The sequence below is a fragment of the Notolabrus celidotus genome, chromosome 18 (genome assembly GCF_009762535.1).
Source record: "Notolabrus celidotus isolate fNotCel1 chromosome 18, fNotCel1.pri, whole genome shotgun sequence".
Lineage (NCBI taxonomy): Eukaryota > Metazoa > Chordata > Actinopteri > Labriformes > Labridae > Notolabrus > Notolabrus celidotus.
In genome coordinates, this window is record NC_048289.1 from 15,679,877 (window position 1) to 15,919,921 (window position 240,045).

The following is a 240,045-nucleotide window of genomic DNA, read 5'->3' on the forward strand; positions in this document are numbered from 1 at the left end:
GGTACTTCTGTCTTGTACTGTACTGGTTCAACTCTCCCTCCACAAGCTCTGAGCAACCTAAAATATATGAACAAGGTATGTGGTGCAGATAACCACAATTTGTGTAAAAGGGAAATATTCTGTTTTGGCCAATGTTTCATTTTAAACAATAAAAAAAGAAAATCACTTTTACACCAAAACTGCTTCCTGTACCCTTACAACTTTTCTCTGTTGCAGGTACATTTGAAGCCACTGTCACACTTTTGTGTCTAAGACTCAAAGGACCTATCTGGGTTATCATTCAATTGCCTGAACAGTGATTTATTGATTGGTTTGTAATCTTGAAGTCTCCAGCATATCAAAGTTTGCAAGGTATTCAAAATCTTCAGACATATTCAGCATCTCTGATTATATTCAGTTAAGGGTGGATGATTGATCACTTACACGCAAATATTGATCCATTCAAAGGTCATGTTAGTTATCTATTAAAATCAATCACTTATCTCTCTCGGACATCATTTGCATTTAAGGGCTTGTTCATCAGATTTAGCATGTTCTCTAGTTAAAATCAGTAGTGGACAGTAACAAAGTCAATTTACTTGAGTACTTTACTTAAGTACATTTTTTGAGTATCTGAATTTAAGTATTATTTTTTGGGGATACTTATTACTTTTACTCCACTACATTGGAAGACAAATATCATACTTTTGACTCCACTACATTTCTATCAATGCTCTAGTTACTCACTACTTTTGCTTTGAAGTCAGCTCATGAATTTCCTTTTCTGAAATCAGATCCCAAAGACTGTAAACTGTTCAGGTACTTGCATGTAGTTTGTGCAATTGCAAATGTTATTCAGATCAGTTCGTTCATTTAGTCGTCGTTTTGATGGCTATGGCTGAGAAGGATGATTCGTATTGTCGTAAATTTCCGATCTGTTTACTACACAAACTTCATCACAGCCTACAAAACATCACCAATAGAGAAAGCATGTGGAGGTCTGTAGCTAACACACTTGTTTTATTCCAGATGAACATTTTAAACTTGTCTGTGCTTGTAGTAACTTAACTAGTAACTATATTTCCTGGTATACTTTTTAGATATGAAATAATGTTTTCTTGATAAACATAACGTAGAAGAATGTCAGTGGTGGACAGTAACAGAGTACATTTACTTGAGTACTGTACTTAAGTACATTTTTTGAGTATCTGTACTTTACTTGAGTATTATTTTTTGGGGATACTTATTACTTTTACTCCACCACATTCAGAAGACAATTATTATACTTTTTACTCCACTACATTTATATCAATGCTCTAGTTACTCACTACTTTTGCTTTGAAGTCAGCTCATGAATTTCCTTCTCTTTTCTGAACTCTGATCCCAAAGACAGTAAAATTTGTTTGTGTAGTTCTGTGTGTCTCCACTGTTGAATGTGGAGCAAACACAGAGCAAATTACACTCAGATCAGGCAGTTCATTTAGAGGTGGTAATGATGGCTATAATTCTCTAATTCTCCACCTGAGCACCCATGTCCATATCTTCAGCCCGTGTTAGAGGTTTTTGAAATGAAGAATGATACGGATAGTTTGAAATGTTCTCCCTGTTTCCCACTCTGCCCAAACATACAAACATTCACTGTCCAACCTGAGAAAGCGTGCTGAGCTACGTAACATTTGTTTCATTCCAGATGAACATTTCAAACTAAGTTGTCTGTGCTTGGAGTAACTTAGTTTCTGTTTTTATTCCATGGTATAGTTTTTAGAGATTTCAAGAAATGGTTTCTAAATAAGCATAATGTAACAGAATGTACTCCTATGTAATTTTGACTGCACTCATGCTTTGTAAAAATACAACATTTTGAGATATGTTAAAAAGTACTTTGAATACTTAAGTATTTTTAAAAGCAAGTACTTCAGTACTTTAACTGAAGTAATAACTTGACTGAACAACTTTCACTTGTATTGGAGTAATATCTGACATGGAGGATCTATACTTTGACTTAAGTAATGAAGCTGTGTACTTTGTCCACCACTGCTAGTAACTACATTTCATGGTATACTTCTTAGATATGAAATATTGTTTTCTTGCTAAACATAGCAGAATGTACACCCATGCATTCTTGACATGTATTTTTAAAAGCAAGTACTTCAGTACTTTCACTCAAGTAATATTTTGACAGAGCAACTTTCACTTGTATTGGAGAGATATTTGACCAGGAGGATCTAGACTTAAGTAATGAAGACATGTACTTTGTCCACCACTGGTTAAAATGCATCAATGCTAGTCCTTTTGTTGGTAAATATTGGCTATTTTTTAAGTGGCCAGCCTTGATACTTGAAATTATGAATGCAGCTGGAATAGATAGTCATCTTGAAAGATATCCATTCAACGTTTTTCTGCATAGCAAACAAAAAAAAATACAGTTTACAAAATGCAGTGCAGTGACTGGTGCAAATTTCTCGTCATGTCATGAGCTGCTGCCTGGACCTGTTGGAACTAGCTGGCGCAGCAGTCCACAGTGTTGAGTCAACGTTGCATCTGCGAGGCTGAGAGGCAGCGGCATCCCTGCTCTGCTGTGAGGAGGAGACAGATGAGATGACTTAGCGACCGGGGCCAGCAGCTAGTGTCACTGTGAGGAGTGGATCAAATCGTGCTGTTATTGTTCCCGCTAGTTACTTACCCGTGTTTTAACCCGCTGATTAGTTTCATCAATGCTCTCAGCGAGCTGCCCCTCTCATAGATGTCGATCTAACTTACTGCAAGCTAGCGTTAGCTCGCTGCTGCTCCCCTTCAGACATTGAAGTGGCCACATAAACATGCGGATCATCGAGGCGGAGACCCCCGGGACATCTCTCACCTTAAACGCTGCCTGCAGGAGGACACGAGTTTCGACTGGCCGCTGACCGGACCCTGCAAAGAGTCTCTGTGTAAATACTGTTTCATTTATTCAACACATGTGATAACTCCAGTCTTTCAGCCAGTTAGCCAAGGCATATGTAACCTAGCTTAGCGGCTGCAAGTGCTAACCGCTACAAACAAATAACAAGCTAACATAACACTTAAACGTGAGCATAACGTGACAAAGAATGCCTGGCAAAACGTAGATAGATGTGCATTCAGTGATCAGTTATCTTGTGTAAGGGGTCACCTTCTTGCTAACTATCTTTATTTCAATGTGATCAGAAGGAAATGGATGCTAACTAATCCAGAGGCGGCTGACAGCTATGGCTAGCGTCATTGTTAGCCGGCGAGCAGTGCAGACGATCGGTCATGCTTTCTAAGAGGAGACATGTAGAGCTAACACTGTCTGTTCATTAACTCCAGGTGACCTAGTTATTGTTTTATGCTTACAAAGCAATACAAGCTGCTTGATTTGCGACATTTGTATCTTATCTGTTCTTAATTTTCTGCAAAGTAGCAGGTGAAATATTATTTAATGGAAAGCTATCTGCTGTCTGTAATTTACACTAAGTTTATTTGACATGTGAGCTTCCAGAAGACAAAGATTTGCAGTCAGTCATTAATAACGACGACTAGCTGTTATTTATTAACCCTTGATTATTTAGCTCAGTGGGTCAAACCCCAAGCCGGTCTCATATCCGATGTTTGGTGTGCTACCTGTCAAACTCAACCAGTCATTTGTTTTTGCACCAGGTAACATTAGCTAACGTTGGTGTCATGAACTGTGAAGCTCCAGCAGCCCATGCCCATGTCAATAGTTTCGACGTTTAGAATTTCAAAATAGCGCAATGCGTATTTTGCTAATGGACTTCCAACTTTTTAATGAGTCAGCTAGTGTAGTGAAAGCAAACTGCTAAAACGCATGGAACTAGCACATGGTTGCCCCAGGAATTAATGTGAATAACGCGTTCAATGTCATCAGATGGACAGGGCAGCATGCTGCACAAAGGGGCCCACTGTCTAATGCTCTGCCTCAGCATTTATATAGTCTCCCTTTTTAGTTCCCATGCTCTGTCCATTACCCAATATTACAAGCCTGGACTGACTTTTGAACCCCCCTCTTGTACCCTTATTATCTTTATTGTGCATCTGTTAAGACCTTCAATAAGGTAGCGCACTGCCACATATGTTGGACTTTGATAGTCTGCTTTGTATATAATGATAGTAAATGCAGCCAAATGTGCACATATGTAGGTAGCTACAAGTCAGAGAGATCAATACGAACTGTTTGATTCACTGATTGTTTTGTGCTTCTCAGAGAGGGAAAAGAACGACGGATCTTAAGGACCAGATTGCCCACCAAACTTTTCACCTCAGACAGATCACCAGGGACCATGCTGACCATCCTAGCTGCTGGGTCTGTGTTCTTTCCAGGCCTTTTTCTTCTGTCCAAACAATGCCTGAAGACGATCCCAGCACTGAGGTGGAGCGAAGGAGATGCAGTCATTGTATCTGCCAGGTCAGATCATCTGAAACATGTGTTTAAAGGTGTTTTTCTGTATATGTGAGGAAATGAGTGCTATAAGTTATTTTGGCCTTAAGCTTACATCCAGTTCGTTTTCCACAAGCCTCAGGAATGAAAGGTTGTTATAGCTGCAGTAATGTGTTTTTCCCTGTGCTTTTAGATGTATTGTTCCAGCATAAAAGCATGTGGGCACTTCCTCAGTGCATTATTTGTTGTTTATTTGCCATATTCTGCTGTCAGGTTGGTGTCATCAATTCAGGCAGTCATGGCTTCCTCAGCTGGCTACATCATAGCTTCTTCCTGCGAGGACGTCATTGAGGACCAGTAAGTTGAGAAAATTCCTATTAAAATGCATTTTACATTATCAGGATTTGTAATGTCCAAGGACCTAAGGTTCACCACAGAGACACATTTAGGAGTTTAGAACTCTTGTTATACATCAGCCACAAAATGTGAACCAGGTGAGATGGGTTTCATAATGTTTTCCAGGATTGAGGTGGAGAAAAGTAAGTCTTATTTTAAGTGTAGTCGCTGAACCTTCTTTCACACTGGAGATTTAATTTAATCATTGGCTAAACAGACACGTAGGGTGGGTGGTGTACTGGTTACAGTGCTGTCACAGGTATGTTCTGCCATGACGTAGATTTTGCTATACCGTCAACTTTTTACTTTCAGTGTGCACACGACAGAAATCTAATTCCCTCTACACAATTGCAGCCATGGTGGCGGGTAATAGAAAGTTGAATAACAGAGTGATTTTTGACCAACAATAGCTTAGGTTGAATCCAGGTTTACCTTCAGAGTGGACCCACCCTTGCTAACCACGGGCACCTCTTTGTGCCAAAGTGGGTGAATTGATCACTGCTAATACAGTCTACCTGCTTGAAATTGAGTTTCAATTGGCGTTCAAAATGATTAAAATAAGTCAGCTGTGGCTGTGACTCGTGGTCAAAGGAACAGCCAGGGACGATTCTAGGATCAGATGTTTAGGGGTGCTGAGCCGGGCAAGATAAATTTCACTGTTTTGTACATTTTAATGCAATTTCATTCCCACATTTGTGAAAGAAAAGTACAACACTTTTTGGGAAAGTCTGTGACTAAACCATCAAATTTGATAAAGGTTATTTAAATGCTGAACCACAGCAAAAGAGAAATGGATTGGATTCAGAAAAGAAATATATGGTAACACTAATTTCTTGGGAAAGACAACTCATTTTGATACAGCAGCTCCTCAACATATACATAAACAGTATGTATGTTTATGGAGTAAACCAGCCCCCCATAGTGAGTACCAAAAATACCTGGACCATGGACTATCATTTGAAATGCAATGCACATGTAAAACGCGGTGGAGCTGCTGTATTTTTGTTGTTAAAATATTACGTTTCAGCCAGGTACTGTATGGTTTTGAAACTTTTCTAGCTTGTTAAAAAGGACGTACAGTGAAAAAAAAATCTCTCAAATTTTAGGGGGGCTGGGATTCAATCTAGAGGTGCTTCAGCACCCCCAAAAATCGTCTAGAAACGCCTATGGGAACAGCTATGAATACTGTTACTCCTGACAATGGCCTCTTATCATTGCTCCTCAGTTAATTCAATAATAAACACATTCTTCATATTAACATTCTGTTATGTTACCGAAATACATGTATTCTGAAACAGCCATGTGAGTGAACGCCATGTTTTCAGCAGTAACATAAACCAACTCAAAGAGTAAAATAAAGTCGATGTATGAAAATACAAACAGGGAAGCAGGAGAGAAACCAAAATTCAGATTACCTCATTTAGGTGATATAACTTAACGAGAACTGAACACACTGGATTACAAGATCACCTTTTTCTGGTCTCGAGGACAGACATGAGTTGAGGCTTGTTTGAAGGGGGAACTTAGTGAGTCTTAGTGAGTGAACATGCATTTTTGTGCTTTATTTTGTAACACTGTGGTATAATACTGTTACCGGAAAAAACTTAAACAAAAAGAGAATACTGTGATATGAATTTTAGATCATATCACCCACTCCTAGCAGACATGTTAGAGAAGTTGTGTTCTTGCTGGTAAGAAGTCTGAGAGTTTTTAACCATGCTGTTCAGCTGATTGGTGTCTATTTGTTCTCCTCTCTCCTCTACCCAGGCATTGGCTGACTAGCACTTACATCATGTTTGCTGTTCCTTACTTCGTCTATGACATCTACGCGATGTTCATGTGCTACTGGTACAAGCTACGGGTCAAAGGGCACGAGGAGGCCTCTGCAGCACCCCAACATATGAGCTCGGCACTGACCAGCTACTTGCGTCGCGAGTTCCTCATGGTGCTGCACCATGTTGTCATGGTCACTGTCTGCTTCCCCGTCTCTGTGGTAACTTTCACTCGCTGCTCTCTCTGTGGGGCTGAGATTTCAAGCCCAGATTATCAAAATAAAACTACCGCTCTTTTGTAGTTCCCTTCAACTTTTAAGAGACTTTGATTTTTAGGGAAGTTAGTCCCTTTTATTTTAAATGTTTCTATCTCTTAAAAATATCTAGATAATTTGAAATGTGCAGGATCAAAGTAAGCTTAATGGTTGTCTCTTTGTTTAAACATCTCTGGAGGGGATAGAGTATTAATAACACTCCTGTGTATGTAGTCCACTTAAATAATGAGTTGCTACAGGTTGAGACAAATACATTGGTTTTTTATTTTTTTTTATTATATTTTTGTGAGAGTGATAGCTATAATTACATTTGCAATTAATAACATTTGACTGTTAAAAGGAAACAGGATGACATTTTTTGTTAGAAAACACTACTTTTGCATGCAGAGGACAAGAATCAGCAAAGTAATGAGAGGTACATCTTTGCCCATAGGGAGGCACCAAATTTGACAGGAACCAAAATTCCTCTCAGGAGTTTAAAACTTGTAATATTTATTAAATAACTGTAATGATTAGCTAAATGTTATCTAAATGAATGCCCATGTTTCTTATTATTTAACCAACAGTTGCAGTTCTTGTTGACAGATTTATCTGATCATCAGCCATGTGTGTGCCATGGATTAGAAGTGGTATTTAATCTCAGCTGTATTTAAAAATAACCTGTTTAACCCTCCTGTTATGTTCGTTTCTCTGGAACAGCAACAATGTTCCTGGGTCAATTTGACCCGGGGCATATTCAATTATCCAAAAGTGTCAGAACCCCAAAAAATCTCAATACACATTTTTAAATCTAATTTTTTACTCCATTACTAACCATTTAAATCGAGATTTAGTTCATTGGTGTTTTTTAATACTCACAGATCATGGTTCAATGAGGATAACTCACTCGTTTTTCATTAAAATTCATGTTAAAACTTTTTTTAATGTACGTTGGAACAAAGCTGTAATTCATTTTCTTTTCCTCTCTTTAGTTTTGGCGACAAGGAAAGGGAGATTATTTCCAGGGTATAATGTTCATGGCGGAACTCAGCACCCCATCCGTCTGCTTAGGAAAAATACTCATCCAGGTGAGTCTCTCCATTCAGCATCACATCAGACGATTGGAGTGCATCGCTGCATGTGCATCTGTCACACTGAAGTTGTCCTGCACTCTTCACTTCTTTTTTTCATCCCCTCACCTTTTCACTCAATGGGAAAGATTTTCCAGTCACTCCCAGCATGCAGCTTGTTCATGCCCATCAGCTGTGTCTCACAGCAGCGCTGTCAGAAACACCACTCATTAAATTGGTAACAAAGTTTGCTTGAAAACTAGAAGGTGCACCCTCCCTCAGTATTTGTTGTAGGCTCGTGTGGGTGTTGTGTTCAGTGTGTCAGTGTTGGGGGTAAGGTTGTCCCTCTGTTGCTTTCTGCTTGTCCCCCTGTTTGAGGCTCCCACAGCTGTTAGTCTCTCAATATAGCCCCTAGTATTTAGACGGGATATTCTGCAGATACAATATCAGCTTGTCCTCCCACCCTCTATCACTCAGCACCCTGCCCCGCCTGTCCCTGACAACAGTGCATGTGGTCGTTTGATAAACAGTGGGCTAATAGCTGTTGCCTCTTATACCTGTAGAATAGAAAACAATGAATGTACAACAAAAGCAATATTTATTAAAGAGATACCATGTAAGTGAAAGGAATGAGACTAAAGCCTGGTTTATACTTCTGCGTTGACTCTATGCAGGAGTGGCCGACGCGGACGTGAGCACCACATACTTGTGCGTAGGGCTGGGCGATACGGAAAATTATGTTATCACAATAAAATATTTCATATCAGTCGATATCGATAATTATCACGATAAATATCAAATCATTATGTCATTTAAATTTAAAGGCAGATTTTTAGTCCTGAGTGAAAGTTGAAGAAACAGTTTGTTAGTTTGTATCTGGATTTAGTTTTCTGATGAACTTCTTGAATCCATAATTTCTGATGGTGCTAACATGAAGCAGGTCTTTTGTGTAAAATTAGATTTTTGTGAAGTTTTAGTTTGTAGATTGTTATTTTTCTCAGATTGAGGTTATTTCCATAATTTGATTCACATTTACAACAAATATATTTCAAATTGTGTACTGTGTATCAGTTTAGTAGAGTACTGTTCAGAGTTGTGCTCTCCCCTTTATGATGGGGGTTACAGGCAGAGTGATATTTTTTCCCACAGTGCAGTGAATGCATCACTGTCGTTCGGTGCTCCGTTGTGTTACGTCACGGTGGACATTAAACGTGTTAGAAATGCACGGCAGAAGTTGTCTCTGTGGTCTTCCTTTACTCACATCCTGAAAGTTTATTTAATGAAGTGTATTATGTTAATAGTTAAAGCAGAGTTGACACAGTGTCAGACTAACCACTCACTGTCCCTGCCTCAGCTGTGTTTACATTCAGCTCCATACGTCTCTAAGCCCTGCCTACCTCTCACTCTGCGACATGATTGGCTGTTCAATGTCTTCTTCTTCTTCTGTGAAATTTTCCGCAGCAACTAGCGTTTAAGGCTCATTAGCGCCCCCTCCATTATAAGTGGCCGGAGGATGTAATTACATGTTTATTTATATAGATTTTTATTGAAAATGCTTTGTATTTATATCAAGAAAAATTATATCACGATAATTATCGGTATCGAATTATCGCCCAGCCCTACTTGTGCGTCCCTCTCCAGTACTCTGCCAAAGCGCTTGAGGGCAGTGTGGCCTGAAACATGTTGCCGTTTAGCACACAGCAATGATAATATGTAAGAATACTGAGGAGAACAATAACATGACTTGTGGTTAGGCTACATGTGAAGGATTCTGCGTCGAAAAAGGCGCTACGCAGATCTACAGTGTACACTATGGCGTTGATTTGACACAGAAGTATAAACCAGGCTTTAAGATTTGGAATGAAGTAAACCTTTTTAGAGAAATGTGTTCAGGCATGTTGTCGGTGTTATCTCACCAAAGCAGGTTGACTGTTGAAGATCAAAATTAAAGGGAAAAAAAAAGAGGGCCAAACATCAGGGTCTCAACCAGCTGCATGACATATTGTGCTCTTCGTCAGCAGTCAGTCACTCAGTCAGTCCATGCAGATATTATAACGAACATAACCATGTTAGTATACAATATAACAATGTTAGGCAAGATTACTCCGTCAGCTCTCACCAAACTATACTGCTTGCTTTTCTTCCTCCCTCAATCTGGACCTCTCCCTCTGTTTTTTTTTCCACTCTCAGTACAAACAGCAACACACTCTCCTGCACAAAGTGAATGGGGCTCTTATGCTGATCACTTTTTTCATCTGTCGAGTCCTCCTCTTCCCTTACCTCTACTACGTCTATGGAAGGTATGTCTGTCTTTCATCTCTGTTTTTCTCATGTTCTGCTGTCTCGCTGAGCTTGGGTCGGCAACTTGCACATGATCTCTATCTTCATGGATTTTCAAAATAAGACTGATGAAGTGTCCTTTAACCTTGTGTGTCTCTTCCTTTTTGGATTCAGGTACGCGTCCATTCCCTTCCACATGGTCCCCCTGTCGGTGCCGTGGCACTGCAACCTGGGTGCTGGTCTGCTCATGGCCCCCCAGCTCTATTGGTTCTCCCTCATTTGTAGGGGTGCCCTGCGACTATTCACAGGCTCCTCCCGCTCTCAGAGACCGCGCTCCGGCACAGCTGCAGCCAAGGATCGGCAGGCGGATAGCAGTGCGCTGCAGCAGCCTGCCAATGGCTACAGCGCACGCTCCACAGAGTCCGAGCTGCCCACCCACTGAGAAGGGTGGAGGGGGAGGGGGGGAGGGAAGGAAGGCGAATGTACCAATGAGTATGTAAAGGAAGGAAAGCTATGAGGGAAAAATGAGACTTGAAACAAGTAGCAATATGAAGAAAGCTACAGACAATGGCCTCAAACAGCGTCGAAGTTTTTGCGGCCAGCAGTCAAACTCTAAATGCCAAATGTTTGCTTGCTGGCCTTCAAGCACTTCAGCTTCTCAGTTTGAAGGAATCACATGGAGTGTTAGCGCACTCAGTATTTAAAGATGTCATCAGGCACGGTGACGGATAGGAACATGCACTGACCTGAGAGGAATTTGCCTGGATGTATAGCAAGCATAGGTGGCTATTTCCCTCATGTAGATCAAATTCAGTCCTCTCTGCCTCACTGTACAGGAAGAGCAGGAAAATAGGAATGTATTATATTGTATGTTAGTACATTTGCTGTAGATGGAAGGCCTGATTCAGTTTAGTAATGAAGAAGACCTTCAAAAAAGAAAAAAAACGCGGCTAAGCAGTATTTTGACTTGTTAGTGTTTATTATCTGTATCCTCTATGTAGTCACTGTCACTCTAACAAAATGTAACCAACCTGCAGACTGACTCACCTTTTTAGAAGGGAGATAATCTCATAAGACTGTATACTGCTGCCTTATCCCTTTTTCTCCCATTCTCCACTCTTTCTTTACATTTTAATTAATTTTTTCCTCGGAGGAGAAGGAAGAGGCTCCCTCAGACAGACTAATGTGATGGGTGTACATAGCTGATGTAAAATTGTCCTCATTTCCACGTCAGTATTAGGTCTTTGTTGATTTTTTTTAAATTTTGAGTTTTTGTCTTGTTTCTGCAGCGCAACTTTTTCATCCACATTTCAGCATTAAAAAAAACATTTCAGTTTTACAGCTCAGTGTAAAACCCTACAGAAGTGCTTATTGTTTCAGTGTAGATACAATTTCATTCCATTTACTGCTATCACTAAGGGTTTTTTGGCATTTTGCATTCAGGAAAGTGATGCACAGTAACACTCACTTTACACGTCTTTTTGTTGATTTCATTGCTTATGTTGCCATTATTTGATCGGCTTCACTAAGGGATCCATGAGCTTGGAGTGTTTCTAGCTTTGTTAGGGGCCTCCTGAACTCAAAGGGAAACAAAACAATCTAGGGAAGCATTCCCTTGTGATTGACATGCAACACGTGTCCATGATAGTTTCTACAATTCTTTTTTTTTTTTTTTAACCATTCTTGAGTCTATGAATCGTTTTAGACTTTTACATTTTTATGGTTTGCTTTGCTTGTTGAGCCGTTTCATTTGAGCCACTGGTTCTATGAACCTTTTATGAACAAACCTACTAAGTTTTATAATTTTATGTTTTGTTTAAAGCAGCTTCACTATCCTGGTAATGGGTCTAGAAAAAAATCAAAGCTCAGAAACCATTAAGACAGGGCAGCGTGTGCCAAAAACCCATCTGGACAACTGTGGGCATGTTGAACACAGAGTATCCATTCCCCTGTTCCATGAACTCATAAGGTACTGCTTCTTGACAATACTAAAACATTTCAACTGATGTACTGTATATTCCACAAAATGCTTGTTATTTATTTGTAAGTATTTATTTATTTATTTATTTGGTTTGTGGTTTTGAATGCATATTTATGCATACATATTATACTATATGCTTCTGAGCCTTATGTGAAGGCTGTATTGTTACTCGAAACTTAGCTAAAATATACTTCTCTGTCCTGAGCCTGCCTCGAGTGTTTATTTCTTATACCTTTGTTTGTGTTGAAAACACAAACTTCAAATACACCAAGCTACAATTTGAATTCACAGCTGTATCGTTTGGTAAAAGTAAGCCACTAGATGGCACCAGACCCACTACTTTGTGCAATGTAACATTCAAAGCATTTGAAAGTGGACAGATCTTTGTGTACCAAAATAACAATTTTATGAGTCCATCCATCCATCCATTATCTTGACCACTTATCCTGTTAGGGGTCACGGGGGGCTGGAGCCTATCCTAGCTGACTTCGGGCAGAAGGCAGGGTACACCCTGGACTGGTTGCCAGCCAATCACAGGGCTAACACAGAGAGGCAGACAACCATTCATGCATAACACACACACACACCTACGGGGAATTTAGAGTGATCGATCAACCTGGTGACCACGTTTTTGGATTGTGGGAGGAAGCCGGAGTACCCAGAGAGAACCCATGCATGCATGGGGAGAACATGCAAACGCCACACAGAAAGGCACCTGCCCGGCCGGGAACTCGAACCAGAAACCTTCTAGCTGTGAGGCAACAGCACTACCCACTGCACCACCGTGCAGCCCCCAATTATTTATTTATTTATTTATTTATTTATTTATTTAAATTATGTTTTTTTTATGAGTCAACAGAGGATTTCTAACACATCTCTCACACTGATAAAGAGATCAGTTAAAGCTGTCCAGGATTTAAAATGTTTATTGCCAATATACAAAACACACATAAAAAACATATAAAACTCGTTACATAAAAAAATTCAAGTTTTGAGAACACCTCTGAAAGGTCTTGGCCTCAATTGCCTCTGAACAAAGTCCTGGATCATCCTTTAATACTTCAGTATCTCCTCTGTCTTGGGGAAAAGATGGTGTTTGGGTTGCTGTCTCGTTCCCTCTCCTTCTCCCGCTCTTTCTGGCTGTTAGGAGACAAAGCCTCTTCCAGTTTCTTCTCCGTCTTGAAGAGATCCCGACCCGTCCGCATGATGTGCTGCTCGATTTTACGGTGGCGCTGCATGTCTGACAGAACCTTGTCCAGGCGAGCTTCCCTTTTCACTGAGGAGCGTGCTGAGGATCCTGGGAGAAAATACATACACAATCAGATTTTTCTGAAAAGACCAAACCATAACTTCTAGGATCCTTTTGTTAAGTTGTTGACTAACAAACCTGGAGTTCTGCGTCTGTTCATGAAGGAATTTTTCGGAGTTGCTTGGGTCTCCTTTTCATCAAAGTCAAACTCAGTTGGCGTTGGAGGCCTGGGAAATAAAAAGTCACGAGGCTTCAAATACACACCAACTGTAAACAAACAAGCACCACACCAACAAAGAACTAATACTGACTTGAGATCTCTCTCCTCCCTCTCCCTCTCCTTTGCTGCTGCCTCCTCATCATCTCTCTCAGGGGACGGGGTGCGCTCAGGTGTAGGGGGCCTCCTGGGAAGGGGCTCAAAGTTCAATTCCAGCAGTTCCCCTTTTGCAAGGAGATCATACAGTCTTTTGATCTCAGCAGGAGGGGGCATCCAGTTTGTTGAGTCCTCCATTTCTTCGTCGCTATATGCAATTTCCCATTCACCATCCGTCACTGCTGCCGTTTTTCCCTCGTCACCTTCCACTCCTGTGTCTGCCTGAGCTTCATCTTTGTGCTCCTCAGCTTGTGCTATGTCCATTTCACCATCTGTAAAGGCAACACAATTAAGAATAAAATCAGTTTTGACAAACCTGTGAGTGATTTGAAAATCTGTTATAGGATTTACAATGATTCCTTATTTTGAGATCCATCATACAAAATTATATTGTATATCTAGGTTGTGTTCTTTGTTTTTCTTAATCAAAACCAATAAATTGCACTTGATAGAAGAGATACAGAAGAGTCTCTTTGCAGAGGACCATGAACACAGATAAATACAGTACAAAGCTCTTAACCCAGACCTCTCCTGACAATGTCCCAGAACCCACTCAGACCTCGGTCAAAGTATTTTAAGAGACCAGCAGCTCTCTCCATATTTAGCAGGTCAAGGTAATCTTCCAGCCATGAGTCCTTCATGAAGCATACTGGCTTTCGCTCCTTCCAGTTAAGAAGAATCAACCTTTTAACCGAAAGGCACCCGAGGGCCCACAGGTGTGTGACAGATAGGGCTAGTTTTAGTCTGGGGCTTATAGCCCACAATGCAAATAGAAGGGGAGAAGGGAAGAACAGTATGCAAAAATCCTGTCATGACGGCATGCACTACTGACCACAAAGACTTAACAGCAGGACACTCCCACAGCAAATGTAGTAATGAGCCACGATGGCCACAGTTAAACCAACATAAAGCAGAGGCATTGTCAGACATCTTCGAGAGTATTACTGGTGTAACATAGGCTCTGCATTAAATCTTGTATTGAATAATCTTGTATTTAACACATTTGGAAGAGTGAATGCCAGATCTCCATATAGAGGCCCACTCTGGGGCTGTAAAAGTTGTTTTAAGGTCCTGCCCCCATGCCTCTTGTGTGGAGGTGCACACTTTATAAGCATCAAATGACATAAATGTATAAATACACGATGAAATTATTCATTTTCAATTATCCAATTTCCTCTCATTGGGCCTCATTCACTAATAAATGCATAGAAATGTTCTTACTCTGCACATAAATTAAGTGCGTATGCAAAATCACCATTGGATTCATGTCATGTGCGAACTAGCCAATTTTGTTCTGACCACCTTGCGTATATTAGTGAATCATAATAATTCTAAATTGACAGGCGTGTGACCGCAACCTGCAATCAGCATACTACCACGCCCCAATTCATCCATATAAGGACGTCTGTTTGGTGCATCAAGACAAGAGCACTGAGTTGGAGAATAACTAAGTTGCTAAAGATGGTCCCAAAAGGAAAAAAAACCAAAAGAATTTCACCCTGGCAGAAAAAGAGGTGATTGTTTCGGAGGTTGAGGCAAGAGAACCAACACTTTTCCAAAGCGTATCAGCAGGAGTCACCATGACAAAAAAAATCAAGTGTTTCAATTACTGCGGCTGTTACTGCTGTGTCTCCTGAGGTTTGCACCGTGGCTCAGGTTATGAAAAAATGGTTTGATGTTAAATTGGATGCAAAAAAAAAGACCAGCAGAACTGAAAAAAGGAAGGAAACTGGAAGAAGACAAGGACAACCTGATCTGACAGCTCAGGATGAAAGAATGCCTGCGATTATTGGAGACACCTCCACATCAGGATCAATGTTCCCAAAATGAGGGTGAAAGAAATGATTTTCAATCGTTGCCCAACGGTTATTCATTTAATTTAATGAAGACAGCACGCCAGAGTTATCTTGCACACATTTTTTTCTGGCAGTGTAAGAATAAATTCAAGTAATAATATATTGATGAATCCCAGATTTGTGCTTCAAACGTTCGTATGCACAGTTTAAGCACATATTAAGGTGCATTTCGACCAAGAGTTCCGGGGTATTTTAGCCCCAAGAACTACTTTCCCCGGAACTAAAAGGCTCCTGTGTCCCCATTTTAGTCTGCGTTTCAACTGTGGGCTGAAGTCCCGGGTAGATCGTGCAAATCAGGCCAGTGACGTATGGAGAAAAAAAAAAAATTAAATAATATTTCGAAATCTTATTAAAAAAGTAAACTAGTATGCATTCCCAGGAACTCCCTCTGTGTTTAAACAACTGTGTAAACTCCACAAACACTGTTACGTTCAACCGAAAGTCCCAGGACCTTTGAAAAGTACTACCCTCCAAGCATGGGCTTTTCAGGGGAGAGATTATCTACCCCTGAACCAAATTAAGACCCTGGTTCCTCCAGTCGAAACGCACATAGTTCAAGGGTAAAGTCCCTAGTTCACGGGTAAAGTTCCTACGGTCGAAAATGCCTTTCGTGCATACACATGGTTAGTGAATGAGGCCCATTGTCACTACATTGATCAATACTTGCTTATTTTTTGTCACAGCTGATTTCAGTACACCTCACAGCTCATTCAGAGTCTGTGCAATGTCATTTTTCTTAAATGAAAAACTTTGCCTTAAAGAGGTGCAACACTACAGTTCCTCCTCTCTGTCTTATGATCTCAGTTTTTTAAACTAACCTTTATCATCCTTGTTAGTAGTGTCCTCCTCTGCAGCAGCAGTCATCTCTGTGTCCTGTTGCTCTGTGTTGCTCTCCTCCTCTTTGCTTGCTGCAGGTTTGTCTGTGTCCTTCACACCCAGAGCCTCTACGCCCTCCGCCAGCGAGGAGTCCTTGGCCTCTGCCTGCATCCTTCCTGCTTCTGCTGCTGCTGGTGGAGGTGGAGGTTATGAACTTTACTGCCACAGATCTGCATAACAGAAGCATTACAAAAAATACATCTCATAACTACTAAAAGAAACTGCAGACGCGAACTTGGAGAAAGCAAACGATAACATGCAGCAAAGCGATAGCTGTTAACTAGCTGAAAGTTAAGAAGTCATCAATGCCACAACACAAACGGGATAAAATAAAAACGTAATCTGACATGAGTAGCTAGCAAACGTAGGACCGTGAACAGCAAACTACAACTGGATAAAATACCTTCCTTAAATTGTCATTACCAAATGCACGGCTGGTCGTGGATCACTGCTAATGTCGCTTAATATCAAAGTTATCTTTTCCAGTGTGTAAAGTCACCAAAGGTCTTCATGAGACTTGCTAGGGATAATGTACCACCATGTATATAAACATAGCGCCATTTTGGCTTCAAGAACAGTGTGACGATCTGCTTGGTTCCTCTAAACCCCGCGTTGTCGCTGATCTCTCATCATATGGATGGACCATCGGAGGAGAGGAGAACTGAACGCGGATACACGTCGGTATAGAGATCTACTTCTGGTATGACTTCCTGCTAGAGATGGGACTTTCGGCTCTTTGAAGGGAACCGAATCTTGAGGAGCCGTTCCCTACATAGAGCCGTTCAAAAGATTGGCTCTTTGGCTCATTGTTATATTTATTTATTTTTTAGAAGTCAACCAGGGGTAACTCGTTTTTATCAAGGAAACAATCACTGGTGGCAGCTATGAGATAAGATTAGGATCAGAATAATTCAAACTTACACATCCCACCAATATATATATATATATATATATACTCTATTGGTGGGAATTATTCTGAAATATTGATTATAATTTCATTTGGCATTGTAAAAATTTCATAAGATGGTGCCATATCCCCGTGCTTCGACAGTGAGATCACTATTTGGAATTTTCCCTCACCTAAAGAACTTTGTTGCACTTCAAAAACTACGCAGGCTACAGATAACTTCCATGCAAAACAACTTTACTTTATTAGCAGCCAGTAAAAAGGCTATGACATAAAAGTGTCTGCAACCCAATCCTCCAACAGATACTGAATGGATAGAAATTGTGTCTAGTATTGAAAATATGGAAAGAATGACCTACTCACTAGACCTTAGAGCAGAAAAATGTTCGCATTACTGGAATAAATGGACTGTGTATTATTATGTGACTATTATAACAAAGATGTATCGATGACCTACTGTTTCTGTTTCACTGAGCTGTGCTGTCTAACTATGCCTGTTTACAAAAATAAAGTATAAAAAAACAACAACTTTACTGTAAAATGTTCAACACAAAAATAGAATAATAATAAATAATAATATATGTGTTTAAAAAATATAAATACAACTAGAATAAAAATTAGGACATTATAAAAATGTGAGTGCAAAATTGTACTACCCCACCTGGTTTTTCTACACCTGAACTACTTTACAAACAGGAGCTCAGCTCCTTGACTCAAATCCACATCAAAACAATGTAAACAATAACAAAGTGTAGACAATACGTGTGAACAAAAGACTCATGGGGCACGCAGGTGACACGTGAAGGCAGCGTGGGCAATCTGCATATAAAAACCATAACCTATAAATTGTCATCCTTGCATTCATCTCTTCCCGATAAGATTATTGTAACTCACTCTACACCTGCCTAAGCAAACACAACCTCTCAAAACTTCAGTTAGTCCAAACCGCCTCTGCCAGACTCCTCACACACACCAAGAAAAGGGAACACATCACACCAGTTTTAGCCTCTCTTCACTGGTTGCCTGTGGGTTTTAGAATTGATTTTAAGATTTTAACACTCACTTTTAAAGCAATAAATGAACTGGCCCTTGAGTACCTAAGCGAATGCCTTAAAATGTATGTCCCTACCTGCTGCCTGAGATCCTCCGGCAGGTCCCTCTTGGAACTTCCAAGGGCGAAGTTAAAAACAAGAGGTGACCAGGCCTTTGCGGTCAGGGCCCCGTCACTCTGGAATGACCTGCCGGAGGAGATCAGACAAGTCACATCCTTGTCCTCTTTTAAATCTCTTTTAAAAACACACTTTTTAAAATGTGCTTTTACTTCTTAACTCATCACTGACTTTTGAATTTCTGCATGGTTTTTATCATTGCATTTTACTTAACTCATTTTAGCTCTCCTTACCTTTGTCATGTGCTTTTGTGTTTTATCTCGCTATGTCTTGCACTCAGTAAAGCACTTTGTAAACATGTTTTTAAAAGGTGCTATACAAATAAATGTATTATTATTATTATTATTATTATTATTATTATTATTATTATTATTATTATTATTATTATTATTATTAAAAACGGCTCCCAAATGAACGGCTCGCAACTGCGAATCGGTTCTCATCGTTCACTTAAAAGAGCCGTTCAAAAGACCGACTCGTTCGCGAACGTCACATCTCTACTTCCTGCTCAGTGTTCACGCACATAAAGGCCTTAATCCATATCGGTCTTAATTGAAATCACCTCTTTTGCTTTGCTAGTTGTGTTGATGACTAATTTGAAAATGTGACCAACATATGTTTGCAACTAATATAATTTTTTTCTATATCCGATGCACGGGTGAATCTTATAAAACAGGACAGCTGACGTCAAACAGGCGCCAGAGCTTCTGATTGGTTAACAGTCACTTCCGGTTGTAGCGCTCTTCATTTGAAAATGTTCGGTTGGTGGAGGATGCTCTGTCGCCATTGTTAAAAGTCGGAGTCCGCTATGTTTCTAAAAGTGCTACTCTGAGGATAAAACAACGTTTTACACAGTGCACAGGTTGGTCTATCAAATGATGTGTTATATCAATATTAAGATGAATGGAGCTTATAGCGGATGTTTGAGTGACTGACTTTTTAAATGTTCGTTAAATCAAACACTGGCAGGACGTTTGCTAGCTTGTTGTTAGCCTTAGCTTACCGTTTATAAGATAAGGCCTCACTCACAGGTTCGGTGCCATGTTTGTGAGAAATAGCCCTAAATGCGTTTGTTCATTTGTTACTTTAGAGTTTAAGTTTAAATTGGTCAGTATGGCACACAGTTTACTTAAAAAGTCCATCAGACGACTGCAGTTCATACAGAATGCTTCTGCTCGAGTCCTAAGAAGGACCAACAAAGTAGATCACATCACTCCAGTTCTTAGATCCGTACACTGGCTTCCTGTCAGTCAGAGAATAGACTTTAAAATCCTGCTAATGGTTTATAAAGCACTGAATGGTTTAGGCCTAAAATACATTGCTGATCTGCTACTACTTTATGAACCAGGTTAACTCTCATCCCTTTTAAATCAAAGACCTGTTTATTTGCCACTGCCTTCCTATCTTAGCTTATTTTAACTCGCTTTAAATGCAAATTTTAATTTTACTTTTAATATATTTCTAATTTTCCTTTTTTTCCCTGTTTTATTATATTTGTCTATCTGAATGTTTCCAATGCTTTTAATGTTTTAATGTAAATTTGCCCTTCTGTATGAAATGCTCTATACAAATAAACTTGCCTTGCCTTTCTAACCTTGGTTGTGTTGTTATCACTGCCTTTCTATTTTAAGGGTATAAACATGGCTCAGCGCGTGGCATCATCAGATGGAGGCAACAAGAAGACATCCAGAGTTCGTGTGACGGTCCGTCTGAGACCTTACATGAGTAAACAAGATGAGAAAGAGGAGGGACCTTGCGTAAGAGGCCTGGACTCCCAGAATCTGGAGATAGTCAACTGGAGGAACGCAACAGAATCAGTCAAATACCAGTCGGTATCCACAGTGTGACCTCGCATAACATATGATGTTGATATTTCTTACTACTGTTCATGACAAATCCCCTTACGTTACGTGCTTTGTGTTTTGTTTCAGTTTTGATGTTTACCATGGGGAGCAAACAACGCAGCAAGAGGTTTTCCGTTCATCAGTGAAGCCCACTCTGCCTCACATACTGACCGGACAAAATGCCAGTGTCTTTGCCTATGGACCAACAGGAGCTGGTATGAACAGCAGCATTGGATTTGTTAACTTTTACCTTGTTTACTTAGGCAAGGCAAGTTTATTTATAAAGCACCATTCATATAAAGAGCAATTCAAAGTGCTTTACAGAGTTAAAAACAAAAACCAGAACAGTAACAATTGTATATGTGGCCAGTTATGTTTGATCTACTCTCTCTCTCTCTCTCTCTCTCTCTCTCTCTCTCTCTCTCTCTGTACTTATGTAACTTAAAAAAAATGGGTTTGCATCCATTGAGCAGTGTAAGCAGCTAAAAAGAGGAATGTTTTTAGTCTGGACTTAAAAGTGGTCAGAGTCAGGGCTTGTCTAATACTATCTGGATATTATTCCAGGTCTGTGCTGCATAATAACAAAATGCTGCTTCTCCATGCTTTGTTCTGTACTTAGCGTTACAGAGACAGTTAATACGGGTGACTAGTCTCCAGTTGTAGTTAAGACTCGTCAACATAGCATAAAGTTGTTTCATATTAGCAGTGGGATTTTATTCTGTAATAGCTTGTGTGAACTGTCAATTTACAATGAGACATTCCTTTTTCCTCTTTAATCACTAAGTCCTCTCTCACAGGTAAGACCCACACCATGTTGGGTACTCCAGAGCAGCCAGGCGTGATTCCCCGGGCCGTGCGTGAGGTCTTCAATTTGGTCAAAGCAAAAGAGGAGGATGAAGGATGGGACTACAGTATTGGCATGTCTTATTTGGAAATTTACAATGAGAAGGTATGGATGGCTGTCAAACCAGTACAGTTTGTCAAAAATGTTCCTGCACTCAGTAGCTTGTGCACCCAACCTGAGAGTATATCATTATTTCATAAAACCTATATAAAATTGTATTCATGTTATTAAGATAACTCTCCACTATTGGTAATTCTTTAGATATTTAAAGCACCCTTTGTTGCATTCTCTGCTCAGTCCATCAATGCCTCATTCTCTCCGTCTCTCAGGTGCTAGATCTCTTATCACCAGGCTCCCAGGATTTGCCAATCAGAGAGGACAAGGACAAAAACATCCTCATCCCCGGTCTCACCCACACAACCATCTCCTCCTTCTCTGATTTTGACAAACACTTTATCCCTGCCAGCCTCAATCGTACCACAGCTTCTACCAAACTGAACCAGCGCTCCAGTCGCAGTCACGCTATCCTCCTCATCAAGGTCGGAGGAAGTGCTTTCTGTCTATACAGTACTATTTACATTGACTGTTGCTTATGTGTGTTCCTTGAAGTAGCCTGTGCATGCTTAATATCTGGTGTGGGTCAAATAGCATCTTAAACAGGTCGTGGCTTTGAGCAGTAGGCCAGGATTTGGTAGCTGGTGCTAACATCAAAACTCTTGCAACACTCTCGCTTGCAAATGTGGGCTTTCTGGGACTATGCTGGTAGAGAAACAAACCAGCGTTCCTGTCTCTCATCTTTCCTCCTGTTTTATGTTTTGATATCTGATTTAAAATTCAGAACTTCTTCTCTGCCTACTTAATCCGTCTCCATCTTCACCTCACCTCTGTCTCCATTCCTCTCTTCAATGATCCAGGTTGTGAGGACTCAACGTGCCCTGCCCCACAGACAACAGACAGGAAAGCTGTACCTGGTTGACCTTGCCGGGTCGGAGGACAACCGTCGCACCGGCAACCAAGGCATCCGTCTGAAGGAGAGCGGCGCCATCAACCTGTCTCTCTTCACACTCAGCAAAGTGGTGGACTCTCTTAATTCCGGCACTGCCATCCGTGTGCCGTACAGAGACAGTAAACTAACACGGTTGCTGCAGGACTCCCTGGGCGGCTCAGCGCACTCAGTCATGATCACCAACATCGCACCGGAGTACAAATACTATTTTGATACCTTTAGTGCACTGAACTTTGCAGCCAAATCCAAGCTCATTGTGAACAAGCCCTTCACACGTGAAACTGTGGCCGTGCCTGTGCTGCCAGGTGAGTTGAACAGATTTTCTAGATGTAAGCTTTTAGGTACAGAAAACACGAGCCAGACAGCGAAAACAGGGTCTGACAGGATTTAATCAAAGACCATTAAGAGGGTGACAGGAAGAGTAAGGATCCAGCTATCTCTGGGCATAATGGATGTTGTTTAAAGACATCTGTAATTTGCTCTTTATATATTTTTTCCTCCTAAATTATGGCTGCAAATACTTTCTTGAAGCAATTTTTGCTTTGGCTATAAACCAGACCCTGAATTGCTGCCTTGACTGATGCTATGCCATCTTCAACCGATAGCTTTATACTCCAGAGAACCCCTAGAAAACAGTGTTGCCTGACTGCGCTGAATACTAAACTGTTAATTTCGTTTCTGCTCTCATCTCCAGTGAAGCGGGCCAGAGAAGACCACGAGGCACGCGGGTCTGGCACCGAGCCACACAAGAAGAGACAAAAAGAGGAGAGGAAAACGGAACAAGATGGTTCCTCGCCCTCTGCACATTTTCACAGGTTAGCGTCCGCACGCACACACCAACACGCACTAATTGTTTGGCTTGCTAATCACACTCAACAACTGTGAGGTTTGACTGTCAAGAGACTACATCTGCCCCAAGCTACCACATCAAATCTGCTTCATACAGCTGCATCTAAAACAGGCCATAGCCTCAAAGCATCCCTCTGCAGTGCTCTGATTGGCTGCAGCTGCTGTGCCCAGGGGGATCTTTTTGGAGAGAGATGCAAGCACTGATTTTTTTTTGTTGCCATCTGTTACCAGGTGTAAAAGTGTATCTGAGCATTGAAACTTGTATTCGTTCAGCTTTGGACACCCACTGACTTCTGAGTACACTTCTAAACCCCTGATCATAAAGCTGCCCCTCTTTCTGTCTGCCTATACCTTCTGTTTTTTGATCTGTTTATGTGTTTGTCTTTTTCAGTCAGTCAGACCCTTCGGTAATGGACAGACTAGTTGCTCTGGAGAAACTTATGATGAGCTGCCAGGACAAAGACAGACTCGGCATGCTTAAAGATGTGGCCCAGTCTCGCAAGGAGATCCAGGTGATGACACACACCAACATAGTGGCATAAGTTATCCCACCTGAGTGTCTGAACACCTGGTTCAACCTCAGTCCCCTCTGTTTGTGGGGAAAAGTACCAGCTGCTGATGCTGTCTGATCTCTCTACTGATCGATCATTCTTCTTCATGGATATTTGATAGCTGACCATACTGCTGTTTTTGTTTTGGCAGGAACTGAAAGAGAAGCAGAAAGAGTTTGAGACCAAGGCCATGCTGTTCAGTCGCCCCACAGGAGAAAAGTCTCGTGTCCCGCAGGAGTCTGTCTTCAAAAACAACATAGCTCCTCTGCAGAGAAAACAGTCAACTGCAACCAAACCAAATAAGCAACAGGCAGTGGTCCAACCTCTGCAAGGTCAGTTTAACAGGGACTGAAACTAGAATTATTAACATCTGCAGTACAAGCAAGTACAGCCAGTCTGTGCACTGATTAGGTTTGTTTATTAAACTCTCAAAGAAAGTGCCGGTGAAATAATGTCTTCTCTTTAACTGTAGTCTGCAAAGAAAGTCATAACTATAACAACCACTGTTTCATAGCAGCAAATAAATCATGTTGGTTATTTATCAGTAGATAATAGCAAACAATAACTCAGAGATATGATTCTGCTAGATTTTTATGGAAGTCGGGATTAAACTATCTGAAGAGAAGACCTATGAAAATTAAAATTTCTTGAAACAATTTTAAGTAATGGCTGGTTTGCAGTTCTGCTGACAACTTACACAGCAGCGGTTGATGCAGACGTGAGCAATACACACTTGTGCGTCGTTGTCGTGCAGCAATACTCCGCCGAAGCACTTGAGGTCAGTGTGGTCTTTGATAGCTTCTGCTATGTTTTCTGTTTACTTTTTTAACATTGAGTCAGAACGTATTGTGTTAATAAAGAGCTGATGCATGTTGCTGTTTATCATAAAGCAATGTTTACAGGGAAGAATATAGAGGCACGTCGGCTATGTGCGTAGGCCTTTGTGTAGGAACCATAGACTGTATAAAATATGGACGTAGTATCCGTGACGTCACCCATCTGTTTCTGAGTCGCTGTTTTTAGGCCAATCTTCCATGGCAGCCATATTGCTGCTGTCGAGTGATTGTGACGTAAAGAGGCGGGTTTGGAGCCTCCTAGTTAACAGCTGCAGTGTTTCCGTCTGTCAATCAAGTCAGCTGTGCCTCTCATTGGAAGACTCATAATCTCAATACCGAAATTGCCTCGTCAGAAAAAAATTCACCCCCTCAGTTTGTACTGATCGAGAAATGAGCTATCCAGACTACACTCGTCTTTTGAACCAGGCTGTAAACATGTTTATTTCTGCTGTAAAGATCGTCTTTTTTGAATTGGTGTCCATGTGGTTTCCGGTGTTCCTGCAGCCAGCCTCAAGCGGATCCTCGATGAACTGCAGTTTTTAGTACTTCCGCATTGGACTCATATTTTTAGACCGGAGGTTGCGGCTTGGTAGGAACGGAGGCTAGGCGTAGGCTATGCGGTCAATTCGGCGCAGAAGTATAAAACCGGCTTAAGAAGGGAATTTGCTGTTAAGTGAAATAAATAGAATTTTAGAGCATACTTTTAAATTCCATAAATTCATGCTAAGTTTTGTGTTGACATTAGAGCAATATCACAATATTTAACTTACAATCCAACCTGTTTTATAGTTCTAAACACAGTATGCAGGTCATTAGTGCAATTTAAGCAGCACAGAGGAGAGAGTGAGTGATCTGATATGTACAGAATTGTTGTCCTCTCTTAGATAATCTTGTTTATATTCTTTTTATATAACTTTATTTTTCAAGTGAGCTACACCAATGTGACATACAACAAGGTTATCCCCTTGTACACAGCATTTACAAAGTACACCACGTAAGCAGAACAACAATGAAAGGAACAAGACAGATTAATCAAGCATACAGATAAAGTTTTGTACTGACAAAGATTAAAGTTTTGTACTGACAATTACCCACAAAAAAATCCATAAACTCTTTATCATACTCCACCCTTTCTATTGTTCATCCCCATATGCAGTACCTCAACTGGGGTGCATAGCATGAGATAAGTTGATGGAGGAAAAAAAAATCTTGTTTATACTCTTAGTATGTATTTGTTTATGTTTTACAATATCACTGACAAACTTGTGTGATATTGTAACGTTAAAAAAAGTATATGAAAAATATGCTCTCTTTTTTTCTTAATAGCACTGGTATCAGATCGGTTCTCAATAGGGTTGCAAAGGGGTGGAACATTTCCGGAAAGTTTCCGGTAAATTTCCATGGGAAGTTAAGCTGGGGAATTTCGGAAATATTCTAAATTGGAAACTTTCCATGGGAATTATGGGAATTAACTGGGAATTGAGGGTAGTTTAATGGAAAGGTATCCTATCCAAGCATAAATATTAGTTTTGTTATAAGCAGACATCCATCCAAAATAATACAATTAAAACAGGTTTATTTGTAAGTAGAACTTTATCAAGTGTTAAATATTTTATTGAACAATCAATTCTTTCATTGAAGAACAAACACATGAATGTTGAGTTAAATTTTACTCATCCCCCGACCCAACCCATTCAAAAATTAATGAAAACGCTATCCCAACAAAGTCCCATTCAAAATGTTAAATGAAAGGAGCCCCTTTCCCTCAAAAAAAAAAAGTCCCATTCAACATGCAAATAAAAAAGCATCTTCTTGCATGAAATCTGGTTGTTTTAGTCCGGATTATGCTAAAATATATTTTTCCACAACTATATTTAAATTCCCTAATAAGAGCCAACCTTCAATTTAGTAAATTCCTGGTTTGTTCACATGTTAATTTTCCAACTTTTAAAATTCCTGGAATTTTGCAACCCTAGTTCTCAATATCAGCTCATACCCAAGTTTAGGTTTCAAAATCAATACCTGGAAAGCAAAAATGTCCAGAGAAGAGTTCAGCATTGGAATACACTGACTCCTTTGTTAAATAGAAATGTGAGTAACCACCATGCAGAATCTTAAACCACATCAGATACTCATGCCTTTTGTTTGTCTCGATATGAAGAAGTTCTACCTGACCTTGGATAAAGTATTCTCTTGAGGTGTATATCTCTGTTCAGGCTGTACTTAAAAGCAGTCACTCATCAATTCTGTCATGTTGAATAAATGCAGCTATTGATGGGGGTGCAATGTCATACAGGAGCCAAGTCTTAAATATGGGAGCAGAAGAATATATCAAATGACGATGAGGCAGAATTATTTTTACGGCCATCAGCAGCCAGGGGAGAGTGAGCCAGATAAATTTCCTGGGTGCCTGTCTTGTGCACTTTGCTTTGACACAGCATTCTACCACAGAAATAAACAGATTTTAGGTTTTAAATGTTGTTTTTTCTCACCTTTTAGAGATCATATTCTCCGGTGATTAGTGTTTTGTTACTTTATTGTTTATTTGCTTTTCTTCCCATCAGTGTCCCAGCTGCAGCCTCTTCAGCAGCTTGCAGTCGTCAGGAAACAGTCCGTCTGCGTCAAGAAGAAGGAGAGGAAGCTTTCAGACCAGGTTGAGGTCAGCATCCATGCTATGCTTAGCTTGACACATTTGCAGAGTTGCAAGCGTCACAAACAAGCTGACGCTGTGCATTAGCTCCAGTTTGCTGTTGGACGAGACAAGAGCTGGAGGATCTCAAATTTGTTGTGACGCAATTAACCTAATTTCTAGACCAATAAGAACAAATGGAAGCTGACACACATATTTTGAAATTTTATCGACTGATAATTTTTCCACTGTGATGTTTTAAATGCCAGTTGAAATCTAGCTTTAAAGACCTTTTTATTTATTTATTTGTATTTTTTCCTCCTCTTTCAGGCTCCAGATGGTAAAGAAAACATCGAGCATAGCTGGGAGTCCCAGCTTGACTCATCTGTTCTAGAACAGTCAAGACAGAAAATCATGCAGGTTCTCAATACTGGCTCCCTAAAAGACCTGAAGGGTCTGCAGCAGATTGGTGACAAGAAGGCAAAGCTCATCCTGGGCTGGAGGGAGATCCATGGGCTTTTCAGAAAGGTTGGTGGAGAAATAATAATGGAATCTTGTCTTAAAATGTAACCACAGAAAGCCCAATCTTAAGGGATTTTAATATGCAAATACCTTTTCCACTCACATTGACTTAATGACTGATCTTTTCTTTTGCAGTTGGAAGATCTCAGAGGAGTTGAGGGTATGACCGAGAAGAGATTTTCCTCCTTCATGAAGGTAAGCTAAGTCTGCAGAAAACAGTATGTTTTAAGGTCATCGTAGCTTTAGGAGTTAAACCACGTAGATCCAGACTGAATTATCTTTACAGTAGTAGATCGGCCCTGAGATTTGATTCATAGTTTGTCTGCACATGGTGAATTGTAATATCTTATGTGGGCCCTTTACTTTTCATTTTGTGTTGTCATCAGGACAACAAAAAACAGACAAAACTTAGCTTGTATTGTAGTGTTTTTCTTAGAACACTGAAAAACACCGACTCATAGAGGTGTTCTAATTGTAATGAACCTCCTGATGATGCACAGTGGCTACAAGCTCACAAACAGAAATGGGTCATTACTGTTTTTGTTTGTGAAAGTTATCATATTATTAGCTCTGTTGGCTACTGAAGCCACCATACCCATCCACAGTACACCCCTGGAATGTCCCGTACTTAAAGGGATCACATTGTTATGTATACATGAAATAATAAGACTTAGATGGAACAGCTCTTGACGACAATATTTGTCTGATGTCAAATGTTAGCATTTAGCTTATATCAATTGATCAATCAGACTTTATTTATAAAGCGCTTTTCATACAATGACATTGTAACACAAAGTGCTGTACATAAAAACAACCTAAAATAAAAAAATAAAGAAAAAGATCCCATCCCCAGCCCTGACCTCAAACCCACACCACAATCCTAAGGTTAAGAACACAATATATGCAACAATAGTAATAAAAACAATAAAAATAAAATATATAAATAAAAACATTTGCTGAACGAACTGAAGAAACACTCATGATATCTTAATGGATATCGTATGGAGGTAAAATAAGATGTTAAAACTCAACAGAGGAAATTAAAATCACCAAAATAAAATAAAATTTTAAGATAATAAAACACTAAAATATTAAACCATTAAAAGAAAATAAGATGCTATACTTAAAATAAATAGGTACATGAATAAATAAAGTAAAATAAAAGTGAATACAATTTGAACTATATAATAAATAAATGAAACTGCTAAAAATAAAACTCAGTTAAAAGCGAGACTAAAAAGGTTGGTCTTGGGTTTGCTATAAATAATATTTATGCTCTGTGCAGCGCTCAGATCTTTAGGTAGGGTGTTCCACAGGCGTGGGCCTCGATAATAAAAAGCTGCCTCACTGTGGGTCTTAGTTCTTACTTTTGGTACAATTAAAAGTCCACTACCTGAAGACCTGAGGGCTCTCACTGGCTCATATGATAAAAGCAAATCTGATAAATACGAAGGGCCAAGACCATTGATGTAATGTGGGCTCTCTTCTGGTCTGATTGTATAGTTGCATTTTGCCCCACTATAGCTTGTAAGAACACTTTGAAGGGATTATCTTGTGTTTGTAAATTCTAATGTTTGTTTTTTCTTTTACAGGCAAACATCCTGAGTGCCATGGGGAAATGATGAAAGTGTATTCTTCTTTGTTAAACCTAACCCTGTGTAATGTGTACCTTGTGTAATGTATATAAATTATATCTCAGACGCTTTTGTCTTTTTATGTTTTGGTTTTATGGTGTTTTTGTAGTTACCACTGTGCACCAGATGGTGGCGTACCATTTCTTTTTAATAAATCCCTCAAGGCATTGAAAATGTGAGTGTTTATTTCAGTCATGCATCAATCTTAGTGTCTATTTTACTTAGGGCTTTAATGACAGCTGCCTTGAAAAATCTCAGAGGACGTTTTCTTTCATTTCCTGTGTGAAACCCTAATATCTCTAATTATGAACTCTTCCTCTGTGTGGCGGAGACAAAAGCAAGTTCTTTCATCTTCAGCAACATTACAGGATAAATATTCATCATTATTATGTGTCGGATGGAGATGGAGGATGCTACAACCTGGCATCCCCCCTCCTCCTCCTCCTCCTCCTCCTCTCACATCACGTACTCTTGTGGATTTCACTTTCCATTTCACAAACACCCCTCCTCTCTGATCCATCCTGACATCCAGGAGCCTCCCCCTCCATCCATCCTTCCCAGCATACTGCACTGGAACACGGCACTTAATACAACCCTTCTCCGGCGATCTTGCGCCCTAAATAAGGGGCATTTTCGCGGATTTTTAGACGAGCAGCGTGTTTCTTATGATATCGAGGCTGTAGAGAAGATGTGTGATGCTGATTGTTTTTGAGAAAATACGTTTTCACGATGTCAAATCCAGGGATGCTCCAGTTTTGCTAAGACGAGCGCGGAATTAAAAAGGTCAGTATGATTTATTTACCTGTTTCCCCCAGACATGCATCGCGGTTAAGGAAGACTGAACAATGCGTATTAGTGTTGTACTTTATGGAAAACATTCATGGCAATGTGGCGGTCACTGAATTCAAATCCTCGGCAGCAGCAGGCTAATTAATGCTCCTCGTCTGTTTTCTTCACTGGTCCATCAGAGTGTTTTTCCTCTGTCCACATCCTTTTGTCTGTTTTTACCCTTTGTATTCTACCTAACAACCAGCCACTACCAAATGTCAGTCACAACCTGTGTACACATTATGAAATAATGGTATGTACACACCTGCACGGAGACCATCGCTTCAAAGGAACCTGCCTCCATCTGCCATGCCTTTGTGCTCCTCGTGTCATTGTGACCTGCTTTTTGTTCTTACCTGTATGTAGCTGGTGTGCCATCTTTATATGAGCTGTGAAGACAATGAAGGCCTGTTTTACTGTGGGACATGCGATTATTTCATTTGTTTACCCTGAGTCAATGTATTTACAGGGAGAGATGACATAACCAAGGTTTTTTTGTTTGCTTTGTTTATTTTTAGATAAATGTTATCTGCAGTCTGAGTGGATTATTTTAGGACTCATTGTGGTAATGAGTCTCAGTCAAAAATGTAAATAAATGTATTTAGAGTCTACTTTAATTGTGTGTAAGAAATTGGTGCTGGAAGAAAATGTGACCCTCCATTTTCCTTGGACCTCACCTTGACTTCAAAAGAAATGCTACAATCTCCCTCCTTGCTAACCTCAATAACATAACGCTACTGGCATAGATAATAAGTAAGTACATTTGATTTAGTATAGCACCTTTCATAGAATAAAATCACAAAGTGTTACACAGGAAAAATATTCAAATTAAAATGAAATCATAAAACATTAAAAGAAACAGACAATAGCATAATTCAAACATTAGTCTCTACAAGGTGAGTCGAAGCCCTCTTTAAATAAATGTGTCTAAGAGTTTTTTGAAAAGGGACAGCAGAGACAGCTGAACGAATATTTACAGGAAGAGAGTTCCACAATGTTGGTGCCACCACTTCAAACGCACGTCACCTTTTGTCCTAAGACAAGTTTCAGGGAAAAACAAGTGAGCACTGGTCAGAAGACCTGAGTGAGCAATTGAGCAAAACGATCAGTTTGTCTGTGTCATCAGGCTGAAATGACACATACAGCTGGATATCATCAGTGTAACAGTGATAAGAAATACTGATAATGTGACTCAAGGGCAGCAAATACAGGGCAAATAATATAGTGCCCAATACAGAACCATCAACACCCTCAATAATATAGATATATATATATAATGTCCATAGGCCTACAAAAATAAATGTTTTGAGTTATACGTTCTAAAATGCTTTTAGTGTTTTATGTCAAAGTTAGTTAGTATGCTAGGACATTACCTGAATAACAATATCACCCCCCATGATACTATTCTACTTCATGAATTTGTGAAACTAGGGGTTTGATTTTGTTTATACTATAAGAGCCCATATTGCAGAGATTATGTACTGTGTCTTAAAAATGATGTTTGCCATGCCAGTTAAATACTACACTTTTAACATTTTTTACATTAAAAACTTAAAGGGAAAGCTACTTCTTTAACTCCTAAGACACAAAGCAAAATTAATCAATTTGTCAAAACCTTTTTGGTTACTCAAATTAGTCAACTCAAATTGATCCCTAAACTTCAGTTGCATTTGTTGCAAAATAATCTCCTGATATGTTGTCCTGATGAAGAATGCGCCTAAAATGTTATTTTTCACACACAAAATCAATTATTGGTAGCAGATATTTGATAATCTTAATATTTTCAGCTAAAATTTATCTAAATCTATGTTTGGGTAGACAAAAAGAAAACCCCAAATATCAGCTACACTTCCATTTTGCAAGAAATAAAATTCATAACCCCTGCCTTCCCGTTCACACTCTCATTCCCATCTCAATAATTCAAACACAGTCCCGTAGCAACTTGGAAAGAGCAGCTTCTGTTCTAAGATGGCTAAAACCCTTTTCTGGCCCCCAGGTGTAACTACAGGCAGCACACACAAGACAGGACCACAAACAGGGGCTTGATTTTGCAGTATGGCCGTGAACATGATGCCAGGTTCCGCCATTTGGCCAGGGGAGGTACAACCATCTCTGCTTGACCAGGAGGCCTCTATGTCGAGCCAAGCCTCTGCCTTGGTGCAGTGCCAACCAGTCGGAGGTGAACAGCTCATCCACAGTAGCCCGGCCAGCACGAGACCCCCCCGCAGCAAATCCAAAGGAGAGCTAGTCATAGTGATCAACGAGAAGCTGAAGAACAGTAAGTGACTTTGTTTGGCCTTGTGTTCAGGCAGCAGGTTGGGTGGGCTGGTTGTGGTTGGGGGGTCGTACATCTGCTTAGTCAGCTCACTGGGGGCGACTGACACTGCAGAGAAGGAAAGTGCTCCTGGGAGAACAAATACTCATTTAGCTGTTTCAAACATTTGCCTGTCCTTTTTTGTCCCTCATGTGCAGGTAATGGGATCCACCAAACACCTGCAGAGAGCACCTCTCCAGTCATCTCCTCCCCTCCCAGAAGACAGCACTCTATCTCTTACCCAAATCATGGCAAGACGAGGAAGGGGAGCAGGGCCAGCTCCATTGGCTACACCGCGTTCTCGCCCAGACCATCAATTTCTCGCCACTCCAGCATCGCCACCAATCCACCTCTGGACCGCACCAAAGTGAAAGACTACCTCCTCCTGTCTGTGCTGGCCTGCTTCTGCCCTGTATGGCCCATCAACATTGTTGGATTTGTCTACTCAATCATGGTAAGAAGAGAACCATTGTCTGCTTTTTTATAGCGCTGAAAGATCTGGGATTAATTTGTGCCTAAAAACTGATACTGCTATGTTACTGAAGTTGTTATCTGGAATGAGCAAGGACCTTTACTATGTGGATTTTGTACCAATATTAATATCCAGTTATACTGAAACACTCTTTTACTATCAAAAAGTAACTTTGATTAATATTATACTCTTAACACCTGTTGTGGTAAAGACCAGATTTTGATTTTTAGAGTTGAAAAAGACGTTTTCTTTTTAGTTTTGCACATGTGGTGAGAATATACATGTACTCATGAGGGTGATATCTCAAAGTAATACATTGATTAAAAATATTTCACATGATTATAAATTGTCAACCACTTGTAGTGAGGATATTTCCAGGCTCTGTCGTGGTCCTCTGCTATATTTGTGGTACCAATGGTACTGTGAGGAGTTTCTTTTAACTAGCTGTTTGGTACTCATCGCTGATACTGAAGCAGTATTAGCAAAAAGGCGTCTGTTTTATGTTGAAGTATTGTTAGATGACAGAAACTCTACAACCAGGGCTTTGCTAGGTCAAAGCACAAAAGGGCTATGATCAAGATTTAATGTTAGCGTCAGCATGTGAAAACTCCACTGCTCTTTGTGGATGAAAGAGTTAAATGGTGTGCATATTTACATTATTCGAACATTTACTGGCCCACAAAAGCACACATTATTACCCTGTCTTTTTACCTATTGTAAGCTAACTGAGGGTAATATATCAGAGTTGTAAAAGCTGTGTTGTTACGTTACAGTAAATTATTTTTCGTAGCTACAAATCAACAATTACCTCATGACTGAAAAAGTTTTCTTGAAAAAAGACAAGTAGTATTAATAAGAAATCTGTATTCCATTCATTTGCTACCATAACAAATGCTTGCTTCAGCAAGAGCTACATCTTTACGACAGTGGTGATGGGAAGTGCACTATTTTGCAGTTTAACACTACTAATTCCGTCCAAAGTGGGCGCCAGAATCAAGTGCCACAGTGCCTTTAAATCAAGCATTGTTTTCTGAAACTATGTTCTTTAATACGGTTTTATACTGATGCATGTCCTAAAACATATCTTTTATATGCCTACAGCAGCTTGACAATATCAATATCAAAATCAATGTCTGTACTTTTGGTGAAATGGTATAGTAGAAAGAAATTCTGTGCTAATGATCCAATCTTCTACTCTAGTCCAAAAACAGTCTCGAGCAGGGGAACCTTGATGGAGCGGTGCGTCTCGGACGTGTGGCTAAGATGCTCTCCATCATATCACTAGTGGGCGGGACGGTCATTATCATCGCCTGCATTGTCAACCTGGCCAGTGAGTGTCCCAAATCCGACCTTTAAACTTAAACCCCTCCTCTTAACCTTCTGTGTTGTTGTGCACAGCTGATTCATCCTCCTGAACTGTCCTTTTTTGTCTTGACTTTTGATCCAGCTGACCCCAAAAACACGCTCCTGTCACTGTTTATAGGATCACAACATGACACGTAGCTGTGTTAGCACAGTCTGACTGTAACCACTGATATTATTAACATCCATGTTTGCACAATTTTTCCACCAGTTCCAAAGCCTGCACGAGTCTTTATACACTGCAGCACTTTAGCCTTCTGGAACTATGTTAACGCTGCACAAAGATCAGAACATATTAATCACATTTGCACCAGTCAAATCTACATTTTCTGACATGTTCTCCATTTGCACGAATGGCCTCCAGCTGTAACAGACTGCATGCCCCAGACTGCTGTGTGTGTATCTGTAGAGTGACCTGTGTGTAGTCTTTGTCTTTTGTATGCCTTGCCCTGTTTGCTTGTAAAAAAAAAAGTGGAGTCATTGTTGTCCTTGTACGATGTGTATTCTTATATAATGTGAATGTCAGTGTGTGAGTTGTTGACCTGCTCACAAATGTACATTTATCGTACCTGGCAAATAAATGGATTCTGATAACAGAACTTTTAAAGAGAAGGAAAAGGATTTGTTTTTGCATTACTGCGATATGCAGTTTTTTTAAACACATGAACCAAGGGTCAGTCAGTTAAAGGATGTTTTGCCTTTTCAAACAGTTTTTGACCACACACAGTAACAGCCTGTTGGGTCTCATTAAGCCAATAGACGGAGTCATTAACTTAATGACTAGAGGAGCAAGTGCACACACATTTAAGCTACATTTAAAGACTCTTTGATTCAAAGACCCTTGTTTTTTGTAAATGAATGTCCTCTGTGTAAGTTTATACATCCATATTAAGTTGCAGGATGTAAAGCTCGTCATCTAATATGCTTCCTTTTCTTTTTTTAGTAAATGTGAAAACCTGAGTTTCATCCCAGGATGAAACTGGATAAGGCTGAAAACTGACTGTCCAGCCCACACCTGCACCACCGTCTTATCGCCTAGTCATTACCTGGATATGTGACAAATATGCACCCGATATTCAGTGCTTACTTATATTTCTGTAATCTATATCAACCCCTTTTGCTAAATGGAGGAAAAATGAAATATTCAAATGCTGCTGCTTGGAGTCAGGTGGGAGGATGGGGAGGGAGTTATCCGTCTGCTGTTAGATGGAGAACACAGTCTAATCTTCATATTCTGGTCAACACATTCAGAGTGAGTCTCAAGAAAGACACAAAAAACTCTCAGAGAATCCTTTCATCACCCGCAGATGTGGCTCAGACAGAGGTGGACTAGAAAAACAAAGAGACCATTGGAGGTGGATACAGAACTGTCAGGATGGCCTCCCAGCTACAGCTCCACATTAAAGCACCAACAAAATGTCTGCCACGACTGGATCCGTCAGAGCACCAGCTTGCAGCTAAATCCCCTCAGATGTGTGGAGAGGTAGAAATGTGGGGTTGCGTTGGAATCACAGAGCAGAAATTCATCCCTCACACACAAGAATCACTTTGAATCACTGCTTGTCCTCTTGTTTCAGACTCTCTGTCCTGATTCCCATGACATCTTGTGTTTGAGAGTGAGCATACAAGTTGCAAAAGAGCATGAAAAAGAGGCTTACAGAGGACTAGCTATGGGTGCTAAAACGGAGGGGATTATGGAAAGTCTCAAACACACGGCACAGTTATCACTGCAAGAAAAGAAAAAAGTGTGCCAAAAAAAGGAATCTAGAGGGAAATGTTCTCGCTTTGAAAGGACCCAACTCTGATCACAGAATTGTTTTTGTAGAGAAGAACTTCAGATGTGTTTTTACTCTGCTGCACCTTTTTCTTTCAATCTGCTCCACACTAATGACCACTGTGAGATTCACACAAAAAACCCACTGTAGCAAAGTACTTCATTCATTTTTCAAAGAAGCTAATTATGCTACGTCATATATAACCTTTTGATAATGTTTGTAAACATTTTGAAATGAGAAAAAGATACCATAATGTGAAGCTTTTGATGACAGCTGGTGATAGTGCTGTGTGCACATGGGCACCAGTATTTGTTTAACAAATGAAATAATTTGTTATTGCAGTCAGAGTAGTGGCTGAAGCCTCAGAGTGTAGATCCTGTGCTTTTAAAGCAGATAGATTGTGGTATATTTTACCCTTAAAAAACACTAAGAAGCTATTAACACTTCCAATTCGTTGCCATAGAGAATATGATGCTAACTTTACATGATGAATTTGTAAAACACTGGTTGCAGGTGACATGGTTTTATGGGTGATGATCTGGTTTATAACTACTGATATATTTCCTGTGTATCCTTAATAACTAACCTCTTAATTTGAATCTACCTGTCATTCTCACTGTGATCTGAAACAAAATGGATAAAATGCTATTTATTTGCTGTATCCTGTATTTTGAATCATGTACAGAAACACCACAACCTCAAAGTCCTGTCACACCTGCAGACAATTTTGTAAAGATTAATACGGCAGTTTTCTCCCTCTGTTAGTAGTTGATATGTAAATTCTATTATACTCAACAGTCAATGTATTCTGCAGATACAAATCTTATTATTGTGATAATTCTCTAGTTGATATGAGTTAGCATTACGTAGTTTTGATCCAAAGTAGGCACAGAAACTGTCCTCCTGACAGTCATTGTATCACCACTGGGCTTCTATAATCTTTGTGGTTAATGGCATGTTGTGGATTTTTATTCATGTAAAATGATAGAATTGGAAAAAGACAAAGATAAGCTGGTACTTGGAATATTATACTTCTGCAGCACATTCATAATAAAGACACAATGCATGCAACCAACTGTTTTCAGTGTTGTTTTAAAGTGATAAAGAGCAGCAGTGGAGATTAAAGAGATTTAGTATTTTTTAAAGCATTATCCCCTGAGCTTAGCAACTGAGGAGAGAGTTTTGGGGTTTTTTTGGAGTAGATGAGAGCCAGAGGAAGAAAAACAGGAAAGAATCAATGTAGTTGTTTGTACAGTGGTAGCGTGTAAACTGCAGGGATTTAAAGACATGCTGTTGCAAAGCAGGAGAGTGGAGACAGCAGGAAGAGAAAAACGCTGTGAGCACAGGCCCTGAGCCAAGGAAGCACACAGCCAAGAACATACAGTGTATGATCAGCAGTGATGAGAGCTAGAGCTCCAGAGGACTTCAACAAAATCTAAGAAAAATACTCTTTATTACATTCTCTTAGGGGTTTTAAAGCCCAATAGAAGAAATGAAAGATGAAAGAATTAGTTGCTGCTCAGAATGTACTATTTCATGTTTATGACAAAAACAGTGGATGAAACACAAAATTACTTAATATAGTAAATATCTACTTTCAAACAAGAAGCCATCACCATTAAAGGCTGAATTTTCCACCAAAAGTATTGTAATACAATGGCCAGCTCAAGCTCATAAAAGTACATTTACAATATACAGTATGTCCACCAAGTTAGCATTACTACAATAAGTCAGGACAAGAAATGAAACAACTCTTCAGGTTCACTTACTCTAACGTAGTTTTCCAAGACACAAGAGGCAACTGTAGCTAGCTAGCAGCCCAACGAGGCTCTTCAGGGCACACAGGTGCTTTGAGCTTAAACAGCCAAATGGAGCTTAAGACGAAACATCTGAATGTTGCTAACTTTACAAACAAGCGGGAACCTCCGGTCGTAAAATATGAGTCCAATGTGGAAGTGCTAAGAACTGCAGTTCATTGAGGATCCGTTTGAGGCTGGCTCCGGAAGTACCGGAAGTCACATACACATGAATGGGAAAAAGCCGATCACTACAGCAGAAATAAACATGTTTACAGCCTGGTACAAAAGATGAGTGTAGTCTGGATATCAATCAATCAATCAATCTTTATTTGTATAGCGCCAAATCACAACAAACGTTATCTCAAGACGCTTTTACAAACATAGGAGGTTTAGACCACACTATGTCAAATTATGAACAGAGACCCAACTTCAAGACAGGGTAAGAATCAGTCTGACCCCACCTTAATCGATCATGAGCATTGCACATCGCAGTATTTAGCTAGTTACAGTGGTGAGGAAAAACTTCCTTTTAACAGGCAGAAACCTCAGGCAGAACCAGACTCATGTTAGACAGCCATCATGCCTCGACCGAGTTGGGTCTGGAAAGACAGATAGAGGGGAGTAAGAGAGAGAGGTGATAGGGATGAGACGAGTTGTAGAAGCTGTTGCCGCTGGAGTCCAGCACGTCCGAATCAGCTGGAGTCCAGATCGTCCACAGCTAAGTTGGCAACACTGAGTACAGGTTATAAACCTGCCTCCTTCATGTTAACAGATATGACGATGGTGCTTGTTCTAATGGGTTTTTTTTAAACGGTGAACTTTAGTTGCAATAAGTTCTTTGATATTATATGATGATTGATTGCCAGCTTTGTTAACAAATGTGAACCCTGCATCACTCTGTACTGGATTGAGAGAGTAGAGGAGGAACAGCAAGAGAAAACATATTTCTAGTCTATTTCTGCCTCAAAGCAGTCAATGTGTTCACTATCTGTTAGCATGCTATAACAAGCATTATAGCACTGCAAACTGGAACTAAACACTAGCCTTGCAGCTGAAGCTGATGGTAGCGTCATAGTTTTGAAAAGATGTGTTACAATGGAAAGTAGGGGTCAATATTTCACTTTGAATGGTGACATCAATTATGCTGCAATCAAAGTGATTTCATCCTGAAGGACACATGAATCATCAGAGCAAATCAAATATTTTTTCAGATGTCAGAATCAGGTGGCTCTAAATGAAAAGGTTATACATAACCAAAGCTACGGACCAACCTCTTGAAACAACAAATGTCTACATCAAATATCTTTGTTACCCATCCACCTGTTGTTGGGATTTCTGTTGTTGTTAAGGAGACAGAACACCCATTGCCATGAAGAGCCATGCCAGCATCATTGCTAAAATATGCCAAACATGACCTTGTTGTAGCTTTGATGTTACATTGTTATGGCCTTACATAATAGTCATATAATCATCCTTAAAGTTTCAGTCACTGGTCGCATTAAACAAGACAATTTAAGGCATTGGAAGGGCATATGGAAACCAAACATTTGAATGAAATTATCTTTATATATGTCCATTGTGAGAATTATCACTAGTTGTTGTCTTTCGTAGATAATATCAACTATAACAAGTGTTTGAATGGTCACAATATTTCTTTAAATGAGTAATATGGATATGACAGGAAAAGTGACCTAATTGCCTTGAAGGATAAAGAGATATGGTGCGCCCACTCACATGTTTACTTTTTAACAAATAACTTTAAAAATGTAGTGCATTAAAGTTGGGCTACATCCACTCAGGCTTTTTATAAATCAAGATTTTCAAAGGTCACTGTAGAAAAAAAAATTCTACATTTGCAGAAATGTAACAGCAAACGTAACATCTGACGACAGCAAATCCCCCCTTGCCAATGTTACCATCCTGACAGCGAAAGGTATTTTATTTTGCACTCAGCTAATTTAACAGGAGGTCGACAGTGAGCATGGCTGGGAAAGGGGATCAGCACATCAGACAGGGTCACATCCAGCTGCAGTAAGTGGGTCAGGGATAATCCAGCTGGGTCATATAAACACTGAGGCAGTGAGTCAGCTTGGCTGTGTTTGCATGCATCATGATCATCCTGTCAGTTTGAGCAGTAAATAACAGCATAATGAGACACACTGACCTGTGGCCATGCTGCAGTGTTACTGCCTGCTTAATTTTCCGAGAGAATTAGAGCTAAAAATAGAAATCACTCAGGGAATTGATGCTTAGATGGATTAATGTTATTGAAACCAAGAAGATGGTCCTTTTAAAACAATAATTTACTTATCACATTTAAAACGAATTATTTAACATTATGAATACTTCAAAATAGGTAAAAATATGTCAGAACTCTTAGTCCTAAATTAAAGTAGAACAATATGTTGGATTAATTACTACTTAAAAGTCGTGTCGTACAATAAATATGATCAGTCTTATTGTAATTGTATGTTACCTTTCACTACATGGCCAAGTGGATAAAAAAAAACAAAACAACTGAATGGACATCATCTGCACATATATCAGCATACATTTCTTTATATTTGGATCAGCTGTGGAGCATTTATTACATTGCTTGCAGAATGAAGTTTTGCAATATACTTATTTAATTAACCAAGAAGTCTTTTGAGTTACCCTGGGTAACCATTTAACATGTACAGCTGTAATAATATCATCTAAATATAAATAACAATGGCACAGGACCTGAGAGTGAGGCATGAAGGAGTGAGTGGGAAACATGTTCTGTCTACTATTACAAGTGAACAAGCAATAGTGTCTGAAATTCCTCCCTGTTTAGTATTTAAAGAAAGGCTTCCAGATACAGTAGGTAATCTATGAAGAGTGGCTCGTACTTGAACCTGTAAACTGGGTTGTAATTGAGGAGCTTTATAACATTAGTTTGATTTGATGAGATGAGAGCTTCAGGCTGATATTTGGCCCATTACTACAGCTCAGACCTACTGCCACACTTAAGCATCTTCTGCTAGGTGCTAGCTCTTCATCACAGTCATGGCTAGGTGGCAGCAATGCTCTTATAATTGCAATAATTTAATGGAAACTACTCATCACCTCAAAGGGGATTCATGGCTGTGTCCCTCTGTGGAAAAATATCATGATAATATGTCTATACACTGTGACAGTGTCTTCTCTTTTTATTATGTATCTGTAACTCAGCAGAAGTTATTTTATGAGTACCTTAGCTGGAGAGTTAGTTTGGCTTGAAGACTATGCCAAAATTACATTTTGAATGTTTATTAAAATCAAAACACTCAGCTATTCAGTGCTGTACAGTCATGCTACACTTCTCTCTGCTGAGATGATGAGGCCTGGGCTTGAATAAATGTCTGTGGTTCAACATTAATCTGCTTAACCTCCAGAGTAATCCTTCCAGAGCAAATATCACTACCCTTTTATTGGCAGCTTTGTTAGACCTCCATCAATAGAAAGCAAATTGTTCTATAAATTACTGTGAGGTACTTTAATGGCTTTTCATGTCATTACGAACTCCGATCAATTCTTCCTTCTTTTTAGATTCCCCAAGAGTATCTCATAAAGATTATTATTCAGTTAAAATTAAACATAACTGGTGAAACAAAAAAAAAGTTAAAAAAACATTGGATGTGTGTCATCCTCTTTTTTTAAATGTCTTTTAATTTTTTTTTTTTACAATAATCTCATTTGCTATCAAAGAACATAAACAACTGTCCAGTCCTACTACTCAGGGGTTCCTAAAGTACAAAGCAAACCCTTTATAGATATACTGTATATATTTATATATACTGTATATATTTATATATAAAAAACTCAATCATGTTTTCAAGTGTTTCAAACACCTGATCTAGCAATATTCTGTATATGTGTTTTCATAAACAGTCTCAAAGGGATTCCATGGAGCGACCAGCTGCTCTGCCAGAATGTGTGTGTGTGTGTGTGTGTGTGTGTGTGTGTGTGTGTGTGTGTGTGTGTGTGTGTGTGTGCGTGCGCGTGTGCATTTTTGTTTGTTTGTGTGTGTTAAATGTCTCTTTGAGCGTCTCTCAGTCTTGCCAACTGTGTCTTTGATATTTCAATAATTACTCTGACAGCTCTCTGGGTCTTAGTTTTGAACTTCATGTTGGATAAGAGGAAAAATAATTTGTTCAATCTTGTCACATTTCTGTTATCAGGACTTATAGTCGTCAGCCTTGTTAGCAGGCTTGTGAGTACTGTTACCACTATGTATATATATATAAGCCATTATTTGTAATTAAAGTGGGATTTGCTTTGTTGGGATTTTTATTAATGTAATAAACCAAAGTGAAACCCAGACCACAGAAAGGGGAAATATTACAATTTATTATGGTTCATCCAAAGGGAAGCAAGAATGTGAGTACATTTCATTGCAATACTTTTGATAGTTCATATAATTTTTGCTTAATACCAAAACCACATTTAAGAAATGTGGGGTCAGTCAGGGATCATCCTCTGAGGATTATGAATGTCTGTTCTAAAGTTCATATAAAACTTGGTGTGATCTTAACTCAAAACCACTAATATGAACCGCATGGTTATGATAGTATAATTTAAAGGACCACTAAAGTAGTCAGGGATCATCCTCTGAGAATAATGAATGTCTGAACAAGATTTTAGGTGCTGTATCTCAATGTTAAAATCTTTTTGCATGCACCAATTTCTGCTAGCTTAGTTAAAATAACTTAACATTTCGGGGTTTTCTATTTTTCCATACTATTATTGCTTTTTATACATTTAATGAGGACGAAGAACACCAACAATACATTAGACTTTTAGACTATTCAGTGCATTGTATGAGTCTAGACTTTCTTGGTAGAGTGCTACACAACTTTAGCATTTTTTTGGTCAGGCCAAGGGCACTTTAATCACAAACAGTGACTAAGAGGAAAGAGGAGAAGCCTTCTTTAATTTCATGGAAAGCTTCATTCCCACTCAGGATGCAGAGAAAATGCATAATAATCAAACAGACAACTGTATAGATGCAAAAAGCGTCATTTCTTGCCCCTATAGAAACTGCAAACCTCTGTGCTGCTGTTGATTACTCTGTGTCTGACTCAAACACTCAGTCAGCTCTGTGAGCTCACTGTATCACCCTGTATCCATAGACATTGAGCGACAAAGTGTCGGTCAACAACATGCCCTGATGCCCTGACACTAAAGATGACCTCTGACCTTAATTGAACCAAATCAATAACTGGTGCTAAAACCAGCTGGTTATTACAGGATGGTGAGAGCAAATCAATAGACAATAAAGAAGAAATCCAATCTTAGATCCAGTGAACTGTGTATGATCCATTTGGCAGAATAATTAAATGAATAAATATGGCAGTACGTTGTGGATAAGAAAGACCCACATAACAAACATTAACATTAACACACTTGCTCTGATACTAACAGTTGTTTTTTTTAATTTATTTTACCAACTCATGTTACGGGATACAGAACTAGACAGGAGTTAAAGAAAATTATATAAACAATGCTTTAAGTTTTTTAGTTTTTTTGGGGGGGCTTTTTTGCCTTTTATTTGATTGGACAGCTGAAGAGAGACAGGAAATGTGGGGAGTAGAGAATGGGGGAAGACATGCAGGAGATGGTTGACCAGCCGGGAATCGAACCCCTGAGATGAGGACTGTAGCCTTTGTATGTGGGGTGCTTAGACCGCTAGACCACCAGCGCTCCAGTTTTATAGTTTCTTTATGATTCATGGAAAGATATATATTTAAAAAATAGAGGGGTAAAATAAATTGCAAATTCAATTCTGATAAACATTTTAAATACCAAAAAGCTTCCTGTGATGTTCAGTAAAGTCAAGTCAGGTCAACTTTATTTATGTAGCCCATTTAAAACAACAAATGTTGGCCAAGTTAAAAGTACAAGAGGATAACAATAAACAACACAACATATTTATATAAAGTAGTAAAATCCAGGGAAATCAAGTAAAATCTGATATTAATATTCTCAACTCGAGGAGAAAGCCATAGAGAAGAAATAGGTCTTAAACAATGATTTCAAACATTCAACAGTGGGGGTCGATCATATCTGGAGTGGTAAGCCATTCCAGATTTCGGGGGCTGCTATTGTTAAGGCTCGATTGCCCCTATTTTTGAGGCGACTTTTAGCACATCCAGGAGCAGCTGGTTGGTTGACCTCAGTGCTCAAGCTGGAGTATAAACATGGAGAAGATCAGCCAAGTAAGATGGTGCCAATTGAGGGCCTTGTATATCAACAGTGAAATTTTAAAATCAATCCTGTGACAGCCTGGAAGCCAATGGAGAATGCGCAACACAGGTGGGATGTGTTGCCTCATTTTCTTTCCAGTCAGGAGGTGAGCACCAGCATTTTGAGCGAGCTGCAGGCGCTGAATGGACGACTGCTCTAAGTCCACATACAAACAATCACAACAGTTGAGCCGAGAAGAAATATAAGCTTGTACCACTCCCTTTAAATCTTTGGGAGGAATAGAGGCCTTTACCTTAGCAATCAGCCTCAGCTGGAAGAAGTTGGACTGAACTGCAGAAGAGATTTGTTTGTCAAATTTAAAAGACAGTCTGCCAGAGAATTAGATTTGTCGTTCAGAATTTTTGTATCAACATACAACACCTTAATAATAGAATTTTGGTGCTGGTTAGCAGGATAGAAGCAAATGTTTCATTTCTTAATGTCAGCTAAATCTTACCTCAATATAATTATTGAAAAGTGAAAAGGAATTCCTGAGTGTATATCTTTATCCAACTAATACTAACAGAGTCTTTGATCAGCCCTTTCCTAGTTACACATGTTAATGCTAAGTCAATTTACCTGTGCTGCACAGACTCATTCATCAGATCACCGTCAGGGAGAAAAAGCTGCATTTGCAGACACCGAAGGCTAGGGGGCAGTGTTGGCTTTACTGTGTTTCCTGTGAGCTGTGTGTTAACATAATGTTCTGACAGACAGTCACTTTTTAACCACGGATCAAATATTATTTAAAAAAACAAAACAGATTCACACAACAGCTGGTATGAATTTTTTATGAAAAAATTAAACAGTCATGCACAATTCAAGTTCCAAAAGACAAACATCCAAAGCAAACACAATAGATATATTTACATATGAACACATTTGTGTTTTCAGCATGCCTCTTTGACCACGAGACCCAGCACAGATACAACCTGCAGCATAGAGAGTTATCACACAACACTGTGCTCTACACACCAATCAGTACAGATTTGTGATTTAGATACTCAACAGAGGATGATGATTTTATTACCATGCATGGTTGTCCACAAAATCAATCAATAGCTCTGAAACCTTCCTGTTAATTACACATTCCTACTCTTCCACACAGATCAGGGCTTATGATGAAATATCATGTAAACATCAGTGTGCCACCAAAAGAGACTGACACTGTTATGTTAGAGATGACACGAGAAACAACTTTGAACGTTATAAAAAAAGTGTTAACTCTACATAAAATAAAAACAATCTCTTCCTCAGGGTAACAAGGAGCAATAATATTTTTCCTTCTGCAGCACACTTACATCATCTTACTTGCTTGCTTCATTGACAACAAACATGCAAAAAACACAACCAGCATGGAAGAACCACTTCTCTTATTGGGCTATGCTGTCTATAGACAATCCAGTGGCAATCCCATCAATAAACAAAACGTCTAGCTTCATTGAGACCACTTACAAATCTTTGGAAGCATTCAGCAAATCATTATTGCAGGGAGAGGTGTTTGTGCTGTGAGACGGAGGATGAGTTCTAATGAAAATGATGGGGTAATTTAGTTTTTTCCCTCATTAAATTTCTGCACGATTTCAATTTTTCCTCTTCACTGAGATCTGACCAGTTTGTATCTGCACAGAGGAGCATTTAGATGAACATAAAACCCACAATAGGGGCATGATTCTCTATGAATATGATTATGAAAATTCTCATGCTATTAGCTTTATGTTGGGGATGCTCTCTCATTTGCATCAAGCCTATTCAAATCCAAGATAATGATACTGATCTTTGACTGTGACCCCTTTGAATAAGTTGTGTTCTGAATTATGATCTCATTGATGACACACAGTAAGCAGGACATGAATCCTCTTCATAGTCATGCAGAAAATTCCTTAGAGCATGCGATGAATCGTCCCTCATCTCGAGTCTTCAGGCGTCTCACCGGTGTCAGAGCGCAGAGGAAGAGGATCACTTCATTCCTGCATGGTGGATCCAGGCAGCTCGTTGGTCAGCGTGTGCCAGCGCTCCACCTTCTTGCCCTTGTTCTTCAGACAGTCTATCCAGTGCTGCAGAGTCTCTCCTTGGGAGTGACACCCAAAGGACACGCCCCCTAATCAGAGGAGAGGCGAGACGGATAATCAGTGTGACTTAGAGGAAAGGGCCATTTAGGTCATGTGGATACTTTAACATTTCTGTTAGGGCCAGTTAATGGAACAGTTGTAAGGAGTAATTGATGTGTTTCAGAAACAAAACAAGCAAAAAGATATGAGCAAATTAAACAATTACTTCCGTGAAATCCAAATTAAGTGTGTGCTGCACGTAGAGAAGGCTTGACCAGTTGTGCGTCATCCTGAATGTTTGTCATGTCATATAGGAAATCTTCCACATTGTCTATTTGGCAGTTAGCACACATTTTGTTGTTTCCCTCTTATTGTTTATGCATACTATGAAAAGAGATGAAGCTAAAATGTTATTGTTTAATAGCAAGAACAAATATATACAAATATATACTTTGAAATATTGTTTATGATGCAAAATAAAGGCATTTAAAAAAATCTACACCCTCATAAATTTTATTACGGAAGCCCGAAAAGGACATGATTAAATTAATTAGGTTTTCTCTGTTTTCGCTAGAAAAAAAACTTGCTAACTTGAGATCTCAACTTATTTATCTCCTGATATTGTGATAATACATTTCATATTATCCAGAGAAAAAAGCATGTTTTTTGTGTTTTTGATCCTCAACCTGTAAGATAAATGTCTTGTAACAAAACATATTTTTATTCTTTACTGAGGCAACATTTTCTAAATGATGTTGAAGCCCTAGAAGGACATGATTAAAGACCTTTTATTTTCTCTGTTTTCTTGAGATAACGAGAAATATATGACTAGATAATTGGGAAAATAAAATGTATTAATTCATGTTCTTTTAGGGCTTTATTACTAAAAATAAAGGAGCATACATATAGTAACCAAGTAATTTCAGGTAATAGGAAAGGCCTGTTATCAGTTTTTTAAATTATTTTATTTTTTTGTTTTATTCCCAAACACTGTTTTTAAAATTTTGCCTCAGTAAAGTATAAAAATACATTTTGTTAAGAGAAAAATAAGTTGTAATCTTTAGCAAACAATTTAATTTAAGTCGTTATGCTGAGGAAACAGAGAAAATGTAATGTATTTAATCATGTCCTTTTAGGGCTTCCGTACTGTATGACTACAATACCAACTTATTTTCACCAAATCTGGTTGTTTCTTCACTTAAAATTCAGAGATTGAGACTGAGTTGATTGACACAAAACAGCTAGAGCTGTGATGAAAAGAAGGTTAGAATATCTGTACATTATTACAGCTCCAATTCCAAAAAGCTTGGATGCTGTGTGAAACGTGAATACACACTGAACTACTTACTTCTGAGAGACTCAGCCTCTCTGGAATGCTCTTTTTCACACAGTTGTGTCGCTAACCACAGCAGAAAATAGTCACAACTATTTGCATTGTTTCTACATGTTTAAGTTAAGTTTGGTAAAACTACAGTAAATAGTTATTTAAAGCTATTATAAGGATCTTTACATTGTTTTAAATTTTGGTGCCCCATGTGGACAAAGATGTACATTGACGTACAAAATATCATCCTGCTTTCTTCAAAAAATCCTCACAATTCTTCATGTTTCATTGTCAAGTCTATGAATGTAAAGGAGAATTTGTTATTTTATGTATTCATTTATTTTTTGTTTACAATGTTTATTATGTAATTATTTGCCTGTTAGTCAACAGATTTTTTTTACCAGCTTTTATTGTTACTGCATTTACTTTTAATATTATTATTGTTTTATTTTTGTGTTGTTTATTTATAATTTCATTCTGGTCACTTTTGCCTCTAGGTTTAGGGTTGGTGGGTAATATGGGTGGATGTAGGGAATACATGTTCTTGTTTGTAAAATGAAAAACTATAAATAAAGCATTTAAAAAAATAAAAAAATCCTCACAGAGGCTCCAAGAGGACAGAAGATTCATTTTTTGAGTAGACAAAAGTTGTTCAAATCATAGCGGCAGGACTGTCCTCCCAATCATAGGGTAAGCATTGTATAACACAAATTTTTAGCCAAAATGTCGAAGCCACGCTCTTTAAGTTTTGAGAATGACGCACACTCTGGCACTCTAAACAGAGAACAAATAAAAAAAAAACTTAAAACTTTTTAAACATCTGCTATGGGTCTTGATTAGCTACTTGTGTGTTAGTTGACCTCTCACCTATGAAGTCGTTGGACTTTCCCAGGTCATAGTCCCACACTGTGACCTCCAGGGTCTTGGTGGCTAACTCTGAGAAGGTAATTTCATAGAAAAACTCCTTAAAAAAAAAAAGGAAGAAGACAAATATAAGGCTGAGATCAAGGTCAGAAGGTCACATCGAACAAACATGCATCTCTTTCTTTATAAACCTCTGAAATACTCACTAATGAGGCAGCACGTAATACTATTCAAACAGTAATTGGCCGTCTTGTGAAAAGGTTGCAGAAACTTTGCATGCGGTGTGGTGTCTCTGAGGACAGTCTAAATGAGCTGTCGTGCACAAACATGCAAGTCTACCTCATTAAACTCTGGGTTGAGAGTCTTTTTTATGACTGCCGTTTTGTGCTTGGATTTCTTATGAACGTCTGGCTTGAGGTACCTGAGGAGGAGGAGGAGGAGGAAAAGGACACCGTCACATTTTCATTCACAGGTCATAGTCCTGCTGAATGGAAGAGAAAAGCACTAATGGTGAGTGAAAACACCAGACAGGACTCAGAAAGGTCAGAGTGAGTTCATGGAAATAGAAAATCATTATGTGCCCTTGGGAATTACTCTCAGGGATGAATTGATTTTTTTTTTCTTCTGTCATGTCACTTCTTGTCTTCATTTTCCCTGACTCTTTTACCAGCAGATTACTTTTAAAAGTATTAATTGAAAGGAATATTTTTTTTTGTTAGGCAATACACTGAGGAATAGATAAAATAATTGTCATGTAAGTAAGCAAATCATGTTTTTAACCCCCCCACCCACCCTCTGGAACTCTCTTCCCCAACACCTCAGATTCTCTCCCTCACTCACCAAATGCAAATCCGGACCCAAAACCCACCTATTTACAAAGGCTTTTAACCTATATTTGATTGATTTTTGTTTGTTTTGTTTTGTTTTATTTTGTTGTGTTTTTATTTTGTTTTATTTTGTTTTGTTTTATTTTGTTGTGTTTTTATTTTGTTATAATTTGTTTTGTTTTGTTTTATTTTGTTGCTTTCCTTTGCTTTTTTTGTACTGTTTTCCTATAGTATAATTTATTTCTTGTAAAGTGTTTTAGATAAACTTATAAAGCACTTTTATAAATAAAATGTGTTATTATTATTACTATTATTATTATTATTATTATCAGCATTATTATCACTATTATTATTATTATTATTATCACTATTATTATTATTATTATTATTATTATTATTATTATTATTATTATTATTATTATTATTATCAAAATTAAGTTTGTTGCAGCAACATGTCCCACGCTTGTATTTCAGATGATCCAATGAAAGTAATTAAACAGTCAATACACACTCCCATACACTAGGTGGCAATATACGCCTTTTAAAATTGTTACATTAAAATGATAAAGGCATATTTTTTTATATCTAGATGAACCCTAAATGAACTAGTTTTCAGCACTCTGGAGTTAACCATCATACATGTCCCTTCATAGCTTGATTCATGGTGTAATGTTTACAAATGTATCCAAGATTAGAACTGCTTTTTTAATCGCTTACATTTGTTTTAATTTTTAATTTATTTTTTATTGAATTTAATATTATTCCTCATTCTCTTGATTTTTGTTTATAGCATAAACTGACTGCCACTGCTATCAATTTGCACAGAAGTAACAAGCAGGAAAACAAGACAAAACACTAGTTGCAGGATATATATGTCATCACCATAGACATAATAAAGAGTAGACGCCACACGACCGCTACTACCTATTGGGGCCGCCATCTTGGTCCCGTCACCCGCTCCACTCAGTGTAATCTGTTTGGCAGGTGCAATTAAGTGTCAGCGCATTTAATCAATCATAACTCGCTGAATACTAAACTGATTTTCATTCAGGTTTTTTTTTCTGCAAATGTCATACATGGAGGTATGATACAGGACACATGGTTCGGCTATGAATTTTAATATTCATAGTGGGCTTAACAGTGAAAGAATATTCTGATATGTGATATATGTGATGTATGATAGGTATTTTGCTGCACAGTGCTCTGGCATCTTGAAGTCTCTGCTGCTTCAGTTTACAGGTAGGATCATGGGTAGGATGACCGGACCAAGATGGCGGCCGTATTTCATGCTCCCCAGCAGCCAATGCAGCGTCTACTCTTTATATGTCTATGGTCATCAACCCTTCCTTCCCACCCATTCTGGGTGAATTTGGTGGAAGAGTTCCTGCTGTTTTCTCACATGAGCTCGTCTGGTCTTTACCAAGAAGTTATACCAAGGGGCTGGTAGGAAAATTCCCTGGCTGAGTTGAGGTGGATGAACTTGTCTTATTGTGTTCATACGTTCAACTCACCCAGATAATATCAGGAAGTTCTGGGTGAGATCAAGGCTTTATATTGTTCCGTGAAAGTGTGCACCTTTCTTTGGACCATCTCAGCAAGAGTAGGCACACTGACATGCTAATTCCACCGCAGGACAGACCTTATGGTGTCTCCAATAAGATGGAAATATATGTGCATATATCTGTATCGGCATTTCCAGGTTGGCCTCATGAGATGGAAAACATCAGGATACTGGATACTGGCTAAAACATTGCCCAACTCCCTACTTTTTCCTCGCATCTTCACCTCCTCTGGTTGTAGAAAAATGATGCCAATATATTCCTAACAGGTGCTTACATCTTCGGTATATGGATCCAGTGTGAACACAGTAGGGATCTGCTATCGATCTTGCAGTATTGATGTCCAGCCCCTTCCACTAACAACAACATATCTTACTGATAAAACAGCAACAGTAGGCACAGTCTACAGTTTAACAGCTTTAAATATAGACTATATAAAATATGGACGTAGTATCTGTGACGTCAACCATCTGTTCCTGAACTCTGCTTTGAAGCCAATCGACGGCAGCAGCCATATTTGAAATGCGGAACTCAACCAGGCAGAGTGTGACGTACAGGGGCCGAGTTTGAGCATCCTAGCCAACAGCTATGTGTTCCCGTCTGAGAGTCAAGTCAGTCATGTCCTTATTTGGGCAAAAACTCGTAATCTTAATATGTTCTGAACCGTCACGTTAGAAAAAAATTCACCCCCCGTACAGTGTGTGCCGATAGAGAGATTAGCTACTGTAGCCAAGCCGTTTTTTGACCCAGGCTGTAAACATGTTTATTAATGCTGTAAAGATCGTCTTTTTTGAATTAGTGTCTATGGGGTTTCTGGTGTTTCTGCAGCCAGCCTCAAGCGGTTCCTCGATGAATTGCAGTTTTTAGCACTCATATTTTTAGATCGGTGGTTGCCACTTGTTTTTCAAGCAATGTTTCAGTTTGAAGCCGATCACTCTTATGAAAAGTAAATTTTCTCTTGCTGTTGCTTCTCTCCTTTGCTGATCTAATAAACATAATACCCCAGGACACGCATTTATTAACTGAGCTGTCAATCAAGGTGTTATAGCCCTTTTTTTTATAGCGTCCAATAACTAATAAAAAACGCATTTCTCAGAAAAATTTATATTTGGACCAAAAACTGCACATTGAGACCTAACTACAGTGACAGAAACCATGTTTGAGGCTAAGAAAGAGTCAAGCTAGCTGTTTAGCCCTGATTACATTCCTGCTAAGCTAATTAGCTGGAATTGACTCTACACACTGAGCCCCAGCGTGTGGCTCAGTGTGTAGAGTCGGTTGTCCATCAATCAGAAGGTTGGCGGTTTGATCCCAGCTCCTGCAGTCACATATAGAAGAGTCCTTGAGCAAGATACTGAACCCTGAATTGCTCCCGCTGTTGTTCAGCGGTATGTGAATGAATACAATTAGCTAATACTGATGGTCCCTTACTAAGGCAGCCTAAGTGTGAGTGAATGGGTGTGAAAGGGTGACTGTGACCAGTAGTGTAAAAGTGCTTTGAGTGGTCAGAAAGACTAGAAAAGTGCTATACAAGTCCATTAGCTTTAGGCTATACCTTCATAGTTTCTGCACAGAAAAGACACTGATGTCGATCCCCTCGCCTGTGAACAAAAGCATATTGCAGTTCCTTAAATATTGGATTATTCTCTCAAAGGGTTATTAATTAGTATCTGTGAAACTAGCGCAGTGTGAGTGTGATCAGTGCAACATTCACCAACAGAGCACAGATTGAAAAAAGCTCAGCACTCCTATGCGGGGTGTCATTAAATTCTCAGGATATTTTTAAGCTAGCTGGAAGGAGCGTGGCAAAATCTCTATTCACATTTGCTTTCCACCCACCACCCACAGCCCGTACAGCGTATGTTCCCACACGCTCTCAGACACTACAAAGCATCTGGGTAAAAAATTCTCCCGCCAAAGAGCAGAGATGCAGGCACGAATCTGAAATGAAACAAGGTGCTCGATGTTTGAGGGATGTGTGTGCGTAGGCTCAGTTGGTGTAAAGACGGAAGGAAAAAAAACTTGCATTTAAGGCACAACGTGAGAGAAGAAGAGAGATCAGCGTGTACTGAAGGCATGTGCACGTGTGTTTGTGCATGATCTTTTTAGTCTTTAACGCCTGCCAGAAAAAAAAATCCTTTAAGCCAGAACCAGCCATCAGGAGAACACTGAGTGAGGAAGGGCAGGATTTTATGGCTCATTTGTCCAGTTTCCGAGAGGAGTCATGACTCAACCTTCCTGCCCTCTTGGCACAGACATAAACACACTTAGACACACTCACACTCACACTCACGCACACTCGCACACTCGCACACACACACACACACACACACACACACACACACACACACACACACACACACACACACACACACACACACACACACACACACACACACACACACAATGACACACGGTATTGCTTTTCTTTCATCAGTGAGTAATGAAACTCTGAGAGACCTCCATGACACCAACCATGCAGTGATACATCCAGCTTCCCCATAACATTAGATCATGTCACTGCCTCTCTGTCTGTATTGAAGGCTGTCAATAAACACAGTGCCATCATATGAATAGGTGCTATATTTTAAAATGTCCCTCGAAAGCAAAGCAGCCACTGTTTGTCACGATTATCTTACCCTGGGTTAACACAAGACATTTATCATCCATGAGTGGTGACAAACGTTGGTTCATGGGGTCAACACAACACAGCACAGGTTGACAGGTGGACACCGCCCTTAGATAGGTCATGTGGAAGCTAGCCCTGAAGTAGTGCTCTCCAATAAACCCGTCAGTGTGAAATGTGCAATGTGTTAATTATTAAAATATGTCTGTGATGTGTCAGAAAATAGTCCTCAACCAAAAGCGTAATTTTCACCTGTTTGAGTAGCTTTCTAAATACATCTGTGCCCAGCTGTTTGAGAAAATGACTGTGCTATTTTAATCATAACAAATTCTATTTTCCATGACAGGCTTTTAGAGATTTACACCTTCAGAGAACCGAGCTGGCTTGGTGCTAGGATGCCATAAATAGGGATGAGATGTCTGAAGGAACTGAGAGACAGACTAACGCAGGACTTGTCAAACATAGAAAGTAGAGGAAATCTTGACCCTGTGTGTGACAAAAATCATCTTTTACTGATTTCCAGAAAAGCAGAAGTAAACATTGTTTAAAAATAGAAACAGGACGAAAAGTACAACTGTTCCAACGATGTTCCATGTTAGTGGTTTGATGTCATACTTACGTTTTAACATAGGGGTCCGAGAAGCCGTTGACGTCCATGGCTGCCAGGTGGGCGCAGCGTTTGACACCCACACACAGGCCGCCACGAGCCCTCTCCTTGGCTTCGCCCTTCACGACGTCATCGCCGGCCGGCGGGAGGAATTGCAGGCAGAGCAGCAGGCGGCCTCTCTCTTCCAGACTTCTGTGCTGCTCGGTCTCCCACTGAGAGAAGGAGCGGATAAAAGAGATGGAAAGGGAAAAAATAAACAGGGAAAAGGTGTGAGTGACGAGATAAGGTTGAGGGTTTAACAGGAGGCCTCACATCTCAAACAGCAAGCGATTGAGGGTTGTGCCAGGAACACTTGATGGTACAGGCAACAATATTCAACATGTTCTCTCTGTGATGTGTAGCTTTTTTTAGTGCAGCAACAACTCTACTCTTTCATCTGTGTTGTTTTCTGATATAATTGCACTACCTGCTCAGCACCTAATGTAGAGACAGACAGGGAAAGTTAGCGCTTAGCTTGTGAACAAAGAGAATAAGTAAGCAGCTAACTAGCCGGGGATATCTCCCAGGACTTGGTAAGAGGCAACACACGGCAACAAGGAGGCTGATATTAGACACGTTGACTGAGACACAACTTAACATGAATGCTAATGTGGTTTCAATGTCTGCTTAATGTGTAAATTAGCCACGGCTCATTGCCAACACGCTCTCCATATTGTCTGAATAAAGTGGCAATGTGTCATTGTTGTTTACTGACGCCCCAAAAAAGATCAATAGAGACAGGAGTGAAGCTGCAGTGGAAATAAACCTTAGGAATTCAGGGCAGATCTTTCAGCAGCGACACAGCAGAAATCACAGCGATCGTTGGTAATCCTTGCAGAACAGCAACTAGTGCTACCAGCAACATAAATGCTTAAACACAGCTCTGCACAAGGCCTGAGGCAGATTCCAGCCATGAAGCTCCCCCATGTATTTCAGAAACAAGCAGGCTGAACACACACATCTGAGTCTGAGGACAAATCAGACTTCCTGCTGTCTCAACAAAGCTAACCAAGATGATTACTGTATTTGCATAATATTGAACTTCTACTTCTTCTTTCTTGGATTGAATAAAACCACAGTATGCTTTTCTGCAATGTGCAAATCTATTGGATGGAGGATGCCTTGTTGTTCTGAATCTGGTCTGACGTCTTGATCAATATTTGGACATGGATGTTGCAATCACTACACGCCTCTTTGAATAATCAATTATTCCCCTGAAATACATTATGGCTGAAATAGTTAGCTTGTATCGAGAAAGCAAAGACGAAAGATGTTTCTTTTAAAGATGTAGCAACTGACGTACGTATTTTTGTATTAAGTGAGTGGTTGTGTGAAATGCACCTTTTAAAAGACAAAGAAGATTGGTTCTTTTGCGCACAATAATTTGTATTGATGTTTTCTGAAGGTAAAAACCTGACAAATGGAGGATCACACTTGTTATGCATCACAGGAGCTTCTTGTCCTTGAAAGCCACTGTCGCTTCACCAATGAGGGGTGAACTGGACACCACCAGACACTTCCATTTCTACAGACTACCTTTAATAAAGCAGCAAAACAGACCATACCCAATCCACAATCTGATCATCTGTTTGGAGTTCTGTTCACCTATTGTTAATGTTAATTAATCCAATGTGACTCATCAACCATCATGACTTATTGAGCCATGTCAGGGTTTATCTGACTGAGCAAACGCGAGCTAAAGTGATTGTTTATTCATCCTTTGATTAGTAAAAATAAAAAAATGTGATCTGTTCTTTTAGTGAGAAAATGATCTTGCCTGAAATAAGATAAGATAAGATAAGAGAGCCCTTTACTCGTCCCACAACGGGGAAATTCAAGTGTCACAGCAACAGAGTAGACAGTGTAAAAGAAATATATAAAGCAAACAAGAGCCTGTAAAGTAACAATTATTAAAAAGTTATTAGCAATTAAAATTAAAATTAAAATTAAAGTTATTATAGGGATGCACTGATCCGATCCTGGTATTGGATATCAGCTAGATCAGGCTCAAAAAGCTAGATTGGATACCGGTGACAGGGGCCGATATGTAGTGCTGATCCATATGGCAGATCTATTCATCTCAGTTCTATGCTTTTCTGTGTTTACACCATAGACTGTATAAAATACGGACGTAGTATCCGTGACGTCACCCATCTGTTTCTGAGCGCTGTTTTGAAGCCAATCGGCAGCGGCAGCCATATTGCTTCTGTCGAGCCAGTATGACGTAAAGAGGCGGGCTTTGAGCCCCCTAGCCAACAGCTGCAGTGTTCCCACAGGCAGCTGTGTCTCTCATTAGAAGACTAGTAATCTCAATATCTTCGAAAAACCGAATTAGAAAAAAATTCACCCCCCTCACAGTGAGAGGACATCGAGAAATTAGCTATTCAGACTACACTCATCTTATGTACCAGGCTGTAAACATGTTTATTTCTGCTGCAAAGATCGTCTTTTTCCCATTCATGTGTATGTGACTTCCGGTACTTCTGGAGCCAGTCTCAAGCGGATCCTCGATCAACTGCAGCTTTTAACACTTCCGCATTTACTCATATTTTTAGACCGGAGGTTGCCGCTTGGTTTACACCAGCCATGTGCGTCTCCTACGTCATCAGCGCTGGTCGGTCTGTGCATTTTTGCCCAGTGGAGCATGATGGAGGATAACTACAGAGGCTCTGCAGTTTAGGTGCATGCTTCTTTTGCTAACAGCTCCACCAGAACTTGTGCAACGGTAATGTTTCGTTGGATGTCGGTCGCGCTGAAAAATATAATGGGAGCCCAAAGGAGGAAATTTATGTCAGCTGTAGCCTACTGCAGAGAAGCAAGAAACCTTCTATAAATGGATTCAAAGTGTGAAAAACGGACAGGTTATTGGATTTAATTGTCATGGATCCTTGAAATTAAGGGATTCCAGCTTCTGGTTTAGCACTTGGAACCCAGGTACAGTTCACCATCAAGTCAGAAAAGCCTGAAGTTGCCAAAACATGATTCTATCCTCACATTAAGGAATAGAGATTGTTAAATCAATACCAGGATCGGATCGGCTAGTATCGGTATCGGCAGATACCAAAGCCCAGGTATCGATATCGGTATCGGGACCTAAAAAGTAGGATCAGTGCATCCCTAGCCTGAAATCAAACTTTATATCCTTTGCTTTGTGTCATTCAGCCTCTTATTCCTTCCAGCAGACACACCTGAAGAGCTCACTGACACTCATTTGAGCTCATCTGCCACAGCTCAGACACCAGCCACAACTACAATCAGACAGGAAAGGAGTTGATCCGACACATCTCGGACGACCCTCAGTCATATTATTGCACTTGGTAGCTCCTGGCTCGAGTATTTTTTCTTGGACAACATCAAGCTGTTGCCCAATCATCTGACAACAAGCAGCTCAACAGAGCAGATTCAAAGTGACAGATGAAAGGATGCGAGGAAGCAGCAACAGAGTGTGAGGATGGTGTTCCTATAGGACCGTGACTCACCCTCACGGCTAAGAGCACCGATACATTTATGTTATTTATAGGAATATAGGAAAGAGTCATGTTGGTTATTTGAAGAGTTTCAGTACTGCAGGTGCATCTTCTTCAAGTTATGTTTGATGTTTCCTCAGAGAAAATGAGGAAAGAGCTGGTTTATTGCCTATTTTAAATGTCATTTGAATTTAAAATGAGTTCCATCATCACTCAAATGCATTTTTTACTAAATGTCTCTCGCCTCTTTTATACCATTTCATCTCTCATTAAGTCTTATCTTCAGGCAAGAGGTGGACACAGCCAGGGCCATCAATATCTTCCTCTCCTCTCTCCCTTTCACTAATTGTCTTAACAGCTTGCCCCCTTCCCATTTCTAATCCTGACTTTCCCCTCCTCCACTTGTCTGTGTTTTTCTTTGGGAAATCATCATTTGTGCCAGCAGCCAGTTCACCATCTGCCGTGACTGAGTAGCTGACTTTAAAACTCGCAATTAGTGAGGATAATTTGCAGCAGGTATCTGGTAATGAAACAGCGCAGACCTTCACAGATCGATAGAGAGCAACTCATTAGGGAAGAGGAAATAAACATGCGTCAGTGTGGAGCTACAAACACATGCAGTGACAGACGGGTGCGACACAAATACATTGGTGGGTGGATTTGCCAGAAAAGAAAGGCTGAGACACATTAAACAACCTTGATTATGGTGCGAAACCAAGAGGCAGCTGTGTTACTCCTGTTATCTAAATGGATTCAAAGGTAGTCCTGCCCTCTGGTTTGGACACTTTGTTAATTTATACAAATCATGATGAGTGGATCGGCTCAAAAGCCAACACTATTTCACAAAAGACAAAGGAGAACATCTCTAACATTGTATTGGATTAAAGAGGATGTTTGCAAGTCAACATTCCATTACAGAAATCAAACCTGTTTTCAATCTTAGAATTTTTTTTCTTAAGATTTAAGCATTACTAAGTGTAGTAATAGGCACAATAATCTCCCTTGCTTTAATAAAGAGCTGAAAACTTCCCTAAATTCTCAAAGATTTCAATCATTAATTTCCTAAATGTATCCCTCAATTTCAAAAATATTCCAATGAAAATTTTCCGCCTAAAAGGTTCCAAAAATATTTATTGAAATATATGAATATTTGCATTGCAATTGTTATTTTTTAAAACATTTACATTGAAAGTTACCAATATTTTCAAAAAGGGTTAACTTGTTTAAAACCCTTTACATGTATATCACTCAAAAATGTCATTGTTATTTCCTAAAAATGTTCCTGAAGTTTCCAAATATTGCCTTAGATATTTCCAAAATAATTAGTGAAAATGTCTAGTGACAACTATAGAATGAAAATAAATCTAGAAAAGTCCTCACAATTCGTGAAAGTTTACAAAAAATGTGTTCCATTCTTCAGAATTTCAAAAATATTCATCGAAAAATCACTGAAATGTCTTAAAGTTTAAGCTTAAAATTTCAATTATTTTCTGTAGATTAAAAAAAATTAGTTGAGAACTTCAAAAAATCTGAAAATTTCAGAAAAATGTAATTTAAATTTTTGGAGTATCCTATAAAATTCTAAACATTCTAGAATCAGAATCCTTAAATTTTCATAAAAACTCTTTGTTGAAAACTTAAGAAAAGTTAAAGTGTTCATTCCCCCAAATTATTAGATAAATAAAATAAATTACACTTAAAATTCCACCTAGTTACAAATGTTTCTGAGACTATCCCAGCTTCTCCCAGTTTTTTTTAATTCCTGAAAAAAAACCAGAACGTTTGAAATTGAAAAAGAATTCAACTGAAATTAATTATGTGATACAAACTATTATTTATTACTAGTTATTTCAAGTGTTGCATATATTATTATTATTTTCAATATAAATTATTCAATTAATTAGTCGTTGAAAACTCCATGAACTATTTGGTCAGAGCATCAAACATTAGAACTTAAAGTAAAAATAAAGTTGCCTTGCCTGGAATATCTGTCTCAGTCCCATTTAAACCAAATTTTATTTTAATCAATAAATAATTTCATTGGTTTACTATGTGTTAACATAACATACCTGAAAAAGGAAAAGCCTCCTATTGATGAGTTAAACAAATGATTTACTTAAATGAGTCCCTAGATGGGTTTAAAGATTATTCACAGACAGACAGACAGACAGACAGACAGGCAGGCAGGCAGGCAGGCAGGCAGGCAGACAGACAGGCAGGCAGGCAGGCAGGCAGGCAGGCAGGCAGACAGACAGACAGGCAGGCAGACAGACAGACAGGAAGGCAGGAAGGCAGGTAAGCAGGCAGACAGACAGACAGACAGACAGACAGACAGACAGACAGACAGACAGACAGACAGAGAAGGAGAATCATTTTGACTCAGACAGAGGAGTTGTGTTCACCTCTCTCAGGTAGCAGGAGATACCTCTCAGGGCTGTGCTCATGGCTGTAGGTGAGGGAAGCTGGAGGCAGAGAGGACAAAATAAAAGATGAATTATGAGGTGAATACGACTGACCGAGGAACCGTACAAAATGGTTCGATAACCAAGGAAAAAAGACAAGGGTAAGTATTGAGACGAGGGTGAAGCCACTTGAAAAATACAGGCTTGACATGGAGTCTGGCTTGCAGGATGACAGAAAGGCTTTAGTGTTCGATCGCTCAGTGGCCACCAGCTTTAGAGAACCAATTTAATACCAACACATGGAGAACAAAAGCAAACCACCCTGCTGCCCCTTTTCACACACATGCACCCTGCTATGCACCACTTTTATTTTTTAATCCATTTGTTTCTCATCTCCCTCACTTGCTCTCTGTCTATCGATGCCCCCCCTCCTCTCGCTCTTTCTCCTCTCCCTTTATTCTCCCAGTTTCTGTGTACCCTTTTCACATGCTGACATTTAGCCTGCACAGAAAGCCACTTGTGGGCTTCAAGAATAGATATGCTGCTCTCCTGTTTACGTAATAATTTTTCTTCCATTATGTCAGTGGGACGTTAATACTGACTCATATTGACTAAACTCAAAATGCATTATTTGTCTACAAGCATGTGGACACCTGCCCTTTGGGTATCTTCAGTCTAGGTATGCTTTAAACATTCCAGCAGTTTGTGAATTGTTGGTGTGGAGGACTTTGACTGATATGGAGGCTGAGGAAATTCTTATTTATCAATGATTTCTAACCTTTTGACCTCATTTTGAAACAAATCAATATTAACTGTTATTCATATAGCAAAGGCGGAGGAGTAGTAGCTTAATGATCTGTCTTTTTATCTGTAAGACAGCACATGGGCATAGAATTGGAAATTCAATCTTACTTTAGTATTTTTTGTTGCATTTGTGTTTATTTTTTTGGAATCGTTAAGTTATGAAAGCTGTTTTTTTAGTTACATCTTCACCTTTCTGTAACAAATTATTTAGATCCTAATCTATGCTTTTGTCAAACTGTTAAATGCCTTGTTAAACTGTGAAATATCTCCAAATAAGAAGTTATGTGTTAAAAGCGGAAAGAAACAAAACCATTGCCCCAGTCACTTGTATTCAGGAGCTATGGTGATCAAGTTGGAAGCCTAGAGGAGGGACATCCAGATTTTATAAAGAATTAAGAAAATATCAACTCCCAAACTATGAAGGCGTTAAACTTGCATGGGAAAAAGATTTAGCAATGTCTCTAAACAGAGAGCAGTGGTCAAAATTAGCTCAGTCATGGTACTACATAGCCCGAGACATGCAGACTCGCCTAATCATATTCAAAATAATAAACAGGAGTTATTGGACACCTTCAAAAATGTCAAGGCTTGGGCTTAGACAGGACCACACTTGTTGGAGATGTAATAAAAAACGGGGCACATTGATCCACATGCTGTATGAATGTGAAATTGTAAAAGACTTCTGGTCAGCTATAGTCAAATGTATAAATGATATGTTAAAAACGGAGTTCACTAAGAGCCCAGCGTTATGTGTTCTAAGTATTTTACCAGAGGAGACTAATCTGCCCTCAAGAATGTATATTTGGGTGAAATTAGCTTTTATAAAAGGATGCAGGATCGTGCTGAGGCATTGGAAATCAAAACAGAAGATCTGTTTTAGTGAATGGAGAAATGAACTGGCCAGGATAGCTTCCATTGAACAGCTTATCTACAGAACCAACAAAAGCACCAAAGTATTCAGATCAATATGGGGTCCTTATTTGGAAATGATTGGAGAAGGTGACTATGGTATCCAATGTGCAATTAATTTGTCTTCTATGTCTGATGAACGTCATCATGAAATGTAATATGGGACATGAAATACGATATATGTTAACCTTTAAACATCACTGAGAAAATTAGGAATGATATTTTTCTTTATTATTATTTTTTGTATTTATTTATTTATTTTATTATTATTATTATTGTTATTATTATTATATGTTTTGTTTTGTCTTGTTCTTTTTGTTGGTTTTGTACTACTATACTGAAAAAAATGCAATAAAAAGTTGAATGACAAAAACTGTTAAATGCCTGCTTTGGTGTATTTTTTGATATCATAATTATCTTAAAAGTAATCAGCCATTTCTTCCCAATTACTAAAACATCAACCACCACATATTTGCTGTAGTCTTTACTCAAACAAAAGGAAAAATAGTTGAATTGGGGAGCATTCATTTTTTAGCTTTCGTGCAGCATTTGCTGGAATGATCATACCGACGCATTACTGATTTATTTTCTGAGACCCAGGTGTGCCGTCGTCATTGTAGTTGATTGGTATGTCTACTAAATATCGACATTTTAAAAGCCACCCTGCTGGCCTGTAAACAATTTCCTGCTTTTTCTCCTCAACCCTCCATCTGTCTTTTTCTCCATTTATTTCCACTACTTTAAAAAATGAGGATATGATTCACACAGGAAGCCTTAATATATTGGATATTACTGCATCTTCCACTCATTCATCTCCCTGATAAAATCTCATTTTCCCCTTTCCTTCCTTTTCAGTCTATCCTCTTTCTTTCTCATCTTCTCACAGGAGGTGGATGCTCCAGACAGATGTTATAGTGTTTGGTCTGGTCAGGCTTCAAGCGGCGCAGGGCCACCCGTGACTCCCCGATGAACTCATTATGTGTCAGCTTGTCTTCGTCGCACACGGACACTCTGAGAGTGAAAGACAGGAAAAAGGGGGGAGGGAGGAGAGGATATGAAAACGAGAACATGAGACACATGTGAAATCAGGAGAGCAGAAGTAGAGTTAAAAGATTTAAAAAAGAGTTATATGTTTGGTAAACATCAAATATTAACCCCAAATGATTTGCCAGCATTGTAATGCAAGAGAGATATGATTGACATTAAACTGACCTGAAAACTAACACACAAATACAGCCAGCATCTGTATACACACATTGCACAAGCAATTATCATTTCCCCTCCTCTGGGAGTTGAGATAGGGCGAGAGTGCACCATGCAAGGTTAAGTCAATCCATATTTATGGGCCTGGCAAACTTTTACACCTGCCGTTATGTCAACCGAAACACATAAGTGGGTGGAAGGAGACGAGAGGAGTGAAGGGGATGGAGAGGAGCTGAAATCAAAAGCCACCGAGCGAAGGATGGAGTGACGTGGGTGAGAGGGAGAGATAAAAAACCCGCAAGAATTTATTTAAATGTGAGTGCGTGCGAGGAGTCATTTATGCATGCAAATGTGCACGTCTATAGGCAGAGGTAGAACATCAGTATGCCACAAATGTGTGATTTTTTTGCGCCTCATGGAAATGTCAATGAAAGACGTGCAAAGAGAAAAAAAACCTGAGAAGTAATCTGTCAAAGGGGAAATACAGATCTACACAGAGCGTGATGCCGCTCGGCCTGTTGTGGCTTTACTCGGCTTCTGACTGAATTCATAACTGCAGGAATGAAATGACATGGTCACCTGCTGAATTCAAGTTCTGATTATAAAACACCAAAGTGTGGAAATGTAGACGGTGCAAGAGGCCAATAGCCTGGGGGAGACCAGATATGTGTTAGCATCAGCAGAAATAATTTCTAGTCTAGTAGCCAATTTGAAAAAAGGAGACCTGAACCCCTCAATGACAATAAAAAAAGAGGGATAGAGCAAGATGGAAGAAGATAGAAAAAAAAAGGAGCAGAGGAGTAAAAGGACGGGTGAGAGGTGAAAGATAGTGAAAGGATGTATGAGTAAAGAACAGCTGTGATCAAAAAGGCTGGAGGGTGAGGCAGTGAGTGAAAGCACAAGAGGTCAGGGAGTAGGCTCAGAGCGACCATTATTATATGAGACTGATATAATGCCACAGTTTTACATTTACTCACACTATGACATCTCGCATTCTTTATCAAGAAGTTGGCATAATGGTGTTGCGGCGGACTGAATGATGTAATCCAAACACAGTTATCCTTTTAAAATGTTCATGTTGGACATGTGAAAATTCTGCCACTCAAACAGTTCAGGTGTCAATTTTCAAAAGGAAAGAGTGAAGAAAGATTTGACTATCATGGACCATCTGGTCTTTGCAGATGGCTGTCTACGAATAAGTCTGGTTCCTCTCGAGGTTTCTGCAAATTAAAGGTGGTTTTTCCCTAGCAACTGTTGCCAATTGCTTTCTCATTGGTTGATTAATGTTTGATCTCCTTAAAGAAACATGTACCATAAGACCTACCCTACATGAGAAAACTTCTGTGTAAATGGCATAAAAGGGGCATTTGTTCTGGAGGGGATGAAGAATATTTGTCCAGAATTTATTTTCATTTTGCCTGGCTTCTATAAGGAACCTCCACATCAGGCTTCATGCCTCTAGGATCTCTCTGCGCTGTTGGAAAGCCTCATCAGTGTTATCTTTGTTTCTAATGTCTGTCATTCCACTTGATATAATGTGAGATGCATGTGTCTATTTATATTAATGGCCTGAGGGCACCGTCTCTCAGATGGCAGCTGTAATGCTATGCTAGTATTATGAGACACGTGCTCGAGGTGAGTAGCTGGGAGCAGCTCTGTGTAGAAATCTGGCTGGTTGGTTACTGTAACTTATAAGTGCAGCTTTACTGCAAATTCTTTAGCCAGCTAGCTTTAGTGCTGCACTGGAAAAAATGCCCCATTTTGCCCCATGCCCCAACAAGTGAAAGTTTGCTTGGTAATATTGCTTCAAATAAGACATAATATTTAGAAAACTGTGATCTTAAAATTAGCAGGGAAAACTTATTTAAAGCAATATTTTATCAGTATTTTAAAGATTAGTGTCTCAGAATAAGCCAGGAATGATAACAATTAGTATTTTTTCATTAAAAAAATGTTTTTTTGCACAAATACATTTCAAGTCAACTTCTTCATTTGAGATATATTCACCTTAATTTGAGTTGTGTTATAGCTGCACTTCTTTAGCTTTAAGACTATCTTGTACTTAAAATAAGATGACAAATTTGAGCATTTTGAGATATAATGTCTTCTCATAGCTGGATATACTAATATTCAGTCATGTTGTTTTTTAGGATAAGCCAGCTATGCTCTAAAGTAGGTGTTTCATTGTATGCATGTAGTTTGAGGATGTATATTTTTATCTGATTTAGAAGAAACAGTGCCTGAAAACTGTAACCCACCCTTAAAAAAACTTTTCTTTCTTTCTTTCTTTCTTTCTTTCTTTCTTTCTTTCTTTCTTTTATCAATGGAGCTGTTTTCTGATACTTTCTCCAATAAAATGCATTTCTTTAAATCAAGTAGAGGGTTTGTCTTAAATCAAGATTATTCATCTTCTACAAATAAGATCTCAGCTTGAAAAATGTATGAAATGTAAAATAAACCTTGTTTCTTCAAAATTACAACTCAAAACAAGATCATTTCAAGATTGTTTGACTTCACAAGATGCATTGTCTTAAAACAAGTCCCTCTATCTGGCTCAAATGTTAATTGTTAAGTAAATGTATCTTAAATCAAGTGGGATAAGACATTTTGACTAAAAATGAGACAATTTCACTTTGTAAGATTTTGAGTTTTTGCAGTGCTAATAGCAGTGTGCTGCCTGAGCTGCTGTAATGAGCCAACTGAATGACTGACCAGTACTCATTGTGTTCCAGTGATTAAATGGCAACAAAACAAACAGACAAGCCTCCTGCTCATCATTTTACACACAACGCAGAGTCGAGGGCTTTATTGAACCAGCCAGCTGCAGTCTGGTGCAACTAAGAGTGGTTACATTTGCAATACAGCCATTTTCCTTACTGATAATGAGAACATTTGAAAACCTGAGCGTGTGCCAGATATCCTATCTATCTGTTGGCACTACTTCTTTTGTACACGAGCCGTGAGCCCCACCTGTTGCTGACTGGCTGAAATTGTGATGTGTGGCTTGGCAGACGCAGTGCACCATAATATAACCAAGGAGCCCATCGGCAGTCATCTAGTGAAGATTTAGCTTTAATTAATGTCTTTAAACAGACATCTACATGACAGTGCAGCTATTAATACCTTGTTAGATGTTGTTTTTCAGTGCCAACGACATTATCTCTCCATAGGTTAATAGTCAGACTGTCCTTCATTGCTAGATGCTGCCTACACTGTAAGCTCTGAAAAGTTGACAGTAGCTTCCAGAGGTTTTATGATGTACAGACAATAGCTGATGGGTTCTGAGGCTGTTTTTTTCCTACATTTACAGATCCTGATGTGTACAAACATACAGTTTTTATGAGTTCAGGGAAATAATGGACAGCTAGGGTAGATGCAGATGGCTGTGTAACATGAATCTGGTTCTGCTTGAGGTTTCTGCCTGTTAAAAGGACGTTTTTCCTTGCCACTGTAACTAGCTAAATACTGCAATGTGCAATGCTCATGATGGATATAGGTGGGGTAAGACTGAGTCTTACCCTGTCTTGATGTTGGGTCTCTGTTCATAATTTGACATAGAGTGGTCTAGACCTCCTATGTTTGTAAAAGCATCTTGAGATAACGTTTGTTGTGATTTGGCGCTATGAATAAATATTGATTGATGATACTTTCTAAATTTGTCCCAAAAATAAAAACCTTTGTCACTTGTTATCACAGGTTCACTGCCATTAAGATCTGACACAAATTAGACTGTCAAATTTTAGGACAGCTGTTTAACATTGTAGATAAGCTTACCTTAGCACACAGCTTAAATATAACTCCTTAGGATTCCTTAATCAAAGCAAAGATTTGCAGATGTGTCACAGTTTCTGTCAGTGCAATATGTTGAACATCCCGCCTCCTGATCTTCAAACAACTCTGTCAAATCAACACAGCACCATAGGCCAGTTGTAGGGTCAGTTTCTGTAATTTCCCCTAAGAGATTGACTGTCGATCCTATTTAAATCCCTCTCCCACGTGTGCTGCGGCAAAGTTTTAGTCACAGGCAGAAACAATTCACAGCTTTTGTCAACTCTGGAGTGGGTCAATGAAATTAAAACACCCTGCAGTATTTAGTCTGACCTCAATCTGTCACTGCAACTCGAAGAGAGAGAAGGGAAGGGGGAGGACAGAAGGAAAGACAAAGAGATGGAAGGTTGAGGTAGAGAGAAGGGAGATCTTCTGATCCTAGTGGATAAGTAGATGGGAGGACAAGAGGGTAGGAGGTGGGGTGACAGAGGAGGATCAAAGACTCAACAGGGATGGAAGGAGAAAGGAAGCACACTGAAACCAGAAGAAGATAACGGCCTATAGACAGGGAGCTAAAACACTCTCAGATTGAGATGGGTGATAAGAGATCCTTTGTAAGTCACAGTCTGCCTTCTGATGGGCGAGACAGATCAGGGAGACCTGAATTGAAGGAGCTAGAAATAGCAAGAAAGCCTCTAAATGAAACATTTACCGGAGGGTTTTGCGGTACATGTCCTCCTCTGTGATGCCGCAGTAGGTGAGTGTCTCGTTCCACACAGGGTTCAGGGTGTTGCGTACTGTCTTAGTTTTCAGTTTATTGGCCTGTGGATCAAAATGAAGGGGAACACATCTATGAAATGTAACAGCTTTCCCAGCACTCTAAACAGTAAACAACCTCAGCAAGAAAAAAAGCTCTGTTCTCCTGAGTACAAGGACATTTTAGTGCAGTTTTACGGGTGTGCTCTTTTGTTTTCATGATGTAGTTTCAAAGTTGTGAAAAGCGAATAAATGTTGAGTACAAAAGTCCTGCAGTAACTTGTTGCTGAAGGTCTTTTTTTCAGTCAAAGAAAGGCGTTTGATCATGATCAGATATTAACAACAAACCTTGCAGGCTCCAGGAAGCAGGTGCAGCTTGACGTAAGGATCAGCCAAACCGTTAAAATCCATTGGCTTCAGACCCTAATTAAGACAGAGAGAGAAGATTTAAGGGAGGGCTGAAGATTAAGAGACGCAGAACACAACTGGAAACAGCAGTAATGAATTGTGAAAACATTGCCCGAGAGAGGGAAAGGGTTCATTTACAAATTGAATCGAACACACTGAGCTCAAGAGGAGGTGGGGGGCTTTTAATTTGATAGGTTGTTTACTACTGAGAAACATGAAGTGCAGAGGCCCGTGGTTGGTTTTAAAAATGATGTAAATGTTGCATAAAAACTGAAAGCCTGTGCCACTATTTCTCTGTCTTCAATATGTAAAAAAAAAAAACTCCTCAGCTGTTTCTGGTGCTAGAGTTAAAGAACTTCTGACTGAAAAGTTTTCATGTTAAGTTTGACTGCAGAGCAAACAGGCGTCCAATAGGAGAAATTAATTTCTCATTTTAATGTTGTCACACAACGTAATCCCCCATGTGCAGGTTTCTTTGACCTGAGACAACACAGCAGACTTTTTTTCCAAGGAGAAAGATATGCTTAACAGCTTTATAATGAAAGCAGAGGGAAATAAGTCCAAGTGTCTGTGGCCACAGCAGAGGCTGTAGTCAAAGTGGAGCTTAAAGTTACTGTGAAGAGATTTGAATTGGTTACGTATACATTTTCCAAATTGATTAATTTCCTAGTTGTTTGAGCATAAACTTAAATTCTGACTAGTCTTAAGATAAGAAAAGACTCAGAAAACCGTCAAGAGTCTTCAGGTTAACAACTTGGTTTGCTGACTGTGACTAACATAAGCAAAGCTAGCAACAACAGCCTAAGGTCAACCTTGCACATTAACATCCACATGCCAGTGCTGGTAGTGAATTGCTCCACTCAAATGGCTGTATACCAGTTTAACTAGCCACAGCCTGCATTCAACTTCATCTCCATTTCTTAGATCAAAACACTGCCAAACCGTGTCATGCTAAGAGATGTCATCTATCAGCTGTGGTTGTTTATATCCAGGTAGTAAAGCATTGAAGCATTATGGACGTAGCCATCAACTGGAGCTACAGCACTTGCGAGTGGCGAGTGGCTGCGCTGTAGCCCATGACACAAATCATGGTCAGCATTTTGGGCCTATAGTAATATAAATGTTAAGAATTTGTTTAATAGATGAGTAACTCTTTTGACATCTAACAAAAGTGACAAGGTTGGATCGCTGTGTAATTTTAATGATTACATTTCCCTATGAAAAAGACTGGAATCAATATTCATGTTTTTTTTTTAGCTATAAAATCAAATGACTGTAATTGTTTTTAAAAAGCAGCGTGAGATTTTTATTTAACAATGAAGAAGGTACTGAAAAAGAATTACTGTGATGCCCACAGGAGCCAAAACCAACGTTATCTGCAAGTTCCTCACATGAGCTTTAAAACCCTCCGTAAATGTGGCTTGAAATCGTTAAATTGCTCAGTTATAACAAGGTTGACAGTTTTAATAGCTTCAACAAAAATGTTGGTTACAATTAGCGATAATTACTTTTACAAAAATATAGAAAATAATTGTTACTGTTGTGGTCATTTGCCTGGGCCCTGTGGGCATGAAAGATTAGGTTTTGATTGAGATCTCTCTGGCTCCACAAATAACATGTGACAGGCAGAGTTTTTCAGCTCTGAACCCGTTTGACTGAATCTGCATCAGAAGAAGAAGGAGACCCTCCATGTTCATATTATCTATTTGGTTACTGAAAGGTGTTTAATGGCGATTTGCTATGTCACATGCAGTGTCAGCTGAGATGACCCTTACGTTAATGCAGTGCTAATGTGGCGTTAGCTAGAATCTTAATACAGAACCAAACTCCACCAGCTGATGCTAAACATCAGGCATAAAAAATGAGTCATGATCTTCTTGAATTAAACTGAGATGAACTTTTTTTAGAACCTATAAATGTGATGCTGAATGAGACCTCACTAAGCACCATATTGTTGCTGTTCAAGCATGACAGCTGGCAAAAATAAACAACTTGGGTTGACACACAAAACCTGAGGCTGTCAATTATCATGCCCATTTTTAATACTCAGGCCATGCTCATGCAGGGTGTAAATAGCCAAATATCTGCCACAATACTATTCCAAGAATTTCTTCACAATCAGAAGAGCTTGCAGGGAATAAACTGAAAATTATTTGAATTTGTATATATATATATTTAAAAAATTAAACGTAAATAATTCTCACTATGCTTATTAAACCTTGAATTCAGAATACTCACATGCTCAACTATGACTATACTGCTGTGTTTAAGTATCAGGTTTAATGATGCCATATGCCATTTTAACAATATTAGTATGTAAAATCATGGTAAAGGGCAAAAGTCGACAATTAGTTCACTGAATAAATAGATGGAGAGGGACGTAGACATGACTGATTCAAGGGCAAGAATAAACCTGATTTTAGTAGAAATGACTCACCGTTAGCATCAGACATATTACCCCCTTTTAATGAGTTTCCATAAGACAATATTTACCTTTGCTCTCAGGACGGTGCAGTGTAGGGAGCTGGTGGCCCTCTCATACATGAGATCAAACTGTAATGTCCCCAAAGAGGCTGGAAAAGAGTTGATCACATGTTAGAGTTAATCTGGCAACATCTTCAGCCAATGACTTTATCACTTGTACAAAATGTGAAGGAACAAGGTAGAGCTAATATAGACAGTCAACCCAATTACCTTACGTAGTTGTGTATGCAAACATTTTTAAGGGTGCAGTGTGAATAACTTAGTAACATATTTACATAAGTAGCGGGTCCCCTTCCACTGAGGCCACCATGTTTCTACAGTAGCAAGGAACGGACAAACTATACAGCCTAGACATTGTTTTAATTTAGCCCAAATTCACAGGCTGTTTAAGTAATGATAATAGTAAGAGGGCAGTGATTGCTGTAGTGCATGACAGACTTTGTATTGATAGATGCTTTTAATATTCAATATATGGTATATCGTAATATTTTACTTATCGTACATCAAAGGAGTTTATATTCCTCTACGGCCACCACTGCGTCCCTGACGGGAGTGATGAGCAATATTGTTCAATATTCCCATTTCTACACACTGTACCTTTAACGTCAGATTTCAAATAGTTACCTCATTCACCCTCTTAGTAAGTGTTAAAGGGTTTATTTATTATCTCTTTCTGGGAGATGTTTTTCTATAGCCAGCATAACTTAGCCTAGAAACAAGGGGAAATAGCTAGGTCTGATCTGATCAAGATCTGAGTTATGACAATTGCTAACCAGCACATATTAGATGACCTTATTAGCACACTATGCTTTTTCTGCATTAATGTTCTGTCTTTGGGAACCACTAGATTAACACTTAAATTACATTGTCTTACCTAACAGTCCACTTTAAGACACTGTTTAAAACCACAAAATGTCTTGTTTAAAACTGTTTCTGTATTTATTGACTTAATCAGTCATAACATGTTAAACAGTGCACTTAAGACGAACTGGAAATATTCTATTTCCATCAAACTTTGATAAGGTTGCTGATTGTAAACTTTTAACCTTGATTGTTTGTAGTCTAAGTGGTAAACTAACTTGATTAGCTTGACAAAAATTAGAGTGGTATCCTTTTTTAAATCTACTTCTTGACAAGACAGCAAACAAAAAGTAAATGTGTCTATTTATTTGGCTTTTAGAGAGTTCTTCATTTACTGGAAGATGGAAACAAATATAATCTCCTTGACATTAGTTTGTCTTATTATTAGCGATAAGTTTAGCTGGCTAACTAGCTGCAGCTGTTTAAACATGCTATCGATAGTTACCATTTCAGCTGTTCACAAATTTGTAGCCTATACATGTAATTAGGCTTTGGCTAAAGTTGAGTGAAATTAAAGCCTCTCTCCTTGATCAGTATATACACCCTTTTTTCCCTCAACAGACGAACGAGGAGGCTATCCAATCTAATTAACCCTCCTGTAATGTTGCAGGTCAAATTGACCCACGATAAAGTAAAAAGGGGTCAGACGTGTCAAATAATAATTGTTTCTTTGGCATTGTGAGTAGAGGAACTTCTACCACTCTATAACCTAGGCCCTAATGTTAGAGTGGATGAAAGGCTAGCGGTATTCAGAGGTCGCTGCCCATTTAGGCAACATATGCCTTCCAAACTAGCTAAATACAGAATAACTATCTGGGCTTCATAAAAAGAAAAACATTCAAAAAGTAAAATAAAATAAACAAAAATCTATGTCATGTAAAACCATTGTATTTATATGTCGGTCTTTCCAATGTACATTAAAAAAGTTTTAACATGATTTTTTTTATGAAATCCAGTGAGTTATCCTCATTGAACCATGATCTGTGAGAGGTAAAAAAAAAAAAAGACCATTGAACTAAAGATTGATTTAAATGATTAGTAAGGAGTTAATAATGAAATTTAAAAAATGTTGTTTTTATTTTTATTTTTTGGGTTTCTGACACTTTTGGATAATTAAACATGCCCCAGGTCAAATTGAGCCAGTCCTGAGAATCGAACATAACAGGAGGATTAAGGAAGCCAATTTGTAATCCCTGAGTGGTGAGGACTCAACAGTTACAATTTTGGTATAATCTCTCAAGTGGGTTAATGATATCCAAAAAGGAGGAATCATATCTGTATTGGGGATATCAAATTTGATCTGTGCATACCTAACTAGAACAGGTGCAGCAACAGTAACTTTGCAAAGTGTTAATTCTAATGTCTTTGAGGCATTCTTGACCTTTTCTCTAAAATTCACACCTGTGCTGAGTTAATTCAGTTATTTTTCACAGGCAGCTTAAGTGAAACCAGATCATTATTTCCAGGTGACTCACTGCTATCATCGCTGTCACAGCTGTCGATCTCGATAGAGGTATCCATACTGCTCATGGCTGACAGTGACCCCCCTCCACCACCTGCCCCTGGTAACAGTGGTGACAGCAGGCTGCTGCTCCCTCCTCCTCCTCCTCCTCCTCCTCCACCGGCGGTCCCACCACCTTGAGCCGTTCCACCAGGGCTAAGCGAATTCGGAGCTGCCATCTGATTGGGTGAAAGTGGTTCCGAGAAGGAGGAAGTTGGGGACAGGCGTGGGAAGTAGGCAGAGATTTGACGGATGGGGCGGATCGGGCCTGGGCACACGTCAATGGCCATGTTCTCCTGGATGGAGATAGCCAATGGTTTTCCTTTTCGCACAGTCATGGGGCTACAGACACAGAGCAAAATGAGATGGGGGCAGAGTTAGCAAAGTTAAATCATTTAACTTTTTAAGGATATTGCAAAAACACAATTTTGGAATGAACCAGCTGAAGCAAAAGCAATGACTGATCATAGATTTGGGTTGCTTTCCTCAATTCCACCTCTGCTTTTCCAGGCGAAGCAAGGTTAGCTTAGTGAGATGATTGCTGAAAAATAAGGTATTTTCCTGTGTTTGGCAATCTCTGAGATACCATCACACAAAATAGAAGTTTCTCATTTGCTGGATAAGAAGTAAAAACCACTGGAAGCATTTATCTCAAACTGAAACCTCCATGAACATAGGCTAATTAGGACTCTTTGATAGAAGGACATTACGCCTAAGCAGACTAAAATACAGCAGTGGATGTGCTTAAATTTGCATTTCAATTGAATACATCTGAATAAAATCAAGTCTATTGGGAAGGATAAAAGATAAAAGATAATAGGGGTCTCCCCATAATCCTTATCCTTCCTGATGAAATTGCTGTTTGTGAGCCGCCGGGCACACGTGATCCAAAGTGCTTGACAATCCTCCACAGACAGACAAGTAATTACAGGATGGAGTCTTCACAGGCTCTTCAGCACACTCGGAAGGAGTGAAGAGTCCAGGTGATTATATAAAGTTGCATTAGCAGGGAGTGGAGTTGACCACAAGGCTGATGTGTCTGCTCTCTTCCTGAAATAAAAACAAGGGGGGTGGATTACAAATCTCGCACAGCTTTTGTTTTTCTAAAGACAGCAGGCCCTGAGGGGGCGGTCTGTCCTCAATACTGAACAAATCCCCCCTCGGACTACCTTCTGCTCTCTCTGCAGTCATCGATTGAAACTGAGAAGTGGATATTTGCGCTGTGAATGTTTGCACTTTCATGGTGTTGTCTGGGAGTTGAACGTCTGTGAAGTTAGGAAATCAAACTGAGGATTTGGAGAGGGAGGTTTCAAAAAAAGTTTGGACATATCCATTACATAAGAAAGCAGATATAAGTGATAACCAGGAGTAGGCTAGTTCACCACACATTTATCTCACTGTAATACTTTACAGAGGGAACCACCATGATGCCACTCCTGAGGAGAGAAGGAAACACTAAAGAAATACTTTTGAAGCTGCAGCTAAAGCACGACTTAACAAATACAGCACAAGATGATGCACTCCAAGCAGGATTCACATATCTTATTTATTTTATTATTTAACTATCACCTACATATACCTTTTTAATGTAAAACTAACGCTGCACTACTCACCACTGCACTATTATCATATTTCATATTAGCCTGTAAATATTAGTCACGCCTATTTGTTGTTCTTTTTGTGTTTATAGTTGATGTTATTATTATTATTTAGATTTTTATTTGTATGCCTTATTCTTATGCCTTGTACAAAGAGAGCACAGTTTACCAAATTAAATTCCTTGTGTGATTCTGATTCTGATTCTGATTCAAACTTTGTGAGGTACTAACAAAGAAACCTTGAAACTTGAACTTTATGGCACACTAATGAACAAAGTTTCTATGCTAGCAAAACAACAGTACTACTTCAATGTACAAATCAAACAGAGTAGACCACATACGTAGCTACCAGTGATGTTGAGGAATTAGAGAGGAAGTCAGTGAGTAGTTTTCATGATGAAACCCTCATGCTGACTGCTGCTGCAGGAAAGGTTCACATGAAAATTAAAAAGGACACATACAGCTCTTGTTATTAAATTAAACAGTCTCCTCCAACGTTGTAGTACTCAAGTCAAGAAGTCACACTTAAGTGGAACTTAAGGACTTATGTACTGAGATGAACTGCTGAATTTTTTTTCAAAAAAGGTCTCAATGATTCGATCATTTTCCCTAAATTCAGTTTTAAGCAGGGGCTGATATGTAGGTCCAATCCACAGACTGTATAAGATATGGCAGTGGTATCCGTAACGTCACCCATCTTTTTCTGAAGCGCTGTTTTGAGGCCACTCATCGGCGGCTGCCATATTGCTGCTGTCGAGCCAGTGTGATGTAAAGAGTCGGGCTTTGAGCCTCCTAGCCAACAGTTACAGTGTTCCCACCTGTCAATCAAGTCAGCTTTGCCTCTCATTGGAAGACTCGTAATCTCAATATCTTCGAAATTGCCGCGTTGGAAAAAAAATTCACCCCCTAACAGTGTGTGCCGATCAAGAAATGAATTATCCAGACTACACTCATCTTTTGTACCAGGCTGTAAACATGTTTATTTCTGCTGTAAAGATCGGCTTTTTCCCATTCACGTGTATGTGACTTCTGGTACTTCCGGAGCCAGCCTCAAGCAGATCCTTGAAGAACTGCAGTTTTTAGCACTTCCTCATTGGACTCATATTTTTAGACCGGAGGTTGCCGCTTGGTTCAGTCCCATGCACATTTATATGCTGTCTTGTTCAGCAGCAGTTTCTGCCAGGCTGCCTAAAAGAGAAGTCACAAATCATGAGATTTTACAGCATATGTGAACGAGCAGTGCAAAATGTTCGGTATGTGAAAGAACTGATGAGGACACGCTCATACTCAAACAGACATCTGTCTAATATGCACCCAGAAAAGTAAGTGAGATGCTAAAGTTTATTGCTTGAGTTTATGAAACACCCACGGTGATCCCACAACATCAGAAAGGATGAATGCGTCTCCTCTTTAAGAGAGCTGTGGCACACATTTATGCATGACACACAGTGTTGAAACTTCATTGATATTTTAAATCTCCAGATACATCAACAGGATCCATCAGAGTCCAATGCTAGCAAATGAACTGTGTTTTCTTTACATCCAGAAGGTCCATGACAGTCAGTCAAGGTTTGTACAGTCAATAATCTGCACTGAGTGTCTTCTCTGTAAATCCTCAGGTGATGGGGACTTGGCTCAGAGTCAAAGTTTGGTGACTGTGCAACTACCCTGGTCTCTTCGCTCATGGTCAAAACTAAAGAAAGCAGAACAATACGCAACAAGAGTATCTTTTTAAATAAAAACAAAAGCCTGACAAAACAAGTTTAGTCCAACACAAAGCATGGTGGGAAACAGGGAATAATGGACTGTTGCAACAGTATTCTACTGAGCTTCTTCTTTAATTATGTAACGCTAAGAAATTAGAAAGCTCACTGTTTCCACCTTTTTTTCTAGCGTTCTTATGCTAAACAAAGCAACGCTAAGCTACGAGCCAAAATAAGCTAAGGTAAGTTAAAGAAGTTAAAGAGGTGCTGGTGTTGAAACCATATACTGCATAAAATATGGACCTAGGATCTGTGACGTCACCCATCTGTTTCTGAAGAGATGTTTTGAGGCCAATTGTCATTGGCAGCCATATTGCTGCTGTCGAGCCAGTGTGACGTAAAGAGCCGGAGTTTGAACCTCCTAGCCAACAGCTGCAGTGTTCCCACCTGTCAATCAGGTCACCTGTGCCTCTCATTGGAAGACTCGTAATCTCAATATCTTTGAAATTGCTGTTAGAAAGAAATTCACCCCCCTACAGTGTGTGCCGATCAAGAAATCCAGACTATACTCGTCTTTTGTACCAGGCTGTAAACATGTTTATTTCTGCTGTAAAGATCGGCTTTTTTGAATTGGTGTGTATGTGACTTCCGGTACTTCTGGAGCCAGCCTCAAGTGGATCCTCGATGAATTGCAGTTTTTAGCACTTCCGCATTGGGTTGATATTTTTAGACTGGAGGTTGCCGCTTAGTTTCATCGTTGTTTACGATTTAAGAATCTATAGAATAGCAGCATATTACTTTAGCAGTTTTAAAGCTCCTGTGGGGAGTTTTTAGCTCTTTATGAAACAAACTGAAATGAACCACAATGCCTCTTATGATCCACAAAAGCAATTAAAACTCTCACTGACAGGATTGATCACTTCTTTCTTGTTATCTTTTTATGCCTGTAACCACAAGGTGTCAGACAAAGGGATTGACAGCCCCGAGAAGAAAAGCTGTTTTTGTTTCCCACTGCAGATATTCACAGTGAGTGATACTTTTAAAAGTCATGTCGTAACAGACTTCTCAAATTGTTTAACTACAACTTAATTTGGAATGAAGGTTAAAGTTAATCCGCTCCTCAAATGAGAAACTGAACATCTGAGGTCAAAACTTGACTTTTCTTAATCCCCCTGACTTCTGTTTGTGTGGTCCAAACGCATAAATAGATTAATTTGAGTCATCAGGACTCATCAGGATGAAGTCAGTATGATCAATGACACTATGGGATGAAATAACAGCAAAATTGCTGCCTCTGACTGCTGACCTTCAGCACAATCACAGGCGGCAAGAGTCGTTTGTCATGTGTGGTCCAGCCTCACTGCTGTGAGCACAACAGAGGGCCATACACACCACAGCTCATCCAGCTTTCTGTTGGCTGCAGATGAAACAAACTCTTGCAACACGCTGCAGCCTGCCAGCCAGCGAACTTCCTCGACTCATGTGGCTGTAAGGACTCTGACAGACCTCTGGCTCTGGTGTGGGAAGTGATGGACATATTGCTTTTTGAAGCTACTACAGCACTCAGGACCACAATAGCAAAATTAATGACTTCTGAGGAGGTCAGAGATCATCGCCAGCCAATTAAGCTTTGTTGAGACAACACTTCAGGGAGAGACACTGTGAGTCTTGTTGAAACCACATTATAAAAATGGTTGCTTATCACAGCCCGCAGTGCTGCGTGTCCTTTCAGCCTGGCATTACAATAAAACACCAGCAAAGCTGCAGATGTAAGGAAATAATCTAAGGTTAAGTGGAAGATTGCAAAACAGTACGCAGAAGGTGAAAAACAAGTTAATGAAACTCCCTTTGATGAAGATAACTGTGGCAAGAATTGATTAGAGATTAATGTATGAGTCAATAATAACGATTGTTGTTATGAGGAGATATAATCCCCCAAAGCCCACACACACACACACACACACACACACACACACACACACACACACACACACACACACACACACACACACACACACACAAATATAATGCAATCACAGATACTCTTCCCTCAGATCATTAATTCATCTTCCAACACACACAAAAAATGATTTGCAGGCTTGCGAGCATGCGTCTGCTTGTAAGCCTGCATGATGTGCCCGAGCCAGTCGCCTCCCAGTCCTGGCAGATGTAGCTATAAGCTGGAGCACCAACAGCACCACCCAGAATCAACAGCAGGATGGTGGCGCTGGCGCTGGTGGTGCACGTATAGCCTGGAGGCCCGGAGCTTGTGGGGAAGCAGAGGCTCACAGAGAGATCATGATTGATCGCTCTCATGCTGCCAGCTGGATTCTCTCTCTTATCTTCTCTTTTCATCATCCGCTTGTTGCTGACGAAAGTGACAATGCACGCTCACACAGTAACGAGGTGCAGCTTTCACCTCACACTTTGCAGATTTCTTATGCGTATAAGCTTGTGCACGACTTTTAGCCTCAGAGCACAGAGCGACTTTGCATAATTCCTACAGACCAACTTGTCCAGAAGCAGTATACAGCAGTCCTCTGGCTGTTAGTTATGCAATAACACACATTACAGTGTAACATGCTTTGTAAGCATGTACATATTTTAGTTTCATAGGTTTAAAGCTTTGGTCTGAGAAATTAAGCTGCCTTTGAGGAATATCTTTGTGCAACATTCAACATCCCCTCCTCCTCCTTGTCCTCTTTTTTCAGCTCCTTCACTTTAAATTAGAGTCACATCACAGCATGGACAACCCCTCCCCTAAATCCTCTCCTCTACCTTCTCATCTCTACCTATCTGATCCACCTCCTTTTCTTTCCCCTTTTAACTCTGTCATTTCTTCTTTTCCGGTGTTTCTCAGACACCATTATTCCACCTGTAGGTAACAGAGGATCTCTCCCACTCTCTCTCTTTCTCTCCCTCTTGGCTGGTCCTCGTCTTCTTCTCTTGTCCTACATACAATGGGGCCCCTGCGGCGGTCTCCGTTCACCTTTAAATAACAAGCTGCTGGCTGACAGGCAGATGGTATAGTACAGTTACCGCACACTGTAGCTACTCATTAGGGCTTGACAGTCGGCACATCATTCATGGCGAAGCACGGTGACTGTGAGCACTTGTCAATTAGAGCCAAGTTATTTTCAGACAGCTCAAGGATGAGTAAACTTCAACGTGTGTGAGTGTGTGTCTCTCACGTGTCAGTGCATTTGAAGGTGTGAAAGAAAAGTGAAGGAGCAGGTAAGAAGACACATGTTGCACCTGTGCGCAGTGTGAGAACAATGCAGGTCTAACGTGCGCATCTAAAAGTCTGGTTTTGCTGCATTTGTTGTAAGAGAAACAAAAATATACACACTTAACAACTAGCAAAGTGAAGATATCATGATAGAGGCGAGGAACACTTTTAAACATGCACACAGAGGTGTCTTAGTTGGAGAGAAATAAGAAGAAAACATTAATATAAAGATAAGAACATAAACAGTTCAAGCCTGTCTATACATTTCAGGATAGAAAGAATAACATTTGTGACTTACCCCACCGTTAGTGCGAGTGTGAAACTCCTCATAAAAAAAAAGGGAATTCCAGTGCGGCGAGGAGAGGGAGACTAACTAACAGGTGGCGAAGAGAGGGGCAGAAAATAAAGAGACAGAGATGGGGAGAGAGAGAGACAGAGAGAGAGAGAGCGAGACAGGGAAAAAGAGAGGGCGAGGGAGAGGGAAAGCTGTACGCATATCATTAAAAATTAAATGCACGAATAGTTCAAGTTGAGATGAAAAAAGAGGAGAAGAGAGGGGGGAGAAGAGAGCGGCACGCTGGAGGACGATGAGGAGGGATAAGAGAGATGGAGAGGGAGAGAGAGAGAGAGGGAGAGAGAGAGAGAGAGAGAGAGCACAGGGGGAAGATATTCCTTGACATTCTGTTGTGCATGTGACTGTTTCGCCTCACTCTCCCACCATCCCCCTAGCACACACACACACACACACACACACACACACACACACACACACACACACACACACACACACACACACACACACACACACAAATACACAAATACACATATAGACAAAAGCACACACACACATGTTTTTGTCACTTCGGAGGCATTTCATTGAGTTGTATTCATTCCTAGAAGAATTCAGCTACCCCTAAAGGACAAGGCAGATGATAAACTACTTCTCCTGTAATGTCAAGGAGTCCAATGGAGAGAAAAACAAGGAACAATGGATGTGAACTTAAAGCTATTATTACCAGACTCACAAATAAAATCAAATATCAATGCCATCATTTCTCAAGCCAATCAAATTCAGCTTATTTAAAATAAGTTACTGTACATTGTGGTTTTGCTTCAATGGCTTAAAACCCCTAACAGACAGCAACAGCCTATTATTAGGTTCGTAATTTGGTTAAAATAAAAAAAAGGAAAGATTTTCTTCTCTCTTATCTTCCTGCCTTATATTAAAAATAAATATTATGATTAATAAAATTATGATTCCTCGCCTAATTAAAGGTGCAACTTTCAGTTGTTTTTTGACCAAACCAGAGACAGAGCTTTAGTGATAAAGTGATGCTGACCCTCTGTTTTTGGTGAAGTTGGAAATTAAACATGTGGAAAGAGAACTTGTCAAACCTCTTTAAGGTAATTTGATCGATCCTCTGCCTTCAGGCACTGAAGTGAGGTGGGAAGGAAGGGAAGTAGGAGGGAAGCAAGGAAGGTGGTGAGGAAGGGAAGTAGGAGGGAAGGAAGGGAGGTGGGAAGGAAGGGAAGTTAGAGGGAAGCAAGGGAGCTAGGAAGGAAGGGAAGTAGGAGGGAAGAAAGGGAGGTGGGAAGGAAGGGAAGTAAGAGGGAAGGAAGGGAGGAGGGAAGGAAGGGATGTGGGAAGGAAGAGAAGTAAGACGTAAGGAAGTTGGGGGAAGAAAGGGAGATGGGAAGGAAGGGAAGTGGAGGGAAAGAAGGGAGGTGGAAAGAAAGGCAAGTGGAGGGAAGGAATGGAGGTGGAGCAAGGGAGGTGGGAAGGAAGGGAAGTAAGAGAAGTTGGAGGGAAGGAAGGGGGAGGTAAGGAAGGGAGGAGGTAAGGAAGGGATGTGGGAAGGAAGGGAAGTAGGAGGGAAGGAAGTTGGGGGAAGGAAGGGAGATGGGAAGGAAGGGAAGTGGAGGGAAGGAAGGGAAGTAGGAGGGAAGGAAGGGAGGTGGGAAGAAGACAAGTGGAAGGAAGAAAGGAAGGAAGGAAGGTGGAAAGGAAGGAAAGCAGGAGGGAAGGAAGGAAGGAAGGAAGGAAGGAAGGAAGGAAGGAAGGAAGGAAGGAAGGAAGGAAGGAAGGAAGGAAGGAAGGAAGGAAGAGAAGTAGGTTGAAAGGAAGAGGGATGGTAAGAGAAGGAATTAAGGCATAAGGAAGGGAGGTGGGAAGGAAGGGAATTAGGAGGGAAGGAAGGGAGGTGGAGGGAAGGCAAGTGGAGGGAAGGAAGGGAGGTGGGAAGGAATGCAAGTGGAGGGAAGGAAGGGAGGTGGGAAGGAAGGGAGGTGGGAAGAAGGCAAGTGGAAGGAAGGAAGGAAGGAAGGAAGGAAGGAAGGAAGGAAGGAAGGAAGGAAGGAAGGAAGGAAGGAAGGAAGGAAGGAAGGAAGGAAGGAAGGAAGGAAGGAAGGAAGGAGGGAAAGTAGGAGGGAAGGAAGGGAGGTTGGCAGTAAGGGAAGTAGGAGGGAAGGAAGGGAGGTTGGCAGTAAGGGAAGTAGGAGGGAATGAAGGGAGGTGAGAAGGAAGGGAAGTAAGAGGGAAGAAAGGGAGGTGGGAAGGAAGGGAAGTAGGAGGGAAGAAAGGGAGGTGGGAAGAAGGCAAGTGGAAGGAAGGAAGGAAGGAAGGAAGGAAGGAAGGAAGGAAGGAAGGAAGGAAGGAAGGAAGGAAGGAAGGAAGGAAGGAAGGAAGGAAGGAAGGAAGGAAGGAAGGAAGGAAGGAAGGAAGGAAGGAAGGAGGGAAGGTGGGAAGGTGGGAAGGAAGGAAATCAGGAGGGAAGGAAGGGAGGTTGGAAGGAAGGGATGTAGGTGGAAAGGAAGAGGGGTTGGAAGGGAAGGAATTAAGGGATAAGTAAGGGAGGTGGGTTGGAAGGGAATTAGGAGGTAAAGAAGGGAAGTGGGAAGGAAGGCAAATGGAGGGGAGGAAGGGAGGTGGAAAAGAAGGGAAGTAGGAGGGAAGGTGGGAAGGAAGGAATGTAGGAAAGAATGAAAGTAGGAGGGAAGGAAGGAAGGTGGTAAGGAAGAGAGAAGGGAAGGAAGGAAGGTGGAAGGAAGGAAAGAAGGAGGGAAGGTGGAAAGGAAGGAAGGAAGAGAGATGGGAATGAAGGGATGCAGAGGGAAGGAAGCAAGGTGGGAATGAAGGAAAGTAGGAGGGAAAGAAGGAATGTAGAAAAGGAAGGGAAGTAGGAGGGAAGGAAGGGAGGTGGGAAGAAAGGGAAGTAGGAGGGAAGGAAAGGAGGTGGGAAGGAAGGTAGTAAAGATGGAAAGTAGGAGGGAAGGAAGGAAGGTGGAAAGGAAGGAAAGTGGGAAGGAAGGAAATAAGGAGGGAAGGAAGGAGGGAAAGAAGCAAAGTGTTTGCATCTGAGAGGCTCAGGTAGTGCTTAAGCATCACATCACACACAGACTGAATACCTACAGAGAAAGACCTTTTGTTCAGCCAGTAACATAAATAAACTAATCAATTGAGACTGCAGTAGACCAGCAACTCCAAAAGCCTGCTATATTACAGTGTTGTTTTTATAACAGAGTCTAGAGAGGTCTGTCCCTGCAGGGATCCTTTTCATAATGCTGCAAGAATAATAATTTGAGCCTGTAAGGGCCAAAAACAACATTTTTAAAAATCATTTGCTCCATCAGTAAAAACGTTTGCCATTTCCCTAACTGTTGGATGTTGAACAACAATACAAAAGCTGGTTTGTGTTCAAGTCTTCCTGTGAAAGAGAAGGTCTAGCTGTCAAGTGTCAAGTCGTTTTGCTAACTCAAACTAATCACTCCCTTACTAGATATCTGTACAGAATACATACCCGTGACAGTGGTTTTTAGTCTTTGCAGAATCTTTAAATAAATCAATGGACTACAGAAAACATGGACATAGTATCTGTGACATCACCTGCTGGTCTCAGGAAAGAAGAAATAAGGGCACCATGTTGGAAATGCTGAATCAAGCTAACTTTCCATCAACCCAAACACAGGCAGAGAGGTGAAGCAAACAGCTACAACAAACCCACCTGTCTGATGTGTCCCTGATTGTACAAATATTATTTTAAAATGGGACATGATGGGTATTCCTTGGCTTTCACAGCCTGCCTCTAGTGGACACTTGAGGAACTGAAGTTTTTGAACCTTGCATGGGTTTCATTTCTCAACCCTGTAGGTTGCTGTTTGGTTTAATAATGTTCATTTATGTGTGTTTCACTCAATAGAGACAATTAAAGTTTTCATAAACACACTGGCAAAGGTATTGGAAAAAAGTATTAATAGTACAGTAGATGCTAATTTGCAGCTGCACCCAGAGGGGCTTTTTGAAAATATGACATTGAAATCATGATGTTGAAAAAGGGAAGTAGTGAAGAAAGATACACATAATACATGAACTGTAACCTTGGGAATAAATGAAGAATTTTGAATTGAAGTGAGTTGAATTGAATTAAGTTATAAAAGTATGCAAACACACACACAGAACATTTCTCACTGAGCGCAGGCTTTGTGTTACTTCCAAAGGGTTACATATAACTTCTAATTAAACATCTCAATCTTTTTTTCCATTTATACAAACTAGTAAACAGTGTCTACGTCTCTCTCCTGCCTGCATGCGTACACGCACACGCGCACACGCACACGCACACACACACACACACACACACACACACACACACACACACACACACACACACACACACACACACACACACATACAGTCTCTTCAGTCTCAGTTCCTCCATATAATTAAGTTAATGGTTCTTGTTTCAATGATAGACAAGGGGAAACATGCTATTTCCCCCTTGGGTCTGTTGAACGGACAAAATTGGTGTTCTCTCTGTGTCTCTATGTCTCTTTTTATCTGACTTGACTCACTCTTTTTTTTTTTTTTGCTTTATTTTAGTGTCCACACTCTGCAGAACTCCGCAACTATCAACAAGAGGAGCCAGGAAGCTGTCACACAGGACAGGATGATGAATAGATCTACTGCTGCTGTTTTTATGTGGTATTTTCAAAAAATGCTTGACGTCTTTGCACAATAGTGTTCCTCATGTCGCTCTCCTCTCTTATCTAATGCCCCCTCTTCAGTTTCCTCTCCGTCTTTTTCTGTTACACACACACACACACACACACACACACACACACACACACACACACACACACACACACACACACACACACACACACACACACACATATACACACACCCACATATGTGTTCTGGTTCCATTAAATTGATGCCATGGCACAGGGATGCATGAATGCATTAACACAGCAATATAATGAACACAGGCCTCCAGAGAAAGATAACTCCCACTTCATGCAAACCGCACATGCCACACATATATATGAAGCCACACACATATTTGCACACATACTGTGCAATATAGAGCAGCCACACACTCTACCCACTGGTACAAAATACCCTTCAATCCTCATATCAATTTTGGACTTTATTCTAAATCCTTTCTCCTCTTCCTCCCCTCCTGCGTCATGTTCAGGAGGACTGAAAATCTCTTCATTATAAATGCAGAGTCGTTACGTGCGCTCTCCACACCAATTATGTCAGAGACGGATGCTGCGGCTTCAGTGAAAACAGCTGACCGCAACAGTCCACAATGGCTCTGTCAAGAACAAATGACATCAGTGAGCTAGTCAGTCTGTTCACAAACCAACGCTAAACAGTGATATGTAAAGTTTGTTTTTTGTTTCACCAGCTGCAAAATAAGAGCCACTAAAACTTGTATGTTCTGTTAAACAATAAACGTTGTAAAATTATTTTTAGCAACAAGTCAAATAAAAGGTATCTACAGTTGATTAAGTACCTGCTTTATTTCTCTTTTGACTCTTAATGAGGCCGTACTTTACAAAAGTGACATGTTTTATTTAAGAGGGCTCTACAATTGATAGTGAGATGATAAACACACTGGTTTCTATTCATTTACAAATCCCTCACTGGTAAATATCTACAGTCACTAATCAAAATTCACAGCACAAACCGTAGCCTGTGCTCAAGTAACTTTATCAACCTTATCACACCCAAAGCCTGGACCTCCTTTGGCTGCACCTGCTTCCAGTTTTCCGCCGCAAACGGCTGGAATCACCTGCAACAATCCCTAAAGCCGACCTCTCTCATTCCACTCGCCACTTTCAAAAACGTATTACACCCAAGCGGCAACCTCCGGTCTAAAAATATGAGTCCAATGTGGAAGTGGAGGATCCGCTTGAGGCTGGCTCCGGAAGTATCAGAAGTCACATACACATGAATGGGAAAAAGGCGATCTTTACAGCAGAAATAAACATGTTTACAGCCTGGTACAAAACACGAGTGTAGTCTGGATAGCTCATTTCTCAATCGGCACACACTGTGAGGGGGTGAATTTTTTCTAACGCTGCAATTTTGAAAATATTGAGATTACGAGTCTTCCAATGAGAGACACAGCTGCCTGTGGGAACACTGCAGCTGTTGGCTAGGAGGCTCAAAGCCCACCTCTTTACGTCACACTGGCTCGACAGCAGCAATATGGCTCCTGCCGACGAATGGCCTCAAAACAGCTCTTCAGAAACAGATGGGTGACATCACGGATACTACGTCCATATTTTATACAGTCTATGATTACTCCCCATAACTCAACATCACTGCACTTGCTTTTAAGTTGTTCACTCCTGTCATATTTTTGTATTGTATTGTTCTGAGGTTTCTCTGTATGTCCTCTGTGTTTTTTGTTTTGTTTTTTATTTATTGTCATGCCACCTGTGTTGCCTTTTTGCCCAGGTAAATATATCAGGTAAATAAATCAGGTAAATGCTTACAGTGCTACAGAATGAAATACATTTTAAACTAATGGAGTCGCCTCTTGCTGGTCATAAGGAAAAAGGCAGTTTAGAGTAAACCCCATCTTTGGCTAACTTTGCTGACATGGAGGCTGTGCAACCAACACCACTTTTTTTTACCCTGTATGGAATTAACAGCATGATAATCTACTTTTACTAGAAGCTACCTTTGCTAAAAGCTAACTAGCCTAACATAAAAAACAGCAACTACGTGTTGAAGTGATTGTGATGTGGTTTAAACAAAGAATGCAAAATGCTCTTAAAAATTGAGGTACTATGCTTTTTCATATGTTGCAAACAACTATTAAGTTAAAATGTTGGAAGTCAATACGAAATGTGGGCAAAGTTTCAAATTGTGAGGTAAATGTGTGTTTGACTTATACCAGGTTGAGACCTGAGTCTGCTCTGAGCGGGTTGTTCATGAAGTCACGTGAGAATTGAATGAGAGGGACACAAGATTTGCCTAAGTCACGACATCACAGATTGGAGAATCCCCTTGAAGAGCATGATAAACATTATACCCACAAAACAGAAATGTCCTACTCTATTCTCTGTTACTTGGGATTGTTTTATGTTCTACCAAACTTTATGGGTTGAACTTGGGTTTCAAAACATACGGCCATATTTCATTACTATGCCATTTTCAATGGGAACATACTGACTTTATAGCATGCAAACAGCAGAAGAGGTTTCTGGTGCTGTGGGAGCAAACCTGGAAATGAACATAACACCCTCTCTTTAAGGTGTTTTTTAAAGTCTATGCCAACTTTTGTTGGTAAACAAAAGAGAATGAACAATCTGTACTTTAGTGTTAATGTTACACAATTTTGCAATGTCCTTTTTGATAGACAAACGTTTTAATTGACTTGACTCTTTCTCTAGTTTCAGCTTTCACTCTGTAAGGCACCGCACAGATCATTAATAAGACAATGTAAAATATTAAAAACCAATAATGCTCATTGTAATAAAATACTTAAAAACTGTTTTAAACTATGTAAAATGTTAATATCTCTCTTTACATGGGACTGGGGCTCAGGGATATTAACATTTTTCATTTAAGTATTTTATTACAATGAACTTTTGGACAGTCGGGAGGTCCATCCCAGGTCCCACAGTTCACATAGACACTTAACACTAAACTGCCCCTTGTGGCTGTGCCAGCAGTGTGTGAATGGGATTAGTTTATGCTGATAGGTGCTTTACAAAGCAACCTCTGCTATCAGTGCATGAATGAGGTGTGAATGGATGAATGTGATATGTAATGAAAAAGTGTTGAGTGGAGAGAAAGCTAGAGAAAGCAGTTTAAATATATATAAACACAGTGAGTTACTGCTGAGTCTGGTAGGGAAGGCGGGGAAACCCATTTAGTATAATTAGCTAAAACGTAGATCATCTCATTGTTGACATGATTTTAACCACTCAAAGACTATACCAACCTTTCCTGGAGAAAAACTGGGTGACATACTATCACCCTTTCTTCTTTCACCTCTCTCCTTTATTTCCCTCCTCTTCTGGGACCCAGACTTTGTCTTTCCAGATATTTTAGCTGCCTTTAGCGCACTCTGTGCAATGTGCAACTTCTCTCCGACTGCGCGGCACAGCTAATTAGCGCGATTCAGGCTGGGCTATACCATTTTAAGCCAATACTATATATACTAATAATATATATATATATATATATATATATATATATATATATATATATATATATATATATATATATATATATATATATAGTATTATTTTCGGGGCCACGGTCAGTCATGGGCCCTTAGAATCATCCTAACCCCCCCCCCCCTATGGCGCCACTGCTTACAGGGGCAATTAGACACAGGTGAGACAATGAGACACAGGTGGAACCAATCAGCACACAACCAAAAGGGAAGGAAAACAGACCAAGACAGGAGGTAAGACAAGACCAGACACATTAGGAGCAATCAATACAAAGTAATACAGGAAACACACGGAGTACCAGACACGCGGGTCAAAAAGGACATTATAACGTAAGAAAACACTACTGAAAATTAAGTCACGGAGGACAAAGAAGGATACTAATACAAACAGATTTAAAACAAGACCTCAGGCACAAGCAAAAAACACAAAGTGGTAACAGAAATACAAAGCAAGGAAAACACAACAACTAACCTAAGGTGTAGCATGACACAAAAGAGAAGGCAAATATATTTTGTGCATCAGAAGTGTTGATGTATCTGATTTATTACAGGTTTTAACTTCAACTGGTGCACCTGTTTTTCTCATTTCCTTTGGCGTGTTTGTGTTTATGTAGATGTAGACAGAAATAAGTACAAAGAAGATGACACTTTTATAAAAGCTGTCATATTCATTCATATTCATATGAGACAAAGTCCCAAAAGGCAGAACACTGTAACTATTGAGCTCCTAACAAGATACTGTATATGTTTCCTATACATTTTTGTAGGGGACAAACTGTCATCTGCACCTCCTGTTATCTGAGAATAATACCAAACACAGGGAGGCAGAATAAAATAAAGAAAAACAAGCTGAGAACACCAAGGTCCTCTTTTCTTTGATTTTCAGTCTTTGACTGCAAGGTCGCCGTGTACTTTGGGGGAAGAAAGAGATTTCTCACGGCAAAGTACTACCCTGCTTCTTCAGTATTATCTCTTATTGAGATACACAACCTTGATGTATTGCTAGATTCACTGGGCCATAAACCTGTGAAATGGAAATGCTAGCACTCCAAATACCCCGTGTTTTGTTAGAGGTGAAAAAGGAAGAGCCTGATAGCAACGTGGGATAAAGAAATACAGCAGCTGTTGTGATGCTGGGAGCGCAAGGGAACAGAGAGTGACAGATAGGAGAGGAAACTGCTTTCAAAATTACAAAGGAGGCTGTTAAATAACAAATTCATGGAACATATTGATTAAAATCTTGTCTCTCCGGTACTCATGGAGTGTTTATTTTGTATATATGTGGTATAGCTGACATTTCCCTTCATATCAGAAGATCTAGCCAATATGGGAGATAGATTAAGGCAACAGATTTCACAAAAAAAAGTCTAACTATCAAAGGAACTGCTTTTGCAGGGTTTGTTTCTTTTATCTAATGTCTGGATAATCTATAAAAGACACTTGCTCTGGGCAAAAAACATACAATCTGTTCTTTTATTGCCTTATAATTCCAGTCTAGAAAATGAGAAGTAAAAAATAAGAAAGCCTTAGCCTCAATCAACACTGTAATAAACATCAAAATGAGCTTTATATTGTATTATAGTACTGAGTATGGTAGGCTTTCACCCACTGCAAATAATCCTGGTTGCTTTCACCGTTTCCTTTTTCTGCTGAGCTTTACACCTAGAGACAAGAGAGTGTCTGACTAAGGGAGACATTATCAGACGTCCTTTCATGCAGGTGCAAATTGGTTCCATGGAAAGAAAAACCTAACGAAACATCTAAAAGCTGTTTCATTAATGTTGTTTTGGACTGGGTTTTTCCTTCAATTCAACAGACAGACACTGAGGAGATGTTTGATGGTGGAGTCATTCAGCAAGAGGCCTTGGCGTCCATATGGAGACTAGCCGCTGGAAGAGTCATGAAGGGCAGAGAACAAGTTTCCATGGGAGCATGACCGACTGTGACATGTGCACATTAGTGTGCTGCAGCTTATGAACCCTGCAGCCGGAATAACACAGCATGTTTCTGTACATACAAATGCCCATAGACTGTAGTTTGTGTGTGTGTGTGTGTGTGTGTGTGTGTGTGTGTGTGTGTGTGTGTGTGTGTGTGTGTGTGTGTGTACAGTATGTCAACAGCTTCCTCTGCCTGTTGATGTAATCGTGTATTCAAAACTGTTACAAGGATTAGAGCTGACAGCAGTAGTATATTGTGTGCATAAAGGAAGTCTGAACTTATTAGATTAAGTTTTATATTGCAGAAGTAATTATAATAAGGATGTGCTATAATATACTAGCCTGCAGGCAGTGACAGATCATATAACACTGGGAGACAATGCAGGGATAAATAAAACTGCACAGGTAATTTCCGTTTGGTAATTTCTGTATTGACCCAGATGAGGGAATTACTGAAGAGAAGCAGTGGCTATTAAAGGTTATTGCCATTGCCCAGCCTTGGGGATAGTAAAGGTATATCACCCTTACATGAATGACCAGAGTTCAAACAATTACTTGCAACTTTAAAAACAAAACTTAGACTGCAGTAAATGTTGATAAGGGGCCACTTTGTTTATTGAAATAGTACATTTTCTATTTTCTAAGGGAGTCACAATGTATAGTGAACAGATGATTATGCAGATTAGAATCCCAACAGGATGAGACAGGGCCTCTCTGTGAAATGAAATAACTTTGTAACAATCAGCAACTTAGGCTATGTTCACACAGCAAGGCTTAATGCTCAATTCAGATTTTTTGCTCAGATCAGATTTTTTTGTTTGCCTGTTCACATTACCATCTATAATGTGACCTGTATCCGATTCCAGTGTGAACTGTTTGCGGCTCCGAACTGCCCCGCATGCGCAAAAGAACAGTAACAATGACGTCACATGCAGCTGTTTCACAAACATAAACATGGAAGAAGTCAGCATTTTCGCCTCTGTTACAAAGTTTTTGTGCAGTGGGAGCCGGAGAATGAATGACCAGGTGCGGAGGAGGTCAAGTATAAAGAAAAAGAGAGCCAAATTGCTTGTTTCGGCTTTTTGCGAAGCTGTGGCCGCATATACGATTGAAAGGTCTATGTGGATGCGAACACGGAGTCCGGAGTCGCTGTCCCTCCATGGACTTGCTCCATCATTGCTATCCTCCATTTTTGCAAGGCTACCGCAGCACAGAATTGTGAAGTGTGTCGCTATAAAGTGACGTGAAAGTATCAAATGCTCATGAAATCTGCCTTGGCCGTTTACACTGAGGTTGCATTGCAAAAAATCGGATCTGTATCTGATTCAGGACCACATATGGAAGTGGTCTAAATCTGATTTGAAAAAAATCTGATTTGGGTCAGATTTGAGTGTTCACACTGCCTCTAAAAAATCTGACCTGGTCACTGGACCCCCCCAAAAAAACAGATTTGGGCCACTTTTGCCTGCAGTGTGAACATAGCGATGTTCCCACCAGCTCTGCTGCTGTTACAGGATTGCAAGACGAAAGTTGTTCGTAATAAGTGTCCCAAGCTCTGAAACAACTGTCCATTCCCCTGATGAAAATGTAAAAACCATAGACTGTATGATTAATGGACATAGTATCAGCAATGTCACCCATCTGTTTCTGAAATGCTATTTTAAAGCCTATAGTCAGCAGGCGCCATATTGGAGATGCTGACAGTAACCTATTGTTTGTGGAGCTAGTGTGAGGTAAAGAGGCGGGCCATTAGCCTCTTTGCTAACAGCTAAAGGTGCCCGCCTGTCAGTCAAGTAAGCCATGTCCGTAAATGGGCAAAACTCGTAATCTTAATATCTTCTCAACTGCCACATTATGAAAAAAATGCACCCCCCATATAGTGTGTGCTGATACAGGCTGTAAACATACTTGTTATGAGCAAAGATCGTCTTGTTTTAATGGGTGTGTATGTGGTTTCCGGTGTTTCTGCAGCCAGTGTCAAGCTGAAGCTCAATGAACTGCATTTTTTAGCACTTTCGTACTAACTGCAATTTGCTGTGTTTGGTTTTCATACTCTATATTTGTTTTGTTTTTGCTTCCTAAAGGAAGGACGGCAGTCGGGCTAGCATTATTGTACTATTTATTTCAGTTTCATGGAGATAATACATTTTGCTTGCAGCATACATTGCTGGTAAACACAAACAAACAAACAAAAAAAAACATAGAACAGCTGCTGCAGTATTTAAGGTTGCCATTCCCCTTCCAGTCAATGTGTTTTTAAAATAGCATATTTTATTTATTTAAGCTACTTTACTTTATCCAAAGACGAGGTGTTTCATTAGAAATGTTTTTTTTTGAAGGTGATAATGTCGGGCTCTGTTCAAATCAAATGATTCCCCGTGGTGTTAAAACTTAAAAACTTTCAATTAATATTTACAGAATCATAATGTAGTATTTCCACATTAGCAATGAGATTCATGAGTATCTTGACTTTTTTGCTGTGTCATTTAAATCTCACGCAGCTTTGCATATATTTGCTTTGTAAGCTGACAGGCTGTTATGTCAGCAATGTCTAAATCTGAGCTACAGTGTAAAGTGCTGAAATGAGAGCATGGTGCCAACTTGTTTTTCTTTTTTTCACTCCACAGTGCAAACACCCGGCCTCAGGTGTTTCTGCAGCCAGACACACTAAAACTGAGCTCCGTTGAAAGCACATTGATATGCATAAAAGGGTTTAAAAGGGCATTTGGAAATGAAGGTTTGTTTGGTTTGATGTTGGTTCATAGTCTTCATAAAGTCGAGCATGCTTGGCTGAATAATAGAAATACTGCTTTATCGTATCTTTTGAACAGAAAGTGTCTGTCAGCTGTTGTGAAACTGAGACAGTCTGTGCTTTAGGATTTCACAAGAAACTGAAAAGTGGATATTCATTCCAAAATGAAGTTCTGATTGCCAAACACAAGGTCATATTAACTTTCTGGGGTGTTAAAAATGGTGTCACAGTATCAAAATCAAAGTATAACATCTCATTTCAAAAGAACTCATATTTTAAGTTTTAGGACTCTACATTTAATTTCTCATAAAGCAGATCAAAGTGAAAGTTCTTTATCTGACCACCCTGCAGTTTTATCTGAAATTTTAGAAATATAATCACACAGAGTGGGACTCAAAAGATTTAAACAGATGTCAGTGTGCAGCTCTGATGAGAGGATAACAACTGATGAGATGAATCGTATATGGTAATCTCAGTCACGGGCAAATTGTAGGCTAAGGGGGTGATAGACAGGCTGTAGAGTAACAAGCATGAAACAAGGCTATAATTGTGTAAAACGATCATTAATAAACACATGTTATGACATGAGATGTCAGGTTTTATACCTCCTTACAACATGACAAAGGCCAGAGGCTGTAACCAGCAAGTTATTTGAAGTGTATGAAAGTGCAGCGATGACGACTTGTGAATTTGGGAAAGGGTAAGAGATGCTATAAAAGAGCATGCAGCAGATGTAAAAATTGGGAAAAGAAGACAAAATAAACATTTCCTAAGACAAGAGAGATTGTGATCATTCCAGAGATTTAATCTCTCAAAGACTGGATTAAGAATGAGAGAGGCCTTTAAAAATAGTCCAGATCATTTAGAGAATGAGTCACAAGGAGACAGGAGTTAGTTCTGGTTTGTTAAGACATTTATGAACACTTTCTTCACTCTCATAAAGCTATTGACATTTCATAAGTTCCATATATGTTGGAAAAATATCACATATCGCCTTCTTAAAGGAGACGATATCAAGACTGTCATATAATGTGTTTTGTGTCATGCATTGTACTTTCAGAAGGTGAAAACAGACATCTAAAAAGATTGCTTCCCCTTTGTTCATATAACCTTATAAATTAAATACAGTTTATTAGATTGTTCACAGCACCCCCATCTATTATTTGCTCTCTGTTTGACATTTAACAACACTTTAAGTGTCTAATTTCAGAGTGAGAAACGGAGACAAATGAGAAGAGTATGAAAAGCAAAACACTCGCCCAGACACACTTTCCAATCTGAATTTCAAGTCTTGCGAGTGTTTGGCTCTTCAAAAACAATCGAATAAGGTCTGTCAGACGACAACCCAGTCAAGTGATGCCTGGAATATTATCTTCGAGAGTGCTCTTTCATAATCCAGTAGTGCACTTGTGCTTTTGAGGGAAAGCTCTGAGGGCAAAACTCAGCTCAGACTGCAAAAAGAGCTCTAAAAATTAGATAGATGTCAGAAAAAGAGGACAGTTGAACGCTTAGAGAGCAAAAGCTTTTTGACGTGTAGGTGTGACAAAACGACACCTAGGAAAAGTCTAACAGTTGAGGAAAAATGTGCATTGAATATATCGCTCCATTAACCTGGCTTAGCAGAAAGAATACAAACAAAGGCTCTGTCAAAATTCACCACCCCGCTGTATCCTGTTTCCATTGTTTGTAAGCAGTTACGTGTTTGTGGGTGAGACTAAAATAGCTATCTCATTTATTTTTCACAAGGCTCTTTATTTCTAGCCTTTAAAGTTTCTTGACATAATGTTCAGATATCAGCCATTAAACTTCATCATGTCCATGTGACATTTTCAAGCTGTGTAAAGGATTGTGGACATGAATGGGGAAAAAAAATGCAGGTTTTCATATTGGGAAATGCCTGTTATCACCGATATTTAAATGTCCATCTTTGTGGCATAGAAGGACATGTTTACAGTCTGATGCAGGGGCGATTCTAGGATCAGATGTTTAGGGGTGCTGAGCACCCAGAGAACTGCCCGGCCGGAGGAGATAAATTTCACTGATTTGTACATTTTAATGCAATTTCATTCCCACATTTGTGAAAGAAAAGTATAACACTTTTTGGGAAAGTCGGTGACTAAACCATCAAATCTGATAAAGGTTATTTAAATACTGAGCCACAGCAAAAGAGAAATGGATTGGAATCATAAAAGAAACATGGTAACCCTAATTTCTGGGGAAAGACAACTCATTTTGATACAGCAGCTCCTCAACATATACATAAACAGTATGTTTCAGGAGTAAACCAGCCCACTATAGTGAGTACCAAAAAAAACAAAAATTGACCTTGGAGTTATTTTTTGGACTTTCATTTGAAATTAAATAATGCACAGCATGTAAAACACATTAACAGAAATTTACTTTTTCAATGTTGTTTTCTGCCTTTTCCTTCTTGTCTGTATTATATAATTTGATAAGTTTTGCGTGCCTCTATTCTCTGTTTGTTTTCTTACCTGGTTCTTCCTGATCCTGCACTCTCCTCTCCTTCCCCTTTTTCATCCCTCCCTCTTTGGACTGATAATAATATACAAATAGATTGTGTTCAACTAGATGAAAAATTATATACAAATAAAAAAATACTAATAATAAACTAATAATACTAATACTGCTGTATTTTTTTTATTAAAATATTAGGTTTCAACCAAGTCTGGTTTGAACCTTTTCTAGCTTGTTAAAAATGACATAGAGTTTAAAAAAAATCTCAAATTTTAGGGGTGCTGGGATTCAATTTAGGGATGCTTCAGCACCCCCATAAATAGACTAGAAATGCCTATGGTCTGATGGTTTAGTCTGAGTAGCCCTTTTTTGTACACACTTTACTGGGGCAAATCTATTATTTACAAGTCATTGATTTTGGAGGTATTAAAGGTGACATATCATGCAAAATTGACTTTTTAATGGTTCTTTACCTGAAATATATGTCCCTGGCATGTCTACAAACCCCCCGAAAATGAAAAAAATCCATTCTGCCCCTGTTTTGATTTCTTCACCTTTCTGTAAATGTGTGCTGAAACCGTTTCAGACTTCCGTGTTTTTGTTACGTAACAACAATATCTGGTCTGTCACGGAGTCAGAGCTCGGAGCTTCTTCAGCCCATAGACTGTATAAAATAATACTGAATCCCTCCCCATTTTTCATTACCTGCACACATGTGCTAACAAGGAGCTTAGGAGGGAGGCATGCTAGTTGTAGGCTGTCTTAAAAAACACAAAGGTCGGTTTTACTCCCCACGTCTGCAGATTTGAAGATCTAGTGGATGATTTTTATTTATCATGGATAAGTGCTAGCGCTAGTTAGCATAGCCACATAGCTACATGTTCATAGCTGTAGCTGTAGCTGTAGCTGTGTACCAAGACAAACGTCGACATACTGACAAATAAAACAACAAGAAACACTAAATCTATGACCAATCGTTCAGAAAGGTCCTGCTACAGGCGCCTCTCCGTCAGGATCAGATTCTGGATCAGATTCAGAGGGTTGAAGTAACGTGATCTCTGAGCAGCCGTGTATATTCAGCCAACATGTAAACATTAGATCAACGTGCTGGAGAGCCGAGGCACATCCACTTCCGGAGGGGGCGTGGTCAGAGGGAAAACAGAGTGTTCGGAGGACTGAGGAAGAGTGATTTTCAGGCATGCCAAAATCTGATTTCAAAGTGTTTTTTTGAGCTTCAACTTCAAAGACATGTTTTGGGGACCTCTTAGACCAATATATATTGATGAAAAAAGCGTGATATGTCACCTTTAAGGCTGCAAGTTTGACATTAGGATTATTAGGGGCCGGGCTGACTTCACTCACAGGTGGGCACACTGCAGCCATCAGCCAGGAGGCCAAATCTTCGCCCTTTTAGCTCTTGCTGAGTCGACTAAAGGCTGGGTTAAATCAGCATCTTCAACATGAAGTGGGTGACGTCAATGAGGCTACGTTAATGCTTTTACAAGCCAAGCCAGCTATTTTGCCCCTTTTTTCATCTTTGTGCTAAACTAAGCCACGTGCATCTCCAGGCTCTAGCTTCACGTTTTTTTTCAATTTTTTGCATCAAACTTGAGATCAAGTCATAGCAGTGAAGCTGTCAGAAGAGATTAACAACGCAGAGATCTTGTTATCCTTGTTCTACTGTGTGGCAATGTTCAAAGTACATACAGTATTGCCTGGAAGCTGAGGGAGAAACAGGCAGGTGACACATCCAAAGACCACACATCAGTCTTTATGAACACACACACACACACACACACACACACACACACACACCGACATTACTCATGCAGACTTTAGTTCCGTCTGCCCCCATACATACAGGATTGCATGCACAGACACACACACACGCACACACACGCACACACACGCACGCACACACACACACACACACACACACACACACACACACACACACACACACACACACACACACACACACACACTGACACCCCCATAAACAGTGTTAAATCTTCAGCATGTACAGCCCCAATTGTAATCTTCCAGCCAGTTGCTAGGCGACACTGGAACTTGTAATAGCACTCGGGTATCATGGCCCGCTAAGGGTGGGGGTTGGGGGGTTGAGGGGTTTAGATGGGGGAGCCGGGTGAAGAGGTTGGAAGGGCTCTTCTTTGAGAGGGAGCCTCTGGGGGGAAGGAGATGGTGGTTGCTTCAACTGGTTCACTCTGATGGCGACGTGTTAACTCCTCATCTGCCCACCCAACCATCTCTTAAACCGTCATGGGACACCCCCCCCCCCACAGTCCGCAGTAATGCCATTTCTGACAAAGTGCCTTTTTTAAAGTAAGTGTGTGTGTGTGTGTGTGTGTGTGTGTGTGTGTGTGTGTGTGTGTGTGTGTGTGTTTGTGCGTGCGTGTGCGTGTGTCTGTGTCTGTGTGTGTGTGTGTGTGTGTGTGTGTGTGTGTGTGGAGGGGGATGTTAGATGAGGAGCACAGGCAGGGAAAACTCAAGAGGTGTCTCCTTATGTCCTTTTCCCAGTATGATTTGACAGCAGGAGTAGGAAAGGTTGAAACTGTAAAGATTAAACATCAGTTTTCTGTTTTACAAGACATCACATAGTTTATATTAAAAGTGCAAAGAGTGCTAGATTAAAAGAAGACTAAAGGTACATTCCTACAGCTGTTAACCTGTGCTCAGACTAGAAGGGAATTTAGTTGTTCCAGCAAAATGGTTCCACATCGAGAAAATGTCAAGATCTAAAGAGCCACAGACTCTCCACAGTATTAACTTTTTACAAATCTGCATCATCATTTTGTTCTCTGCAAACTCTCCCCCTGTTCATTGAACATTTATGATCATGTTGTATTGGCCCTTTCTTCCCTGTAACAGCCTGCCTGAGCAGCATGAGACCGCTTCCTTGATGAACTGCTGCGACTCACACTGTTGTGGTGTTCACACAGGCTGCCTGTCAGCAACAGCGCTGCCTCTGCTGAGCTGCTCCTGCAGCTGCTAGCCCGGTCTCACTGGAGTTTACATCTGTTTATGGCTGTAAATAACAATGTGCTTGATCTTCAATTAGATTCATATTAACTCTAAAATCAGGGACAAAACACACAGTTTTGAGTTGATATGGGAACTTGTTTATTTTTTCCTACACATCAATGACAAAGTATTTTGATATAGAGGTCAAACTGTTGTGGGGGGGGGGGGTGTGTTACTCTTGGAATTACATCAATGTTACCCTCAACATGTTACTCCAATAGCAGAAACAACAAAGTCTGTGGAGCCAGGGTCAACAAGATTTGAATGAATCATTTGGGTGTTCAAATGTATTTGTTTATAAATCATTAAGAAGAGAAGATTATTAAGAAGAGGAGGTGACATTTACGTTACTTTAATCCACCTGAGAGCCATATTTACATCAAAGTTATTCAATCATGAAGGAAAAACAGCATCAAGGAAAGTGCTGTATTGATATTGGTATCACCTAAAGGGCACTGGTGTTTGTGATGCTATTGTAATTGGAAAAGTAAGATACTTACCCTTTAAGATACAGTGTGTAGAAATGAGAATATCGCGGTCAGATTCTAGATTGAAATACTCCCTCGCTCACTCCTCCCATTGGTGATGTTCAAAGGCGACAGTGACCTTCGAGGAAAAGAAGCCGCTGTGATGCATGATAAGTGTGATCCTCCATTTGACAAGTTTTAACATCAGAAACTTCTATCAATACAAATTCTTCTTCTTCTTCACTTGGGAGGCTGTGGCTCAGTGGGTAGAGTCCATCATCTATCAATCAGAAGGTTGAGGGTTCGATCCCAGCTCCAGCAGTCACATGCCGAAGTGTCCTTAAGCAAGACACTGAACCCTGAATTGCTCTCGCTGTTGTTCAGCGGTGTGTGAATGTGAACGAATGAGATCAGCTAATACTGATGGTCCCTTACATTAGCAGCCTCTACCATCAGTGCTATATAAGTACAAGTCCATTTACCATTTGCTTCTTCTTCTGCTCCTAAATGATGCATTATGCAAGACCACTAACTAAATTCAAAAACATGTATGGCCAAGTTTGTCTGTTCAGTGCTTCTGTAGAAACATGATGGTGAAAGATACCGGCCTCCGTGGAAGGGGACCGAGATGTAAAAGGCTCAGTCCAAGTTAGCAAAAACACAACGATTTTTATATTAAGTGATTATACTCTAATTTAAATATGCTTATGAATATTGTCTTCCATTTCTACCAAGTCTCTTCTGCTTATCATTACACACTGCACCCTTAATCTGCAGTCATGAGATACATCAAAATAAATTGTGAACCTACCGTCTTCAGGATAAACCATGTCTGATGTCCTCAGGCCTCAGGAAGAGGAAGCTTAAAAAACAGAATGTGAAAGGTTTTGTTTCCAAAAATGACACAGATGATGAATTGATTAGTCTGGTATAGAATGAAGTCATTGATTAATTATCGCTTAATGTAGCACTGACACTTCTCTTATAACCTGTTTTGAGCAATTTACTATCTCTGGGAGAGGGCTGAATGTCACTCAAAACAATGAAAAATCATGAGTAGTATTAAAATAGTCCATAATAGCAAATGTGAGATGTTAAAACTACATCATTTTATGATTCATAGTTTTTTATTGTTATTTTCACAGTGAACAAGAATAAACAAGCAGTGGCACCCTGAATGGCAAGGACCACCTAGAACTAAAATAAACACAATACAATTACATACACACATATAAAAATAATAATCATAGCAACAACCACTACATACACACAAAAATGAATAAATAAATAAAATCAGATGCACAGACAGCTTAAAATTTGACAGCGTTTCTTGTTGAGTTGTACCACAGTATTTTCACAATTGTTCATTATTATCATTATTGTAGTTCAACTGAAATCATTCTCCTATTTTCTGAGTTGGAAACGTCCTCAGTCAGACAATAGAAATGAGTGATAAAGCCCCCACTTCAAGTCATACTTCTCCACCCTATCTAGAAGCCTGTACTAAAACTACATCATTTAGAAAAAAAAGGACAGCATGTCCTATCCAGCTGGAGGGAGGGTGTTGGATTTGGCTGTAAAGCTGCGTCGCCCATCCTTCCTTCAGGCAGTGTTTGCTGCCAACACATCACCCCTGCACCCATTTGAGATTCTCTCCACTCCATCCCTCATTCCTAAGAGGCAACCTGGGAGCAAGTTTGTCAGGCTTAGTCAAGCTTTCTGTACCTTCCGCCTGTCGCCAAGCAGAACTAAACAAACCACCCCGCTGGAGAAGCAACAGTGGAGCTCAACAATGCCGAAGGGGGCAATTTAAAAAGCATTATAATCACATGAGCAGAAATGTCTTTGGCTTGATAATTAGTAGTGGCGAGTGGCGGATATCTTTGATGCTGTTTGGTTTGGCTGCATTGCAACATTAAAATGGGCTCCGTCATTATCCTGTTTCCAGCTGTCTCAGAAGAACTTTCAGGAGAGAGGAGAAACACACATTCATAATTCAAACAGATTTTCAGGTAATAGTGTTTTCAGGAAGTGTGAATGTAAATCGTGTTTTTTTTCTGCCTGCTTATTCCTTCATAATCATCAACAACACTGCTGAATTCTGCCACAGCAAAACCAAATCCAAACTCTTCTTTAAAACGGCACAAGAGTTGAAAGAATGGTCGAATTTCTCAGTAAACAAACTGATTTAGTTCCTTGACAGACGCTAAGAAATGGGATTTTCTGAACTTGTCAGACTATAGGTTGTAAAATAGTCACAAAATGATTACCTAAAGATCTGTGTTCACTTTTACCAGCTTAATTACTCCTGAAATTTTAACATCTGCATCAATATGATTCGATGATTCACTTTTACTACATAGTTATTTTTGTCCTGTTAGCACTGCCGCTGAGCTGGTGCCAGATAAAGCAATTCACAGCACTAACACCTGAACTGCCTGTAATAGTTTCCACAGAAATGATTCACACTGAGTATAAACATAGAACAATTAAAAGAAACAGGGTGAGGTTTTTTGTCATAAATTACTGTCTAATGTGCTCGTAGGCTACAGGACAAAATAACCATAAAAGCATAAATGTGTTTATGCTAGCTGACAACCTGATTCAACCTTTATTTAACCAGGTTGGTCCCATTGAGATCAAGATCTCTTTTCCAAGGGAGACCTGGCCAAGACACTCAGCAGCAAAAAACACAAGACAGACACACAGAGAACCGAAGTACACTTTACAAGCACAACGTTTGTCGCAGAAAGAGCCGTTGCCTAGGACACAGTTGTAACAAGATACACTACAAACAACGACATTCTAAAGATTCAGCTTCAAGGTCTTTCATTTTAGATTTAAAAAACATTCAGTGCACCAACTCCTTGAGATTCAAGCCATTTTGCAATAAAATCCAGGCTGATGGTGCAGAATACCTAAAAGCCCTTTTCCCAGCTTCTGTACGAGCTTTTGGGACAGAAAGCATTAAAAAGTCCTGGGAACGCAGTGAGTACTGTCCAGCACTTTTCTGTGGGATAAGGACACAGAGGTGGTCAGCAGACCAAGAATAGCCTTATAAATGAAAATGTACCAATGTTCCAATCTACGGGTCGCCAGAGACAGCCAACCAACCCGCGAGTACAACTCACAACGGTGAGTCGGAGATTTACAATTGGTAATGAACCTCAAGGAAGCATGGTAGGCTGCATCAATCTTGTGAAGACACTGAGCAGTGGTGTGCATGTACAGAAGATCACCATAGTCAAGAACTGGTATAAAAGTTGCAGCAACAAGACGCTTTTTTGCATTAAAAGAGAAACAGGATTTGTTTCAAAAGTAAAAACTCAATTTCAGCCTCAGCTTTCTCACAAGGTACAGCACATGCTGTTTAAAATTAAGGGACTCAAAATACCAAGGTATTTGTAAGAGGTAACAACCTCTATCTCCTTCCCCTCTGCAGTGACCACCACTGGGACACTTTAATAAAAGCATTCTGGTCCTGTCCCGTACCTGTGTGCTTAGTATTCTCTAAATAGACTTTGCTTCCTCTCGACTTTATAAACTAGTAACAGTGTGACACTAAGCCCTGGAAAGTGGAACAATGTAAATCACCCAACCTGGTTCTGACCCTTTGTAAAATGTTGTTTTTTTCTCTACAGTCTAATGAAAACAGATACTGTAACATGTTGATTCACCGGTTTAAGATTGGAGTCGTTTTCTCTTAACATTCTGACACAGCCAGACCAAGCTGGTTGTTGGTTTCCAGTATTTTTGTGAAGCTAAGCTAACCCAATTCTGGATTTAGATGTATGTTAACCAAATGGACAAGAAAAACAGTGATGGCCCAAAACTACTAGCTATACCTAGTACATTTTAGGGATAGACCGATTATCAGCCAGGACGATTATCGACATTTTGACGCATATAGGCATTTAAAAAATCTGACGGCCGATAAGAGATCAATTTAAAACTGGGTTATTTTGGCTCAAAATTCACTAAATCACGTGGCAGAAGTGATACCGTTTGCAGAAACTGTAGCCTAGCTTGTGTTCCATTTCTCCTGCAGTTTCTCATTACAGGGGGCAAGCTGAGCAGCATCCGTTGTGGCCCCTACAATTACTAGTGATTTAAAACTCATACAACCCCACTTCAAAAAAATTGAAATATCCCCATTAAACAAAGATAAGTGAAAGATTAACATTTCAGTTATATTAACATTTTGGAAAACTTTATTTACTGTCGAAAACTTTAGGGAGCTATTTGTTTAAGTTTTCATTCAACTTTATAAGACATGCTGCTGAGCCTGGGAGCTCCCTGCACTTTTTGTTGGAATTTTAAAACAAAGATGTTGATTGTCTAAGATAAAAAAAAAACCTTTAACATGTTGCAAATCTGAAAAGCTGTTTAATAAACATATGCTTTAAAGGCATTTAAACAGGGTTAAGTGTTGAAGTTTGTATTATTATTATTTGGCGCCAATATTTCCCCTTTTACTGCAAATTAATATCGGCTCCAAATATCGGTTATCAGCCTCCTCGACTACTAATAATCGGTATCGGCCCTGAAAAAAACATATCGGTCTATCTCCAGTACATTTTGTAAGTAATGGAGTGCAAAACATTCTTGGACCAGATGCTGCTGTACAGGTGACAACGAGCACAGAAATGTGTTGAATAAAACTGAATATATATTTATAACTTAGAGTGCTGCTTGAACCTAGCATATCTCTTTGAAACCTGAACAGAAATGTTCCAGTCAGTTGCCGACAGCCTTTGTGTAAGATCTATTATAGGTTACTGATGCAGTCATATGTTTTCCCATCCTCTCTGGAGAACTCTTGCTCAAACAGACATGTTCACAATACAGTAAGGCTCCCTCAGCTACTACAATAGTTGTAGAGAGCCACTGTTACAGCCCACCCAGGCATATCAGCACATGGACCATTTGTTTCACCGCTTTCACCACCCTGAATCTATCTCTGACTCTGCTCGCCATCTGCCTTTATGGCCTCTGACAACTCATGTGACAAATAGACTTCAGGCCGCTCCCCTCCTGATACCTCAGCTCCCTTCACAATCTGCACTTCTCCTTTCATGACAATCATCTGCTAGTGAAGACTGACCATGTGCAACAGCTACAGGGAATCAGTGTCTGGAATCAGGATCCACCAGCTGCCAGCGTCTGTCTTCAAGTGTGTCTGTATGTCGTGGTGAAATCATGCCACCCTGTGGAGGGAGAAGCTTCAGAGAACACCACACGGGTGTGCATATCACAGGTTTGGATAGGTCTACATCTGATCATGAATCTGGGATGCAAAAGTTGATTTTAATGTGATGTAATGCTTTATTGACCCCTAGAGGAAAATTCTCGTTTCACTGTACTCCCGAAGGTCAGAGTGCTGGGTCACATACAAAACAGCCGTGTCTCAGACACGAAAACAGGACGAATGTTTGCTGACACCGGAGCTTGGAGCTAAGACCGCCGGTTGAACAATGATTTTCTCACTCACATTGCCACCCTGTTGCACGAACAGTAATTCATGACTGATAGTATGAAATAAAGCAGTATGAACAGCTGCACTGTGTGTGTGTGTGAAATCAGAGTAACATGTACAGGAATATTTACTCTACTGAAAACTTTAAAGTGAACAGGTTGTAATGCAAGGACCTTTAAAAAAAAAAAAATTTTGATAAAATAACTTAAATGCAAAAAAAAATACCTTTAAATATCACACTTATGAGTTCATGAGTGTTAAGAGTTGATCTAAATAAGATAAGACCTTCATTGGTCAGAACACTGGTTATGTTTGTTTGTAAGCAGAGGGTATTTTTTATTTATTCATTTTCTACATAGCTCATTCTGTCTTCTGTACATACTTTTATTATCATTATTTTCATTGTATTTGAATTCATATTTTATTCATTACTTCTTCTATTAATGTGATTTGATATTCTTAATTATTGTGTATAGAAGCAACTTTAATGACTGAATTTCCCCCCAGGATGAATTAAGTATTTCTAATCTAATCTATTCAGAGGCATCAAATTAAGTAATGATGAAACACTGTTATTATGAAAGCCCAAGCTCACATCTTTTATACTACTGAAAGCAAAAATAGAATGTTTCATTTTTTAAGTCATACATGAGAAATGTCATAGTCCTGTCTCTAAGCTTTCCTTAAAATATGGCCATCCTGGAAAACCAGCTGGTTCCTCCATTGCTTCATGCTTTGCAAACAAACTAGCTGAAGCATACATCTGAGCTATTCCTTTTAAAGTAGCCATTTTTATTCAACAAACCTAAGATTTGTTTACTCTTTCTTGTGTTGAGAGATGAATATTATAAATACTACATCTCTTTTTTTTCATTCTTTTCTCTTCTTTTTTTGAAGAGAAAACGATTAAATTCCATATAAACCACTTCTTAACTTCTTAAATCATAAGTGGATGCTAAAGAAGCAGTTTTGCTATCAGCTTGTCTGTTGTTTACTTCCACTTTCCAAAACCAGAAATCAAGTGACGTCTGGCCCACCGTACTGCAACACAGATCGAACAGAACAGTCATACTAAATACTAAATTCAAACACAGTATGTAGTAGGCAGTACCTACTGCACACTACATTAGTAGGTAGTATTTAGCAGGCTGTTTCGAAAACAGCCTGAGTCTTGCCCTGTCTTGATCTTGGGTCTTTGTTAATAATTTAACATATGTATGATATGATCTAGATCTGCTATGTTTGTAAAAGTGTCTTGAGATAACATTTGTTGTGATTTGGCGCTATACAAAAAAGATTGATTGATAATTTGTCAATTATTAGATAAACTTATATATAATGACATTTGATCAAAAATCATTTTTCCTGTCCAGTGAAACACACTCATCTTTGAAAAGATTATGTTCAAAATTTCATATCACTATGCTTTACTCTTGTGGATCCATGTTGCCTTTTTCATTGTTGTGGTTGTGGTTTGTTTTCCCTGCTTTGATCAATTATGCCTTTAAGATTTGTAATTATTTCAAGTGGTTTTCTTTCTCAATATCACAATATCATGAGAATGCACTGGAAACTTAAACTAAATTTGAACTGATTGTATTATTATAATTATTATTATTTTTTTAATATGTATTATTTGCAATGTATTTACATAAGGATAATTTTTGTAATTCTGACATTAAATATCTAAAATGGACTGACAAAATTAAATTAACCAAGATCCGCACCCATCCAGACTTTAGAGCAAGAAAAACTCCCCCAAAAAGCCTGATTTGGTGGCGAAAAAAGGGAAGGAGCCTTGGGAGGGCACACCCTGAGAGGGATCCCCCTCCAGGACGACCAGCTAGTGGTAGTGCCAGAAGTGAGCCAATTATAAAATCTGATTTTTACAGGAATAAAATCTTACAATATAAATGTGAATAAGACTGAGAGAAGATGGTATTATTAATATAGTTAAACTTTATTACAATATTATAAGAGTAAATGTGAGGCCAATCATCTGAAAGAGTCTCACTTTAGTATTTAGTCACAATCTATTTGTTGTTAGTCTTCTTGCTTTTCTCTTAGGTTGTCTGCTGTCACACCTATTCACTTTCTTCTTCCTCATCACCTTTCCTTGACCTCTTCCTCAGTCTTTTCCTTGGAGGCTGTGGCTCTTCCTCCTCCACCCTCTGGTGTGAGTCCCTGTCCGTCCTTGGCACTGCACTTATTTCTTCAGGCAAATTAATATTTCTTCGACTGTGAACAAGATCATGCTCAGCTTCAGCCCCAACACTTTCAGAGTTGCTGACTGACTCTGAACGCCATCTTGACTTTTTGCTGCTCACATCTTGTTCTTGAACACTCTCCCTTGATTGTTTCCAGGATGGACCAGGCTGCGGCTCTTCTTCAAAAACCTCTGCACTGGCACATTTATGTTTGACTGGACTTTTCTTTATATTCTGGTCAGTATTATCGTGGTGAGTACTGTCACTGTCACTGTCACTGCTACTGTCTGCAAACTCGTCCCCCCACCTGTATTGTTTGCTGTCCCTCTCCTCAAGGTTCTGTCTGACCTCTTCTCTTGACCTCTTCCTGGTTACACCACCAAGAAGATCCCCATCTTCTTCTTGTTCTAAACTCTGGTTGACACCCCCTCCAAACCCAGGACCAAATCCAAACCAAACCGCAAACCCAACCTCAGCCCCAAATCTAGCACTAACACTAGCACCATCATCAACATTGTAAGTATGATCAAAGTTGCCAACATTGCCATTGATGTTATAGTTTTCAGCATTTTCATCGTGACCACTGTCAGTGTCATGGTCTTCATCGACATTGTTGTTTTCTGCATTGCCATGGTTTTCACCGTTTTGATGGTTGCCTTGGTTTTCATCATTTTGGTGGTTGCCTTGGTTTTCATCGTTTTGGTTGTTGCCTTGATTGTCATTGTTTTCATTGTTGCCTTGGTTGTCATTGTTTTCATTGTTGCCTTGGTTGTCATTGTTTTCATTGTTGCCTTGGTCTCCATTGTTGTTTGCGTGATTTTGCTGCTGCCCAGGTCCAGCCATCCGATCTATTACAACAACGAAGCCAGCCTCCCGAAGTCGATTATAGAAAAGAAAATCCATCCAGGCATTGAACCCAAGATAAAGTGGATTATCTGGTAGCTGATCACCTCCTCGAATGAAATGCAGGCGGAATTGTGGGCCTAAAAAGAGAGAGAGAGAAGATAAGATTAACAGATTTAAGAACATGAGAGAGGTCTGTTGGAAATAATGAACCAAAAACGTACGATTTCCGCCATTGTGCCGCCCATCTCCTCTTCCAGTCATTTCCTAGAAATGGATCCAAAAGAGAAATTAATATTATTTAAATATCAGTTGAAACCAGAACTAAGACCAGGCATACACAGTGACATTTTCTCTCTCACTCTAGAGTTGTAAGTTTATTAACACACACATTTAACAATCCTGTCTCTTCATATAAGCAATCACAGTTTTGATACTACGAAATCAACACATTTTCATAACACTACGTTAACTAATAATTATCTTACAAGGCAGACACAAACAAACATTATCCTTGAAATTGAATGGTTACACTGTGGGGACAACCTCTTTTATGTCCAAATGGTCAATTTGTTCCGACGATGTAATCACACAAACAGAGATTTGTTTTTCAAATGCAGTTAAATACACACATCTGAGACGTTGATGCTAAAAACTACCCTACACTTTACTTTCATCCAATAAAAAACATGATAACAAAAATATTGTGGTCTTCAAAATATGTAATCATACACAAATGTTAATTGTCTATATCAATAAATGTGAAGTAGACACAAATTCAGTTATGTTACTGCTTAAATTACATGTGCAGGGTTACTGTAGAAGACTCACCTTATGTCAATCTAAGTGGCCTGTAAGACGAGATGCAGATCAGATAAGAGTTGATGAACCAAAAATTATCTGCTGCAGAAAAATAAATCTCTGAAAAAGTTGAATTCCTAGGAAAAACAAAGGTTTTATGTTGTGTGATGAATCTTGTTTTGTTTTGTTTTGCAGAGTTCTGAGACAGCAGTGTTCCATCCATACATTCTCTTCTCTTTAATTAAACAAAATATGTACCATCCTCTCCTGGAATTTTATAATCCAATTGTTCTGTGAAACCTCTAACCTGGATCTAGTGACATGGGTATCGCATGGCTTCACACAGGATTCATGGCTCCTTCTTTAGGACCAACCTGGGACCAGATTTCAACCAACAATGTGCCGCCTATCTGCTGTGCTGTGGGATGTAGTCACAGCAAAGCAAGGAAGACTGGACTGACCTTTTATTCTTATATAAATATATATATCTTTTTCAGCAGACCTCTGCTAAGCCTGCCTTTGAGGTGCAGTGAGCTATAAGGACTATCTCATCCTCCTGCAAGGTTGGGGTTACATTGAGCCTTTGTGAAAGAGTCACCTGCAGTTAGCAAAACAAAAAGCATATCATAAGTTTGGGAAGCTAGCTACATATATAACATTATTCAAGAAAGCAGGATATTTTTTTTACCTTAATTATGGTGATGTTAGCTCATGTCACATTAAGGTTAAATAAGGATTTAGCAAGCGTGAATCATTTATTTATTTCTATTTATTGTATTGCACATATAAAAGAACAAAACAAAACATTACTGCTCAATAACATGAGCCAAGATATAACAGGTAAATTCAATAATAAAACTAATCACTAACTTTAGTGACGTGCAGGAGGAGCCAGAAAAACCTATCTGGCTTGTCGAGTGGCCCCCCTAAAGAAAACAATCAATACAAAGACAAAGCATCGATGTAGAACAGAATATCTCCATACAACTAAAAACAAAACAAATGGGTTAATAAGAGGGATTCTTTGGAAATACCGAGTTACAAAAAAAAATCACCCCTGTACAGTGTTTACCAATAGAGAAATTACCAATAGAGAAATTAACTACTCAGACCTTAACCATTTTTTGAACCAGGCTGTAAATATGTTTATTATTGCTGCAAAGAGCATTTCTTTTTGAATAATGGGTGTGCATGTGGTTTCGGGTGTTTCTGCAGATGCTCGATGAAGACCGGAGGTTGCCACTTGGCGATGAGGTGTGATTGCTTTCGCTCACATCGACTATTGCTGAAAAGGAAGTAGTTCTGCCATACCTGCAAAGCAGTGTTGGCATTAAATAGTGCTTAGCCCTCAATGAGCCACAGTGGCCTCATATCTCATACTTCAGAATTACTGTGGTTTGTGTTGTAAAAAAAACCCCATCATGGTCGCTTTTGCAAATAAGATACAGTGATCAGAAACAGGGATACAAGTATTTATCATGTAGGGATATCAATAACCAGGTTTCTCCAAGTGCATGTAGGGGAGAACAGGCTTGGTTGGCACACTCGTTATATCTCGCCACCAGAGGGCACTTTCTCTCAAATTGGGGTATGGACATTTCCAGAATTAGGATCAGAGCTCACCTACATAGTCTTCTCTGAAGTAAGACAGCTGAACTTGAGGTGAGAGGACTTTCAATATTCAGCTCCTCAGTATTTTTCTTCTTGGCTTTTAAACGATGGGTTTATAACAAAACAAGTGTCACCCTTACAAAGTGTGAGGGGAAAGCTATAGTTTAGATTTTTATTAGCTAGCTAAGTAGTTGTTAGATGGCCTTTAGCCTTGATGCTAGCAAAAAAATCCAGTTGGGGTTGGTCGTCACATTCTCTTTGGGGTTGGTTGGTTGTCACATGTAACAACCAACCCCTATGTTGGCAAAATCATGCATGGTGAAATTAGTTGGAGTACGCAGACCCTACATTTGCCATTACTGTAACTCAGACAGTGACTGCATGTAGCCTAGTTGAGTAGGCCATTATTGTTTGGCCTATTTGTTTTGTTCTTTATGTTGTTATATAGGCTGGCCTAAAGATGTGTTTCCTGTTCATGTTCCTTGTTAACTTTATGTTAAAATGCATTAAGTTATGTAGGCCTATCACTTGTCAGTGCAATTAAACTTTCAAATTTAGTTCTGCCTTCTTGCCTTATTTAAAAGATTTTTCCCATTGAAATACCATTCTGACAACCAACCCCATAGTGTGTAACAACCATCCCCGTGATGGGGTTGGTTGTCACAATGTGTCAGAGTGTCTTTGATAATTAATTGCCTCTTTGTTACAATGAGTTGGAAAATGAGAGGGATACACATTTCAAGCTAACACCTTAAGCTTCAATTTAATGTAGGAATGACTATTGAAAGATGTTTTGATGATGAGCAATCATCAAAACAGTAAAAAGTGTGACCACCAACCCCGTACTGTAAACAGCATATCCTGAATATGAACAAAACTGGACTAAGGCTTATAACTGGGATACTCAAGTCCATGTCAACGCAGTTATCATCATTGTATAAATTAAACAGCCTATGGCTGCATGTCTGCTTCGGGCTTCCATACAATCATATTATTAAGTTTTTTATTATTTGGGGATTTATACCGGATATGGTTCAAATATTTGGTTAAATCTGGTTCAGTCATGATGAATAATTCAATTGCAGATATTATGCATACCATAAATATGTCCCAGAATTTAGTTGATTTAGCTGAATTATAAAACCAGGAGGTGGTATTGAATAAAGATCAGTTAGGGAGCTGGGCTGAATCCTGAAGCTGAGATGAACCAAATGCTCTGGATCACTTTTACGAAATTTATTTAAATATGGAATAATTTAAGTGAGACTGAAAATAACTGTAAAATGCCTCTGTGAAGCTTGAGCCTGCGTATGAGGAGATGCTCCAGGGTTTAATGATTCAATACTCCAACAAATAATAACGGATGATTTGCTGCAACAAATAAACACGCATGCATATTTGTTTATTGCAGCTGTGTAAATCAAGTGCTCGGGTACGACCCCATAGCAGACAGGTGTTACAGCAAAGATTTGCCATTTGTTTTCTAATGTCTCCATCTTGAAACAGGCTTCTAAAATAGGTCCACTGCTTCGTCTTTTTTTAGCCCCCACGGGTTCACAGTCTTCTATCCGGATCGTAGCGTGAAGAGACTCGCGTGAATGAACGCTTATTGTTTGCAGCCGACCTTTCAGATCAGAGAGTAGCTGTTTAGCAGTGGTGGTGGTGGTATCGCAGCATTTCAGTTCACAGCCCCGGTGTCTTCGTAGGGGAGTGACCGCCTCGTGAAGCTACACCTCGGGGAACGACGCGTCGCAATGGACCGGTGAGCATGCAACAGCATGGAGGAATTTTTAGCAGCAAGTGCAACACTTAGCTTCTTTTTTAAATCTGAAAGCAGGGAGTATGTGAAACTGCCTTGTTCCATAGATGTTTGAATCTATGAATAAAAGACATGTCCGATCATGCTGATCCCAAAAATAATGACCAAAACCTATGTTCTTGGGACGATCATTTTAATTATCAATCCTCAACTTAGGGCAGCACTCTAGAATCAGAAGAATCAGAATCAGCTTTATTGGCCAGGTATGCTTGAACACACAAGGAATTTGACTTGGTAAGCTGTGCTCTCTTTGTACAAGGATTAAACAAACAGACAAACAAAAACAAAAAATAATAATAGTAATAATAATAATAATAATAATAATAATAATAATAATAATATCAAATATAAACACAAAAGAACAACTTTTTTTTTACAATAAAAAAAAAACGTTCAGCTTGTGCTAAACATGCTTTGTTGTATGCAAGTTGAATATTTCAACGTCAATCTTAATTTATAAAGGGTTATTTGCACAGTTTAATGCTTTTGTAGGCTTATTCCAAGCGTGTTTCTCCACTGTAACATCTAAATGTGCATTTCGACCAAGAGTTCCGGTGTCTTTTATCCCCCAGAACTACTTTCCTCTGAACTAAAAGGTTCCTGTGCCCCCATTGTTGTCTGCGTTTCAACCGTGGGCTGAAGTCCCAGGTAGATTGTGCAAATCAGGCCAGTGACGTATGGAGAAAAAAAAATTACATTAAAAAATGTTTTGAAATCTTAATAAAAAACTAAACTAGTATGCATTCCCAGGAACTCCCTCTGTGTTTCAGCAACTGTGTAAACTCCACAAACACCATTAGGTTCAACTGAAAGTCCCAGGACCTTTGAAAAGTACTACCCCCCAAGCAGGGGCTTTTCATGGGGGAGATTATCTACCCCTGAACTAAATTTAGACCCTGGTTCCTCTGGTCGAAACGCACGTAGTTCAGGGGTAAAGTCCCTTTTTCCGGGGTAAAGTTCCTGCGGTCAAAAAACGCCTTTAGAGATACTGCATTACCCATGATTCTTTGATTCAGCTCAATCCTACACCAAAGTTGCAGCACCAAACCATGCTTATTGGACATTTACTGATGAATTTAGGATGTGCCACAAGGGAAAACTCTGTATTTTAGGCAGAACAGCTTCATTGTCAGACAGTAAATTAATAAAACCACATTAAAACCTTTGGGTCTTATATGCAAATGTCTAAAATGACATTTACATTAGTGAATGTATGGTTTCAGGGCTCATCTGTAGATGCTAATGGCTAAGTCAGGCACTTTAAAGTAATATGCACCTGTTCAGTGGCACATAAGTGACATTTAAGAGTGGTTTAAGTGGTGTTTTGTGCCTATCTGTAGTGGACCTGCTTCATTGGAGCACTACAAGGCAGCCATGTTGCTGAGTGGTGTTGGTGACGCTCTAGGATACAAGAACCAGCTGTGGGAGTACAATGAGTCAGGACCAGCCATCCACCAGGTCAGTGCCGGACACGTAGAAGTCATCCTGAAGTCTGTGATCAATCTCAAACACTGCTAAAGGTGTATTTGATCCAAAATATCAGGTTCTGTCTTTTTTTGTCCATGCAGGAGCTGAAGGATCTTGGCGGTCTGAAGAACATCAAGGTTGAGCTCCCTGATTGGCCGGTGAGCGACGACACAGTTCTGCATCTGGCGACAGCTGAGGGACTTGCAACTGGTGAGCTCAAATCAAGACATCAAAGTCTTTTGCTCTTTCTAAGTTTTGTCTCCTCCTCGTTAATTTTCTCTCACACCTGAAATCCGTGGATTGGATTGATTGTCCGTGCCGCTCTGATGACACCTTATCAGGACAAACCACACCCTCCAGCTAAAGGTTAAATCTAATTTCCAACCCTGTCTTGATTTGCTGCTCCATTGCGGCTCTGCACAAGTGGAGGGAAATTGCAGCAATTCCATTTGACCTTTCCTCTGATAAGGCCTTGTTAAAAGATCAGGTACATCTTTAAAAACGTTAATATGGACAATGTTGAACAAGTTGTCTTCTCTGTAGGGAAGGGAGGGGAAGAGCTCCTTCATGATGTGGCTGCTCGATACGTGGAGGGGATGAAAGACATGGAAGGGAGGAAACCTGGGCCTTCGAGCATCCTGGGTGAGACAAAGTTTCATTTTAGTGATCATATTAGAGATGTGTTTCCAGTTGTGTTGAAGATCTGACTTACACTCTTCTATAGGAGTCTCACAGCTGAAGCCTGGAGAGGAGGGGGGCTTTAGGGTGTCCTACAACCCTGAGGGAACAGGCTGTGGAGCAGCCATGAGGTCCATGTGTATTGGTCTCAGGTAAGACTGCGGTCCAGACCTGAGAATGAATACATTTGAGCCTTGTGTAGTCCATATGAAATGTTCTTTATTTTGTTTTAATGACTTTGGAATGTTACTTCCAAAGGCAGCTTTGTAACATAATAATTTAAAGCTCCTGTGGGGGATTTTTAATTGGTTATGAAACAGACTGAGATCAGCCATGATACTTCTTTATGACCTACAAAAGCAGATAAAGCCATCGGCGACAATACAGATTATTTTTTACATCATAATCATAATGCCTGTAACTGCTGCGAGGGTGTTCGTGTCAGATGAGACCAGTGGCAGTACACGGAAGAAACACAAGAGGTACAATCAACGCAATCAACACAAACAAGAAGTTCCTCTCTGTAGCTCTCAGGATAAGCACAGAGAAGAAATGATGTGGCATATTTGCATATTTCAAATATTAAAAAAAAAAATTCTCCTAGAATGGCTTCTGTTCCAGCAATTTAGCATACGTATCTGCTGTATTAATTCATATATCATTTGTATTTAAAGAATAAGTAGCTGACCTTCTTATGTTACTGACATGCCTTTCAAAGTTAAGGTCAGACTCAAAAATAACTCAGAGGTTCCTGACTTAGTCACGGTATTTATAAGAACGTATGACCAGTTATAGTTAAGTCTGACAATATAGTCAATGGAGTCCACTAAGATTCTGACATTTTGAGATCTGATGTCTGGTTTTCTTTTGAAAAAAAGTGCTCACTGTTCAGTTTTCAGTGTTATTATCATTTTTTTACAAAGAAGTTGTGATTTCTCGTTTGGAGATTATTGTAGCATGTTAAAAACTTGTCTTGTTAAATTAGCTCTGCCTACTTTCCAGTTACTTGTAGAACTTAAGTTTCATCCCAAGACTTCTATTAAGCTCTAGACTGGTCACATCTGTATGTAGAGATGGCATGGGATTTACAGTTGTGCTCATAAGTTTACATACCCTGGCAGAATTTATGATTTCTTGGCCATTTTTCAGAGAATGTGAATGATAACACAAAAACTTTTCTTTCACTCATGGTTAGTGGTTGGGTGAAGCCATTTATTATCAAACAACTGTGTTTACGTTTGCGTAGTAATGGCTTTCTTCCGGCGACTCGACCATGCAGCCCATTTTTCTTCAAGTGCTTCCTTATTGTGCATCTTGAAACAGTACCTTTTCCCACAGATCCTCTGAAAATTCTTTTGCTTTCCCATGACTCAGAATCCAGAATGTCAGTGCAGCACTGGATGAAAAACGCAAGGGTCTGTCAGGAGCCCAGAAACTCACTGACCTTTTATACACACACTGATTACAAGCAAACAGATCACAGGTGAGGATGGTTACCTTTAATAGCCATTCAAACCTGTTTGTGTCAACTTGTGTGCATGTTATCAGGCCAAAATCACCAGGGTATGTAAACTTTTGATCAGGGTCATTTAAGTAGTTTCTGCTGTAATCATGATTTAAAAATAGTCAGTTGTTTGACAATAAATGGCTTCACCCGACCACTAACCATGAGTGAAAAAAACGTTTTTCTCTGATCATTCATATTCTCTGAAAAATGGCCAAAAAATCACAAATTCTGTCAGGGTATGTAAACTTATGAGCACAACTGTATAAGAGTTCTAAAGTATGTCCCCTTCATTGCCACCTTTGTATAATGGGTCAGTTTTCCTATTTATTTAAAATGCACAGTGCTATATGGTGTGTTCAAGGTAATAATACAATGAACATTCACATTTAAATAAACAAGAGGCACGTCCCTGCTGCCCTTATTATCCAAAATAATTGAAAAAAAATGCAACCGTCCGATTCACTCTTTGATCATTAAGAAGAAAGTGACAAAAAAAACGAATAATACTGAGTGACAACCATTAAAAAGGTGTTGCAGAAATAATTAAAGCATGAAAAGAAGTAATTTCTCTACATATATATAAATATATATATATATATATTTTAAACAACACAGCACTAATAAAGAAGGCTTAAATATGATTCTCCATTGTGTTATGGACCTCATTACTTTTATGGATAGAAAGTCAGAATAAATTCCGATAAGGACTTTAAATACTTTATCCTCACCAGGTACCCAAAGCCCGATCAGCTGTTGTCGTTGGTAGCAGTTGCTGTGGAAACAGGCAGGATGACCCACCCTCACCCGACCGGCTTTCTCGGCGCAGTCGCGTCTGCTCTTTTCACCGCATACGCCGTCCAACGCAGGCCGATCACGACTTGGGGGCTCGGCCTGATCAACGAGGCCTGTCCAATAGCAAAAAGCTTTGTTCAGGGTCGAGGCCACGCTGTGGAGGAGACCGAGAAGGACTGGGGATACTTTGAGGACAAGTGGCAGTGGTATGAGTAGCTGAAGTCAGACTTTATTATGCAAGGAAATTATAATGTACAATGGGTGGGTTGTTATAGTGGAGTGGAACTGGGAAGAGGGCATTATTACATTATAACGACCTTCTTGCTGTACATTATTCTGCTTATTACACCACGACTTACTCAAAACAATACATTGACACAGATATTGATTCAGGTGCCATAAGATGACAAATTATCCTTGAACATGTCGTTCTTCTTTTTCTGTAGAATTCCATCATGCAGATATCAAACCTTTCACCTTCATTCACAGGTATCTTGACACGAGGGGCATCTCCAACGGGGTAGGGCCTGCGATCTGGCCCGACTCCTATGGCCCAGCTGAGAGAGACGAAGCCTACAAGAGCTTCAGTCTGTCTGGCTGGGCAGGACGCAGTGGCCACGACGCTCCTATGATTGCACTGGATGCTTTGCTGGGGGCAGGCTCAGACTGGGAGGAGCTGATGAGCCGAGCAGGCTTCCATGGAGGTAAATGTAGTTTAAAGTCTGATAAAGTGTTACTGTAACCCTAATCCCACCAAACCCTTATCAAATCACTTAGGTCTGTCAGTTCAGAAAGAATAACTTTTTTTATTTCAACTTTTGTGTGCACTTTTCATTGCACATTCCCCTTGTTTACAAAAAAATCCACAGATTAAATTGTCGAAACACAGGGGATCCTTGTGGTAATGCTGAATCCTCTGCTGTGGTCATCTGCTGCGTTCTAACTTTGTCTGAAATGAGGTTCTGGGCAGTAAGTGTTGGGCAGTGGGGGAGCTGTGAGATGGGAAACACCAATTAACTAAAAAACAAAACAAAAAAAAAGCTCTTTAGCTGAAGAGGATGACACAGTTGGGTGATAATTATTAAGTGACCACATTAATACTAACATTGATTAAAGCTTCTTTACAGCCCAAAAATATCTATTAAGATTACAAACACAAAGACACTGTTGTTCAGCTTCATCCTAAGACTTGTTTTCAGGCCATTTGTCTCCTCTCTTTCTTGCTCCCAGGCGACAGTGACAGCACTGCAGTGATCGCCTGCTGCTGCTGGGGCCTCCTCTACGGCACCAAGGGGGTCCCTGAATGCAACTACAACAACCTGGAATACAGGGACAGACTGGAGCGCAGTGCTGAGCAACTCTATGCCCTGTCACACTGAGGTGTCTGTCACTGACTGCTGCACTGACAGGATGTCCAAATATGGCTCACCGAGGGGGAACTAGGCCATGCACTCTGAAACACTGACGTAGAGCTAGTTGGTGCGGTCAGTAGTTGATTGATTGAGAGTACTGTCATACTTGCCAGAAGGAGAAGCAGTGTCCCACTGACCCAGAGAGTCAACAAGGACTGTGTGCGTTCTGACACTAAGCTTGTGTGTAAAGAGGGGTCCCCCTAGTGACTGTTTTGAATTAACTTGCAGGGCTGTACTGCTGAGTGGAACCAATCCCAGCTAATGAGAATGTGGAGAGAATACAAAAAGTCCCCCAGGAGGTAATTACTTCATTTTGTCAGCCTGACATAATAGCTAACTCTCAGCGAGCTTCAAATTAAATGTGCACTTGTTATCAACTAGTGAAAAATACATTTTCTGTGGCTCATTATCGCTGCTAACTGTTTTTTCATGCAGCGCAGAGCAAAGCTGTAACTGCTGCACTCCAGAGAAGCATAATCATTGAAACAATAAATTCAACAAGATGAGATTTGTAGTTGAGTTGAAAACTTTATTTTTTGGTCATTGTTGTTTTAATATTTTTTTTGTCTTGTCCATTTTTTATTAATTATATTTTCCTACAGGAGAGAAGAAGGGCAAAAAGGGGGTGGCTTTAACTACTGTATTGAGTTAAAAAAAAAATGCTAAAAACCCCTCCTTCAGTCCCTGCTTTTATCTCATGCTGCGTTCATGAAAATCCGGCACAGTCTGCGTTTCCCTCTTGTGTCATGGTACTTATAAAACCTCACATGGCAAAAAAAACACTTTAGGTTTAAGTGTCTTCTGCGACTGGTCCGCCCAGCAAGGTGCTTCATGTCTCTGAAACAGGAATGAGCTGGAGAGAGGAGCATGATGGCAGCGGCGGGATGGGGGGGGGGGGGGGGGGTCGGACACCGCTGCTTTCCTCTGTAATCTTCAACATTAGAATTAAAAAGGTCCCCCTAATGTGGGGCAGGAGAATAAGGTGCTGTGAGACTTTTTGTCCTCTTCTCTCCTGTGTACGATAATGTCTTTTTTTTTTCTTTCCCCAGTGTGGCGCTCAGTCTGGGCTTCACCTCCAGCAGGTAGAGGGGATGTCAGGGCTCATTCCTGGGAGCAGTTTTTGGGGTGGGTTAGGAGGGGAGGGTGTAGATAGGGGTTAGTTTCCAGGTTGATGGAAGGAAGCAGGATGTGTTGGTACCTGCATCGCTGTGGAAGGAAACACACAAACTATAAAGACAAACCACACACTTAAAAAACACTTAAATGTGACCATACAGATAAGGGATTTGACTTAGTGTTGTGTTTCCTACCTTGTGGATGCCCTATATAGAAGTGTTGGTGTGCTCCTTGCTGAGGTCCGTGCTGTGGATGTTGGGGCACTGAGCCGGGACCCTGCTGAGGAGGCTGTAACATGACTAACTGGGGCCCACCGTGGCTCCCCGAGTGGTGGGGACCTGACATGGCTCCTTGTACGTGGGCCTGGAGATTTGAGAAATCCAGTTACATTCAAGACAGACATTTAAAACACTTAAAAGTGTCAGGGCTGTAGCAGTCAGAGTTTAGTCAATCACATCAGGTTTGGAAGTTAATATAAACTAGAAAGGTTGCATTTCCTGAAAGCAAATGCGTTGAAATGCTGAAGCCTGAAAGCTGTGAAACACAGCTGAATGTGTGGAAGAGTAGTAGAAGTAGTTGAATTAGTGGAAGAAATGGAAAAAGTAGAAGGATTGGAAAGAAGTGGAAGGAGTGGTAAAAGTAGGAATGAAAAAAGGAGTGGAAAAAGTAGGAGTGGAAGAAGTGGAAAAAAGGAAGGAAGTGGAAAAAGTAGAAGTGGAAGGAGTGGAAAAAGTAGAAGTGGAAAATGTAGAAGGAGTGGAAAAAGGTAGAAGTGGAAAAAGTAGAAGTTGTAGAAGTAGTAACACCTATAAAACTGCTTGAAAAACTATGGAAATGTCAAAACTGTGTGTGTGCGTGTGTGTTGGTCACTCACTGATGAGGTCATCTGAATCACCTGTGTGTGTGTGTGTGTGTGTGTTTGTCACTCACTGAGGAGGTCATCTGAATCACCTGTGTGTGCGTGCGTGTTTGTGTGTTTCAGCACTGATGAGGTCATCTGAAAAACCTGTGTCTCCAACTGTCATTAACTGTTGCCATGGTGACCAGCTGTTTGACAGTTGATTTAGAATGGGATTCATGAGGAAAAGTTAGGTCTACATATGCCGACACTGTGCGATAACCGTAATAGCTATCAAAAAAAGGATCAAACCGTGAGCATCACAAGACTCTGATGAACACAGTGATGTGTTTTTCATTTCTGTACAGTCAGAAATGTAGTCAGGGCAGCGAGTTAAGAAAAGTGAAACGTGTGCTGCCCTCCAGAAATATTTAACATTACGGCAGATGGCCGAGCAGAGAGACTTTCTCTGACAGTTGGTGACCTGCTGGCTCAACGGTACAATATTTTGCTTTGGTTACCTCTTTGACAGAAGCAGGAGAAGACAGGGAACGTTTTGATGTCTTATTTGTGTATGTGGAGTGAAATTTGTGGATTTTCTGGCAATTTTTCCAGAGGCCATGTCCCATTGTTTTCCCAGCCTACCCACTCTAAGTTTTGAACCTCTCACTCTGCTCACCAGAGTTCCACCCCACACACACCAATGTTAAAGTGAGGGAAGAGCTGAAATTTGATGAATTTTTGAACAGTGAAATCTGTGAAACTGTGAAAGATATCAAAAAAGTGAAACAAGTGTAGATAGCTGAAAGTCTTGTGAACAGTTTAAAGTTTGAATGGAGTCTATAAGTGAAAGTATGCTGAAGCTATGAGCTGTAGTAGTTGAAGAAGTTGAAGTGGATTTGAAGATTCGGCCCCATCTGTTTCACTGGCTACGTTTACATGAGACTTTTAATTCCGAATTAAGATTAAATCCTCTTTAAAAAGATTTAAAATGACCATGTAAACACCTAATTCCGGATGAAAATGATCATTCCGAATTAAACTTAAATCCGATGTAAGTGGCTGGTTTATTCTGATTTTAAATCCAAATTGAATAATTCCTCGATCATGTATACGTTCATTCCGCTTTAAATTAATTCACGTCGTTCTGCGCATGCTCGTTCCCTTGTCCTGTCGCGATGACGCATATATTCTGCGCTGGCGGGCAAATATTTCAGGCTGAGGTAGAGCAGCCGTTGCACTAACCGGCTTTGATTCGCCAAAGTACAGTCATCCGCCTCCCTTCTCCGGTCCTCTACCTCTCTTCTCCTCCTCAGCTGACGAAAGTGAACAGGATGTTTGTGTCGAGCTGCTTATTCAAAACTATAATCAAAATCAAAAGCGAAAGTTGTACTTATTGTGTGGTGTTCCATGTTGTAACCGAAAATGAAAGAAGCAGGAACTGGAGTCTGTTTTCTTCCGGTAAACGTAAATACGACCCGCCCCTGTCCAATCAGAACCCTTCCCAACCCCCAGACGTTAAGAGGAATTGAATAAAAACAATTAAACGTGTTTTCCATGTAAACCTCAATTCAGAATTACTATTTCCATGTAAGCGCGAAGGAGAAAACTTTAATTCCGAATGATTTAATTCTGAATTATTAATTCCGAATTAAAAAACATCATGTAACCATACCCAATGTTAAAATACATTTTAAATAAAGTTGAATAATTCAAAAAGTATAAGGGTTGAATATGTGAAAAGATATAGCCTGAAAGAGGTAAAGGAGCTGAATAGTTGAAAAGTTGAACGGTTAAAATCGGTCAAAATTTGAAGGCTGTGAAAGCGGTAACGGAATATGGAATAATAATAATAAGTTTAAAGTTTAGGAATAACAATATTTTGAAATGCTCAGCATTTCAACATAATAATTTATACATTTTTAAAACAATGTATTTTCTTACATGAGTCTGAGTAAGACACTGAAACAGGAATGGAAATGTTTTACAGGTTTCAGTCACAGGGTTTGTTTGCTTTGGAGAGGAAGTGATCTCTTTTGATACTCATAGTGTGAGTCAGAGTTTCTTAATAAATTATGTTTCCATCAAAAATTGGTTAAACAGCAGAAAGAGTAGCAGCACCATGGATCCATACCTGTGCTAACTGTCCCAGAGGATATGTCTGTGGGATGCCCTGGTGGCTGTGGATGCTGTAGCCCTGGATGGGATAAGAGCCCTGTGGAGACGTGTGGCCTTGGGTCATGTTGGGTGGTGTGGGTGCTGACAGGGGACCTGAGTGGTACAAAGACTGGGGCTGTGGGCCTGACTGGGCATTCTGAAAGGAGAGTGTCAAAATATCAAGAGATGATACAGGTTTTCTTGTAATGATTTTATGAATTCACAGACAACATGCAAAGATTTCTTACTAATAACACATCACACCTCTGAATTTTTATAAAGGTGTCTGGGTATCTTACCTGTCCTGGGCTAGGTGCAGCATGCTGGGGAGGGGGCTGGTTGCCTGTGGGGGTACTAGAAGGCTGGGGCTGATGAACTGCACCCGAGTGGTGGGGGAAAGACTGTTGAGCTAAACAGAGAAGAAGACAATCAGTGGCAAGATAAGGCTTTACGTCACCAATATTGATGCTCACACATGTGATTTGAAATACAGAACATTCCGTAAAGGGCGTACAGATGTTCTGTTTCAAACGTCACTGCAGGCTTGTTTCACTCACCATAGATGCCCTGCTGTCCCTGAGGTCCGTCTCCCTGTGTAGGAAACTGAGGGCCTCCTGGGGGTCCCAGTGCTTGTGGGTGGGGGCCTCCGCCTTGACCAATCATCCTGGCTCCACCCTGCAGCATTGAGTACATGGGCTGACAGAGGGGAAAGAAAAAAGGATAAGGATTCAAGTGTGTGTGTCATTCATTTTATTTCAAAACTAAACAACCTTTTGCCAGTTAACCCTTCAAAATCTGATCTATTGAAAGAGGTTATGGGGTCTTACCTGTCCAGGGTAGGGTGTCATGGCCTGGATGACCTGCTGCTGGCTGTACTGCTGTGGGTTGTACTGGAGGTAGGACTGAGGGTAGGGGGACGCGACTAGAGGGGCCCCGGCTGCTGACGCTGCAGCCTGCAACATGGGGGGTGCTGACGTGCCATGGTCGGTGCGTTGAGCCACGACTGAGCCTGGTGTTATCAAGACAACAGAACAGAAGAGGGAGAATCTTTTTAAATACACTGATAAGCCGACAGTGGGAGACTGTTTGGATCATGATTTCGTAAAGTAGGTGCCACCACACTGATGTCTTAAGTTACAGAAATTTGTACAATATAGGAGCATTGATAAAAAAAAAAAATCATAAAACTTACACTTTAGGGGGGATTTTGTATAGATGGAACAATAAAAACATTGTATGTATTTACCTTTAGTCCTGGGGTATTTTCCCTGGCCGACTGTAGACATGGTGTACTGGTACATTGGTGGAGGCTGAAAGACAATGATTGTGAGGTAAGCATTGGATAGTGGAGGTTTACTCTCATCAGTGCAGCTGTTTCAACATATGGAAATCAATGAAGTAAATAAAACCATCCAGATTGTCCTTGGGTTCATGATAGTTTTCATTTTAAACATATTAAACTAAGCCATAGGAAAGAAACAGCTGCCTGTCTTTGGGTGTTTTGGTTTGTTTACCTGCACAGAATGGATCTGTGACACGTAGGACAGGTAGGGTGCGTTGTAAAGGGGCCCCTGTCCGCCTGGGTGCTGGAGAACCACTGGGCTCGGGGGAGTGGGCCGAGGTGGGGTGGGCGCAGTGTTGGGCTTTGTCTGTGTGACAACAGTGAGAAGTCAGGGCCTTGTCACATACATTAGATTTTACAGTAAAATGTAAAGGAGGAATATGGATCACTACGAAAGTAGCTCCTATGGTAATAAACTGTGTTACCATGGGCATCTGAACTTTGATGGGGTTGAACTCTTTAGCGTTGGGGTTTAATGTTGATTTCTTCACTTGGCTGCAAGATATAAAAAAAACAAACAAGGAACATATGTTAAAAAATGACAATCACAATGACATTAACACGCGCATCAAACACTTTTCTATGGGGAACTGTTGTTTGTTTGTTTTTTTTACTCACTCTGCCACGCCCTCTGTCCTTTCCCCTGTCTCAGACCTGGCGTCGTCACTTCCCGGGGTCCTCGCTGGCTGCGGGGTGGCCGGTGAGTGTCTGTCTGAAATGCTTGATGTGGTGGCAGGTGAGGCTGTGGTGTCCTTGGTGGCGTCGTCAGCTGGGGCGGGTGAGGGCTGCGGTTGAGGCTGGGAAGGACTGGGAGTGCCAGACTGAGGTTTGGACTCTGAAGCAGGGTGAGCGTCTGACGGGGAGGATTTGGCAGCAGCTGTTTGGGCGACCTCACTGATGGCAGGAGGGGTCGCTGCTGCTGGGGAGCTGGGAGAGCTGGAGCTGCCTCCACTGGCTTGGAGCTACAGATAAAAAGAGAGAGGAGTATTGATAGATGAGGCGAAGTCGGGATGAAGAAGATGGCAAAAAGATATGTAAAAAGATACACGTCTCAAAATAAATGTTGCTTGTAATGTCCTACAGATTCAGACATAAAACATTGGGTGAAAGAAGTCACCAAACACCAGTGTTGTCTCCGGTCACTCTCTCTTGATTGTTCACAGATTTTCTCATTTCACGCTTTATGGACAGGCAACTGAACTCTTACCCTGAATTCCTTGCCGAATTTCCGCAGCTCCTCAATCTGCGACCTTTGCTGAACGGAGGGAGCTGGTGGAGGAGAGGAAACAAAGGTTAATGAAAATGTGAGAGCTTCAAATCGACTGGACGCTGTGACTGAAAACAAACAGGACATGCAACTATGCACACGATTCAGTCAGGTGTTTTGTGATTTAGTGCACTTTTAATTTGTACCAATCTGTAGCACACACCTTTACCACCTTTTCCTTCCTCTGTGCTGGCGGCAATCTCCGCTGCTCGTTCTTTTGCAGCTGCACCGAGGATCTCATTCACTGTGAAGACAAAAGGAAATAATTAGTTAGAGCGCTTTGTTTGATTTCCCCTACAATACTTGTGACTGATTACTGCGAGGCAAAGAATGAAGTTCATGTTGTGTTAGAAACTAATGGTTTTGACTTTGATTTCAAACTTTTCATGAAAAAAACAAAAAGTACCATCGACAGGGAAAAGAGGGGCGGGGCCAGACGTCTTCCCGGGAGGCAGGGTGACGGACGATGTGTCCAAATAAGGCGTGTCCTGGGTTTTAGGAGACCGAGTGGCTGCGAGGACAGGACAGAGGAAAAATGAAGGTTAAGTTCCAGGCGTAATCCATCAATAATAAAAGAAGAGGATATTGTAACAGCACAGGTGATTGAATGTACCTGTAGACTGAGAATGTGAGTTTGAAGTGCGGGCTGTTCGGCTCGACTGTGGAGGTCTTTGGGCTTTAGGAGACGTTCTGGAAACTGAAAGAGAAAGAAACTTTAATTTCCCCACATGCTCAGTTTCCATTTAAACATTTTCTAATTAGACTTTACAGTCTTACCTCCGTTTACGGGCCTGCCAGCGTCAGATAGCGAGTGTGGGAGTGACTGGGAATGAGGGACTGTGTGTCCGTGTGGAGCAGGGGGACTGGTTGAGGATGGGGCAGCAGAAGCGGGCGTGGCTGGGCTTGCGGGGCCAGAGCCTGGGCCTGGGCTGGGGCTCCCCTGTTGGTGGTGTGGAGCAAAAGCCCCTCCACGGCCTGACAGAGGGCTGCTTCTCTCTGCGGGAGAGGCACCAGACTGAGGTCCAGCAGCAGATGGAAGTGGGGGTCTTGGGGAAGAGGAGGATGGAGGGTTGGAGCGATAACCTCCGCTGAGACGGTTGTGGGATGGAGGCCCACCAGGACCTCTCTCGGCTCGCTCGCGGTTCATCTCTCTCTGGCGTTGAGGTAATGGAATATACTTTCCCTCCCTGAAAAAGAACCATAAAGCATCACAAAGGCCTCATAAACCTGACAGAGAATGACATCACATTTGTGTTGATTGTAATCTATGATCAATACTAAGAGAAACACTTCTCTACACATGTCAAACAAACAAACAAACATCCCCTCTCACCTGTTGCCAGCCCCGGGGCTGTCTCGGCCCCTTTCTCGCTCCCTGTCACGAGGGCTCTCACGTCCCCTCTCACGATCGCCGCTGTCGCGCGCCACAGCGCTGAACTTATCCTCCTCTGTTTTGCAGTCATCGTTCTCCAGGTTGACACGATGGCGATACTGAGGGCTTGACTCGATCTCGCTGGCCAGGCGAGCGGCGCGTGCCTCCCTCTGCCGATAGTTGTCATTGTTGGTTCTCTCCAGTGGTACACTAGATAACAGGAAATAAGTGGGATCAGTTATTGATTAATATCTGCCTTGGTAAAGGGTCAAGGTGGTACAGACTATTTTCAGACAAGAAGTCAAGAAATAAGGTCCAGTTTTACGCCATCGTACAAATAAAAATGTCTTTCTTTTCTCAAGTTCAGGTTGTCATGACCGGTGACATCATCTAAAATCTTAGTGTTTTGGTGGAAGTGGAAACCTTTAAGATCCATCGTATCATGAACAGACGTACACTTTTAGTTTGTAGTTACATCACAGAAGCAAGAAGAAGCAACATCACAGCAAAGCACACAACTTTGATTCAATAGACATGAATACTGAGTGTCTGGCAGCCTTTAATTCACAACAGAAGCTGGCTATAAAGAAATAACGAACCCTGGAATGTTGAAACTGACCAATCAGAACAGAGCATTTACAAAAATCATGTGATAACACATTATGAGACAACATCCTCTTTCTTTTTTTATGTTACGTCAGCTAAATACATTATAACAAAACTAAGTTATTACATGTTTTAACTTAATCTTATTAGGGATTTATGACACTCACGTATACATGGAGAGGCTGGAATCATACGTTGACGTCACTCCATATTTAACTTCATTGAAACGGAACATCTCATTGGCATCCCAACCGTTGGACTGAAGACAGAGTAAAAAAAGAAAGATCAAAAGATTAATGGTGGGAATCAAGACTTTTTAATATTGCTACATTATTACCTCATGTTAGAAAATACTGATTACTTATGATTACTTAAAGCTCATTAGATTGCAAACTAAATCAGATTATTGGTCAACTTGTTGCAAAAGACTGAGGAATGACAAATCAACCAAATAAGAGGCTGAAGGTAAGGAGTGAATACAATAAAGGCAGCATGTTTGAGTTCAAATGAGTCCACATCTATACAAAGTGTGTTTTTTTTCTTTGCTTTTCAGATCCAAAGCAACTCACTGCATCGTTTTCTAAATCGTAGCTCTCTCCATTGCTGTCTCCTCCCTCCCATCTCTGCAGAACTTTCTCTTTGTGTTCCCCGTTGACGCGGGTGGAGCTGATGGCTGTGTCTGTGAAGGTGTCTGTATCAAAGAAAACAAACAACATGAAATTATTCTTTTAATCTTTGGTTAGATTGTCTGCAGCCGGCATTCGCTTCAAATTCTCCAATTGTGAAAAGTCTTTATTATTTTCTTTCTGTAACAAAGCGGAAAATCAGACTAGAATACAAATGAATCATTTTTCTCTCTTTCTCCTGACAAGCTGAAGACACAATCATTCTGTTCGAGGCTTTTACACAGGCAACTCACACACTTTACTCCTCACGTCCAGAGTTGTGCACTTAGTCATTATTTATTCACATTAACTATGCTCTTAGCACGACCACAATCTAAAGCTAACTTGCACACAAAGGAAGACGAATAATTGCTCCAAATGGATTGCATGTCTGTGAGTAACTGCCATTGTGAGTAGTTCCTACCTCTGGTGGCAAAGTTTAGGTCGACGTCTCTGCAGATCATAGTCACTAGGTCTGAGGGGCTGAAGATCATAGTGTCTGTGATTTCCTCCCTTCGTGGTGGAACTGATGCTGGGCCCTCCTCCTCACCGCGTTTGTGTACAGCGTCCACAGCCAACTCACACTAAACAATCAAACATTTGGAAGGCAGCAGAAGACTTAGTGTACTCACAGAGCAGGAATTAAACAACCGAAGAAAATGAAGAAAATACATAATTTCCCCTCAAAGCCAGTCTATTATATGCAGATTACCAAAAGGATTACTTGCAGTGTTTCATTAATTTAGCAGGAGGCAGGGTGCTCGACATGAGCTTCTTACCCGTGAACTGAGAGTCTTGAATATGCCTTCAAATACGCTGCCGTTCTTCACTCTAATGTCACAGGTAGAGCCCTGAGGAAAGAAAGTATAAAATATGCAAAATTAAGGCTTCATTCAGGCTACATGGGATGTACAAAATCTGCTTCTACAAAGTCAAGAAAGTGGAGCTTGTGTTTCACAGTCATATGTATTTTACGCTAAACTTCCTGGGACACACTCAACTCAACTTTATTCATATAGCACCTTTTAATACATAAAAACATGCAGCCCAAAGTGCTTTACAGAATAACAGAGAGACAGAAAACAGCAGCAATGGTAAAATTATAAAAGGCAGGATTATTAATAAAATACTTAAAAATAAAATAAAATCAATACAGTAAAATTAATAAAATAAGTCATAGTGGAAAGAAAAGATAAAATAAAAAAAATAAGGTAGCGTTAACAAGATCAGGTGAATACAAGAAATAAATAGATGAATAAATAAATAATTAAATAAGATAAATAAAGGTTAAAGTGATGATTAAAATAATAATGGTTAAAATAATAATAAAAATAATAATGCAGTACAGAGCTAAAAATAAATTTAATGCACAGGAGATCAAAAAGAAAAGATCACTTTAGAGTGTGCAGATTACATCGTACCTCTAACAGTTATCATTAAGGTAAAGGGTGTGATGCAAGTATTTCATTTGTATAATAATCAACACATGAAAGGAACATTGATAATAAGAAATCACTCACCACAACAGCTGTGAGGAAATGAAGCATTCTAGCATTGTTGTACACACCATCGAACCCCTGCAGATTGGACAAAGTTTAAGATCAATCAACCAGTCTCAATGAATCACAATAAATTGCCATATATTTAACATTGTCAGAAATTAAATCCATGTCATTGTGACGCAGTGTTAACCACATCCTGAAGTGTGGCTGCCAATTCTGATACATAAAGTAAAAAGTTATGTTTTGTGTCGTTAGAATCGCTCTTTTCTTCTTAACAATATGCACAATACGGTGTGTGTTTGTTTTCTGCTGTTGCATCAGTATACTCACAGGTGATGACTGGAATGATGGCTTCGCAGAGGGTCGATTCCTGAGAGGGAAAGCACATTTAAAGCATGTTCTACTGCCAAAAACATAAAGGGCATAACTTGTTTCCAAACTTGCCAAGGACAGGCATGGGAGCGTACACATTACATCCTGTACATGTAGGCTGACAACACTTGTATTTCTTGTGCAGTAGAATCTGCAATGTTATGGAATGCCAAAACTGTCTCTGATCAGCTATATCTGCAATAATGAAAGCAGAAGGGATGCTACATCATTCAAGTCACGTCTACATTTTTGGATGAAACATGTAAAGGTGATTTAAAACCAATATTTAATTCTGCTTGTTTTCAATAAGGGGTCAAGATGCATCTAAAGGGCTCTGTGTCCTCAATACATGCATGAGATTGTTTTAAAGGTTACAAAACAAAGACTGGGATGAAGCTGACAGTGGTTCATAAAACACACGCTTATCTCCAAGATGAAGCATGACCTTATGCCGGTATTAGAATGTATTCATTGTAAATAACACAACTGCTTTATCTTGCATTGTCAAGTTACAACAACGTCTGATATACGCAGTGGTGGACAGTAACCAAGTAAATGTACTTAAGTAGATTTTTTTTTGAGTTTCTGTTCTTTACTTGAGTATTATTTTTTGGGGGACTTATTACTTTTACTCCACTACATTCAGAAGACAATCATTGTACTTTTTACTCCACTACATTTCTATCAATGCTCTAGTTACTCACTACTTTTGCTTTGAAGTCAGCTCATGAATTTCCTTCTCTTTTCTGAAATCTGATCTCACGGTTGAACATGGAGCAAACAGAGCAAATTTCACTCAGATCAGACAGATCATTTAGAGGTGGTAATGATGGTTATAATTATCCACCTGAGCACCCATGTCCATATCTTCAGCCTCTGTTAGAGGTTTTTGAAATGAAGAATGATACGTAATGTTTGAAATGTTCTCCCTGTTTCCCACTCTGCCTAAACATACAAAAATTCACAGTCCAACCTGAGAAAGCGTGTTGAGCTACGTAACATTTGTTTCATTCTAGATGAACATTTCAAACTAAGTCGTCTGTGCTTGTAGTAACTTAGTTTCTGTTTTTATTCCATGGTATAGCTTTTACAGATTTGAAGTTATGTTTTCTAAATAAACATGATGTAACCTAATGTATTCTTATGTATTATTTACTGCACTTTGTGAAAATACAATGTTTTAAGATTTTTTAAAAAGTACTTTGATTACTTAAGTATTTTCAAAAGCAAGTACTTCAGTACTTTAACTCAAGTAATAATCTAACAGGGCAACTTTCACTTGTTTTGGAGTTATATTTGACCTGGATGATCTAGACTTAAGTAATGAAGCTGTGTACTTTGTCCACCACTGATATAAGTGTATCGTATTCTAAAAGCGTCCTTTTCCTAGTATTGACAGGCCTCAAAAACTTTGTTTCCCTTGTATGTTAATATGCTTTAACCAGATTTGTCCCTTCACCTGTCAATCAAAGACAAACTGTTCTCATTGGCCCAGACTACAGCTCTGTTTCCTGGACACGCCCACTGAGCATAGCGCTTTCACCGGTAGGCCTCTTAGTCACAGGGCGATCCCCGGTCTGTCCTGAAGGAAAACCCCGCACCAACTCACCTCCCGGTCGGTGTCCTGCTGCCACTGTTGATGCCGCTGGCTGGGGAAGACATGCCACCGGGGCCCGAGGTTCCGTTAGACGCCTTTCTCCCGCCTGAGCCGGGTTGCTGCTGTTGTTTCAGCATTGCGAAGCACAAGGCTTAGACAACACCAAACGTGTGCTAACTTATAAACCCTGATAGCAGGTTTTTGAAACTATCTTTAGCAGTATCACCTGTCCTGAGTATCACCTGTCCTGAGCACAGCAGAGCCGGTGGGACCTCAAGAAGACCGGCTATTGTAGCTAATCTTGCTAATGGAGCAGCAGTCGCTTATGGCCTACAATGTTAAGGCAGGAGATCACACTATTTATATTAAGTGAATGATATAACTTACTTAATTTCCCCCAGCTATCTACTGTGTGAGCACAGTGTCTATGTCAAAGCAGGTGACTAATAAAACGACACGAGTTTCCGTGAAATTATTTAGCTAGCAGAGTTAGCATTAGCTTTGATCCTCCAAGCTCACTTCAGGATTTACTTTCTTCTCTTCGCCGTTTCGCCTCAACTCTGGTACCGCCGACCCTTCCGTTAAAAATGTAAGGTCCTTGCGTTGCTGTCAGTTGCCTTGAGAAGTTGTATTTTTCAGGTTTCTCAATGAAAACCTGCTGCGGTCGGTCAACACCACCTCTCGGTAGGTTCACTTGACTCAATCCGCGCGCGGCTGAGACCGGCTGGAAGGGGGAGGGGGCGTGGACGTGCGCGTGCGCTTTTGACCTACTAGTGGGGCGCGCGTACGTGGATTGATACTGTCTATAAGTGACCCATGCATTGAATCTACATAAGTGATTTATCTCTGCCACGATGGGTGTTCTGCTGTACACGTGGCAGTCACTACATGAAATCATTAAAAAAATGTTTTCAGAGTCTCAATATTTACCAATGTCACAACTTTTAACCAACATGCTTCTGTTTTGTTCTTTTTGTTCTTTTCTTCTTTAACCCTCCTGTTGTGTTCATTTCTCTGGGACATCAATAATGTTCCGGGGCATATTTAATGATCCAAAAGTGTCAGAACCCCAAAAAATCCTAATAAACATTTTTAAAATCTTATTATTAACTCCATTACTGACCATTTAAATCAATATTTGTTGCAATAGTGTTCTTTAATCCTCACAGATCATGCTTCAATGAGGATAACTCACTTGTTTCTTTATTAAATTCATGTTAAAACTTTTTATAATGTACATCGAAAAGCCCTAAATATAAATACAATAGTTTTACATGACATAGATTTTTGTTTATTGTATTTGAAATTTAGAATTATTTTTTTTATGTAGTGATGTTTATAAATTAACACGACATCTCTTCTGTCACATGCTGCCCAGATTTGCATGCTGTATTTAGCTGGTTTGGAAGGCATATATTACCTAAAATGGAAGGAAAATGGGTCTATTTGACCCGCAACATAACAGGAGGGTTAATTACTTCATTTCATTCATTAACTGATCTCTACGGTGGCCCTGAAGCACAAAACAAATTTACAAAAGATGAAACACTTTTACAAAGTTGGAGACACATTTAAAAAAAAGAAGAAGCATACAACACATGACCTCTACCCCTACCTCACCTCTGTCCTTGTTCTGTTTTATTTACCTGTTTTATTTTTACTTTTATTTTATGTAAAGCAACTTTGAGTATTAAGAAAAGCCCTATATAAATCATATTAATTATTATTTTATCTATTAAATTCACATTTTGGAAAACATTTTACATTATATAAAACAAAATTACATTAGCAAAACACTTTTACCAAGGCCAAAATACATTTACATTTAAGGAAACAAATTTACAAAAGATGAAACACTTTTACAAAGTTGGAGACAAATTTACATTTTGGAAAACATTTTTACATTTTATAAAACCAAGTTACATCAGCAAAACACTTTTGCCAAGGCCAAAACAAATGTAAATTTAAGGAAACAAGAAACAAATTTACAAAAGATGAAACACTTTTACAAAGTTGGAGACAATTTTACAAACGACGGAACACTTTAACCGTTAAGTCTGACTCCTTTTAGCCTGACTCCGTTTAGCCTGAAGCTATGTGGTCTGAGGCTGTTTCATCTGGATTCTGACACATGATGAAGGTTTTGCGGAGATATGACAGAGCTTTTCTGGAGACATGATGCTTTTTCATCTGAGGCCTAACACCTCACTCTGAGACCCGAGGATTAATATGTAAACCATGTCCATCTCCGTTTGGTTTCTCTCAAGCGGCAAACTCCGGTCTCAAACGATGAAGCCAATGCGGAAGTGATATAAACTGCAATACATCGAAAATCCGCTTGAGGCTGGCTGCAGAAACACCGGAAACCACATAGATATGAATGGGAAAAAGACGATCTTTGCAGCATTAATAAACATGTTTACAGCCTGGTTCAAAAAACGGCTTGGCCCTACAACGCTAATCTCTCTAATGGCACACACTGTACGGGGGGTGATTTTTTTTCTAACGTGATGGTTAAGAAGATATTAAGATTATGAGTTTTGCCCAAATAAGGACATGACTGACGTGACTCCCGGTCGGGAACACACAGCCATTGGCTAAGAGACTCACACTCTGCCTAGTTGAGTTCCGCATTACCAATATAGCTGCTGCCGTCGATTTGCTTCAAAACAGCTCTCAGGAACAGATGGGTGACGTCACGGATACTACGTCCATATTTTATACAGTCTATGGTTTCTCTCCATCAAAACAAACTAAATAATCCCTCACTCGATCACTTCTGGATCACTGCCGGTATTTGGTACATTCCCTTTCCGTAAAAATTAAATGTTAATTTGTTTGAGAAATGGTAAAAGTGTTCCATCGTTTGTAAAATTGTCTCCAAGTGTTTCATCTTTTGTAAATTTATTTTCTTAAATGTAAATTTGTTTTGGCCTTGGTAAAAGTGTTTTGCTGATGTCATTTTGTTTTATAAAATTGTTTAAATGTTTTCCAAAATGTAAATTTGTCTCCAACTTTGTAAAAGTGTCTCATCTTTTGTACATTTGTTTTGTCCTTCAGGGCCACCGTAGCTCCCCAAGTTAGGCAGCCATTGCTTCTGCAAACGAACCTCAGCCTAGCTGGTTCCAGTGCGCCTATACCACAGTTATTACGACTTAAAGCTGCAAACAGCATGGCAGCCTCCATAGGGGAAGAGCGTTTGTGTTACATAGCAGGAGTTTTGTAATTTCTCCTTATATATCACCACTCTTTTCTTGTTTACAGTTTTCCTCCGCGAAAGGAAAGACTTACTTCATCCTCTGCAGAAACTGTAAGTGCCTTTAATACTTTAGGTGGTTTGGTTACTGTGATAGTCGTACACATATGTTCAAAGTTACATGTTATTAAGAATTGTATTCTTAATCTTAGACCGATTTTTACTCATATGAATACAATACAGTTCAATCTAGCTGTCTTTGTAAATGTAGATGACTTTTTTAAACCAGCAACTAATGGTAACTAATGTCAACAAATCAATGATCACTTCATCAGAGGGCTTCTCACAAACAAATGTTGTCTTAATATCAAAGAAATACTCCAAAAAGTGCTATATGTTTTTGTTTCTGTTTTTGTTTTTATTGTGAAGTGTATGCGCCTGTTTGTGCCCTGTCAAAGAAGCATTTCTGCCACCATCTGGGGCAGACAATAAAGCTCTATCTATCTATCTATCTATCTATCTATCTATCTATCTATCTGTCTATCTATCTATCTATCTATCTATCTATCTATCTATCTATCTATCTATCTATCTATCTATCTTCAAACATGGGAGTTATGGTTTACTAATAATTTCTTCTCAACCATAATCAACAACGTGAATAAATCTGTTAGGGAACCCTAAAATTAAAGGCAGCTTGGAAGACTCACAAGGGACACATTTTAAGCAGCAACTGTCACAGATTATATATTATGATCTCACTTTTAGTTTCTGTAATGGATCAAACTTATTTTCTACTTCCATGAAAAAGTACATCACGTCTGACCATATAACTCTCATCCTAAAGGTTTGCATCTCACATGTTGACCAAGAGGCTCCCCCCGCTCCAGAGTTTCCTGGTTCTGGTTTCCAGACATGCCAGTCACCTTGCCCGACAGCAGTATGATGTCATCGTTGTGGGTGGTGGTCATGCTGGGACAGAGGCGGCAGCAGCAGCGGCAAGAGTGGGAGCTGAGACACTGCTGGTCACACAGAAAATAAACACCATCGGTAAGAGAAAGGGGTCAGCTTACTCAGAAGAAAATGTGACTTTCTCTCTGGGTGGTTTTCCTAACTCTCTCTTTCTTACCTTTGTATCCAGGTGCCCTGTCCTGTAACCCGTCTCTCGGAGGGGTAGGTAAGGGCCAGCTGGTGAAAGAGGTAGATGCTCTGGATGGTTTGTGTGGTCGGGCAGGAGATTGGGCTGGGATCCATTTCTCCATCCTGAATCGTAGGAAAGGCCCTGCTGTGTGGGGTCCAAGGGCTCAGCTGGACCGCCAGCGCTACAGAGAGTTCATCCAGGTATATCATACACACATGTTTAGGTTATGTGTTTACCACTGAAACTGAACTGAAGCTGAATTATTGTCATTAACTGTGTGTGTGCCAATCAGGCAGAGCTGCTGTCTACTCCCAGGCTGACTGTGGTTGAGGGCTCAGTGGAGGAACTGCTGGTGTCAGAACCAAACGCTGAGGAGCCGGGGAAGCACAGAGTCACAGGGATACGTTTGGGTATGGTATTTTAGATGAAGAGACGTTTTAATTCAATAAATTTATGACACCAGAAAAACAAGTTGCACCTTTTCTCAATGTCTTCTCAGCAAATGGAAGCAACAACATCTCAGCCCACTCAGTGGTTCTTACAACCGGCACCTTCTTATCTGGTTCCCTCTTCATGGGCCAAACCACATCCCCCGGGGGTCGGATCGGAGATGCCCCTTCGAGTGCCGGGCTGTCAAACACACTGAGGGAGAGACTCGGGCTGAGGACTGGCAGGCTGAGGACTGGGACACCTCCCAGGATTGTAAAGAATTCGGTGGATTTCTCACTGGCGACCATTCATCCCCCTGACTCAGAACCGACTCCATTCAGCTTCCTAAATACTCATACACACTGCAAGGTGAAGTTAATCTCAAGTACCTTTTCCAAGTGCTTGTTTCTATAAGTTACTTTTGTTTGCAGTCCATTAAGTGATACTTATTATTCTTATTTTTCATTTGTTTTATGTTTTAATTGAATCTGTTCTCATCATTGAAGCTTTTATTTTGAAACTACCTTCCTCTTTAGCCTGAAGACCAGCTACCTTGTTACTTGACCTATACTACACTTGGTGTAGAGAGAGTGGTGAAAGAGAGTCTTCATCTCAACTGTCACATACAGCAAGACACCAAAGGCCCCAGGTACACACACACACACACACACACGCACACACACACACACACACACACACACACACACACACACACACACACACACACACACACACGCGCACACACACACACACACACACACACACACACACACACACACACACACACACACACAAACACACACTCAACATTAAAGCAAGTCATCCTACAATTTGCTTAAAATCTCTAACCCTCTCCTCTGTCTCTCACAGATACTGCCCCTCCATTGAGTCACGAGTTCTCCGCTTCCCAGGCAGAGAGCACCAGGTGTGGCTTGAACCTGAAGGGTTGACCTCTGACCTTCTGTACCCTCAGGGTCTCTCCATGACGATGCCCCCTGACGTGCAGCTCCGCCTCATCAGAGAAATTCCTCCTTTGCACAAAGCTGAGATCCACACACCTGGTGTGCTGCCCTAAATCCTGTTTATCATTCACAGTATCAAGAATCTCGTTGATGTAGAGTAGAAGTGAAAGGGTCTCAAGGTGAAGAGTTGCCTGAGTGTGTCTTGTTTTCCTCCAGGTTATGGTGTGCAGTATGACTTTGTGTGTCCCACCCAGCTGAGCCCGGCCCTGCAGGTGAAAAGCACTCAGGGTCTGTTTCTGGCTGGTCAGATAAATGGAACCACAGGATACGAGGAGGCGGCTGCACAGGTCGCTGCACACTCACTGTACACTACATACATTTCATTAAAAACAAATACAGTTGGGCGCAGACTTAGCCTAATGGTTAAGTTGCGCGCCCATGAGGCGTTTGGCCCGGGTTTGAATTCAGCCTGTGGCCTCTTTCCTGCATGTCATTCCCCCACTCTCTTCCACCTTCCTGCACTATACACTGTCCTCTCCTCTACAAATAAAAGTTGTAAAAGCCCCCCCCCCCAAATTAAAAAAAAATAAATAATAATAATTGGTTTAAAACAAATACAATTAACCCTTTTTTCTGTCTTGCAGGGTCTGTGGGCGGGGGTGAATGCTGCTCGTCTTGCGCTCTCTTTGCCAACACTATCACTGTCACGAACAGAGAGTTATATCGGAGTTCTCGTTGATGATCTGGTGAGTCGAGGCGTCACGGAGCCATACCGCATGTTCACCAGCAGAGCTGAGTTTCGAACGTCTCTCAGGCCGGACAACGCTGACCTCCGCCTCACTCTAAAAGGTGGGTCCAGTGTCAGGGGTTTGTAGCACAACACAGCTGTTTTTTATTCTTTATTCTTCTGTTTTTGTAGGACTTTGTTGTCAATGAATAAAAAGTTGTGTCGATTCATTAGGGGTCCCACGTTTCTGCTTTCTCCTCCTCCAGGATTTGAGGAGGTAGGATGTGTGTCCTCTTTCCGCTACCAGGAGGCCGTGAGAGTGAGGGACACCTTACAGGATGCTCTGGCAGCTCTGCAGGCTCTCACTCTGTCGACCCCTAAGTGGAGGAAAAAGCTCCCAGACGTCCGTATGAGTGAGGCTAAGAGCACCGTGCTGACGTGAGTGTTGATTCTGTGGGAACAGTGAGAGCCACATTTAAGATGGATTTTCTGGTCTTGACTGTTGCTGTGTGGCTTCTGTTTTTCAGAGGTACAGATCTGCTGCAGTACAAGGATGTAACTTTTGAAATGCTGGCATCAACATTCCCAGAGTGCCTTTCACCTTACATGGAGTTTGGGCAAAGACTCAAAATAGAGGGTAAAAGCTGATGTTTAGCTTCCACAAGCTATATGATTAACCTGTATGTCTTGTATCTTAAGCTATAGTAATGTACCGCAGCTAATTATTTATCAATACATCATTGATCCTTGTTTTTAGCCGTGTACCGACCTCACTGTGACATGCAGAAGAAAGAGATCGAGAGGATTCAGAAGGAGGAGAACATGTCCCTTCCACAGGATTTGGACTACTTCTCTCTACAGGTGTCACTGTCCCAGGAAGTCAGAGAGATTTTGGACAGAGTTCGACCCAGCACTGTGAGTCTGACCCGGCAATCATTTTTTTTCTCTCTGTTTTGATGCTTCTATATATCCAATCCAATCCATTTTATTGATATAGCACATTTTTAAAACAAGGTTACCAAAGTGCTGCACAACAAATACCAACAGTAGAAATAAATAGTAGTAAAATTTAAAATACAGTAAATTAAAAGACAAACAGAGACCAACATAAACTCTCATGCTGTATTAAAAGCCAGGGAGTAAAATATGAGTTTTGAGACGTGATTTAAAAGTATCCAGAGTGGGGGCCATTTTGACTTGGGTTGGTAGCTCATTCCACAGTTTAGGAGCTACCACTGAAAAAGCTCGGTCACCCCCTCGTTTTTTGTTGGCTTTTTGCCACGACAAGACGCATCTGATCAGCAGACCTCAGTGCTCTGGAGGGGGCATAGATGTGAATGATTTTAGAGATGTACTGAGTTGCCAGACCATGTAGTGACTTAAAAACAAACATTGAAATCTTAAAATTTATTCTAAAATGGACATGGAGCCAGTGGAGGGATGCGAGAACGGGGCTGATATGTTCATACTTGCGGTTTCCTGTTAAAAGGCGAGCAGCCGCATTTTGGATTACCTGTAAGCGAGGGAGGGAGGCCTGGTTAATGCCGGTGTAAAGTGCATTGCAGTAGTCCAAAAGGGTCAAGATAAAAGAATGACTCAAGCGAGAGAAGAGAATGGGCCTTAGAATTGATATTTATATAAAGAAAAAGTATTTAAACTAAAGACTAATTAAAGTTGTGTCTGTCTTCCAGTTGGGCGCTGCAACACGTCTGCAAGGTATAACACCAGCTGCAATCGTCCATCTCCTAAACTATGTACACCACACAGAAAAGAGGGAGAGAAGATCACACAGAAGCAAACCAGTCCAAAAACAGGAGACAGAGGAGGAGCTGTGTGCAAGAAATGCATCTCTACCTCAGTGAAAAATGACCCCTTCAAATGTCTTGTAAAAATGTATTTATTCATAAAGTGTACAAAATAATAATTTAAGTTTTTTTTGTATTTTAATGTTGTATAAAAAAGTTTTAAGACAATAAAACTACCTTATGAAAACTCTTTCACATTCAATAAATTTACAACCGTGATCCAGCTACCCAAAGAAGAATTCTAATCCTGTTAGTAACGTCACTGTGAACAGCATTAAACTCCATGTGACCCTCTCCCTGTCACTGCTGTTAGTAACAATGTGTCCATCCAGCTCAGCAGAGCCTCTGGTGAAGAAACCAAATGGATACTTCCAGTCAGGCTGCGGTGAGCCCAAGGGGGATTGTGGGTAAACTGTAGTGTCCACAAACGTCACCTCTGTGGTCAGAGCGATGGGAGACAACAGAGGACACTGAAAAAAAACAAGGAGGAGAGAATGAATGTTTTTATGAAGGTTTGGAAATGTGTAGGAATTTTAAAATGCTGGCCTCACAGTTGGAGAGCTTACCTTTACATTTTGACAGTGGAAAATGTACTTGGCCCCGAGGATGTAGTTCTGGGGAAGATGTAAGAGACCCTGCCGAGCCCACAGCACTCGGATAGACAGAGAGGTTGGGAGGAAACAGCCTGACTCACACGTTTCCTTAAGATGAAACATAAAAAGTGTAAATAAATAGACAATTGACTGTGTATGACGAGTGTATGAAGTCACCATGATGTCCCCTTCCTCAGGAGTAAGGTATTTTGGCTTTTGCCAACTTGTTATGAGACAAGGATTCACCATTTTTAGGTGACAGGATGGACACTGAAGTAAATCAACTGAGAAAAAGGATCATTTTCTGATCTGGTTCCAATCAGACTTATTTTTGAAGAAGTGGAGTCGCCCCCTGTTGGCTATTAGAGAGAATGCAGGTTCAAATGGTTTCACTTTGCAAACCAAGCAGAGACTATTTATGAGGGTAACACAGCGTTTAATTAAAAGCACTAGTCCTTTCACAAAGAAATGTATCAAAGCAAAAAGAGCTACAAAGACTGAATTCAAATTTAGAGATCTCTAAGTCCCATTCAAAGGCACAGACCATTAACTGTAACATCAAAGGCTGTAATGTTGTGTTTCCGACTGTGCTGTACCTGCAGGCTGACAGAACACTCCTGGGTGATGACCCTCGCCCAGTCCGGTTGGGAGCCAGAGTTCATGGCAATCAGATCCGGAGTAGCAAGTCCTTGCAGAATCCCATAAATGTAGGAACGCAGCTCTGAGCAGTCACTGGATGGAGAACTACACACCACAAAGGGAAAGAAGCAGGACTCATTTTAAGCTTACAACTAAGCTGCTAAATTGGAGATGACAGAGCGGGAGAAAAGGAGTGTACCTGAATGTGCAGCCTGTAATGGTGTTGTGTGTGAAGAGTATAGGTGCTCGTCTGTTGGGGTCAGAGGAGCACTCCCCACCCTGCGACAACCCCAGAGTGGTCAGCTGACTCACCGTCAAGGAACCTTGACTTATGATAAATGTCGCTAAAGAAGCCATTAAACTGAAGTTGTTTTTTTGAGGATACAGGCTTCAAGTCCTCATCAAAGCGACCAATAACAGGTGATCCAGTGGGAAGTCCAACTGCAGGGATCGGTGCACCTGGGGTGGGACTGGGTGCCATCAACTGGAGGAGAAAAAACATCATCATCTTAGTTTTCGGAATCATTGCTCCATTAGTGATCAAGACTCTGGAAATCACAGGATACCTTAAACTGCACAGAGTGAGTCTGCGACAGTGACTGATTTGGATCCACTTTAGCCAAGGTTACATTCACTGTTGCATTCACAAGCTCCCCTCTACCTGTGTATGATATCACAAACTCCACCTATGGGAGAAGACAGGAAAAGGAAAGAGTTTGACCTATTTGTGATTTAGAAAAGCTAAATGTTAAGATTTAATCTACTCACCTTTTTCACCACATTAACACAGGAGTTGTTTTGTTTACTTGGTGCAGGCCAGTCAGACAGAGGAGTTACTGGAACCTGTGAAAAAGCATGGATCTTTTCTTATTAAGAATGTGTGGGGCTTATGTGAAGCACTTCATTTGATGTAGGAGACATTCATGAGCCGGCAGCAGAATCTGTGTCCTGAATGTTGATGATTTTGCACAGAGGCGTCTGATCCTGACATGAAAGTGTTTCTCCAGTTTTCAAGTTAAGGCTTTGAGCTGTATTGGCAATCTGTAACTTACCAGTAAGTCTGAGACCTCTGCAGACTCAATGATTGGAATCTGTAATACAAATATTGAGGTTAGCTGATTCTCAAAGTTATTTTCAAACCATAAAAATGTCCTGCAGGACTGTTTGATCAGAGGTGGCGACCATGCTAACCTTGATCAGCCTAAAGTCGGAGAAATAGGATCTGGCATTGAGAGTTGGGTCCGTGGAGCACGAATCAGGGGTCAGCATGCGGGTACAAGACAGAGACATGGACCTCAGGAACTCTGCGAAAAGACAGAAAAGATTTGAAAAACAAAAGTTATATCAGCTAATATGTTAAAAGTCCTGATGAAAGACAATGTGGTCCTCTGGCAAAACCTGCTTTTACAGTCGCTTTTCTCTAACTTGCGACATGAGAAAGCTGCTTGTTTTATGGTGCATTTCCTGACATACAACTTGCCTTTGGCTCAACTGTATACACAGCATTTACATACTTGCAGGATTGCGGTTGACACAAAAATCAGAAGCAGCCCCTGGAGATGGCTGACGGAGGAGACCCCGCACAGAGGAGTTGTTGAAATAAGTCAGGATGACATCATCAGCCTGGAAACATGAAGAGTTTTATGCATTTTTACACCCAAAGATACACTAAGTCTTGACTGTTTTGTTTTTTAACACCTTGGATATAGTTAAATGAGTCTGTTTACCCGGTAGAAGTCTCTGCTGTATATGCTGCCCAGAGGTGCTGGTGGTGAGAAATGGTACGAGTCTCCTAATGCTGGAAACTGAGGCAGAGCTTGGAGAGACTGTGTTGTATTATCTTCAGGGAGGAGGTTTGAAAACAAATTATAGAGAGCATGAGAAGAGGATTCTTACATTTTCTTCTTTTAATATCTGCCTTGTACTTTAATCATTCACTTCTTCTCATTGTATATGTGTACCTTCAGGCCGGACGCAAAACAAGGAGTCAGTCACAGTGACAAGAGATGAATCCACATTAGCTCTGAACATCAGCCATTTCTCAATGCAGACCCCTGAGCTGTAAAATAATCATTTTAAATTAAAGAAAAGAAAAATAATGCACTTGAGTTTTTAATACTTTATACACTTACATAGGTTTATGTGGACATCCAGTGAAGATGGTGCTCAAGTTTGAGACATTGCAATCAACGATGTCACAGCAGCAGCCAATGTCACAGAAATCAGGGGTTAAGTCACAGAGACAACCTGGATAACAACAGAAGGCCTGTGTTAGTCAGGGAAAGTCAAAGTTACTGTAAAGACACAAATGAGACAACAGTGGATAAACTTTACGGATAAGGGATATCTTCATTATTCCCAAAGGGACAATGTGTTTCCAAATCTCTCAAACAATAGAAAGGAATAATACGAAAATGAGTCTGAGGATTAAAACATGGTTCTGTAGACACATTTTTAAAAGTATTGCAGGTTAAATAATTTAGAGAAACTTGAAAAAGCCAGAAACTGACAAAAATATTACATAAGGGGTATCTGGAGTATTTTTTCTTTTGGATGGGCCGATCTGAAATTTAAATTATCATCAACTTAAAGGTGCAGTGTGTACAAAGTGGGAATGTAGAGCAACATGCTTCCTTTTTCACCCCTCCTATCAGTAAAGCGATGGTGGCCTTGGAGGACAAGAAGCTCTTGTGACGTTTAATACATACGTTTCCCCATTTGTCAAGTTTTTACCATCAAAACAACCACCACTCTTTTCGGATTTGTCCTCCAACCCGACAGCCAGTTACTGAATACAAAAACACACACTGCCCATATTAGATTGTCCGTCCTGTGCGGCTGTAGGAACATGGCAGTGCAAAATGGCAGTCTCCATGGAGGACGACCTGCTTCTTATGCAGATATAAAAGTCTCATTCTGAGTTAACAAACTTTAACTTTAATATTCAGGTGATTATACACTCATTTCACTTCTAAATGCAGCTTAATATCACACACTGCACCTTTAAATGTAGATATCTGAAATGGGAGTTTTCCCTGGAAGAATACGGCATGGATATGAAGAGTGACGTTTTGTATAATTGAACTGGTTGATATTAAGTGCCACTGTGTTTTTCAGATATCGGTACCCCTCCCCTCTCTGCTGTTGTAACCCCGCCCACAAAAGATTGCTGTGCGTGTTCTATGCATAGACTGTATAAATAATGGATGTAGAATCCGTGACGCCACCAATCTGTTCCTGAACGCTGTTTTGAAGCCAATCAACGGCGGCAGCCATATTGGAATGCGGAACTCAACCAAGCAAAGTATGACGTAAAGAGGCGGAGTTTGAGCCTCAGAGCCAACAGCTATGTGTTCCCATCCTGGAATCAAGTCAGTCATGTCCTTATTTGGGCAAAAACTCGTAATCTAAATATCTTCTGAACCGCTACATAGATCCAAGCCGTTTTTTGAACCAGACTGTAAACATGTTTATTTATGCTGCAAAGATCGTCTTTTTTGAATTGGTGTCTATGTGGTTTCCGGTGTTTCTGCAGCCAGCCTCAAGCGGATTCTCGATGAATTGCAGTTTATAACACTTCCGCATGGGCTTCATAGTTTGAGACCGGAGGGTTGCCGCTTGGTTCCATGAGGAAGTAGTGGCTTCCTAGCCAATCAGGGGGAAGTAGTGGGGCAGCCACTCGACCAATCAGGACAAAGGGGTGGGGAGTAGCTCTGATTGGTCCATGATAACGGAACGAGGGGAATGATAACATTACTTGATACAAAGGCATTGGAAAACACAGAGATTTAACCATAACCTCATTACTTCACTTACAGATGAATACCGATTGGTATAAGGACCTTTTCCCCAAACCCAGCAGAAAGAAAGTACAGGTTTTTTTTACACCATTCCTACCAACAGCAGCTTTAAGTTACCCTGAGACGTCACGACAGGTGGGCTGGTGGTTGCAGAGGTTTCAGTGACCACAGTGGGAGGAGCCTCAGACACGGTTAACGTTGTTGTTGCAATGGGGTCCAGAGTGGAGTCCAGGGTGGAGTCCAAAGGGACGGCCTCAGTGGTGCTGACACCGGTTGATTCATCTGTACCTAAACTACCAGAAGGAGGAGGGGTCGCTGAGCTGAAAGACCCCCAGTTTGTGTTTGTGGAGCCGGGTGAGACGGTGGAGGTCCCCCCCGAGTCTGTGGCTGCGTGAGCCAGACCTCCGCACAACAAGATACAGATCTGAACCGAACAGAACCACAGGAGGGGACTCATCTCTTCAGACAGACATCAGTCAACAGAGTCTAATGTGATCTCCTACGTCGCTTGTTCCAACTTTAGACACATTACTGTTAATTACTGTGAACGGTAAAATCAAACAGCATTAAAATAAGTCGTCAATTAAAAATAAAACGTAAGCCGTAGATAAATTTAGCTAAGCATGTGAGCACACCATAGACTGTATAAAGCACCTCACCGAACAGTAAGCTTCTTGTTGTTAAGGAAGTTGTCACTTTGACTTCCGTTACTAACAGAACTACCGTAAAACATGGAAAAGACGCACAGACAGTATTTATATATATATTTTTTTCAACTTTATTTTAGATGTACATAACAAACAATGGGTACATTCAGAAGCAGCATCATATATAAACAAACATTAAGGACGCAGAAACAATACAGCTTTAATTGTTAATATAAGGTAAATGAGAAAAATTACATATATTAGAAAATAAATAATAAAATAAGTTGAGTAAGGAGAGGGAATAATTTTAAAATTTAGTGAGGAATTATTTTAAGGAATCATCATCTTTAGTGCTCTTGGTCCTTTCATTATTTTCAATGGTTTCAGGTATATTTTGAATTTCTTCAACAAATTTGGGGGGAGATTTCATAGTCCTGTTTTTATGAATAAAGAATTTTGAGAGGCGTAGAATTATGTTACAGCAGATTTCATCACTTTAGACGGACAGCCAGTAGTGATTTCCTAGGAGTGTAAATTGCACTGTAGCAGAACAGCAGTGAATGGAGTATTTAAACAGATATTACACTGAGGAGTGAAAATATGTTAATTGTTCACCTTAGTGTAACTTCATATTCATATTCAATGTCACAATGCAGTCAGTTTCAGTTGCAAAAACCACATACAATGAAGCAAAACAGCATAAGATGTTGCTTTATAGCAGGGGTGTCAAACTAATTTCAGTTCAGGGGCCACATACAGCCCCATTTGATCTCAAGTGCGCCTGACCAGTAAAATCAAAAGATAATAACCTATAGAGAACGACAACTCAAATGTTTCCCTTTGTTTTAGTGCAAAAAAGTACAAGTAAATTCGGAAAATGTTCACATTACATGAACTATCTTTTAAGAAAAACAACAGTTGTATTTTTCGCCATTATGAGTCTCCAAGTGGGACCTATGACATACGTCTTCAGCATTGTACCCCCCTTTCTGCCTGTCTTTCTAAGATAATTGGCGCCACTAAACTGTTGTTCAACTTCCAACAAGATATGACCTGTCAGAAATCATGTTCTTGCAGCTGCTGAGTCAGAAATACAATGGGCTATTTACTCATGAGCAAATAAAACTTTCTTCTGTTTCTGTGCTCCAGAGGTTTTAGGTATCGATGCTACAATGAAAGGTGGCACAAATTATTGCTTTAACAGTCAGTACATATCTGTTTACAAAAATTAAATCTAACTTAATCTTTTCAAGCGATTGAGTTTCACAAAACAATACCAACAACAAAAGTCTCCCCAGATTACCTGTTCTCTGTGTTGTTTCTCTAATTGTATGTAAATGAGATCTATGAAGCACACAAACTAACTACAACCTGGTGAACTACTACCACTCTGACTGTGTTAACATTTGTGCTAATCTGACCTTACCTGAACCAGGGCCCTGTGAGGTAACATCCGCAAGGTCACATGAGGAGAGTCTGGAAGTTTGTCAAGTTACATTCTGAATCCCATCTTAACCACAAAATAAAGTAAAGTAAAACTAAGGTAAAATAAAGCTCAAAAAGAAAGAATGGTTGTCACTAAATGACGTGACACATTGGATAAATCAGGTGATGAGTCTTGCCCTCGCTGTTTCCTCCTGACATACTTAGTATGCCTCAGTGGCTGTGATGAGATTAGCAGCACCCTGCAGGCTGCACACTGCGCTGAATGACAATCAGAGTGAACAAAATGTTCCTGGAGATCTACTAATACACACAACAAAATTATTCTATCATTTTCTATGGGCCTTTTTTTTTTCAATTCAAGCAACTATTTATCATACTGCCTTTACTTTCACTCTCAATGGCAAACTGAGGCCAAAGTAGTTATAAATCTGCTAGCTGCTTATGGTGCTTTGCTATTACAGGTTCTGCAGGTGACTTGACGTTTTTTTTTAAGAAGCATGATTTGGAGGGTTTCCACAAATGATCATTGGACAAGCCAGAGGAATGGTATATGCAAAAGGAAAGAGAGAAAGAGCGTAAAATCTCAATAGAAGTTCAAATAAAAAAGTTTTGCTACCCTTAGGTTAGCAGAGCGGAAGGACAATACAATAAAAGACTAGATGTTAAGATAAGTTTGTTCTCTGTGAGGCTCTCAGACCTGATAAAGGGTATTGGTCAACAGCATCCTGGGAGTCAGCAGATTTGCAGAGCTGTTCTCCCAAGCAATCCGCAGTGTTTGTTCGATACTAGTTTTGATTCTTGTAAGAAACGTATTACTATGCAAGCAAGCCAGTGTCACGAAGATTCCTTCTGCATCTACACATCATGGGCGGTCAAGATACGACACTCACTCTTCTACTCCCAGTTTATATTAAAGGATTCCTGGGAGGAAACCTAGCTTTAGCTTGCCCAGAGTCACATACTATACATCTGTTTTCATCGGCTGAGCCGCAGAACAGTTATCACTTAAACACTGCGAAACCACCAACTGCTACTTCTTTCACTTTTGTACTACAATCTTTACATTTACTATTAATATTACTAATGGCAACTGATGGCAGAAATACAACTGGCAACATGCTATGATTAAAGATTCAACATTTGTTCATGTAATTAATCTTAATTTGACCTCTTTAAGGGAGGCGTTTGAAACAAAGAGGCGCAAGTTGAAAGCTGGTCATGTCAAAGTTTGACAGCATTTGATCATAACAGGAAATGTGTTCACTGGGGATGTCACGGCTGTGGCCCCACTGTTGTTTTAACTCTCCTCTGCCTTTGCCCCCTCCTTCCTGTGTGCTTGGTGTAGGAGTGGCTCAGGAGACACACCTGTGAGCAATCCAAATTAGCACCACTACTAATACCTGGACCTCCTGCCACTTCGGTGTTGGATTGTTCCTTCGCCACGGTGGTCTAACTGCTTACCAGTTTTTCATCAGGCGTCTTAGAGCCGGCTTCTTGGATATTTTGGTTTTCTTCAGTTGTCTCCACAATAAATTGACTGAATTATTCAATTTGTCTCTGTCTCAGCTCCGGGGTCCCTCTGTTGAGAGCACAGCCTGACAGGGGAGCTCTGTCTGTAAGTGTGTAGTGTAAAATAACCGAGGAACCTTCTCCATCCGTGCCCTCTGCTGGTTTAACGGCTACATGCTAAGAGTAATAACCATCACCTTGACATTACATTACTTATCTCCAAGTCTGTTTCTCTCTAACGTAATATAACCTTCATGATTTTGGCCACAGTGCAAACTAACATATTGGTCCTATTAAATATGAGTAGAAAATAAGAGCTCGCTTTGTATCGTGGTTACAGAAACCCAGCGTTTATAACAGGCCTGTGTCTCAGTGAGGTTCACTGTCTGTAGCGGGAAAAGTGTGTTAGAGGTGAGGGCGGAGACAGTGGGTGAACTCACTGCCCCCTCTGCTTCTGCAGATTTAACAGCTGTAAGGGAAAAAACAAACACAGCCCTGACCTTGAGTTGAATCTTTTATGGATACTGTTGTTTTATTAATGGATCATATTTGACTGTTTTGTTCCCAGAAATTCAAAGTGAAAGAGAAGAAATAACTGTGTAGATATAAATCAGTATGTAAAAAGAACACTTTCTAATGAGTAATGTTCTGTTTGAATCTTTACTGTTTGAATCACTGCAGAGAATTAAATTAAAGTGCAAAAAGGATAGATGCATATTAACAGAATGATCTAATCACAGTCTGTGTTCACTACTTATTTGTGCTATTTTTTCTGTTTGTTGGTTGTTCTTGGTCTGTGACATTTGCTTCATGATGACACTAAGGAGGTATCACATATTATGTTGTAAGCACATCAAAAGCAAGTCGCAGCTATGACCTGGCCTTTCTTTGTATGGAACTATTTAGGTATGCAAGCCCAGTGTCCAATATAAGATCTGTTGACATAAAAGATTGAAAGTAAATTGTCTTAAGGATAAAAACAAACTATTGTATTGGGAGTGAGTGGTTATGTAAAATTAAATCCTGACGGGGTGAGACAAGATCCCTCTGCTTCATGATGAAATCCTGTCTCACCCTGTCTGGATTATATTTTGCATAACCAACTGCTTCCTCACATTATCCTGCTTATGACACGGCAACAAACTTAAGATACAAACAAGTTGGCTTTAAGTATTGACTTAGAGAGAATTTAAATGATCTGAAAGTTATGTATTTGTGCAGCAAAAAAAATAGTCCTTTGCATTCCACGGTCGGTAGCACTCACATGACAATGCTATTCTTATTAGTCTAGTTAAGAGGTGCAGAAAATATAAAAATCTGGTGAATGCAACATGGTCGATTTGTGTTCTCCAAATAAATTAAGAGTAATATCAAAAATATCCTGCATGTTGTTTACTGTAGGTACCTGAAACTAACTTTTTTTGCCACATTGTCAACAGGAGTAGGTGAAATCAGAAACTATAATGTGCCGGACTCCTCTCTGTGAATTGAGATGATAAACTGTGGAATCTTGTTGTCCATGGCGTTGCTCTTGCTAGTAGAAATGAATTAAAATCAGTGGGGTTTTGACCATAGACTGTATAAAATATGGTCGTAGTATCCGTGACGTCACCCATCTGTTCCTGAGCGCTGTTTTGAAGCCAATCGGTGGCGGCAGCCATTTTGGAAATGTGGAACTCAACCAGTGTGACGTAAAGGAGCAGAGTTTGAGCCTCAGAGCCAACAGCTATGTGTTCCCGTCTGGGAGTCAAGCCAGTCATGTCCTTATTTGGGCAAAAACTCGTAATCTTAATATTTTCTGAACCGTTGCGTTAAGAAAAAATTCACCCCCTGTACAGTGTGTGCTGATAGAGAAATGAGCTAGGTACAGCCAGGCCTTTTTTTTTAACCAGGCTGTAAACATGTTTATTAATGCTGTAAAGATTGTCTTTTTTGAATTGGTGTCTATGTAATTTCCGGTGTTTCTGCAGCCAGCCTCAAGCGGATTCTTGATGAATTGCAGTTTATAACATGGGCTTCATAGTTTGAGACCGGAGGTTGTTGCTTGGTTTTGACCCATCAGAAGTCAAGTATTTAACGCAGCAGGGTGATTAGCAATGGTCATACATGTTTGTGGCTATTGTTCCAATGTTTTGTTCTTCACTAACTTCTGTATTTCAAGGTGCCCTTGTAAAGAAAGCTCTTCCATCACTGGTCCCTTTTCCTTTTTAAGATAACAAATTTAACAATGCATCAAAATGTAGCTTCTGTAAGCCAGTGCAACAGCAATGCTAAGTACATCAAAATTAAAAACGTACGTTTTCTGCTGGAAATGCAGCTAACCTGGCTTTTATACTGCAGCCTTGAACACACTGTGCGTATTTTGTGAATTGAAAACTTGTTGGGGCAAAAAGGAAAACTTTCCATCTCATTGTTTTCTGCTTGATCTCTCTCTTTTTTCCTAACTGATAAAAACATCCGGTCAGCACATCCAACTCTGTGACTGACTTTAAAACTGCTCTATCATAGCTGTCCACTTACAGCTTAATCTGGTCTTATGTGTTTTTATTGCAACATTTTTTGTCCTTTGCACTGCTTTCCCCTTCCTATAAAAACATAAAAGCAGAAGTACACTTTAGTTTTAAGGCTCACGAGTAAGTCGTAATCTCTCTGCTTGCTTCAATCTTTACTTTTATGCTTATGGTTTTCTGTGCTCTAAAATAAAGTTCTTTTGAAACAGCTAACAGGTCTCTCTCTGTTGTTTCAGGCAGCTGTGATCTGTGCCTGTTATCTTTGAAAATATTGTTTCTGCCTCGGTCAGGATATCAATTGTGGAAAACCTGGAAGTCAAAATCTAAACAGCTTCTTCTTGCTGAGCCCTATACACAAACACACATGTATCCTCAGTAAACTGCTCAGCTTTATCTCAACCATTAAATCTTTCTTGTTTGCAATTTGATCAAATGAGAGTTTTATTTTCTCTCTCAGAGTTTGAGTCCAAAGGTGAGTTTCTGGAGAACAAGTTTTCCGTCTCGCCCAAAAAGTGTCAGATTAGTTTTAAGAAACCTAACCAAGTCTCAGGTTTTGTTTTAGAGGAAAGAGGAAGTCATTGTGTTGTTCTGGTCATACTTTGATTCAGTCTCTTTTGTTGTCTCTGTAAAGGTTTGCCTCCCTGTGCATGGAGCTCTTTTTAGACCCTCCCATCTCTCCTCCTCAAATTACACAGGAAGTTTTCATAGTGAGCAGAAGTGGACTTCATACGTAACTATTGACATTACATAAGGGCACTTTAGTGTGGATCTCCCTGTGCAACTTCCACAGATCACAGACAGACAAGAACTTGGAGCAAGCTCTCAGACAGCCAGGTTACAAAGATAGAAAAAGGGCAAAACACATTTCAGGGCAACTGGAGCACTCAGGCTTCAGGAGGATTTCAGGAGATTCTTCTTCTTGGGTTTCAGAAGTTTGAGAGGATTCAGGCTGAAAAGAGAGACAACACAAAATACTTCCTGGACAGATAAAGACACAAGAAATTTATGATGACAGACTGACCAGGGTGTGTACACAGTGACTGTTGGCTTGAGCTTTAACCCACAGGGATTTAAAAAAGCAAACAAGCTGTGAATGCTTGACAAAGCGTCAGGAGCCAGCTGGGAGAGGAACAAAACTACAGGAGGAAACACTCCAGCTCAGTCAGATCTTGACTTCTGGAGCTTGATATCTGAAAGTCATGTCGCAGGAGAAAGACATAACCTACAGCGAGGCCATTGAGAAGGCCACAGCCTCCATCACCCGCTTTCCTCTCATCCCTGTCAGAGGAATTCCTCTCATGAACTACATCGCGCAGAACTGGGACTCCATTTGGGCTTTCCGACCGGACCCCTCAGACCTCCTCATCGCCACTTATCCCAAAGCAGGTACACTCACACCAGCTTCAGCATGCGGCAATGCATCCACTTTTGTAGAGAAAAATATAGTATTTTAATTCCAATACTTTTTATTGACAACTCAGGTTGATTTTCACATAAATGGTTGAATAGTAGTCTGATGCATTATTATGGAAAACACAAGCATGCTGTTTTAAACAGTTTGTTAATACGTTCAAATTAACATAACTTTGAGTAGCTACATCAAAAAATTCTCAGTAGTTGAAAATAGTGCATGTTTCCTACCTCTGCTTTAACTGAAAGTGCTTCTGCTGCTACACTTAAGCTGTCAGTAAAGATGGCCACAATGAGCCCAACGTGGTGAAGTGGACTAACATGAAAAAATGAAAGAGATCCTAAACCAGGGGTGTCAAACGTGCGACCCGAGGGGCAAAACCAATCCACCAGAGGTTCCAATCCGGCCCGCGGAACGACTTTGCAACGTGCAATTTTTCAGTAAAAGTAAATACTATTTCAAATTTGTCCTCTGGGGGTCATATAAAATTATAGTGCTGATGGAGAGCACCTGAACAGCACTTTTTTTCCGGGACTTTTTTTCTCAAAGTGAGAAAATAGATTACTTGCTGTTTGCATAATCCAGTTGAGATCCATAAAGACTTTTTAGAGCACTATAAGATGATCCACTAACTACTAACACTAGCACTACACTCCTGCACGCAACACTGTCCAGCAAGCAAACTGCTCATGCTTGAGCTGAGGGGTCCATAATAATCAACTTTACCTTTTTAATTATTAAAATCTTTCTGTTCTTTTGCTGTAAACATTACACTCTGTGTCAGGTGAATGGGTAACCTGTGTGTTTGGTGTGTTCGCAGCAGGTTTCAGGGCTTAAAGAGTAAAATATTCGTCCCACTATGAGACTCATCATGGCAAAAAAATACAACAGCTGTTTTTGTAGAAAGATAGTTCATTAAATGTGAACATTTTCAGAATGTTCTTGTACTTTTTTGCACTAAAACAAAGGGAATAATTTAGAGTTGTCGTTATTTATAGGTTATTATGTTATGATTTTACTGGTCCGGTCCACTTCAGATCAACTTGGGCTGTATGTGGCCCCTGAACTAAGATGAGTTTGACGCCCCTGCCCTAAACAAAATGATTCCAAAGGAAACTAGTAGCCATGCCAGACCACAGCTTTCAGAGCAAAGGCAATCAATTATTTGATTTAATATGGACTTCATCTAGAAAAGATAAAGGGGGCCATAATTTCCCTCTAACCTTTTAATCTAAAAGATTGAGTCACAGGAGTTAGAGAACAATCGACAAGTATTTCAAGTAATGAAATGGTTAATTCAAGTGATATTTGTCTTTTGTGTTCATTAGGCACAACATGGACTCAGGAGATAGTCGACCTGCTTTTTCACAATGGAGATGCTGAAGCGTGCAGACGAGCACCCACACCTGTCCGCAGCCCTTTCCTGGAGATCTGCTCCCCACCACCCATCCCTTCAGGTGTGTACGATGGGGTTATATTTTCATGCATACATTTAGGTTTTACATCAAAAACTCCTTGCTGGTTACTTATTACTAAGATTAATTCAAATATAGGGACTAAGAAGTTTGTATGTCAATGTCAGTTATTCAAGATCTGCCTGGGCCGAACTAGCTAGCTAGCTTCCACAGGGTCGATGAGCTAATGAGCTACAATCAATCAATCTTTATTTGTATAGCGCCAAATCACAACAAATGTTATCTCAAAACGCTTTTACAAACATAGCAGGACTAGACCATATGCTATGTTAAATTAATAACAAAGACCCAACATATAGACAGGATAAGACTGAGGCTGTTTTCGAAACTGCCCACTATACTAGCAGTACGTACTGATTTGGTCAAAATTCAGTATGTAGTAAGTGAAAAAGAGCAAAATCTGCAGTATGCCGAAACTCCCCGGATGTCTACTGATTCGGGAAAATTTCTTAGTATGAATCGGATCAGTCTGCCTTGTGTAATGTTTCCCACAATGCACAGTGCTCGTTCTGCTTTTTCTTTCCTCTGCAACACCGATTGCACAGAACAGTCATACTACATACTAAATTCAAACGTAACATGTAGTAAGCAATACCTACTGCCTACTACATTGGTAGGTAGTATGTAGCAGGCCGTTTAGAAAACAGCCTAAGTCTTATCTCATCTTAATCCACCATGAGTAGTGCACTTTGCGGTATTTATCAAGTTATGGCGTCAAGGAAATACGTCCTTTTAACAGGCAGAAACTCCAAACAGAACCGGACTCATTACACCCTGAGTGAAGATTTGTGGAATATGTAAAAGACAGAGTTTCAGCTGGTAGAGAGTAAAGAGTCAGTTTGGATCTTCACTGAAGTCTTGATGGATGCATGTCCACTTGGGGTTTCCGTAGCCTTGAGCTGCCTTGGAGTTGTCAGTTATTTGAATAAATTTGATCTGAAGGCTGAATTATATTTTTTGGAAGTCACAAACATATCAAAACAAGCTTTAAAATTGCTGATATTCTTACAAGTAAAGGCCTTCTTATACATTCTTTATAAAGCAACTTTACACTGTGCTTGTATTTGTGTTTCTGACTAACTGAGGAAACACCTTGGTTTCCACCATCTCACGATTTTGTCACCGACCTTGCAAGATGTTTGATAGCTACTCACAATGAATTTCTTCGGCTTGAATCTTGGTAACTTTCATTGTTTTGCTAAAAAATATATCCTAAATGTTGTTAAGCAGCTTTTCATGAGGACGTGTTAGGATATGAGTGGAAATCTCTCAAAGATGAGAGGTTGGGTTGCTGCTTTTTGGTGATTGCAATTTGATTGACCTTTGCTTTTGTGAGTCATGATGAACAATAACTATCATTTCGACACTGTCAAATTTTTTATTGCACAAAAGTTCATCCTGTCTTTTTTATGATGGCTACAGACAGTTTTAATGATTTACTTGGATGTTGTTCTGAAGTAAAAAGAAAAAGTTATTATCATAAAAACAACAAGAAATCTGAGAAAGCATGGAACAAAAGTGTCTGTCACTGGTTCAAATCTTTCCCCCTGAACTTTTCTCTCAGGTCTTGATCTTCTCAGACAGATGGACCCCCCAAGAGTTATCAAAACACATCTTCCCATTCAGTTGGTGCCTCCTGGGTTTTGGGAAAACAAGTGCAAGGTGAGACTTAACTGAGAGCAAAACAGTGCAGGGACTTTTACTGCCTCACTCTGAATTATGAGTATATGTCAAAGGGGTAAAAGGTCCTGATTGAATGCATATACAAGGTGTTAAAGATGAATAATACAGTGCCACTATTAAGTAACCCATTCTTTGTGTTGTTGTTATCAACCCCTTTTCACCTCCCCCTCTCCCTTTCATGTATAAAGACTATCTATGTGGCACGCAACGCCAAGGACAACATGGTGAGCTACTTCTACTTTGACTTAATGAACCAGACCCAGCCTGAACCCGGGCCCTGGGAGGGATACATCCAGAAGTTCATGAGAGGAGAATGTAAGTAGATTAACTCACATACCTGAGTGTCAGGTTACCGCAAAGAAGACTGGTTGTATCTGTTTGCTCAAAGCCCCAACCTGAACCAAGAATGTATCATCACATGTGGTTAATCTCCGCTAAGTGTTCCGTAAAGCACCCTTTCAGAAACATACTTTAGCTTTCTTAATAATTGCTAAATATGTTCTTATGGGATATTTCAGTTTGAATTAATGCAGAATCTTTGCTGTGGAAAATGTGATAAAAAACTGTATCTGCAGCATGCTTTTAATGTCCTTGTCTCACACCAGCAACGCTAACCAAAACACACATTAAACATACTTATGAAATACAGTAGATCCCTCAGGTGGGCACAATCCACAACAGGACAGATTCTCGTGTTGGTTTGAGGCAGACAGTTGCTGCTATGGAGAGTTCAATAACTCTGCTGTTAGTGTTAGGTACGTTTCCCCTCACCGTTCCTCCTCTACTCGTTCATCTGGTATTGAAGGATGCAGGAGCATGCATTTGTCAACAGAGCTGTCAATCATGATGTCACATCCTCTCTTTTTGAGATTAAATAACTAATTAAAACTAAACTTGTCGGGAACATGAACCAGAAAAATAAGAACAAACTATGACAGAAACCATATTTGAGAAAAAAATAATTTGATGTGTATTTGGATTTTTTTAGTTTGGCTTCTTTTCCCTCTGTTAACATGATGAAGGCAGGTTTACAACCTGGACCGCAGCAAGTCAGCAGGGGGAGCTCTAAATCGTTTAGCCTCAAGGCCAGTGAGAACTCAGAGCGTTCATTCAAATTTACTGTCGGTGGCTGGCGCCTTTCTGTTTCCATATAGTCAGGATTTGAATTTCACCAGAATGTCCGCTCTCTATTGAGGCTCTTTCTTATTTGCTCATCATTTGAGATTATCCAATCTTCAGAACCCATCAGCAATCATGGTCTGACAACAAGATAGGAACTTCCATCATGCTCTCAATTTTTGAGAAGAAGCTAATTCATTTTAGCTTTTAATTAGCTTTTATTATTATTATTATTATTATTATTAATATTATTATTTTTATGGCTTTGTGCCTTTATTGCATAGGATAGCTAAAGAGAGACAGGAAATGTGGGGAGTAGAGAGTGGGGGAAGACATGCAGGAAATGATCACGGCCGGGAATCGAACCGGCGACCCCTGAGACGAGGACTGTAGCCTCTGTATGAGGGGCGCTTAGACTGCTAGGCCACCAGCGCCCCATTAGCTTTTATTTTTTAGCACAGAATAGGCAACAAAAGGGATTCAAGATAAGAAAATGAATGACTTTTTGTGATGTGTGAGTATTAGTTAATTATTCAGAAAGAAATCAATTTTAAATGTTCCATGTTGGATGGTAACCAACCTTTCAAACAAGCAGCTAAATGTACTGTGCTCTGTAGAAATAGTTGGTATACATTTTTAGCTGGAGAGGGGAGCATAGACTGTATAAAATATGGACGTAGTATCCGTGACGTCACCCATCTGTTTCTGAAGCGCTGTTTTGAGGCCAATCATCGGCGGCAGCCATATTTATTTATATATGAGAGGGAGTCATTTGACGAATGATGTTTACACGTGTGTTTTAATGACGGATGTTTACACGATGCATGCTTTATGAATGATGTCTCCTCAGTGTCCTGGGGCTCCTGGTATGACCATGTGAAAGATTACTGGGTGGAGAGAGAGAAAAAGAACATCCTTTATCTGTTCTATGAAGACATGAAAGAGGTAAAAAAGTACTGTTTCACACATGGTCTCAGTATTACCAAAACATGCTCTGCACACATCCACAACCATATCTATTCCTTCAGAACCCTCGGCGGGAGGTGGAGCGCATCATGAGGTACCTGGACCTGTCGCTCTCTGATGATGTCATCAGTCGAATTGTGGAGCTCACGTCGTTTAAGAACATGAAGGAGAACCCGATGGCCAACTACTCCTGTGTCCCCAAACCTGTTTTTGACGAGTCCATCTCTCCGTTCATGAGAAAAGGTGCATCAGTCAGCTTCTATAAACACACGGGGTGGAGGGGTATCAGTGTGTTTTGATAAGTGAAATTAAATAGAATCTCAGAAGTGTGGGAAAAAAAACACTACTCCTGTTTTATTGGTTTGTACAGGGGGTGTCACCAGGAACTTTGGGCCCCTTGAAAATCTAATGAAATGTGGGGATCAACAACCAATGAGAAAGCGTGAAATTTCTCAGCAAAATTTTGAGTCATACTTGTTTTTTACTTCATAGTAACATCCTAATAACTCACTAGTGACTAAGTGTTAACTACCTAGAAACTACACTACCTACCTTTCACTACTCCCAAGTAACACCCTGTTCACTCCTTGGTCACTCCCTGTTAACTCCCTCTTTACTCCCTGTTGACTCTGCTCTAACTGTTAAGCACCATTATTCTATTGCAGGGTGGACTAGACCAACTAAGCCACTTTGTGTATTTAGTAAGAGTGAGTTGGGCCTTAGATGGAGACACATGTTTTTCAGGTGTAGAGTTCAGAACCATGTATTTAGAAAATGTCACTTTCCTTTTGGAAGTCACTTTGAACAGTGCATTGTTGCCCCCTAGAGGTTGCTGGAATTATAATTGCTTTTTTTTTGATGATTGTCTCTTTCTGCTAAATACCCTTCAGGGAGAAACGCCCACATTTCTGTTTTGATCTTCATCTTGAAGCGTAATCTTAAAAAATTTCGACACATTTTTTTTTTTACTATTCTTTCAACCAAAAAAGAACATTTCAGCTGAAAAGTTTCTACTGTCTCTCACATTGTATAGGCTAATAATCAAGAGAATCATTGTTAGATGAATTATCATGTACAGCTGCTTTGATCAAAGGATTAAAGCTACAGGATATCATTTAATCCTAAAATCACATTGTTCAAAAAGAAAAAAACAAAACATCATGAACAAAAGGAATCCAATTTTGATTAATCTATGTAAAACCTCCAGTTTCTGTTGTTCCGAACTTTTGGATTGGGCATACATTTTTTACAAAAACTCTGGATAATTCTGACCCAAGCAGATGGCTGGATTCAGACCGGATTACAGGAAGAAGCTGAAGCAAAAAATGTCAAATTAGTTAAAGATTACAGCAATTTTTTCACTGATACTTATCATGTAAATATTTGAAAAATACATTTTTCTTCTAAATGCTGTATTTCTTTGAAAAAACAGTAGGTTGATGAAAAAATCCACAAAATAGCTTTCACTTCAGATTTTAAATGTTGATTGGGCGGCTGTGGTTCAGTGGGTAGAGTCGATTGTCTATCAATCGGAAGGTTGGCAGTTCGATCCCAGCTTCGGCAGTCACATGCCAAAGTGTCCTTGAGCATCACACTGAACCCCAAATTGCTCCCTCTGTTGTTCAGAGGTGTGTGAATGTGAACAAATGAAATCAACTAACACTGATGGTCTCTCACTGCATAGCAGCCTCTACCATCAGTGAATGAATGGGTATGAATGGGTGAATGTGACGAGTATTATAAAAGCGCTTTCAGTGGTCAGAAAGACTAGAAAAGCGCTATGTAAGTACAAGACCATTAACCATTAAAACTGTGAGGACTTCTAGCTTGTGTGGACTTTGGCGCCTCCTGTGGATAAAGTATGAAATATGAAATCCTATTTAGAGCACAAATAATTAAGATTTGGTGATCCTTGAGAGTCTGTTTCTAGATACAGTTGATCTAGTCATTTTTTTCTTTGATAAAGCAGGACATAAGCGCTGGGTTACTTGATCCTACATATGAAATAAAGCTGGATTTTGTTAATCCAGGCATCTTAGCTCAGTAGTTGGTATATAAGTCTTTGTGGTTTTTTTTACAGGTGAAGTTGGTGATTGGACAAATCATTTCACACCCGAGCAGTCAAAGATGTTTGATGAAGATTATGAGAAGCAGATGAAAGGAGCAAACATACCATTCAGGACCCAGATCTAACAGATCTTCAGGGAATCTATCAGCTAATGCAGCTCTGCAAAAGAAGGACCAAAGAGCTGATGCTTTGCAGCAAAGAAAATATTACACTAGCTTAGAGCCGAATGACAAATGAATGAGTGAAATGTAATAAGGAATTTAAAAAATATATTTTTATCACTGCACTTTGGAGTGATGCAAAGGAACATCAACCAAATCAATAAAAATGTGTTCCACAATGTGAGTCCATGAGTTTGTAATCATCACTTTATTGCAGCTTATCACGTAAACAATATATAAGACCAAAAGTGTTGTGACTGAGACATGCCCATTTTACGTCATGAGACCTCCAACAGAGTCTGCTGAGCGCATGGAGCCTAGAGAGCACGCAGGCATGTGGAGTTTTTTTTTCCTTACTGCCCATATGAAGTCATTTCGCAACCCTACACCACACGGTACAGAGCCCAGCCAAAGCAGGGAGGCTGCACGAGACACGAGCAACAAAGACTAGAAAGTAATGAGCTGGAAAGTCAATCATATGAAAATGGACAGAGGACACAAAAACACAACAACTGAGAATATCCAAGTTTAACAAAAAATCACTTTTAATACATTCTTTCCTTCTTTGCATAAAATCTTAAATATTTGATACTTTATTGGTAGGGATACTTCCCTTTGTTTGAATTCAATCACCTTCCTTATATAGAGGCTCTGTTTATGTTGGTTTTTCACAAGTTTTATTAGTTTTTTTCTAAATTTTTCCAGTGTTTTCTCCCTTCTATTGGTTGGCGCACTACGGCTCCCTTCTTTGGTTTTGATCATCATTTTCCTCTCCTCCGCCTCTTTCTCTTCCAACCCTTAAGATCCTCCTCCTCTACATCTCTATTTTCTTTCTGTACCTGGGAATGGGAAAAAAGGGAAAATTAGAGAAGGAAAAGACTTTTGAAACAGACACTGAAACTATCATTGCAGACTAAATTATAATGATTGCTTAAGCCAAACCTTTAAAGTAATTCCTATAAAAAAAAAAAGCAGGATCCAATCTATAACAAGTATCTCATTCAAGGTTTTTTTCTCTGACACGAAAACTATAAAAAGCAGCAGGCATGTTGCATCATTCTGCTGATATCTGCAAGGCAAAGCTGACATGCTCCTGTGATTTGTGATTGACATGACTGGCCAAGGGAGGAATATGTTAAACTAAATATCATATGTCGGATGAATTGAGATCAGGCCATAAGAGGTTGGATAATAATTTCACCAGGCCTGAAGGATAATAAAGCTGATCCTTTTTGCAAAATATTGATTTCAGGTAGGAAAACAAACAAATAACTTCTAGTTGATGAACCCACAAATACGGACATAGACTCAAATAACACTAAACGTTACCCCAACATTTATAAGCAGTATGGAAACTTTAAACTGTGTCATAAGCAGATATTAATAAAGTGTGAGACAGTGTTTCTGACGATTAGAAACACTTCTATTTAGACATATTTTTGGATTCATTCATTAACTGTTAATCTGCAGCATCAATCAATACTAGAAATCACCTTCCATCTGCTTAAAACTACTTTATATTGTTGTAAACCATCTGTTCAATATTTATATACTGCTTATAAATGCTAAGTAGGGACACAGACACTATGAAGACTTCTATTGCACAAGCTATCCAACAAACAGCGACAGCAGCACCTCAGAGGCGATGCACTGATTTCTGCGGTTCCTCATCAAAAATAATGAACAGAGCAACACTCTGGGATCGCCTTCTACTTTAATCACCATGCCGCTTTGACATTTTGAGACACTTGTAAGATTTGCCAATGATCATTTGGAAGTAGGGAGAACCCAGAGTTCAAAAAAGGGAGTGAAATTATAAACACAGGACACTAGACTGAAGACAGATTTCCACAATGGAAGGAAAAATGAAAAATAGACCGACATAAGACACAAAGTGCAGACAGTGATGATACGAGCAGTGCGAGCTGTAGAGTACCTTGATTTAGTTACAGACTAATGGTGGTGGGGGAACTGAGTTTATTCTGAAAATCAAAGGTTAAGAGTGTTAATGATGATGAATGGATGGAAAGAGGGAGAGAGGTGAGAGATGAAAACATACAATGAACTTGTGATGAATTTGTAAATAGATCAGGTGATGATGAGTTACATTAATATGACAGTACAGGATGGAGAAGAATTAGACTTTGTTAAAATTGTAGTGAATCATTTTTAAAAAAGGATGACGGTATTAATAAATCCATTAAAGGTTTAGGGTTACATTTGGATAACAGGTAGTTTTCATGTTTAATGAATTAGAGAAGATGTGCAGGAAAGCAGGGATACTTACTCTCAACGTAGTTGCGAGCAAAGAACTTCAGAACCTCATCAATGAGGATGACGGGGAAGGAAAGCTTCAAGACCATCAGCCACTGTTCCACGTTGAGATGGGTCAACTTGAAGATCATCTGGAGGGCAGAAGGGAAAGAGTCAGAGCTGCAACATAAACTTCAAACTGTAGAAGACCGAGGGTTTCTCTTTGTTCAACTTTACTCATTACAAACAATTCAGGCCTTATGTTTTGCTTGTTGTATCTTGGAATAAGATGTTATATGTAGACCTGTCCAGTGAATGCAGCTTATCTTAACTGTAATAAGATCTTTTAACTAGACATTAGATTAGCACATTTGGCACAATTAGATGTTTTGCAGTGCAAATGTTAAACTTGAGAGCACTTACGGGCAGAGGGTCGACGTAGATGATCATGAAGTGGAGGGACATGGAGAGGGTCATGGCAGAAAGCAGCCAGAAGTTGCTCCATGGGGGCATACGCACCAGAGACTGGTTCTCAGACAAGCTAGGAACAATTGCAAACGAAGAGATTAAGTGTCAGTGTGTCTTGTAAATAAAAGGCAGCATTTAGTTCTGGTTATGGTCTTTTCAAATGTTACCTGTTGAGAGCGTTGCACATCTCAATGGTGACCAGCACGGACAGAGCCATGGTCATGGGAGGAGCAGCCTCAAAGATGTGACACTCGATTCCTGCGAAATCCTCGTTCTCATCGCAGCACTGCATGAAGTGAGACTGCACAGAGGGGGAAAGAATGTTAACAAGGGTCTTCTATGAAGTGAGGGTTTCTGGAAGACAACGTAGAGGAGGACAATAACACACCAGCTGGTAGTAGGTGACACCGGGACCGGTTTGGTCATAGAGGAACCACCAGGCAGCACCACCAACAGTGGCAGCACCGACGTATCCTGTTAGACGGATCGAACAGCTCATAAGTGTAGGCAAGTCATTTTACCTGCATTTAGATTCAAGGAAAAACACAATTTCCTAAATTGTACTCACCACCAATAGCCATGTATCTGAAGAACAGCCAGCCAGAGATCAGGGGCTCCTTGGGGGAACGTGGGGGCTTGCCCATGATGTCCAGATCTGGGGGGTTGAAGCCCAGAGCGGTGGCGGGCAGACCATCAGTAACCAGGTTGACCCACAGAAGCTGGACTGGGATCAGAGCCTCAGGCAGACCCAGAGCGGCAGTCAGGAAGATACTGAAAGAGGGATCAGAGGGGTCAGATAATGGACGGAATGATAGACTAAAATATGGTGTTTAGGTGTGTGGGCCACTCACCAGACGACCTCACCAACGTTGGAGGAGATGAGGTAGCGGATGAACTGCTTCATGTTGTTGTAGATAGCTCTGCCCTCCTCAACAGCAGACACAATGGAAGAGAAGTTGTCGTCAGCGAGGACCATCTCAGAGGCAGACTTGGCAACGGCAGTGCCAGAGCCCATGGCGATGCCGATTTCGGCCTTCTTCAGGGCAGGGGCATCGTTCACACCATCACCAGTCTGGATTTGAAGGAGAGCATGTGTGAGTTATACTGATCTCAAGCTACACACACACACACACACACACACACACACACACACACACACACACACACACACACACTCAAACAGCTGTGTTCTTACCATAGCAGTAATGTCATCGAAACCCTGCAGGAACTCCACAATCTTGGATTTGTGGGCTGGCTCAACACGGGCGAAGCAGCAAGCTCTACGCACAGCCTCAGCCTGCTCATGGAGGGGCAGATCGTCAAACTCACGGCCGGTGTAGGCCTTGCCAGCAACATCCTCCTCCTCAGAGAAGATGCCAATACGACGGCAGATAGCGATGGCAGTTCCCTTGTTGTCACCTGAAACATGGTGGTGGAGAAGTTTAGTGGGTAGTCTGTGCTGTGACCGATATTTGGTTTGTAAAAAGACTCATTTGGACTACAGATGAATGGAGATTTATCAAACAACTGCAGTAATTGCAGTGTAGTCACCAGTTAGCTGCAAACTTTTACCATATGCTGCATCGTTCACAGTCCATCTAACATCTTGAGAGTTAACTCTATGTTTATGTCACAACTGAAGCGAATTGCCCTCCAGATGTGTCTGCAAAATAGACTCCATCTCGGTCATTACATTCTACAGAGTAGCGCCCATTTAACTGCTTTTGGTAAGTCTCAGTTTCACTAAAAAGAGTAGGTTACATAAAAGCATCCCTCTGGCTGTATGAACCCGAAAAAGAAAATGCAGATAGGTACAAGGATGTCATTACAATGTACACCTGCTTATGCTCGCCACATGGACAGTTTTTTCCAGCATACACCAAAGCTTGCTGCTAAATGATTACGTTACTTCTTTGACTATAAATATACATCACACAGAAAACAAATCTTGTACTTTTCTACAATCCAGACTTTGAGTTCAGATTTTTTGGGAGAATCTGTAAAAAGGAGATTACTGTATTGATAAATGATCCTTGTCATAATACTAACCAGTGATCATGATGACACGGATTCCAGCAGCTCTGCACAGCTCAATGGAGATAGAGACCTCCTTACGTGGGGGATCCAGCATACCAACACAGCCAACGAAGGTCAGGTCCATCTGAGGAGGGGGGGGGGAAGTAAATTGGTCATTTATTCAAAGTCTGTCCATGAAGTCACAGCGTCCTCCACACATCTCAGTATCAAGTCAATCATGGTCTTTGTTTCTCACCTCGTAGTCGGCGAACTTGGTGGAGTCTTCAAGGTTCATCTCCTCAACCTTCATTGGGGAGTCACGGGTGGCAAGGGCCAGACAACGCAGGGTGTCACGACCGGTACCCCAGTCCCTGATGACAGCCATGATCTTCTCCTTGATGGCGTTGGTCAGGGGCACGCGGGTGGTTCCAACACGCACGTATGCGCACCTATCAATCACACCCTCAGGTGCACCCTAGAGAGCAAAAAGGATGGGTTATAGTGTGAATTTGATTTTGGCCTGTTGAGAATGTTTAGATCTGAGGCAAGGAAGAAAAACCAACCTTCACAAACATCTTAGCGCCACCATCACCCTTGGCAGGGGTGCAGAACACAGACATGGACTTCCTGTCACGGGAGAACTCCAGGGTGAAGGCCTTCTTCATGAGCTGTTTAACCACCTGTTAGAAGACAAAGTTTTCTGTTACAAAGTGATTGGACTCAATAGAACACTTCAAACAGTTTGAAAGAGCTAAGACTGATGTGTGTGGAGCAAACGGGAGGAGGAAACTCACAGAGCAGCAGGCGTTTGCTCTCTCAATTCTGGACAGGTTCTTCACGTTGGTGTTGAACACGTTCATCTTCTCAACCAGGCAGGACAGAGCAGTCTCAGTAGCCTCACCGACCTTCTCATAGATCTTCTTGGACTAGATAAACAGAGGGTGATAGAGCTAAAAGTCAAAACTGTGCAAAGGTTTCAATGACAGGAATTTGTCGATTAACTCTGTGACATTACCTCGTTGTAGTCGAGAGAGGAGTCGTTGCACAGAGCGCAGATGGTAGCCAGCTCAACAAGGCCGTCGTATACGCTGCAGTTAGTCTTGGCACCTCCCTGGGAGCTGAAAAACAAAGAGAGAATTACAAATTAATTACACATGGTTCATGTGCATTTAAAAAACACGGCTGATACCGCATTGCAATAATGTTACAGCAACTTACACTTCGCCCTCGGGGGTGTACTTGGAGCCAGAGATGTCAAAGGCATCAAGGTCAACATGGTCGCCATCGACGCCCTTGACAATGAACATCTGTGGAATACGAAGCACAAGATTTTGAGTGAAGTTAAAAGCAGGTTAGCTCTGTAGAGAAACTTTTGTCCTTCTTCTGAGTGTGAAATATGTGTGGTTCCCACCTTGGTCACACACATCTGGTTGGTGGTGAGGGTACCAGTCTTGTCGGAGCAGATGACAGAGGTGCAGCCCAGGGTCTCCACAGAGGGCAGGCTTCTGACGATGGCGTTCTTCTTGGCCATACGGCGGGTACCGAGAGCCAGGCAGGTGGTGATGACAGCGGGCAGACCTGAGAAACAAAAGCGAGGTCTGTGAACGGGAGGAACGAGCACTCAAGAAACACACAGTGACTTCCTGGTTCCCTCTTACCCTCAGGGATGGCAGCCACAGCCAGAGCGACGGCGATCTTGAAGTAGTAGACGGCACCACGGATCCATGATCCACCATGCACGGGGTCGTTGAAGTGGCCAATGTTGATGGCCCAGACAGCAACACAGATCAGGGAGATAACCTTGGACAGCTGCTCGCCAAACTCATCAAGCTTGGCCTGCAGGGGAGTCTTCTCCTGCTCGGTGGCGGCCATCTGGTCACGGATCTTACCGATCTCAGTGGAGACTCCGGTGGCGATGGCAACACCGATGGCCTTACCGGCAGCGATGTTAGTACCCTACAGAGGAAAGAGGCAGGAAAACACAAGTTAGGAGATGAAGAATGGGAAAAACAAATCTGTAGTTCCATCTTAAAAAAATGATATCAGCATCATGGTACTTACAGAGAAAAGCATGTTCTTCTTGTCCTGGTTGACGGCCCTGAGGTCGGGGACGGCCTCATTGTGCTTGATCACACTGACGGACTCACCTGAGAGAGAAAACAGAAATATTCAATGAAATCGGCCTAAAAGGTTTGGACTGAACACAACAGGTATCACGGTACTGAAGGATCTTCACAGCGTACCAGTAAGGATGGACTGGTCAACACGCAGGGTGGTGGACTTGATGCTCACAATCCTGATGTCAGCTGGGACTTTGTCACCAACTGTGGAAATCAAACAGAAGGAATCATTAGAGTGACTTCTTTAAATCCTTAAATGATGCATAAATATGTCATTTAAACAGAGAATAACTGCAGCGGTGCTGACTGTGTTGAGCTGTGGAACCCTTTCTTTATTCAATTATTTTGAACTTCCTTAACATTAGATGTTAGTGGCACACATGAGGAAAAGTAACTGAAAATAATTGAAAAGGCATACAAAGTTATGGTAAATGTTTTGCAAAATGTCTTAATACTCAATACAATTTATCAGTGGGGCTGTGAAGACTCTTAAATGACACATGCATGGCCCAATGAGCTGGGGGAGGGGCTGGGGTTAGTGTGACAACAGGTGTGCACTGACAAATGAACAGAAGTGGGGAATGGCAGGGAGTGAAGAAGAGGTGTGGCAGGTGCTGCTGAGGGTATTTATACTCCTGATTTCGCTTTCCTTCAGTCAGCATGTTTTCACAGCAGTGCTGTTCCATCACATTGCCTTAAAAAGACACGAGGCTCTGCCTGTGCCTCACATGCATACATGCTGGATTCATGTCTGGCTTCATGTCTCTCAACAGAGCTCAAAGTGAGCGACTGAATTCATGTTGTGTGATTTCATAGCTATAACTTGGTGGGACAGTGAAGGCGACATGACTGAGCACGCTGTGGTTTACAGAGACACAAATCAACATTCTCCACATTTCTTACCGGACACCTCGACGATGTCACCGGGGACGATTTCTCTGGCCTTAATCATCTGCACACTCTTTCTGTCAGAACGGTAAACCTTGCCCATCTCAGGCTCGTACTCCTTGAGAGCCTCGATGGCATCTTCAGCGTTACGCTCCTGAGGCACAGAAAAAAAGACACAACAAAAGACACAAGTGAGCAAGGTGGGGTACAGCTGAAACAACAAAAATACACACGTACTGGGATTTTAGGCACCCTTCTCTATCTTAGTTATTTTTATTTATGAATTAATAAAACAGGGAATGGAACCATGTTTATATGGAAACACAAACTACATAGTTAGAGTTCGTGATTGGTGTTATCACACGTGATCCTGTCACAGCAGGGTGCCAAAGGCAGCTCTGTTTTCAGTGAGGAAACACGAACAAGCAGCTGATCTTGACACTTGGCGGGGATGTCACAACAAAAGTGTCCCCATGGCGACTGATGCTGACAGCGGCACCGGTTACTTCATGTCATGACTTGCGTAATGTGAGTGATCAAAACAGACTCTGCAGTCCAAACAGACACTGGGCATGGTGTCTGAAAATCAGAGCTAAAGTGGTCCGCCATTTGTTTATCCTGAAGAATATTGTTTATCTGAGGTTTACTCAATGCTGTAACAGAATCCTGCCATGACATACTATTACTATTCTGATTCATGACTGATAATGTTATGATTAAGCAATCACGTCTAGGTGGAAAACATGGCAGTAAGAGGATCCCATGTGCGTTCTGTATCTTATTGCTCAACAGTCTGGGTCTTTCACTGACCTGCCACACTCCAACAATGGCGTTAGCGATAAGGATGAGAAGAATGACGAAGGGCTCAACGAAGGCGGTGACAGTCTCCTCGCCTTCCTCGAACCAGGCCAGCACCTGAGGTCAGAGAGACACAGAGAAGAAGAGTGTGAGTATGAGCCCAGAAGAGGAAGCAGCAGTGACATATGGCTGTACTTTCTATGACAAAAGAAGCATTCAAATGTGTCTAAATGTGTATTTAATCGACTTTAAATATCAAGAAAGATGCTTGCATGAGGTCTCGGTGTGAAAGATGCCTCAAAGATTATTAACGTGTGTATAATATGTAAGGTCAGGACAGTAAAAGGGTTCATTTCCAGGGATTTTGCAGGCTGTTAAGGCCATGAATACATTCATTATAACATGTAAACAAGCTAGCATTTACAGGCTACTTTCAAGGCTTCATTTGTCTTCATTTTCTTAAGTCAATCCTTTTCTTTTGCTGTTATTTTTAGAATATTTTTGCATGGTATGATATGATTACATAATCCTCATTAATTTGATCTCAGTGTCCCATAACTCCTTGCTCCTTCTGACTTGAGCCCCTCTCTCTGAGGAGGATCTTCGTTCCTTCCTTCACGCCTGACCTTTCCCGAAGGATTCAGTTTCTCTCCTTAGCTTGGGTCTTTCTTAAAATAAACCCTTACCCCTCGGCCCCCCTATACTTCACTGACCCCCCGTCTCTCACTGCCTCCTCAATATTCGCCTTCTAAGGCCATCGTGACAGCTGCCCTGAAGGGGTGAAAGCTGGGCAAAGGAATTAATACACCTCCTACGAGCCCCTAGCAATCCGTCTCCCTCCTCTCAAGTTGTTGTCCTCAAAAATACATCGAGGGGCGGAGGAGCTCGGAGAGAGAAAGATGAGGGGCCATCTTGACAAAGTGACAGAAATTATGTGAACTGCAGCTTGTTTACCGCAAGAGTTGGTGTGATTGAAAGTGAAGCGCAGTTGGCAATCAAGACTGCAAGAGGGGCCAGAGATTATTGTGCCAAGAATGCCAGAGTGCGAAAACTAATTTGTGCTGGTTGCCAGAGTTTAATCTGATGAGTTTATTTCTGTTAAAGAGATTTGTTGGAGTATGTTCTTTCAGCATTTTTAACTAACATAATGTCAGAGTCCACAAGATTGTATGCACAATAAAAAGTCTCCTTTAAATCCAGCCTCTGTTTCTTGATTTTAAAACAAATGTGACAATGACTGACACAAGTTCTAATATTCTGACACGCATACTCACAAAAGAGATGCAGGCAGCCAGCAGCAAGATCCTGACAAGCAGGTCCTCAAACTGCTCACCAATCAGCTCCCAGATGCTCTTACCTGAGTCAGACAAAGAGAGTAACAAAAGGATTATTATTACATTAATAACACTAAACAGGAAATTTGTATTACTGCACAAAAGGAGAGTGTGATTGTGATGTGTAATGCTACAAATGATGGTTCAAATATGAAATACGGGGCCAGAAGCTGCCATCATTAACATGTGTGTGTAATGTTTTTAATACAGTCCTCCATCCATCATCTAGAGAGGTTACAATGGATCGCGTCAGATCAGGAGTGTGGGAGTGTCTCTTTAAGGATTTGTGTAAATGTGGCTGGTCAAACACTCACCCTCCTCAGCGGGCAGCTCTGGAGTTGGTCACAAAGGTAGGGGAAGAGATGCAAGCATGGAGAGACAGAAAGATGGGGAAAAGATTGGTTAGTTACCTTGATGAAACAGAGTTCATTGAGAAACTTTGGGAGAAAAGATGTGCTTCTTTGTAAAACATTATAAATGTGACCTCAAGATCTAAGGTTTCTTGGACTGCTACCTTTTTGGCCTGAAGAATTGAAGCATATTTACGTGCTTGTCACTAAATCAGCTTTCTTTAACTTCTAACCAAGGCCATGATAACTCAAAGCAATAGAAACATCACTGGAAAAACAAGTTTTAAATCGAACACCATACAGCAGACACTTTGTCATCTTCTTGACCATTCCACTGGTTATTGATTAGCAACATATTACAGATCATTTAGCCTTAAACCTTCTAAGGACCTCCCCCTTTTTACCCGGCCTAAAATTATCCATCCTTTTCTGTAACGCCCGCCCCATATATCACCCAGGAAGCTTCTTGAGCCATCACCTGTCTCTCTCGCTCTCCAGCCATCTTCTTTGGCTGTCTTTAAATAGCTCTTCAAAGCCCTCAAAGTCTCTGCTTCTCAATGTCTCTCTGCGTTTCTACCAGCTGTTGCAACTCCTCTCTAAAAAAGCATCCCTAAACCCAGCCCTCCACAGAAAGTATCTCCACACAGGAAAGCAATCTGAAAACTTTCTGCTGTTTCTACTTGTTGGAATATTTCAAATGCAAATCTGTAGATCTTTCTTTATCAAGATGTTTCTCTATAAGGTCTTGTTATCAGTAGGCCTCCCTCCCCATTCCAGGATGCCCGCTCTCTCACCATTGAAGCCGTACTTGTCCAGATTCTTCTTGAACTGTTCGGGGGTGAGACCGGTGTTCTCGTTCACCCCGAAGTGAGCCAGGCATTCTGCCGGGGTCTTTGCGTGTCCGTTCTCCATCCTTTCAGGATAGACAAGGGGTTTCCCTTCTAATCGTGCCTATCCGCGCTCTTTTGACTTCTTGTTGGTCTCTGCAGTTTTTTACCCTTATTCCACCACCCTCACCTATGAAGTGTGGCACCCTCCAATTCAGGAGTGCTGGACTGACAGAAAGAGCGAATAGGCGTACACACTCTCAGGGTTTTATACCACCAAAGAGGTCAGGATTGGTGGACACCTCACTGACACACGCCTACACATTCCAGCATGGGAGGATATGGCGTTTAAGGGGGTGGGGGTGGGGGGCACGGGTGGGGTACGAGGTGGAGCAATGGGGAGGTGAGATGGTGGACTTGGACAGGAACTGGGGACGGGGGATTGGATTTGGAAAAGAGGTAATGCAGGAGAGTGGGGGTGCAGTTTGGGTACAGGGGGGGTTGTCCTGTGGATGAAAATGAGATCTGTTTTTGGAACATGCATGGTCAGTGGAATAAGACGAAGGGAGAAGGTGAGAGAGTGAGACAGGAGATCATCCAGAGGGGACATGGGAGGGGGCGCATTGAGTGACGGCTCAACTGGTTTCTACTGAGGAAGGTGGCCGAGCCAGGGAGAGAGGAGCGATGGACTGAAGAAGAGACATGGTGGAGGAATAACTGGAATTAGGAAGGAATTAGCTTTAGCACTTTTGAAATGACACAAACTTCTCACCACAGAAACCAGATCTTTCAGCAACATAACTGCATAATTTACTGTCACCAACTCATGCACATGCCAATAAAGCCACATGTGGACAGAGAAGAAGAGGGTGATGATAAAAAAAAAGTAAAATAAGACACTTGGAAGATAAAAGAAAGAAGAAATCGATAGTCTAGTGGAGAAATAATCACTGTTGGACAGGAATGCCAAAGGGCCCAGCCAGCGTGTCACACTACCCCATAGCAGAGAAGAAGCCCAAGTGCAGATAGACGAGGATCAAGTTTTATTTCTTGTTTTATTTATGAGGAAGGGAAAGCAGCAGGGAGGTATGTCACAACTTAAGTAGACGAACAAAAGATGATCCATCTGCAAAAGGCTTTTTAGAGAGGCACAATGTCCTCTTGTGGTGAATTGAGAGCAGTGACTTTGTTACAAGGTTCATGAATAAATGAGAAAACATGTTTCTTCTTAAACCTTTAGCTTGAACCAGTTTCTCTTTTTGTTTTAGTCAGTTAAATCAGGGTTCTTTATTTGCCTGAAAGTATCTCCATATAGTAAAACATTCTGCTAGCTTATAACTAAAGGTTTGTGTTGGGCAAACTGTTGATTTACTGTTTGTTTGAACAGCAGTTAACAGGCTGCTGGGTGGTGCACAGTCCTCTTCAAACAGGAATTCAAGTTGCTGTTGCTAATCAATAATCTGACAGGTGTCCCTGTAGGTGCAGCAGTGGTCACTGATCACCACATTCGACAGCTCCATGACACGTTAATGACGCATTTTATTTACTGTTGCTCTCAGCAGTTGTTCAGAATCACAGCATGATTTGTTTTCATTGTGAAATTGGCTCTACTCTGAAGTTAGGTATTGGGTAAGAAGTTTTAAAGTCAAAAGTCTATTTTTGGATCAAAACTTTCAGTACTGGCCAACTGAGCCATTTGGAGAGTCATGCTGTTTTTTGGTTTACTGGGTCATGTTTCATTTGAATTTCTCTGTTACGTAAAGTTTGGTCTCCACACTAAAACCCCAAAATGTTAAATGTATATAAATCAAGTTGGAACGAAGCAGGGTCTGTCAAGTATACTTACCTACTGTTTGATAACCTTCATAAGAAACCCTTTTTCTTCTACTTATTATTGTTTACAGCTGATAAACACTTAGTGCTAGTTCCACACTTCTAGGACCCATCTTTGTGTTTAAAGCTCCTTTGAGGAGTTTTTGTCAGGTAATGAAACAGACTCAAATTAAAACTAATGACTCGTTATGACCCACAGAAGAGAGAGAAATGTATTCTATATAGTATTTCTACATAGTTATTGTTTATGCCTGTCTGCTCAGTTGTGGGGTAGGTGTCATAGGTGGAGAAAGGAGGCTTTAATTAGGAGCTTTAATTCAAAACAAGTCAGGGCTCAGATTAGGAGATGATTTTCACAACAGATCACAATGATGTGCAGGACCTTAGCCGCTCACATCACAGTGTGAACAACCATACTAAGACCCACAGTGAGGCAGCTTTTTATTATCACAGCCCACGCCTGGGGAACACCCTACCTGAAGATATGAGGGCTGCCCAGAGCATAAATATCTTTAAAAGCAAACTCAATACCTACCTTTTTAGTCTTGCTTTTAACTGAGTTTTATTTGTATTCTTAATAGTTTTATCTATCTATTTATTTAATTATATATTGATTTAATTATTTATTTATTTATTATCTATTTCAAATGTATTCACTTTTATTCTACTTTATTTATTTGTGTACTTATTTATTTTAAGTATAGCATCTTATGTTCTTTTAATGGTTTAATATTTTAGTGTTTTATTATCTTATAAATATATTTTATTTTGTTGATTATAATTTCCTGTATTGAGTTTTAACATCTTATTTTACCTCCAGTGTTTTCTCATTAAGATATCATAAGAGCATTTCCTCAGTTCCTTCAGCAACTTCTTTTTTACTTTTTATTTATTTATTTTGTTTGTATTGTTTTTATGACTATTGTTGCATATTGTGTTCTTAACCTTAGGATTGTGGGGTGGGTTTGGGGTCGGGGCTGGGGTTGGGATCTTTTTCTTAATTTATTCTATTTTAAGTTGTTTTTATGTACAACACTTTGTGTCACAATGTCATTGTATGAAAAGCACTTTATAAATAAAGTCTGATTGATTGATTGATTGATTGAATGTGACCTGTGGCACTCTTTACATTAGAGTGAGGAGCTGAATGCTATTCTTCTTCTACTAAAGTTTTAAAATCAAAAGTTTCGATGCATTGCTTGTGTAAGAATTTGTGTGATATCCATTTGCAAAGAAATATTGCTTTTACTGTTGTGTATGTTTGGTAATTGATACAGAAATAATAAAGTAGAGGTAAAGATTATAAAAAAAAGGTGATGAATGAATGAATAAACAGTGTTTGCCCTAAAACAAGATTCACTGACTTTCTGAAGGTCACCCCAGCAGGCTGGAGGCTTCCTGTAACTAAGATGAAGGGCAGTCTCTTGCTCCCTTGAATTTCACGGTGTATCTGTGTACTGTATGGAAATAAGTCACACAAAAAAAGACTCAGTTTCCCTAAAAGGAAAGCTTACTGTGATACTGTACACTGTGCTTACATCTCATCAGTGGACGTATGGTAGTTTTAATGTTTTCCTAACTGAAAATAACTGAACTGTACATCTTAAAACTACAGTAGAATGTCTATATTTAGAATACTAAATGTCTATATATACCGCAAATCTTAAGCTCAATTATTCGCAGGGTAACTTACAATAGCTATTTTAATATACATTATTAGCCTGCTCTCTGCCGCTCCTTAACAGAGAATTTCTAAAATAAGAAGTTGTTTTTGTGGCAGCTTTCAAGTTTCCAATCAGCTGCTGGTGGCTAACTGACCTGGCCTTGTGGCCTGCTGCTGAGGGGCAAATTCTTTCCCAAAAGGTACAGTGCGTTCTCTAAGGTGAAAAAGAGGGGCTTTGTGTAACACATATAAACTTAAGAATCTATTTTTAAAACACTAAAATGCATCTACATTTTTAAATTGCATGAGTGAATTTGCATGTTGTTAATAAAGCTGGATAACATTTTCTAAGAGAAGCATGGATTTTTTGGGTTTAGTTTAAATTATTAAGGCTTTTCTCTTTTATTTCATCTTTATACAGAGTGGCATGTGAATAAGCTTAATGTAAATGGGCTTACATGTGGCATTGGCTTTACACTTAATGATATTTCTAATTTTGTTTCCAGACATTTTGCTGAAACATTTATACTTTTTCTGTTCCGCCAGTGTCCCCGTCTCTGTTTCACCCCACCGTTCTCCGGCCTCAGCTGTTGTGCAGCCGCTCTGACCTCTGAGATTTGGGGGCTGTGATAGGGGTCAGCCTGTCAGTGTCTCCCTCAGGGCAGAGCTGTGACATTTAACTCAATATCCCAGAAGGATAAGGTTTCTCCCTCCCCTCCATCTTCCGCTTCAGTCTATCACTTAAGTGTCAGTAGCCTGTGGGTGCAGGAGACTTACTACAGCGTAAACCCCTGAGAGCTGGGACACCCATCACCTCCAGCTCCCTCCGTGGCGCTAACATGCCACGCCTTCATGCCAGGCTGAGGGATCACCATGTGCCGCCACGACCCATTGAGCCCTCCCTTCTCTTTTTGTGAACTCTATCCGTGTTCCCAGTTCTGTACAAGTGTTAAGTACTGGAGGGGTGCAGCTGTACACATGGCTATCTTATGCAACTAAGTCTGTCTCTGCTGACTTGCACGGCACTAGCAAAGTGAGAGGAACAAGGCGACATTTGTCACTTTAAGACATGGAGCCAGGGTAGACTGCCATACTTCCTAAAGAAGGTTATTGTCATAAACAGAAAATTCTGCACATTTCATTCAGTCACTAAGATCAGTATCGTCAGTGTGTGGAGCTCTAATGACGTGGAGGAACTCTTCTTCACAGACACTTGCAATCCTAGACACACTCATATTCAAAGAACAGTTTGACCTATATTTTTCGTGCCAGGCAATTTAAGTCTTATGCTTCAGTAGCAGACAGAGATGCTGATTAAAAGTCTTCCTTTTTAGGGATAAAGTTACATCTTTAGTGGTGTGAGTGATGAGCACATGCAAAAAAATGATTGAGTATAATGTTGGCAAAGTACAACTACGTATTGGAATGTTAATTAGATAAAATATGAATGGGTAAGACCAAATATTGATATGCCAAAATATCATCTTACTGACTCGTGCAATTCAATCATAATATCACTGGCCCCAAATATTGATACCTTTATACCTTTAAACAGATTTCTCTTCAAATTTTGACTCCCAGTGTCACCGCTTCAATACTTAAGTGCTAATGACATTAATATTGGACTTTTGACGACGTTTTGTATTCTTCAGTAAATAAGATATTGTGCTGTATCACATAATGATTGTCTTGTAATTTAGCAATTATTACAGAACCCCCATATTATTGGGAAATAATGGGTATCGTATCATAATGTTTGTTATCATATAATATCGTATCGTACTGTATTGGGTATCAAATCATAACGTGTTGTACTGTTTTTGGTATTGTATCCAGTTGTATTTTATCAGTTATTGTATCATAACATGTTGTACTATATCAGGTATTGTATCAAGTTGTACTGTATCAGGTATTGTATTGAGTCGTACTGTATCAGGTATCGTATCGTGTCGTACTGTATCAGGTATCGTATCGTGTCGTACTGTATCAGGTATCGTATCATAATGTGTCATTATGTTTTAGGTATTGTATCCAGTTGTATTTTATCAGGTATCGTATCATAACATGTTGAACTATATCAGGTATCGTATCGAGTCGAATTGTATCGTGTTTCGTATCAAAACGTGTCATACTCTATCAGGTTTCGTATCGTGTCGTACTGTATCGGGTATCGTATCATAATGTGTCATTCTGTTTTAGGTATCGTATCCAGTTGTATTTTATCAGGTATCGTATCATAACATGTTGAACTATATCAGGTATTGTATCGAGTTGAACTATATCGTGTATTGTATCGTACTGTATCAGGTATCGTATCAAAACGTTTCTTACTCTATCAGGTTTCGTGTCATACTGTATTGGGTATCATATCGTACTGTATCGGGTATTATATCAAAATGTGTCATACTGTATCAGGTATCGTATTGTGTTGTACTGTATCGGGTATCGTATCAGGTATCACTGTATCGTGCTATATCGGTTATCGCATCTTATCGCGTATCGTATTATATTGTAAAGTATCGTATTGTACTTTATCAGGTAACGTATCATAACTTATCATAACGTATTGGGTATTGTATTGTACTGTAATGGGTATGTTATCATTCTGGGTTTCGTTGTATCTATTGTGTTGAATCAGGAATGAAAATCCCATCAGGTTCATATTGTATCTAATCCTGAGTTTCTCTGAAATTCCTATCCCTAAAATTTGGTATATTAAAGAGTAAGCCTGGATGTATCCGACTCAAAGGAAAGACGGAGGACTGATTTCTGCAGGCAAAGTTTAAAAAAACATGCTGTGTGGTTTTTAACTTTGTTTTTTTGTGCAAATGCATTTAAATGTGCATGAATGAGTAGAAAAAGTTTTAAAGATAAAAAACATTTAAAAAAACATCCTGATTAATAAAAAAACTCAAGAATGCAAAGCATCACTATAAACAGATAAGGGCTCCAAAGCAACATTACATTAAACAGCTCAGACACGTGTTGTATTGACAGTGAGGACATAATTAGTACCAGGCAATAAGAAACTGGATAAAGGAGCTACACAGCATCTGAGTTAGCGGGGTACTTGTTACAGCATTAGCTAATAGTAATAATAGAAGTGGCAGCTGAGTCTCTGAATCCAGAATTCCTCACAAGATATAAATAGAGCAGGTGACACTGCGCTGCTTGGCATGGCACCACCACAGCTTTGCGGCTTTTTTATTTCAGAATGCCGGACCTTTTAGTTTAGGCTTGTAAGTCTACCTTTCGCAAATTGGGAGAAAAAAAAGAGAGATAGGATGCTAAAGGGCACATTGGACAGCACTGTGTCATCAGTATCCATGTGGCACATTGGGACCAAGAGTTCCCGGTTGTTCACACCATTCCTCACACTTAAGGCTGTACTATATAAGCCCTGAGGGGTCTGTCAGGAAAGTGAGCCTGTTGATCAAAAGTGGCTTTCATTTTACTGTTGGGGTGTCATTTACATGTTCAGGTCTGCATTTTTCTTGAGGCAGGTGTTCTGAAGTTACTGGTCAAGATGTTTTATTGAGAAACTTAAGGTCCGAAGAAACAAACACATGGTCTACTGGCTCGGGTCATTTTAGATTACATTCACAGCTGCTGTGAATAAAAAGAGGCATGGGTGATACGTTTTGTTTTACTTCGGATTAAGTATAATGTAATCACAACTTCAGAAATCATAAATAATTACACCACTGGTCATTACCTGAACTGCATCCTGAGCTCTGTGGCTTCTGCTAGCATTCAAGACATGCAAACAAGCATCATTCACACATTAGCAGGTGAAAATGGCATGTTAGCAAACCAACATATCCTTATAGATAGTATTATGCTAGCGATAATATTAGCAAGCAGGCAGGTGGACTTAACTTAGCCACAAAGCATGAATCTGGCACTGGTTGTTCATAGCTGAATAAGTTTGCCAAATGAAAGCTCTCAAGTTAACCAGCAAGTCTGAATATAGAAGCTAATGCTTTGTCACTCTGGTCACTGTCAAGTTAGCTAGCAAGAAATTGGTCCTAGATAACAAGCTAGCTCGCATACCTTACAGAGAACAAAGTCAATAAGTTTCCCCTGACATCTCTATGTCCCATATGGCTAAACAGGTTTTATTAATATATTTATTTTTTTGGCTTCTTATTAACTCAGTTTGGAGGGTACAGGTAGATTGTGTATCATTTTGACACAGTAGGGGACGCTAAAGAGGGGCATTCAGGAGCTCACACAAAGGTACAAACTCGGACCAAAGACCCATATGAAGAAACACACATTTCATAACATAGCCATGCAAATTTGAGAATTGTGTTATGGTACACTGAGTCATGAGACGATGGTGCAACACAGTTGGGTATTCTCTTTGACATTTTACTTTGTTTCTCTGCTCACATCAATAGTTTATCTTTTTAGACCCACTACCACTCAATAAATCTTTCTACTGACTCATTTTATTTCGACTCGAGTCCTTTCTTTTTGAAAGTAGATCATTTTACTTGAGTGCACTTCTCTTTTACCTCCGATGAACTCATCAAATCCTGAAGCACCATAGATCGTAGACTGTAGATCATCCTGTCAGCCTTATAGTACACCTACTGGCACAGTGTCATCCATTAATTGGATTACATTTCAGCGATGACATCACAAACCTTATATGATGTTACACTGTTGAAGATCAGAGTATGTTCTCGAAAGAGCAGGCAGCACACATCTGATAGTTTCTACAATGTCTGCACATGAACAAAATCCTTCTGGGGTTTCATAATAGAGGTCATAAATTCAGCAGCTTTGAATTTCAGGGCAGCATAGCTACATGAAGCAGTATGTACAGTATTTAGTATCATCTGAAATATGAACTTCTACTACATCTTCGATGTCTTGTCTATTTTGAGTGTAGTTATCTAACCAAGACACTATTCTTAGGATGATTTCTATCACTGATAGCTGCATCAAACAGACAAAACGTGGACTTGACCCCAAAATCTATGAATGAAAGTTTGATCTTCAACCTTTTCTTAATACACTGAATACAAGACACTACCTGATCACATGCCATTCCCTAAGACTTCATCAACAACAAAACATTATCCTGTACTAAAACTGCAGTAGGAATCTCAGGCCTAGGTCAGTGTTGCAGCGGGATGACCAAGGGTGACTAAGTGTTCAGGTCTATGAGACTCATCCTGAAGAAGTGCAGAGTAACAGCCGACATACATGTCTCATGTACAAGTTTTTCAGAACTATATTTAAAGGAAGGAGGTTCAGAAACGTAAACTACAGTTTATGTGCCAGGATATTTAAAAACGAATTTGGCCCATTCCACGTGAATCTCTTCCTCTTTTAGAACCCATTCAAGACAGGGAAATACAGGTTATCACTTTCTTTCTTAGAATCTGTGCTTTTCAAAATCTAAACCCACCCTCCTTTTAGATACCTTTCACCCATTGCCTCAGTGGACTCGTTAAAGGAAGGCACAATGACGGACAGAGCGTCTTGTAGCGGAGTGTTGATGACATGAAGATGAATGAATGCAAAAGAGCCAGAGAAATGCCAAAGAAAGAAACGGGATCCTTGTCTGATAAATATAGAATGAGGAATGTAAAAGAGAGGTTTCAGAGTGTTCAACGCAGCTTTGTAGCAACCCATGTTAAATGCTTCTCTTCTTTGTATTAAAAAATAAAATTAATAAAACAACATTTGACTGTTAACAAATATTACTCATGATAAAATGTAAAACATTTGTTTGTAACTTCTGCAGAAAAAACAAACAGAGTTAGTTTTTAGGCACAAACTGAAGAAGTATTTAGTGTTAACTTTCTACTGGGCAAACGTAACGCACTGAGCGTTTTGTTGGCTTTAAGATATGCAACCTTTTTATTTTTGGCCTCGTGGTTACTGTATGTGGCTCCTCTGACTGGAGGAGTCAAAAAGGCCCAACAGCTCCACCTTGTGGAACACACCTTAACACATCAGCACAGTACACATTTATGAGTCAACAGCAGACATGACTGTTCATCTTAACAGTTGTTTGCAGTTTTTGAAAGCATTACATATTGATGTTTTTTGGGGGGGTTACTATTAGTCTAAATAAAAGGAATTATCTTGTTAAACTTGGAATCCCGTCTCCGGCTCTTTAAGAGGTAGAACGAACCTGAGTGTCAAGCTGGCCAGATTGTGGCAATTTAAGGGTGAAATAGGACAGAGTTTATTTTGGTTTTAAAGGTATAATTTTTCCTTAATGATTTTAGAGCCAGCATCGCCACCTTGGGAATTTCGCCCAAAGAATTAGTGAAAAAGAAAGATTGAATTTAATACACTCAGGTTCGTTCTAACTCTTAAAGAGCCGGAGACGTGGTTCCAAGATTAACAAGATAATTTATTTTATTTAGACAAATAGTAAAATTGACAATAACATTACCAGTCACACACACACACTGTTAGGTTAGCATTGATAGATATTAATATCCTTCTTTCAGTTTTCACTAAAGCAGAAAACAGTGTGCACAAAAACAGTCCCAGAGTTAATTTGAAAATATTACTTAATTTTTTTCGTCAGTGTAAAATTAAATTGTATTACTGTGTAGAGTAATCAATGACTTCAAAGAAAAACTTCTGGACCCAAATGTTTTTAGCCGAATGAAAACGTATTCCAAGCAGATTTAAAAGTACTCAACATGATGATTGCAATGCAAGAATTTACTTTTAAGTGAAAAAATACTACACTATTTCCTTTTCCAGCAGGGCTTAGCACCTGCCCACAGTGCAAGAATTTCTACTAAATGGATTCCTGACCTTATCATTGCTGTTTGATTGGCCAGCCAACTCACCTGAGCTGAACCTCGTAGAGAATGTGTGGGATATTTGTCAATACGAAGATGAGAAACACGAAAAAATACTGACAAGCTGAAGGTCTCCATCAAAGCAGCCTGGGCTTCAATAACCCCTAAAGCTGTGCTACAGACGGATCACCACCATGCCATGCTGATGAAGTAATTTGTGGTAGAGGACCCACAACCCAAGCACTGAGTGTATAATTAATATACTTCTTAGAAGTTGGACATTTCTGTATTTTAAAAAACATTTTGGCGTGCCCTCCGAATGCCCTTGACATGTAAGTGTTTTTTTTTTTTAAAGTACCCTCTGAATACCAATGTAGTTAATTATGTTGAGTTAATTTTGTACTATAATCAATAATATTAGGGATGCACCGATCCAATCCTGGTATCGGATATCGGCTAGATCAGACTCAAAAAGCTAGATCAGATATCATTGACAAGGGGCCAATATATAATGCTGATCCACATGGCAGATCTATTCACCTCAGTTCTATGCTTTTCTGTGTTTACAACAGCCATGTGCGTCTCCTATGTTGTTGGCAGGTCTATGCATTTTTGCCCGGTGGAGCATGATGGAGGATAACTACAGAGGCTCTGCAGTTTAGGTGCATGCTTCTTTTGCTAACAACTCTGCCAGAAACTTGCAACATGTGCAGTTGTAATGTTTCAACGGATGGCAGTCGCGCTGCAAAATATAATGGGAGCCCAAAGGAAGAAGTTTACGTCAGCTGTAGGTTACGTTATCAGGTTATTGGATTAAATTGTTCCGGATCCTTGAAATGAAGGGATTCCAGCCTCTGGTTTAGCACTTGGAACCCAGGTACAGTTCACCATGAAGTCAGAAAAGCCTGAAGTTGCTAAAATAGGATTCTATCCTCACATTAAGGAATAGAGATTGTTAAATCAATACCGGGATCGGATCGGCTAGTATCGGTATCAGCAGATACCAAAGCCCAGGTATCGATATCAGTACCTAAAAAGTAGGATCGGTGCATCCCTAAATAATATAGAAATATAGTTTTTTGTTTTCCTTTTTCATTATTCAATTTCCCGCACAAATGGGTCACATATGTCGTACTCATCAGAATGAAGGGATTGTTAGCTGCTCAAATTTTTCTGGGGTTTGAAAGGAGATGCCCTTTTTTTTGCCCCTGCTTCTCAAACAGCCCGAGTCCTCCACTGATGTTAGAACATTTTATTGAGATATTGGATTTCTGATTCTGAGCTGTGGGCCATTTTCACCCATATTCAAACACAATTTAAGGCTTGAAACATTTCCCTTTAAATGTGATGTATATATTATAATTTATTTTTGAAAGAATAGAAAAACAAAAGAAGTCTTCCAGGATATTTAAATTCTTTGAGAGATATGCTTCATACAGTAAAAACAACCAGGAGACACTGGAGCTCAGATTCTCGCTTTATTGGTCAACTTGATGAAAGACTACAAAACGAATTCACAAAAAATCTCTTTCAAGTAATCAAATCTGTACAAACCTAAACTGTATGGGGTTTTTACAGCTCTGGCTCATATGAATCTGAAGAGTCATACGTGTGTAAGTGTGTGTATGTGTGTGTGTGTGTGTGGATAAGCAGGTGCTTGCTCATGTGAGACAAGGTGACATACTCCTCCCTGTTCAAGGAGAGACGCCATGCCCCCAGCAAAACACTGCAAGCACATAAACACACACACACACACACCCATACACACCTGTGTTGGAGATTTTACAGTACAGAGGACAGGGAAAACAAAATACTTCCCCCCTCCACAAGTACACACACACACATCACCTGCTGGCAGGGCTTTGCTGCTAAATCTGTCATCACAGCATCTCTCACTGTCTCCTAGCCCCTGCTTTTCAGTCAAAATTACTGTACAGACAGACACTGTGGTTTCAACCTTTCCACGGGAAGAGTGGTAAGAGAGAGGGGAAAGTATAAATCTCTAATACTCCCACACAAAATGTACACGTGCACACATGATCTTAATGCTCACCTGCAGATGAGACATGTCATCTGCGCACACACATCCACGCACTCACTCAGACAATTCGTAACATTAAATGTTTAAGAAGTACAGATAAAAAAGGAAAAAAGCCCTGGGTATAGGTTTGATTTCTGGCTGTTTGGTGAAAGAAAGGAGAAGAGAGGTAGAGAGGGCAGGAGGGATGGGTTGGAGGTCAAGGGCAAACTACGGTTGTCATTTCTTAGCTTTCCTTGGGGGAGTGACCGGGCGGCCTGAGCCCGCCCCCCCACCACCACCATAGAACAGCTTCTTGTCTGCAGGTTTGAGAATCTAGGAAAGGGTAACAAAAACATAAACATGTTTATTACATGTTCCTTTTCATAGGTTAATTATATAACATAACTCATACATTCAAAATATTAAGCATTTTCACATTCAAATTTAGGGTTACAGCTCACACATGTCATCAGTGAGTATGGAGGCACTCAGTGGCTCATTAGCTTTTAGTTGCTAATAACAATATGTACATTTTAGGATGAAAAAAAAAAACAGTCTAGGAAAACATTATCCTTCTCCCTTCAAAAGGTTTGATTGTGCTGAAGTTAGTTTGACCAGAATCTAGTTTCCCAGGAGGTCTGGTTGGTGTTACCTGGAATGAGCACATGAGGGTCTCATCTACGCTCATCATGGCGCCGGCATTGTCAAACTCCCCGCAGTAGTTTGGGGCAGAGAACAGCGTCACCAGCTGCCTCTTTGCAAAGAACTCATATCCATCCTCCACCACCTGGAAACAGAAATATACAGGACAAACTGAGTGCAGTTGCAAAATGAATGAGGCACAAAAAAAAAGCCAGATATCCAATAATTTAAAGTATTGTATTATCCACTATTAATACACAGCTATCACTTGATCTGCCTACCTGGTAATCAGTTAAACTGTGCTGAAATCCAACCATGCTGAAGCGGTCAGGGTCTATCCATATAAATTAGTTGTTCCACTTGACTTTTCTTCAGTGATTCCCTAAAGCTTGACGAACTTTGCAAAGTTGTAAAACGCTAACCTTGTCTTGGCTACAAAGGGGGTTGAAGTAAAGCAAGAAAAATGCGCCAAAAACATCACGAACAAAACCAAACTGAAGGCCCTGAAAACTACCTACACCTCTGAACTAACTCATCAGTTAGTTCATCGACTGGGGATCAAGGTTTTTACACTGACCTGATGGGCCCGACAAATCAGGTCCATGTCATGTTTGTGCAGGAACTTTGTGACCACGTCGGCACCAAAAGTGAAGGAGACACCACGGTCGTTCTCGCCCCAGCCCAGCACATCTTTGTCCGGGTCGGCCCACAGCAGGTCACAGAGAAGGCCCTGGTCAGGCACATCCGTGGGGCGCATGACCCTTCGCACCTGCTCCATAGACTGGAGGTCGGGGGATAGGCCTGTAAAGTCATCGACAGGTAAGCGTTAGCAGACAAACAATGGATTTGCATCTGCAATCATACACATGTGTAATGTTTGAAGAGGCTTTGAAACAGGGGTTTGTTTTATACTTGTTCTTTCCTTTCAGTTTGATAATCAACCAGTATATTCAAAATGGTGCAAAGACTGGATAATCTAGAGGATGAGGGATTATAAAAATAAGATTCTAGTACAGAAATCTCCTTTTTTTTTTACAACCATCTTTGTTAAAGACACGTTGAAGTATCACTTTGTTACCTCTCATTCTTTTGAAAATCAACAGAGAAGTGGTTTCCTGCTGCTTTTGTTGAGCAAACTTCACAGCCTGGTTGTATTCTGTCCTTTCTCCTTACCGCCATGTTATCAGTAAACGTGACGTGTAGCATTTTAGATGATGTTAAAAATCAAGGTGCTCCACTGCACGAATCCTGAATGAACGTTTGCATGTAGAAGTATGAACCCAAATGTAAGATGATCACACTTTCTCAAATGTAGGGTTGCAAAATTCCGGGAATTTTCAAAGTTGGAAACTTTCCAGGGGAATTAACGAGAATTTATGTGAATTAAGGAATTTATGGGAATAAACCAGAAATCTACTAAATTGAAGGTTGGCTCTTAATTGGGAACTTAAATATAGTTGAAGAAAATATATTTTAGCATAAGCCTGACTAAATCAACCAGATTTCATGCAAGTACACTTGAATTTCTATGCTATTCCTGCTTACTGCAGGGCTATTGAGACCACGCCCCCTACATGCACTTTTTATTGAACATTCTGAATGGGACTTTGTTGGGATGGCATTTTTGTTAACTTTTGAATGGGTTGGGTCAGGGGGATGAGTAATATTTAACTCAACATTCATGTTTTTGTTCTTCAATGAAAGAATTGATTGTTCTATAAAATATTTAACACTTGATAAAGTTCTACTTACAAATAAATCTGTTATAATTGTATTATTTTGGATGGATGTCTGCTTATAACAAAAAAAATATTTATGCTTGGATATGATACCTTTCCATTAAATTCCCAGTTCATTCCCATAAATTACAATTTGGAATATTTCCAAAATAACTTCCCATGGAAATTTACCGGAAAGGTTCCACCCCTTTGCAACCCTACTCAAATGTACTTCTTATTTTCAGGCCAATATAGCTTTCTGTATTTGCCATTTCACCCACCGTCTTATGTTAACTCTCTCTTAACATCAACTCTCATCCCAACGTTAACACCAAAAGGGCATTAGTGATGTTAGGTAATTTAGGTTTACTGTGAACATCTTTGGGGGTCTTGATTATTGATCAGACTTAAAAAGGGAATAACTGATGCTTTAAATTTACATGGGAAATGACTTGCATTACCCTGCTTTATTATCAGCCAATTTAGAGTAAACCTAATGGATGTAGACCTGCAGATTGTTTAAATGATGGAAAAACTCAACCAAAGAAACAATGTCCTTTAGTGTCTTCTGTCTTATATAACTTCATGCTATGAACAGTGAGGCTATGTTTGCCCTTATGGTTATCAGTGCCTGTTTACATATTTTGTGTAGTGGGTCTCAGACATGAGATATCCGTGACTGGCTGTTGGGTGTCACGCTGTCTAAGCCCTTGGGTCTATTATACTTTCCATACTCTAGCTGGATGTGTAAAGGAAACGTGGTTAAAATAGGTGTAAATAATTAGTAACCTCTTTACTTACACTTCCAGTTTATCTAATTTCTTGTGATTCACTGGTTTAGTCTTTAATGTTCAAGTGCACTGAGAGAGCTGCTCCTTTCTCTGCAAAGCGTGTTTCTACTTGTTAGCAGCAGCAGTATTGAGAAAGAAGGAACAAACAGCAGTCTGGATTGCTGAACAGGTCAAGAATATACAAATATAGCCCGACCAGAAATTAAGCGCCCACACAGTCCTGCAGGTCTTTGACCATCATGTTGACAGTACCAACAGTGCAGAGATAAGTTTGTGTGTTTGTGTGTCTGGCTCTGGATAGAAGCCAAATGAACTGTTTGATGAGGATACCTCCATGGCAACAGAAGATCTTCTCATCAACAATGGCTGCAACAGGCAAACAGTTGAAACAGTCTGTGAAGGTCTTCCACAGCTTAATGTTGTATCGCCTCTTACCTGTGGAAGCAAACAGCAGATACTCGGTCACAATCTTATCTCAAGACCAATAAAGTCTCTTCAGCCGCACCTATTGCATCACATTAGAAACATTTTACATAATCCTGACTCTGTGAATAGCAGGGAACGGCATGTGATTAATCACTGCTGCCTGATCACGCTCCCTAGCTCTGAGCCGACTATAAGAGGTTATCTGTGTTTGGGCTTTTGTTATGACTTGTAAGTCAACTTTCCCCGTCGGGTTTAAAGAACCGCATCAGCTCTTTTCTGGCATAGTTGTATTCCTAGACTCATTATACTGTGAAGGTCGTGTACGTACAAACTGGCAACACGAACAGCTGACACTATGTAGGGAGAGGCTATCTTTGGAAAGATGGTAAATCTTTAATCAATATTTGTCATAAAATAACAGAGCTTAGAGCAGTTCACTGAACACTGTACTGAGTGTTTCTTATTTGATTAAGTGAGGTAGATTTGTTATTTAGTAATAGTGCTATCTGTTTAATGTTTAACAACTCTTTCCATGCCATTGTCTTTTTCTGATTTTGAAGATTTCAATATCTGAATGAAACCTAATGACTGTATCACTTTGATGCTTGATCATACATCTTAAAAAACTCTGAAGTTAAGTTATCGCTGTGTCTGCATGTTTATTACGGGACTTACACTCATCGTAGAAGCCATATATTCTGTTAATGGAGGCACACTCATGGTTTCCTCTCAGCAGAAAGAAGTTTTCTGGGTATTTGATCTTGTACGCCAGCAACAGGCAGATGGTCTCCAGGGACTGCTTGCCCCTGTCCACATAGTCCCCCAGGAACAGGTAGTTGCTCTCTGGCGGGAAGCCCCCATACTCAAAGAGCCTCAGCAGATCATAGTATTGCCCATGAACATCACCTGTGGAAATGAGCAGTGTGAGTTGGTTAGAGGTGTGATTATCTTGGAGTTTGTATGTGCTCAACAAACGGCAAGAGACTTGCTTGGAGGTACAACAACACTTGGTGCCTTGTAATTTAAGAACATTCATCCCATGATTTGTCACCCATGTCTATAAATAAACACTATTATTTCAGCACTGCTTGACTTGTTTTGGGGACTTGGAACGAATAAGTGAATGGGCAAGCCTGTGTGCAGTGTGAATATGCTGGTGGTTTTCACTGCTGGGCAAACAAAGCCAGTTCCTGAAGAATGCGGACTAGTCCTTTAAAGTAGCAGTTTTCATTAAGAGGTATCAGCAGAATGACTGGAGGACAATTCCAGGGAGACTTGAAGTGCAAAACAGCACTGCAGTGAAGAGCCAATCTTATCTGTATATCCCCTATAGCTGTGTAATTATGTGACAAGGTCACAACTATACTGTCTTACAGATTTTAACACAGTTTCCTTCAAATAAGTCTGCTTTTATACAAAATATCACCTACACATATTTGCACTTTGGTAGCAAGAATGTAAAGCATACTGTAAATAAGGCACAAACAGCCATCTAGGAATGTTTGTAAATGCTATGTGACCTCACATGCAAAATCCCTCGACTCCAAAGAACACAACTAAGCCTCACCACAAATCTTGAGGGGCGCCTCAAGTTCGAGCAGGATTGGCTGGCTGAGGAAGATCTCTCGGGATTTGAGGCAGAGGCCACGGATTTCATTCTCTGTCAGCTGAACATTTTTGCCCGGTCTGGAGCCTTTCACTGTGAGGGGAAAGTGGAGCAAGAGTGAGAAATAGCACAGCTAAAACCAGAGGACAAAATCAGATCAGTATTTAATGGTCATACTCATTTGTTGTAAAATGTTGATGAGAGAACACTATGTGCAAACATGGATATTGTAATTAGAGCATATTAGGATGAACAGTAAAGAAGTATCTTCTGATAGAGAAATTAAAAGTTCAACAGAGTTCACATCGTAAGTGCTCACACTTTAAGGCCATTGGGTGTATACTATGTTACAGGTGTATATGAATGCGAATAACTCATCTGGAATCATGTTGACTTTATGGTACTTAAATATTTTCTTCTGCAGTCTTGAATTTGTCTAATTGCCAGAAATAAACAAATAAAAGCAATTTAAAGACTGATACTGGAGATGCCTCATAAGTAGTGAACGTTGGAGCGATTCTTGTGTCTGAGAGCTTTTTACTTTGAAATGCAGAATTTTCTAAATGCCTTATGTGAACCCGACCTGAAAGTGTCCCTCATTTGCAGGTAAATGTGAAGCAGAAATGTAGTATCTGGTGACATAACTTGGACTAATTTGAGACCTCAGATTTAATCTCAAATACAGAGTAATTTCCAATCAAATTCAAAATTTTAAGATACTTCGAATTGCTAACTTTTGACTTTTAACCTCATCTTTCACAATAAGGCATCTTTTGTCATCCAACCAGTCTTATGGTGACGTCACGAACATCATTTGAAACTGTTGTTTTTTCTGTGTGAAGCTGCCATCTTGGCCAGGACTCCTTTAAAAAAAGAGACTTTGCATCTTGATAGGAATATTCCCAGTAAAATAAAAGGTGTCATAACAAACCAAAAAATAAATAAAGCTACAAGTGAGTGTTCCTCTTCTGTTTTAGCCCCTCCCATCAAAAACAATTGCTAAATCTGTGGTGTGTTTCACAAAAGGGTGTCATTTATTGGTCTACCCTTGTGAATTTTTGCTATTAATCTTGTTTTCTATTTTGATCTTCTGTTGGTTGGTTGTAAAGATATGGTAATTAGTTGGTAATTGTTAAGAGGACGTTACAGTTACACAGTGGTGGACAAAGTACAGGTCTTTATTACTTAAGTCAAGGTATAGATCCTCCAGGTCAAATATTACTCCAATACAAGTGAAAGTTGCTCTGTCAGATTATTACTTAAGTTAAAATACTGAAGTACTTCCTTTTAAAAATACTTCAGTATTTAAAGTACTTCTTAAAATATCTCAAAACGTTGTATTTCCTCAATACACGAGTGCAATCCAGAATACATAGGAGTACATTCTGTTACATCATGTTTATTTAGAAAACATTACTTGAAATCTCTAAAAACTATACCATGGAATAAAAACAGAAACTAAGTTACTCCAAGCACAGACAACTTAGTTTGAAATGTTCATCTGGAATGAAACAAATGTTACGCAGCTCAACACACTTTCTCATGTTGGACAGTGAATGTTTGTATGTTTGGGCAGAGTGGGAAACGGGGAGAACATTTCAAACATTACGTATCATTCTTCATTTCAAAAACCTCTAACACGGGCTGAAGATATGGACATGGGTGCTCAGGTGGAGAATTATAGACATCATTACCACCTCTAAATGAACTGCCTGATCTGAGTGAAATCTGCTGTGTGTTTGATATACAGGTACGACTGTACAGAACTACACGAACACATTTTACTGTCTTTGGGATCAGCTAGAGAACGAAATTCACGAGCTGACTTCAAAGCAAAAGTAGTGAGTAACTAGAGCATTGATAGAAATGTAGTGGAGTCAAAAGTACAATGATTGTCATCTGAATGTAGTGGAGTAAAAGTAATAAGTTCCCCCCAAAAAATAATACTCAACTAAAGTATAGATACTCAATAAATGTACTTAAGTACATGTACTCTGTTACTGTCCACCACTGCAGTTACATCTATAGGTTTGATCAAATGACCTGGCTCCTTGAGGGCGTTCAGCTTGGAGGGGAAAATCAATTTGTCGAATCCTAATAAAATGTTTGTAAAAGTCGATTTTGTGAAATGTTATAATGAAGGTGAATTCAAACCAGTTCTTAAAATTATAGTTACAGGTCGACGACTCAATTTCACCCAACGCCTATCGTTTGTGTGCGGGTGTTTTTCCTTGCAGGGAAAATCCCGGGTAAATACAAAAAGGTACTTTTTGTTGTTAATTGTAGAAATGTGTTACAAATATGAGTACATGGATGCTACCGTCCAAACAATACTGGCGATGAACAGCCTTTCTAATTTAAATCCTGAGCTTCACTGGAAACGAGAAAGAGATGAACTTAACTAGCACAGGTAGCTATCGTTGTCTAGCCTCTCTGGGCTAAAATGGCTACCCGGTGAATAAATATCGAGCGAAATACTGCCTTACCTTCCAGCAGACGTTGTATAATGGAGTCGATGTTCAACTTATCGGCTTCTGCCATGCTATTCCTCTATTTAGTTCACTTCCTTTTAATCCCTATGAATTTAAAACGCAGTTATTGTTAAACTGGAGACGAGTTACCGTTAGCTCAACTAGTTTAGCGTTAATCGGCTAACTAGCTAACCTTGGGGCAGAAATAACAACCTCAAAAAATGAGGCTGGATGCTGACTTGTTAAAGGTGTGGTGGCTGTCATGTACCTAAAAAAAATCCACCAAAGTCAACAGTTCTAAGTAAAATTTCTCAATTCAGCATTAGAAGTCGTATTTTCTCGTGACAACGGTATTTCTGCCGTAGCAGTTAGCACCATGCCATCGACAAAAAGAGGCTCGATGAGCTCAAAGCGAGGTTGAACGGAAGAGGTCCGGCCGTTCCCGCGCTCCTATTGGTCAGTTTGGGAAGGGGCGGGATTTAATGAAGCTATTGTTGTTCTCCGATTGGCCCTTTATTCTGTCCGTCAGCATTTGCCCCTCTCAAACCACTGTGTAAAAAAACAGCCCTTTACATTCTTATCTAATGTTCTGTCAGTCTCAAACGGGATATTTTATTAAACAACGCAAGCTTGGTCGGTGTTAGCTCCGTCTATGCAAGTTTCTCTACATTCATATCGTTCTTTATTTGTTGCGCAGCACAGCGACACCCACGGAAGTACGGTGGCCCTGAAGTGCACATATCAACGGCAATTCAGTAAACACTACGACTATTCAGAAAACACTACAGCAATTCAGAAAACACTACGACTATTCAGAAAACACTACAGCAAATCAGAAAAAAACAAAGGCAATTCAGAAAACACTACAGCAATTCAGAAAACACTACGGCAAATCAGAAAACACTACGGCAAATCAGAAAACACAATGGCAAATCAGAAAACACTAAGGCAATTCAGAAAACACTACGGCAATTCAGAAAACATTACAGCAATTCAGAAAACACAACGGCAAATCAGAAAACACAAAGGCAAATCAGAAAACACAACGGCAATTCAGAAAACACTAAGGCAAATCATTTCCCATTTTTAGCCAGCCTCAAGCGGATTCTCGATGAACTACAGTTTTTAGCACTTCTGCATTGGACTCATATTTTTAGACCAAAGGTTGCCGCTTGGAGGAAACCAATATCAGCCTGGATCCGGCACTCCAGGGTTTTTTTCCCTGTTGCCTGGCCAGGGAGAATGTGGCCTGTGAGGCCTGACCCAGCACGTATGATGCTGTGGCTGAATGATTGTAGATACTGTAAGCACTTCAGTTTGATTTTGTGGATTACACTGTAATGTTCTTCTCATTTGTATTTGTGTTTACTTTACTTTTACTGGATACAGGTGCTAAATTTACAGAGGATTTTTTTGGGTGAAAAATTCATTTAGCCTCCTGTGAACAACAAACATTATTTCTACAGCTTCATGTCCTGAGCATTGTGTTTTCAGATGTTTGGATGTAGTGTGTAATGACTGCTCAGTGTTGTTTTTAAATTTGACTGACTTGGGGTATGATCTGACAACATTGTTTGGTTTTGCAGGAAGAGTCAGAAGTTTGGTGAATGTAGTTTGAAAATTGGGTTTTCAATCAATCAATCAATCAATCAATCAATCAATCAATCAATCAATCAATCAATCAATCAATCAATCTTTATTTGTATAGCGCCAAATCACAACAAGCGTCATCTCAATACGCTTTTACAAACATAGGAGGTCTAGACCACTCTATGTCAATATATATCTAATCTATCAGAATATATATCTAAAAAAGAAATGTTTTGTGCTTATAGTGTTGAGAAAAGCTTGGTGGATGTCAAGAAATGTGTTTTAGCAATTGAGAAATACTGTAATGTCGTAGTGTTTTCTGAATTGCGGTTGTGTTTTGCACTTCAGGGCCACCGTACAGAAGTGACGAAGATGGGAAGAAACGATGACGTATGTTGGAATGACGCAATGTCCCAGCGCCTGGCAACAACCCGCACCGAGTGATTCATTCTGAAGTCTGAGAGATGGCTTAGCTAGCCTGCTAATTCACTAAAAGTTAACCATGAATGTGACTCGGATGAATTTAAAAAAATCTAATTTAGGCTAGTGTTCTTCCCTTTTTATGATATACAACCATCCAAGCATGAAGTTGCTCCACAAAGACATTGAAAAAGATAATGCCGGGTGAGTGACTGTTAGCATGTTAGCAAGCTAATCAGCATGCTATGTAGCAGCTGACTGTACATGTGTCAAGTAAATCGTGGTAAATGTTCATCTGTGATTTACAGACCCATACTCAAGCAGATACGCACATAGTTTTGGATTATAAATGATCCCTCTTTATTTTTGAGTATCGACACAAGGTGCACGGAGCACAGCTACATGAGCATAGATTATATCTCTTAAGATATAATCTGTAGATGAACACTCAAACCCTGTGGCTTTATTAACTTCTATTTGTGTAAATTATGTATATTACAGTAATACGGACCTAAGTGATTAACACTTAATGTACTGTAGACAATACAGCATTCATCACTGACACAAATAACAACTGGCTTGTTGATGTCATGCTCTTCTTCAGTCAGGTGACTCTGATGCCAGAGGAGGCCGAGGATATGTGGCACACCTACAACCTGCTGCAAGTGGGGGACAGCCTGAGAGCCTCCACTATCAGGTCACCAGTAACACATGTCAAAAACAGCTGTGGTGCACACCTTACTGTCACACTGTTTCCCAGCACAGCAGAGAGAGAGATTTAGAACTTTGTTATATTGGGAGAAAGCAATGCAGTATCTTTTTGGTCCTTACTTTGTCAGTCCTTACATTTTCCATTAGTTGAAAGGGTTTTAATCTACCGCCCTGTCACGTTGTACATTTGTATAGTGTTAAGCTAATGCCACTCAAGGTTTAGGTTCCATCCACGTACGTTAAAACCCCTGATCAGGTTTAATAGTAACACAACCCATTTACTCAGCTACACAAGTTGAATGTGTTGTAACTTATTTGAGCTGAAATTAAGAGTTGCAACATAAAACTCTGTTTACACAGTACTTCTGCTTTTGCAAGAGTACAAATTCTATACTCTGTTTTCGTGCCATTAAAGCCTAAAAATACTTCAAATGGCATTGATCATTGTTTGAATCATGATCATTTTTATTAACATCTGTAGTTTATTAAATGTCTGTAGAAGTAATTCAGCTGTTGTTTTACTTGATGCCTTGCTCTCACATAAATACGAGTATATAATTTAATATCTTCATTTATTAAGCAAAGCAAATAGTCCAGTTTAGCTAGGCTATAGGTTTGTTAATGAAATCAACTTTTTCTTTTTTCTTTGCATTTTTGAAGATTATTACATGCAGTTAGTCAAATGAAGAAAAAAGAAAGGATAAAAAAAGACAGATGGATAAAGTATACAACAACCAATGAAAAGGATAATAATGATAACAATAATAATACCAACAACAATAATAATAATAATAATAATAATAATAATAATAATAATAATAATAATAATAGGAATAGTAATATTAAATAAAAGTAAAATAACAATAATTAATTTTTAAGGGTTTCTTAATCATTGTTTTGTTTTTTCTTTCTCTCTCTCTTTCTGTTTGTGTTTTGGTCTATAGATTTGACTTATTTAACAAGTGCCCTGTGGAAGTTAAGTCCATGTCTCATTTCTGCTGGAAGATAACAAAGTTCTAAATTTCACTGTTCCATGTCCCCTTAGGAAGGTGCAGACAGAGTCCCAGACCGGCAGTGTTGGCAGCTCCAGAGTTCGGACCACGCTGACCTTAAGTGTGGAGTCTATTGACTTTGACTCCCAGGCCTGCCAGCTGAGAGTAAAGGGCACTAACATAGTGGAGAACCAGTATGTCAAGGTCTGAATTTTCTACACAATCTGAAAGTTTTAGTTATTTCATTTATGAGATGTTTCATATTGACAAAAAAATTACACAAAGCAATTCAAGGATCATTTAGAGATCCCTACACTTACAACTTGTGTCTGACATCAAGCTAGTTCTACACTATATTCTTATTGTGTCATCACCCTGTCATAAAGTATATTTTGTCCCAGTGTAAACTCATGTGTGATGGATAAAGTAGTTATGATGATGTTCTCTGCTCTTCCTCAGATGGGGGCTTACCACACTATTGAGCTTGAGCTCAACAGAAAGTTCACTCTCGCTAAAAAGAGCTGGGACAGTGTCGTGTTGGACAGAATTGGTAAGCTGTTTCAACACATTTTACAAACTGGGTTGATAGAGGATTGATGTTTGTGTGACCATCTACATGCAGCTTTCTTCACTGTCTTTTAATACTGGGTTGACCACTGCGATATTTGGAAATAAAAGAGTTCTGCTGAGTAGATTTTAGAGAATTTAGAGATTAGATGTTGGCTGCTTTTGTTTTAGCTTTCTTTTTTTTTTTTAATTCCAGCTACAGCCTGCCGGGTGTTGCTTTAACTGCAGCTAGTTGAAACACCAACAATCATGAGTCAGATGAATTATTTTAAGAGCTGATTAGCACTGTGTTGCCTGACTGACAGGATGACACTCTAGCTGGTTGTCTTTTACATAAAAGAGCACAGTGCTTTGATGTTAATTTATTAACGGTGCCAACAAAGAGAGATAGTTGCCATGGGAACCGAATAGGGAGAATAACTGACAGATGGGTTCATGTTTTGAAGGAGTGGAGGTCCATTGAGTCATAGCTGCCTCAGTATGAAGTGGTTTTGTAAATCTGCAGCAGTAAACCAGCGACAGGCACCAAGTACTGATTTCTTTACAATGAAAACACAAATAGTAGTAACGAAGGTTAACGGAAATGTTTGATGCTTTGATATTTTACGTGATGTAAATGATACAACCTGTGTTATTTTTACATTAGATAGAATCGAAAGGTGCCAAAGCGTTTGAAAAAGGCAGATCTACAAAGACAGATCTTTTAACCCAAAGGTACTGCAAGCGACAGAGAGAGAGAGAGCAACAGTGGTTAGGCTTCATAGAGATGAAGTAAAGAGAGCAAGCACAGCTAAAACAGTGAAAACAGGAAATAAGAGGCTATGTATCAGTGTGTCACATGACTTCTTCTGAACTAGCACTGTTTGCAGTGTGGCAAAAAAAAAAAAAAAAGATGCCCTTGAGTTTAATTTTTGTTGTCGTGGTATGTAAACAAGTATATCATTTGTTTTTTATTGTTTTCAACACTGATCACGGGTTTCTTGTTGCTCTTCAGAGCAGGCATGTGATGCGACCCAGAAGGCCGACGTAGCAGCCGTGGTGATGCAGGAGGGTCTGGCCAACCTGGTGCTGGTGACCCCAGCTATGACTCTGCTCCGTGCCAAAGTGGAGCTGACCATTCCTCGCAAGAGACGGGGGAGCTGCACCCAGCACGAGAAGGTAAGGAAGAGCTCTCTGGAACTATGTATTTATTGAACTTAGATAAAAGGAAGAGGGTGCGTTATTTCAAGTATGAATGACGTCAGAGGAGAAATCATATTTCTCATTTAGTGAGGCAGTTACAAGATGCCAGAGTCCCTCAGTGTGGGTGTTTTAGTATGTAGTCTCACATTTCTTTCTGTTTGCAGGCGCTTGAGCGGTTCTATGAGGCCGTCATGCAGGCGATTCTTCGCCACATCAACTTTGACGGTAGTGCTGCTGTTTACATTGTCACACTCACACTAACACTCACGCTCACCTGCATACACACACATTGTATGTTCCTGTTTTGTGTGGCATGCTTCTCTCTTTTTTATCTGTTGTTCCCATTCTGGTCATTTTATTGCATTTTTAGTACATGCTCTTTGCTTGTTCCCTCTTTTGTTTTAGTATAAACTGATATCAGAGTAATATGATTTCATTCATATAAATCACACGTGTATAAGTTGGATTTTGTACTCTTGCCTAGTGGTGAAATGCATCCTGATAGCCAGTCCAGGGTTTGTGCGAGACCAGTTTATGACCTACCTCTTCAAAGAGGCTGTGCGACAGGATAACAAGATCCTGCTGGAGAATCGACCCAAATTCATAGTGGTCCACTCGTCATCAGGTCACAAGTACTCCCTCAAAGGTACAAACTGGTGCAGGCTACTAGAATAAACTAAACTATGACACCTAAAATCAAACCAGAAGTTGACATATTATAGAAACATTTGTTTTTCATTGCAGAAATCCTCACCGATCCCACTGTGACAAGCAGGCTTTCTGATACCAAGGTGACTATGCATGCTGTGGTCGTCTGCTGATCATCCTCTTAATAAAGGTCGAAAAACGAAACTAACTGGTTTTCTATTCAGGCAGCAGGAGAGGTGAAGGCCTTGGAGGAATTCTATAAGATGCTGCAGCACGAGCCCGACAGAGCCTTCTACGGGTGAGTGATGATGCACCAGGACACAGCAATAATCACAGAGTCTGCATGTACTCATGATGATTATAAGCAACCTTTGTATCCTTACAGACTGGCACATGTGGAGAAAGCTGCTGACGCCCTCGCCATCGACACCTTGTTGATAAGTGATAAGTTATTCAGGTACATGCTGTTTGCCTCTTTTGGGTTTTAGTTACTGGTTTCAAATGCACATTGAAATTGTACGCTGTGCTTGGTTGACGCTGAAAATCATGTCTACAGAATCAGATGAAAACCACACACTTAGAGGCTTTCCTCAGAATCTATTCACACATTACTTCATCAATTCCTGCAACTCACCTGGAACCATACATGTATATCTTTACACGCTCTGTGGGTCTCTGTGTTTCCCTCCAGACATCAGGATGTTGCAACGAGGAGCCGCTATGTCCGGTTGGTGGACAATGTCAGAGACAATGGCGGCAATGTCAGGTATTTGATGTTTTTTTGAATGATGTTTTATCTTTTAATGTGCAGGAATATCCTCTCTAAAGCAAACAGCTAATAACTTTTTTTTTTCATGCAGAATATTCTCAAGCCTTCATGTGTCTGGTGAACGTAAGTTATATCTACATTTTTGTTGATTCAGATGAAAAAGACATTGAGATTTTACAGATATATAGTATAACTGTCACAGTAGTAGCTTATAGATTAAAGATACTCTAAAGAGTGATGAAATAAAAGAGAAAAATGTTCCTTTCACACTGTCCCCCATCATATTGCATTATAAGTAACCCCAAGCCATAAAAGGTGTTGCATATACTTTGATCCTCACTAGGATGTTCTGAAGCAATTGATACCCCAGTTGTTTAAACAGAAATGTAAATTCTGGCTGACTAGAAGAAACTTTCAACCTAATTTAGTTGACACAGCCAAACAGAGGATCCTAGAGTCTGTTGGGAAACAATGTCAAATAGGTTTGCCAAGTGTGACCACCATTAGCAGAGCTAGCACCACCAGCCTTCAGTCTCTCTCTTTTGAGGTACAATATCCAAGTTTAGAGCTTCTTCTAATGCTATGACACAATTTCTATCACTAGTTTTTACAGTTTCTTGTTAGAATGTCATTGAATAAAAGCACTTATGAAGCATACAGAGCATTTTTTACTTTTTTCATACTGTGTATAAGAGCGTTCTATTCCCCCCCACTGCAAAAAAAAGGTGGCAGTGGACACAGCACCTTAATGTTCACTTGCCTATGCTCATTATGCACTGTAGGCTGTGTTAAGGTAACCAGACACAGCCTACATACAACTTTCTCTCTGCAAATACTGAGCCGTGCTATGAGATATCAATTGCAATCTGTGTTGAGAGAGAGCATTATAGCATTATGGCATTTGCCAGCCCAGAACCGAAGGCTACGGTCCAGGGGTCTCATTTATAAAGGAGTGCGTAGAATCCCTACTAAAAGTATACGTACTCTGAAAACCCGGAAATGGCGTGCGCCAAAAATACGTCTGATTTACAGTTGTGCTCATAAGTTTACATACCCTGGCAGAATTTATGGTTTCTTGGGTAGTTTCTGTTGTCTTTATGATATAAAAAAGAGTAAACACAGTTGTTTGATAAAAATTTTGATTCACCCAACCACTAACCAGGAGTGAAAAAAAAAGTTTTTCTCTTATCATTCATATTCTCTGTAAAATGGCCAAAAAATCACAAATTCTGCCAGGGTATGTAAACTTATGAGCACAGCTGTATAAAACCGTTCGCACACAAACTTTACGCAATGTTCCGTTTATAAATCACAAACCACCTGGAGATATGCGCACGTAGTTCAGCCTCGTAATCCGCCATTTTCGCGCCCACATTCAACCATATACGGTCAATGCAAAGCACTTTATGAATGAACATGCATAAAATGAGCCGGAAGATCAAAGGTTCTCACGTTGAATCACGGCAACAACAGAGAGGAAGACGGAGAAAATATTGTTTCTGACACACAAATCGTGTGTCAGAAGCACGGTCCTCATGAATGAAGCAGAGGTCAGAGAGCACTTATTGTTTGTTTCTTACAGCCGGAGGGACACTAAAATAAAATATATATACACACATATATATATATATATATATATATATATACACATATATACATCGAGTGACTCCACGTCGCTGTAGCATTCATGTATCCTTCAGCAGTGCCAGAGCATCCATCATTCATCATTACGCACAGGTCTCACTGCATTGTTTTACAGGACACACACTTTTTATTTTACATCACAGAGAGCTCACGTCCTTAAGCGATCTCCCTCTCTGATATTATCTGACAGAAGTTTGATTTGTGAATATAAGTTTTAATGTGCTGGTTTCATCACGGGCAGCTTAGCCTGTGCTTTGACTGATTGAGAGGTTATGTAGGATAATAACTGAGAACCGGTCATGGCTTTACTCCACACTTCTCTCATTAACACAGTAATCACGAGCAGGTGATGAAGATGTGATCAGTGTGTGAGGCAGCTGTCACCGTGTCTCTGGACTCCGTGTCTGTCGTACAGCAGTCTTCATTAATAGTATAACTACACTTAGTGACTCTGCACGGCGTTAGAAACATTGAAAACTTGACTGTCACTTTGCTTCGCGGCTGATTTACGTCTTCTGATGTCTTTGGTTTTAACTCCCGACGAACACGTTAGGATACGGTCCGTGTGTTTTCTCTACACTGTGGATGTAATGTGACAGTGAGACCAAGCTGGTTAAATATTTGATGTTTGATATTTTAATGACAGCTTATTGGAAACGACTCACCACAGACACATACAAATGGAATATGAAGATTTTAGTGATGATGGTGACGCGGATCTGTTAATGTTGTTATTCAATGAAACGAAATGTGTGAAAGGCATTAAAATATAATATGACTTCAGTTCTCCCTCTCACCAACTGCGTCGCTGATTCCTTCTGCCTCTAAAATGTACATACGCCTTGGTCAGAGTTTGCTTACCAGTAGGTACATTTTCCCGTCAAGTTTTTTTTTTTATAAATCACAAACTTGGCGTGAAAACTAGCGTACGCCAGTTTCAGGCCTTGTTTTGTGCGTAAGCAACGTTTATCAATGAGACCCTAGGTGAGTGGTGAGTGGCTGTGCTCCTGGTAAGACACAACATATGACCGGCATTTTAGGCCTGCATTAGTAATACAAAAAAAACACCTAGTTATTCTGGTGCTTACTAGCGAGGGTGGCAATATTTAATGGTGTAGTTGACTTGACACACACATCCACAATCCTCAAGGCCTTTGTTTCAAAATTAATTAAAAACCTTATTTATTACAAACTATTGTTTAATTAAATTCTTAGGAGCTTATAGTCTTCTTCTTTGTTGATTTTGTTGGTGTATTTCTTTTTCCCTTTGCTCATCACTACCATTAGCTGTCGTTCAGCAGAATAATGAGCACTGCTTGGCACATGCAGGATACACTCAAAAACAGCAACCAACTGTTTCTGTAGAGTTTGCTACATAAATAACAGAAATGTTCTATCAGGACTGAGCTGTAAATGTTTGATGATCGTTTCTGTGAAAGGAGTTTATTGGTGTCAGTTATTGCTAAGTGTGCTGAATTGACACCAATAAATTCTTGGCTCTCTCCAATCATTGATTCGGGCTCTGCCTGTCTCTGATAGATAACAGTCAGAAACAGTTTGTTTACCATATTTGTTGCCGTCTTTGTACTGTCAAGTTTTGATTTATTCTCCACCTTCTCCTCAGAACTGACTCAGCTGAGCGGGGTGGCTGCCCTTTTGCGGTTTCCCATCGCCGACCTATCAGAGCCTGAGGATGACAGCAGCTCAGACGAAGACTGATCCACAAACTGTAGCAGGGAGAACTCTTGTTGTGAGAAATGAAAAGGAAGGTCGTCCAGCGATAACACAGGAATGCATTGACTCAGTGTGTCATAAAACAATTAAGCTGCTGTGTTATGGTCAACCCATTGCATCTCTGCAGAAACTTAACCATTTACCATATCTACTCTACAAAATCATTTCCTTGAAGTGACCGTCATTTGATGCAGTTTTTCAGTGCTTTGGTGCTTTTGGCTTGAAGGTGGGTGAAGTTCATTAGAATGCCAAGAAACAGGAATGTAACATTTGTTGCCAAGTCCAAATAAAAACTGTAAAAGTTTGACTCTTGTTGAGCAATAGAACATACACATTTTTTCCTCAAATGTATTATATTTCTCTTTCAAATAAACTGGAGCATTGACCCACTCTAATATTGCACTTTTTTCACACTTCCATCATACATCAAGTCAAGTACATCAATAAACACAAGTTTAAGATGGTTATAAAAAAATATAGACTTTATTACATACAATATATTTATACATTTTCAAATCTATTTTCTGTAATGGGTAATGCGACCCAATACTACTGTATTTCAGCAAACTGAAAATCAAGTATGCTCAGGATTTTTTATTTGAAATTTTTATACTGGAGGACCACAATTAGAGCATTAAGCTCCTCCTGTTTCTGCACTGGCAAAATGTCAAATTGCAAACTTCCCTTTCAGCAGCTAGGACTAAAGTGCATTTTAAAACCACTCTGCTTTTTACACCTAAACCGCTTCGCTATCAATGTAGTCCTGAGTGCATCGTGGGTGTGTGGTTGATACACTTGGCATCACTCAGTAGAACACTGGTAGGTCTTAATCCAGGCTAAATCCTCCAGTGTTCCCCAGTGCAGGTAGATAATCGAGCAAATGACCATAACATGCATGATCTGGTGGCTGTTTCCCCAGTTATCGAAGTAGCCAGGGACGAAGCGCTCTGGGATTTGGATAATGTTGACCAATCCACCCACAACAGCTAGGGTGTCCATGATGACGAAGAGGCGCAGGGAGTTGGGGCTGCCCACCCCGCTGCCGAAAACCCGGAACAGGAAGAGGCTAAAGCGGAACAGGGCCTGCCACACAAACGCTCTTAGGCGCAGGACGTTAGTGCGGGCCGTTGTGGCACAGTAGATGCCCCAGGTAGACAGGAGGATGTAGGCCAGCAGGGCAGTCTGTCTAAGGATGGGGTAGCAAAGAAGGGTGATGTGGATGATGGGGAGTGCCCCTGGTGAAAAGAGGGAATTCACATCAGTGAAAAGGCAGCATTTATTTGAAAACAAGTTAAATAAAATTGACCTGCTTGGTGCCTGAGTTTAGTTTAGACAAGACTTACACTCAGTCTTTGCTGTGAAACACTACCAAAACTTGTCTCCCTAATACTCTAACACAGGCACTGAAACTTTATTTTGGTGAGCTGCACGTGTGAACGCAAATAGCAGAATCATCAAACCCCAGTGTTTTGATCTCTTGATAATTTAAAACTGTAGGTATGGGAGTTAGATCAAAAATTGTGAAATGGTCAAGCAAGCTGATTGGGGAGTCACAGCTATATCCAGAAGCCCTGTATACCGGACGGTTCCAGAGGATGGCTAGTTCAATTTTAAGCAGTGACTCCCTTCCTTTAAACCTTGAATATCAGCTCCTCCCATCTGGACGGACGTATAAGGTCCCGGCATGCTCAACCAAGGGATATAAAAGCAGCTTTGTTCCAGTAGCCATCAGTTACACAAACAAGTCACAGTAATACAGCATGATTCTCTATAAACAAGTTCTTCACTATTTCTTAAGTATTGATGGACCTTTTTATCTTGTTTTTTTTACTGGTGGCACTTTCTTTCTCTTATCTTGTTTCTATCATGTTTTTATTGACCAATGATTGATTTTATGTCTATCTTGTTTTTATTGATTTTGTTCTTATTGATTGCTCATTTCCTGTTTTTATTGTTTTTATTCAGGGTTACCTCTTAAGCATTAAGCACTTTGTCACTGTTGTTTGTCATGTATTGTCTTGTGCTGTTTGTTGTTTTGATGTTAAAAGGAGGCTGACTCACTGCAAACAAAATCTACCTACAGGTACGAATAAAGTAACCTTGAGCCTTAGATGGCTTTTATGCCAATAGTCAGTTAGCTTAGCATAACAAAAAGACTTGGAAACAGCTCAGTGGTTAGCTTAGCATAGCATAAAGGTAGGCCCTGTTGAAAATAACCAAAAGAAAACCTTTTTTTTCAACTTAAGGTAGCATCTTTGTGTAGTTATTAGTGCTGGGCGATACCACACTTTTATGATTCGATACGATACCGAATACTTATTTGGCAATTTATTCTATACCCGATACCGATGCCAATACTTTCAGTGATTTAAAAATAATAATAAAAAGCAACGCTTGAAAGACAACTCCCATAGCAAATACTGTTTTTCTTTAACAACTTGAATATGCAAATCCTTTGGTGACCTTTTTTTAAACAATGAAATAAATTTAGAAAAACACATAAATAATAAATAATTAACATCCTTTATTTAAATTATCTGAGTGGAAAGCTTAAAACAGCTTCTTCGGTACAAAACTTTGGAGTAAGTTACCCTAAAAGAATCAGAGGTGACACATGCGCTTTTATTTCGCATAATTAGTATCGATATTTTATTAGAGTAATCGATACTCAAATGAGTAGTGTGTGGGAATCGATATATCGATCCCACAGAATCGATACGATTCCACTAGTAGTCAGGGCTGGTAGCTGAACTACCAACCTGCCTGTATGCTCTCTGCCTTACAGTCTTCAACAAGCTAACGCTATGTAAGCTAGTTGCAGAGAAATGTAGTTTGATAACAACCACGGACTGCACTCCTCTCCAAATCCTCTCTTTTGGACTTATCCTTCAGTGAGGAAGACTGTGTTCACTTGCTAAAGCAATCTAGTTAGTTGCACAAACATTGCAGACAATAGTTATCTGATACAGTTGGTAGGAACAACCATGACCTGCGCATCACTCTCAACATACTCTATCCCTCAGCAAAAGGAGTATGTTAAGTTCTTTAGACACTTTTCTGGACACTGCCAAATTAGCTCTTTTTTCAAAGCTGCCACCCCAAGCTTTGATTAGTGAGCTATAGAGCTGCTGATAGGACTTCTTTACTAGCTTAAACCAGAGCTTAAAACAGAGCTAGGTTTCGCTAGGCTAGCTATTTCTTGTCTTCATACTAAGCTAACAGTCCCCTGGCTTAATTGTAATATTGCAGGGACCGGGATCTGTGGTTTTGATTCTTACATCTACCTCAAGCAAAGAAAGCAAATTACTGTACACCCACAAAATTATGGGGCGCCGTTTGTAAAGTTGTGCACACTGAAAAAAACAGCAACATGTCTCCACATTTAGCTCCAAAATGTCATAAAAATGTAGAGTGAATTTTTAAGTCACTTTTTTATCACATTTAAAGGAATAGTTGTGATCTTATTCACATTTAACATTGTTGTGAAAATATATATTAAGTTAAAATCATTGTTAAATCCAAATGCTAAATATAAATATTAAATATAAATATAAATGTTCAACGATAAATCCAAATGCTAAATCTAAATCTAAATGTTAAATATAAATGTAAATGTTCAACAATAAATATACATTTTAAATATAAATTTAATGTTAAATATATATCTAAATGTTCAACGATAAATCTAAATGTTAAATATAAATCAAAATGTTAAATATAAATATAAATGTTACATATAAATATAAATGTTAAATGTAAAATCTAAATTTTAAATTCTGCTCCGTGATCCTAAATATTTAGATGATATGCAAATTCAAACTGCTGCATATCAGCTAAATATTTAGGATCGCAGAACAACATTTAACATTTATATTCAACATTTAGATTTAGATTTAAGATTTATATTTATATTTCAATTTTTTATTTATATTTATATTATATTTAACATTTAGATTTATCGTTGAACATTTAGATTTATCGTTGAACATTTAGATATACATTTAACATTTATATTTATGTTTAGCATTTATATTTATATTTAACATTTATATTTAATATTTAGATTTATATTTAACATTTAGATTTATCATTGAACATTAAGATTTATTGTTGAACATTTAGATTTATATTTAACATTTAGATTTATATTTAGCATTTTGATTTAACAAAATTTTAACTTAATATACTTTTCACAACAAAATTAAATGTGAAGAAGATCACAAATATTTCTCTAAATGTGATAAAAAAAGTGACTTTAAAAAATTCACTCTACATTGTGCACAACATTACAAACGTTGCCCCATACAAAATACTCAACATTTATTTAAGATAGCAATGTCTAAATATCTTTTGAGTACTCCCAATGAAAAAGCATTTTATACAGATTTGTGATATGCTTTTGAAAACATGAGACTTTTGACTTAAAACAAAAAATATATGTTTAAATTGAAGCAACAACACTGGAAAAAGCACAGAGACACACTTTTCACTCAAGGTCACCTTACTAGCTTTTTTCCTACACAGGTGAGGAAGTTGGCTCAATTAGCCTATGTCCTTAAATAACCACTGAGCCAACTCACTGCCCAGATCAAGACTGCAAGGTGTGGTTCAAAGCCCCTCACAAAGCAAGTGAGTAATCTCTAAGTAGAGTGTAATTTGTTAGACTAATGTGTTGAAAAGTGAAGATGTTGCAAACAGGGACTAATCTAACAATTTAGACAGAAAACAGAAAGGCCTCTGAGCATCAACAACCTACCGAGGGTGTTAACCAGGCAGACCCCGAACATGTCCAGGGAGAGGAGAGTGTCGTACACATGCTCTCCTCCCACATGGTTCATGAACACATGGTAGACCACTGAGCCTATGGTGGGGGAGAGGCAGGCCAGGTAGTGGACCACACAAATCCAGATGCTGTCCACCTCCTCCCAGGGGATACTGAAAGGCAGCAGCACCAAGAAAAGGAAAAAAGGGATGCCTGAGGTCACCGAAGATCAGGAGAAGAAGGAGCAGAAAATTAGAGAAATGAGATGCAGGAAGAAAATGAGATAGGATTGCCACCTGGGGTGAGTGAAGTTAATGTTTGTAGGATTGATTCTTATGTAGTAGTTTTGACTTCTCTTGTATTGTAAACAGGTGCATAAAACTGTGTGGAACATGTTGAGGAATTAAGAAGTCTGATAGTGCTTCCTGTTTGTTTCTGCGCCAGGAACCATGTGAAATTTATAGCATTTGGCTACAAGTTCCTGGGCAGCGATCCACAGATTTTACTCTAACACTTCCTCTTAGGAAGTGTTAGCCTTAATGAACTTAACAGATATCCAAGGAGAAAATGGAGTGCGGAGGTTAGCTTTGAAAGTTAAAGGCTATGCAGCTTTAAACTCCTCATGCAGAGCTACATGTCCATCTTTGCATGTATTTTAAACTAATGCAAAGTGTGTAACCCTCATATCAAAGTCACTCATGTAAAGTACATTTGTTCTTCATAATTTTGCATCGGCTTGCTATCTGTGCAATCCAGGCTGCTTTTCCCATTATGATGTGCTTGAGCACTTAGAGCTGAAAAGTGTCACACACCTTTCAAAGACCTAATTACCTGAAGGTTATTTCCAGGACAGGGATTCCCAGGGCAGATTACAGCTAATACCCCATATCCTCATTACACACTCTTGTCAAGTATGCCGGTTACGGGCCATAAGTGAGAGTAGTTGATATCTGCTTCCTATTTTTTGTGCATCCCCTGAATAGGTTAAAAGGGTTACAAGGTAAGGAAAATGTGCTACCAGAAATCAGCCTGCTATATGACTTAATGTACTCCAATAGTCTCCAAAGTTACTTAAGAATAATCCTGAAGAAGGAATAGAAATGCAGAGCTACTATCAAGACTCACCATGTGTGTAGATGTTCCCCAGCTCATTGTGCATGTAAAATAAGCTGCTGATGCATTCCTGAGCTGTGCACACCGGCCGGTAACCTGTCAGAACATATTTGTTGAACTGAAGATGCGATGGGGTCTTTGCAAACTCCAGCAGCCGTGGCTCTCTGTAAAGCACCATCACTTCTTCCCGCCGGATGCACTCACATTTAGTCAAAAGTTCAGGTTCCTCAACATTTCCATCCTAATAGCCACGCTCAGAGGACACCCGGGCACGGCTATGACGACAAAGAGCTGGAAGGTCTGCTACCTGAAATCCATCATTGGACAGGTGTTATTCCAAGCAGGCAACCTGTTGAGCTGGCAAAGTGGTATGCTTTCTGCAGGACCAATCAGTGAAGGGTTCTTATCCTTAAGCTGGGGGTTAATCCCCACAAAAGGCATGTGCACTGCGACAGCTGCTCCTTGTCGTGGCTCATAACTGACGCACACCTCAGCTTCATGGTTAGCGTTTATTTATTCTGTATTCCCAATTTACAAACTGAAAACTAGTTTTTGCTCTGTTAGGGAGTAAGCATTAGTGCTAGAGTCATTTTGACCTGGGGTTTAAAACATTTCAAGAACATACAGAAACACACAACTTTAAATGAGTCAAGCTACATTTCTCACTGTTTGTATTCATGATTATTTTATTAACTCAACTTCTGTACAACAATAAACAGATGCTTGCTACAATTAGTAAAAAACTATTTCCCATGCATAATAAATTAGACTGATTTGCATTTTACAGGATTATTTTGAGTTGACAACATGAGGCAAAGGTTCAATCAAAAGCACTGACTCCATCTCTGTTATGAATGATTGAATGTACAGTAAACAATAAGTGCAGGACGCATAAAAAACAAACAGCATAAAAAAAAATCTTAATGCTTATTATAAATGTTGTTTCATCTTTACAAACCAACACAAATACAAGGACTATTTATTTCTCAGACAAAAAAGAATATAATTAATAAACATATATATATAAATATACAACGGCAGGTAATACTTGTCGTTGTCAGCAAGGTTAACCTGTGTGGAAAAAAGACCAGAGTGTTACAATGAGTGGGATGGTTGAGAGAAGTACAGCTAACAGGAAAAGGAGTCTTACCTTGATAGCCACCATTCCCAAAGAAGCCATTCAAGTCATATTTGCCATTCTTTGCTCCTGTCAACAGAAATAAAAATATTAAACTTCAAGAGCAAAACTTTGTAACCTTCTTGATACACTTTTTATCTGCACAGATTGAGCAAACAAGATATAGCATGCTCATTAATGAGCTTTAAAGGTGCTGCCAGGCACATTTTTTTTACCCGAGGCCAGGCTAACTGTTTTCCTTTTTCTGGTCATTATGCTAAGCTAATCTTAACAATTATTTGCTGTGACTTAACAGTAACTGTACAGACAAAGCAACGATGTTATAAACTGCAATTCATCGAGAATCCACTTTAGGCTGGTTGCAGAAACACCGGAAACCACATAGACATGAATGGGAAAAAGATGATCTTTGCAACATTAATAAACATGTTTACAGCCTGGTTCAAAAAACAGCTTGGCTCTACTTAGCTGATTTCTCTATCGGCACACACTGTAAGGGGGGTGAATTTTTTTCTAACGCGACGGTTCAGAAGATATTAGGATTACAAGTTTTTGCCCAAATAAGGACATGACTGACTTGACTCCTGATCAGGAACACATAGCTGTTGGCTAGGAGGCTCAAACTCCACCCCTTTACGTCACACTCTGCCTGGTTGAATTCCGCATTTCCAATATGGCTGCCGCCGTCGATTGGCATCAAAACAGCGCTCAGGAACAGATGAGTGACATCACGGAAACTACGTCCATATTTTATACAGGCTATGGTAAAGACATGGGAGGAATATTGATCTTCTCATTCAACTCTCAGCAGTGAGCTTTTCCAAAAAAACTTTATCTTTGAAGCAGCACAATCCTTGTGTAGCAACTTAAGCAAACGGGAAATGTAAACAGCACTAATGTGTTTAAAGGCAACATAAAAAGCTTTTACCCAGGAGACCACTCTCTGTTGTCAAAACACATATGTTAATTGCATATTTGAAGTGACACCTAATTGTTTAGCCTTACTTAGGGGCGTGTCCAGACTTTATTTGGACCCAACTGGGGCCTGACTCATGCAGAGGGGGGCATGAAGTATGTGCACATACTCATAAATGAACAGCATTTCTTTCCCCTCTCTATCTTCACTAAACTAACGTTAAAGTATCATACAGATTTTATATTCTACTAACTTAATAATAACTTAATACCTTTTAAAAATTAGCACAACAGAGTGGCAACAGATCAATATAATAAGCTTTTACTTTAAGTGACTTGTAAGAATGATGCTAGCCAAGAGTTACAAACAAAAGTACCGACAAAATTACTTGTTTAATGAAATCAATGTGTGAACTATTTTTATACAATTAAAAGTACAAACAAAAGTAAATGTGCAACATTTAGATACAAAGAAAGCCACCAGCAGCCTTACAACATGATCCATATAGTTGGAACTGACCATCCCATTCTCTCTTAACACTATGCTGGAGTCTTTTAGGTGACAGTACTTAAACCCTACCTGGCTTGCTTTGTTGGTGAAAATGCAGTTTGAGATGCTGCTGGATGTGTATCTGACGTGGGAGCTGCTGTTGATCATCAGGTTGTTCAGGCACCTGAACCTCGCCCTGCGTTTCTGTGGAAGGTGCGGAGTCAAAGGCGAGGCTGGTAGTTCCTACAGGATCAGGTAAGTCCTCAACATTCAGTCCGGTTAAAACATCAGGTGTGAAGGAGGACTCCACAGGCAGATAGGATGGAGCAGAGGGGTAAGCCAGGGTGGGGCCGGGAGTAGGGACTGCTGGGAAATTCACAACTGGAGGGACAGAAGAAAAGAAGGTTGTTAGTGAACGGTTAATGTAAATGAAACATATACACACAGTTATTCTTTTTGAATGAATCTGTGTTCTTAGTTTTACCTTCTGGCTGCACTTGACCATTTATATAGCCCACGTTTTCTTAAAGAGACAAACATTCAAACATTAACTGAATGTAGTGATGCCAAAAGAGAAACAAACATGCAGAAATATACTGACCATATCTATCAATGGACATCCCCTCGCCTTCAACTGCAACTCCTGGAGTAGGTACCTCTCCTTTCACTGAGAGATAGGAGGAGAAAAAGAAAAGATAAGAAGAGGAACATTTTTAGCGCTATTGTATGGAAGCCTTAAGTAGCCGTGCATTTTCACATCTACAGTGGGGCAAAAAAGTATTTAGTCAGCCACTGATTTTGCAAGTTCTCCCACTTAGAAAGATGAGAGAGGTCTGTAATTTTCATCAGAGGTACACTTCAACTATGAGAGACAAAATGAGAAAAAAAATCCAGGAAATCACATTGTAGGATTTTTAAAGAATTTATTTGTAAATTATGGTGGAAAATAAGTATTTGGTCATCCACAAACAAGCAAGATTTCTGGCTCTCACAGACCTGTAACTTCTTCTTTAAGAAGCTCTTCTGTCCTCCACTCGTTACCTGTATTAATGGCACCTGTTTGAACTCGTTATCTGTATAAAAGACACCTGTCCACAGCCTCAAACAGCCAGAGTCTAAACTCAACCATGGCCAAGACCAAAGAGCTGTCGAAGGACACCAGGAAGAAGATTGTGGACCTGCACCAGGCTGGGAAGAGTGAATCTACAATAGGCAAGCAGGTTGGTGTGAATAACTCAACTGTGGGAGCAATTGTAAGAAAATGGAAGACATACAAGATCATTGATAATCTTCCTCGATCTGGGGCCCCACGCAAGATCTCATCCCGTGGGGTCAAAATGATCATGAGAACGGTGAGCAAAAATCCCAGAACTACACGGAGGGACCTGATGAATGACCTGCAGAGAGCTGGGACCAAAGTAACAAAGGCTACCATCAGTAACACACTACGCCGAGAGGGACTCAAATCCTGCAGCGCCAGGCTTGTCCCCCTGCTTAAGCCAGTACAAGTCCAGGCCCGTCTGAAGTTTGCCAGAGAGCATATGGATGATCCAGAAGAGGATTGGGAGAAAATCATGTGGTCAGATGAAACCAAAATAGAACTTTTTGGTAAAAACTCAACTCGTCGTGTTTGGAGGAAGAAGAATGCTGAGTTGCATACCAAGAACACCATACCTACTGTGAAGCATGGGGGTGGAAACCTCATGCTTTGGGGCTGTTTTTCTTCAAAGGGGACAGGATGACTGATCCGTGTTAAGGGAAGAATGAACGGGGCCATGTATCATGAGATTTTAAGCCAAAACCTCCTTCCATCAGTGAGAGCATTGAAGATGGAACGTGGCTTGGCCTTCCAGCATGACAATGATCCCAAACACACCGCTCGGGCAACGAAGGAGTGGCTCCGTAAAAAGCATTTCAACGTCCTGGAGTGGCCTAGCCAGTCTCCAGACCTCAACCCCGTAGAATATTTTTGGAGGGAGTTGAAAGGCCGTGTTGCCCAGCGACAGCCCCAAAACATCTCTGCTCTAGAGGAGATCTGCATGGAGGAATGTGCCCAAATACCAGCTACAGTGTGTGCAAACCTGGTGAAGACTTACAGGAAACGTTTCACCTCTGTCGTTGCCAACAAAGGTTATGTTACAAAGTATTGAGTTGAACTTTTGTTATTGACCAAATACTTATTTTCCACCATAATTCACAGATAAATGTGAAAAAAAGTGTACCTCTGATGAAAATTACAGACCTCTCTCATCTTTCTAAGTGGGAGAACTTGCAAAATCAGTGGCTGACTAAATACTTTTTTGCCCCACTGTATTTATTTTGCTTTCTCCTGATAGGTTAATTTCAGTTGTGTTATCTAAAGTTCTCTCAAATGAACCAAGATCATGAGAAAACAGTCACTAATGAGGAAAGCAAGTAAATAAAATGCATTGATGCATGTCCTCTTTGAGCTTCCATACCATACTTGTGCAACTTACAGAAGGATTTCCTGGCTGAATCTGGCTCCACAGGCAGGGGCTCATATGACAAACCAGCTGTCTCTGTTTGAGACAAAATTTTGATTCATGCATTGTTTTTTTTTTTTTTTTGTTTGTTTTACATTTATAACCCAACTGATCAAGCAATATGGGACAATAAACACCATGAGTACCATATTCTCCACCAGGTATGGCTTCGGGTGCAGCTTCAAGAGGTTGTGACTGGTATGGTCCTTGGTTACCTGCTGAGAGGTGAAGATAAGATACTCAGTAAAAATAAGTTCTTAACACAAAGGGACAAAATGTTGGTATGAGAATAAATGAAAGACACTGCACCGTATTTCATCGAAGATTTCGCCTGACCCTGAAAACCGAGAGCTTGAGGTGCGTATGGAACTTCACCACCACCTTTGCAACCACACAGAGATGACATGTTAAACTAATGAGCACACAAATGAGAATTAGAAGACTGTTGTCATGTTTGATAAATCTCACCATAACTGCCTGTTAATTTTCCATTCTGTCCAAGTCCAAGAGGTGTAGGCTGATACTGTGCTGCAGCTGGTGCTGTAAGAAAATTTTAAATTCATAAAAACGCACATCTGCATGATTATGTATTTCAACAGAAACCAGCCAATAGTTTCTCATCTTAGACTTAAACTGCTGATGTAGCAAAGTGTAACCTGTTTTATTTTTCATATTCACACTTTCATGGTTTAATCATGGCTGCATAGTAAATATGAAGCCACTACCAGGAGTCAGCTAACTTAGCTTAGCATTAGAAAAACACAATAAATCTCTTGAGGTACATACGTGTTGTTTGCTAAACTCTTACTGTGTTGAGAGCTGTAACAAACGAGACATGGCATGTTAATCAGCCAGGCTCGCTGGTTCTCTTTGTTTCCAGTTTATGCTAAGCTGGCTTGGTAATCTGTTCCTAGTAGCTTAAAAGTAAACATTCAGAAACACTGAGGAGACTTTTCCACTACTACAAGTATCTATTTTTGTATTACCATATTGGCCACTGGATTTAGTTTCAGGGCTCAGTCTTGCTGGGTGAGCTTCATAGGGCATTCTTCCATAACCTGTAGAGGAGTTTGGAAAACAGTTAAGGGTTTGGTACTGACGAGAAAATCCCTTATAAGAAACTGGAGATTATTTACCATATTTGCCGGCTGTATGTCCATTACTTCCATGACCAAGAAGCTGCCCACCATTAGAGAGTCCACCATATGCTGAGAGAGAAGGAGGGGAAACAGATGCTTGTACAGCTTTCAGTAATCCTTTCAGAGTCAAGTTGAAACGTGTTAAAATATCTTGATTGTCTTCTGCAGTGAATGCAACAATATCAGCGAAAAAAAACCTTCATGACTCATCATACTGACCATATTTTCCTGATGCAGGATTCCCTCCCATGCCGGCACCCTGACCACCTACACGAATGTTGAGAAAGAACATCATTAATTTCTCTTTACAGATAACAAAAATAGGTTCATCTTTGGTTAGCTTCCATCTTGGGGGCTCTTTTCCAAACATTAAACTCTGCTTGTTTTTAAGACTTAAAACAAATGACTCACCATATTTTCCAGACGATTTGCCGTTACCAGCAGGTTGATAGGGGCCTCCACCATATCCTGAAAAAAAAAAAAAAAAAGTTGTTGTAGTTCTTTGTGATAGTTATGAGGAGACACGTTGGTTCAATCAACACACATGCACGAAGATTAGATGAACATGCACTTCAACCCTCCTGTTATATTCACTTCTCAGGAACAGCAATAATGTTCCTGGGTCAATTTGACCCGGGGCATATTTAGTTATCCAAAAGTGTCAGAACCCCAAAAAATCCCAATAAACATTTTTTTAATCTCATTATTAACTCCATTACTGACCATTTAAATCAATATTTAGAGCAATGGTGTTCTTTAATTCTCCCAGATCATGGTTCAATGAGGATAACTCACTTGTTTTTCATGAATATTCATGTTAAAACTTAGTAAAATGTTGGTAGGACTCCCTTGCAAAGAATCTTGATATGTTTTGCCCCTCCTGTGCTGAGTGTCCCCTCAGTGTGGATGGGGTTTGCCCACAGGGACAGAGAAGGTGGGGTGAAACATGTCACACAGTTGCAAAGAAACAAATAGTATTGGACACTTCTGACTCCTTTTAGGGTCCACTTTGACTGCCAGGTCAAATTGACCCACGAACAGTATCTGTGTAATATAAACATGCAGGGGGGGTTGCAAATATGTGAAAGTGAACTATTTTTATTTTGTATGTTGATTACGCTAATAACGCCAAGCTGAAGAAGTTTCATACCGATTTTTTTAAAAACTATTTTTAAATTCTTTTTAAATTTTGAAAGGGGTCAATCTGACCCGGAACAAAACAGGAAGGTTAAAATAAGTCCTACATGAAAGGACAGGGTGTCATAGTATCAGACATACCATAACTTCCACCACCGTTTGTCCCTCTACTGAGCGGCTGCCCACCAAACTGCAACCCACCAATGCCTGAAATAGAGCGACCAATCAGTGAGCAGAGATCAAAGTTGGCTGGCAAATAGATGCTGATGAGAAATTCACATACTTTGAGGAGGTTTCAGATTAAATGAGAGTTATACTTTAAACTTGTGAAGCCTTAAAATAACTCTTTGTCCTTTCCAAGCTACATTTTAAAACAGAGGAGCACTCACCATACTTAGCGTTTGATTTCTTTGCACCCATTCCCAGGGGCTGACCTACGTTATGCAAGCCACCCATCCCTGAAACATTACAGAAAGATTTGTCTGCATTAATAATGTTTGAGTTCAGGTTATATTGCATATAAGTGTGGTTTCTTGGAGTGATTTTCTAAACAGGGCTCTCCTGTGTTTTGCTCTAAAGAATAAAGACAGATTAAAGAGATTTCGTTATACATACCACCATACATGCTGCCACTTTTTCCACCTGGACCGAAGCCAGCAGACTGAGGCTCCAACTGACTCATTCCTGTGTGAGTACACAAGCAATGTTTATGCATTATGCATTACAGTGACGCAAACACACTGACCGACCTGCAAACTAGACCTGAGAGATTTTCTAATGAGCTCAAAATGTGTTGATTATCAGGATTATGAATTCCAGCCTCTCTTATCTTTGTATGTCTGTTTAAAAACACTCAACATGTCAAATAATGTAATGTCAATAATAGTTTTACCCCTATCTTGCAAAGGGTAAGACTATCACTGATGTTTGGTTACTGTAGCTGTGTAGTTTTCTCCCCCACAAGTAGATTATACTCTGGATTATCCTTCTTACTGGATAATCTCACTTTTCACTTGTGCTTAAGTCATATTTTTACATCCTCTTACCATCTAGTCCAGCAGGAATCACTGGGGCTCCACTATAAGGACTTTGCTTGGCACCTGAGGAATGAGCAGGAAAGCGGACAATAGTTCATTATTTGTACTCACCCGATCTGAAAGTTATTTTTAGCCCAACTTGCAAGCCATGACATACCTGATTTACCATTAGCAGTAGATGCACCTTGCCCAAGACCTGGAAAAAAATACAGTTGACTTCAATTGTGAGTCACATAGAATGAAACTGTTGTAAACAAAAAAATTTTTTTATTAAACACTCCATAAATTAGCATAATGGTTCTTACTGGCTAAATCTGGCTGCACACCGGCACCATAGCCATTCCCATATCCTGAAAACAAGAAATCATGAACTTCTTTAGGTCCTTGAATTTGATCTTGTATGCGACAATGTTACAATGTTACACTGTTACAATGTAATTTAGCAGACGCTTTTATCCAAAGTGACATACATACGAGAACAAGAATAACACAAGCAAAAATCTAGACAAGAGGAAACACGGTCAGTGAGAGTAACAAAGTGCTTCAAGTCCATTTGGATGCAGGTACTGCCAAGCAGTGTAAAGGCAATGCACAAAAGTTAATAAAGAATTTTTTTTTTACTATATTTTTTTGTAAAATAAGGAACATCTACAATGAAGCAACCAAAGAATTTAAGACCTTCTATTATCATCATCAACAATTAACTTGTCATCACCACAATAATGACCAAAGTACCAAGTGCTGGGTCACTCAAGAGCTGAACACAGATTCCCAGAGTAGAGCAGGACAGTGCGAGTCAACTGTAGCTGGAAGACATGGTCTTCCACTGGGGACAACAGTGGAGAACAGTCTAGCTAAGTGCGTAGTGCTTCCTAAAGAGCTGGGTCTTTAGCTGTCTTTTGAAAGTAGAGAGGGACTCTGCAGATCGAATGGAGTTGGACAATTCATTCCACAATTTAGGGACAACAGAAGAGAAGAGTCGAGCTAGTGATTTTGAGGCCTTGTGTGCTGGAGGCACTAGGTGCTTTTCAGAGGCTGAGCGTAGCGAGCAAGAGGGGCAGTAGACCTGGATGAGGGGTTCCAGGTAAACTGGAACGGTTTTGGTTACCGCTTTGTAAGTGATGATTAGAGTTTTGTATATGATGCAAGCTGCAACTGGAAGCCAGTGTAGCGAAATGAGCAGGGGAGTGACATGAGCTGTCTTAGGCTGGTTGAAGACCAGACATGCTGCTGGGTTCTGGATCATTTGCAGAGGTTTAACTGTGCATGCAGGGAGGCCTGCCAGTAGGGAGTTGCAGTAGTCAATGCGTGACATTACAAGAGCCTGAACCAGGAACTGTGTTGCATGTTCTGTCAGGTAGGTAGGTATGCTGAGCTAATAGGCCTCCATTTGTAGTTAATTAAATCCTCTCTGGATTCAGCTTTTAAACAAGGTTAGTGTACGCCTGCTTCACCCTGACCTGCATACTCTGAGAAAAAGACATATTTTAATCTAAACTCGTTATATATAGGATTTGTACTGTAATTGTTTTGTTAGTCCTGTGTTAGTCCTAGTCTAATGCTCTTTCTGAGGTTTCTTTTATTTTTCCTTAACAGAGATTACTTACTCATATTGGGTCAAAGAACAAAGTCTGTGGAATGATTTCGAAACCCTCTTACGCAAATTCTGATGTCTGATTCAGGGTTTTGAGATAACTATTGACTGCACATAGTAGACTGTATGTAACTATTCAAACATTCCTCAGAGAATGTGCTGTAGATCTCCCTTTAATCCGTTTACATGTTGAATGATGTGAAATGTTTCAAGCATTTCTTTTATAAACTCACCTCCATGAGGATTTCCATTTCCATATCCAGCTCCTAGGTATGCTCCTTGTCCATAACCTTATAGCGTACACAACAAAATGAAGTGAAAAAACACTCCACACTTGAAAACATAATTAACATCATGACCCATGGGGATTAATTATCTTCAGCTAAGGAGCACTCACTTGGTATCTGAGGTTTCCCTGCATAAGGATAACCAAGTCCTGCAGACACAACAGAAAAGTACCATGAAACCATAGAACCATGAACACGTTAATTGCTATGCTTTTTTTTTTTTTTTTTTTTTACATCATTAGGAAACATTACCAGCTCCATATCCATTGTTCAGTCCAGGGGCAGTGGAGCCTCCTGCTCCGTAACCTTTGGATAAACAAAGTTTGGTTGAGATGAATATAGTGTTTACTATTAAGTTGAAATCACAGCAAAGGAGAGTATGAGTACAAAAACGTTCTGCATAGTTATATATGAATGAAGAATAACTCCATGGCATTACAAATCAGCAAACAGAATTACAATAGCGACAGGATATACAGTAATGTGTTATCTCTTATACAGTATTTGCCAGCCCTAATGCAGAGGCCATCGTGTACCTCTTCAAACTGTGTTAGCACAGGTTCAAGAAATGTTTGGCATCAAAAGAAAATAATATGTATATATTTTTTGTGGCATGTTTGCCTTTATGGATAGGACAGCTGAAGAGAGACAGGAAATGTGGGGAGCAGAGAGAGGGGGAAGACATGCAGTAAATGGTCGAGGCTGGAATCGAACCTGCGACCTCTGTGAGGAGGATTATTGCCTCTGTATGTGGGGCGCTTAGAACACTAGGCCACCAGCGCCCCAGAAAATAAAAAATGTTGTAATGCTCATGCATTTCACGGAATACATGCACAATAATGTTTTATGAAGCTCCTTACTTGGTTTGTTTGCTTTGGCTCCTCCTCCATTTAAATACCCCCCTGCACTCGCACCATACCCTAGATAAGGACAATATCAAAAACATTAAAAAAAAGAATCATCATTCATGAAAAAATCATTACCAACTGCACAATAATAAAATTCAAAATATGTGACATCAAGTACCATTGGGTTTAGAACCATATCCATTGGGAACACCAGCTCCTGCTCCATAACCTCAAAAGAAATTCAAAAATCTCTTCAATGATAAATATTAAAGAAACAGGTGATTTTGATCTCTGCAGAGCATGTTGTGTTGTGACATCAACAGATTCACTGGAGTACCTTTGGTGTTTGTGCCAGCAGAAGCTCCCGCACCGCCATTATAACCTTAAATGAGGAAACAACATACACAGTGAGTTTTTTTCATCTGATTTGTAACATGTAATCAGTTGTTTGATATGAAGTTTGACCCTTTTAAAATAGTCTATATAACAACTTAAAATCAATCAATCAATAAACAGTATTGATTTCATAGGAATCATCTCGAGACACTTTCCAAAAAGAGCAGGTCTAGGCTCTCTGTTATATAAAACCATAGATGTTTCTAGACCATTTTTTGGGAGTGCTGAAGCACCTCTAAATTGAATCCCAGCACCCCTAAAATTAGAGAGATTTTTAATTTTTGTGACTGTATGTCCTTTTTAACAAGCTAGAAAAGTTTCAAAACCATACAGTACTTGGTTGAAATGTAAGTATGTGTATGTTGAGGAGCTGCTGTAGCAAAATGAGTTGTCTTTCCCCAGAAATTAGTGTTACCATATGTTTCTTTTATGATTCCAATCCATTCCTCTTTTGCTGTGGCTCAGCATTTAAATAACCTTTATCAGATTTGGTGGTTTTGTCACAAACTTTTCCCAAAAAATGTTATACTTTTCTTTCACAAATGTGGGAATGAAATTGCATTAAAATGTACAAAACAGTGAAATTTATCTTGCCTGGCTCAGCACCCCTTAACATCCAATCCAAGAATCACCCCTGTATAAAACTATCCCAGTTATGCTTAATGCTTTCTAAAAGCATATATATTAATATGCACATTAAACCTTTGAAGCTTTTCAGATCAGTTTAGCTGTTTCACAGTGGTTTAAATGCAGACTCATTGCCAGTGTTAAAATATATTAATCTCATTTTACCAGGTCGAGGTATCTTCATCCATTGTCCATTAGGCACCCCCGATGGTCCACAGTCTAGGGCAACAGTGTAAAGATTGTTGACCAGCATAAATTCAAAATTCATTGCAAAACACACAATTATGCAAATATCCTGACTGAGTTTTCCAAGTACAATTCAGCAGTCAGTTTATCTATTGATCAGAAGAAAGAGAATCATGTTTACCAGGGTTTGCTGGTTTAGCTCCCTGTCCCTTGGACATGGTAGGTACTCCTCCATTCTCTGAAAATCAGAGGGACAGGTTAGCCTTGATCAGAGTTTGGCTGGACATGTTCATTAAGTAATTTCCTTTTAAGTGTTACACACAGTTACACATAGCTGAACAACAATAAAGGAAGAAAAATAAGTAGTTTAAACTTTGTACCTCATGCACTGAATGAATCATATTAACACTTTAAATAATGTCAACAACAGAGAAAGTTACATACGGTACACTTTAAACCAAGGAGTGAACACAATTTGTTGATTCTCAACTTGTTTCAAGTGTAAAAAGAATACTTTGACATTTTGGGAAATTGCTTTCTCTCAAATTTAACCCAGCTAGAAGATTCATACTTCGTCCGTAAAGAAGAGACTTTTAGCTTAGCTTAGCATAATGACTGATAAAGGAGTTGTACAACACACAGAAACACAGAAAAAAAGGCTAATTTCCCAAAATGTTGCTTTAAAAGCGACAAACTTGATTCTCTTAATATGAATGTTTGGACAGGGTTTCAACAAGAAAACATAAAAACAAGTCTGATTACAGTTATCTGTAATTATCTGAGACAAAAACATGCGACACAGACACAAACAGAATGTCATCACACAAATAACAATACAACAATTATAAACATGAGCACAGGCTAGGATTCACTCTGAGGTAATACTTCCATTATTATTACTCCTATAATCTAACATGTACGTGAAAAATGTAACTACATTTTCCCTCTTGGGCCTTGATAGTGTGTAAATATGAATATTCAGAATGTATTTAAGATGACTGAAGTATTACAGAGGCTGAATCCTAGCCTTTTAACACTGAAACATCACAACTCCTGCAGTGTGAGACCCTTAAACTGAACAGACCCAGGGTTAGGACAAACACCGAACTCAGTCAACATTTACCCATGCAGCAAGGCACTATTAAAATCATCCTGATCCTAATTTTTATTACCAGTTGCCCCTGTTTCTCCTGTAGATTGACCTTTGACCCCAGGTCTGTAAGGTCCTGCCTGAGGCTTACTCTTGATGTTTGTTTCCTCTGGTGTAACCTCAGACACATCCACAGCCAGCGCTTCTTCAGGGGCGATGCTATCTGTATTTGTAGCTGACACTGTTTCAGGGACAGCTTTGGTTTTCAAGGTGCTTTCAGGAGCAGCGTCCCCTTCACTGTCACTGTCCCCTTCAACAAGAACATCTGTCTCTGCACCTTTTTGCTCAGGCACAGCATCCCCAGTCACATAACCTAGAGGTCATACATTTCATCAACATTTAGAGGAACATGTCATGAGTTTTATTACTACTATTCTTGCCTCACACAAAAAAAAACAAACTACAGGATAATAGTAACACCACATCTATTCATGTGGTAAACATGACATCTGCAGAAAACAGAATCAAAAGCAACAACACTTCACTGACAAACATAATGTAAGCTAGAAGCTGCATGAACAAAAATTAAAAAGCAGTTCACAGAAAACTGAAAACAGTTGTTGTTTTCTGAAAAAAGATGTTTGAATTAAAAGAAACAAAAAAAAACACTATCATAAAAAATAAATTCTTGTAATTATGTCTTTTGTGTCATATTGACACCCCGCCAAGTGGCTAGAACACTAGTTTTGGTTATTATGCTAATGTGGCTGGTTAAGCCTCCTGTTATGTTGGGGGTCAAATTGACCCTTTTTAAAGTCTATTATAGGTAATATATGCCTTCCAAACCAGCTAAATGCAGCATAAAAATATTGGCAGTTGTGTGTTAATTTATCAACATCACTTCATGAAAATAAAAAAGTGTAAAATAAAATAAACAACAATCTATGTCATATAAAACTATTGTATTTGTATTTAGGGCTTTCCAATGTACATTAAAAAGTGAAAATGTTTCATTAAAATGAAAAACAAGTGAGTTATCCTCATTGAATCATGATCTGTGAGAATTAAAGAACACCAATGGACTGAATATTGATTTAAACGGTTAGAAATTGAGTTAAATTAGATTTAAAAAAATGAGCATTGGGATTTGTTTGGGTTCTGACACTTTTGTATAATTGAATATGCACCGGGTCAAATTGACCCAGGAACATTATTGCTGTTCCAGAGAAATGAACATAACAGGAGGGTTAAACGACATGGATATTTATATCTTGGATCCTGTCCAGCATTCCTAGCGCTGCTAGGAATTGCTACTTTTTTCTATGCTGCACAAACGTTACACAGAAGTGACAGCTTGCACATTAACATAGAGTAGTATTCAGACACTCCAGTGGTTTTTGAAAAGGTAACCTAACTTGTGTCAGGGGTGGCATGTAGTATGTGCACACAAACACACAAATCAATAGCATCTATTTACTGCCTTTCTGACAACCCTGCCACCAGGCAACTCAATGGCTGTGTTGCAGGGGGCGTGTCCTGGCTGGGGGTCATCAGCTGGATGAGCTACACCTGGACATGGTGTACCCTGGTTATAAAAGATCTCCTGTCTGCCTCATTCTTTCTCTGACTCACTGGCTGACTTTGCTTAATTCTTTAAACACTCAATAAGAATACACACAAGCAAAGTCACAGATGAATGAACTAAGACAGCACTTATTGGCAACACCTAATAATAATAATAATAATAATAATAATAATAATAATAATAATAATAATAATAATAATAATAATAACTTATGTAACATTGACAATAAATGTAGTCTTGACAGTTTGCTATAGTCTGTTTATAGACTCATTCCTCTACGCATCCTAATGAACTATTATGCAGAGTATTTTTCTACAGATTAAAGTACTAAAAACAGGTGATGTGCTGCATCAGAGACCTGTTGCAACACAGCCCAAATATTTGATGTTAATACAAGTTTAAAGAGTACAATTTTCTCATCAAAGAACATAAGAAAGTTAGAAATATTTGTTTTTTGATATGAAAAACAAACACAGAATGTCTAATTAAGAGGAAGGATTGTCTAACAGTCTATCAGGTTTTGGGTACTTGCCTTCAGGGACGACTGCTTTTGGCTCTGGTGCTGCTGGGTCAGTCTGGGGATCCACTGGCGCAGGTCCAGATGTTACTATCTTAGGACCTTTGGGTGCTGCTTCAGGCGTGGCTTCAGGTGCAGGCTCTGTGTAAAGAGGAATCACTGGTGCTGGTTCTTGTGTAGCCAGAGGGATCAGTGGTGCGTATTTGTAGCTTTTCCCCTGAGGCACAGGTGAGGGCAGCATCTGATGTTTGTCTTGTGTCACCATCACTAAGATACCGCTGGTGGGCTCAGGGGGGACGGGTGCTGCATCCTGAGTTATTGCTTGTTGAGGGGCAACTTCCTCCTCTGGTGCAGCACTCGGCTGCTCAGGAGAGAGAACTTCACCTTTGAGGCCCTTTCCATTGGTCGCACCTGCATTCTTTAAACCTTTCCCATAAGGCATCATGCCGTAACCTGGACAAACAGAGAAATGTGGGAGAAACAAACGCAATTTTAATAGAACAACACTTGATATAATGAAGATACATGTGACACAGAATACATGGATATACAGGAACATTTACCAGTATTAGCAACCTTGGCCAACTGTCCATTAGGTACACCAGCAGGTCCACCATAGCCTATAAAACACAACATTTTAATGCAAAAGAATGCTTCTAAATCAAAATCAACTTTTTTGCTGACTCATTCCTTCTTTAAGTTTCTACATTCTTGCAAATGTAGCATTTTGTTGTACATCTGCGGCAAAATTCTCACCATTTCCGAGTGATTTAGCCCCTTCCCCTGGCGACACTGCTCCAACTCCTTTGTTATTCTGAGGTTTTGAGCCTGTGCTTGGAACACCGAATCCTGCAAACAACAGTGTCAAAATGTAAGGTGTGATTGAAGATCTGTTTTTGAGTTTCCAAACTAATTCTGACATTTCAAAGCTTAAACAAACCATTGAGCGGTCCTCCATATCCACCGAGTGCAGCACCATTTCCAATTCCATGACCTTGAAAAGAAATAGAATAAGAAGTAAGCAACACTGGTAAATAAAAATGAAACAAAGTAATATTCAATAGACATATGGGGAGTTATTTCTATTTGCATATTTATTATATGAACTAAAAAAATCAATTAATCAATTAAAGGGCAATTCTGTAATCTTTTCTTTTTAATCTTTTCTTTTTACCATTGGGTTTGGCTCCATTTCCTTTGGATGCTCCAGCTCCAGCTCCAGCTCCAGCTCCATAACCTTGGGTCAAAGTTACATTACATGAATATAACGTTTCACTGAAGACTGAGGAAGATTTACACGCTCTAAGTTTAAACAGTTACCATTGGGTTTTGCTCCATATCCATTAGAGAAAGCTCCATTTCCATAACCTTGGGATTAAACAAATTAATTAAACAAACATCGGTATCATATGTGTGTCAAACATTATTTTGTGAGATATTTACATTATGGTATGTGACACTGTAACCAGGGTGAGTCTGGACTTGTGTTAATTGGATGGCATAAACTATAACTGTGTTATCTACTTAAAGATACCTAAAATACAGATGTTACACTCCTGTATATAATTGTAGCTTTAAAAGTAACAAAAAAAAAGAAAAGGAAAATATAATCATTCTTAAATTCTGCTGAACTCTTGAAGGTCTCAAAAAGAAGGTGTGTCCACAGCTACAATTTTAAGTACCTGAAAAACTGCAAGAAAACTCCTGCGCACTGTTCAACTGTTACTGGCAATGTTTCCATACCCAAATGTTGCAAATAAATGTATTTTTAGCAATAAAACATGGGTGCAGGAATTTTACACACATTTTCAGAAAGGAAAACTATTGGAAGCCTGTTTCAACATAGTCCTAATTGTTGATTTTAACAAAGACGATCAGAGACAAGGATTTTGGAGGGTGCCACCCCCGTAGACACGCCTCTGACTTTTAGTGATACCTTGTTGGGGTCTTATTGCGCCTCCTCTGCTGGCTCCATATCCTGAAACACATTAATGAAAGGAAAAAGTGAACTTTACTTTTTGATGGAGATGTTGACAAAACAAACAGCATTTTAATCAAAATATGTCTTTAAAAAAGTGACAATCTTACCGTTGGGATTGGCTCCATAACCATTTGGCAAACTGCCATAACCTAAAAAAAAAAGAAAAAAAAGATCTCAAACAGTTAAATCAGAGTTTGTCTGACAACATTGACTCAACCAATTTGCCTCAAGTAACTTACCATTAGCACACATTTATTGGGATTTTGAAATAACTAGCTGCAAAGGCTGGATGTAGCTTTAAAAAGCCAAGAAAATTACAAAAAAAGAGGGATCAAAGCTGACAAGACTGGAAAAACAATATTATACTTGGATCCGATAATTATTAAAGCATGTGGTTTGTTTTTATTTTTGCACCCCCTTTGACACCATACCTCTCAGTTGATCTTGTACATTCTTGAGTAGTGACCCCTGACTTACCATCTTATTCTGCTTCCTCTAACAGTGAAATGTTTTACTCAATGGGAGTCAGTCTTGTCACTGATGGTTTCATTTGCTTTTGAAACTCATAAAAGGGCATCATTATTAATTTCATTAGTTTCATAGCAGGTTAAAAGCTCCTCACAGGAGCATTAAAGAGCAAGCATTTTCCATACTCATTCACCTGGTGTTGTTTGCTTTGTAGCTCCACTACTGGGGTATCCATAACCTGAATAGTTTCACAAACAACATGAGTATTAGACTTATGCTGTAAATGGAAATAGAAAATTATAAAAAAAAAAAACCCATGAATTGCAGGTTGACCCACCATTTGTTGAAGCTCCATTCCCATTAGGAGCTCTGGCTCCCGCATAACCTTCATGATTCACAACACAGGGATTTTAGATGATTTTAAAAGAGGCCTGTCACATTTTGAAGCATGTAATATATGATAAATTAAGTATTAATTAGAGCTTCACCATTGTTTTTTGCACCTTGTCCATTGGAGGCACCGGCTGCAGCACCATAGCCTGAAATGTCATCCACTGTCAAGAGGTTTTGCAGAAGAATATGAAAGTATGAATATAACCAGACTCAGGGATGTACCTTGCTTTGGTCCTTTCATTCCTCCATTTCCAAACCGAGGTCCCAGACCCAAACCAGCACTCCCAAAACCACCATTGTAGCCTAGAAGTACCACACACACACACACACACACACACACACACACACACACACACACACACACACACACACACACACACACACACACACACACACACACACACACACACACACACACACACACACAAATATTAGTACAGAACATTTAATTTTCTTTCAAACTCCTGTAAGCACTGATAATCCAGACTGACTTATGTATGACTCACCTCCCATTGGCCGGGCTCCATGACCATTGTAACCATTACCGCCATATCCTGGAGAAATAAATACGCTATTGTTTGTGGGTTTGTGGTGTATTAGGTGGCTGAATGAGTACAGTGTCATCATTTTCACACACCTTGGTTTCTTGCAAGCTGTGGAACACCCAGACTTCCCATCCCCATTCCTTGGCCTTAAATCACACACACACACACACACACACACACACACACACACACACACACACACACACACACACACACACACACACACACACACACACACACAATATTATATAAGAGTTAATACCTATTATTTAACTGACAGCAATGTGGCAGACGCTGAGTTACCTGCTCCATAAGGTTGTCGTCCATAGGCTTTCATTGCTTTGCTCCCCCCTGCCCCATGTCCTGTTACACACAAAGACATGTATAAGTCACATAAACAAAGAGACAAACATGTGTTGTGTAATATAAACTCTAAACGTATCATGCAGCCAGTTCCAGTGTAAACAGTTTACAACAATGTTACCATTTGGTCCTGCTCCATTGTTGCTTGACGGGCCAGCTGCAGCTCCTTGACCTTAAAACATGTGACACCATTTACATTTCAGTTATCAAAATATGTGTTTTAAAGTTCAGGTGTTGCAGGACTTACCATTTGTTTTAACTCCATTTCCATTGGGCCGACCAGATCCAGCACCATAGCCTAGAGTGGAAAGAGGATTTGAACTCAGTGCAGCATGTTACTGACCCTACAAGACCAGACTCTAAATATTAAGAATTATCCAGACAATGGCTTTAGATACCATCTACTCTCTTTTATACATGGCCGGTATCCATAAGAAGATATTTTGATAACAATGCAGAGTCCCCTTACTTAAATAAGGCCTCTAGCATTTGGACCAATCCCAAGCTAAATATTGACACAAAGGTATTTATTTGGAAGGAGTGAGTAGAAAGAGGTGTCCTCATATTAGAAAATATGTATTATGCTGATACAATTAAATCATTCAACGATCTAAAACAACAATATGATTTACCCCAAATGCAATTCTGGAGATATCTCCAACTACAACATTTGTTGCAAAAGCTCTTTGGGTCAAGTATACAGTCTCCAAAGTCAGCGGATAAGTTAAATAAAATTATAAAGGTATTGGGGGAAGGTCATGAAGCCGCTAAATATTATAGGATGCTCATGGATTATGGAGGAGTTAACATTGTCACATCCCTTAAAATTTCCTGTGAAAGAGATTTAGGGGTACCATATGATAAGCAGGAGTGGCTTAAGATTGTCAGTAATTTTCGAATAGTGTCAAGGGATCTGAGGGTGAGGCTTATCCAATTTAAAATTCTGCATCGGTTTTATTGGACCCCAAGTAGGCTCTTTAGACTTGGCTTAAAGGATTCGCCTACTTGCTGGAAGTGTGGCGTAGGTGAAGGAACCCTGGTACATGTACTTTGGTCGTGCCCCATGAATAATCAGTACTGGAGGAAGATTCATTGTAACATTGTTAATGTTGTAAAAAGGCAATTATTACTGTGTCCTAAGCTCTACATTTTTGGAGTTTCTACAGTGTTATCTGCTTTTTAAAAACCACTGATCGAATGGATACAAACTGCTATTATGACTGGACGACAGATTATCCTCAGGAATTGGAAGACCCTGGGAGAACCTTCTTTTTTGAACTGCTTGACTGAACTGGGCACAGTAGCTGCATACGAAAGGATGTCTTATAGGATGCAGGAGAGAACAGAAATATATCTTCTGAAGTGGGCCATGTATCTTGATGGGATTAACAGGCCAGAATGAAGATCCAGTGTGAAAATTAGAAATGGTTTTGTATTGTTTTTTTATTTTTATGTCAATTGGATCTTATTATTTATTATGTTCCTTTATGCTAAGCCACTGTAGAAGATAGCACCTGCTGAACCCTTTAAGGTTAAGGTTTTGTGTGTGGGTGGGGTAGGGTAGGGTTTATTTGTAACAAACAGATGTGTGTCATATATTACCGCTGTTGTGTTTTTCTAAAATAAAAGTTGAAAGTCATAAAAAAAACAAAAAAAACAATGCTATAGAGTCTACACTACCATTGCCTTTGGTTCCATGTCCATTTTGTGCACCTGCTGCTGCACCATTACCTGTAAATACAGATCACATAAAACATTTTCCAACTCTTCCTTGACTACAGATTTATCTATCATGAAAACATAACGTTTTTCAATTTTGTCATTAAAATAGAGCTAATGCATGTTAAACCCAAACCTAATATTTGATCCAACAAAACACATTTGAATACCGTTGCCTTTAGTTGCTTGTCCACCATATCCACCCGCCTGTGCACCATAGCCTGCCAGATGAAGAACATTCAAACTGTGTTGTTGCTCAGAGTGTGTGCTAGTGTGTTTATGCGTGTTCTTATTAGAACACAGTTTTCATACCATTGCCTTTCATTTGTTGTCCATTGGTCGGGCCAGCTTGGACACCATATCCTTTAACAGAGATAACAGTGCATCTTTTTTAAGGCAAATTGTTAGGATGGATTACAGCAAAGTATAACTTTTGTTTTCATACCATTGCCTTTAATTTTGCCACATAAACAAAGAGACAAACATGTGTTGTGTAATATAAACTCTAAACATATCATGCAGCCAGTTCCATTGTAAACAGTTCACATGTGTTACCATTTGGTCCTGCTCCATTGTAGCTTGATGGGCCGGCTGCAGCTCCTTGACCTTAAAACATGTGACACAATTTACATTTTTTTGCTGACCCTACAAGACCAGACTCTAAATATTAAGAACTATCCAGACAATGGCTTTAGATACTATCTACTCTCTTTTATATTCGGCCGGTATCCATAAGAAGATATTTTGATAACAATGCTATAGAGTCTACACTACCGTTGCCTTTGGTTCCATGTCCATTTTGTGCACCTGCTGCTGCGCCATTACCTGCAAATATAGATCACATAAAACGTTTTCCAACTCTTCCTTGACTACAGATTTATCTATCATGAAAACATAAAGTTTTTCAATTTTGTCATTAAAATAGAGCTAATGCATGTTAAACCCAAACCTAATATTTGATCCAACAAAACACATTTGAATACCGTTGCCTTTAGTTGCTTGTCCACCATATCCACCCGCCTGTGCACCATAGCCTGCCAGATGAAGAACATTCAAACTGTGTTGTTGCTCAGAGTGTGTGCTAGTGTGTTTATGCGTGTTCTTATTAGAACACAGTTTTCATACCATTGCCTTTCATTTGTTGTCCATTGGTCGGGCCAGCTTGGACACCATATCCTTTAACAGAGATAACAGTGCATCTTTTAAGGCAAATAATTGTTAGGATAGACTACAGCAAAGTATAACTAACAAAGTATAGTTTTTAAAGTATCAACAGCCCTCCTAGATCAGAATGTATCAAAACTTTTAAATCCAAAACCTATGGCTTCAGACATTTCAGAGCAGTATTACCATTGCCTTTCATAGTGTTTATGCATGTTCTTATTAGAACATTGTTTTCATACCATTGCCTTTCATTTGTTGTCCATTGGTTGGGCCAGCTTGGACACCATATCCTTTAACAAAGACAACAATACATCTTTTTTAGGCAAATCATCATTAAAAAAAATATATATTATTATTATTATTATTATTATTATTATTATTATTATTATTATTATAATAATAATAATAATAATAATAATAATAATAATAATAATAACAATAGTACATGTTATTTATAAAGCGCTTTTCTAAAAACTCAAAGTCGCTGCACAAAAGATAGAACATCATATAAAACAACAGAATAATAAAAACAAATAGGTGGGTTTTGGTGAGTGATTTGAAGATGAAAAGGTTGGGGCAGTTTCAAATGTTAAGTGATAAGGCGTTCCAGAGGGTGGGGGCGGCGACAGAGAAAGCTCTGTCCCCCCCAGGTTCGGTGCTTGGTGTCAGGTGGTAGGGAGAGGAGGTGGGCGTTGGAGGATCAGAGGTTACGGGAGGGGGTGTGGTGGTGGAACAGGTTGGTGAGGTAAGAGGGGGCCTGGTTATGGAGTGCTTTGTGGGTGAGGAGGAGGATTTTAAAATGTATGCGTTGTTTGATAGGGAGCCAGTGGAGATTTTGGAGGACAGGGATGACGTGGTCACAGGAGCAGGTATGGGTGCAGAGTTCTGGATATATTGTTGAGTTGTTTTGATGGAAGGCCGTAGAAGATGCATTAAGATGAATTAGAGCAAAGTATAACTTTTTTTTTTTCATACCATTGCCTTTCATTTGTTGTCCATTGGTCGGGCCAGCTTGGACACCATATCCTTTAACAGAGATAACAGTGCATCTTTTTTAAGGCTAATAATTGTTAGGATAGACTACAGCAAAGTATAACCAACAAAGTATAGTTTTTAAAGCATCAACAGCCCTCCTAGATCAGAATGTATCAAAACTTTTAAATCCAAAACCTATGGCCTCAGACATTTCACAGCAGTATTACCATTGCCTTTCATTCCAAGTCCACCTGCTGCAGCACCATTACCTGCAACCAGACCACATTTTTCATCACATTGTATTCAGAGCAAACAAATGAAAATAATTCCTTTCCCTTATAATGGTTTCTCACCATTGGGTTTGGCTCCATTCCTCTGTCCAGCTGCAGCACCGTAACCTAAGAGCCAATAAGAGAAACACAATGAGGCTCATGTGGTGTGTTTGAGTAGTTCTTTGAAATACAGCATCAATGTTAAATAACCTCAAATAACCTCACTACTCTTTGGTAACAACGTTATTTTCACACAGCAGATGGAATTTCCCAAATGGCTCCTCCAGAAATCAGACAGATGTGATTCATCTTTTTGGATAATACATCGTCAGATCAACATACCATTGCCTTTAGTTCTCTGTCCGCTGTATCCACCAGCTTGTGCACCATAACCTAGAACATACAAATTAAAACTGAACATTATTTCTGCTCATGTCTTGTGTATGTGTGTGTGAGTGTACTAATGTTCTAAATAAGGACACATACCATTTCCTTTCATTTGTTGACCATTGGTCTGGCCAGCTTGAGCTCCATATCCTGCAACAGAGATAACATTAAATAACCACTGAGTTGAATCCAGATAATTCTACTATAGATACAAACTGCTAGAAAAGTTCATGCAACATTTACCATTTGATTTAGCTCCATTTCCATTTGGTAAAAATGTTGAATGTCCTCCTGGATTACAAACAATGAATGAGGAGAAACTTTAGTTAAGAACAGTGATTGTGCAGAGTTCAAACACTTGACATTAAACTGTGTAGTTAAAATATGCTGTGAGCTATAAAACATGTTGCTATCTTTGTATGAGGGAATGAAAAATGATTAAGATCCACTTTAGGATGGTTTGGATGAGCATTACTTGTTTCTAGTGGTGAAAAGATGCTAAAGTTTAGCATTTGCTGCCATCTGTTGGTTTCATTTCATATTGAAAAGTAAAATATGTCCACATTGGAAAATGTACCCTGCTGTTTGCCAGCTTGTCCACCGGCTCCACCTGCTGTTGCTCCATAGCCTTAAAAAAGAAGATTGAAAAACATCCATCAGCATTCACAATAGAATTAGAATTAGAATTAGAACCAGCTTTATTGTCGTTGTGCAAGTACAATGAAATTTCATCTGACTTCTCTCAGTTTAGATACAAATAAAATAAGATAAAATAAAATAGAAGATAAATATAAATATATATGTATCTATAGAAAAATGTGCAAATGAAAAAATGTACAAATATTAATAGAAAATTGCCAGAACAGTGCAAACAGTGCAATACTTTCAGTATATGAAAGTTGTGAAGCAGAGGGAAATTGTACAATAGAGCAATACTGAGGATGAGCTTATTTCTCTCAAATAGAACAAACACATGAGGAGGACAAACTTACCTTTCAGCCCTCCTCCATTGACTCCACCAGCTGCAGCCCCATAGCCTTAAATAGACCAGTAAACATATTTACAATGCAAATGTGTCTCATTTGCATTTAACACACCAACATAAGAGACATTTAGAAACAAAGATTTATGCAATGCCAACATCGCTCACCCATGCCCTTTGTGGGGTACCCTCCATATCCATTCCCTGCACCCATGGCCTGACCCACACCTGAAAGAGAATTATTCAATGATACATTTTTCTCCAGGATGTATAAATCAATGGCTGAATATATTTGCTGTTATGTTTACATTACCTTTTGATGGCATTAACATTCGTCCAACACCACCGTTCCTTCCTAAAACAATCACAATGAAAGCAGTGAATACAACAACGCTGGCTTGTGCGAAAATCTAATCAATACAATAGTTTCATGCTTCATAAGAGACAGAAAGTGTGCATGACGTCATCAATGTACCATTATGTTGTGGCCCCTGTCCATTGGATACTCCAGATGTTGCAGCGTATCCTAAAACACAGCATTTTTCATATTGTTTAAACAACAGGGGAAAAAACCTCACACATCAAGATTTGCAACACATCACAGAGGCCATTCGTTTCTCTATACAGGTAGGGAATCAAGTGTTGGCAAAGCATGAACCTTGCACACAATTGAGACGAAAGAAAGGACTCAAAGTTTACAAATCACATTCATGATAGTGATGTGTCGTGATCTAAAGCTGCGGCTCTGAGAGCCGATGCTTTATAGTGAATCAGAAGAGCCGGCTCACATAGAGAGATCCAGCTCCCAGTTTTTTGAGCTGGTGGCAGGCCAAGGCCTCAGTCTTTCCACGTCTGGTGAAGGTGATGGAGGGGAGGCTGTGTATCATGGCTACATCTGTTTCTTCTGAGAGAGTCTTCTCGAAGACAGGGCAAATACTCACTGAGAGGAGAAATCAGATCAGCCCATCCAAGCAGAGGCATCTGATTTTTCTCAATGCCAACCTGAGGACATTAATAATGTTTGCTTGAGTTGGTTCTGGTTCTGTTTGCTTGAGTTTGGTTCTGGTTCTGTTTGCTTGAGTTTGGTTCTTGTTCTGTTTGCTTGAGTTGGTTTTGGTTCTGTTCTGTGGATATGTTTGCAGTTTTTTGTTAATTTGTGCAATAAAACAAGTTTGATGAAAATACTAAACAAAAGTAATAATGGTTTTGTAACAGAATAAATGCACATGGTTAGGCAATTATAAGGCTTCTCATAAAAACACTGTACGTAAAAGGGTTTTCAACACACAAACCATTAGTTTTTGCAAAGTAAGGTAAAATATACGGCTACAGAAGATCCTAAATTAAGACCCGTTCGGGAGTCGAAAGAGCCGGCTCTTCTTTGGGAGCCGAGTCAAAGAGCCGGCTCTCTGAAAAGAGCCGAACTTCCCATCACTAATGCATGATGTAAAAAATGTTGTCCTGCAGTTTGTCTAGGGCTATACTGCCAGTGAGACAGGGAAAGTTTTTCATCCATTCTTTGAATTCAAACCATGTTGGTGCAATTCAAAATGTTACAGATATGAGACACACTTCACTTACTATTTATCCAGAGTTAGCCCAAGTCTAATCAGAAAACGTTGAAGCAGTCAAATGTTTTGGCAGGGGTCTCATTTTTCAACCCATTTCAGTGTCACGATTAGTGACAGTCCCTAAACAGACCACTGTATTTGTGAAGTTGCTTTTAATGTGTTTTCTTCTTTTCTTCTTCATGTGTTCTTACAATTAAGAAAACACAGAATAGTCCCATGAGTCTGATGGTCATCTGCTTGCTCATACAAATGGACATAACACCATACAGTTTCTGTAGAATCCTAAATGACATGTAATTAAACAAGCTGATTGGGGGACTGAATCTATGACTGTTGGCCATTTGACCATTAACCAGACTCAGGACCAGCGACATCTGTAATCATGTTTGTGTGTGGGCGGGGTTTTTCATGTTTTTCAGAGATAAACCATCCAAAGGGCCAATCTCAGCTGAGAAACTTTGTCACTAAGTATATAAGAGAAGAACATGTATAGTGGGGAAAGTTTGAGTCTTTGATTTTGGGTTCTTTTGTTGGGGATTATGTTTTTCTTGTTACTATTTAGAGAGTAGATGGTCATCACCTTTTTTCACTTTACAGTTATTTTAATGTTTCATCATCATCTAGATATTGGTCAAAACCCAAAACACTATGTTGCTGAACCTGGTCAGCAGCCACAGAGTTGCCAAATGCATGAGTATTATATATTCTGTTTTTGAGCTCTCCATTCAAACAAAAGATCATAGAAATATTTAACATTTTGTTGTGAACACAAAATTAACCAATTTACAATTCAACTTCTATGCATGGCTGAAATTCACATAATCAGTGTGTATGCAGGATTCCATTGACATTTGTGATGATTGTGTTTCAATGTTATGTTAAATTTAATCTAAATTTGAAAAACATATTATTGAACAGCTTCATTTAACATTGATTACTAATATATTGGAATAAATTAGAATCAAAAGCAAAATACTGCAACAACAAGTTTTTTCTGGTTCCGATTCTGTTAAATCTTCCTGCGTAATCAAACATTTTCAAATTTCAATAAAATCTTAAATTTCTTAGATATCTTCTTTTTTTTTTACCAAAGGAAGTTTAAAAAGGTCTTCCTTTTAAAAAACTGTCTCATAATGTTCAACCCGTTCCTCGCCTCAATCATATCAATTCATTATCCACCGTCTCCAATTAGTTAAAAACGCAGCAGCTCGTCTTTTAACAGGAACTAAAAGATGTGCCCATATCAACCCCATTTCAGCTCATCTACACTGGCTGCCTGTTGATTGTAGGACTGATTTTAAGATTATTTTACTGACTTACAAAGCACAACATGGACTTGCCCCTCTATATATCTCTGAGCTTTTATCCTCCTACAATCCTGGTCCCAGTCTGAGATCCTCTGGCAGTGCTCTGTTAGCTGTATCAAGGACCCGACTGAAAACCAAAGGGGACAGGTCTTTTTCAGTCAGGGCTCCTACACTCTGGAACAGCCTGCCAGAGGAGATCAGACTTGCAGAGTCAGTCCCTGTTTTATGTCATTACTCAAGACACATTTTTACAGGAAAGCTTTTATTGTGTGATTTGATTTGATTTTAACTGTTTTTAAAGGTCAGTTTTATAAGCTTGCATGTTGTTTAGTTTTTATTTCATTTTATTTTTTATCGCTCCATTTTGCTTTGCACTTCTTGTTTTTATTGCCCACTGCACTTTGTTACCTGTATAGAAAAGTGCTATATAAATAAAGTATTATTATTATTATTATTATTATTATTATTATTATTATTATTATTATTATTATTATTATCATTATTATTATCCTTATCCTTATCCTTATCATTATCTTAACCTGAATAAGATTATTACACTCCCTGTTCATTAAATATTCAGCCAAGTCTCCTGGTTAGTAGAAATCAGCTGATCATTTCCAGGAAACAGCAAGCAGAGTCTCTGCAGTCATAAATGGAGTGACTGTGTACAAGCAGCTAAACTACTACTCTCTCCTCTTCTCACAGAGGGATGTTAAATTTAGACGCCTGCTGCCACTAAAGCTGAGCTGCCTTTGATTTCCCAAACTGAGGCCGCCAGTTAAGAGGAAAGAATATATCCTTGTTTCACATCAGAACAAGAAAAGTTGGAGGACCGCTGAGCACAGAGGCCAGCTTTACGGCGAGTGTTTCTTAGATATCGGTTTAACAGGATCCTTTGAAATTTGACAGGCAAACCCGAGCATCTGAAAGACGTCCAACTCATCTTTTCTTTGAATCTTTGCAGGATTTCAGCAGGTTATCTGTACCTGATGGGAGCAAGTCGCCACATTTTATCACAATTTAGAAATCTTTTAATTCTTAGATAATATGATCTGTCTTTAGATATGTTTTTCTTTCAAGTCTAGGGATTAACCAAATAGCATCAGAGTGAAAATCTAAATTATGCAACATTATTTTTTAAAACCAATTTGTTGGGTTTGCATAACTAAAAGAGACAAATTACACCATTTTAGACTGGGAAGGAACCTTTCAGTAAAGAAGGTAGTAGTAGTAAAGTAGATTTACCACAATGCAGAAACAGTGTGGTCAGAACACAATTAATGGATGTTCCAGTTTGATATGGTGGAAAAAGCCCTTAAAATACACTCCACAGGGGCCGCTGGTGGCCTGGCTGTCTAAGTGCCCCACATACAGAGGCTACAGTCCTCGTCGCAAGGGTCTCTGGTTCAATTCCCAGCCACGACCATTTCCTGCATGTCTTCCCCCACTCTCTACTCCCCACATTTCCTGTCTCTCTTCAGCTGTCCTATAAAAAAATAAAGGCAAGAAGCCCCCAAAAATATAACTTTAAAAAAATACTACTACTATCAATATAATAATAATAATAGACTCCACAAAAACATATAGCTCTTCTGTCAATGGATTAGTTCACCCCTGAAGCTAATGAGGGTGTAAAGCATAAGTATCATCACAAAGAAATATATCAACTCTTCTGAATTCAGTCATGTCTTTCGGACATAATCCACTTTTTAGGAACAATTGAATGACACTATCACACACGTAATTGACCTCAGCATTTATTCCCTCATATTAACTTTATAGCTTAATTTCTTTAGTAAGATTTAAATTGGCTCACTTTACTTAATCATCCAAATTCTTGCTCTCTTGGACTTTTCAGTCATGCTAACAAAGCATGCCCTTTTTATCAGTCAGTTTCTTCTCTTGAACTGAGCACTCTGATTAACGTCCTCACTAATAAAAGCAGTTTACTTATTTAATTTAGGAGTAAAACATGAAGAACAGATCATATGGCTTCAATATAAAACTCCTGCCCAGCAGGGGCCTTCACCTCTGCACCCACTCACCCCCTGTGTGCACCATCTGCACCAGCCATAGGACCACCGTGCCTTGAAGAAGTATCCGTCCCAACATGGTGGACCTGAGAGAAAAAAAAGTTTCTGACCCAGCAGTAGAGTGAGGATGAGGAAGGTGAAGCCGGTGTGGGTTACATACCCTGATTGAGGGTCTAATATACACTCTGGTCTGGGGGCGTCCCTCAGTCTGCATATGGATGCTTCTGTTCAGCAGACCCTCCCCCACAACTAGGGTGTACACACACTAACTAAATAATTGGTCACTTAAAGTACATTAACACTTATGAGGGAGAAAGAGGAGCAAAGAGAGGGAGGGCACCTCATTGGACACTGACTGATGAACTCTGGTTGTTTATACAGAATCCAATTCTACTTTGTCATAATTTCCTGACTGAAGATATAAAATGTGGATTTTTACAGGAAGCTATCTTTGTAGCAAACTGGAACAAAGTGTTTGCTATAATGAGTATTTTATTTTACATTTATTTTAACAACAAAGCAGTACAAAAAAAAGTTTAGTACACGAGGTTAGCATACAAGTTAATTTGTGACAGTAGTGTACAATACAACCCTAATTCCATGACAGTTGGAAAGCTGTGTAAAATGTTGATAAAAACAGACTTAAGGGGTTTCCAGATCATTTGAATTTTTAAAATGTGATCATATAATTAAAAAATATATGCTATGTTTTTTAATTCTATGCCAGCAAAACATTTCAAAATAGTTAGAACAGAGACAACAAACTCTGCATCTCTGTGACGGACTAGGTGACGAAATAGATCCGCGATTGAAGACTCATGATCCTCACTGTAAACTTGCTTTCCTCATCTTTCAAAGACTTTCATCATCTATACAACACAATACAATACTGGATGGCCATGACCCTTGCCCCCCCAGGCTGCGTTAAAACAGACATGACTCTGTAGTGGAAATCACTGCATGGGCTCAAAATCCCATCCAAAAACCATTGTGTGCACAGTTTGTCACTACATCTACAAATACAGGTTAAAACTGTACCATGCAAAGAGGAAACCATGTAGAAACATGATCCAGGACTTCTCTGTGCCCAAAGCCCATTTAAGAAGGACTAAGGTGAAGTGGTCTGACAAATCAAAAATGTGCTTCATTATTTTGGAAATCATGTATGCTGCATCCTCCACTCTACAGAGAGGGACCACCTGGCTTTGTATCAGTGCACACTAAGCCAAGCCAGCATCATATATGGGACACATAAGTGTCCATTACATGGGTAGCTTATACATCTTCGTAGTATGGAAGGCACCATTAATGCTAAACAATTTATACAGGTTTACCGACAATGCCTTTTTCAGGGAAGAACTTGCATAATCAGCAAGAGGATTGCCAAACAACATTTTGCATTGCATAGTTCCTACAACATCATGGCTCCGTGGTAGAAGAGTCTGGGTGCTAACAAAAATTACAACAAAAAGAGTCTCCAAACTTTTGGAGCAGCTGAAACCCCAGATCAGGCAAGAATGGGACAATATTTCACCTTCAAGACCCAGACACTGATCTCTTGGGTTTCTGACAGGGTGGAAAATAATTGATTCTCTAATGAGTGAACCACAGGGACAGAACCAAACAAATCAAACATGCAATGTGAATATTGAGCTGTTTTTGGCTCAACATTTGTTTCAAGGTAACACTGAGAGAGTAAATACTGTGTAAGCTCTACGGAAGAGGATTAGGGCCACTGGAAAAAATTTAATAAAGGTCCAATTTATTTTTGAAATGCTTTTATTCTGAGAAAAAAGTCTGAATTCTGAGAAAAAAGTCAGAATTCCGACATAAATCTCAAAATTCTGACTTTTTTCTCAGAATTCTGTTTTTTTTTTCTCAGAACAAAAACATAAAAAAAAATTTTGACCTTGATTTTTTTTTCTTTCAGTGGCCCTAATCTTCTTCTGTAAAGCTCAACATACAACCTGCATGGACTGTCCACATAGTTTTATCTGTGAAAGGAGTTCATGATAGAAATGACATCACCCCAAGCTGCAGAGAATGCAGTTAAAGAAGAGGGATGATGGAAAATGACAGGGAGCTTCATCCTCCACTCACGCTTCTTTATGGCCATAGTGTTTCCATGGTTCCAGCCTATACACACACACACACACACTTAGGTAGATCTAAAGGCTAGGTAGTGAGCGAGAGAGGCCCCTTGTGTATTTAACCGGGAAAAAGTGAGTAAAAAGAGAAATATATCTCACCTTTCACATAGATTCCTCACTTTAAGTCCAAATCCTCTTCTTATGGGGTCAAGGAGGGGTTAACGTCTCTCCCCGCAACCCATCCAGACCTCTCACATACTTGGCTTCTCAACAAACACACCGCGCCTCAGCTGACAAACCATCAGTCAGACTCTTCACCACCTGGTTACAAATGTGTCTTTTCATTTCCTATTTGATCTGTCCGTTTCAAAAGCAGACTTTTAGAATACAATATGTGTAGTACACTTCAAGTAAGTGAACTGGCAGCCAAAAGGATCAGTAGAAGAGTCATTAATAATTTTAGATTTGTTGAGATTCCCTTTTTATATGCACATTTAGGCACAGACAAAAGCTTTTAAAACACAAAGATGACCTGAAACTGATAAATCAATTAGTATGGGTAACTTCCCCACACTAGTGAGGCATTTGTTTGGTGGTCAGGATGTCAGTGCGTCACTTTGTGTAACGGAAAAACCTTGGCTCAGGAGCTACAGTGAAACCACTGTTCATCAATGATATTCCGTCTCCACACAGTTGTGTCTGCCATGTGTATTCCTGCCCAGATGTGTGCAGCTGTTAGAGGCAGACCGCCAGAAAAGGCTGTGACTCAGTGTTTTGGCCCACAGCCAGTGGACTCTGCCAACTCAGGAATTACAACTTCACTTGAAGATGTTGCTTTAATTCCGCTCCAAACCAACCCAGACTGACAGCTGGAAGCACAGTGACAGACGAGAGATGATTTAACAACTGCAAGCAGAAAGAAACTTACATTTAACTCTTTGTTGGAAATATTTTCTATAAAATCACAACCATATCTTAATGTTCTTGAATATTGCTTTAAGAGAGAGACCAGGGGTTTGTAAAATCAAATGTTGGTTATCATTCACTGACCGTATGTTTATGGTTAAATCAAAGAACTTCAAACTCTTAACAATCTACTGAGATTGTGCAAACTTTAGTTTAGTGGGATGTTTAGGTTTTAACCATAGACTGTATAAATAATGGAAGTAGTATCCGTGATGTCACCCATCTGTTCCTGAGAGCTGTTTTGAAGCCAACCGACAGCGGCAGCCATATTGGAAATGCAGAACTCAACCAGGCAGAGTGTGACGTAAAGAGGTGGGGTTTGAGCCTCCTAGCCAACAGCTATGTGTTCCCGTCCGCAGTAGTCAAGTCAGTCATGTCCTTATTTGGGCAAAACTCGTAATCTTAATATCTTCTGAACCCGTTGTGTTACAAAAAAATTCACCCCCCGTACAGTGTGTGCTGATAGAGAAATTAGCTATCCAGACTACACTTGTTTTTTGAACCAGGCTGTAAACATGTTTATTAATGCTACAAAGATTGTCCTTTTTGAATTGGTGTCTATGTGGTTTCCGGTGTTTCTGCAGCCAGCCTCAAGCGGATTCTCGATGAGATGCAGTTTATAACACTTCCGGATGGGCTTCATAGTTTGAGACCAGAGTATGCCGCTTGGTTTTAACAGCTGGTCAATAATTTGATGAGATGTTTTTAAGAAATATGGGGCCTTGGACAAATTTCCTCACATGACCTATTCAGAAAAGTACATTTTTTTTACTTCGAAAAAGAAACATGAAACAATAAAGACTCAACTCTCTTCATCACACTCCAATGAAAAACAAATGACATCACTAAGAAGTCATTTTACTACCAACCTGCCTTTTTTTTGTCCCTAAACCCCTGCCTCTGGTTTATTTTTATTTTCAGACTTCTGCTTTGTATACAACTGTCTCCTATGAACTCTTTGACTTAGCTGAAGTCACATCGTTTCCTGCTGCCAGTTCCTCCCTTAAGGAATGTCACACACTGGCGTTTCGTAGTAGAGAAAGCTTTAAACTTAACTCCTTCCCCTCGATCATTTAATCCGTAGTCACAATATAAATTTCCATTTTTATGCAGATGACACACAGCTCTACTTTTCCTTTGATCCGTCTAATCACAACCAACTGTCCTCACTCCACTCCTGTCTGAATGAAGTTAAAGTATGGCTTTCGCACAATTTCCTCCAACTCAACACAGACAAATCCGATCATGCTCATAGGTCCACACTCACAGATTCTCTCCTTACTTCAGCTTGGTTCTCCTATCACCCCCCACTGCAAGAATCTTGGCATCACCTTTGATAAAGACCTTAACTTCAACCAACATATCAAAACCACAGTTCAGTCTTGTTTCTATCAGCTACACAAAATCTGTCAGATCAGGCCCTTCCTTTCACACCATAACCTAGAAATTGTCATCCTTGCATTCATCACTTCCTGATTAGATTATTGTAACTCACTGTACACCTGCCTAAGCAAACACAACCTCTCAAAACTCCAGTTAGTCCAAAACGCTGCTGCCAGACTCCTCACACACACACACCAAGAAAAGGGAACACATCACACCAATTTTAGCCTCTCTTCACTGGTTGCCTGTGGGTTTTAGAATTTATTTTAAGATTTCAGCACTCACTTTTAAAGCAATAAATGGACTGGCCCCTAAGTACCTAAGCAAATGCCTTAAAATGTATGTCTCCAACTGCTGCCTGAGATCCTCCGGCAGGTCCCTCTTGGAACTACCAAGGGTGAAGTTAAAAACCAGAGGTGACCTGGCCTTTGCAGTCAGGGCCCCGTCACTCTGGAATGACCTGCCGGAGGAGATCAGGCAAGCCACATCCTTGTCCTCTTTTGAATCTCTTTTTAAAAAACACGTTTTGAAATGTGCTTTTAATTCTCAACTCATCACTGACTTTTTAATTTCTGCAAGGTTTTTAGTATTGTCTTTAACTTAACTCATTTTATCTCTCCTTACCTTTGTCATGTGCCTTTGGGATTTCACTCGCTAGGTCTTGCACTCTGTAAAGCACTTTGTAAACATGTTTTTAAAAGGTGCTATATAAATAAAATGTATTATTTTGAGTAAAAACTCATCAATGACAATTTTCTTGCTGTGATTTGGTTTTATCATAAATGAGATAATAGCAGCTATATATTTAAGTTTGTATATATTATTTTATATGACATTGGCTTTACTTCCCTAAACACACCACTGCTGTA

At 39.8% G+C, this 240,045-nt stretch overlaps 16 protein-coding genes and 1 long non-coding RNA gene across 29 annotated transcripts; 7 read left to right on the plus strand and 10 right to left on the minus strand.

Moving 5' to 3' along the window:
- Positions 1-2,428: 2,428 nt before the first annotated feature.
- On the plus strand, positions 2,429-12,332 carry tlcd3bb (TLC domain containing 3Bb). Of its 2 annotated transcripts, none has more exons than XM_034707917.1 (7): positions 2,429-2,909; positions 4,202-4,402; positions 4,649-4,732; positions 6,539-6,764; positions 7,790-7,885; positions 10,058-10,167; positions 10,322-12,332. In XM_034707917.1, the coding sequence occupies exons 2-7, from the start codon at positions 4,278-4,280 to the stop codon at positions 10,587-10,589; spliced, it is 909 nt and encodes a 302-aa protein (XP_034563808.1). In that variant the 5' UTR covers positions 2,429-2,909; positions 4,202-4,277; the 3' UTR covers positions 10,590-12,332. The 2 variants fall into 2 exon arrangements, with proteins under 2 accessions (XP_034563808.1, XP_034563809.1); XM_034707918.1 differs by lacking the exon at positions 2,429-2,909 and adding an exon at positions 3,189-3,306.
- Positions 12,333-13,038: 706 nt separating this feature from the next.
- Positions 13,039-17,171, minus strand: pagr1 (PAXIP1 associated glutamate-rich protein 1). Of its 7 annotated transcripts, none has more exons than XM_034707929.1 (5): positions 16,886-17,171; positions 16,425-16,610; positions 13,689-14,022; positions 13,516-13,604; positions 13,039-13,425 (listed from the first exon to the last, which is right to left on the minus strand). In XM_034707929.1, exons 2-5 carry the CDS (start codon positions 16,591-16,593, stop codon positions 13,190-13,192), a joined length of 828 nt encoding a protein of 275 aa, XP_034563820.1. In that variant the 5' UTR covers positions 16,594-16,610; positions 16,886-17,171; the 3' UTR covers positions 13,039-13,189. The 7 variants fall into 7 exon arrangements, with proteins under 7 accessions (XP_034563820.1, XP_034563819.1, XP_034563817.1 ...); XM_034707928.1 differs by having other exon boundaries at positions 16,906-17,170; XM_034707926.1 differs by having other exon boundaries at positions 16,425-16,613; positions 16,906-17,170.
- A 2,084-nt stretch (positions 17,172-19,255) lies between these two features.
- kif22 (kinesin family member 22) lies at positions 19,256-29,447 on the plus strand. The gene is made up of 13 exons (XM_034707870.1): positions 19,256-19,420; positions 20,190-20,386; positions 20,490-20,617; positions 21,200-21,351; positions 21,576-21,785; positions 22,161-22,557; positions 22,947-23,067; positions 23,493-23,613; positions 23,804-23,984; positions 27,053-27,147; positions 27,448-27,645; positions 27,775-27,834; positions 29,232-29,447. The coding sequence occupies exons 2-13, from the start codon at positions 20,199-20,201 to the stop codon at positions 29,259-29,261; spliced, it is 1,881 nt and encodes a 626-aa protein (XP_034563761.1). The 5' UTR covers positions 19,256-19,420; positions 20,190-20,198; the 3' UTR covers positions 29,262-29,447.
- Positions 29,448-29,747: 300 nt separating this feature from the next.
- On the plus strand, positions 29,748-37,095 carry prrt2 (proline-rich transmembrane protein 2). Of its 3 annotated transcripts, XM_034707939.1 has the most exons (5): positions 29,784-30,056; positions 32,098-32,379; positions 32,568-32,869; positions 34,088-34,217; positions 35,193-37,095. In XM_034707939.1, exons 2-5 carry the CDS (start codon positions 32,157-32,159, stop codon positions 35,207-35,209), a joined length of 672 nt encoding a protein of 223 aa, XP_034563830.1. In that variant the 5' UTR covers positions 29,784-30,056; positions 32,098-32,156; the 3' UTR covers positions 35,210-37,095. The 3 variants fall into 3 exon arrangements, with proteins under 3 accessions (XP_034563829.1, XP_034563830.1, XP_034563828.1); XM_034707938.1 differs by having other exon boundaries at positions 29,748-30,056; positions 32,574-32,869; positions 34,088-37,095; XM_034707937.1 differs by lacking the exon at positions 35,193-37,095 and having other exon boundaries at positions 34,088-34,840.
- Positions 37,096-44,848: 7,753 nt separating this feature from the next.
- Positions 44,849-79,661, minus strand: LOC117830012 (double C2-like domain-containing protein alpha). Of its 2 annotated transcripts, XM_034707892.1 has the most exons (12): positions 73,702-73,798; positions 73,462-73,582; positions 72,507-72,874; positions 70,180-70,259; positions 67,627-67,701; positions 67,235-67,344; positions 62,436-62,562; positions 59,839-59,898; positions 53,943-54,142; positions 48,651-48,732; positions 48,315-48,411; positions 44,857-46,173 (listed from the first exon to the last, which is right to left on the minus strand). In XM_034707892.1, exons 3-12 carry the CDS (start codon positions 72,868-72,870, stop codon positions 46,037-46,039), a joined length of 1,332 nt encoding a protein of 443 aa, XP_034563783.1. In that variant the 5' UTR covers positions 72,871-72,874; positions 73,462-73,582; positions 73,702-73,798; the 3' UTR covers positions 44,857-46,036. The 2 variants fall into 2 exon arrangements, with proteins under 2 accessions (XP_034563782.1, XP_034563783.1); XM_034707891.1 differs by lacking the exons at positions 73,462-73,582; positions 73,702-73,798 and adding an exon at positions 79,361-79,661 and having other exon boundaries at positions 44,849-46,173.
- A 25,971-nt stretch (positions 79,662-105,632) lies between these two features.
- Positions 105,633-107,723, minus strand: LOC117830021 (GATA zinc finger domain-containing protein 14-like). Its single transcript, XM_034707906.1, has 3 exons — positions 107,573-107,723; positions 106,966-107,008; positions 105,633-106,881 (listed from the first exon to the last, which is right to left on the minus strand). The coding sequence occupies exons 2-3, from the start codon at positions 107,003-107,005 to the stop codon at positions 105,776-105,778; spliced, it is 1,146 nt and encodes a 381-aa protein (XP_034563797.1). The 5' UTR covers positions 107,006-107,008; positions 107,573-107,723; the 3' UTR covers positions 105,633-105,775.
- A 2,628-nt stretch (positions 107,724-110,351) lies between these two features.
- adprh (ADP-ribosylarginine hydrolase) lies at positions 110,352-117,329 on the plus strand. Its single transcript, XM_034707911.1, has 8 exons — positions 110,352-110,915; positions 112,313-112,430; positions 112,541-112,649; positions 112,983-113,081; positions 113,164-113,269; positions 115,356-115,622; positions 115,906-116,120; positions 116,647-117,329. The coding sequence occupies exons 1-8, from the start codon at positions 110,908-110,910 to the stop codon at positions 116,793-116,795; spliced, it is 1,071 nt and encodes a 356-aa protein (XP_034563802.1). The 5' UTR covers positions 110,352-110,907; the 3' UTR covers positions 116,796-117,329.
- Positions 117,330-117,336: 7 nt separating this feature from the next.
- LOC117829987 (ataxin-2-like protein) lies at positions 117,337-130,410 on the minus strand. Of its 2 annotated transcripts, none has more exons than XM_034707850.1 (23): positions 129,675-130,410; positions 128,024-128,063; positions 127,712-127,768; positions 126,971-127,042; positions 126,616-126,775; positions 126,096-126,217; positions 125,694-125,785; positions 124,882-125,130; positions 124,326-124,735; positions 124,162-124,245; positions 123,955-124,059; positions 123,712-123,792; positions 123,489-123,550; positions 122,900-123,243; positions 122,707-122,776; positions 122,454-122,588; positions 122,186-122,249; positions 121,767-121,948; positions 121,497-121,635; positions 121,239-121,348; positions 120,917-121,096; positions 118,139-118,307; positions 117,337-118,034 (listed from the first exon to the last, which is right to left on the minus strand). In XM_034707850.1, exons 1-23 carry the CDS (start codon positions 129,797-129,799, stop codon positions 117,985-117,987), a joined length of 3,102 nt encoding a protein of 1,033 aa, XP_034563741.1. In that variant the 5' UTR covers positions 129,800-130,410; the 3' UTR covers positions 117,337-117,984. The 2 variants fall into 2 exon arrangements, with proteins under 2 accessions (XP_034563741.1, XP_034563740.1); XM_034707849.1 differs by having other exon boundaries at positions 121,767-121,963.
- A 2,337-nt stretch (positions 130,411-132,747) lies between these two features.
- On the plus strand, positions 132,748-138,117 carry mto1 (mitochondrial tRNA translation optimization 1). Its single transcript, XM_034707868.1, has 13 exons — positions 132,748-132,972; positions 133,706-133,908; positions 134,000-134,199; positions 134,292-134,409; positions 134,499-134,797; positions 134,965-135,077; positions 135,299-135,489; positions 135,607-135,737; positions 136,035-136,239; positions 136,384-136,555; positions 136,645-136,754; positions 136,875-137,032; positions 137,809-138,117. Exons 2-13 carry the CDS (start codon positions 133,719-133,721, stop codon positions 137,977-137,979), a joined length of 2,058 nt encoding a protein of 685 aa, XP_034563759.1. The 5' UTR covers positions 132,748-132,972; positions 133,706-133,718; the 3' UTR covers positions 137,980-138,117.
- Positions 137,997-143,661, minus strand: LOC117830001 (tectonic-3-like). Its single transcript, XM_034707871.1, has 15 exons — positions 143,614-143,661; positions 143,072-143,495; positions 141,287-141,401; positions 141,116-141,213; positions 140,882-140,994; positions 140,669-140,777; positions 140,346-140,458; positions 140,207-140,245; positions 139,923-139,997; positions 139,721-139,840; positions 139,540-139,638; positions 139,354-139,457; positions 139,112-139,259; positions 138,489-138,623; positions 137,997-138,392 (listed from the first exon to the last, which is right to left on the minus strand). Exons 2-15 carry the CDS (start codon positions 143,409-143,411, stop codon positions 138,147-138,149), a joined length of 1,854 nt encoding a protein of 617 aa, XP_034563762.1. The 5' UTR covers positions 143,412-143,495; positions 143,614-143,661; the 3' UTR covers positions 137,997-138,146.
- Positions 143,662-149,778: 6,117 nt separating this feature from the next.
- Positions 149,779-158,133, plus strand: sult1st6 (sulfotransferase family 1, cytosolic sulfotransferase 6). The gene is made up of 7 exons (XM_034707916.1): positions 149,779-150,452; positions 151,806-151,934; positions 153,517-153,614; positions 153,824-153,950; positions 155,605-155,699; positions 155,783-155,963; positions 157,801-158,133. The coding sequence occupies exons 1-7, from the start codon at positions 150,266-150,268 to the stop codon at positions 157,911-157,913; spliced, it is 930 nt and encodes a 309-aa protein (XP_034563807.1). The 5' UTR covers positions 149,779-150,265; the 3' UTR covers positions 157,914-158,133.
- On the minus strand, positions 155,535-155,982 carry LOC117830047. Its single transcript, XR_004634720.1, has 2 exons — positions 155,738-155,982; positions 155,535-155,641 (listed from the first exon to the last, which is right to left on the minus strand). It is a non-coding gene; the product is annotated as an uncharacterized LOC117830047 (long non-coding RNA).
- Positions 158,134-158,138: 5 nt separating the features above from the next.
- Positions 158,139-169,088, minus strand: atp2a1l (ATPase sarcoplasmic/endoplasmic reticulum Ca2+ transporting 1, like). Its single transcript, XM_034707851.1, has 23 exons — positions 168,971-169,088; positions 168,141-168,158; positions 167,767-167,849; positions 166,505-166,609; positions 165,710-165,848; positions 164,930-165,010; positions 164,748-164,833; positions 164,345-164,642; positions 164,098-164,264; positions 163,905-163,993; positions 163,702-163,804; positions 163,481-163,612; positions 163,250-163,366; positions 162,943-163,161; positions 162,720-162,831; positions 161,866-162,089; positions 161,522-161,742; positions 161,239-161,441; positions 161,059-161,144; positions 160,838-160,971; positions 160,626-160,743; positions 160,237-160,354; positions 158,139-158,788 (listed from the first exon to the last, which is right to left on the minus strand). Exons 1-23 carry the CDS (start codon positions 169,086-169,088, stop codon positions 158,772-158,774), a joined length of 2,988 nt encoding a protein of 995 aa, XP_034563742.1. The 3' UTR covers positions 158,139-158,771.
- An 11,658-nt stretch (positions 169,089-180,746) lies between these two features.
- Positions 180,747-189,413, minus strand: ppp1cab (protein phosphatase 1, catalytic subunit, alpha isozyme b). Of its 2 annotated transcripts, XM_034707914.1 has the most exons (8): positions 189,149-189,413; positions 188,971-189,060; positions 186,446-186,577; positions 185,554-185,784; positions 184,783-184,887; positions 182,521-182,744; positions 181,954-182,088; positions 180,747-181,634 (listed from the first exon to the last, which is right to left on the minus strand). In XM_034707914.1, exons 2-8 carry the CDS (start codon positions 189,023-189,025, stop codon positions 181,539-181,541), a joined length of 978 nt encoding a protein of 325 aa, XP_034563805.1. In that variant the 5' UTR covers positions 189,026-189,060; positions 189,149-189,413; the 3' UTR covers positions 180,747-181,538. The 2 variants fall into 2 exon arrangements, with proteins under 2 accessions (XP_034563805.1, XP_034563804.1); XM_034707913.1 differs by having other exon boundaries at positions 188,971-189,413.
- Positions 189,414-190,918: 1,505 nt separating this feature from the next.
- Positions 190,919-199,602, plus strand: pelo (pelota mRNA surveillance and ribosome rescue factor). Its single transcript, XM_034707905.1, has 13 exons — positions 190,919-191,169; positions 191,570-191,662; positions 192,722-192,872; positions 193,128-193,218; positions 194,230-194,393; positions 194,582-194,642; positions 194,902-195,063; positions 195,162-195,208; positions 195,290-195,363; positions 195,451-195,522; positions 195,757-195,831; positions 195,926-195,957; positions 199,103-199,602. Exons 1-13 carry the CDS (start codon positions 191,108-191,110, stop codon positions 199,195-199,197), a joined length of 1,179 nt encoding a protein of 392 aa, XP_034563796.1. The 5' UTR covers positions 190,919-191,107; the 3' UTR covers positions 199,198-199,602.
- Positions 199,603-199,742: 140 nt separating this feature from the next.
- Positions 199,743-205,265, minus strand: LOC117830510 (progestin and adipoQ receptor family member 4). Its single transcript, XM_034708655.1, has 3 exons — positions 205,100-205,265; positions 203,969-204,187; positions 199,743-200,447 (listed from the first exon to the last, which is right to left on the minus strand). Exons 1-3 carry the CDS (start codon positions 205,263-205,265, stop codon positions 200,014-200,016), a joined length of 819 nt encoding a protein of 272 aa, XP_034564546.1. The 3' UTR covers positions 199,743-200,013.
- A 490-nt stretch (positions 205,266-205,755) lies between these two features.
- On the minus strand, positions 205,756-228,977 carry cmn (calymmin). The gene is made up of 56 exons (XM_034707848.1): positions 228,944-228,977; positions 228,800-228,850; positions 228,539-228,583; positions 228,413-228,454; positions 228,186-228,236; positions 227,172-227,222; positions 227,030-227,080; positions 226,821-226,871; positions 226,602-226,652; positions 226,359-226,409; positions 226,217-226,267; positions 226,008-226,058; positions 224,575-224,625; positions 224,449-224,499; positions 224,268-224,327; positions 224,057-224,110; positions 223,926-223,973; positions 223,642-223,722; positions 223,515-223,565; positions 223,364-223,411; positions 223,220-223,264; positions 222,666-222,707; positions 222,514-222,555; positions 221,898-221,945; positions 221,752-221,814; positions 221,518-221,571; positions 221,334-221,426; positions 221,141-221,197; positions 220,593-221,030; positions 217,567-217,623; positions 217,365-217,418; positions 216,514-216,558; positions 216,355-216,405; positions 216,189-216,248; positions 215,581-215,634; positions 215,439-215,477; positions 215,275-215,331; positions 213,753-213,797; positions 213,605-213,643; positions 213,457-213,510; positions 213,026-213,094; positions 212,800-212,868; positions 212,552-212,617; positions 211,685-211,741; positions 211,493-211,540; positions 211,271-211,342; positions 211,121-211,192; positions 210,603-210,674; positions 210,444-210,515; positions 210,281-210,352; positions 210,108-210,170; positions 208,232-208,297; positions 208,115-208,153; positions 207,721-208,011; positions 206,238-206,294; positions 205,756-206,158 (listed from the first exon to the last, which is right to left on the minus strand). The coding sequence occupies exons 1-56, from the start codon at positions 228,954-228,956 to the stop codon at positions 206,154-206,156; spliced, it is 3,630 nt and encodes a 1,209-aa protein (XP_034563739.1). The 5' UTR covers positions 228,957-228,977; the 3' UTR covers positions 205,756-206,153.
- Positions 228,978-240,045: the final 11,068 nt, after the last annotated feature.

Bases quoted from the DNA above. Each gene is read 5' to 3' on its own strand.
- tlcd3bb (XM_034707917.1), top strand. From the start codon at position 4,278: ATGCTGACCATCCTAGCTGCTGGGTCTGTGTTCTTTCCAGGCCTTTTT. The intron at 4,403-4,648 runs GTCAGATCATCT...TTCTGCTGTCAG, and splicing joins GCAGTCATTGTATCTGCCAG to GTTGGTGTCATCAATTCAGG. The intron at 4,733-6,538 runs GTAAGTTGAGAA...TCCTCTACCCAG, and splicing joins GAGGACGTCATTGAGGACCA to GCATTGGCTGACTAGCACTT.
- pagr1 (XM_034707929.1), bottom strand. From the start codon at position 16,593: ATGCAGGCAGAGGCCAAGGACTCCTCGCTGGCGGAGGGCGTAGAGGCT. The intron at 14,023-16,424 runs GTTAGTTTAAAA...TTGCCTTTACAG, and splicing joins TACTAACAAGGATGATAAAG to ATGGTGAAATGGACATAGCA. The intron at 13,605-13,688 runs GTCAGTATTAGT...TTTATTTCCCAG, and splicing joins AGGGAGGAGAGAGATCTCAA to GCCTCCAACGCCAACTGAGT.
- kif22 (XM_034707870.1), top strand. From the start codon at position 20,199: ATGGCTCAGCGCGTGGCATCATCAGATGGAGGCAACAAGAAGACATCC. The intron at 20,618-21,199 runs GTATGAACAGCA...CCTCTCTCACAG, and splicing joins CTATGGACCAACAGGAGCTG to GTAAGACCCACACCATGTTG. The intron at 21,352-21,575 runs GTATGGATGGCT...TCCGTCTCTCAG, and splicing joins TGGAAATTTACAATGAGAAG to GTGCTAGATCTCTTATCACC.
- prrt2 (XM_034707937.1), top strand. From the start codon at position 32,157: ATGGCCGTGAACATGATGCCAGGTTCCGCCATTTGGCCAGGGGAGGTA. The intron at 32,380-32,567 runs GTAAGTGACTTT...TTTGTCCCTCAT, and splicing joins CAACGAGAAGCTGAAGAACA to GTGCAGGTAATGGGATCCAC. The intron at 32,870-34,087 runs GTAAGAAGAGAA...CTTCTACTCTAG, and splicing joins GATTTGTCTACTCAATCATG to TCCAAAAACAGTCTCGAGCA.
- LOC117830012 (XM_034707891.1), bottom strand. From the start codon at position 79,392: ATGAGGAGTTTCACACTCGCACTAACGGTGGG. The intron at 72,875-79,360 runs GTAAGTCACAAA...CTGTGTCTGTAG, and splicing joins ACACTCGCACTAACGGTGGG to CCCCATGACTGTGCGAAAAG. The intron at 62,563-67,234 runs GTAAATGTTTCA...TTTCACTCTCAG, and splicing joins ATGTACCGCAAAACCCTCCG to AGTGTCCGTGTGCGACGAAG.
- LOC117830021 (XM_034707906.1), bottom strand. From the start codon at position 107,005: ATGACTGGAAGAGGAGATGGGCGGCACAATGGCGGAAATC. The intron at 106,882-106,965 runs GTACGTTTTTGG...CTCTCTTTTTAG, and splicing joins GCGGCACAATGGCGGAAATC to GCCCACAATTCCGCCTGCAT.
- adprh (XM_034707911.1), top strand. The intron at 112,431-112,540 runs GTCAGTGCCGGA...TTGTCCATGCAG, and splicing joins CAGGACCAGCCATCCACCAG to GAGCTGAAGGATCTTGGCGG. The intron at 112,650-112,982 runs GTGAGCTCAAAT...TCTTCTCTGTAG, and splicing joins AGCTGAGGGACTTGCAACTG to GGAAGGGAGGGGAAGAGCTC.
- LOC117829987 (XM_034707849.1), bottom strand. From the start codon at position 129,799: ATGCTGAAACAACAGCAGCAACCCGGCTCAGGCGGGAGAAAGGCGTCT. The intron at 126,218-126,615 runs GTAGGAACTACT...TCTTTGATACAG, and splicing joins CCTAAACTTTGCCACCAGAG to ACACCTTCACAGACACAGCC. The intron at 123,244-123,488 runs GTAAGAGTTCAG...TTTTATCTGTAG, and splicing joins AATTCGGCAAGGAATTCAGG to CTCCAAGCCAGTGGAGGCAG.
- mto1 (XM_034707868.1), top strand. From the start codon at position 133,719: ATGTTGACCAAGAGGCTCCCCCCGCTCCAGAGTTTCCTGGTTCTGGTT. The intron at 134,798-134,964 runs GTGAAGTTAATC...CTTCCTCTTTAG, and splicing joins ATACTCATACACACTGCAAG to CCTGAAGACCAGCTACCTTG. The intron at 135,738-136,034 runs GTCGCTGCACAC...TCTGTCTTGCAG, and splicing joins ACGAGGAGGCGGCTGCACAG to GGTCTGTGGGCGGGGGTGAA.
- LOC117830001 (XM_034707871.1), bottom strand. From the start codon at position 143,411: ATGAGTCCCCTCCTGTGGTTCTGTTCGGTTCAGATCTGTATCTTGTTG. The intron at 140,995-141,115 runs GTACACATATAC...TCCTCCCTGAAG, and splicing joins GTTTTGCGTCCGGCCTGAAG to ATAATACAACACAGTCTCTC. The intron at 138,624-139,111 runs GTACAGCACAGT...TTTCATCTTAAG, and splicing joins AGTGTTCTGTCAGCCTGCAG to GAAACGTGTGAGTCAGGCTG.
- sult1st6 (XM_034707916.1), top strand. From the start codon at position 150,266: ATGTCGCAGGAGAAAGACATAACCTACAGCGAGGCCATTGAGAAGGCC. The intron at 153,951-155,604 runs GTAAGTAGATTA...ATGTCTCCTCAG, and splicing joins GAAGTTCATGAGAGGAGAAT to TGTCCTGGGGCTCCTGGTAT. The intron at 155,700-155,782 runs GTAAAAAAGTAC...CTATTCCTTCAG, and splicing joins TCTATGAAGACATGAAAGAG to AACCCTCGGCGGGAGGTGGA.
- atp2a1l (XM_034707851.1), bottom strand. From the start codon at position 169,088: ATGGAGAACGGACACGCAAAGACCCCGGCAGAATGCCTGGCTCACTTC. The intron at 161,743-161,865 runs GTAAGAACACAG...CTTCAAATCCAG, and splicing joins TCGATGACATTACTGCTATG to ACTGGTGATGGTGTGAACGA. The intron at 161,145-161,238 runs GTGAGTACAATT...TCCGTCTAACAG, and splicing joins CAGATACATGGCTATTGGTG to GATACGTCGGTGCTGCCACT.
- ppp1cab (XM_034707914.1), bottom strand. From the start codon at position 189,025: ATGGCAGAAGCCGATAAGTTGAACATCGACTCCATTATACAACGTCTG. The intron at 185,785-186,445 runs GTGAGGCTTAGT...TCATTTCCACAG, and splicing joins GGCGCCCCTCAAGATTTGTG to GTGATGTTCATGGGCAATAC. The intron at 181,635-181,953 runs GTAACACCAACC...ACCCTTTCCTAG, and splicing joins CCCTCATGTGCTCATTCCAG to ATTCTCAAACCTGCAGACAA.
- pelo (XM_034707905.1), top strand. From the start codon at position 191,108: ATGATATACAACCATCCAAGCATGAAGTTGCTCCACAAAGACATTGAA. The intron at 191,170-191,569 runs GTGAGTGACTGT...GCTCTTCTTCAG, and splicing joins ATTGAAAAAGATAATGCCGG to TCAGGTGACTCTGATGCCAG. The intron at 195,523-195,756 runs GTACATGCTGTT...GTTTCCCTCCAG, and splicing joins ATAAGTGATAAGTTATTCAG to ACATCAGGATGTTGCAACGA.
- LOC117830510 (XM_034708655.1), bottom strand. From the start codon at position 205,265: ATGGTGCTTTACAGAGAGCCACGGCTGCTGGAGTTTGCAAAGACCCCA. The intron at 204,188-205,099 runs GTGAGTCTTGAT...CGGTGACCTCAG, and splicing joins GGGGAACATCTACACACATG to GCATCCCTTTTTTCCTTTTC. The intron at 200,448-203,968 runs GTAGGTTGTTGA...TCTTTTCACCAG, and splicing joins CTGCCTGGTTAACACCCTCG to GGGCACTCCCCATCATCCAC.
- cmn (XM_034707848.1), bottom strand. The intron at 224,500-224,574 runs GTAAGTCCTGCA...ACATGTTTTAAG, and splicing joins AAATGGAGTTAAAACAAATG to GTCAAGGAGCTGCAGCTGGC. The intron at 208,012-208,114 runs GTAAAACTAAGA...CTGTCCCTCCAG, and splicing joins TGGTCAAGTGCAGCCAGAAG to TTGTGAATTTCCCAGCAGTC.